At 39.9% G+C, this 288,358-nt stretch overlaps 1 protein-coding gene and 1 pseudogene across 13 annotated transcripts; one reads left to right on the forward strand and one right to left on the reverse strand.

Annotated features, from left to right (window-relative positions):
- Positions 1-3,516: 3,516 nt before the first annotated feature.
- Positions 3,517-161,307, forward strand: AGTPBP1 (ATP/GTP binding carboxypeptidase 1). 13 transcript variants are annotated; one of them, XM_058565512.1, is made up of 27 exons: positions 13,373-13,626; positions 16,081-16,197; positions 18,977-19,041; positions 38,498-38,622; positions 50,288-50,379; positions 54,231-54,294; positions 54,722-54,868; positions 57,443-57,574; positions 59,770-59,863; positions 67,110-67,147; positions 71,070-71,278; positions 72,844-73,021; positions 84,043-84,140; positions 88,303-88,419; positions 92,907-93,622; positions 101,843-101,926; positions 103,789-103,875; positions 103,960-104,108; positions 122,719-122,806; positions 125,822-125,966; positions 128,812-128,965; positions 130,058-130,238; positions 131,588-131,717; positions 132,742-132,873; positions 136,151-136,327; positions 140,209-140,369; positions 160,579-161,307. In XM_058565512.1, exons 3-27 carry the CDS (start codon positions 19,010-19,012, stop codon positions 160,754-160,756), a joined length of 3,708 nt encoding a protein of 1,235 aa, XP_058421495.1. In that variant the 5' UTR covers positions 13,373-13,626; positions 16,081-16,197; positions 18,977-19,009; the 3' UTR covers positions 160,757-161,307. The 13 variants fall into 13 exon arrangements, with proteins under 13 accessions (XP_058421494.1, XP_058421495.1, XP_058421496.1 ...); XM_058565511.1 differs by lacking the exons at positions 13,373-13,626; positions 16,081-16,197 and adding an exon at positions 3,517-3,654; XM_058565513.1 differs by lacking the exon at positions 16,081-16,197.
- A 60,014-nt stretch (positions 161,308-221,321) lies between these two features.
- On the reverse strand, positions 221,322-243,214 carry LOC131419847 (serine/threonine-protein kinase 33-like; annotated as a pseudogene).
- Positions 243,215-288,358: the final 45,144 nt, after the last annotated feature.

Genomic DNA, 288,358 nt, shown 5'->3' on the forward strand with positions numbered 1-288,358 from the left:
TCCATTTATGATAAAAACTCTGAATAAAATGCGTATAGAAGGAAAGTACCTCAACATAATAAAGGCCATATATGACAAACCCACAGCTATTATCATCCTCAATGGTGAAAAACTGAAATCTATCCCTCTAAGAACAGGAACCAGAGAAGGATGCCCACTGTCACCACTCCTATTTAACATAGTACTGGAAGTCCTAGCCAGAGCAATCAGGCAAGAAAAAGAAATAAAATGGATCCAAATTGGAAAGGAGGAAGTGAAACTCTCACTATTTGCAGATGACATGTTTTTATATATAGAAAACCCTAAAGATCATCCAAAAAACTTTTAGAAGTAATAAACGAATATGGTAAAGTTGCAGGATACAAAATCAACATATAAAAATCAGTTGCATTTCTATACACTAACAACGAAGTAGCAGAAAGAGAAATTAAGAATACAACCCCATTTACAATTGCAACAAAAAGAATAAAATACCTAGGAATAAACTTAACCAAAGAGGTGAAAGATCTGTACACCGAAAACTATAAAACATTGCTGAAAGAAATTGAAGAAGACACAAAGAAATGGAAAGATATTCCATGCTCTTGGATTGGAAGAATTAACATAGTTAAGATGTCCATACTTCCTAAAGCAATCTATAGATTCAATGCAATCCCTATCAAAGTTCCAACAACATTTTTCACAGAAATAGAACAAAGAATCCTAAAATTTATATGGAACAACAAAAGACCCCGAATAGCTAAAGGAATCCTGAGAAAAAAGAACAAAGCTGGAGGTATCACACCCCCTGATTTCAAAATATACTACAAAGCTATAGTAACCAAAACAGCATGGTGCTGGCACAAAAACAGATACACAGATCAATGGAATAGAATCAAAAGCCCAGAAATAAACCCACACAGCTATGGACAGCTAATCTTCGACAAAGGAGCCAAGAACATACAATGGAGAAAAGAAAGTCTCTTCAACAAATGGTGTTGGGAAAACTGGATAGCCACATGCAAAAAAAATGAAAGTAGACCCTTTCCTTACACCATACACAAAAATTAACTCAAAATGGGTTAAAGACTTGAATGTAAGACTTGAAACTATGAAACTTCTAGAAGAAAACATAGGCAGTACGCTCTTCGACATCGGTCTTAGCAACATATTTTCAAGCACCATGTCTGACCGGGCAAGAGAAACAACAGAAAAAATAAACAAATGGGACTACATTAAACTAAAAAGCTTCTGCACAGCAAAGGAAAGCATCAACAAGACGAAAATACAACCTAACAGTTGGGAGAAGATATTTGCAAACCATACATCTGATAAGGGGGTTAATCTCCAAAATATATAAAGAACTCATGCATCTCAACAACAAAAAAACTAACAACCCAATTAAAAAATGGGCAAAAGACCTGAACAGACATTTCTCCATAGAAGATATACAGATGGCCAACAGACACATGAAAAGATGTTCAAAATCATGAACTATCAGGGAAATGCAAATCAAAACTAAGATGAGGTATCACCTCACGCCTGTCAGAATGGCTATAATTAACAAGACAGGAAACAACATGTGTTGGAGAGGATGTGGAGAGAAGGGAACTCTCATACACTGCTGGTGGGAGTGCAAACTGGTGCAGCCACTATGGAAAACAGTATGGAGATTCCTCAAAAAATCAAGGATAGAACTACCATATCATCCAGCCATCCCACTGCTGGGTATTTATCCAAAGAACTTGAAAACACCAATTTGTAAAGGTACATGCACCCATGTGTTCATTGCAGCGTTATTCACAATAGCCAAGACTTGGAAGCAACCTAAGTGCCCATCAAGGGACGAATGGATAAAGAAGCTGTGGTATATATACACAATGGAATACTACTCAGCCATAAGAAACGATGAAATCCAGCCATTTGTGACATCATGGATGGACATTGAGGGTATAATGCAAAGTGAAATAAGTCAGAGGGAGAAGGTCAAATACCGCATGATTTCCTTCATTAAGTAGTAGATAATAACAACAATAAACAAACACATAGGGACAGAGATTGCATTGGTGGTTACCAGAGGGGACGTGGGTGGGGCGTGTGGGGGTTGGGGAGGATGGGAGGAGGGTAGGAGGAAGGTGAAAGGATAATTCGGCACATGTGTGTGGTGATGGGTTGTAATTGGTATTTGAGTGGTGAACATGACGTAATCTATGCAGAAATAGAAGTATAATGATGTACACCTGAAATTTATACACTGTTATAAACCAATGTTATTGCAATAAACAAAAATTAACATAAATAAATAAATAAAATAAATAAAATACCATAACCTATCTTTTGAAGCTCACAAAGGGGGAAACTATGGCATTTATAAAATGGCAGTCTCTTTTTCACTCGAGGAAAGACGTCCGCCAAGGGCAAACTGCAAGAAGCACATGTGGTGCACCTTGGATTACTTTTCGAACGTCTTCACATCTGCTTAATTTTGTTTAAACGTGATGGTAGGAAAACAAAACAAAACCTTCAGAGCTCTCAATTTATTTCCCTATCTGGTTGTAATAATATTACATTCTTTAGCAGCCACTATAAACAGCAGCAAACATGATGCATGCTCTTGAAAAAAGGTAATCGTGTTTATTAAAAATATATCCCAGTGCGTTTATGTGCAGTCAAAACAGAAGGGGGTGTATCAGTAATCTCTCTGACCCATTACTTTGGCTCACATAAAACATTCCGTCTTCTCCTTCAGTGGCCAATTTAGCATTACCATTTTCATGACTATATGCAGGCACATTACAAAACGCGAAAAATAAATCAGCATGCTATTTTGTTCGCTGCAGCACTAGACATCTAATTTATTGAGGTTTGGCCACAAGGTGCAATTTCGTTGCGTTCTGGGAGCCCAGCTGGGGTAACTGCCTACGTCTTCCAGCTTCTTATTATGGCCTCTCCTAGGGGTCACGAAAAGGCTAGGCTTGACCGCGGTCCCCAGGGTCTGAATCCACCCCAGAACCACCGGGGGAGGAGAGTTACGAACCGCTCGTCCGGGGCCGCTCAAAGCCTCCTAAGAGAGCGGGTGACTGATAACAGCGGGGGTGGGGGCCGGCTCAGTTCCGGCGAAAGGCGGGGGCACTAATTGGGAGCGTAGACGAAGGTGATTTGAGGAACCTGCGGAGCCGCCCGCGGACCGGTTCGGTTCCGTTCGGTTGGGCGGCTGCTGCAGAGAACGAGGACCGGCGGCGCGCGCAACGCCCGCCCCCCACTCCTGGCCCCGCGGCCCGCCCCCGCCCCTCCCCTCCCCTCTCCTCCCCCTCCCGCCTGCGCGCGTTCCCGCCGAGCCCGCGCGCGCTCCGTAGCCCTCCCACCTGCGCTCCTGCCCGCGCGCGCCCACCCCGCACGCGCGCCCGCTCCCGCCAGGCGCGCGCGAGCCGGCTGGCCGCGGCGCGCGGTGGGCGGGGCGCCGCGCTGACGTTGCCCGGGATGCGAGCAGGTTCCGCCGCCGCCGCCCCTGCTGCCGCCGCCGCCTCCTCGCCTGCCACCGGGGTTTGTATGAAAACAGCCGGCGCCGGGCGGCGAGGGGTTCGCCGCGTGCCCAGGGAGCAGCCGCGGGCGCTGCCGGCGCCGAGCCGGGTGCTGCGGCTCTGCCCAGTCCGTGCCAGCGCCCGTCCTGAGCCGGTGAGCGCCCCGCCGCCGTCCGCGCGTCACGGCCGGCCGCCCCTCGGCCGTGGCTGGCCCGCCCGCCGCCCCTCCGTTCTCCGGCGCCGCGGCGTCCTGAGGCGGGGAGAGTGGGGAGGAGCGACCCCGGGCTCGAGGCCGTCTGCGCCCTGGAGTCCTCCGCCCCTCACCTGACAGGTCGGGGAACGCGTGTCTTTCGGGGGGTGGGCCGGATCTTGAGGGAAACGCCAGATGGGTTGGGGCTTGGCCAGTTTCTGGAAAACGCCCCACCCCGCCCCCACGCACGGACACTCGGTCGCCCCCACCTCAGTCCCCGCGGAGGGTCTCCGAGCAGAGGCGGCCCCCGTGCCCTGCGCTTCCCTTTGGGCCCGAGCGCCCGTCGCCACGATGCCGCGGGCGGGGGGGCGAGCGCGCCCCACCTCCCCACCCGCCCGGCACCCACCCCTAGCTGCGCCGTGCTCGAGGTGGGCTGGTGGGTGTGACAGCGGCCAGGCTGGGTTTGCTTCCTCTCAGTGGGTGGTTTGGCCCGAAGTGTGTTCTGTGTTTACATCTTGTCGCCTTGGGGGTTTGGTTTGAGCCTGAGTCAGGTCGCCCTGAATGACAGTGCAGTGTCCCTACAGCCTTCCTGCCTGAGTTGTGGGTTCTTAATTGCAAATGTTCAAGGACTCCTGCAACCCCGACGCGAGGCTCGCTGGGCGCTACGGCTGTTCCCCCTGGTGCGGTTTAAGCCCGTGAGTACCTGTGCGGTTCTGTCGGCTGGTTTCCTTGCCGGGGCATTTACCCATTACAGAATGGAGTTTTTATACATCTTAGTGTAATCGATGGGCCTGTTGCTAACTAAAGCCCATTTCTCGTTTTGATATAGCTTGCTGAAGGTCTAGCACTAGCTGATGACCTAATACGTTGTGACACTTAGCGGAAATTTTCATTGGCGATATTAATTGTGTGGGTGTTTTTTTTCCTTCAGGTGTTCAGAATTGTGGCAGTGTTTAATTATAAGGCCTGACAATTTGTAGTTAGAAAGGAGTTGAAGTCTTCTTGATCACTCATTTTCACTTACCTTTTATGGCCGTGTTGTAACCTTTATGTAGAGTTATCACTTTCTTTGTTAACCTCTGAATTCTTCTTATAAATTGTCTTCTTTCCTGAGAAAACCACAAAGTTATTTTTGTCATTGTATTGTGGAATGTTTTCGGTTCAGAAGGCCAAAAAAGTAGTTGTTTATTTAAGGCACTTTAAATGCTACATATTTTAAAACATGTGCCAAATGTTATCAAAAACAAACAAACAAAAAAACCCTGGAAGATCTATAAGCATTTCCTATGTAATTCTGTGAGATAGTTGGTGGTTCATTACCCACTCTTTATTTCTCGTCCTTAAGCAGAATTGTAATGGGACTTGTTCAGTGTCCCATTCCACTTTTCTTGGGTTAAGCTCTACAGGGAAATTATAGGTTAATGACCTCAAAATTCTGCCTTGAGTTGCTTCACACAGATGTAGAACTGCAGTCTCACTCTGAACTCTGAAATGAAGGGGGTAGACTTATAGTTACCCTTGTAATTAGCCAACACTGCAAAACATTTAAATGTATTAATGTAACTTAAGCTTTTGTAGAAGCAATTTTTCTAAAGCTTTTCCGGTTGACTTGAATTGAGGCGTTATTCTCTTTAGAACAGTCTAGCTAGACTCCTATATAATAACGGTTTTATCTCTAATAGCAGAGGGAAAAGAGGTCCAAGACTTGTGAAATTCCCTAATTTGTATTATTTTCTACATTTTGGAGTTTTAAAAAAAAATCACCTTCCAAAATCTACTCTTCTTGCTTGAAGTCCCTTAGTACCTGGAAGTTGAACAGTGCATCAGTAGTAATGGATGAACCTGTCAGAGGGCTCGCTGCAAGTTGGGAGCTTCTCTTAGGCAACAGGTCTTCATGTAAACACCAGAAATTGTTTAGAGTGGACACTGAATTTTAAACTTGATATATTATTGTTGGTTACTGTGCCTGTGTACTGTAGTGTAGTGGCTAAGGGTTGGGCCTCAGAGTCAGACTGGCTGGGTTTGAATCCTGGCTTTGCTTTAGGCAAGTTACTTATCCTCTTTGTACTTCAATTTTCTCTGCTTCAAAAATGGGGATAATAAGAGTTATACTCTTAAGATGATCTTCAATATTAAATCAGTTAATATACATGAAGTGCTTAGCCTGCAGTGCCCGGTGCATAGTAAGTGCTCAGTAAATATTATTACTGCTGCTGCTTTTCCTCAGACTTCTTCTATGCGGTCCAGTAAGCCAAAGGACTTTGGGCTGATGGAGCGTTGTTAGTACAGAATTATTCCTCTATGACCCATTCTCTCCTTTGGGACTAAATGAGAGCTTTGTTTCACTGTCCTGCCTTGGAAGCATGTAATTTAGTTTAAAATAGAATGGCTAGACCCTGAGTGGGTGCCCTGAGATGCTGCTGGAGAGCTGCTGAAGTACCCTATTTGTCCCTTCTGACAGAACCTTGGATTGTCTCCCTCATGACGGTGGTGGCTACTATTTTAGTCACCTGTTTTTGAGTTTGTTGTTGCGTGTCTCTTTGTCACGTGGTGCTATCAAAAATGTCTGTCAGGGGCCGGCCCGATGGCACAAGCGCTTAAGTGCGCGCGTTCTGCTGCTGCAGCCCAGGGTTCGCCGGTTCGGATCCCGGGCGAGCACCGATGCACAGCTTGGCAAGCCATGCTGTGGCGGTGTCCCATATAAAGTGGAGGAAGATGAGGCACGGATGTTAGCCCAGGGCCGGTCTTCCTCAGCACAAAAAGAGGAGGATTGGCAGATGTTAGCTCAGGGCTGATCTTTCTCTCTCACACACAAAAATTATCTATTGGGGCCAGGCGTGTGGCTTAGCGGTTAAGCACGTGGGCTCTGCTGCTGGCGGCCTGGGTTCGGATCCTGGGCGCGCACCGACGCACCGCTTCTCCTGCCATGCTGAGGCCGCATCCCACATACAACAACTAGAAGGATGTGCAGCTGTGACATACAACTATCTACTGGGGCTTTGGGGGAAAAAATAAAATTAAAAAAAAAATACCACAAAAAATTATCTATCAAACTATTAATGGGTATATATGTTTTTTATCTGTTCAAGACATTGCATGATGTTTCCAGGATATACAAAATCACTTTGATGTAAGCTTTCCTTTTTTGTTTTGTTTTCTTCTTTATTGATGTTACATAGAGTGAGGTTAGTTTTGATTTTACATTGTGTTCCTTTTCAGCTTTCATGTAATTTTCCTAGGAAAGTTTGTTTTTAAATTAATGATTTTATGTACTTGTCGTTCCCTGGTTTGCAGGGATCTGATATTAATACTCTGTTCTTTAAATCAGATGTTTTCAAACGTTTAGTCTAAGGACTCCTTTACACTCTTAAAAAATTATTGAGCACCTCAAAGAGCTTTTGTGGATTATATCTATCTATCCTTATTATATTATAAATTAAAACAAATATAAAATTTTTTATTAATTCAGTTAAAAATAACCATGTTTTTTATGAAAAATGACTTTTTCAAAACAAGGTAGTGATGGGAGTGACATTGTTTTATATTTTTGTAAATCTCTAATATCTGATTTAATAGAAACAGCTGGATTCTCATATCTGCTTCTGCAGTCAGTCTATTGCAATATGTTGTTTGGGTTGAAGTATATAGAGGAGAAAATCAGCCTTACACAGTTAATGGCTGGAAAAAGGAGAAGTATTTTAATAGCCTGTTCAGATAATTGTGGATGTTCTTGTTTGGTACTACATCAAGACTCAACATGTGGTAGTTTTTTAGTTATTTGCAGCATAGAATCTGAAATCACATTAATGGAATTTTTCATAATGTTATATTAAAATCCATTGGTCTGAACTTTGAATGGATCTGACATAACCATGCCTGAATTTATAACATCAAGCCTTGGTCGTTTGTAAATATTGGTTCAGTCAGATATGCAGGTCTTCCAAATGTTGACACATTTCATTATATAATATCAAAAAACCGCATTTGTTAATATCACCACCCATTCCATCAGGAAGAAATTATTAGGAAGCTGTTCAGGTCATGACATGATAGTATATACGAGTTCTCCAAAAATCTGGTTTTTGTTTGAAAGCTCAAATTTTCTCATTGGCAACAAATATGACTTCCAGTTGTTTCCTAGAAATGACAGGCAGACTTCATTCATCTCTGAGAGAACCTCTGCCAAAATACCTTAACTCTGAATAGCCATAGTGGTTCTTTCAAGTAAAGATGGTGTTTCATGATACAAGAGGCTAGTTCAAGCCCTCAATCCAGTTACACAAGCATTTTCCCTTGAGACAGTCATCAGCCATTGTGATTCAGTATGTTGCCAACCCTGGTTGTCTCGTGGTTAACATTTGGGGGCTCGCACCACTGTGGTCCCAGTTCGTTTCCTGGTCAGGGAACCATACCACCATCTCTCAGTTGTAATATTGTGACAGCTACATGTTGCTGTGATGCTGAAAGCTATGCCACTGGTATTTCAAATACCAGCAGGGTCACCCATGGCGGGCAGGTTTCAGTGGAGCCTCCAGACCAGACAGACTAGGAAGAAGGACCTGGCCACCCACTTCCCAAAATGGCTGTGAAAACCCTATGAATAGCTGCGGAGCATTGTCTCCTATATCGCTGGAAGGGGAGAGGATGGTGCAGAAAGTCCAGGCAGGTTCCGTTCTGCTGTACACGGGCTCGCTAGGAGTTGGAACGGACTCCACAGCCCTAACAACAAATGTAGCCGGAAAGGCTTCATGCGTACTTACCATTTTGTCACATAGAATATTAAAAGGATGTATATCCAAGGGCCGAGATTTAATAAAATCAATAATTTTTACTATTTTAAGGACATTCTTAAGTGAAAAAGGCTCTTTCTTATATAACTACTCTTGATGGTGAAGAATACAATAACTAATAGTACAGTTTGCTAACACTACCATAATTTCTTCCAAGATGCCAGAAATTTTACACACCATTGCTTTTGCACCATTAGTGTAAATGTTAATAAAGTTAAGAAGGCTAATAATATTTTAGTAGTAGTATGAAAATAGTTTTGACCTTGTGGACTCCCTAAAAAGATGTCTGGACCCCAGGGGTCCATGGACCATACTTTAAGGACTTCTGGTATAAATCATAGAGGATTCCTACCGAACTTTGATTAGGAAGGGAAATGGTAGTGACAATCTCTAGTCTGTTTTTGCTGTAGACTTTTGGGGTCTAGTAAAGGCCTTAAAAAAAATTTAAGCACAGTAAAGGTTATTTACAGAAAATTGAGAGGTTTCTTAAGGGTTTTAGTCAGGCGCTGATACAAGGGATACGAGTATAGATTATTATACTATTAGTAATCTGAAATTACGATATCTAAAAACAGGAAGATCTGGTGGTGCAGTTCCACGTAAATATTCAAATCTGATATTTTTGTATTTTACGTATTAGACAAATAGAGTGAAGGCACAGTGTGAAAAGCTCAACTGATATCCAGATCATAAGCTAAAAAAAAAAAAAGAAAAGCCCAAACAAACTACTTAGCTTCCCTTCTTAATCTCTGTTCATTTCTCACTTAATTCATGCTGAGGATGAACCCTCCTAAGGAGAGGTACCGAGCACTTGCTGTCTTTGCCTCACATCTTTCCTTGTGTGGAAAATGATTTAAGATTATGAAGATCATAAGGGTATAGGTTACATTGAGAATAAAAATAATTATAAGATCATTGAAGGATTTATGATAGAATAATGGTAATAAAAATGTGAACACTGCCTACATATAATAAAGTTTAATGAATTAAAAAGAATACTACTTTTGACAAGAACTCTCCAGATTTATCAATTCATTGTAGGCACAGTTTCTAGTTGCATGTAGGTAGAACTGATGATGGGTAGTGCAAGACAGCTAACCTCCCTGATGAGCTTCTCTTCTAATGGCAAAGTGAGAGAATTTGACCACCAGTTGATCTGTAGCTCCTACAACTATAGGGTTCTGGAATTTTTTCCTTTGGCTGTTGAAAACATCTCTTTCATCTGTTAATTTCATTTCATCAATTTTAATTTGTGTTTACATTTGAAACTTATTTTTTCCAATTTTTAACGTTGATTCATATTTATATTTTCAGTTTACATTTTGATTTTTTAAAGATGTATTTTTTAGAATTATGGTAAAATATATTTATGATGAAATTGACTATTTTAACCATTTTTAAATGTACAGTTCAGTGGCATTAAGTACATTCACGTTGTGTGCAATCATCGCCACTATCCATCTCCAGACCTCTTTTCGTCCTGGACAACTGAAACGATACCCATTAAACAATAATTCCCCATTCTCTGCTTCCTCTAGCCCCTGAAACTGTACCCATTAAACAATAATTCCCCATTCCCTGCTTCCTCTAGCCCCTGAAACTGTACCCATTAAACAGTAATTCCCCATTCCCTCCTTCCTCTAGCCCCTGGCGACCACCATTCTACTTTCTCTCTCTATGAATTTGACTAAGTACTACATTATATGTGTGGAATCATACAGTATTTGCCCTTTTGTGACTGGCTTATTTCATTTAGCATTATGTCTTCAAGGTCTATTCATGTTATAGCATATATCAGAATTTCCTTCCTTTTTAAAGCTGAGTAATATTTCATTATATGTATATATCATGTTTTATTTATCTATTCATCCTTTAGTGGACCCTTGGGTTGTTTCTACCTTTTGGCTATTGTGAATAATGCTGCTATCTACATGGGTATGCAAATATTCCCTTTAGACTCTGCTTTCAGTTCTTTTGGGTACATACTCAGAAGTGGAATTGTTGGATCATATGGTAATTCTATTTTAAATTTTTTAAGGAACTGCCATACTGTTTTTATAGTAAGATGCACCATTTTTCATTCATACCGGCAGTGTACAAGGGTTCCAATTTTTCCATATCCTTGCCAACTCTTGTTATTTTATTTTATCTTTTTGGGTAGTAGCCATCCTAATTGGTGTGAGGTGATATCTTGTGGTTTTGATTTGCATTTATGCTGCTGAATTTGGTATTTTGTTGAGGATGTTTGCATCAGTGTTCATAGCGGGTATTGGTCTGCAGTTTTTTTGTAATGTCTTTGTCTGGCTTTGGTATCAGGGCAATGCTGGCCTCATAGAATGAGTTAGAAAGTGTTTCCTCTTCTTCAATTTTTTGGAAGAATTTGAGAAGGATTGATGTTAGTTCTTTAAATGTTTGGTACAATTCACCAGTGAAGCCATCAAGTCGGGGGGGGGGTTTCCTTGGGAGGGGTTTTGATTACTAATTGTCTCCTTAATAATTATGGGTCTCTTCAGATTTTCTGTTTTTTTGTGATTTAGTCTTGGTAGGTTTTGTGTTTCTAGAAAATTGTCAGTTTCATCTAGATTATTCAGTTTGTTGGTACACAGTTGTTCATAGTGCTCCCTTAAAATCCTTTTTGTTTCTTGAGAATCAGTAGTAAGGTGTCCACTTTCCTTTCTGATTTTAGTACTTCGTCATCTCTTTTTTTTCTTAGTCAATCTTGCTAAAGGTTTGTCAGTTTTATTAATCTTTTCAAAGAACCAACTTTTAATTTTGTTGATTTTCTCTATTATTTTTTTATGCCCTACTTCATTTATCTCTGCTCTAGAATCTTTATTATTTTCTTCCTTCTGCTAGCTTTGGGTTTAGTTCTCCCTTTTCCGGTTCCTTAAGTTGTAAAGTTAGGTTGTTGATTTCAGATCTTTTTTCTTTTTTAAAATGTGTTTATAGCTGTAGATTTCCCCCTTAGCACTGCTTTCGCTGTGTGCCATGTATTTTGGTATGCTGTGTTTTTGTTTTCTTTTGTCTCTAAGTATTTTCTGATTTCCCCTTTAACTCATTTATTGTTTAAGAGTGTGTTGTTTAATTTGCACAAATTTGTGTATTTTCCAGTTTTCCTTTTCTTATTGATTTTGAACTTCAACCCCTTGGGGTTGGAGAAAATACTTTGTATGATATCTATCTTTTAAAATCTATTGAGACTATTTGTGGCCTAACGTATGGTCTGTCCTAGAGAATCTCCCTGTGCACTAGAGAAGACTGTGTATTCTTTTGTTAGGTAGAGTGTTCTGTATATATCTGTTTTCTCTAGTTGGTTTATTGTGTTGTTCAAGTCCTCTTATTTCCTTACCTTCTGTTTGGTCATTCTGTCGATTATTGAGAGTTGGGTATTGAAGTCTCCAACTGCTATTGTAGAACTGTCTGTTTCTCCATTCAATTCTGTCAATTTTTGCTTCATATATTTTGATGGTCTGTTAGTAGGTGCGTGAATGTTTACAATTCTTAGAACTTGTTGCTCTCTTGAACCTTTTATTGATGTATAATGTGCTTCTTTGTCTCATGTAATCTTTTTTGATTTAAAGTGCATTTTGTCTGTCACCCCTCCTCTCTGTTGGTTATTATTTGCATGGAATGTCTTTTTCCATCTTTTCACTTTCGACTTATTTGTGCTTTTGGATCTAAAGTGAGTCTCTTGTAGACAGCACATAGTTGGATCGTGTTTTTTTAATCCATTTTGCCAATCTCTGCCTTTTGATTGGAGAATTTAACCCACTTACATTTAAAGTAATTACTAATGAGGAACTTCTGTCACTTTGCTATTTGCTTTTTATATGCCTTATAGCTTTTTTTGTCCCTCAATTCCTATGTATTTTGAATTTTATTGGGATATTAGTGGGAGCTAACTTTGGGCTGTGTCACTTTTCTTAAAAACAAACAAGACAAACCATGTTAATGAGTCAGAGTCATAGATTTGAGGCAAGGAAAATGTGTTACAAGGTAAGAATTCTAACATCATCCATCACCTATATAGACTTAGAAATTCTGGCATCTGTTTAAGTCTAAAAATAGTAGGAATCTGAGGTGGGGGAAGAGTTATTTTAAAATAAATTATTTAATTAAATTGAAGTGTAATGGGGTTCTGCTCCCCAAACAATAAACCCTATTATTTGTAGTATAATTAAAATGTCACATAGAAAAACAAATCAGACCTTTTTTAAGTGCCTGAACATCTTTTGTGGAGTGGTATGTGAACCATCCAAACTTGTGTTTTTAATGAAGATGCATGATAAGGAAAGGTAAAAGGTATGAACTGTTTATAGATTTCCCATATTTTTTGATAAAATTAGTGACAACAATGTAAGTGAAATAAATCTGCCTGTCTGCAGATTGGGCCAAAACATTCATAAAATAATCATTGAATATCATATGAGTAAGGTGACTAGATGAAAATGTATACCTTAATATAGTAATTTAGATTAGGTTAATATACATGGACTATCTCCAATGTATAATATAGTAATTTAGATTAGGTTAATATGCACGGACTATCTCTTAATTTAAGTGCTAGGCTGAGGTAATAATCACTACCTGCCTATTATTGCTTGGAATGTTACTCTTCTTTCTTTTAGACAACAGGTGTTATTTACCACCTTCCCTCAAAGTTTCTCACTTTTTCCTTTAATGATGTTGCCAGGAGTTTGGGCATATTCTTTGGGATGTTTCTTACTAAATAGTCAGGATTTGAAATTTTCCATCACATTGACATTACTGATGTGGGGGAATAGTAGCTCCCTTATGGTCTCGAAAAGCAATTTCTTCTTTTTAGATCTTGAAACAATTAGAGAAACCTGATAAAAGATGATGCCTTTTCAGTGTACTTGTTCCCCACCCCCCATGGTAGAATTACCTACCTAGATCTTTCTGAACTATAGTCTTCCCCTAGTTGCCCACATCCACTCCAACAAGAACAATAACTAGTATTTAACAGCAGGGGTTATCGTTGTTGATTATAGCAATGTTTCTCAAATGTTTTTAAATAGTGGAAGCTTTTTGTCATCTTGTAGGGAGACCCATTTGTGAACAGATGAGAATAAAATATTGAAGTTATTCTGGTTGAATGGGAATAGGTCCAAGTTGTTCAAGCAAGGTAAGTGAATAGGGAATCATATTTCCTCAGATTGTATTTAGAAGATTTATACTGGACTTTGGAGTGTGAAAGTGTATGTTTCTTTGCATTTTTTCTTTTTTTAGCCGTTTGACTTGAAATAAATTTAAAACCAGGTGTATTTGAAGTATTTATATATTTAGAATATACAGCTTTAACTTTGGGGTGTGTGTGTCAGAATTTCTTTTATGACTTGTTTGTGGAATGAAAATTAGGATGATGACATGCCGATGCCTTGTGTGTGTAACACACCTTTGTTAACTTGGCTGATGACTTTGATTTCAGGCTTAAGCCAGTGAGAACTGAGGGTTTCAGTTTTTAGATTCCCTAGGCTCTGGAACTGGCTCTTCTTGAGAGCAAAAGATCAGGAAAATCTAAAAAATTCAGAAGATGCAAAATTTTGCACTTTTCTTGAGCTCGTGTATAAAAACTTGCTTACTTTTCCTTATGTATAGGGTACTTTGAGCAGCTTGATACTGCTTGTATGATTTTTCTGCCGATAAGGTCAAATTCCCACATTTAATTCTAGTATAAAGCCACCTTTAAATATATAAAAGTCAACTCATACAGATCCCTCCCCCCATTTGGGAAATATATACCGTGAATTTTTATGGAATAGCGTAGATTTTTAGTTCAGCTTTTTTCCCTTTTTTAAACCTCTGCTGGATAAACACCTCAGAGTACACCTTCCAAAGACCCAAGGAGTTCAGTAGTTTTGATTTTTTGTCAAAGGACGTTGTATTCTAGCATAGGAAGCAGGCGCTGAGGTACAGAGGGCGTGAGTCCCTAACTCTAATTTAGGAATGGTTGAATTATCAAAGTTCCTGCAGAGACTGGAAGTTTTTTTTTTTTAGACAGCTTTATGGAGATATAACTCACATACTATACAATTTTCCCATATGTAGTATGCAATTCTGTGGCTTTTAGTATAGTCACAGCATTGAGCAACCATCACCATGATCAATTTTAGAACATTTTCATTACCACTGAAAGAAGCCCACACTCAGCCTCCCCCTCGACCCTTCTCCCCTAGTCCTAGGTAGCCACTAATGTACTTTCTGTCTGTATAGATTTACCTGTTTTGGATATTTCATGTAAATGGAATCATAATGATGTAGCTGGTAGTGACTGGCTTCTTCCGCTTAGCATGATATTTTCAAGGTTCATTTGGTAGCACATATCAGTACTTTGTTTCTTTATATCACCAAATAATATTCCATTGTATGGATATACCACATTTTATTTATCTTTTCATTGGTTGATGTACATTTGGATTGTTTCCACTTTTTCATTATTAGGAAAAATAATGCTATGAACATTTGTGTACAAGTTTTTGTGTGGATATAATGTGTTATTTCTTTGGGTATATTCCTAGCAATGGAATGGCTGAGTCATATGGTCACTTTATATTGAGCCTTTTGAGGAACTGCTAGACTGTTTCCAAAGCAGCTGTACCCTTTTACATTCCTATCAGCAATGTATCCACATCCTTGCTAACACTTATTATCTGCATTTTTTACTATAGCCATTCTAGTGGGTGTGAAGTGGTCACTCATTGTAGACTAAGTTTTTAAATAGTAGTTAGGGATAACAGGAATGATAGCACTCTTAGATGGAGTTAATATTACAATTGAGTATTTAATAGGCTGACCTAGGAATATAATCATCAGTAGCTGTTATTAACCCTGGCTATGCATAATTAGTATCATTTCCTAATTTAAAAAATGATGTCACGGATTTATCTCATCTGTGAGGATATTATATAATTCACTCCCCACCCCTCGAAATCTTTTATTGAAAAGGAAAACAGTGAAGATTCAGTTGTAGAGAACAGAATCCACTCTAGATACCTTAAGCAGAGAGAGTTTATTATAGGGTGTTAAGTAGCTTAAAGAATTGTTGGGATGTATCAGTCTGGGTCCAATCAGGAGATAGATATATATACAGAAGTATAAAGAGCAGTCACTACCCCCAGGACTAAGATAGAGTGGGCCCCCTCTCCCGCTGAGGTCTAGACCTTATTGGAAAGGGCAAGGTCAAGGCAAGTAGCTATGCTGTGGCACTAGTGGAATTTGCTGCATATCTGCCTTCTAGGGTGCCAGGGAAAGCTGTTCCTGGGTAAATGTCTCACTAGAGGCACTCTGCTACAAAGCTGCCTAGCCTTCTGTTGGAGAAGCTGCATGTGCTGCGGGAGCCGGGTGCTAGGGAAGCCATCCTTGTTGTAGGAGTGGGTCTCGGAGAAGCCATGCTTGCTGCAGAACAGGTGAGATGAAGGCTGAGAATTGATAATTGGGTTTAGTAACACAGAGGTCGTTGGTGGCTGATAGGAGCAGTGTTGATGGAGTGGTGTGGGGAAAACCTGACTGGAGTGTGTTTAAGTGAGAATGGGAAGAAAGGACTTGTTGACTCTGTGTATAAACAACTCTTTGCTTTCAGGAGGGGAGAAATGGGACAGTGGCTGGATTGGGGAAGTGGGAGCAAGAAGATTTTTTTCCCCCTAAGACACAGAAGTAAAATGATTTTATGGTGGTGAAAATGACCCAATAAAGAGGAGTGAGTAGATTGTACCTAAATTCCATCATCAGTTATTATAGTCACTCCCTTGATACAACTCTCAACTTCTTTGCCTCTTTCTTGCTTTGTCACACTTGGTTGGCAAAGCCACAAACTTGGTAAAATGCGATACTTCTGCTTCTAGGTGACTGCTCTTTCTATTATACCATACTGTAAAGAACCCAAACTTTCAGAGCAAAAAGAAGGGTTTTTGTTCACTCTGAGGCGCTCTGGCTTCAAGCTTCAGCAATAAAAAGTGACTGTAAGGGACACTGGCTTAGCCCTAGGGTGATGCAGTTGAGAGCTGCCCTTTTTTCCTGGGGGCCTCAAAATCCCAGAAAGCAGAGTTCTTTGAGGTTGTCGTTTTCTTTAGTGAAGATTATTTGCCATTTCTGTGACTGGCTGTTGAACATTTCCCACAATGGTGAGGCATGGGGGTGTTGGGGGTAAGAAGGTATTTGCAGTTGTAAAGTTTTAGTTAGCTGTTTCAGGGTCTCCTTCTGTTGTCCTTGGTGTTTCCAAGTCCCTGAGTTCCGAGTTTTCTGAGTTCTTCTGGACGGAGTACCCCCTGCCTCCTTAGTTTTCGTTTTTGTCATTGTGGGCTTAAACATAACTTTATTTCTTCACTGTCTACTTTAATCTGTCCCAGGAGGGAGAGGAGAGAAATGTGTGTGGTATAAACTATTATTTTATTTGGAACTGGAAGTTTGAATCATTTCTTAACTGTTGAAATAGAATTGGCTATGATATAAATGCCCAACATTAACCTTTTCTTTTCTTTTTTTTTTTTTTTTTGTGAGGAAGATCAGCCCTGAGCTAACATCCATGCTAATCCCCCTCTTTTTGCTGAGGAAGACCGACTCTGAGCTAACATCCATTGCCTAATCCTCCTCCTTTTTTTCCCCCAAAGCCCCCCAGTAGATAGTTGTGCGTCATAGTTGCACATCCTTCTAGTTGCTGTGTGTGGTACAGGGCCTCAGCATGGCCGAAGAAGCCGTGCGTTGGTGCGCGCCTAGGATCCGAACCCAGGCCACCAGTAGTGGAGCGCGCGCACTTAACCGCCAAGCCACCGGGCCGGCCCTAACCTTTTCAACTCAAAATTCAGTGAACTTTTCGTGAGATGTGCTGTTAATGTAGTTTTAGAGAAAGTCATATCACTCGACAAATAGAAGTAACTTCATGAACTTCTGTTTATGGCAGCAACAGCACTTTTGAAAACATGTAGGATTTTTTTTCCCCTTTGGATGTATAGTGATTCTAATTAATTTGGAAATTGGAAAAAGTTACTTTGACTTTATAGTCATTTAAAACAGTTGAAAGAAAGAATAGTTAGCAATTTCTAAATTTCTTATTAACTTTAAAAACAGTCCATGTATTTTTTGTATATAATCCTAAATACATTTCCTCTTTTATAATTGAATTAATAAGAAAAATGAAAAAAAATCATGTGTATTTTGTTGAAGTAAAAGTTCTTTGTTATTGAAGAAAAACATGCAGAATACCTGTATTTTCTAAATCTATTACATTAAACAACTCGAAATCTGTTCTTTTGCCTGTTTATTTTCCTTTAAATATAGCATTACCAATATTGCAAAAGTATGCGATTAACTTGTTGGATTGGCAGTAATTATTTTACTTTTTAACAATGACACAAAATTCTGCTTCACTAAGCATTGATATAGAAAAGTAAAAGATAGCTACAATTTTTTTTGGAGTGCATAGTTGCGAAATAAATCTGAAAACCTATAAAAATTGTGTGAATCAAGATTTAAGGTTTTAAAATGTATAATACATACTTTCTTAAGATGAAGCCTGTTCTCATTGAAGGAAAATATGCGTTAAGTACATTAAATGAGATGATGTCATAGAAAGGTTTTACTCTGTCGAGACAATTTGTTATTAATTAAAAAGTGTTCTCATGTAGAAATAATCATACATATTTAGCAGTACAGTCATGTGCTGCATAATGACGTTTCGGTTAATGATGGACCACGTATATGATGGTGGTCCTATAAGATTAGTACCATATAGTTAGCCTAGGTGTGTAGTAGGCTATACCATCTAGGTTTGCAGTTTGAACATTTTTTCCTATACTCTTTTTCAACAATTTTTTCCTATGTTTTTTCAACAAATTGAGCACTGTCTTTTAATATTAATTTAAATATTTATACAGTCATGCACTGCGTAACAACATTTCGGGCAATGACGGACTGCATTATACAACGGTGGTCCCATAAGATTAGTACCATATAGCCTAGAGGTGTAGTAGGCTATACCATCTAGGTTTATGTAAGTACACTCTATGCTGTTCACACAATGACAAAATTGCCTAATGACACACTTCTCGGACCGTATCCCTGTCATTAAGCAACACATGACTATATTTGACTGTATGAACGGTAGACAATAAGTACACTAATCACAGGATGCTGTGGTTGGTTTGAGTATTTTTAAGGAGGAGTATTAGAACACGAGGATAATTGGAGCTGTTGCAAAAGAAATCTTGACACTAGATTGTAAACTGTGTTATGTTAGGGTTTTGCATTTTTGTAGCGCCAGGGTTATAGGATAACATTTTACTGGCTGATTTTAAGTAATTGAATAGTCACACATTGCACATTGAAGTGACCTGCCAGAAGCACATAAAACTCAAACTTTCTCCTTTGGTTTCTGGTGTTATCTTGTGCTACCTGTAATAAAAACTTTCAGTTGTATGGTTTTGATGACATCTAATATGTAGAAAACAGAATTGTGTTTAATATCAACATTTGTCTTTTAGATTATCTGCGATGGTAAAATGAAGTAACTCAAGATGAGCAAGTTAAAAGTGATATCAGAGAAAAGGTACTGTAATTCTAAATACCAATATGTATAAATTACAGAAATAATACATAAAGCGATTGTTTGAAACTCATTACTTTAAAAAATATTATTTGTTTTTAAATAATAGTATATAACATATATTTGTATTATTTTATTAATATTTATTAATGTTTAACTTTTCAGTTAAAGCAGGAGTTGGCAAACTATGACCTGCAATTCAAATCTGGCTCAACTCTTGTTTTGTATGGCCTGTGAGCCCAGAATGGTTTTTACATTTCTAAATGGTTGGGAGAAAAAATTAACAAAAAAGAATAATATTTTATGGCACATAAAGATTATATAAGATTCAAATTTCAGTGTAAATAAAGAAAGTTTTATTGGAACATAGTTGTGCTCTTTTATTTATGTATTGTTTGGCCACTTTTGTTCTACAGTGGCAAAGTTGAGCAGTTGTGACAGACCGTATGGCCCACAGTGCTTAGTATATATACTATCTGGCCCTTGACAGAAAAAATTTAACTGACCCCTGAGTTAAAGCATCCTCTCTATTAAAACTTTTATGTACCAAGAATTGTCTTTCCATTGATTTTTCTCTGATTGATTAAAGACAAATCTGATTGATTCTATTTTGGAATTTTCTTAGCTAGATTGCTTAACACTGTTGAACTTCAGTTTTCTCATCTATACAATGGGTTTAATAATAATGCTGTTATTATAAAATTGTGAAGATTAAATAATACCTGGCCAGCTCAGTAAATGACAGCTTATTAATAGTGATAATAATAGAAATTTCTGCTTTGTAACAGTGTTGTTTTTTATGTTTACATGTTTACAACTTTGCTTTTATAGGTATGCTTTGAATATGTTTTATAATGAGAAATAAACACACAGTTTATTTAGATAAGATTTATTCCTTAATAAGTTTTCCAGTTATTAACTATGTAATACTTTATAGCAAATCTCATTGTTCAAGTGTTTGTGTAATTTCTATAGGAAAGGAATTAGGCACTGTTTGTGTTTTAAAAAGGAGCACTAGCCTTACTTTTTAGATTAGGTCAAATAAGTAATGCTGTTTCTACTATTTAGGTAAACTATCTAAAATTATTAGATTTTCATAAGATACGAAGTTACAGTTTGAAAACCTCTGCCTTTTAAGGTCAATTTTTATTTTTTCCTCCTTAGATAGATTTTACTGCATATTTGTTATTATTTCTGTTGTTGTTTTAGGCCAACTAAATTGGTATCACTGCAAATGATCTTCATCTCAAGGAAATTATAATTTCTAGTAATACTTTTCATATTGCTCTGTGAAGAAAGCTGAATGCGGTAAGGTGAATTGTGATAGAAAAGGGTCAGAATCTTTCTTCTCCCTTCCTGTCGTATGGCATGTTGACACTGATTGTGTCTGAGAACTCAGAAAAAATGTCTTCCAAGGATCTAAGAAGTGGGGGGAAGTAATACTTCCAGGTATTATCCTGACCTTTTTTCTTACATGAGACTTGATCAAAGCACACCAACTTCCACAGAAAATTTATCTATGTACTTTCTGTATCTCCAGAGGCTTCTATAGATGCTCTCTTTGGTTTATTTATTTCTTCTTCCCCTTTTAGATTTATTTCTCAACCATCAGGTTATCTATTAAATACTTTCATGTACCTAGCTTGGCACTAAATCTGTGAGAATAGAAAAGAAACATAAATATAACACTTAATACAGTGCTTTGCAGAAAATGGGCATTGAGTGTGTTCTAAAAAAATGAACCCTATTCTCTTTTTATATGAGCTTGTAATCTGATTGAGAATGCCAGAACAAATGCACTATGGTGATTTAAGCAGTATATAGTGAAGTGTTAAATTGTGAGGTCCATGGAGTTAGAAAATAAAATCCTCATAAATAGGTGCTTTTTGTGTGATATAGACTTGAAGAGGCAAGTCTGGCTTGAGACTTTCTTACTTTATGTCAAATCTGGAGGAGTGGATGGGATATTGATACTTGCTGAGTTTAGACAAGGATGGTAATTGGGTGGATTAGATTGGCAGATTTAAAGACCATGTGAGTAGGTGGTGATTTAAATCAAATAAGCAAGTTTTGTAAGATACAAGGAGCAGAATTTTTCTCTTCTCCTCACTCTCCATCATCATGGTCATGCCCTAAATGTTATCACTAGCCAGACTCTCATTTCGAAGTACTAGTTCAGGCTTTTCATTCTGCAGTAGTAGTCTTTTATCTTTCTAGTCCTCTTGCTCAAATGTCTGTACTGCAAGAGTTCTGCTTTACCCAGAGCTCTAATCTATTGACTTTTGTTTTCTCTCATTCATCTCCTCCTTTCTTACCCAGTGTAGAATCCATTGTCTGTCATTACACTCTTGCAAATACTGGAAATGTCTTTACCACACTTTGTGTTTTTTCATCACACCCGCCCAGCAAAGTCCTTTCCCTGGGTAAACCTTTGTTGAGCAGCTGAATGATGTTGGAGGAAGAAGAAATTTGGCAGATATCACTCAAAATTATTGATCATCAATCTGAACTGAGAATAAAAAAAAAATCTGAACTGAGCCCAGCAATCTTACTACTGTGGTTCTTTGGAAAGTTCATTTTCCCAATTTTTATGATGACTATTTTATACTTTTTTAATACTCTTCAAACTTTTCAAATCCTGAGATGTACCATATACGTATCCTCAGCAAATGACCTTCTCTCATGATAGCATAGAGATAATATAGTCTATTATCCTCATATTTCTTATACCAAATTTATATAACGTTCCTTTATTTGATGCAATCCTCTGCTTACCCTCCTGTTATTTACTACAGCAGAAGATGTGTCTCTTTTCTTGTCAAAGACTAATACTGTCACCTGTGTTCTAGATTTCACCTCCTTCCTTCCTTCTCTTCCTTAATCGTTATTCTTCTATCTTGAATCTTGAACTCTTCCATTCCTTACCATTTATACATGATTTGGACTTTCCAATATTTAGAGTCCACTCTTCTGTTACTACTCACTTTATCTGATCTCCTTAAAAGCCAAAAAATTTGAAATAATCTATAAATGCAATCTACATCTCATTTCACACTCTCCAAACACTTCTGTTTAGTTTCTGCCTTATCCACTACACCAACAGTTCTTATTAAGGCCACCTATAAATTTTTAAACAGCTTTATTGAGATGTAATCATCATACAACAAACTGTAGAGAGTACAGTTTGCTAAGTTTGGCCTGTGTATACCTGTGAAATCATCCTCTCAATCGAAATAAGGAACGTACTCATCATGCCCAGATGCTTCCTGGTGCCCTTTTGTAATTTTTTCCTCCCGCCCCTTCTGTCAGTCACTCTGGGCAACCACTGATGTGCTTTCTGTCACTACGGATTTGCTTGCTTTTCTATGACTTTATATAAATGGAACCATACAGTATGTCTTTTTTGGGGGGTGGAAGGTAGGGATGTGGCTCTGCCTTCTTTTACTCAACACAGTTATTTTGAGAATCATCTCTTGAAATCATACTTTATTTTTGATTACTGAGTAGTGTTCCATTGTATAGATATACCACAATTTGTTTATCCATTCAACTTTTGGATATTTGGGTTGTTTCCACTTTTTGGCTATTATAAATAAAGCTGTTATGAGCTTTTGTGTACTAGTATTTGTGTGGACTTAGGCTTTCTTTTCTCTTGGCTAAATACCTAGGAATGGAATGGCTAAATCGTATGGTAGGTCTGTGTGTCTTTTTAGGAAACTGCCAACAACCTATTTTATGAAGACATTATACCATCTTATACTCCCTCCAGCAGTATGTGAGAGTTCTAGTTCTTCTATGTTCTCACCAATACTTGTGTGCTCGTTCTTTTTAAGTTCTTAAATTTTTATGGTTATTCTTATAAAATTTTAGCCATTCTAATAGGGGTATACTGGTATCTCATGATTTTAATTTGCACTTCCCTAATGACTAATGATGTTGTGAGAGTCTTTTCATGCACTTATTTGCCTTCAGCATATCTTATTTGGTGAAGTATATTTCCAAATCTTCCCTCCATTTTTAGTTTGGATTATTTTTTTTTTATTATTGAGTTTTAGACGTTCTTTATACATTATGGATACAAGTCCTTTATCAGATATTTGATTTGCAAACGTTTTCTCCCAGTCTTGTCTTTTCATATTTTAAACAATATCTTTTAAAGATCAGAAGTTTTTATTTTAGATGATGTCCATTTTGTTTATTTGTTCTTTTATGGATTATGCTTTTAGAGTTGTATCATTTTTGTAAGCCGTGTTTACCAATGTTTTTACTTATGTTTTCTTCTAGAAGTTTTTATAGTTTTAGACTTTATGTTTAGGTCTATGCTCTAGTCTGAGTTAATATTTATATATGGTTTGAGGTATGGATAGAAGTTCTTTTTCTTTGCATATGGATATCCAGTTGTTCCAGCACCATTTTTGGAAAGACTGTCCTTATTCCACTGAATTGCCTTTGTACTTTGTCAACAATCAGTTGTCCATGTGTGTGTGGGTCTATTTTTGTACTCTTTTTGTTGCATTGATCTAGATGTCTGTCTAAGTGTGGAAACTTCACTGCTTTGATAGCTGTAGCTTTATAATGATTCTTGACATTAGATAGTGTTGGTTCCTCAACTTTGTTCTTTTTTTCAGAGTTTGGCCTATTTTAGGTTCTTTACATTTCCATATGAATTTAATATCAGTTTGACAATTTCTACACAATAACCTGCTGGGATCTTGATTGGGATTGCCTTGCTTCTGTAGCCCAGTTTGGGGAGCATTAACATCTTAACAATATTGAGTTTTTTTACCCTTGAACATGGTATATCTCATTTTTATTTATGATCATTAGTTTCTCTCAGCAGTATTTTGTAGTTTTCATTGTACTGGTCTTTCAGGTTGTTTGTCAGATTTATTCCTATTTCCTATATATAATAACAGCTCTTTGGGGGTCACCAATAGTTTTTTACTTTTTTTTTTTCTTTTTTGCTGAGGAAGATTTGCCCTGAGCTAACAGCTGTTGCCAAGCTTCCTCTTTTTTGTACATGAGCTGCGTTGATCATATTTTCAATTCCATGATTTTCTCACGATAAAATAATTAACATTAACAATTATAAATGGAACCTCTGAAGGTTGGTCTTAGGCTCATTTTGATTCATCTAAAAATAGAGTAAGGCAGGGAGGATACACCCTTTTCTGAGTTGCTTTGCTTAAAATTTTTCTGCTTTGCAGTGTAGCTCAAATTGTTCGTTAAATATAGATGTGCAGTTTCTTTTTTTTTTTTTTTTTTTGCCTTCACCCTCAGATTTTGCAAAGTCTGAAAATCATTCAGAAGGTAGAGCTGCCCTCTGGTGTTCACCCTGTGATTCTCTAAACGTTAGTGTCAACACCCTTAAATTTTTAGAGTTGAGTTGGGAGTGGCTTAGAATATTTTGTTCAGTTTTCCTTCTGTTGATGAGAAAAGTAAAAATAGGGAAACTGACTTGCCTGCATCCTCAATTTCCATTTGTTTGCCTTCCTTTAAAAAATTCATCCATTTATGGTTTGTAAGAGCATGATTCTAAGAAAAGAATCATGTAGTTGCAAGTTGTTTTTTTTTTGCTGGTGGTGTAATTAAATTTTAAGAGTTACTGACAGAATAACGTTTTAATTTGGAATAGAATAGGAAGTACGTTATACTCAGTGTGTTTTGTATGTTTGTGAATTTTTGAATAGTAGTGTTTTATTAGAAAAATACTAACATGACGTTTAAGAGAAAAATAATTGGAGAAAATAGAAAAACAAAATACTCAATTATTAAATTTTAGAATTTTTGTTTCCATAATGCAAATTTCTCTTATATCTGGGTTACAGAATTGTTTTTAAAGACATGTTTGCTCCCTGGTTTGCACTGTGGTGTCTTAATACCATTTCTCATCCGAAAGAGAACCATGGCTTTTTGGAGAAAGGGTCAATTCCAGATCAGGAGCACAGAATGTGCAAGATAAGCCTAGAACAGCGGTTCTCAAACTTTTTGGCTAAGAACCTCTTTGTGGTTTTTTTTTTTATTTTGTGAGGAAGACCGGCCCTGGGCTAACATCCATGCCCATCTTCCTCCACTTTATATGGGACGCTGCCACAGCATGGCTTAACAAGCAGTGCGTCGGTATGCGCCTGGGATCCGAACCGGCAAATCCCGGGCCGCCACAGTGGAGTGCGCGCACTTAACTGCTTGCGCCACCGGGCTGGCCCCCCTTTTTGTGTTTTTTTTTTTTTTTTAAATTTTTGTTTATTGCAGTAACATTGGTTTATAACATTGTATAAATTTCAGGTGTACATCATTATACTTCTATTTCTGCATAGATTACATCATGTTCACCACCCATACTAATTACAACCCATCACGACACACATGTGCCGAATTATCCCTTTTGCCCTCCACCCTCCCCCCTTCCCCTCTGGTAATCACCAATCCAATCTCTGTCACTGTGTGTTTGTTTGTTGTTGTTATTATCTACTACTTAATGAAGGAAATCATAGGGTATTTGACCTTCTCCCTGTGACTTATTTCACTTAGCATAATACCCTCAATGTCCATCCATGTTGTCACAAATGGCTGGATTTCATTGTTTCTTATGGCTGAGTAGTATTCCATTTGTCAATATATACCACAGCTTCTTTATCCATTTGTCCCTTGATGGGCATTTAGGTTGCTTCCAAGTCTTGGCTATCGTGAATAATGCTGCAATGAACACAGGGGTGCATGTATCTTTACGCACTGGTGTTTTCAAGTTCTTTGGATAAATACCCAGCAGTGGGATAGCTGGATCATATGGTAGTTCTATTCTTGATTTTTTTGAGGAATCGCCATACTGTTTTCCATAGTGGCTGCACCAGTTTGCACTTCCACCAGCAGTGTATGAGAGTTCCCGTCTCTCCACATCCTCTCCAACATATGTTGTTTCCTGTCTTGTTAATTATAGCCATTTTGACGGGCTTGAGGTGATATCTCCTTGTAGTTTTGATTTGCATTTCCCTGATAGTTAATGATTTTGAACATCTTTTCATGTGTCTTTTAGCCATCCGTATATCTTCTTTGGAGAAATGTCTGTTCAGGTCTTTTGCCCATTTTTTAATTGGGTTGTTAGTTTTTTTGTTGTTGAGATGCATGAGTTCGTTATATATTTTGGAGATTAAGCCCTTATCAGATGTATGGTTTGCAAATATTTTCTCCCAATTGTTAGGTTGTCTTTTCGTTTTGTTGATGGTTTCCTTTGCTGTGCAGAAGCTTTTTAGTTTGATGTAGTCCCATTTGTTTATTTTTTCTGTTGTTTCTCTTGCCCGGTCAGACATGGTGCTTAAATATATGTTGCTAAGACCAATGTTGAAGAGCGTACTGCCTATGTTTTCTTCTAGAAGTTTCATAGTTTCAGGTCTTATGTTCAAGTCTTTAATCCATTTGGAGTTAATTTTTGTGTATGGTGTAAGGTAAGGGTCTACTTTCATTTTTTTGCATGTGGCTATCCAGTTTTCCCAACACCATTTGTTGAAGAGACTTTCTTTTCTCCATTGTATAGTCTTGGCTCCTTTGTCAAAGATTAGCTGTCCATAGATGTGTGGGATTATTTCTGGGCTTTTGATTCTATTCCATTGATCTGTGTGTCTGTTTTTGTGCCAGTACCATGCTGTTTTGGTTACTATAGCTTTGTAGTGTATTTTGAAATCAGGGAGTGTGATACCTCCAGCTTTATTCTTTTTTCTCAGGATTCCTTTAGCTATTCGGGGTCTTTTGTTGTTCCATATAAATTTTAGGATTCTTTGTTCTATTTCTGTGAAAAATGTTGTTGGAACTTTGATAGGGATTGTATTGAATCTATAGATTGCTTTAGGAAGTATGGACATCTCAACTATGTTAATTCTTCCAATCCAAGAGCACGGAATATCTTTCCATTTCTTTGTGTCTTCTTCAATTTCCTTCAGCAGTGTTTTATAGTTTTTGGTGTACAGATCTTTAACCTCTTTGGTTAAGTTTATTCCTAGGTATTTTATTCTTTTTGTTGCAGTTGTAAATGGGATGGTATTCTTAATTTCTCTTTCTGCTACTTCATTGTTAGTGTATAGAAATGCAACTGATTTTTTATGTTAATTTTGTATCCTGCAACTTTACCATATTCATTTATTACTTCTAAAAGTTTTCTGGTGGATTCTGGATTCTTCAGGGTTTTCTGTATATAAAATCATGTCATCTGCAAATAGTGACAGTTTCACTTCTTCCTTTCGAATTTGGATCCCTTTTATTTCTCTTGCCTGATTGCTCTGGCTAGGACTTCCAGTATTATGTTAAATAGGAGTGGTGACAGTGGGCATCCTTGTCTGGTTCCTGTTCTTAGAGGGATAGCTTTCAGTTTTTCACCATTGATGATGATATTAGCTGTGGGTTTGTCATATATGGCCTTTATTATGCTGAGGTACTTTCCTTCTATACCCATTTTATTCAGAGTTTTTATCATAAATGGATGCTGTATCTTGTCAAATGCTTTCTCTGCATCTATTGAGATGATCATGTGATTTTTATTCTTCATTTTATTAATGTGGTATATTATGTTGATTGATTTGCGAATGTTGAACCATCCCTGCATACCTGGAATAAATCCCACTTGATCATGGTGTATAATCTTTTTAACGTATTGTTGTATGCGATTTGCTAGTATTTTGTTGAGGAATTTTGCATTGATGTTCATCAGTGATATTGGCCTGTAATTTTCTTTTTGTGTTGTCCTTGTCTGGTTTTGGTATCAGGGTAATGTTGGCTTCGTAAAATGAGTTAGGGAGCTTCCCCCCCTCCTCAATTTTTTGGAAGAGTTTTAGAAGCATAGGTATTAAGTCTCCTTTGAATGTTTGGTAGAATTCAGCAGGGAAGCCCTCTGGTCCTGGACTTTTATTTTGGGGGAGGTTTTTGATTACTGTTTCGATCTCCTTACTGGTGATTGGTCTATTCAAATTCTCTATTTCTTCTTGATCCTGTTTTGGAAGGTTGTATGATTCTAAGAATTTATCCATTTCTTCCAGATTGTCGAATTGGTTGGCATATAGCTTTTCATAGTATTCTCCTATAATCTTTTGTATTTCTGAAGTGTCTGTTGTAACTTCTCCTCTTTCATTTCTGATTTTACTTACTTGTGCTTTCTATCTTTTTTTCTTGGTGAGTCTAGCTAAAGGTTTATCAATTTTGTTGATCTTTTCAAAGAACCAGCTCTTGGTTTTATTAATTTTTTCTATTGTTTTTTTGGTCTCTATTTCATTTATTTCTGCTCTGATTTTTATTATTTCCCTTCTTCTACTGATTTTGGGCTTTGTTTGTCCTTCTTTTTCCAGTTCCTGTAGGTGCATTGTTAGAGTGCTTATTTGAGATTTTTCTTGTTTGTTGAGATAGGCCTGTATTGCTTTAAACTTCCCTCTCAGAACCGCTTTTGCTGTATCCCATAAATTCTGGCATGTCATATTTTCATTTTCATTTGTCTCCAGGTATTTTTTGATTTCTTCTTTGATTTCTTCGTTGACCCAGTCATCGTTCAGTAGCATTTTGTTTAATCTCCAACAATCTTAACAATCTCCAACAATCTTAACAATCTCCAACAATCTTAAACAATCTCCTATTGTTTAATCTTGTGGCTTTTCTGATTTTCTCCCTATAGTTGATTTCTAGTTTCATACTGTTGTGGTCAGAAAAGATGCTTGGTATTATTTCAGTCTTCTTAAATTTATGGAGACTTGTTTTGCGGCCTAATATGTGATCAATCTTGGAGAATGTTCTATGTGCATTTGAAAAGAACCTGTATTCTTCGATTTTTGGATGGAATGCTCTGTATATATCTACTAGGTCCATCTGTTCTAGTGTGTCATTTAAGGCCAATGTTTCCTTATTGATCTTCTGTTTGGATGATCTATCCGTTGGTGTAAGTGGAGTGTTCAAGTCTCCTACTATTATTGTGTTACTGTCTATTTCTCTTTTTATGTCTGTTAATAATTGCTTTATATATTTAGGTGCACCTACATTGGGTGTGTAGATATTTACAAGTGTTATATCCACTTGTTGGATTGTTCCGTTGATCATTATGTAATGCCGTTCTGCGCCTCTTTTTACAGTTTTTGTTTGAAAGTCTATTTTGTCTGATATGAGTACTGCTACCCCAGCTTTCTTTTCATTGCCATTTGCGTGGAGTATCTTATTCCATCCCTTCACTTTCAGTTTGTGAGTGTCTTTAGGTCTGAAGTGTGTCTCTTGTATCCAGCTTATATATGGGTCTTGTTTTTTTTCCAATCAGCCACCCTGTGCCTTTTAATTGGAGCATTTAGTCCATTGATGTTTAAAGTAGCTATTGATAAGTATGTACTTACTGCCATTTTTTAACTTTTTTTTTTCTCAGTGTTTTAGTAGACCCTCTCTGTTTCTTTCTTCTTCTATACAGAATTGATGGTCTCTTTAGTTTGACTTCTGTCTGAAAGCTCTACTCTTTAACTCCCCTCGCCCCTCATTTTATGTTTTGGATATCATATCTAACCTCTTTTTTGTGCATTTGTATCCATTACCCTCTTATCATGGAAGTAGATAATTTTTCCTATTTGTGGTCTTCTCTTTCCCCTTAAATCAGTCCCTTTAACATTTCTTGTAGCACTGGTTTCTTGGTGACAAACTCCTTTAATTTTTGCTTGTCTGGGAAATTTTTGATCTCTCCTTCCATTTTGAATGATAACCTTGCTGGGTAGAGTATTCTTGGCTGTAAGCTTTTTCCTTTTAGCACTTTAAATATATTGTGCCACTCTCTTCTAGCCTGTAAGCTTTCTGCTGAGAAGTCAGCTGATAGCCTTATGGGGCTTCCTTTGTATGTAACTTGACTTTCTCTTGCAGCTTTTAAGATTGTCTTTTTATCTTTAATTCTGGACATTTTGATTATGATGTGTCTTGGTGTGGGCCTTTTTGGGTTTATCTTGTTTGGGGCTCTCTGTGCCTCCTGTACCTGGATGTCTGTTTCCTTCCTTAGGTTAGGGAAGTTTTCATGTTATATCTTGAAATAGATTCTCTGCCCCTTTGTCTCGCTCTTCTCCTTCTAGGACACCTATAACACAGATGTTAGTGCGCTTGATGTTGTCCCAGTGGTCCCTTAGACTGTCCTCACTCTTTTTAATTCTTTTCTCTTTTACCTGTTCAGCTTGGGAAATTTCTTCTAGTCTTTCTTCCAGTTCGCAGATCTGTTCTTCTGTATCCCCTACTCTGCTTTTGAGTCCCTCTAGTGAATTTTTCATTTCCAGTATTGTATTCTTCATTTCTGATTGGTTCTTTTTTATATCTTCCATTTCTTTGTTGACATTCTCACTGAGTTCATCTATTCTTCTCCCCAGATCAGTGAGCATCCTTAACACTCTTAGTTTGAACTCTCTGTCGGGTAGGTTGCTCATTTCTGTTTCACTTAGTTCCTTTTCTGGAGTTTTCTCCTGTTCCCTTACTTGGAATGGATTCCTTTGCCTCCTTATTTTGCCTCTTTCTCTGTGCTTGTGTCTACGTATTAGGTAGGTCACCTACGTCTCCTGCTCTTGGATAGGTGACCTTATGTAAGTGATGCCTTTGGAGGCCTGCAGTGTGCTGTCCTCAGTTCTCAATGTTCCAGGGGTGTCCTCTACGTGGGCTACGTGTGTCCTTCTGTTGTGGCCTGTTTGTTCTCCCTGTATGCGCCCAGGTAGGCCGAGTTATGCTCCTGGCCAGCTGTTGTAATGCTCAGCTGCTTGTAGTTGTTGTGGGCCCTTCAGGCTCTTTATCATGTGTGGGGACCCCCAGCACAGTTGGCTGCAAGTTCTAATACCACATTTGTGTTGCAGTATTTCTTTTAAGTGAATAGGCCGCCATCGTGGCATGTTGTTAGGCTCAGGGGCTTACAATTGCTATAAGCCTCTAGCCTTTAGGTCTCTTATCAGCTCTCTGAGGATTGCAGCTGTGTGGGGCTGGCCTCAGGCATAGGAGCACCCACTTGGTTCAGACTTTGGAAGGTGGGGCAAAACCCCCTATGTGGGTCTTTGAGAAGCACAAGTCTTCTGCAACTGACAAGCCCTGCTGTCCACAGACCCACACACACAGTCAACACAGTCCTGCCCCGTGTGCGCACCCCGACCTCCCGAAGCAGACCCAGACTCTCCACGGCGGGGGCCCCACACACTCCACCACCACCCTGCACTATCTACCCAGTCATTGTGCACGCCCTGCCCCACTGAAGTCGGCTCAGTTGCCAGGCTGCAGGGAATCCAGTCACCAATCTATGCAGGCCCACACGTTGCCTGAGGGCTTGTTGTTGGGTGGGGCCAGTCTCTAGGGTGGGCTGCCTGCTCTAGCTGAGCTGGATTAAATTGGTGCTCTAGCGGGTGGGGCAGACCCTGGGCTAGCAGGCCTCAGGGAGAACTCCAATGGTGTCTGTGTCAGTACGCCCTTACCAGGCCACAACAATGGCCGCCGCCAATGTCCCAGTACCTGGAGAGGTCTCACCTCTCACCGAGATGCACTCAGGACCTATCAGGTGAGTCTCTTTTCACCAAAGCACTGTGCACCTTTCTTTCTGGTGATTTTACGTTGCTTTCTGAAACGGGTGAGTTTGTGTGTGGGCCCTTTAAGAACCAGTTTTAATCTCTTTGTGAACCAGCTTTTTCTGGGGGTACTCCCTATGTTTTAGTAGCAGGCAAAGTCAGATATTATGCCACTTGTCTCGATTGTGCTGGGTTCACAAAATGCCCACAGCGGGGGCGCTCCCCGGCTCAGGTCCCCACTCCTCCAGGGAGGGCTGCGTACCTGTGGGCTGCTCTCTGGCGGCCGTGAAGCTGGCAGCTTGTGAAGGTGGCCTTTTTCCTCTCCAGAAGGGAGTTTCTGCCTCTTCTACCTCAATTAGGATTGTGCTTTGTTGCAGGAGTTCCTCTTATCCAGTTTTCAATTCTGTCTCAGGGATAATTTTTCCACGAGTAGTTGTAAATTGGCTGTGTCCGCGGGAGGACGTGAGTTCAGAGTCTGCCTACGCCGCCATCTTGACTTCATCCTCCTTTGTGTTTTTAAATTAATGAAAACTCCAAAAAGCTTTTGTTGATGTAGGTTATTTTATCTATTGATATTTATCATGTTGTAAATTAACACTGAGAAATTAATTGGTTTAAAAATATTTAGTCATTTAAAAATAACAAACCCATTGCATAATGACGTAATGAAATTTTGTATTAAAATAACTATATTCTGAAAAAAATTTAGTTAGAATTTGGCATTGTTTTATTACATTTTTGCCAATCTCTTTGATGTCTGACTTAGTGGAAGATAGCTGGATTCTCTTATCTGCTTCTGAGTTCAATCCGTTATGATATATCAATATATATATTATATATAATATATGTACACATATGTGTATTACACATACACATATATATGTTTTGTTTGTGTGTGTTATTGTTGTCGAAGGGTATGAAGACAATCCAGGCTCACATAGATATGCTATTGCAAAGGGAGGGAGTACTTGAATAAAAGGTCTTTTCAGATAATTATAGATAATTGTCCTTTGGTTTATGATGTAGGAAAATAAAGTTGTGTGTTCAGTATTTGGAGAGAAACAGTAAAAATGTGATTATAGCAAGGGTAATAGTTGTAAATGAGGAATAAACATTTCTGAATGATAATAATGAACTTTGGAAATAAAGCCATATTGTTTGAAATTCAAATTAAAATGCATTCTTTGATATTACACTAAAACTTGATAAGTAGTAGTTTCTTAAAGGTTAGTTGCAATGTAGAATCTGAAACCATATTAGTGAACTTTTTATTCTCTGCTACGTTAAAATCCATTGGTCTCTCTTGCACATTGAATGGCTTTTACCCATGTCTAAATTTGTAACATCATATGTTGGTCATTTGGAAAATATTGATTCAGTGAGTTATGCAGATCTTCTAAATATTGACACACTTTATTACACAGTTTAAAAAAATTACATTTATTAATAGCACCATTGATTTCATCAGAAAATTCTTTAAGTAGGAGGAAGCTGTTAAGGTCATGATGGTAGATCTATGTTTTCCAGAATTCTAATTTTTGCTTGAAAGCTTAAATTGTATCATTGGCATCAAATCCGACTATCAGTTGTTTCCTTGAAATGATAGACTCACTTTGTTTCCAAGAAAATGTATGCCAAAATACCCTAGTCTGAATAATCATTGTTTGTCAGTTGTTTTTTAAAGTAAACATGATCTTCTCTGGAAAACATGGCTAGTTCAGCTTGTAGTTTAAACAATTTCACAAGTGTTTTCCCTCAAGGTAACCATCATTTTTCAGTGTGAAGCTGAAATATTTTATGTGAACACAGACTATTAAAAAGATGTATACTTATAGGTGAAACTGACCATTTTGTTTTTAACTGCGATTGCATGTTAGTGAAGTGACTACTAGTGACTACACAGTGACTACAGTTTGGTGTCACTGCCTTGATTGTGCCGTAGTGCCAGCACTTTACCCACCATTGCCTTCAGACCATCAGTGCAAATGTCAACACAGTGTCAGGGGTAAATAGTGTCTCACTATTTTTATGAAAATAGCTTTTGACCTTGCAGATTTTCCGAAAGGGTCTCAGATATTCTCCGAGTTTTGTAGAGCACGTTAAGAAATACTGGCCAAAAGTCTTGTCGGACCAGAAAGCCAGGAAGCTATCAAAGACTAGGATCATATCAAAAGGACTTGGCAGCCCACCTGAAGAGGCTCGCATTGATCAAATGTGAGGCAATTAATAACTGCAGTGGATAAAATGTATCAAATGTGTTTAAATCTGTGAGTTCATATTGATACGTGAAACCAGAATACTTCAAAAATCCTGAGGAGGATTTTTGAAAATGAACTCATTCTTCTCAAAACTGGTAAATATAGATAAAAGTAAAACAAATGCTGAATTTTTAATTTATTTGATGAACTGTACCTCTGGATAATCAAATAAAGGATTTTTCTCTTATGGAGTTGTCCTAGTTAAATGAAGAAGGAATAGAATGATAGAGTATCACTATTTTTCACCCCTTAATGAAGTAATGGATCTAGGCAATGGTGACTAGTGACTGCTTATATTACAAAAACTAAGATAGCCAGACACTATCTGCCTCCCTGTGGAAGGTTACAGTACCACCTACAAAGAATTCATGGCACCACATCAAGCCTTAATCAGATTAGGCCTTTGAATTCGACTACCAGTTTACACAGAATATAAAGGATAGACAAACATATTAATGATACCATGGACATGTAATTGGCAAAATCCAGAATGCAGGAAACAAACCAAGCTTCTTCAGCAAATAAATTGTGAGGGTAAATAAGAGAAAGAGATGGATTGGAAACCTGTAGGTTAGAAGACAAATGTAATACATAGACCTCAGTTGGTTTCTGTTTATTACCAACTGTTAAAGAAAATAGAGAATGAATGAATGAATGGATTTGGGAAATTTGAATTCAGACTAGATTTTGATATTAAAGGATTATTTTACTGTTTTTGGTATAGTAGTGATATTGTAGTTATATATGTTTTAAAGAGTTCTTATATTTTAGAAAATAGGTAATACCATAGTATTTACAGAGGAAATGGTCTCTCTAAAAGTGGCTTCAAAATTTGCCACTGGGATGTGTGTGCCTGTAGGTAGGTATGTGTGAAATAAGATTGTCCATGAATTGATAATTGTTGAAGCCGGGTGATGGGGACATGACGGTTCATTACACTATTTTTTCTTCTTTTGTTCGTGTTTGGAATTTTCTAAAATGGTAATGTTTTTTCTCATTCAAATTTACGATAAAAATTTTAAGGAATCGTTTTTTCCTCCTGCAACATTGGAAGAAAAAGAAAATGTGTAAAAACTTAAACATGTAACTTATTTTCGCCTGTATAGGATTTTTTTATTAAAAAAAATTATGAAATACTTCTGAAAACCAAAAAGGATAGAGAATAGTATAATGAACATCTGTGTACTGATCACCCACCAAATAAGAATATTATAAATACAATGTGTACTGTTGCCTAATAACATTTTTCTCCCTTATCCCCAGAGGTAATTACTGTTTTGAATTTGATATTCATCATTTCCATGCATGTCTTTATATATATAATACATTTTCTTATGTATTATATATATACACAATAAAGCATATATTGTATTGTTTGTGTATTTTAAAATTTTGTATTAATAATATCATGCTGTACATATTCTTAAGTTTTTTTGGGTGGTTTTTCCTTTTGGAGATTTATACATATTGATACATAGTTTCAGTTCTATACTATGCTAGCTATCTGAAAAGTTGGGAAATATTACATTATTTTATTTTGAATGGTATATTACATTTTCAGATAGTATGCTCAATATGTTGTTTTCAGTTTTCAGATATCTTTTCAGATGAAGTACCTCCAAATTTAAAGCATTGGGTCCATTTGTTAATCTGAAAAAAGTAAAATAAATATACTGTTTTTGAAATGTTTCCACATTTTTTTGTTCATTCTAAAATATAGCTATATTGCCTATTTTATGCTAGCCACTGTTTGAAATACTGGGTGTATAAAATAAGACATGCAAGGTCTCTGCCTTCATGGAGCTAACATCCTTTCAAGTAGTGATAAATTCTATAGGTATATTTTAATATTGGAAGTGGAGGGGCTGGTGGAGAAGTGGGCACATCTGTAGGTTGTAACCTGAAATGAGAAGGAGCCAGCCGTGTGAAGAACTGGAAGAAACTGTCCTCCAGGTTGAGAGGATAGCAAATATAAAGACCTTGAGGTTGGGGAAAAACTTGCTGTATTCAAGGAACTGATGGAAGGCCAGTGCGACTGGATCCCAGTGTGTGAGGGTAACGTTGTGAGACATAAAGTCTGAGAGGTGGATGGAGGCCAGAGACATAGGGCCTGTTAGGCCGTGATGAGGAAGTAAGATTTTACTTCAAGTCTGATGGGAAGCCTTTGAAGGGTTTTTAGCTGGATAGCAACTTGATTAGATTTGTAATTACACAAATCTACGCATGTGATAAATGGCATGGGACTATATACCTGCCAATGTCAGTTTCTTGGTTTTGCTATTCTCCTGTAGTTATGTAAAATGTAACCACTGGGGTAACTAGGTGAAAGGTACAAGGGACCACTGTACTGTTTTTGCGACTTCCTTTATACACTCCTTTACGTGAGGCTTTATAATTCAAAATAGAAAGTTAAAAAAAAAATCACTGAGAAAGTGGGTTATTGGGCAGTGAGAATGACAGCAGACTAGTCAGCAGGCTATAATTGCCAAGTGAGAGATGATGATTGCCTTGACGTGGGTAGTAATAGTAGATATGGAGAAAAGTGGATGGATCTGAGATGTTTGAGAGATGGGGTGGATATTGGGTTGGGGTGTGGAAAAGGGAGTCTCGATTTTTGTCTTGAGCAACTGAGTTCGGGAAAGTTAAGATTGGAAGAGGAATAGGTGGAGAAGAGGAAGCAGAAGTTGTTTTATATTGGGCTTGTTAGGTTGGATAAGCTATCAGAGGCCGTGGTTGGAGTTGAATGTAGGAGCCAGGCAGCATATAGATTATAATTACAGCTGTGGGATTAGATGAGATCGTTCAGGGCAGAAGAGTGGAGAGAGTGAAGAGAAGAGGGCTGGGGATAGAGCAGTAGGGGGACACTTCAGCCTCTAGAGGTGTGTCAGAAGAGGAGCCAATAGAGGAGATCTAAAAGAAGTGGTGATAGGAAGAAAATTAGGAGAGTATGTGGGTCACAGAAAACCAAAAAGAAAGTGTTTGAAGAAAGAGAGAGCTATCTGATTTGGCTAGTGCTGGGATATTGAGTATGACAAGGAAAGAAGTGACCACAGGAGGTTTTTGGGAGATCTCAGAGTACAGAAGATAAACTAGTAGTTTGAAAAGTGAACAATATGTGAGGAAATGGAGAGAGCAAGTACAGATATCCCATTCAAGGAGTAGCAGAGAAATGGGGTGGTAGCTAGTGGGAACTCCTAGATCATAATTGTGTGCTGATGGGTATGATCCAGTTGAAAGGGAGAGAGAGAAGATGGAGCAGAGAAAGGATAATTGAAGGAGCAAATACTTTGAAAATGCAAGAAGGGCTGGCGTCAAGTATGCAAGTGGAGGGATTGTTCTTTGAGTCTCACCAGACCAGCCAGAGATACCCTTTTAAAAGCAAGTCAGAGCACATCACTCTTCTCTCAGAAACTTCCCATCCCACTCACTGTAAAAGCTAAAGCTTTTATAAGGGCCTGCAAGGCGCTAAATGATGGTGCTCACTCCCATCCACCCCAGCCCCGACTCTGACCTCATCTGTTCTTCTCCTTTATAAAAGTCTGCTCCAGCCACACTGGCCACCTCACTTTTTTTTTTTTTTTTTTATTATGAGGAGATCAGCCCTGTGCTAACATCCGCCAATCCTCCTCTTTTTTTTGCTGAGGAAGACGGCCCTGGGCTAACATCTGTGCCCATCTTCCTCCACTTTATATGGGACGCCGCCACAGCATGGCTTGCCAAGCAGTGCGTCGGTGCGCGCCCGGGATCCGAACCAGCGAACCCCGGGCCGCCGTAGCGGAGCGCGCGCACTTAACCGCTTGCGCCACCGGGCCGGCCCCCACCTCACTTTTAATTGAATACAGCAGGCCTGCTCCTGCCCTGGGGTCCTGGTGGTTGTGACTCTCTCTCCCTGGGCAGCTCTTTCCGCAGGTATCTGCATGGCTCACTCTCTTACTTCTTTCGGGCCTTTCTCTAAATGGTACCTTCTCAATGAGGTTTTCCCTGGCCACTCTGTCTAAAATTGCACCCCCCTCCCGCACTTTTTGTTTCCCTTAACCTGCTTTTCTCCATATCACTTCCCACCACCTTAATACCATATAATTATTTATGTATTTAACTTGTCACCATTAGAATGTTCACTCTCTGAGGGGCAGGAATTTTTGTTTGTTTTGTTTACTGTTGGCAACACCAGATGGGCAAATGTATAATGAATGGGAAAGAGGAAGAAAGGGTGTGGGTAGAGAATCGGATAGTTTAAGGATCTGGTGATGGGAAGACGAGTGTATTCTTGTTTGATTTTGTAACAGTTGTGAAGCAGGGCCCTAACTGAGAATGGAGTGGAGTGGAAGGGGTGGTTAGGGTTTTGAGGAGAGCGTAGAACGTGTAAAAAGTCTTCTTGGAGCATGGAAAGGTGAATGTGGAGGGTGTGATTCAGGTGAGAATGTTCAGGTAAGATTGATGGTCAGGGTTGAATGCACATTTGTGATTTGTGGTTTTCTGAAGTAAAATGTGTTTCTCATTTAAATCAATAGAATTTTTGCAATATTAAGCTATAAAACAGTAAAGAAATGTGACATGTATAAATGCTTAATGTTTTTAGAAGGGTAGAGTTTTATTTTTTTTTGGCAGTGATCTTTATAGTATTGAATTTACAATTGATGTAGAATGTGCCAAAATGTAAAATACCATTCTTTTTAGCCTTACCAATAATTCTCGGATTGTGGGACTCCTGGCTCAGCTGGAGAAGATCAATACTGAATCTGCAGAATCAGACACTGCCAGATATGTTACATCAAAAATTCTTCATCTGGCTCAAAGTCAAGGTAAGCTTTAATCTCTTATTTTTGGAGAGCTTTTTCAATTCTTCAAAAGTAGATGCTGAGAATGTTCAAACTTTTGGTAAGTAGATGATTTTTCTATAAAAATTGAACTTTCTCTAATAGACTCAAGAAGTATAAAACTGAATAACTATGGAAGAAATTGATCTTAAAAGGATAGTTTATAAAAATGATTATGGTTTTACTCATGTATGATTGCTCCCTCCATTTTCATACAACACCTAATTCAAATGCTACATTTTCTAGAATGTTGACAAAAAGATGTGAAGTAGCATAGAACATTGGTGATTAGTGTGGTCCTCACTTTGAAATGCCAGCTCTGTCATTTAATGGCTGGGTGACCTTAGGGAAGTTTTGAATCTCTAGGACTTAGCTGCACCGTCTCTGAAATAGAAATAAGAAATATCATGAGATTGTCATGAGATTTACATGAGAAGCATGTAAAAAGAATGTTAAAAATGTTCAATAAATGATATCTGTAATTAGACATTGTTTCTCGATTTTATGAAGCTAGTACTACTGAATTAATATCAAAACCTTGGCAGGGTACAGGAGAAGAAAAGTATCGACTTTGCACTTAGGAATATAAATGTGAAAAATCCCAAATAAAACATTAGTGAATTAAGTCTCATTATACATTAAAAGATGAATATCATTGCTAAAGAGCATGTATTTCAGGAATATAAAATGGTTTAATATCAGAAAATATATCAGTATAACATTATTTGAACAGGTTGAATAAAATCTATGTGATTATCTCAATAGATATGCTATTGAGATGCTAAAAATGCTAAAAAAGGAATTTAAGATTCTAAAACCTGTGCTTGATTAAAAAAAAAAAAAAACCTGATTTTTCTGTTTTTAAATAAGGGTAAACCAGCAGCAACCTTAATATTTAACAGTGACATATTGAAGGCATTCTGTTAAAATTAAGGTCAGACAATTCGCAATTAATATTTTACAGTCATGCATTGCTTAACGATGGAAATACGTTCTTAGAAATGTGTTGTTAGGCAATTTTGTTGTTGTGGGACTGTCATAGAGTGTGCTTACCCAAACCTAGATGGTATAGCCTACCACACACCTAGGCTATATAGTACTAATCTTATGGGACCACCCTCATATATGCGGTCCGTCATTGACTGAAAGGTTGTTATATGGCGCATGGCTGTACTTTATTTAATTTTTTATTATTTCATTATTCTGGAGGTTCAGGTCATTGAAGTAAGATATTTAGCAGGCATTTACTCTGTTCAGGAGCTCAATATCTATTAACCCTTCTTTGTGGTCTTAGACCCTTAATTTATTTTGATAACTTCCTTCTATGCAGCCCATGTGTTTAGAGGGTAGTTGACAGCACCCCAAAACCTGGGAGAGGTCCCTAATAGGTTGCATTTGTTTCTAGCAAAATCTAAAATACCCCTCTTTTTAATTCAGAAAGTTACTAAACTGGATTCTAGCCTTTGAAAATATTGTGCTTATCAACTAAGGTTGATGTACAAGGATGTTCGTTGTATTAGTACAGAGTTAGATGTACCAAGTATATTCATTGTATTGTCACATGAAATACCTCCTCAAAACAAAACAAAAAAAACAAAGCAACAAAAACAAAAGAAAACAAATTCCCCAGACCTATAAATAACACTTGTGTACACTGCTGCCATCACTATAGACTCTTCCCATCATAGCTTGGAAGCCCCTACTCCAACATCACCACTGAAAATGCCCCCAGCCACATCACAACCAGAGATTGCCCCTCTCCCCATACTGCCACCTGCCACTGGGGGACCAATCCCTGAATACTGCCCCCTGGGGTTGTATAATACCGTGACTCTGTTTATAGTACCTTGAATCAGCCAGTCAACACAGTATACGTTAGTACTGAAAGATTGTCCCATCATCATTTATAGGATAATACAATTGGCTATCCATTTGGGATAGAGAGATTAGCAATTTATAGTTAAGGAAGAAGAAATGCAAATAACCAGTAAACATATGGAAAGGTTCTTTACCTCCTTAAAAGTCAGGAATTGCTAATGAAAACAACAAAGATATTTGTTACTAGTTAGATTGGCAGAAATTAGAGAATGACAATATCCAGTACTGTTTTTTTTTTTTTTTGAGGAAGATCAGCCCTGAGCTAACATACATGCCAATACTCCTCTTTTTGCTGAGGAAGACTGGCTCTGAGCTAACATCCATTGCCAATCCTCCTCCTTTTTTTTTTTTTTCCCTTTTTCTCCCCAAAGCCCCAGTAGATAGTTGTATGTCATAGTTGCACATCCTTCTAGTTGCTGTATGTGGGACGCAGCCTCAGCATGGCCAGAGAAGCGGTGCGTCGGTGCACGGCTGGGATCCGAACCTGGGCCGCCAGTAGCGGAACACACGTACTCAACTGCCAAGCCACGGGGCCGGCCCCCCAGTACTGTTGAAGGCATGGAAAATAGGGTATTCTCATACACTGTTGGTGTTGCAGTAATTATTACAAACTTTGGAGAAAGGAATCTGGCAATGTTTATTAAAATTTAAAGTGCACGTGCTATTTGACTTAGCATTTCCACTCTCAGAAATGTATTTGCCTGAAATAAAAATGCTAGTGTATAAAAGAATACTTGGGCATGTTTATTGCAGCATTGTTTGTAATATCAGAGATCAAGAAACAACCTCAATATCCATCAGTGAGAGAATGGTTGAATTAATTTTGATATAGCCAAATGGTGGAACTTTATAACTATATTATGCCACTATTATCAATAATAAATTACTTATGATATATGGAACATGTAGTTCATATGTGGAACTATCTGAGTTGTCCTGGAGTCCTAAATTTAATATATTAAGTAAGAAAGCAAGTTTCTTTGGTTAATATATGTATAGTCTCACTTTTGTACAAAAAAACCCATTAGATATGTATATGTTTTTATGAGCAAGGCAACAAAAAAGGAAGGATACATACCAAATTGTTAGCAGTAGTTATATCAATGGGATAGAAATGGAGGGGAATGAGGTAAGTTCCTAATTTTACTTTAGGTGCTTTTGTACTGTTATAATTGTTGCAACAGACATATACTATTTGTGCATTTAAATGATTAAAAAAAAAAACCCTACACCACGCCTTATTCACATAGTTGAAACATAAATTTCTACAATTTGCCCCTAGTTTTCCTTGGATGCATTACATTTTCTGTCTTTAATAATGTACTACTTATTTGCAGTGGGCATGGTACTTTTTGTAATTTACCCTTATTTTTTTTCCTAGAAACATTTATATTAATTATCCATTTTATGTAAATAGTCTAGTTTATTGGCATCCAGCTGTAGATAATATTTCCTCATAATCCTTTTAGTTTCTGTAGGGTAGGAAGTGATGTTCCTTGTGTCCTTGATTTTTGTCATTTGTGTCCTCTCTTATTTCTTAGTCTGTCTAGCTCAGTGAATCTCAACTGGGGGTGATATTTTCCCCCACTCTCACCAGGGACATGGACAACATTTAGAGACGTTTTTGGTTGTAAAATTTGAGGAGGGGGATTGTTACTGGCATCTAGTGGATAGAGGGCAAGGATGCTGCTAAACAGTCTGTTAACACAGGGCAGCTTTCTACAAGAAAGAAGTATCTGGCCCCAGATGTCAGCAGTGCTGAGATTGAGAGACCCTGGTCTAGCTAAACGTCTGTCAATTCTGTTGATCTTTTGAAACAACCAATTTCTGATCTAATTGATTTCCTCTGTTTCTGTATTTCATTGATCTCTAATCTTTATTGCTTTCTTCCTTCTGCTTGCTTTGGGTTTCATTTGTGCTTCCTTTCCCATTTTCTTAAAGTGGAGCTTAGATTATTGATTTTGAGACCTTGCTTTTCTAATGTAGGGATTTAAAGCTATAAATTTCCCTGTAAACACTGCTTTAACTGCATTCTACAAATTTTGATGTGTTGTATTTTTATTTTCATTCAGTTTACATATGTTATAATTTCTTTTGTGATTTCTTCTTCAACCTATGGATTATTTAGAAGTATGTTGTTGAATTTCCCGTTATTTCAGGATTTCCCAGTTTCTTTCTGTTGTTGATTTCTAATTTAATTCCGTGGTTGGAGAATATTCTTTGTATGATTCTAATCCTTTTGAATTTATTGAGACTTGTTTTATGACTTAGTTTATGGCCTTTCCTGGAGAATATTCTGTGTGCACTTGAATGTTCCTTTTACTGTTGTTGGGTGAAGTGTTCTCTTAATGTTGATTAGGTCAAGTTGGTTGATAGTGTTTTTTAAGTCTTCTATACCCTGTTGATTTTCTAGCCAGGTGCTCTATCAATTATTGAGTTGGGTATTGAAATCTCCACCTCTAAATAAGAGGTGTGGTTGTCTTTTCAATTTTGGCGTTTTTTGGTTTATATATTTTGAGGCTCTGTTAGCTGTGTACACATTTAGAGTTGTTAAATCTTCCTATGGTTTGACTCTTTCATCATCATGAAATGTCTCCAGTAGTATTTCTAGATTTAAAATCTGTTTCGTCTGGTAATAATACAACCCCTCCAGCTCTCTTTGGTTATTCTTTGCATATTATACCCTTTTCCACTACTTTCTGTTTCAACATGTTTCTGTTTTTTATTCTAGAGTGTGTTTTTTTTTTTTTTTTAAGATTTTATTTATTTATTTATTTTCTCCCCAAAGCCCCAGTAGATAGTTGTATGTCATAGCTGCACATCCTTCTAGTTCCTGTATGCGGGACACGGCCTCAGCATGGCTGGAGAAGCGGTGCGTCGGTGCATGCCCGGGATCTGAACCCCGGGCCGCCAGCAGCAGAGCGCGCGCACTTAACCGCTAAGCCACCGGGCCGGCTCTAGAGTGTGTTTCTTGAAGATAGCATATGGTTGGATCTTGCTTTTTTATCTAATCTGAGTGTTTATTGCTTCCAACTTAACATACATATTCATAGGATTGGATTTACATCTGCCATTTTGCTGTTTCTTTTCTATATGTTTCATGTCTTTCACATTCCTCTTCTCATCTTTTACTGCCTTCTTTTGTGTTATCTGTTTATTTTATTATTTTTTATTTTTTTAATTTTTTTTTTGTTTTGAGGAAGATCTGCCCTGAGCTAACATCCATGCTAATCCTCCTGTTTTTTTTTTGCTGAGGAAGACCGGCTCTGAGCTAACATCTATTGCCAATCCTCCTCCTTTTTTTTTTCCCCCCCCAAAGCCTCAGTAGATAGTTGTATGTCATAGTTGCACATCCTTCTAGTTGCTGTATGTGGGACGCAGCCTCAACATGGCCTCAGAAGCGGTGCGTCGGTGCACACCTGGGATCTGAACCCGGGCCGCCAGTAGCGGAGCGTGCGCACTTAACAGCTAAGCCATGGGGCTGGCCCTGATTTTTTAACTTTTTAAGATTTTAGTTATTTTCTTAGTGGTTCCTGTAGGGATTACAATATACATCTTATTACAGTGAGCTTTAGATTAATACTGGGCTGGCCCCGTGGCTTAGCGGTTAGGTGCACGTGCTCCGCTGCTGGCAGCCCGGGTTTGGATCCTGGGCGCGCACCGCTTCTCCGGCCATGCTGGGGCCACGTCCCACATACAGCAACTGGAAGGATGTGCAGCTATGACATACAACTATCTACTGGGGCTTTGGGGGGTAAAAATAAATAAGTAAAATCTTTAAAAAAAAAAAAAGATTAATACTAACTTAATTCTGGTAAAACATTGAAATTTTCTTCCAATGTAACTCTGTTTCTTTCTCACTCTTTTTTTTTTTTTTGTGAGGAAGACCGGCCCTGAGCTAACATCCATGCCAGTCTTCCTCTACTTTATGTGGGACACCGCCACAGCATGGCCTGACAAGCGATGCGACGGTGTGCACCTGGGATCTGAACCTGGGCCGCCAGCAGCAGAGCGCGTGCACTTTTGCACGTGCACTTAACTGCTACGCCATGGGGTTGGCCCCTCTTTCTCACTCTTTTGTGCTGTTATTTTCATATATAATGTATTTATACATGTTAGAAACCCAACAATACAATGTTATAATTATTGCTAACAGTTTTGTGCCTTGTAAATAAGTTAGGAGAAGAAGTGAAAAATTCAGTACAGAGTTTTGAATGAAGAGCAGGATTAAAAGGCAAAAGCTTGGTAGTTAAAGTAATGGAAGTGGAGTGGAATTTTCTTGGGAGGAGGTGTAGAGGAAGAAAATAGATTTGTGTCCTGGGACCTACCTACATTTTATATATGGCTATGATAAAATGCATTCGTATTTATGGCTTTTATGTCCTCCTGGTGAATTTACCCTGTTATCATCGTAGAATGCCCCTCTCTATTTCTGGAATTTTCTTTACTTTGATGTTTATTTTGTCTGCTATTAGTATAGCCTCTCCAGCTTTCTTATGGTTGTTGTTTACATGATATAGCTTTTTCCATTCTTTTCCTTTCAACCTGTTTGTATCTTTGAATCTAAAATGTGTCTTCTGTAGAAGCGGTTTGGCATTCTCTTTTTTTTTTTTTTTTTGTGAGGGAGGTTAGCCCTGAGGTAACATCTATTGCCAATCCTCCCTTTTTTGCTGAGGAAGATTGGCCCTGAGCTAACATCTGTGCCCATCTTCCTCTATTTTATATGTGGGACACCTGCCACAGCATGGCTTGATAAGCGGTACATAGGTCCGCACCCAGGATGTGAACCTCTGAACCCTGGGCCACCGAAGTGGAGCGTGCAAACTTGACCAATGTGCTACGGGGCTCGTCCCATCTGTCTTTTAATTTGAGCATTTTTTCTGTTAACGTTTAATCTACTGTTGATTGGACTTAGATCTACAATTGTATTATTTGTTTTCTGTTTGTTCTTTCTAATTTTATTCCTTGTTTATTCCTGTCCTGCCCTCTTTTGGATTATTTGAACATTTTTCAGAATTCCACTTTAATTTACACATTGGCTTTTTAGTTATACCTCTTCGCATTTTTAAAAAGTCATTCCTCTGGAGATTGCAGTAAACATCCTTAACTTTTCCCACTTTGCTTATAATTAATATTATAACCTCATGTAAAATTTAGAAGCCTTGGAACCTTACAGATGCATTTCTATTTACCACTCTTTAGCTATAGTTGTCAAATGTATCACATCTACATCCATTATAAACGCTACAAGACACAAGTTTTGCTTGAGATGGTCATGTGTATTTTGAAGACATTAAGAAGAAAAATTAGGTTTTGTGTTTACTCAGATATTTACCATTTCTGAAGCTCTTTATTCTTTCCTAAAGATGTGAGTTTGATCTGGTATCATTTCCCTTTAGCCTACATAATTTCCTTTGTCATTTCTAGTAGTGCAAGTCTGCTGTGGAAGATTTTTTTTTGTTTTTCTTTTATCTGACGATGGATTTATTTCATCTAATTCTTGAAGGATATTTTTATGGATATAGAATTCTAAAGTTGACAAAAATTGATAGTTTTTGTTTTTTAGTGCTACTAAGTACACTTAAAATAGTGCTTCCACTATTTTATGGCCTCCATAATTGCAGATGCTGCCGTTTTTGGATCTTTGTTTTCTTGAAAGTTATGTGTCATTTTTCTCTGGTTGATTTCAGGATTTTCCTTTAGTTTTTTGTTTTCAGAAATTTGACTGGGTGTAGTTTTCTTAGTATTTATCCTGCTTAGACCTTGCTGAGCTTCTTGAATCTGTAAATTACGTCTTTCAGCAAATTTGGGAAATTTTTGTGTGTTCAAGTTTTTTTTCTCCCCCATTCTTTCTTCTTCTGGGACTATAAGTCTACATATATTAGACTTTTGGAGATTGTTTCAGAGATCCTTCAGGCTCATATTTTTGAATCTTAATTCTCTCTTATTCAGATTGGATAATTTCTGTTTTTCTGTCTTCAAGTTCACTGCCTCTTTTGTCTACATTATGCCATTATGTCTATCTGATAATTGTTTCAGATATTATATTTTTCTCTTCTAAAATGTGCATTTGATTCTTTTTTTATATTTCTGTTTTTCTGCTGTGGTTTCCTATCTTATCCTTCATTGTGAACTTATTTTCTTTAATGTCATTGATGATAATTATAATAGCTGCTTTAAAATTCTTGTCTGTTAAGTATAACATTTGGATTATTGAGGGTGTTGCAGAATGCATGTTGTGGTGTAAGAATTGGGAAGGCCTATGTTAAAAAAAGCCAAGAGAAGAATCAGTAGTCAGCACTGTTAAGTAACATAGAGAGGTTAGTTAAAAGTAAAGGTCTTTATGGGGGCCGGCCCAGTGGCCTAGTGGTTGGGTTCCCACACTCTGTTTCAGTGGCCCAGGGTTCGTGGGTTTGGATCCCAGGTGCAGACCAACATACTGCGCCTCGAGCCATGCTGTGGTGGTGTCCCACATGCAAAGTAGAGGATTGGCACAGATGTTGGCTCACCAACAATCTTCCTCAGGCAAAAAGAGGAAGGTTGGCAGCAGCTGTTAGCTCAGGGCCAATCTTTCTCACTAAAAAAAAAAAGTCTTTTTCATTTGATAATTAACAAATTATTGACTACAATAAGAGCACTTTCAAGTGGTGGGATTAGAGGGAAGATTGCTGTATGTTGTCATGTGAGTGGCAAATGAAATAATGACTGGGAGTATAGACTATTTGTTTAGGGAGCTTCGCTGAGAAAGAAAAAAAAGAGAGGAAAATAGAGGGACAGGCAAGATAAAATAAGGTTTGTTAAGTATGTGGAAAAATAAAAAATAGTATGTTGGTAAAGGTTGAAGCTATAGGTTCATGAGTAGATAGAAAGGATGAGATTCAGAACATAGTAGAAAGGACACTTTCTCCCCCTCTCCCCCAAACTGGAGAAAGGAATGCAAGATTGTCAAGGATTTGATACATAAGCATGTGGAGTTTGGTCATTATTTGTAGGATTTCATTTGTGGTAACTGATCACTTTGCCTCAATTCATTGAGGCAAAATATGGGTGCTGAGAGTTGGGAATAGAGGCCCAGAGATTGAGAGGAACGATTGAGGAATAGTACAAATGTGGACTAGCTATGGGCTATGGCAGGGCGGATAGTGATGTGTGTTAAGTGAAAAGAGGAGTTTTGTGTTCCCAAATGAGGTTGGAAATGGTGAATTTTTTGGTACTAACAGCCTTAAACTAACAACCTTAAAGAAGAAATTCTTGTGGCGTTGTTTTTACCGTAATGTAGGAGTAGAGACTGCATATTCTAGCATTCACTTCTGTATAAGGATTTATGGTGGGAAGGCTAAGGGGCGGGGCTTGGAATCCAACGTAGGTATGGAGGGGACTAATTTTATGGGCAGAGAGCACTTCATCAATGAAAATGACAGTGAGATTTACATAATCTGTAGAAGGGAAAGAGGAATAGGAATGTTAGGAGGCTATGGTCTGAAAGTGGGAGATTGGAGGTTAAAATGTAAGAGGTAGGTAGAGCAGTTTGAGGTCTGAGAATTGAGAAGTGGATAAACGGGAGCACAGAAGAAGGATTTTGTTGTTACCAGGTCAAGAAACGATGGAACTAGGTCTTTGAATGAATGATCCACATTGACATTGAAGTCTCTCAAGATCATGGCAGAATCGGGAGTCGAGTAGAAAACTGTGTAGCACCTAGTTTTCGTTTGGTGTGAGGAGTAAGCTAGATGATGGTGGATGTTATGACAAGGGGGGTTAGATGCTGCATTGTACTATCTTTAAAAGAGTAGAGTTTTTTTTGGTTCTATGAAGATGAAAATGTAATGGTTTGTTAGTAGTGGGAATCTCAATCTTCTGAATATTTGAAGTGATGTTAATATTGAAAAATGATTTGGCTTTAGTATTAAATCAATAGTCTTATTTAAAAAAGTAAATCAAGGATGCATTGTGGATACTTAAGCAATATTTTATTTATTTTACAACTTATACTTTTTGTTCGAGGCAGCTGGGCTGGGGAAACAATGAAAATATGGGGCGGCAGAGGAATTATATACTTTTTAAAAATGAGAAATTTGGTTTTACAAACATTAATGAGTTTTTCCTTGTTTTTAATAGGTAAAGAAATTTATCATTCTTTTAAGCATTAGTCATATGGCAACAGGGAGCAGAGATGAACAGTGTCTTAGGTCTTCATATCACATGCAGGTTTTTACTTTAAAAGATTATAAGGCTTCTGTAAGTTTTACCAAGTTCATTATCTGGACCTGAGATGATGTTTTAAAGGAAAATATGATTATCTAATCTCCAGTATATTTATTTCATAGGTAGTTATTGACAGTTGTAAATAATATTATACTATAATCTCTCTGTAGTACATTTGTCTTTCTCTTTAATAACTCCTAATTTAGAATAACTTAATTTTCAGATGGATATCAGACTAATGATTTTTTAAACTTTCAACCAATTCTGAGATTTTGTGACTTGTATTGTACATCTCATACTTCATATTCTTGTGAAATTGTACATGTATGATTTGTATGTGTCAAAACTATACCACATGTAACTTCTTGTTCGTTCACAGTGGAGGTTGAGCAGCGTTTGTTCTGGGCAGAAATGTGATGTTCTGAAGGCCTAGCCTGACTTTTTTCCCTCCTCTTTTCATTGCCTCAGTGCTCATTATTCTGTTCTTAACCTCTCTTGACTATCTCCATATGGAACAAATTCGTACTACCAGTCTCTTGAATTTTATTGTGTAATATGTGCTGTATTGAGGATGGGTTGTTTGTGTTCTGTTTTTAAAATCTCAAAGTGTGAAATGAATGCCATTGTCATCTTGTATTAGAAGAATTTCTGGCACTAATATTCATGTGTGAAAAAGCTGGAGACTTGTGCAACAGTCCTGCTAAAAGAATGATTCCTGTGACTCTTGTAGAAGTGCATTAAATTGGTGAAGGACTGTAAGCTTGGGGTTCAGAGATACCTGGATCACCTGGCCTCTTTCACTTACTTGCTTGATGACTATGTATAGGTTTCTTCTCCTTTCTGAACTTTACTTGGTCTGTGAAGAGTAATTTTTTCCCCAGAGGGTTAAAGTGAGTCATAAATGAGGTAATGTAGGTCAAGTACATGGAATAGTAACTATTAGTTCCTTTTGTGAATGTTGGCCTATAATCTACCTTTCCTCTCTTGTTGATCAAGGGAGAATAATTGTGGAGAAGCTCTAGAAACCTTTAAATAGCAGAAATAATTTATACTGCTTTTTTTCCATTTCAGTGAGATGAAAAGGATCGTTTGGGTGATCTGGTCTCCAAACTCTTGCAGAAGTAGCTCTTCCTTAGTTTTGTTTATTTTTGTGTGATTCAGAATTTTAAAATAGTATTAATTCAGTCAAAACATTTGAAAATGGTGGTACTGTGTTTCTGTTTTCACCAATTTTGATTAAACATTTTCTAGTTCTAGTCATAAAGATAATAAAGAGTTCTGCCATTACCACTCTTGCCTCACCTCCTGTACCTGTGGTACCTGTACTCTGTTACTGATTTTAAGATTTTAGATGGACTGACAGGGATTCACCTAGTCCATGATAGGAACTGTGATGAAATGCAAGGAACATCTTGTAAACTGAAATCTGGAAGTCCCTACAGAGTAGAATTGGCAACATCAGAGGGAGGAACATCTAAGAACTAATTCAGAGTATTTACTGGACCAATGGAGATTTGTTGATTCTATATAATAAAACTATATGTAATTTTTTTCTTTCATGTTTTAGAAGAAAGTTTTTTCTACTTTTCAGAAAAAACAAGGAGAGAAATGACAGCCAAAGGTTCTACAGGAATGGAAGTTCTCCTGTCAACATTAGAGGTAAATCACTGACAAGCTTTAATAATGTAACTATTAATACCAGCTAGTACAAAAGAAAAAAAATATATGTGAAGCATAAAATTTTTATCCTAGAGGTAAAGCCAATGAATGGAAGTTTGTTTTATGTTTTAAATTATCATTTGGAACGGTGGTATAAACATATATATTATGTAAACCTCTGTTTCCCTATGATTATAGTGATAGCCTTATTTTAAATCATAACATGCCATTCTAATTGGTTATAGAAAATAAAGCATTAGCTGGAAATAAAGTTTTAGCTTAAAATAAATGATTGATATTGGAAATTCTCATTTATTGTATTGTGTTAGCTGATATATGTTTGTGATTTAGTTTACTACATATATTGGTTGAGTAACTATATTATATTGATAATAATTAAATTTCTTTGCCAGTATAAAAGTTTTTGGCTTAAATCACAAAATGCCAGTTATTGACCAGTTCTAAAATGCTAGCCATGCTCTTTAGCACTGTATTTACCCCACGGGGAAGCACAACCGCTCCCCAGCTATGGTGTCCAAATTAGACTTTAAGGTTAAGTGAACAGAACAAAATCAACTATTAGACCTGGCCAGCCTCGGGGCTGGCCCCGTGGCTTAGCGGTTAAGTGTGTGCGCTCGGCTGCTGGCAGCCCGGGTTCGGATCCCGGGCGTGCACCGACGCACTGCTTCTCCGGCCATGCTGAGGCCATGTCCCACATACAGCAACTAGAAGGATGTGCAACTATGACATACAACTATCTACTGGGGCTTTGGGGGAAATAAGTAAATAAATTATAAAAAAAAAAAAAAAAAGTTTTCGGGTGGATCAGCAGGATGTCTTCAGAATCAGGGTTTTATGTTTTATTTAATGCAATTTTAAGAACAGAGAGTGAGTGCAGTACATTGTACACCTTGAACTTATACAATGTTATATGTCAAATTATATCTCAGAGAGCTGGAAAAAGAAAAAGAACAGAGAATGATTTCATGTTTTTGGATAGGAATTACTTTTTATTACAATGACATAAAGATGTCATTTTTCCCTAAATTGATCTATCAATTTAAAGAAATCTCAATAAAAATACCAGCAGTTTTGTTTCTGAAGTCCAGTGGGAAAATAGTAAGCAGTAATAAAAAGGACATTTCTGAAAAAGAAAGAACTAGCCCCACCAAATAGCGAAGAACATTATAAAACTTCAGGAATTCCAATAGTTGAGAAATTGTGCATGAGTAGTAGATAGACATCAGTGTAATAGAATAGAAAGCCCAAAATTAAATTAAAATGCTTATGGGAATTTAGTATTACCTATAAAGGTACCTGTTCAGATCACTGCGGGATGGAAGGATTGCTAAATAAGTGGGGCTGGGACACACTGGTGGCTCTCCAGAAAAGTACAATGTTGGAGCCTTACTTCCTGCACCAGAATAAATCCCATATCAAGCAAAGTTCTAAGCGTGGAAAATAAAATTATAACACTAGAAGAAGTAATGGGAGAAATTTTTAAATAATCTTACAACAGAGAAGGCTTTTCTAAGTATGAAAAAAAAACAGGAGCTGTAACAGAAAAGATTGATACATTCAGCTATATTAACAAAAGTGCTTTGAAGACAACACCATAGACACTTAGCAAAATGTGGGAAAAATATTTAGCTTATATAATTTCTTTAACATATAAAGAACTTCTACAAATTAGAAGAAAAAATCAGTAACCCAGTAGAAAAACGTGTAAAGGTCATGAGTAGACAGTTCCCAGAAAAGGAAACACAAATGGCACTTGATGTTGAGCATCGTTGTTTTTTTTTCTGTTTGCTGATGTCACAATTCATTGAGGTCAGCAGAGGTGGGAGGTGGCGAAATACAAATGGGAGACTTATCTGGGTAAGGCCTAGAGATAACAATGCGACTTCCATTCAGGTTGGCCTGAGCTCGGTCATATGGCCCAAACCTAAATACAAAAGAGCTGGTCATACGGCCCAAACCTAAATACAAAAGAGCTGGAAAACGTGGTGTGGCTGTGTACCAGGAAGAAGGTGAAATCAGTTTGCTGAACACATAGCAATATTGCTGCAACAAGCCATTCTTCTCTTTAACAAATGTCTGTCCCTCTCATTCTTCCAAATTCCTCCCCAGTGATCAGTGGTCCAGTTAATACCTCCAACGCTAAGACAAGGGTCTCTGGTTAATGCCTAGTCCTCTCTCTGGTCTGGATGTGCCTTTTTGGTTCCATCAGTCTGTGAGCTAAAATGGTGAAGCAGAGACAACACTCATTCCCTTTTGTGAAGGGAAAGAATAAGAGTCCCATGCCAGTCACTCATACACAGCAGTTCTGAAATTCCTCTGTATAAACATTGTAAAGGGTCTGGCCTGGTGGCGCAAGCGGTTAAGTGCGTGTGCTCCGCTGCGGCGGCCCGGGGTTCGCTGGCTCGGACCCCGGGCATGCACCCACTCACCGCTTAGCAAGCCATGCTGTGGCGGTGTCCCATATAAAGTGGAGGAAGATGGGCACGGATGTTAGCCCAGGGCCAATCTTCCTCAGCAAAAAAAAAAAAAGAGGATTGGCAGATGTTAGCACAGGGCTGATCTTCCTCACACACAAAAAAAAACATTGTAAAAATCCTTCTACTCTGAGTGAGGATGAGGCAGTTCCTTGAATAGGCCGTGATTATGCTTTCTGTGTGATTTTCTTCATCCAAGCATTGCTTTTAATAAGAGAAATGTAACCAAAGTACTATGTTTAAACATTTTCTCTTATTAGATTGGTCGTCCAGACTTTGGGAAATAGTTACTCTTCTGCATTGCTGGTGGGAGTATAAATTGCTCCATGAAGAGCAATTTAGTAATATTCATCAAAATAAATGCCCATATTCTTTGACCCAGAAATTCCAGGGATTTATCCCACATGCAGATATATTTGATCCCATGTAAATGGGATATGTACTTAGTTTCTTGTTGCAATTTTTTTTTTTTTTGAGGAGATCAGCCCTGTGCTAACATCCGCCAGTCCTCCTCTTTTTTTTTTTTTTTGCTGAGGAAGACTGGCCCTGGACTAACATCCATGCCCATCTTCCTCCACTTTATATGGGACACCACCACAGCATGGCTTGCCAAGCAGTGCATCGGTGCACGCCCGGGATCCAAACCGGCGAACCCTGGGGCCGCTTCAACGGAGCTCATGCACTTAACTGCTTGCGCCACTGGGCTGGCCCCTGTTGCAGTTTTTTAATAGCAAAAGACTAAAAAAAACTTATCTCATTGGTAGTTGACTGGTTACATAAACACTGGCATAACCATATAATGGAATACATGCTGTAGCCCTTAAAAAGAAGGAAGAAACTATTTATTTATATGTAAAAATATCAGTGTACGAAATAGTATTACAGGACAGTACATTTGGAGAAATCTGTATATACATGTTTATTTACATGCATTTCTTTGTGTACATTATCTTTGGCTGGTTACATAAGAAACTGATAATACAGTTGCCTTCTGAGAGGGGAGCTAGGTGACTGGGTAGTCACTGGTAGTCATACATTGTGGTGCCTTTTACATTTTGATTCATTTATTTGTATTATCTATTTGATAGAAGATGATGAATTCAAATGACAAACTAATTCCTCTTGTAATAATGTTGATACTAAGAAAATAATAGCTCAGATGATTTGCACAAATTCTTAAGGGCAAGAAGAGGAGACTGAAGTGATAAGTGAGAATAGTGGAAGCCTGAATACGTTTGTTCTTAGAGAAATTGGAAAGGTCATCTGTAAAATATAGGTAGTTCCCAACAGATAGAAAAAGTTTGGGAATCACAGATTTACGGTGGTTTAATAAAGCAAATAAACTATTTATTTCAGAACACGAAAGATCTTCAAACTACCCTTAATATCTTAAGCATTCTTGTTGAGCTGGTGTCAGCTGGTAAGTTTTTGTTTCTTTTGGTCTAATTTCTGTTTGTAAACAGTGATCAACAATGTATCGTGTGTACTTTATTTGGAATTTTCTGATAACTCATAGAGAGCCTATTCTGAGTATTGGAATTTGGAAACTGAAATGTCATACTCTTTTGTTGTTGCTTTGTTTTTGGTATCTTCCAGTATCCCTCAAACTACATATAAAGCCCATGTGTTTCAGAGCCTTGAATGTAGAATTTTAGCATCAATTGTATTTCCTCTCTGTGCTATTTCCTAACTAAAATAAATGAAATAAAACAAAATTTTATTTGGATAGTGTTTGTTTGATTTCAGAAGTCATTCTTTAAATATTTCTTGATCGCTAACACGTTGTGATGTCTAATATGTTATGGGAGGATTTGCTGTTTAAACATATTTTTTAAAAAAATTTTTAGGTGGAGGTCGAAGAGCGAGTTTCTTAGTCACCAAAGGTGGTTCACAAATATTGTTACAGTTACTTATGAATGCCAGCAAAGAGTCTCCCCCAAATGAGGAGTTAATGGTGCAGATTCATTCTATTCTCGCAAAGATTGGGCCAAAAGGTGAGGGTTTCACTTGTATGATTATCAATTCTGGAACTGTCTTTGTGACATTAATTCTGTATGCCTTGAAACTGGTAAATTTTTTAAATCTAAAATGCTACTGCTTTTTTTTTGGTCTTAGTCATGGAAGGCTTTTTACAGTCAACAAGTGAACTGCAAGAATTGAGGATCCTAAATTCACGAAGAATTCCATTGCATATGGTGGAAAAAGGAATAAAAATATGTCAAAATCACAAATGTTTCTTGGTGTGTGTGTGCTTGTGTGTATACATGTGTAAAGGATACACATAACGTGGATATTGTTGAGGCTGGAAGGAGGGAGTATGGATGGAAATGCTCTGAGGGGCATGGAGGTAAAATGTGTTTGCTTTTCAATTAATAGTCTTATTTGTACTGCACAGTCTCAGTGCCCAAAAGATTTACAATCCAGTTAAAAAGACCAGAAGAGAGAGAAAAAATTCTAAGACTGATTATTACGACAGTAAGACATGCAAAATATTAAAAAATACAAATTGAGAAAACACGGGATATGAAGCAAAGGAGGAAGCTGATTTAGGTCAACAGAGAAAGGCATCCTTTGACTAGAACCTAAGTTCAGTTTATAGTGGGCTGTCTGCACAAAGATTAAAATTATTCCCTCAACTCTTAAAATAGTGATTTTTAAGAGTTCTGCCATAGCATTGTGGCATGCATGTGGGTTTTAAACTTTGAAGTATTTGGTTAAATGCTTATTCTAAAGAATGTGTGTTGGGGGCCGGCCCTGTGGCTTAGCGGTTAAGCGCGCGCTCTCCGCTATTGGCAGCCCCGGTTCAGATCCCGGGCGTGCACCAATGCACCGCTTGTCCGGCCGTGCTGAGGCGGTGTCCCACGTACAGCAGCTAGAGGGATGTGCACCTATGACATACAACTGTCTATTGGGGCTTTGGGGATAAAAAGGGAAAAAAGGGAGGAGGATTGGCAATAGATGTTAGCTCAGGGCCGATCTTCCTCAGCAAAAAGAGGAGGATTGGCATGGATGTTAGCTCAGGGCTGATCTTCCTCACAAAAAAAAAAAAAAAGAATGTGTGTATGTGTATATATTTATGTATTTGTATGTATTTCCCGCATATCTTTATGTATTGTATACATATTTAAAGAATACTTTTAACAAGTTTTGTCTTAAAGAAAGCATCCCTGAGAGGACTTTAATTTTCTGGGTAGTTTAGGGGCTTTAAGACTTAAACATATGTTCTGTTAATATAAGAAATATGTTAGCTCTCTCTTATTTTTCTTTAATGCTTGTACTTGAGATTTAAGGGCTCCCTTCTGAGATTTTTGGTGAAAATGAAAAATAAAATGAGAAAACCTTATTTATTGATGAATATTATCTTATGCTTTCTCTGCTATTTAGAACCAGATTATCTTTCTTCTGCTTTTCATGAAATGAAATTAAGACACTGATGTATTTAATTTCTATTTTTATTTCTTGAATGTCCCTTTTAAGTTGTAGCTCACTTATTTTCTTCTATACTTTGAAGTTTGTGTTATTTCCTTTATTATTTGTCCTAGTTTTCCATTTTTATGTCATTCAAGGACATTACGCAGTAATTTCTTGGGTGATTTTTCTATCTTTTTTTCCTCTTGCGAGATGAGAGTAATTTTCCTTCAGGAATATTTAGTTCTTTTTGACTAAAAATTACTGTTATTGATGAAATAACTCTGCTTGCTCGTCCCGCTTACTTTCTTTGCTTAAAATCTTAACATTCTTAAATTCTTGTTATCCAGATTGTTTTTTACTGTTTTAATCTCTTTGTGAGAATAAAAATCAAGAATTTCTTTTCTTCTCTATGTTAAGAATTAGATCCCTTTAGAAATTTATTTGATAATATTTGCTAGATTACTTTCTACATAAGCTGTTCATTTTTTCATTAATTTATATTCTTTTATAAGTCTGAAAAGAATACATTAATATTAAGTGAATAATTTTGGTAATGGACATTTAGATTCTTTTCATTTCTCCTTAGCCACGTGATGGTAATCCTTTGAATACATTGAACTGAACAGACTTACACGTGTAGTGGATTAATTAAGTTATTTCTTTCATAACAATCCTTGTCGGGCTACTGCAACCTCTGTCTCCCTGCCTTATCCTCCTACCTGCCCTTAGTACTTTCTTTCAAGCCATGTTGCATAAATATAAGGAGTATTTTTGAAATCATACAAGAAAATGATTACAATTTTAATTATTTCTGGTCAACTTTATATTTGATAATATGAATTCATAATATAAGTTTTTAGGGCCGGCCCAGTGACATAGCAGTTAAGTTCGTATGCTCTACTTCAGTGGCCCAGGGTTCACTGGTTCGGATCCTGGGTGTGGACCTATGTGCTGCTCATCAAGCCATGCTGAGGCGGCATCCCACGTAGAAGAGCTAGAAAGATCTACAACTAGGTTACACAACTATGCACTGGAGCTTTGGGGGGAAAAAAATTAAAAAAAAATAAGTTTTTAAAATTCCGTTACTTTATGACATCTTCATTTCATTCAAAAGTTATATACGAATAATTTGTGTTTGTTTATTCTTTTTTCAACAGACAAAAAATTTGGAGTGAAAGCTAGAATTAATGGAGCTCTGAATATAACCCTGAATTTGGTCAAACAGAATTTGCAGAATCATCGCTTGGTTTTGCCTTGTCTTCAGCTTTTGCGAGTATATTCTGCCAACTGTGAGTATTTCAGAGCAGCTTTTAGTTAACTCAGTGTTGTAAAGTTATGCAAAATAGAAGTTTAAAAGTACCTCTAACTCCATGAATCTTTAAAATTTGTGGATGAGAAAAAATATTTAATATGGCTTGTAGCTTCTAACCTCATCACACACGAGTGATGTGGGGTAAGAAGGTAAGTGGACAAAATCTTGAGATTTCTCATTAATTCCCCCATACTGTAAAGGCCTGTATTGAGGGGGAGGAGTAGGCAGCCTGTGGAAAAGACGTGGAAGAATATGAGGGTATTGGCAGCTGGAAAAACTACGGTGCCCGTTTGGATTTTCACAGATGAGAGCAAAGCTCAGGAGGGGGCATGCGTAGTCACCTGGAGCTGATTATCTTCCGCGGTCAATAGGGAGGCAGCAGAACAGAGAATAAATAGCACAGGAGCCTCTGAGGAAGCTGGACAAAAGAGGGATCACAGAGAGATGGCCTCAGATGAAGTGTCTCCCCGCCCCCCACAACACACACGCTCTCTCACTAATATTATGTCCCAGACCCATGAGGGATGGATTTTTTGTCTATTCTCTGACTATGAATTGGAGAGGTTAACAAAATACCTGAAATTGAAGTTGTAGAGTACATGTTATTGCAGAATATCATTGCAAAATAATGATAATCAAAGTGGTAGATATGTTTGTGCATATATATGTGTGTGTGTATATATAAATTTGTGTGTATGTGTTTATCTATTTATCTATATCTGTACTTTAACAGTATGGCTAAAGATGTGCTCAGAGGAAAATAGCTTTGAACACTTAAATAATTAACACATAATTGAAAAGAACATAAGGAAATGAATTGGATATCTAACCAAAGAAATTAGGAACAGAGCGATAAACACAAGGAAAGCAGAGGAATGAAATAGTAAAGAAAAAAAATACATTAGAAAATAAAAAAATAGTTGATTTAAAAAATAGAACAGTGGGATTAAAAACAAAGCAAATAAACCACTGAATACCCCAATTAAGGAAGAAGGAAGACAGCACAGATGTAAAATTAGAAAGGATAATAATAATAAACAGATACAGAGGAAATTAAAATTATCATACAAAACTTCGGGAGCTACATTTTGATGACATTTTATTGCATTAACCACTAGAAGGCTAGTAAATGGTTTATCTATAATTTTTTAAATAATATTTGTTTAGAGTTGAAAATGTTAGGCACAGTTTTCTGTTTAGGTACTTGTTTGCATATTTTTTGTGAAACTCTCAAGTTGGTGCCTCTTTTTCCTTCTGCAGTTGCTTTAATTAAGGTCCTCATTACCTCTCACCTGGGCCACAGCCTCCTAATGTGTCTCTCAAGTCCATCTTCCCCAGAGTGCTGTGAGGTCTGACCTGTATTTAAAATGCAGATCTGATTTTTTGTTCCTTTTGGTCAATTCCCTGTAGATGAAAGTGTTAATGACTTCTAGGCCCCTTCATAATCTGTTTACCTTCTTTGCCCACCTCATCCTCCTGTTGGTATGCATTTGTCTGATGCTGTATGTTGTAACAACATGTAACTGCTCACACGCGTGGTGTGCACTGACTCTGTTCTGTGATCTGCGTTGCTCCTGTCTCCAGAGATATTCCAGAGCCACATCCACCCCTGCTGCAACTCCTGTCCTAGCTCACTCCTCCTCATTTGTAAGGACTGAGCCCAGGGGTCAGTTCTCCAGAAATGCCTTCTGTTTCACCAGAGTTTAGGGACTCCTGGCTGGTGTAACCTAAACAGCCACCAACTCTAGTCTATTTAGAAAGTAATTTAGTAATTATTTGTTTATTGTTTCAATCATTCTCCCGTACACTGTGTTCTCTGATGAAGGCAGATGCTGTTTCTGTCTCTGATCCCCCATGACCTGGTGTTTGTTAGAGTTCACTAAATTTATTGAAGAAACAAATGTAGCAACTTAAAAGCATGTTTTTGTAGTAACATTTTGTTGTTTCATATAACTTCTTTCAGAATTTCCCTGCAACTTTCCGTAAAAAATAAAGCAAAGAAAAAAAAATCTTTCTTTCAAGTGATTGGCTAAGGTGGACTTTATGAGGGGCTTGAGTTTACATTTACTGAATACTTTGCGTATGTTTTTGGCTATGTATCACCAAGTATACACATTTCTACTTATTGAAGTTTTTAAATCATTTTACATCCTCTTTTTCTCCCCCTCCCAGCTGTGAATTCAGTATCCTTAGGGAAAAATGGAGTTGTGGAACTGATGTTTAAAATCATTGGACCATTTAGTAAGAAGAATTCAGGTCTTATGAAGTGAGTAAATGTTTTGAATGTAAATAGAGGTATATCCTTTGTTACTCTGGGCTTCATCATCTTGATCTGGACAATGAGCAGGTTGAGTTAAATTGTATGTAGGAGCCTTTCTTAGTTCTTAAGTAGTGATTTTATTATAATAAAGATTTTCTTTAGTATAAAGTTTAATCTTCAAAAGTACAACAAAATTAAAAAACTTTAAATTCACTGAATATAGTGTTACGGAAATTAGATAATTTTTTTTTTGAATATTCCTAGACACTATAAGAGGAAAAACGATCATTTATAGAGTATCATTCATTCAGAAACATTTACTGAGTGCCTACTATATTCCCTACCCAATTTTGCAATCTTTTAATGACTGCTCCTTCATTCTTACAATTATCTGAACGTATATTAAATTTATACATTTCTTTTTGTGTGAAAATAATGTCATTTTTTATTTTTTTGTTGCAGTAACATTGGTTTATAACGGTGTATAAATTTCAGGTGTACATCATTATACTTCTATTTCTGCATAGATTACATCATGTTCACCACCCCAATGCTGATTACAATCCATCACCAGACACATGTGCCTAATCATCGTTTTTGCTCCCCTCCCTCCCCCCTTTCCCTCTGGTAACCACCAATCCAATCTCTATCTCTCTGTGTTTGTTTGTTGTTGTTTTTATCTGCTACTTATGAATGAGATCATACGGTATTTGACCTTCTCCCTCTGACTTATTTCACTTAGCATAATACCCTCAATGTCTATCCATGTTGTCACAAATGGCTGGATTTCATCGTTTCTTATGGCTGAGTATTCCATTGTTGTATATATACCACATCTTCTTCATCCATTCGTCCCTTGGTGGGCACTTAGGTTGCTTCCAAGTCTTGGCTATTGTGAATAATGCTGCAGTGAACACAGGGGTGCATGTATCATTACGCATTGGTGTTTTCACGTTCTTTGGATAAATACCCAGCAGTGGAATAGCTGGATTATATGGTAGTTTTATCCTTAATTTTTTGAGGAATCTCCATACTGTTTTCCATAGTGGCTGTGCCAGTTTGCACTCCCACCAGCAGTGTATGAGAGTTCCCTTCTTTCCACATCCTCTTCAACACTTGTTGTTTCCTGTCTTATTAATGATAGCCATTCTGATGGCTGTGAGGTGATAGCGCATTGTAGTTTTGATTTGCATTTCCCTGACGGTAAATGATGTTGAACATCTTTTCATGTGCCTGTTGGCCATCTGTATATCTTCTTTGGAGAGATGTCTGTTCAGGTCTTTTGCCCATTTGTTAATTGGGTTCTTAGTTTTTTTGTTGTTGATCTGTATGAGTTCTTTATATATTTTGGAGATTAACCCCTTGTCAGATATATGGTTTGCAAATATCTTCTCCCAATTGTTAAGATTGTCTCTTCGTTTTGTTGATGGTTTCCTTTGCTGTGCAGAAGCTTTTTAGTTTGATGTAGTCCCATTTTCTTTTTTCTTATTTTGAGATATGTGTATCTCAAGGTATATGTCATATATGTATGTGCATTTGTGAGTGTGTATATGTATATATATACACACATAAATGTTTCGTGTGGCTGTGTTTGTGTGTGTGTGTGTGTGTATATATATATATATATATATATATATACACACACAAAATTTGTATATTCATTTGTGGGTCCTTCAACCTTCACCTCAGAAAATAAAAGCAGTTTCCAGTTATTTGGTTATGTTTAGTATTTTCTTAAGCCATATTAGAGGTCATTCTTTAAAAAAATTTTATTATGGATTTTTTCAAATATATATAAGGTAGAGTTTATATTATATTTAATTATCTTGAATTAGTTATATTAATTACTTATTATATTCAGCAGTTATCAACATTCTGCCATTTTTGTTTCATTTGTTCCCCCTCCACACTTTTATTTTTACTGGTGTATTTTTAAGCAAATCCCAGATGTCATTCATATATATATGAATTCCTGTGAACAAATCCAAGATATTTTCTCCTTTTTCTCCTAAATACTTCGGTGTATAACTCTACTAAATAGGAACTTAAAAAATAAGCACAATACTATAATCATACTCAACAAATTATTAATTCCTTAACACAATCTAAAATCCAGTCTGTGTTCAGTTTTCTCCAGTTGTCTCAAAATGCCCTTTTATAATGGATGTGTTTGAATCAGAATCCAAAGAAGGTCTACACATTATTCCTCACTGTATTTGGAAATTTCCAAACCTACATAAAAATAGAGAATAGAATAATGAACCCTGATGTACCCATCACTTGATTTCAACACTAATCAACAGTATGCTTTTTTTTTTTTAGAAAAATGTTCATTTATTTATTTTTTGGTGAGGAAGATTCACCTTGAGCTAACATCTGTGCCAGTCTTCCTCTATTTTATATGTGGGTTGCCTTCTTAGCATGGCTGATGGGTGGAGCAGGTCTGCACCGGGGATCTGAACCTGTGAACCCAGGCCTCCAAGCGGAGCATGAGAAACTTTAACCACTCAGGCATGGGGCTGGCCCTAACATTTTGCCATTTTTATTTCATCTTTTGATTCTCTGTCCCTTTTTTTTTTTTCCCCTGGAGTATTTTATTTTATTTTTATTATTTTTTTTGTGAGGAAGATTAGCCCTGAGCTAATATCCGATGCCAATCCTCCTCTTTTTGCTGAGGAAGACTGGCCCTGGGCTAACATCCGTGCCCATCTTCCTCTACTTTATATGGGACACTGCCACAGCATGGCTTGACAAGCGGTGCATTGGTGCATGCCTGGGATCCAAACCCGTGAACCCCGGGCTGCTGAAGTGGAGCGTGTGCACTTAACCACTATGCCACTATGCCACTAGGCCACTATGCCACTGGGCCGGCCCCTCTTGGAGTATTTTAAAGCAAATATCAGCCATTACATTTGTTCTGTAAATTCTTTAAAATGATCACTATCAGACACAGAGCTTTTTTCTTTTAGTGTTACCACAGTATTAGTTATCTATGGCGATGGCCTGTCCTGGGGACAGGCCTTTTATCTTAAATTCTTTGAGGCAGTTAGGGGGAAGGCCAAAGTTTCTTCCAGAGTCTTTTGTTCTTAAGAATAATCAAGCCAAGGCAAGGAAACACATTTTGGGGTGGCCAGTTCTGATCCCTCACAGTTAGATTTGGGTTCTTTACTTTTTCTGGTCAAAAATACCTCCTAGATGGTGCTGGGTACTCTGTTTTGCACCACTTAAGATCATTGAGTTGAGATGATCCATCCACTTTTCACCTAATAATTTAGCAATGTTTCATGACATTGGTTAGATCCATTATTTCTTTAGGGGTTGCAAAATAGTGACTTGCCTAATTTTCTCATTCTTTTTATTTTTATTAGCTGTAATTCTTTTATAAGGAAGAACTTGTCCACTCAGCTATTAGGTTAAACATTACAAACAAATAAAGTTCAGAACATTTCCAGTCTTCTCACCCTTTCTTTCTTTTTTTTATTTGGTGAGGAAGATTTTGAATACGTCCAAAACCATGTAGAAATCAATGGGTCTAAACTTCTGAGAAAGGAGTATAGTTATTTAAATTATCCTTTCATTCTTTTCTCAATTTATATTTTAAAAACATAATTTTTTTTTACTTTAAAAAGAATAAGCTATTCATTGAACAAATATTTTATATCTTGATCTCTTTATCATTTTTAATAATCTTAGGGTCTCCTCCTCAATTAAAAAATCTTGACGTCTAGAGCATTTGTATGGCAGTTCTTCCTCTCCTTAGACAATGCCCTGCGTTTAGTGGGGGAAGATTGAGAGATATTATTTATGTCTGAAGGGTGATGCTTCCCTTTAGGATTTCATCTCCTTTCCAGTTCTAAGTTTTGGATTTAAACTCTTGTTAATCTGGAAGGAAGCAACTCAGGAAGTTATTGTAACTCTGTCTTCTTGAGTTTCCGCACAGGTTTGGAGGTTATTGCAAGGAATGTCCTGCAATTTAAAGTAACTTCATGAGTGCCTGGGGCTTAAGCTTTTCCTCCTTTACTGCTCCTAAATCAGTAAGCCACAGGCTGCCTTTTTTCTGCTGTTGTTGTGAGGAAGATTAGCCCTGAGCCAACATCCGTTGCCAATCCTCCTCTTTTTGCCAGGGAAGATTGGCCCTGGGCTAACATCCATGCCCGTCTTCCTCTGCTTCGTATAGGACACCGCCACAGCATGGCTTGACAAGCGGTGTGTCGGTTGGCTCCCGGCCTGCTGAAGTGGAGTGCAAGAACTTAACCGCTACACCACCAGGCTAGCTCCTACAGGCTATTTTTTAAGCCATTGTTGGTTGTTGTATTCTTTGTGGGACATATGAAGATTGGGAAAATATATGAGGGAGTATAAAATATTGACACTGAGAAATTCCAATCAATTAACATAATACAAACTATGCATTTCAATAAATATATTATTCTAAATTTTTTTCATAACTTTTATATTATAAATTCCTACTGGCTTATAAGTGTCATAGAATTTCAGAAATTCCTTTGTATTGAAGTTTTTTTAGATACCTTTTGAATAACATTTTGGTAGAAATATCAATACGACTTTGTACCAAACTTGCTAATTTCCTTTAATCTAGTAGAGCTGTGCAACAAGCATGATGGGCAGAAAGAACTAGGTTCATATCCCAGTTTTGCCAGTGTTGAAGAATAAACATCAACAAAAAAAACATGTAGTTTAATGATTAGAAACTGTCAGAAGCACTTTTATTGGGTTCAAATGTGTTCTAAACATCTGCTAGCAGGGAGAAAGACTGTTTCTGGAAAGTACTCTTCGATTTTTATGCTACTGAATAAAGACTTAGCTGTGGATGGGAAAATCCTATGAATTCATTGCAAGTGATTTCATCTAAGTTGATTGTATTAGTTTCCTAGGGCTGTTGTAACAAAGTACCTAATACAAGTTGGGTGGCTTAAAATAACAGAAATTTATTGTCTCACCGTTCTGGAGGCTAGCAGTCCAAAATCAGCTTGTTGGCAGGGCCAGTGCTCCCTCTGAACCTGTGTGGGAGAATCCTTCCTTGCTTCTTCCTCGCTTTTGGTGGTTTGCTCTAAATCTTGGGTGTTCTTTGGCTTATAGCTGCAACATTTCAGTCTCTGCCTCCATCATCACATGGTGTTCTTTCCTGGGGTGTTTGTCTTCAAATAGTCTTCTCTCTTTTTATAAGGGCACCAGTCATGAAGGATTAAGCCCTACCTACCCGAGTATGACCTCATCTTAAATAATTACATCTGCAACGACCCTGTTCCCAATGAGGTCACATTCTGAGGTACTGGGAGTTAGGACTTCAATATATCTTTTTGGAAGAGACTGGCATTTCTGATTTTATAATTTTCCTTCTCAACAAGAGGCTTATATTATTTCTTTCCCATATCACTTAGTTTTTATGGGACCCAAGGCACATTATATTCTGAAATCTTTAGTTTCCTTATCCATTAATTGCCAGTTCTATGGACCAGGATTGTTTTAAGAATTAACCTAGAAAACATATACAAGGCACCTATAGCAGTTTCTGGCATTTATCAAATCTTGCTGAACAATAGTCTTCTTTTCCGTTTTATTCATAAATTGCCATTTCACTTGGAAGACCCATTTAGTTGTGTGTTAATTTCGACTAATTTAAAAGCCATCGTTATTCTCATAGTTTTATAATCTTATGTATATTTTATTGCATAATTATAAGATTATGGAAAGTTTCTTACTGATGATTCAATGCCATGAAAATTCAATATATAATTTTATAATTTCATTTACTTTTAACTCACCATTACCAAAACTTCACAGTGTTTTGAGAAAGTTATAGATATGAATTTATAATATTTTTTAAAGCCTATACTTTTGTTTTCATTTTATAAGTGTTATCATAAATAAAGGTTTATATGGTTGCTTTATATATGTCAATAAACCAAAGTGTAACTGCTAACAACTTGCTCTAGACGGTAGCAGTAATGAGCATTTTTTATAAATGAGCAGTTATTCTGTGCCTTGTCCTGAATTACTGTTTCAGGTTTTACTATGAACCAATATCCATCTTAAACCAATATCCATCTTAAATCTTCTAATCGATTATGCTCTTTACCTTTACCCACATCTGGTCATGCTCTGTCTCCTTTATCACTAATGTATACAGCTTTTAACTTTCATTGCCTTGTTTTTGGTTTTATTTTCTTGAGCAGTTTTTTCACAGATATGTACATTTTATAACATTATCTAAATTCTAGTAAAATTATCTGTGGAAGAGCTAAATTTGTTTTCTAATGTTATACCCATGGAAGAACCTGCTACTGTGGATATCTAGTAGGCATTCAACAAATGCTTAATGATGAGTGAAATGCTTAAGTTTGACAATGTACATATTTTTATGCAAGTTAATTATAGTTCTTGAAATCTGACTAAGAGGTAGTATGTAGCTTATATTTTTAAAGTTACAGAAATTAAGTGCCATTTCTTCAGTAACTCATTTTTTAAAAAGCTGTTTAAATTACTAGTTTTCCGCAGTGATATGTATATTTAAAGCTGATTAACGGCAGTTGATTTCACTATGCATAACTGAATATTTATGTTCAAAGAAAATATGTCACCTTCAATTTTGGGGGCTATTCCTTTGTCCTCCAATGGGGCAGTAAGGGTTGTTGAGGTATTACTTAGGTTCATTATTCTGTTTGGTGCCCCTTACGGCTGAAAAATGTTGAGGGCTCATGCTTCCTCTCCAAACCTCCTACTTGAAAAATATTTTACATTTGTTATCACTTTAGGATTAGGATTATTGCTTGATAGAATTAAAATACTTTAAAGTCAGATAGCTACAGATACCTGTATAATTTTGTGGCTATGAACTTTGTGTTAAAACTTATTTTTGTTTTAATTTCTTTGTGACTCAAGAGCTTTTGATTCTTAGTAGTGTTCCTTTGTGAATTCTGTTAGATACAGGTACAATAATTGATTCCATTCATCTGACCTCTGCTATATATAAAGACTTAGACATTGTTAATTTTCTTTTTCTTCCTTAAAGTTTTTTTGGGTGCTCTTCTGTTGATATTTCAATCTTCCTCATATCTGTTTTTAACCTGAGGAGATAGATGCGTACAGAGAAACACCATATGTAATTGACGATAACAAGAATGACTTTTGGAATAGATAATAATGATTTATCTGAAAAGATTGTATGAATTTACTATTGTAGATTGATTTTACTAGTTTTATTGTTGTTTGTGTTTTCTCATGTTGGCAGGGTTGCTTTAGACACTCTTGCTGCATTGCTAAAATCAAGTAAGTTTTCAAATACTAGAAATACTAGTTACTATATTTCTGAGCATTGTATCTACTATGTTAAAGAAACTGGAAATGTAGATTTAGTCTACAGTTATAAAGCTGGTTTGTAATAATTTAATGTCAAAGTTGATTTTATCTTTTAGTACAGTTGATTGGTATACATCATAACTAATGTCATCTATGTTATTGAGATATAATTTATTCAATACATTTATATAATTTATTCAAGTACATTGACGTCCTTTTTCTAAGTTATTTATGTAAACATAAAGCCCTGTTAGTAGAGGAAAGTAATATGTAAATATTATATAAATATCTTTTTTTAAAAGTGAAACCAACATGGTATTGAGAATGTTTACTGTGAAGAATATCTGAAACATCTTAAACTACTATCTCTGTATGTAATACGTATGATTTTCATTTAGAACCTTCTTATTAGAAATTTTATTTCTACCATGAGTTCAAATTTATAATGTTAAAAATGACTATTAATGTAAATTTACAGTTTACTAAATTCGTTTACAAACTAAAGCACTACTTTTTTTCTCTTCAAAATTGAAGCATTGAAGTAAATGTGTCTTGTCATGATAGGATGCCTTTGGGGAGTAATCATCTACATTGTATGTTTTTTCTCTCTGAAATACTCAGTGTCTCTATTTTAAAATATTAGTTTTTGTTAGCATTCCCACTCCTGTTGGTTGATTAACATCTTATTTAACCACGATAACATTTAGTCCTAAAGAGCTGTGTTGATGGCTTTCAATGTTATTTTCCCCTAAAACTGTGTCACCAACTTGCCCTTAAATTTGAATGACCAGAATTGTTTATTTGAATAGTAGCAAATGATTAATTGATTGAAAATCTGATATTTGGTAAGATAATGATTTATTAAATTTAAAAAATCACCTTAGGTATTAGTATTATATGTCAGAATATATAAAATTCAACTAACAGTTTTATCTTTCAAATGAACTGTGGTACTCAGCTAGATTAGCCATGTAGCTTTATTTCCATATATGATGTGATAAACTTTAGACCAGCATCAGGATACTAGGATTAACTTTAATAGATATTTGTCGCCTTGCTTTATGTGCCCTGACTTTGTGGTTCAAATTGTTTAAAGATTAATTTTTAAATTAATATAGGCATATATTTTTGATTTAGAGTAGATTAAAATAGCTATTAAAACTAAACTTTTATTAAAGCTTACTGATTTCCACAATCACTAATGACAAAGTTACTAATTCTAAGTCAGTAAAAACTAAAACTCTCATAAGTTTCAAGTATTTTACAGAAATCAACCTAAGATGACTGAAATCTGATATCTTCAGTTTTAAATAGTAATCTTGCTTTTACTATCTCCCTTCTTCTCCTTCAAAAGAGGATGGTGGGCAGACCTATCTGTTTACTACATCAGGTGAAAAAGTAACTGACAAGTAGAATGACTCTAGTTTATATTTAGTATGTTTTCATATGGCACATGGCACTAAATGGGATAAAAATTTAATAGTGCCAAATAATATTTAGTAGTACACTGCATATTTTTAAATGCAATATGGAATTTTGGAATATTCTCATTCATTGATTTTTTAAAAAATTGCTTTTTGGTGGGAAGATAGTAATTTACTTTAAAAGGGTAAATTAGACTACTATAGTAAATCGGAGAGAGTATAAAGCAAAGAATGTGTATACAGTCATGCGCTGCATAATGACGATTCGGTTAACGACAGACTGCGTATCTGGTGGTGGTCCCATAAGATTAGTACCATATAGCCCAGGTGTGTAGTAACCTATACCATCTAGGTTTGTGTAAGTACACTCCGTGACGTTCCCACAACGACGAAATCACCTAATGGCACGTTTCTTAGAATGTATCCCTGTCATTAAGCGACGCATCACTGTACACACAGTGCAGAAAGACAGGCAGCTTAGTTGTCATTGCTGAAGTATAGATTAGACACTGTTGTCTAAAGGGAAACCTAAGTTGTCTTTTAACTAGAGAGGGAAGAAGAGACATAGGTTGACTGTGAGTTAGGTGTCCTGAACGCATGAATAAAAACCCCTTTACTGAAGTGTTTTAGTTGTGCTCAGTTGCAGATTGCAGATATAGCTCTGTTCACTTCTCTTGAGGGTCACTCAGCACCTGTGTTTGAGTTGTGGGCAACTTTCTTCTTTAATCCTTAATAAAGAATTTAAGTATTCCTCATAAATACCATTTAGACTATCCGGAATTCTAGTGGAAATACAGTTTGTAATAGGAGTTACAGTGATCATGTCTTTTAAGAAAATCATATTCACAGCTAGTAAGCTAAAGGCTTATATATTCCAATTGGTGTAAACAGAGTATATTCATTTAAAACATGAAACTATTGTTAATCAAAACTATTAAACTGATTTTGTAAATAGCCACAGCCTTAGCAAACTAGCTCTTCTAGATGCAACAGAGATTTTAGAGCTTTTACATAAGAACTCCCTGCCCCCATGAGTTTCTGAATTTCTTCCTGCTTTCTAATGTCAGAACACAATTTCTGAGAGAATGTTAAGTTTATTGATCTCAGTGTCTTTACTTTATATTTTAGGTATGTGTTAGCACATTTGGAAACTGTAGTAATTCTTTCAGGCCACTAAAAGCAGCAGAGCCTTACTGTTGCATTATCTTAGTGTCCATGCCCTGAGCCAGGGGGTTATTTTATAGGTAAACTTAGATGAGGAAGAGATTGGTGTTTCTGTGTAGCTAAACAACCTCACATGGGTTCGTATTCCACATTACCTTGTGCTCTGATCATTGGCCCACCCATGTGGTGCTGGGTGGCGCGGGATGTTGCTGTGATAGGATTCCCTTGCTGCCATCTTAGTGATGTGCACCCTTTTGGTTAATAATCTTAAATATTAACACTTTAAAAATAATAAAATAGATGAAATTTGTGGATTTATTTCTGTTAATTCTACCCTAATAAAATTGGATATTTACAAAACTTTTTTTTGTGTGTGTGTGAGGAAGATTAGCCCTGAGCTAACATCTGTTACCAATCCTCCTGTTTTTGCTGAGGAAGATTAGCCCTGGGCTAACATCTGTGCCCATCTTCTTCTGCTTTATATGGGATGCTGCCACAGCATGGCTTGACAAGTGGTGCGTCGGTCCATGCCCGGGATCGGAACCCGAGAACCCCAGGCTGCTGAAGCGGAGCACACAAACTTAACTGCTACGGCACTGGGCCAGCCCCTCAAAAATTTTTAATGTAGTTTTCGTTACGTTAAAAAATTAATGACCAGAAAGCACCATTGTTTAATCATATAATGCTCCTTACATTTCATTTACTAAAAAGTTGTATAAGTATTTTTAACTTACCATTGTTATGGCGTGTATATTTATATAATTAGGGGGATAATTAGAGCAGTTAATTTCAGTGGAAACATATAAAGTTTGTAATAGGAGCTACAATCCAATGGAGTTAATTTTAGTGAAAACACACAAAGTTTGTACTAGAAGTTACAATAATGATAATGGCTTTTAACAAAATCATATTCACAGCTAGTAAGTTAAAGGCTTATATATTCTATTTGATGTAATCAAAATCAGTATATTCATAAGTTTTAAAATACATGAAACTTTTGTTACTATTAACATTTAAAAAGATGTAGTCCTAATTGTATTAAAGATATTTTGATATTCATTAACCACAAAATAATGTATGGGCAGGTTTCTGGAAAATATTGTAATTTGCCATCTGGAACTTGTCATATTTGTTTTGTTAGATTAAAAGATATTTAATTATGTGGCTGCCATATGGTTTTTTTCCTGAAAAAAAGAATTATAAGAATTCATTACAATGTTGTGGTTATAGTTTTAATTTGATTTATTCTGCTACTTTCTCTTGTCATTTAAAAATTATTCTTTCTCAATTTTCTTTTGTTAAAGAAACAAATGCCAGGAGAGCTGTAGACAGAGGATATGTCCAAGTCCTTTTAACAATTTATGTAGATTGGCACCGCCATGATAATCGGCATAGAAACATGCTCATTCGGAAAGGAATTTTACAGAGTTTAAAAAGTGTTACAAACATCAAGTTGGGAAGAAAAGCATTTATTGATGCCAATGGGATGAAAATTCTCTATAACACTTCACAAGTGAGTTTTTTGTCTGCTTCCTCTTTATTGTGATTATGTATTAATGATATTACTTAGTTCTTAAGAAAACTTAGTATTTCTTAAAATATTCAGAAAAATATGATAAATATATTAAAAAAAAATCTGAAAACCAGAAGATTATTTCTCACATGTGACCTCAGACTGAGTTGTAGAAAGTGCTCTGTGCATATCTCTGCGATGTGAGATTGTTTCCCATAGGTAAAAAAGAAGATGTAAAAATCCATCTGCTGGGCAGGAAGGGATTCCATGTAGCCATGTTTTCTAAGTTGTACCATTGGCTGTACTCAGTTTTGTGTGTTCCGTTCATAAGGTATTTATGGATCCTTTACAGCTGGTAAGGCCGCTCTGTTGTCTGTGAGTGTTCTCTATGTCTTCCTTCTGGATAGAACATTTTTAAATAGAGAAGGCACAAAAGTGAAACCTGGAGTTGGGGATCTGCCAGCCTTCTTAAGCATAAACCTTCTTGACGGTATCTTTAGCAAGATTCTTTATAGCGTCTGGAGAAGACTTTCAGCTATGGGGAAGGAGGATGTTGCAATGCAACTTTTGTTTTTAGAAGGCTGTAATTATTAGAAAGCTATCTCTTGGAAATTCCAGCCGGTTATCTTGTTGTGCACTCTTGGTCTTACACACAACAGACAGTCTTTTTCTACATGACAGTAGTTAAGGTATCTGAACACACATTTTATGTTTACTTTTAGCTTTTTCTTTTCTAGATCAATCATATGCACTTGTTTTTACTATTCCTAATATAGACAGTGATGGATATTTGATATATAAGAAAGAGTTGAGTGACTTTGTTTATGCCACTTATCATTTCTGAGCCTTAATTTCTCATCTGTTTTGATAGGTCACATGTGAAGATGTATATTGAAAATTTTACAGGATATTAAAGTGTCATCTAAATGTCAGTTGTCAATAATAATAGTGTTATATGATACAGTTTCAAATTCCCTATCCATTAGCCCTTCTCAAGATTCGATACCAGGACAGCAAATTAAACTCTTAAATCATACAATCGTGATATTCAAGCTGTCCTTTTCTAAGTTGAACAGCAAATTATTAGAGGTGCTATTGCATGATAATTGATGTATTTCTGAGAAAGGCTCAGCCAAATGCACATTCCTTTTTATTTCTTATACCTTTCTTAATTTCTTACTGTCTGTCTTTCTTAATGCTTTTTTTTCTTTTTCCCTTAAGTTTTCTTTTTTGTTTTATGCCTTAGGCTTCCTAAATGCCCCCTAAGTCACTCATAGATATTACTTAATGCTTCGGTGACTTTTGGTACCAAAGATGGTACTGATTTCTACTTAGTTAAAATATTTAAGGAAAAGTACTACTAAATTTGCCACATGAAGTTCTTTTTTACAAAGAGATATTTCTGAAGAGTCAAAGCTATTTTATAATTATATTATGTTAAAATAATGGTTTTTGTGAAAATTATCACAGAAAATTATCAATGTATTACTTTCTGAAATAATGTAAAATTGGTTCAGTTATTCACCAAAGGCAAATTATCTTTTTTTTCTTTTCTTAAAAACCAGGAATGTTTGGCAGTCAGGACCCTTGATCCTCTTGTTAACACCTCCAGTCTGATAATGAGGAAGTGTTTCCCTAAAAATCGCCTGCCACTCCCAACGATTAAAAGTTCTTTCCATTTCCAGTTGCCAGTTATTCCTGTGACTGGACCTGTGGCCCAGCTCTACAGTTTACCCCCTGAAGGTAGGACCACGTGCTGACGGCTGGCTCTCAGTGGTTCTTGGGATTGTATGACTCTGTTGACTTTTTTTTTTTACTTGTGTCCAATGCCCCAGCAGTAGAAGGCCTTAATGGACACAATAAGCTGTCACATTATATTTTATTTAATAAATACTTTTTTAAATATAAGCAATTGAGGTCTAGTAATTAAGGGAAGTAGTGTGGGATGTGTTACATATATGTAGATGTGAATGGTGGAAAAATTGAAGCATCACATAGGAACATTATTTGACAGTTTTATATAAATTTTCAAAATATAAGAATGTGAACATTAAATGTTTAGGTAATTATATTTGGGCTTACATTTGTAGCTTTTTAATGAACTTAATTTTTTTTAAGTTAAAAATATCTAATAACCAAAATGTTATGGTTTATGCTTAATAAAACTTGCACATGACTTATCCAAATGAAAATATGAAATTATCAGAAGTAGGCTGTTTGCTATTTTCTGTACAATACTGTAGGTACATAGTAAAGGAAGTAAAAACTTAATGTGGGGGAAAAGTAGAATTTTTTGATAAGAGCTAGCGAAATGGAAAAGAGAAAGTAGTCTAGGCTATTAATAGAATTTCTAAAGTAATTGCTTGTCATTTGATCACTTTGAAAAAAAAATTGAAGGTTCTTATTTAAAAGCAATTATTTGAAATAAAGTGATCTAAAAGAATTTTCAAGTAATTATAATTAGTTTTATTATCTTTGATATAGATTTATAATGGTACATATCATAAAGTACAAGAAGATTTCATTTTTAAAATATTTAATTGTTAAATTGCAAGTTTAGTCTACACAAAATATCAAAATGGATTATTTAGAAACTTTCTTTAAAAGGTTTAAAAGTCTTAAGACTAAGTCTGGGACTTAAATAAGATAGCTAAGTGAAAACAATAATCTAATTCCTTCTTCCAATTCCATTTAAAATTACCAACAGACTTTAAAAAATAGGGGAAAAATCTGCTGAATCTGAAGATTAGGTAAAAGGAGCATTCTTACTGAACAAATATAGAACATGCAACAAACATGGTAGAGATATGAATAGATTAAAGAAGAGTGTCAGCTCTCTACTCACTCTTCTATGAGATGCAGTATCTCTGGCTTCAAGTTGAGGTTCCACTAGCATCTAATTTGGAGGGACAGTCAAGGGGCAGTTGAAATCTTTTCTTTCCTGTATCTCCGCGTAGGATTATGGGGGTTTAAATGGTGGTTCTAATTGGTAGAAAGCTGGTGAAACTTCTCTATGATACGGCAGATAGTAACCCTGGGAAGGAGATAGGATATACCCTGTTGTGTTCTTTGTTCAGTGTCCCGAATGATCACATGGATGGAGAAAGCTGGCTTCTAGGGTAGTGAATTCACCAAACATGGGGAAAAAATGACAGAGATGATATTTTTCTGAGGATTCCTTTTCTGCCTCACCTCAGACTGATGGATCACTGAACTAGAAATGGAGATTTACATTGACTAATAGGCCTCCATGATTAAGATGTCAGAAAATACCCTCTTTTTCCATTTTCTCACATATCAGGCTTCATTACATTTATCACAGTTTTCATTATTTTTTCCTTTCTCAGCTAGAATATAAGTTCCATGGGGATAGGACTGTTGTTTTTTCCTTCATTTTGTCCTCAGCATTCATTAGATTGCAATGAGACATAATAAGTGTGCATTTAACATGTGTTGATGAATGAATTGAGCTGGCCTCAAAACTTACTCTCTTGAACGTTAAATGCCAAAAGGTAGTGAAACAGCATCCACAGAGATTTGAAGGAAAAGAGTCCTGACTTGAGATTTATGAATGCTTATTAGTTGCCATCCATATGTGAAGGTGACATATTCTTAGGCGTGTAAGAGTATAGAAGTATATTACCTGGGTACCCTTCCTAAAGTAATTGCATGAACTATTACTCCAACCAGGCCAATGATGAATTACGATGTCAAGAATACAGAAGACATGGTAGCAGAGTAATTGTATTAACCATTACAAACTGTTCTCTCTGCTATTACTTTGAAATATACTAACTAATTCTTGGTGAAAGATACATAATATACAGTAAGAACAGACTGGGTCTTTTACATAAATGAACTAAAATTTGTGTTGATAGTTTCCTAATATTACACTATTCTTGCATTTCTAAAATTATAATTGTAGAAATAGTGGTCCAAATATGTGTTTTAAAATGTAAAAGTAACATCCACAACAGAGATCCTTAGATCCATTGAACCACAGGAATCCATGGATGGACTTCAGAGACTATGAACACTTTGAATTCTATATAAAATTTTGTATGTTTTTTTCTTTGGAAAAAATTCTTGAAAGGGTCCATCATCACTGCCATAGAAAAGCAAGGAAATTTCAAAGATGCACAAAATCCTGAGAGCGTTAATACCAAGCAAGAAAAAGCAACTCAGTTTCAGTAATAAGATATCTAAATGGATAAAATACTCCTGTTAAAAGAAAGAGACTCTCAGATTGGGTTAAAAAAACAAAATCTAAGTAGCTGATATATGCTGGAGACTCTTAAAACAGCAAGACAGAAAGCTTTGAAGTAAACAGGTCGGCAAGTGTGTATCTGTTATTCCCACCTCAAAAGAGCTGAAGACGACAGTATTACTACCATACAAAATATGAACACAGAACAAAATATTTGAAACAAGACAGCAAAGATTATTTTATACAAGCTACATCATAATAAATGTGCCAAATTCTAGAACAAAGATAGATAAAGCTATAATCATTTGAATAATAAGGAGAAATAGGTACAAACGTAGTAGTGGGTGATTTTAATATATCTGTAAGTTTTTGGCCAATTAAATAGAGGTTAAACCAATCTAAATGATGCTAAAGATGACTCCTATTAATACATTTGGAAATATGATTGAAATGGACAACAGGAAAATATGAATAACTAAAATTGACTTTAGAGAACCTACAACTGAAAATGCAGTCAGGTTGCCATCAGTGAAGACACCAAATGCTGATGACTTTATAGATTAGTTCTCTCAACTTTCAAGAAATTTTCCTATGTTTTATTTTCTAGAGCATAGGAAAAAAAAGGAAAGTTTAGAAGCTAGCATGATGCTGAAATAAAAACCTGGTAAGAGTAACCTGAAACAACCTACAGATCATTGTTACTCATGAAAATAAATATAAAAATCCTAAAATATTAGCAAATTGAATTGACCAGTATTTTTCATGTATAGGACACCTTGACAAAGTAAGGATTATTTTTAAGAAAGTAAGTTCATTGTAGTGTTAAGATTTTTTTTTTTTTTTGGTGAGGAAGATTAGCCCTGAGCTACCATCTGCTGGCAATCCTCGTCTTTTTGCTGAGAAAGATTGGCCTTGAGCTAACATCTCTGCCCATCTTCCTCTACTTTGTGTGGGATGCCTGCCACAGCATGGCTTGATAAGCGGTGTGTAGGTCCGCTCCTGGGATCCGAACCTGTCAGCCCCAGGCTGCCGTAGTGGAGCCTGCAAATTCAAGCACTGCGCCACTGGGCTAGCCCCGTGTTAAGATTTTAATTAATAAAATTTATCATCAGTAGGTCAAAGGACGAAAACCAATGATTATCTCAGTGAATGCCATGAAGAGATTCAATAAAAAATGGTTAGTTCCAGATAAAATTTCTTAAGGAATCCAGGAATATTTTCCAAACAAGAGTATTATCTAACTCAAACCAATAGCCAACATCACAAATAGTAATGAAATGTTACAGAATGCCTCTCTCAACCATTATTATTAACTTTGTTTTGAAAGCCCTAGCCAAATGAGTAAGACAGGGAAAGCAAAGGTCTTAATCATTAAAAGAGTGAGATCAAGTTGTCAGTATCTGTGGATGATATTACTGTCTATGTAGAAAATACAAGCAAATCAATTATAAAACGTGTCGCAGGCAAAATAAAATTTAAATTATTGTGTACAAGATAAATTAATAAAATTCAATAGGTTTCCTGTGTGCCTGTGTATGTATATGTGTCACTATATATATGTATAAAAATAATATGTATATTATTATGTATATATGTATATTAAAATATACACATATGTACATGTGTATATAGAGAGAGAAGGAGAGAGAGAGGTACAGAGATAGATGTGTTCTATGTATATATATCAACAAAAATCAGTTAGAAAATGCGAAGGGAAAGTAGGTCACGTTTGCAGGAGCAATAGCAACAGCAGAATAAACCCCTTTGAATATACTTTCCAAAACCTTACAGAAGGTGCTGGCTCATTCCTTTTAATTGTTATATCATACAGATATATGGTATAATTTATCTGACTAGTTTCCTATTGATAGGCATTTAAAGTTTTTTCCTATATTTTTATTTTTACTATAAATGAGCCAGGGACATTTTGAAAACTAATGACAAGGGTTGATTTATATTCCCTGATTTTAATTGTATGATTAAGCTATAATAATTGATATTATTTATTGGCAATGGCACAAGAGTAGATCAGTGGGATAGAAAAGAAGGTCTCAGACACCCTAAGCTATATGGCATTTCACATCTGGAGTATAAAACCAAAGGAAAATACCATGTAAAGGAAAATATTTGAAAGGTTTGATTAAAAATTAAAAACATATTTTCTTTCTGATGCTGAACTGCATTTTCTCTTCTCCCTATCCAAGCAGTCATCTTTCTTGTTTGCAATAGGTCTTTCTGAATTCAGTTTCTTTCTTTTTTCCTAACAGTTCCTTCTCCAAATGTCAGTTCTTCCCTTGTTTGTCCATGACTAACTGCTGTTAGTACATTGGCATAAATAGACCCAGGGTACCATATGCAATATGAACACTTATTTTTTGCTATTTCCAAAAGAATTTAAAAAGCAATTTGTTAACTGTGTTAGGATAGACTGAGCTGCTATTTCAGAGTGACCTGGTACAGTACCCCAGTCACTCAAGCAACAGTTGTAATAACAGACATTTTTGTAGTACATTCTCTTTGCCCTGTTACTAAAAAGAAGGAGAGGAGAACAGGGGGGCGGGGAGGAGTTTATAATCTTCGCTATAATAAGTCATATTGGAAATGGAAGTCAAAAAGAGTCTAAAGAAGGTGATATCAGCAAGACAGAGGGTCCCAATGCTCATCTCCCCCACAAATTCAGCAAAAACAATAAGCAACCAACTAAAAACTGTTGAAAATATCTCAGGGCTAGATCTGGACTACAATGAAGAAGCATCAAAAACCTTGCAGAGCTCAGAAACTGAGGGTGGCCACATAAAAAGTACGAGAAGCATTTTATCTACGTCACCTTGTCCTCTAGTCCAGAGCAGCTCGGCACCAAGAGGGTTCCCCTCAGAGGAATTTCACCTGACAGGGAAAAGGAAAGCAGAAGAATCCCAGCAAGCCTCACTGCTGTGGATGTTTGTAGCCTTTGCTAGTGAAGTCTCCTACGTCTTCGTCAACGCTGATCCCAGCTGATGGAGCTGCCTGTAGTTCCCACCCATTGTATCTACTTCCTGGGGATGGGGATGGGGCTGTCGCTGTGGGCCCGTGCTGCTGCTGCATCTCTCCCCAGCTAGAGTCACCCTTTTTCCATGAGAAATCTGCATGCTCTTGCCCCTTAGACACCAGTGCCACTGCTGCACCAAGTGCACCTGTGCCCCGGGACCCAGGCACTGTGTTGGTTCTGCATGTGCCTAATCCCAGGACTCCAGTTCTGCTACTGTTCTGAGTGCCAGCATACCAGACCAGGTGCCAAGAGGGATCTCCTTGGCTAGAACTTCCTCCCATGGGCAAAAAAGGGAGGACACGGGGAGACCACAGCAGCCTTTGCCTCTGAGGCAATAGCCCTAGGGCCAGTAGCCCTAGCCACCACTGCCACCTGCAGGACCTCCGGAGTAGGTTATCCAGGAAGCAAAGGTGCTATATCCTATGCAGCTGGTGCCTTCAGGGGAAGGTCTTTCCCCACCTAAGCCGGTCCGAAAAGGCTGGAAGAGGTGACTGTGCTTTCAAATGTGCAGATATCAACAAAAAGCTATCTGAAACATAAAAAAGCAAGGAAACATGACACTACCAAACGAGCACAATAATTTTCCAGTAACTAACCCCAAAGAAATGGAGATCTGCAAGTTATCTTTAAAAAAGAATTCAAAATAATTATTTTAAGGGAACTCAGATAATTCAAGAGAAGACAGACAACTCAATGAATTTAGGAAAACAATACATGAACTAAATCGAGAAGTTCAACAAAGAGAAAGAAATAGTAAAAAGAACTAAACAGAAATTTTGGACCTGAAGAATACAGTGGACGTAACAGACACATACAGAAAATTCCATCCAATAGCAGCAGAGTACACATTCTTCTCCAGCGCATGGAACGTTCTCCAGCATATGTCATATGTTAGGTCACAAAACAAGTCTTAATGAATTTAAGAAGATTGAAATCACATCAAGTATCTTTTCTGACCACAATGGTTTCAAACTAGAAATCAGTAATAGGAGTAAAACTGCAGTGTTTAGCGATATGTGGAAATTAAACAGCATACTTCTGAGCAACCAATGGGTCAAAGAAGAAATAAATATCTTGATATAAACAAAAATGGAAACACAGCATGTCAAAACTTATGGGATGCAGCAAAAGTAGTTCTGAGAGGGAAGTTTAAACAGCTACATTAAAAAAAAAGGAAAGATCCAAATAAACCTTACACTTCAAGGAACCAGAAAAGGAAGAACAAACTAAGTCCAAAGTTAGTAAAAGGAAGGAAATAATGAAGAGCAGAAATAAATAAATAGAGACTAGAAAGATAATAAAAAAGATTAACAAAACTAATAGTTGATTTTTTGAAAAGATAAACAAAATTGCCAAACCTTTAGCTAGAGTAGGAAAAAAAGAGACATGACTCAATAAAATAGAAATGAAAGAGGAGACATTACAATTGATACCATAGAAATGCAAAGGATCATAAGAGACTACTATGAATGATTATACTCCAACAGATTGGACATTTTAGAAGAAATGGATAAATTCCTAGAAACACAAAAGCCACCAAGACTGAATCATGAAGAAATAGAAAATCTGAGCAGACCAATTACTAGTAAGGACATTGAATTGCTAATAAAAAAATCTCCCAACAAAAGCCCAGGACCAGATGGCTTCACAAGTGAATTCTACCAAACATTTAAAGAGAATCCTTCTTAAACTCTTCAAAAAAATTGAAGAGGAAGGAACACTTCCAAACTCATTTTATGGAACCAGCATCACCCTGATACCAAAGGCAGGCAAGGATACTACAAGAAAAGAAAGTTACAGGCCAATATCCCTGATGAACATAGATGCAAAAATCCTCAACAAAATACGAGCAAACTGAATTCAACAACAGATTAAAAGGATCATACACCGTGATCAAGTGGGATTCATCTGTGGGATGCAAGGATGTTTCAGTATCCACAAATCAAGATGTGACACACCACATTAACAGAATGAAGGCTAAAAATCATATGATCATCTCAATAGATGCAGAAAAAGCATTTGAAGAAATTCAGAATCCTTTCATGATAAAAACTCTCAACAAATTAGGTATAGAAGGAATGTTCCTCATCATAATAAAGGCCATATATGACAAGTCATAGCTAACATAATACTCAATGGTGAAAAGTTAAAAAGCCTTTCCTCTAAGATCGGGAACAAGATAAGGATGTCCACTCTTGCCATTTCTATTCAACACAGTACTAAATATCTTAACTGTAACAGTTAGGCTAGAAAAAGAAATAAAAGGCATCCAAATCAGAATGGAAGAAGTAAAATTATCTTTGCAGATGACATGATCTTATCTATGGAAAAAACTGTTAGAACTAATAAATGAATATAGTAAAGTTGCAGGATACAAAGTCAATATACAAAAATCAGTTGTGTTTTTAAACACTAACAATGAACTATCTGAAAGAAATTAAGAAAACAATCTCATTTACAGTAGCATCAGAAAAAATAAAATACTTAGAAATAAATTTTACCAAGGATTTGAAAGACCTGTACACTGAAAACTATAAGACCTTGATGAAAGAGATGGAAGAATACACAAATAAATGGAAAGATATTCTGTGTTCTTGGATTGGAAGAATTAGTATTGTTAAAATGTCCATACTACCCAAAGTGATCTACAGATTCGATGCAATCCCTATCAAAATTCCAAGGGCATTTTTCACAGAAATGTACAAAACTATCCTAAAATTTGTATGGAACCACAAAAGATCCCAAATAACCAAAACAATCCTGAGAAAGAAGGACAAAGCTGTAGGCATCACAGTTCCTGATTTGAAACTATTACAAAGCTGTACTATTCAAAACAGTATGATACTCAAATAAACCAGGCACATAGACAGGTGGAACAGAATAGAGAGCCCAGACATAAACCCATGCATATACAGTCAGCCAATTTTTGATAAGAGTGCTAAGAGCACATAATGGGGAAAGGACAGTATATTCAGTAAATGCTAATGGGGAAACTAGATATCCACATGCAAAAGAATGAAATCTTACACCACTCACAAAAATTAACTTAAAATGGATCAAAGACTTAAATATAAGACCTAAAACTGTAAAACTAGAAGAAAATTTAGGGAAAAAGATCCTTTCCATTGGTCTTGGCAGTGATTTCTTAGATAAGACACCAAAAGCAATAGCAACAGAAACAAATGAAACTACATCAAACTAAAGACATTCTGCACAGCAAAGAAAACAATAAATTGAAAAGGCAACGTACAGAATGGAAGGAAATATTTCCAAACCACGTATCTGATAAGAGGTTAATATCTAAAGTATATAAAGAACTCATATAGCTGAATAGCACAAAAGCAAATAATCCGAGTAAAAAATGGACAAAGTATAATAACTGAATAAGCTGAATAACCATTTTCCCAAAGGAGGCATACAAACAGCCAATAGGTATATGAAAAGGTGCTCAGCATCACTAATCATCAGGGAAATGCAAATCAAAACTGCAGTGAGATACACCTCACACACATTAGAATGGCTGTTATGAAAAAGATAAGAGATAGCGAATGTTGGCGAGGATGTGGAGAAAACAGAACCCTTAAACATTGTTTGTGGGAAATGTAAGATGGTATAATTATTATGGAAAATAATGAGGTTCCTCAAGAAATTAAAAATAGAAATATAAGCAATTTCACTCCTGGCTGTTTATCTGAAGGAATTGAAATCATTATCTTGAGAGATCTGCACACTCATGTTCATTTCAGCTTTATTCACAATAGCCAAGATTTGGAAACCCCTAAATGTCCTTCGATGGATGAGTGGATAAAGGAAATATAGAAATATTATTCAGCCAACAAAAAAGAAGGAAATCCCACCATTTGCAACAACATGGGTGAATGTGGAGAACATTATGCTAAGTGAACTATGCCAGACAAAAATATGTGGTATCACTTATATGTGGAATATGTAAAAAAAAAAGCGATTTCATAGAAACAGAGAATAGAATGATGGATGCAGGGGCTGGGAAGTGATAAATGGGGTGATGAGGTCAAAGGGTACAAATTTTCAGTTATAAAAATATTAAGTTCTAGGGATCTAATGTACAGCATGGTGACTATAGTTAATAATATCCTATTGCATACTTGAAAGTTCCTGAGAGTAGATCTTAAGCATTCTCACCACACACACACGCACACACACAAATTGTTTAACACTGTTAGCAATGTGAGGTGATGCACGTGTTAAGTATCTGCATCTTGGTAATCATTTTACAATGCATATATATATCAAATCGTCACCTTGTACACTTTAAATATATACAATTATATTTGTCAATTATTCCTGAGTTAAAAAAATAAAGTTTAGAAAAATGTCCCTTAAAAATACTCTCTACTTTGTTTTACAGCCCTCAGTTACTTGCCTGAGTACTCTCAAAGTACTCTTCCACTCTTCTTTCCCTGTCTCGTCCGCTTCCATGGTCCTCGTGTCCTTTTACATTCTGTCCCCTGAGTTTTTCTCTAGTGCATATTCGTTCTTCATCCCTATTATTGCTGTAGTGGTCCAGGCAGTTAGTGTCTTTTCCTCTACTGATTGGTGTTCCTCCACATATATGCTCCCTCTCTCACAAGTGCCTTCTTTTGAAAAACGGGTAAGTTGAATTAAACCATTCTCCTCTTGAAAATCCTCAGTGCTTGTCTTCCATAGGTTAAAAATCTAAACTACTTAGCCTGCTATACACTTCATTTTCCTGTTCTTATTTGCCTCTCTTAGTACTTTCCCAAGCATACAAGTTAAGTCATGGTTAACTTATTATTTTCTAAAGATATTATCTGAATTCTTTATTTAGCATTATTATTTCCTCCTCTTAAAAGCCACACTCACCCACCCTTATGTTCACCTAGAAAGCTGCTATATTTTCCTGTTACTGCTTACCTACCTATTTTGTGAAGTGATCACTGATAACCCCTTGGCCCTGAGCAGTTTGCAGTTAGTTATTCCATCTCTTATTTTCCCATAGCATTTTTAAGTATATGCCTTCATTAACGTGTATCTTTTGTATTTTAATGACTTGTGTACTCTTTCCTGCTCTTTAACCTCTTGAGCTCCCTGAGGGCAGGGACTGTATTTACACATCTTTTTAAAAAATTCCCAGCACACGACACAGTACGTGGCTCAAGGTGGTTATTGAACCACATAAATGGGAAGTGAATTGTAAAGGGATGAAATGTTATTGAAATTTATCATAAATAAGAAACAAGATGTTTCATTCAGGTTGTTGCAACATAAGACATTATTAATTTTTTAAAACTGAGAATGACAGTAAAAAACCTATACATTTTTACGATGTTTCTCCAAATTTTAAAGCACTTTTACTTTATCTCAGACATTTTTCAACACTTGGGACAGCCTTAGAGATATTTTTAATAAGAAATTTCATTTACTTTTCCTTTGGTGATTGAAATACTTTATATATATCCTTCTACCTTTGAATGTGCATGCTTTAGAATGCTTACCTCTGACCTACTTATAGCACATTTTGTATCACAGTGGATGACGTAGTAGATGAGAGTGATGACAATGATGATATTGATTTAGAAGCCGAAAATGAAACGGAAAATGAAGATGACCTAGATCAAAATTTTAAGGTTAGTATAAATTTCTGTCATTAGTCAACTTTATAAATTGCATACACAGTTGTGAAATTGGGTAAATAGATATGGCTAATGGTAGATTAATCTGTCCACATCTTTTTATCATGAGTGATGATGGATACTAAGCTATTGAAAGGGAAAATAATGTTGCTTTGAAGGCATTGGTCTGAAAAGGGCCTTAAAATAATTTATTTCCACTCTTCTCTGACCAGGAAGATTTTATCTAACCTTTCTGACTTAGATTTTAAAGTCTAAGGAAATCTAAGTTTGAAGGAAACTGGTTTAAGACTCTAAATGGCAACCTACTCCTCTTTCACCAATCTTTTGGGGATACAAAAATAGTAGGAAAATAATTGATAACTGATGGCTTTTTGGTAAGAATTAGTGTTTACATGATTCTTAGGTTTCAGTTAATTGGAGAGGGAAATGGACATAAGTGTTTATTGAGAATTGAGAAAAGAAAAAATTATTGTCATGTTATATGAGATGTTAAGTAAAGAGGCAGGTGAGTTTTGAAAATTTTATGGTGCCTCTAACTTTGCTTTATTTGGTGGTAGAGGGGGCCATTTTAATGTCTGTAGAAAAATATTTGCTTAACTCCTTCGTTTTTCAACTATTTAGCTTACTGCTTTTTTGGGGGTGGATTCATTTGACTTTTGTCTGCTTGGGCCTTGTCTTGAAATGCTACATCAAAATTGGAGTACACTGAGTATTTGACTCTGGAGTTAGAATCTAAGATACTGGAAGGGGAAATAGCAGATATAGAAGCAGTTTCATTGTCACCAAAGATTGTCACCAAGGCAAGCTTTGGCAAAATTGTCAAGTTAGCCAATCTGGGTGACATGATGATCTGCATCCTGGCCTCAAGAAGCTACAAGGAAGAAAAACAGTGCAGGCTCTGACAGTCAAGGCAAAACATCTGGGGTAACTGTGTGTTTGTAGTTCTGGACTTGATGTAAGTGAAAGAACTGGTAGGATCCAAGTTAGGAGAATTTAAATTCTGTATGTAAAGTGTTTCTTAGATAACAGGAGCAATATTCAAATCAGCTGTTTAGATTCTTTGAGAAGTGAGTGTTTAGGGGTAGTAGAATTTCACAGATTAATACTGAGTTTATAATTTAAAGTATTGTATTTTGATAGAAATCTTTCTTTTATGTGCTATGTGTTTCTATGTCTATTAAAAACAAAGTATGTTGAGTATAATTTGTTTGATTCTCAGCGTCCTCATTAAAAATATCTGTTGTGATCATTACACGTGTAAAGACAGAGAGATTGGTGGGGAAATAGAACTCAGTAGGAATTATACCAATGAGTCTGATTTTGCTGCTTGGAAATTGTCAGTGTGTGTGCATGAATACATACTTAAAAATTTTTTTTAATCATTAGAGGGTAAGTTACATATATTATGTATCATGGTCCTTTACTCCTAAGTGCATCAGTATATATATCCTAAGAATAGTGATACTCTCTTACATAACCCCGGTAGAGTTAGCAACTTCATAAAGTTAAAGTGATATAATATTTTTACCTAATCTACCATCTGTATTCCATTTTGTCAATTTGATATAATAATGTCCTTTATAAGATTTTTTTTCCCCTTTCTAGTATAGGATCTAGCATCAGGTATTGCATTTAATTATTTTGTTTCTTAAGTCTCCTTTTATTTAGGACATTTAATTTAGAAGATTTCTTTGTCTTGTATTCAATTCATATCTTTGAAAAATACAGTTGTTGGCTGCATTATTCACTGGAGTATCCATGATTGCTCACATTTTCCCCACTTTACCTTAATACAACAGTTATAGTAAGAAGAAAAAATAATAGATTGAATCTACTGAACACTCAATCCTATGCTAGTCCATACTCTTTACATATAGTAACCATTAAATCCTTATAGCAATCCTATAAGGCATGTAGTATTATTACTCCTGCTGTACAGGGCTAATAATTAGAAGATGGAGGCACAGAAAGGTTATCGGTGTGGCTTATAAGAGGTGGGGCTAGAATTCAGAATAAAGCGGTCTGTTGTGAATGTCTGCTCTCTTTACCACTATGCTATACTAAAATGTGATTTTTCTTCAAGGGCTATAGAATTGTTGGCTCTTTGAGACTGCTAAACTGTATTACCTTACTTTTCTTCTTCCCACTGTCTTCCTCTTACTCTCCTTGGCTGTTACATTTGGACTTTCCTTAATTTTTCCTTTTTCTCTAAATCTCATCACTTCTTTCATGCTTCAATTGAACTTGTTAACATAGTAGTGGGGATACATTTGGTTGTGTTCTATTGTGGTTGTAGTCTTAGAGACTGTTTTTTCCTCACCACAGTGATTCCATTCTCTTGCCCCAGATTTTTCAGAGTTTGGAGTGTTTATAGAAACCTGGAGGTTCTAGAAGACTCATCTCCAGATAGTCAGGTCTTGTCAGTAAGCTTCAGTGCATTCTTTTTTCTCTCTTGAACTTTAGAACTTGAAGGAGTGGTAGAAGGTTGTTTTATTTCTTTCTTCTGTCAGTAGCTCTTTATCTTTGTTTTTCCCCAAACCAAAACACAAAATTTCCTGCTATTGACCTCTCAAAGTATAGTTTTCTTTCCTCACTATGCCCTTTTTACAGGTAAATTCTTTTTTTTTTTAAGTAGAGAGACACTATGTAAGGCTATATTTTCACGAAATAATATTGAGTATTGAACTAGTATGTTTAGAGAAAAGAATACCTTTGTAAATTTTTCTGTTATTTCGAAAGCATTGTCTGCTTTATTAGATGCTAATCAAGAAAATTATATGTTTTTGGTTTATCAGTGCATAATTTAAAGATATGTGAAATTACATATGTATTCATGTAATAATAATTACATAGTAATGATACAATAATTATCGTGATACTCTTTAAATAAAACCAGTCTTTATTATTGATGGCAATGGGGAAAATCTTTTTATTGGTTATACAAATAATAGCTAAATTCCTGAAAATGAAATATGAGAAATACATAGTATGTTTTTCCTTTTAAATTACTTATTAATATGAAAATGTGTAAGTATAGTTAGATATATGTATATAAAGCATTTTAAGGATTGAAATAAATTTAAAGGATGAAAAATAAGTAGTTTACTCTGGTAGTAAGATAAATGCAAAAATAAAAATGAATACCAATTGAAAATTAGTGAGTGGTCCTATTATCACTCTAGCCATCAGTGAAGGTAATGTGAGGCCAGAGTTGCTGAGGGTCCTAGGAGATAGCTTGGACAGTAGGTAAACTGACACGTGTTCTTCCCATCCCGGTGTAACATCAGCTCTTCCAACAGATACAGACCACATTGATCCTGGATGCATATCCTGTTTCTCTGAGGTCATACTTCTTTACATTTACCCTCTTCTTTCCCAAGGGGCATGGAAATCCTTTCTGCCTGTTGTTCTACTCCTTTACTTGTTTTTTCCCCTGAAGAACAGAGTGCATGGTGACACCGAGCTTTTCTAATGTAAGAGTGTGTAGTAGTTGTTCGTCTCTAGTGGGCAGCGCGTTAACATTGCCCGACAGTGTCTGCTCTGGGATCACTCACTGCTGGTACATCCTGCTCCTCTCTTTGCAAGCTGTGTGATTTTGAGCAAGCCACTTAACCTCTCTGTACCTCAGTTTCCTCTTCAAGTTAAATGGAGGTAATGATACTATCTGCTTCATAGTGTTCTTATGCAGATTAAATTAGTTAATATAAGTAAAATCCTTATCATAGTGCTTCACGTATTTTCAGTGCTCAATAAAAGTTATTTTGATTATAACCACCACCATCGTATACTTAAGTTTTCCTATTTAGTTTTCTTAAATTTTACTGCCCTTTAATATGAGCAAAATGATGATAATTAGGGAGATTGGGGGAAACATACTTTAGTCTTGATCTTGACACTAGTTTTTCTATCTTGAGGAGCTCAAATACCATGTTATATTAGAATAACTTTGACAAAAATGAAACATAACAACAGAACCAAAACAACGATAACACAACAACCCAAAAATACAAGCAAATTTTAATTTATGGTAAAATACAACCTTTATTCAGTGATCCTCTAATTACATGTAATTAATAATTTGTGAAACTTTAAGGCTAAAATGTATTCTAATTTTACCTTTCTCTTAACTGGTAACATGCCATTTTTATTATTTCAGAATGATGATATTGAAACGGATATTAACAAACTAAAACCCCAGGAAGAACCAGGACGAACGATAGAAGAACTTAAAATGTATGAACACCTTTTCCCTGAGCTTGTTGATGATTTTCAGGTATAAATACAGAAAATTTAGCATTTTAACTGATTTTAAGGAAAAATTTTTTTTTTCTGCCTTAGGGCTATAATCACTGTTTTCATTTATAAAAAAAGGAAATAGTATTGCTTTTCTGAGTGACATTGGACAATTACTTCAACATTCTGAGCTGCAAATTGCTTATCTGTAAAACGAGAAGACTAACTCATTTAATTTTTGGACTGGCTTTTTAATTTTTTCATTACTTTGGTTTGTCACTTTAATTGACATAGTTTTTTTACTCTTTTTAAAAAATCTTTAAAATGGCATTTTAAAATCTTATGTTAAAGTCTTCTTTGTATCAGTTGAATTCAACTAAGGGGAGATGAGAGCTAAGAAAGTACTAAATTAAAAATACAGTCTATGCATATTGAATTTTTTCCCTGATGTTCACTGTATAATTGTGGAATGTAGAATCGCTTCAAGAGGAGGACAGCTTGAAGTCTTTAAGTTGGTTCGTAGAGAGAGTGACTTATTGTTAACATTTCTTACCCTCGTTTACTTACTGGAATATAATTATTTGGCTAGGATTACACAGCAAGTAAAGCTGATTGAATTGATGGCGACTGGTGGATCTAGTTTTTTATTCTCACTCTGCTGCTCACTTGCGGTGGGTCCTTGAATAAGTCCCTGCAACTTGCCCAGGATCTTACTGTAAAATAAAGAGTTTGAACCAGATAATCTCAGATTTATTTAGCTCTTGCTGCAAACCCCATGCCCCCCAAATTCCATACACTTAATTCCTAGTTGCTTAAAGAAAAAGACTTTAATGTGAAGTTATATGTGAGAAGTAAAAAAAAGAGAAATACTTGCCAGCTAATGTTTACATTTCACAGTTCTAATTATTGAGGTTTACCTCTGGGAACTTAGGAGCTTTGGATGCAATAGAAGAAGCAGCAAGTTGCATCCCACCCCCCTTCCCAGTGTCTTGGTACTCCCCATAGATTTGGGGTATGTTGGAAGGTACTTTGAAATCGGGAGTATTAGAAAGAGGGCAGGAATGAAGGAGAGGGTATTTATCAAAAAGATAAAAATAGAAGGCAGGAAGAGACATTTGGGAAAGCATGGAGGTTGATTTTCTTTCATTCAACTTACAGCAAGTATCTGCTGCTCTTTTAACACCTTTGTGCCCAGCTAAGAACTGTTTAAAAGGAAAACCCCAGAGATAACAAACACTGCTAACCCAAGGCAGAAAAATATCGTGGAAGGAATTTGGGGAAGGAATTGATTATTGTGTGAAGAAATCACCTATTTTCTTTCTTATTTATGTGCATATGAGAACTATATAATGTGATGAAAAATTATAGGAGTTTTGGGGCCGGCCTCGTGGTGTAGTGGTTAAGTTCACGCACTCTGCTTCAATGGCCTGAGGTTCACAGGTTCAGATCCCGAGCGTGGACCTACGCACTGCTTATCAAGCCGTGCTGTGGCAGGCGTCCCACATATAAGTAGAGGAAGAGGGGCACGGATGTTAGCCCACGGCCAATCTTCCTCAGCAAAAAGAGGAGGATTGGTAACAGATGTTAGCAAACAAAGGAGAGGAATGTTATTTTATAGGGAAAAAGGAGAAAGGAGCAAAATTTTGGAAATAGCTTAAATATACACCTTATTTATTTGTTTGTTTAAATCCTTCCCTGTTCTATAAAGGATTTAATGCCTAACAGTAGATTAAGGATTAAATCAATTGTGGTATATTTCCTTGATAAAGTCTTATATAGACAAAAAAATATTTCTAAAAGTATGGAAAGAGAAAAAGGCTACTTGACCTGTCAGAAGCATCCTTTTTTTCACTTGGCTTCCAGGACACTTTTTTTTTCGGATTTTCAACTTTCCAGACTGGCTTTTCCTTCTCCATCTCCTTTTCCGTTTCATCTTCATCTCTTCAACCTCTTTAAGATTGTAGTACCCCAAGGTTCAGTCTTTTGTCCTCTTCTATTCTCTATCTATTTCTTTCCATTGATGATTGAGTCTCATGGTTTGGAATAATATCAGTATGCTAATGACTCTCAAATTTATATCTTCTGCATAGGCTTTTCCTGATTTCTAGACTCATATATCCAGCTGCCTACTTTACATCTGTTGACCTAAACAAATAAAACAGTTATTTTACCAGCAAAATAAGTTTATTAGGGAATAGCAGAGAAATTGCAATTTGGCACAAATAAGCTGTATCACAATCCGTAGGCAAGTCCAGCAGACAAAGGAGAGGAATGTTATTTTATAGAGGAGAGAGAAGTTGGGAGGGGTTTATCATTGCGTGTGGTAGTAGTCTGAGCGCGCCCCCTTGTGGCCTCCCGACCTCATTTTAAATGAGGTTTCCTTTATTCTCTTTCACACGTTCCTGTCTATGTGAATATGTGAACAGCTCACACTTAACATTCTAGAGCTCAACTTCTGATGTTTTCAGTTCTTCAAGTAAACACTGGCACCATCTGTGACCTCTCTCTGTACCTTTTACCCTAATCTGGTCTATCAGGATAGCATGTTGATTCTGCCTCACAGTACATTTAGAGTCCAACCGCTTCTTACCAACTTCCCTCGATTACTACAGATGACTCTTAATTGATTGCCCTGCTTCTGCTGTCCCCTCCTCAGTCTATTCTCAGAAGACTACTAAAGCAGTGGTTCTCAGCTGGGACTCTTTTGTCTCTAGGGGACATTTGACAAGTGTCAGGAGACATTTTTGGTTAACACAAGTGAGGGGGTGCCCTGCTACCTAGTGTGAGAGAGGCCAGGGGTGCTGCTCAGCATCCTGCAGTGCACAAGACAGTGCTGCCCTCTTGGGATCCCCCCGCCACTGGAAATATAGAACCAAAACCAAACAAAAGAGAATTATCTAAAGTGTCTACTGTGGTGGTGAAGAAACCCTGCTCTACAGATTTTTGGTTTTCTTTATTCCTAAGTCATGTCATGGTACTCCTCTTCTCAAAATCCTCCATTGACTCCCAGTCTCATTCAGTGAAAACCAGAATTCTTACAATAGCCTGCAAGGCCGCACAGTATCTGGCCCTCTTTTACCTCTTGAAATTCATCTTGCTCATTCTGTTCCAGCCATCCTAACCTCCTTGCTGTCCTCTGAACACACCAGGCGTTCTCCCGCCCTGGGGCCTGTGCACTGGCAGTCTTCTCTGTCTTTGCTCATATCTCGTCTTCTCAGTGAGGTTTCCCTAATCAATGACGTTTAAAATTGCAACCCGCCTTTTCCTCCCCCTGGCGCTCTCAATCCACGTTACCCCTTCCCCCCTTTTTTACTGTAACGCTTTACCTTTCTAATGTTCCATAAAATATATTTATAGCATGTTTATTACTTGTTGTATTGACAGTCCTCTCTCTTCCTGTAGAAAAATGTAAGCCGCAAAAAGGAAACAGCTGTTTTTTTTAAATTATTTTATTGAGGTCATAATCGTTTATAACATTGTGAAATTTCAGGTGTACATTATTATTTATCAGCTTCTGTATAGACTGCATCGTGCTCACCCCAATAGCCTAGTGTTTATCTGTCACCATACATTTGTGCCCCTTTACCTCTTTCGCCCACCCCTCAACCCCCTTCCCCTCTGGTAACCACTAATCTGTTCTCTTTATCCATGTGTTTATCTTCCACATATGAGTGAAATCATGCCGTGTTTGTCTTTCTCTGTCTGGATTATTTCACTTAACACAATACCCTCAAGCTCCATCCATGTTGTTGCAAATGGGACGATTTTGTCTTTTTTTATGGCTGTGTAGTATTCCATTGTGGATATATGCCACATCTTCTTTATCCATTCATCAGTTGATGGGCACTTGGGTTACTTCCACATTGTTTTGTTTTTTTTAACTGATGATCTTAAGTGACTAAAACAATGCTTGGCACAAAACAGACACTGGTAAATATTTGTTGAATGAGTGAATAACAATTTAGTTGTGTTTCCTTTAATAGGATTTTGGATGATTTTAATGTCTGTTTTTCTAAAATTATTCATATTTCTGTTATATATCGGCATTATTTTTATAACAGAAGTAGTAAAATAAGAGTAATGAATTTTGTTGTGGTTAAGTATTTTATCTTTGGGGGCTAGCCCAGTGGCGCAGTGGTTAAGTGCTTGTGCTCCGCTTCAGTGGCCCGGGGTTGGCAGGTTTGGATCCCGGGCATGCACTGACGCACTGCTTGTCAAGCCATGCTATGGCCGAGTCTCATATAAAGTAGAGGAAGATGGGCATGGATGTTAGCCCAGGGCCATTCTTCCTCAGCAAAAATGAGGAGGATTGGCATCACATGTTAGCTCAGGGCTGATCTTCCTCATACACACACACAAAATTTTATCTTTTATCAGAAAAATTAAAACATACCCTGTTTTATTCATCTTAAAAATTTTCAAATCTTAGGTTTCTGAAGCAGCATATAAAATGAATATGATTTTAGTTTTGTTAATACATTTTAATGTTTACCAATAAAAGATTAAACATATTTTTTATTTTCAAAGGACTGTGATTTAATCTCCAAAGAACCAAAGCCTTTTGCATTTGAGAGAAAAGTACGTGGTCCTATTGTTGTTCCTACGGCAGGAGAGGAAGCATCTGGGAATTCAGGCAATATAAGGAAAGGAGTTGTAATGAAGGCGAATGTGTCTCCTAAAGGAGATGAAGGTGATAAGAAACCTACCTTTATGGATCTGGCAAAAGAAGATGGTAAAGATAATGATAGAACATTACAGCAGCAGCTAGGTGTTGAAAATAGAACTGTTTCATCAGTCCATGGCTTAAACAATGACATTGTGAAGGCCTTGGACCGAATTACATTGCAGAATATTCCTTCTCAAACAGCCCCAGGTTTTACGGCAGGAATGAAGAAGGACTACAGTCTCCCTCTTACCGTCCTTACGTGCACTAAAGCCTGTCCACACATGGCCTCTTGTGGGAATGTTCTCTTTGAGGGAAGAACAGTTCAGCTAGGGAAGCTTTGCTGTACTGGAGTCGAAACTGAGGATGATGAAGATACTGAGTCTACTTCATCAGTGGAACAAGCATTGGTTGAAATCTCTGATGGACCAACACTCCACGACTCAGATCTCTATATTGAGATTGTGAAAAATACAAAGTCTGTCCCAGAATATTCAGAAGTGGCTTATCCTGATTATTTTGGTCACATTCCGCCTCCATTCAAAGAGCCTATTTTAGAAAGGCCTTATGGTGTACAAAGGTGAGTTGCAGATTTCTTCTTCCTTCTAAACAAGACCATTGTTAAAATATGAAGCGTACTTAAAAAAACTACTTGGAGTATTTAGGAAGAAAATTACTCTGAATTAAAGTTATTGTAATTTTTTATCCTACTTTGGAAATTTTGCAATTGTCCTTATGGGTGTACTTTGTTTATTTTCTAAGCTCATTGCCTATTCAAATAAAGCCAGGGTAATAAACCTGACCATTGGACAATTTAGAAATTTTTTATTTAGATCAAATCTGAAAATATAAAAATAGATTATTTTGTAATCTGTGAATAAATATTACATTAGTAATATATATTAATTTAGTAATTTGATTATCATTTGAACTTGATTTAGGTACATGATTTTAAAATAGCAATATGGACAGTATTTTTTTTTTTTTTTTGCTGAGAACGATTAGCCCTGAGTTAACATCTGTTGCCAATCTTCCTCTTTTTTTGGCTTGAGGAAGATTAGTCCTGAGCTAACATCTGTGTTAGTCTTCCTCCACTTTATATGTGGGTTGCTGCCACAGGGTGGCTGACAAGTGGTGTAGGTCTGTACTTGGGATCCAAACCCACAAACCCAGGCTGCCGAAGCGCAGTGTGCCTAACTTAACCACTATGCCACAGGGCCAGCCCCTGGACAGTATTATTTTGTTATAAAATTTGAAATTGCAGGTAAGGAGGGACTACTGTATTGGGCCCCCTGTAGGACTTTTTCCTGAAGTAGTTGACTTTTTTATTGCCTCTCTACACAGTGTAATGTACCACTGAGTTTGTCTATTCTTCAAACCAAAGCTTTAAGGTGTATTTTTGATACTAACCAGCATGATGAAAGGTGGAAAGGAGAATAAGAGTTGGTAGATGTGGTAAAGGTAGGTGTGTTGGTATGCAAGTTAAAGTGCAAAGAAGACGGAGCTCAAGGAGACGAAAGCACAGAAACTCAGTGATTTACAGCTGGTTTCCTGTGTTTGTTCCTGGAATATTTGCAGTGAGAAGAATAGGGCTGGGCTCTAAAATGCTTGGAAGGTTGAGTGATCCATGTCTCCCTGGAAGTTGCAAAGATTTCTTTCCCCACTGATTTTCAGGACCTTGATAAAAACGTTCTTTTGCCCTCTGATTTGTTGCAGCAGACGTAAGTTATAAATTATGAAGTAATCTAAAACCTTTGTTTGCTAGTCTGTGTTCCTGCATTATTTTATATTTTGTGTGATGGTGACTGTCGCAAAGAACACCTTTTATCATATTTGTCATAATTTCCATTTTCATAAAATATTTGTCAAAATTTCCATGGATATCAGATACTTGATATGAGGCAGGAATATAACCATATTTCAGCGAAACAGTGTGATTCTGTTTACATTATTTGGCTGTATAGGACTTTCCCCAATAATGTTAATTGCTTTAGATATAACTACTGAAAAAAATATATACTTAAAATGTTTACAAATTGTATATGAGACGACAGTACTTTGCTGTTTGAATGTTGTTACTCTTTTCCTCCTTATTTTATGTACAGTCATGCGCCCTGTAACAACGTTTCAGTCAACGATGGACCGCATATACAATGGCAGTCCCATAAGATTAGTGCCACATAGCCTAGGTGTGTAGTAGGCTTTACCATTTAGGTTTGCGTAAGTACACTCTATGATGTTTGCTCAAGGACAAAATTGTGTAACGACACATTTCTCAGAATGTATCCCCATCGTTAAGCGACACATGACTGTACTCTGTCTGCAAATATTTGTCAGGTATTTATGTGGAAGTTGTGGTGAGCAGGGTAGTCCCAATGTGCAAAGGTGCATACTTGAGAGCTCCCTTTCTCCCTTTTCTTTTTATAATTACTTTTTTTTTTATTGCGGTAACATTGGTTTATAACATCGTATAAATTTCAGGTGTACATCATTTTCCTTCTGTTTCTGCATAGACTACATCATGTTCACCACCCGAATACTAATTACAGTCCATCACCACACACATGTGCCTAATCATCCCTTTTGCTTCCCTCCCTCCCCCCTTCCCCTCTGGTAACCACCAATCCAATCTCTGTCTCTATGTGTTTGTTACTTAATGAGTGAGATCACATGGTATTTGACCGTCTCCCTCTGACTCATTTCACTTAGCATAATACCCTCCCTTTCTCCCTTTTTACCTACCGTTTTTGAATAATGGGTAGAAAACTCTTCACAATTATTTATTCCTTCAAGTGACATTAATTTGAGCCTGGAAAACAAGCAGTAGTGCTTGGACAGCTGGATCTGACATAATGAGAGTGATGAGGCATCTTGGCAGGACAGGACACTCTGAAAAGCAAGTCAAATGCTTGGGTTCTAGACTTGGCTCTCCCACTGACTCTGTGTGTGTGTGTATGAGCAAATAACTTTATTTCTCTAGATACTAATTTTCTCAACTAAAAGCAAATCACTGTCTTTCAAACTGTGGGTTGATGCCCATTAGTAACCAGTATTAAAAGAGAAAATAGCAGTGTGTCATATGTAGTACAGCAAAATATTGTTTTATAAACCTTTGTTTCAGGTGTGTGTGTGTGTGTGTGTGTGCATGTAGGGCTGTGATTTTTAAAATGTATTTCTTGTAAGTCATGATCAAAACAGTTTGTTAGTTGTTCACCTAGATGAGAGTTAGCAAACTATGGCCTGCATGTCAACTCCAGCTCACTGCCTGCTTATGTTCAGCCAACAAGCTAAGAGTGGTTTTTACATGTTTAAATGGTTCAAAAAAATCCAAAGAAAAATAATATTTTGTGACACATGAAAATTATATGAAATTCATATTTGTGTCCATAAATAAAGTTTTATTGGAACATAGCCATGCCTATTTGTTGTATTATCTATGGCTGTTTTTGTGCCACAAAATGAATGGTTGTGACAGAGACCATGAGGCCTGCAAAGCCTAAAATATTTACTGTGTGGCCCTTTATAAGGAAAAGTTTGCTGACCCCTATAGCTAGGTAGTCTGAAGGCTTTATGTTTCTGTACTTGTGATAAAATATCAAATATGGGCCAGGTAATAGGTATTTCTAAAGTACTCAAAAATGCTTCTTTCTTTTAAATACATTGAGATTATTGATTCTAGTTTGCTTATTTGCCTAGTCTTCTGCAACTTATTTCTTGAGCAAACGATAAACATTTTGTAAATTATTTGTCAACTTTTAGCCCAGTTGCTATCTGAATGCAGTAACATTATAAATGAATGATGTCAGAATTAATGAGCATTTACTCTTCTATCATTTTCAGAAAAAGGAAGCATTAGACTCCTTAATATTATTCAGTGAAAATATCTTTTTATTTTAAATTTCTACTTTATGATTATCTTTCATATATGTAATCACTGATCTTTTTTAAAGAAAGTGCAGTAAGTAAATAAAACTTCATTAAAAATCTCTCCACCTCAGTTGGAAGGGGAAAAGTCCTTATAAGATGCATATCTCAATGTACATAGTGCACTAATATTTAAAAAAAATTTATTGTAAACACATACTGATCATTACTTGAATCCATATTTTTGGTTTAAGTTGGATTAAAAATTAAAGCAAAACTCATCTCTTAGTTTAAAGTATGCTTAGCATTTTTGGTGCATTTTTCCTGTTTTCATATTCCATAAAATTAGAACATGAGAAAAAAGTAGAAAGAAGAGAGGTCACTCTTTGCCTCATTCCCCAGAGATGACAACTATTAGCATTTTGATTTTTATTTCCATTATTTTTCTGTATGTTTTACAAAAACTGTCTATCTAGCTGTATTTTATAATACGTATTTTATTATAGACTATATATTGCCTTGTTTTAAAAAATATTTAAGGTATTTTACAGAAATACTTTCATCAAAATAAAGTAGAAAATACAGCAAAGAAATTCAGTGACTCTTAACCACATAAACATGTTCAACTTCACTCAAAATAATAGAAATGCAAATTAAAGTGTACTGAGATATCATTTCCCAAATATTAAATTGGCTAAAATCTAGAAGTTTGACAGCACATTCTGTTGATGAGGCTATGGAGAAACAGTCTCTCTCATGCATTGATGGCGGGATTGTCAATTGATGGTACCTCTGGTGGAGGGCAATCTGATAAGGTGTATCAAAATTAACAGTGCATGTTTCATTTGACACATTAATCCCACATCTGGGAATTTATGAGATGTATATATGGTATATATACACACACACACGTAATTTGCACATCTTTGAAATGATATTCAAAATTTTCATTGCAGCATTGTTTTGAGATCGATGGTCATTTGAGTTGCTTCCAATCAGAGACTAGTTAAATAAATTGTGGTCTATCTATTCTATGAATACTATATGATGATTAAAAAACAAAAAGATCTCGGGGCTAGCCCGGTGGTGCAAGCAGTTGGCTGCGCATGCTCTGCTGCGGCGGCCCAGGGTTCAACGGTTTGGATCCCAGGCGCACACCGATGCACCGCTTGTTAAGCCATGCTGTAGCGGCGTCCCATGTAAGGTGGAAGAAGATGAGCATGGATGTTAGCCCAGGGCCAGTCTTCCTCAGCAAAAAAGAGGATGGTTGGCGTTGGATGTTAGCTCAGGGCTGGTCCTCCTCACAAAAAAAAAAAAAAAAAAAAAGACCTCTATGCACTGATGGAAAGAGCTAGATGTATTATTAATAAAATAATCAAGGTGTTTGTGGAGGGAAAGTAAAAGTAGTTAGCTGGAGGAATGGAGGATATGGATTGTGTTGAAAGTAGGATTCTTCATTTTATACTTTTATGTAGTATTTGATTTTTGTATTATGTCAGTATATCACCTATTCAGAAATTTAAAATTAAAAAGTAGGTGAAGGAATTGTGGCAAAAGCGAAATGAGGAAAGTGAAACCCTGGACTTCTTTATATTCAGTTTAGAATGGCTCATGGGAAAGGTAAGTACTTCTGGAATGGAGACAGTAGAAGTATTAGGAGGAGCAACAGCAGCAGGTAACTTTTCTTGAGTGTTTTTATGGGCCAGACAGAACTAAGTAATAAGCACTTTATATGCAGTGTATATATGCATGTAAAATATGTCATTAATGGTATAACAGCTCTATGAGGAAGTTGCTGTTATTTCTCTTATTTTACAGAAGAGTATGCTGAAGTTTAGGATTCTTGAGTAACTTATCCAAGGCTCCTGCTAGTAAATGGCAGAGCCGAGAGGCAAACCCTGGTCTAGGTCATGAGCCTGTCCTGTTAATCATTGGTCTGTAGTGGTCACATGTATGTGGTTATACCAAACTCTCTATAAGAAGAGTGTCTTCTACAGATCCTCAGAGAATACTTGTGTAATGAATATGTCCCATAATATCCTGATAGTAAGTATCACAGTGAGGTGTACTAAATTGTTTCTTATGTTGCTCTGTATTGATTGAAACCTAATGAAGGACAGTTTTGCTGGTGGCCAGATATCTTGTGAACTTGTGAGGATTTACTGGGCTGAATGGGCTGTGCGTTTTTCAGACTGCCCAGCACAAATTATTTTCTTCTGAGCCAAGCCTTTGATAAATATTGAATGTCAGTAAGTTTGAGGTTGTAGTCCGTGAGGGTAGCTGGAAAATATGTATTGTTTTGTTTTGACTGGAGAGCTATGTATTTTAATGGGCAGCTGAGGTAAAGGAAGGAAGGATTGACATCCTTTTATGAAAATTGTGCTGTTTAACACAAATACATGTCTGAATAAAAGGCTGTTTTTCTTCTTTGTTACTGAGGGCTGAGAGCAGGGCAAATGTTTTCCTCAGGTATTAATTTTAGATCTAGTCTATTAAAAATGGGCTGGGCCGGCCCCGTGGCTTGGCGGTTGGGTATGCGCCCTTCGCTGTTGGTGGCCCAGGTTTGGATCCTGGGCGCGTAGCACGGCACCGCTTCTCCGGCCATGCTGAGGCCGAGTCCCACATACGGCAACTGGAGGGATGTGCAGCTATGACATACAGCTATCTACTGGGGCTTTGGGGGGAAAAAAATAAATAAATAAAATCTTTAAAAAAAAAAAAAGGGCAATTGTGTCCCCTAAAATACAGTGTCAGAGGTTGAAAACCAGTGGCCTCTAGGCCATATTCAGCTTGCATGTGATTTTGGCCTCACTTGCCGAATGGTTTTTCTGTTTGTTTGTTTAACTGTTTTTTTATTGTGGTAACATTGGTTTATAACAGTGTATAAATTTCAGGTGTACATCATTTCACTTCTATTTCTGCATAGATTACATCATGTTCGCCACCCAAAGGCTAATTACCATCCATCACCACACACATGTGCCTAATCATCCCTTTTGCCAACATTTAAAATTTGGGAGGTTCCACATAGAAATCCAATTTGCTGCTGTTTCTTGAAAAATTGGTATAACAGCCTTAACCTCTGTTTCCTGCTTGACACAATCAGTTTGTTTTTAGACAGAGCCTGTGTTCTCCCGTTTCCCACGGGGTCACCTGGCCAGCCTCACTCAGCCGCATCGCCACCCACCCTGTCGGTGTCTGTGCTTTTACATTACGGAGTGCTGCTGAAGACCTGAGCTGTTATAGGAGCCTTTCAATACCATTTTTCTTTAAAAAAAAAAAAACCCAAACTTCTAATTTTTGCACATTTGTGCTATATTATCAACCTTATTTAAAAAATTATTCTGACAGATGGATGTATGTAGTCATTCGCCCATACTTGGACACTTAACTTGTTTTGTGTGTGTGGTATATCTGAGTATAAGTGCCAGCTCTTTCACTGTGGAAGGTCTGGGAGAAACAAATCTGGGATTTGTTTATTATTATAATTAATAGCTCTTTAAAAGCTTTTTCTTTAGGAAGAATTTGGCATTTGAAAGGTCTGACATTGAACCTAAATCAAGGATTTATATCATAATCCTTTTTTACTAGGTTTTTTCTTTGTCGGTGATGAGTTATTTCTTGTAGAATAGAAATTAAAAATAAATTATGCTTGACTGTATAACTACTAGATTAAGAATTTGAGTTGCACTTTGTTAATTTTTTAGTATCTTTTTTTCATGTGTTTAACTACCATGTCTTCTAATATTTTACTGATAATTTTTAATTATTCATTAGAATAGGTTCTTGGCTTATTTTGAATTGAGGTTATACTGTGATATTGTTAGATATATTTCTGAACTCTATGAGAGTTAAGACTCTGTAGTCACAGAGGACTGTCTTTGTGCAGGAAACTGGTTTCACATCTTCCTGAAGTTAAGGAGACTTTCAGTATTTAGTGTGTTCTTGAAATTTTATTATAACCATGTTGGCAAACTTTCTCACTCTGTTCTCTCAATAAATCAGTAAATCACAGTTCTAATCTGCATTACCAATCTTTAGCTGAAACAAACTTGAAATTTAAATCAGTTCCTGTAACTGGCTTCCTCCTTAAGAATAAATGATACCATGAGAGGTAGCTATGTATTAGCACCAGCAGGCACCTTCCCACCATGGCCTTTGTGGACAGTCTACCTAGGGTTCTGGGCTCCTGGCTTTATGGTCCAAATTTATTGTGTTTTGGCCAAAGTTTGGTGCCACTTTTAGTCTTCATTGTTTTCCTTGGCTTAAATACTGACAGGGAAGATTGTGGTGTCTGTGTGTGGCTCAGTCTTCTAGGATAATGGCAGGGATTTTAGGAATTTTCCAGGTAGTTGGTGTCCATTTTGTTGGACTGATTCAGGGGGAACTCAGGCCTAGAGAATCCTGGAGATGCAGGGCCCACTCTCTGCTCCCTGACACACATTTCCCTCTCCTCCACGTGTCCTCTCCACTCACAGAAGAGAGAGTGGATTCTGCAGAATATGCAAGCTGGTTGCCGATTGCATTTTAGCTAAATTCCAGCGAGGATGGGCTTTAAAAATCTTCTTATATAATCTCTGGTTTTTCAGATCTTTATTGCTTCTAATAATGCTGCTATTATGTATACAAAATTATTTGCCCAAGGGCTAGAGAGTGGATCCATACCATTTCTAAGTAGAAAGGCATGATAGACGTTCAAGATTTTTTTTAAACTATTGGACTTGTAGCTGTGTTCTCTATGGTTATTTTCTAGAACTCAGACTTTAAAAATACTGATTTTTGTCTTGTTATGTATTGATAATTTTTTTTGTACACAAAATAAACAATGATCATTTTTATTATTTTACATTTTTTTCATCCAAAACTTATTTTGGAGAAAGTTGTGCCTTGGCATATAATAATGAATTTTGGTCAAACTTCTCTTTTATGATTTCAGGACAAAAATTGCCCAAGATATTGAGAGGCTGATACATCAGAGTGATATCATAGATCGAGTGGTGTATGACTTAGATAACCCAAGGTAAGTCTGATTTATTTTTCTTTTTACCTTTATTAGTTTTATTTTTACTGTAAAATTTCAGTGTTATTTTTAAAAGATTAAAAAACATGGTTAACTTTTACTTAGTTTAGCCTCACACTATGTTTTTCGTCTTTTAGCCGGGCATGTAGTGGTAATGTGATAGTAAATTATGTTTATTTAGTTAAATTGAATATCACAAGCTTTTGTTTGTTCTTAGGTGGACTTTTAATGGGTTTAATAAGGTAAAGGTCACAAACTGATGCTGTGTTTTCAAAACACTGAAATTACCTCTCCTTACTGGAGTGTGGGTTTCACATGAAATGCTGCAGTGTGTCCTGTCATACTGAGCTTCATTTCTTTAGGACAACACATTACCATCCCCTTGAGGAGGAGCGTGTGCTGGCTGAGTCTCCACAGTCCCCAGTGCTCTCTCTCGTCTCTTGCTGCTTGCAGTCTGCTTTGGTCCTTTAAGTCACTTGCCTGACCTTTGAAGCCATTTGTTTGTGATCCTTGATGTGTTAATTTAAGATTATCACTGATATAATCACATTTTAGGGTTTAAATATAAGTAAATAAATGAAAATTACAAATGATGAATGTGACTATTATTTAGTCATTAGCTTCTTCAAATGAGAAATTTAATCAGCCCTCAGTGGGTTTCCCGCTTCCCTCAACATTCTTATATTTTGGGGAAATTTCACATTTTGCTGGTCTTATTTGGAGGAAATAAAACACTTTTTAAAGATTTTTGTTAGAGAGATGAGGGTAAAAGCTATGTTAAAGCTAGTGACTGCATTTAAATTGTAGTATTAAAAATGAAAAACAAATCTACCTTATTCATAATCTCCTAGTTATTTCAACATTTATAGTTCTTTGTCAGACAGACCAGGCAGATGCAGTAAAAACAGAATCTTGAACCCTGAGCGAGGTGCAGCAGTGCTGCGTCTAGCTGAAATGACTGTGGACAGAATGGCTGAGCTTCCTGGAGTCTCAGTCGTCCCCTGCTAGAATGTGAGCTCCAGAAGAGCAGGACTTGGTGCTCCATCAGGCCCCAACAGCACGTGACTCATAGGAGCTGGCACCCAGGAGGCGCTCATGAATGTTACTAAAGTAACGAGCGTGTGAGATGAGGACAGTACCTTCACTGTTTTAGTGCTAATTAAATAAGATAAGAGATAATGTAGCTCTCTAAATTTAAAATAATATTTTCACCTGAGAACTGCATAGGTTATTAGAATTATAGCTACTCAATACAGGTCATATGCATTTTTAAAAATAAGTCTGGTCTTTTCTATATGATTATTCGTATTTAGAAATGGTGTTTATTCAGTAAGGCAAAAATTTTTATGTGTAATTAACATTCACTATAAATGTAGGAACAAATCTCTACTTGTAATTATAATTTTTTTAAAAATATTGGCCAAAGTTTGTATTTTCCTTGTGTTGGTTATGTTCTTTGCTTTAAAAACAATGAGGAGGGGCCGGCCCCGTGGCATAGCGGTTGAGTGCGTGTGCTCCGCTACTGGCGGCCCGGGCTCGGATCTCGTGCGCGCACCGACGCACCACTTGTCCGCTGCCTTTTGGGGGAGAAAAAGAGGAAAAAAAAAGGAGGAGGATTGGCAATAGATGTTAGCTCAGGGCCGGTCTTCCTCAGCAAAAAAAAGAGGAGGATTGGCATGGATGTTAGCTCAGGGCTGATCTTCCTCACAAAAAAAAAAACCAAAAACCAAAAAAAAACAGTGAGGAAGATGAGGTGGTAATAGTGGTATATATTTAATTTGTAGTGTAGTTTTATTTGTTTATTTTCTGCTCACCTGTTTAAATCCAATGTATTTTATTATATTTACTTTAAAATTTTTTAGTTATGCTATTCCAGAAGAAGGAGATATTTTGAAGTTTAACTCCAAATTTGAATCTGGGAATCTGCGGAAAGTAATTCAAATTAGAAAGTAAGTCATTTAAAATTGTCTCATTTTGTATGTGCACAGATATTTTCCTAATTTTCATCATATTTCTTTATTTTCTATTTTCAGAAATGAATATGATCTTATTCTGAATTCAGATATAAATAGCAATCATTATCATCAGTGGTTTTACTTTGAAGTCAGTGGAATGCGACCAGGGGTTGCTTATAGATTTAACATCATTAACTGTGAAAAGTCCAACAGTCAGTTTAATTATGGTAAGACAATTTTCTTTCCCAATTTAGAGGGCATGCAGGCATCGTAATTGTAGGACAGAAGTTTTATTTTATAAAAAATTACTAACTTTTTTTTAAAGTTTCAGTATTCTTTAGTTCTCAAAATTCAGATATTTAGTGTGCAAAATTTGAAATAAACTAAGCTTTGCTTTGTTGGTAAAAAGAGTTACCTTTGTATAGGCAAGATCTTTAAAATGTAATAAATATGGTTGATTTCATCCAAATTAAATACAATTAAAGATTTATTATATGTGCTGCTTAAAATCAAGTTTTTAATATCAGTTCATCTGGAAGAGAATTACATAAAACAGTCTTTTTTAATTTTTACTTTTGAGTAGATTCATAGAAAGCTAAAATATTCTAGAAGTTGCAGAAAGGTCCCATGTTCTCTTCACCAAGTTTCCTCCGGTAATTACATCTTACATTGACTGTAGTACGTTACCAAAGCCAGGATTTGACATTGGTACAATGTGGGTGCATAGTTCTCTGCCATTTTGTTTCATTTGTAGATTCTTGTGACAGTTACCACAGACGAGATATAGGATACTTACATCACCACAAAGCCTTGTGCTACTCCTTTGTAGCCGACCAGTCAGTATGATGTTAGCTGTAGTTTTCTGTACATTTTTTAATCTAGTTAAAGAAGTTTCCTTCTATTACTAGTTTGCTGAGAATTTTTGTCATGAATGGGTGTTCAATTGTGTCATATGCTTTTTCTGCATCAGTCGATCCAATCATGTAATTTTTCTTCTTTAGCCTGTTAATGGTGTATTATGTTGATTGACTTTTGAGTATTGAACCAGCCTTTTTTATTCATAGAATAAACCTCACTTGATCATTGTGTATAATTGCTAATATTTTGTTAGGAATTTTTGTGTTTATATTCAGGAGGGATATTGAGCTATAGTGTTCTTTTTTTTTTGTACTTTGTCTGATTGTGGTATCATGGGAATACTGACCTCATAAAATGAGTTGGGAAATGCTCCCTCTTCTTATTTTCTGGAAGAGCTAGTGTAGATTTGGTGTTAATTCTTAAATGTTTGGTGGAATTTTCCAATGAAACCATGTGGGCCTGGAGATTTTCTTTTTTGGTAGTCTTTTAAATTAGAATTCAATTTCCTTAATAGTTTTAGGGCTATTCAAATTGTCTGTTTCATCTTGAGTGAGTTGTGGTAGTTTGTTTCTTAGGAATTGATCCGTTTCTTGTAAGTTGTTGAATGTGTGTGTAGAGTTGTTCATGGTGTTCCCTCACTATCGTTTTGATGTTTGCAGTCTGTAGTGATAGCCCCTGTTTCATTCTTAATAGTAGTAATTTGTGTCTTCTCTTTTTTTTTTCTTTTATCAGACCCACTAGAGGTTTGTCAATTTTATTGACCCTTTCAAAGAACCAACTTTTTGTTTCATTGGTTTTTCTCTACTGTTTTTCTCACGAGACAATTTTTTAAAACTCTGGTTTTAAAAACTCTTAAATTTATAGCCTCATTTAAGGCTTTGTATTTAGTACTTTAATAAATATAAAACTAAGGGTTATTTGTCATGCATCAGGTATTTATAGTCAAATATTATATCAGTGGAAGATAATATAATTGTATAAACTTAGTATCAGTAATTTAAAATTGAAACGTCAATTTCAAGTATTTAAGCTGATAATAGGAATTTTTGTGTAAAAGAAGAATTTTTTTCTGGTATACAAAAAACCCACTTACATTGGGAGTTGAGGAGAAACAGATATATTGTGTATGTCAAGTGACAGAATCTCAGAGGTCTTGATCATTTGTTGTAAAGATTGAAAAGCTTTTAACATGAGGCATGAGCTGTCATATAATCTGTTTCAAATAAATGTTCTAAGTTGTTAAAAGCATGAATATGATTTTGCTCTTTAAGGGGGGGATTTCTGAAAATTGAAGCTTTCAGGAGTTGAAGAGGTTGTTCCCAATTGTCATTATTTATATGAAAAATAGGAAATTGTATACAGTACTCTAGATATTACTTCACATGTACAGGGTAAAAGTTTTAATCAGATTAACTAATTTAATATAATAGTTATAGGAAGATTAGGTAACATAATATCTGGTTTAGTTATAAACATTTTTTAGTTTTTAAAATGTTTTAGTAATCTAATTTTAAACGATCTATTCTTTTAAATAGGTATGTTTTGACTAAGGACTCAGTGGTTAGTTATATTGATTTGCATGAATAGTGATACGAATATTCTTGACAATCTATTTCATATTCTTTATTTTTGTGATTTTTGGGTATAACTGCTAATCATTGAATGTCATTTCTTGAAACATTTGTTTGTTGACCTTAAACCTTCATATAACTTTAAAAATTACCTTAATGGAAACTCATTCAAAATGATACCAGAACAAGTAAAGAATCTCGTGTTTTCCCGATTTAACTTGTAAGTATAATGCTAACATATTTTAGAGGGGAAAAAGACAAGTAGTTACATGTAATTGTAGTTGTATTTTGGGTCCTCCTTAAGAGTAAAATATAAAGACATATTTATTCCTGAAATGACAGTCAATATAATTTTCAAATTGTAGTGCTACAGGTAGATGACATTTTTGCTGACTATATTTATTTACTCACTTTTATAAAATAGTACTTCTGCTACTTTAAACTTCATTAAATACTTTAATTTTTAAATTAAAAGTATACATTGGAGCAATGCTTCTCTGTTTTTAAAAAACCTATATCTCCATGTGATAAATAAAATAATCTCTTCCTTTAGTCTCACTTTAAATTTAAAATGAATAAAATTCTGTAACTAAAACTAAATCAAAGCAATGAGACAGATGGCTGATTTATTTTTAAATTTCCCCTCCTCCTTACCCCTTGCTCTTTGGGTATTCTTGTACGTATATCACACTTGCCAAACTCACTTTGTAGAGAATTTGGAAAACAGAATGGTGTTAAGAAGAAAATTAAAATCATCAACAATGCATTATCCAGAGATAACCCATGCATTTCATAGTCTGTATTTTAACCAAAAACTGTATCCTCAACATTTTTTCTGGTCACTAAATATCCATCTGAAATAGAGTTTAATAGGCATCCTACAGAGGTACTGTAACTTATTGATCCAAACCTTTCTTTGTTGGATGTTTAAGTTGTTTCTAATTATTTTCTATTTTAAATAATGCTGAGTTAAGCATTACTGTACTAAATATTTGTGTGTATAATTATTTAGTTACAGATTCACAGAAGTGGAATTTCTTTGTCTGTGAGCTGTAAGTGTGTTTTTTTTCTGATTATGAAAGATTGGATCTTTAATATGGGAAATTTGGTAAATTAAAAACAGTTTAGAGGAGAATTTCTAGGAAAGAAAGAGAAAAGACAATCCACTGTTTAGCATTTTGTGATCTATTTTTAAACTTACATTCACATAATTTTAAAATTAAATCTTACCCTTTTATAGATTTGGGATTACAGTATGAAAACTCCTTTGTAAAGTATATTTTTTTACTATACAATATGTTGTAAAATATTTTCCTGTGCCCTTAAATATTTTCAGCAACATATTTACTGATGTCGGGATAATATTCTATTGAGTATATACAACAATTATTTAAACGATAATTTAAATGATGGGAATTTAAGTCTTTTTCACCATTTCACAATTATATACTGTACTGCAGTAGATATCGTTAATTATTTGTTTTTGTTTGTGTTTCTGATTATTGCTTTGCCATAAATTCCTCCAAGTAGAATTTCTCAAAGAAAATGAACATATGGTGCTGAAGACTAGGGAATATGGGTACTTACAGTGCTGGTGGGAGTGTTAAATTCATTCAGCCTTGCAGAAGTGCATTTGATAGTGTGCTTTCAGGGTTTATTTTTAACTTCATCCATCCAGGATTTATTCTGGTGTATTCTGTGAACTGGGATCTAACTTAATCCTATTAGTAGTAGTGGGTGGGAAACGTAGCTCAGAAGACACTGTACATCGTTGCTTTGGTATAGCTGTTGTAGAAAATGGTCAGGTTAGTAAATACAGACAAGAAACTGGTTGGTAATGTATCCCTATCACTTGCTCATAGTTCCTGACTTTTTGAGTTTGGGTTGAATTATTCTGACCTCTTAATCATATTTTATGTTCCCTTTGGTTTAAAATACCACTATTCTCAGAAGCCATGGTCCTAACTATACACTAGCTGTTGTTTTCGGGCTGTTTGTTGTTCTAGTACCACTTGATTTTAATTATTCTGACCTTTAATTAGTCTGGTGTAACATCCTTGTTGCTCTAGTACCACTTGGGTTTTTAATTATTTTGACTTTATAATGTGGTTTAACACCCTGTTGTCTTTTTCATAAACAATTGAAAAATTTTTTCTACCTATTTTTCCTGAATAGTTTATTCTAAATATTATTCAGAATAATTTTATTAAGTGCCAAAAAATTCTAATTGCATTATACTTGTAAAATAATTTGGGATAAATTGAATTTTTTATATTAAGTCTTGCTGCTTAGGTGTATAGTTTTATTTATTCAGGTTTTTTATGCCCTCACCTAAGTCTTTTTAATAAATCCTATACATTCTATTTGCCTTCGTTCTTAAGTATTTTATGTATTTTTTGTTTTTTTGTTGTGAAAGAGTACTCCTCCCTATTTTCAATCTTATTTATATTTAAGAAAGCTATTGATTTTTATATCTTTAGTTGAGAATCAACTTCCTCAACTGAACTTTCTTATTAGTTATCATAGTTTCTCAGTTGATACTTGGGCATTTCTTGGTAGGTCGCTGGAATCTCTCCTTATCCATAGTTGTATTGTGTATCTTTCATTGCTTTTGAATAGAACTTTGAGAATGTTTAAAATAAAAAGGAGACATTGGGCATCCATGTTTTAGTTTGACGTTGATGTGAATGCTACTAGTATTTACATCAAGTATGTTAGCTCTTGGTTTGAGATACATATTCTTTCTCATAGCAAAGAATTTCTATTTTTCGTAAGTTTTAAAAATCAGAATTATTTTGTTTTTTGCATTTATCAATGTAATGTGACCATCTAATGCTATGACCTGTTAATGTGCTGTGTTATGTTAATAATGTTCTTAATATTAAACCATCCTTGGGTTTCAGATGTAAGTCCACTTTGCCACGTGAGTTAATCTTTCAGTATATAACTATTTTGATTTGTTAGTATTTTGTGTAAAGGTTTTACATCATTGGTCGTAAGTTAGACAAGTCCATTTCCTTTTTGGAGGGCTGTCTTTGTCCAGCTTGGGAGCAGCTGATGCTAACTTTGAACACTTAAATGAAAAGGCTTTCGTTTCCCCACCCTGTGTTCTGGAGCAGTTTAAATAGCATTTATATGTTTTCATGAAATTTGGAAAGAATGTAGCTCTAAAACTGTCTGATTCTGTGCTCTATTTTGGGTGGGAGAGGGAACGTCTGGATAACTTTTTTAGTTTTCTGTGCCTCAGTATAGTCTAGTTTTCTGTTTCTTACTGTGGTAATTTATCTTTTCTTATATAAGTGACATTTATTTATTTAAAATTTTCATTTATTTATTTTTTTTCCCCAAAGCCCCAGTAGATAGTTGTATGTCATAGTTGCACAGCCTCCTAGTTGCTGTTTGTGGGACGCGGCCTCAGCATGGCCGGAGAAGCGGCGCGTTGGTGTGCGCCCGGGATCCGAACCCCGGCCACCAGCAGCGGAGCTCACGCACTTAACCGCTAAGCCACGGGGCCGGCCCATAAGTGACATTTAGATTTTCAGAATTCACTAGCAGAGATTTCTATATGATATCTGCAATATGTGTACCTACTTGTTCTCTTGCTTATTTTCCTTTTTTTGTGTGTGCTTAAAACATGATTTGTTTTATTTTAATAGCCTGGCTCTTGGTTTTATCATTTCCTTTAAAAAAAATTTTTTTTTTAATTAATTTCTCCTTTTTTCTCCCTGCAGCTTGATTTTTTTTTCCTCTTTCTAAGTTCTAGTTTATTTACTTAAATTTATTTTTGTTTGATGATCAAACATTTAGGTTTTGAATTTGCTCTTGATTACAACTTAATTCTGTATCCCCTCCTCTCCTGATTTTAATATTAAGGCCTCCTGTTATTTTCTAGATTGCCTCTTAATTGTATGTAGTTTTGGTATCCTTTTTGACCCAATAGTTATTTAGGAAAGGATTTATTATATTTTTAGTTGCTTAAATCATTTTGGTTAAAGTTTTTCTCATTACTTTCAAATTTTAATCAGTTTTGTTCACAGATGTGAAATTTATGATTTGGAATAATTTTTTATGGCTTAATATCTGGTCAGTTTTTGTTTTCATGGGCACTTGGAAAATAATGTGTATTCTCTGTTGGCAACATAATTTAATATATATTGTTAGTTTAGTGTTATAAATCCATTCAGTTTTCCATATCCTTGTTTATTTTTTACCTTCTCTATCTGCCTAAAACTTAAAAAATATTAACAGTCTTTCAGTTCTATTGTGTTTCTGTCGTGCCCTTATTAAAAAATATATATATTTTTTTCTATTTTAATGCAGTGTTATTTGGCATATAGTTTATAACTTTTCGATATTTCTTTTGTGTATATCCTTTAACAGTATAAAATAGTCATATTTATCTCATTCAGTATCTTTTGCCCTGAATTCTGTTTTTATATCATTTTGGTTTGAATTTGCTTCATATATTGTTTCTTATAAATAGAAGTTCACTTAGAAGAACTTTTGAAGAAGAATAGCATTTTGTTGTTCGACCCTTGTCTTTTAATATGTGATTTTAACCTATTTAAAGTTCTTTTTGTAATTGATGTGTTTGGTTTTTTTATGCTTTCTGTTTTTGTGCTTCTTTATGGTTTTCTTTATCTGTTATTCTTTAAGGGACTTCAGGGTGTAGTGCAACACTTCTTTTAGCTGTGGGAATCCAAAATATATATATTAAAAAATAGATCATGAGGTATATTCTGCATTGGATTTTTTTTCAGTCCTTCTCCATCTGCTTTAAGTTTAGCAGAGATTCCTCCCAGATTCTGACAAGTTGTCTGTTGTGACTTTTCTTTTTATTTTCATATATTTCTAAGTATTTAACTAGGAAGTTGGTAGAAGCTGTGGAAGGAGCTGTTAGGTAGATGTAATTTTTTAATGAAATCCTGTCATTAGATTTGTTAATACAACATAAAGCAAATCTTGGTTTGTTTTAACATCGATAGAGTTAGAAGAAGGAAGGGACCGATATTTTAGTAAACTAGAATTCAACATTTTAAGAAATTGTAACCAGCTATGTAGTTAATGTTATTGTCATCAGATTCATTTTGAATTCACTTCATGGATGGTCCTGATGACTAAAGAAAATATTTGCAGTGGAAACTTCTTCAGCTGGAAGGATTTATTTATTGCCATACATGACTGAAATCAGGAAATAATATTAATTTGGAAAGTACCTTATTGTCTATAATTTTTTTTTGGTTGGGACATGCTGGTTAGGGGAGCATTTATGTGTTGGGCTCTAGCAAATGTGCCCAGTAGAGGTCTTGTTCTTTGGCAATACTCCCCAAAAGGGGCAGAATTACTGTTGCTTTTGTTTCTCAAATTGCCCTTTTCTTAGGGAATTTTTAGGTGATTTCTTTAAATATTTAGTTTTCTCACAAATGTGTCATCTTATTTGTGAATTTACATTTGAGGCTTTATGTCACTATATAATAGTGATGTATCTGTGTAACCCGTCACTCTGTCTCACCCGCACCTCACTAGCTGAAAGGGGTTTGCTTAAATTACCACTAGATGGCAGTGTTGCATTTTAGCAACTTGGAGCTTTAGTCCAAGCTCAGAAACTCTGGAGGATGTGCTCCCTCTCCCCCTCCCCCTGCCCCTCTCCCTATATATGTCTTGCAGATATATGAGGATTTTTTAACCACCTTCTTACATAAATTGAACATGTGTGGAACCAGGCAACAAAATAGAATTTTGGAGACTAGTCTGTAGCATTCCCACATTGACCATGTTACTTAATTCCACTCCGAAGTTGAGCTGAGCTCTCTCTTGACTAAGGAAGTCTTTCCTGACTCCCCAGACTGGAGCTGTCCCCTTGATAAATGTTCCTTGTCATGTTTTCCTTTTAGGTGCTCTTGACAGTTTTATGTAGTTTATGTGTCCCCCGACCACCACTTGTTTGTAAATTCCAGGAGTTCAGGGGCAGTGTCTCTGTTGCTGACCACTGTATTTATAGCATGGCATTTACTAGATGTTCAGTAGATATTTGTTAAGTGAATGAGGCGACGAGTGGATGAACTATGAAGAAGATCCCATTAAAAACATAAAATGAACATGCACAAAATATAGTCCACCCTTATCCACGGGGTATACGTTCCAAGACACCCAGTGGATGCCTGAAACCACGGATAGTACTGAACCCTCTCTATATATTATGCTTTTTTCTATACATACATACCTATGATAAAATTTAATTTATAAATTAGGCACAGTAAGAGATTAACAACAAGAACTAATAATAAAATAGAACAATTATGACAATATACTGTAAGAAAAGGTATGTGAATATGGTCTCCCTCTCTCTCAAAATATCTTATTGTGCTATACTCACCCTTCTTGTGATGATGTGAGATGGTAACATGCCTCTGTGATGAGATGGAGTGAGGTGAATGACGTAGGCAGTATGACGTAGCATTAGGCTACTGTTGACCTTCTGACGATACATTAGAAGGAGGATCATCTGCTTCCAGACTGCAGTTGACCACAGGTAACTGAAACTTCGAAAGAGAAACCGTGGATAAGGGGTGACTACTGCATATATTAAGAAGACTCTAGTTCAATTTATCATCATCAACTTTAACTAAATATTTTGAAATAATTTCAAACTCACAGAAAAGTTGTACCCTTTATCCAGATGTTGAGCATCTGCAGTGATGCCCCATCACCATAGAATACTTTTAGTATATTTTCTACAAACAGTGGCTTTTTTCTATATAACTACGGTACAAACTATCAACATCAGGAAATTATTATTGATACGTGAATTCCATCTAACCCTTATACCTCCATTTAAGTTTCACTTGTTTTCCCAATAATGTCCTTAATAGCGAAAGGATTCAGGTCAAACCACATGTTGTATTTAGTTGTCAACTCTCTTTAGACTATCTTAGTCAGGAACAGTTTTGCAGACTTGAACGTTAATGACCTTGACACTTTTTGAAAATTATAGGACTCTTATTTGTAGGATGGTTGTCAGTTTGGAGTTGTCTCATTCCTCATGATTTGATTTAGGTAAGGCATCTTTGGCAGGAATGCCAGAGAAGTGGTGTTGTGTTCTGGTAACACAGGATTTTGTTTGTCCCATTACTGATAATAATGATTTTATCACTTGATTAAAATGATGTCTGTCAGGCTTTTCCATTTTAAAGTTACCCTTTTTCTCTTTGTAATTAATATTTTATGTGGAGGCGTTTGAAACTATGTAAATATCTTATTCCTCATCAAGCTTTCAATATGTTAATATCAGTATAGAATTGGTTTCCTGTTTTACTCAGTGGGTTGTAATTTGTTGCTATTGTTATTTATTTTGACACTCAAATTGCACAAGATTTGGCCAGTGGGATCCCTTTGGTGCTGGTTTGTGTGTCCTTTTAACATGTCCCCATCATTCTTTATGGGTATCTTGCTTTTTGGCACAGCTAGATGCTCAAGGCTCAGCTTGCCTTTCGCTGTCCCAGCCTGGAATTGATCATTTCTTGAAAGAGCACTGTGTTTGTTTTAGTGGAGAATGGTATTTAAAAACCAAGACCTGTGAGCATGGTGGTGCACATTGTCATTGGACCTCCCAGTGGAGAAAATTAGGGACTATATGGTTGGATATACAGGTATTGATGCAGAAATTTTCATTTGTAGTAGTTTCTGTATATATGTATGTGTTTGTGTGTGTGTGTATATATAACACATACATACACACACATACACACATATACACGCACAGTATCTCCATGAGGTCACACTGATACCTTCAATTCCACAGGCTTTTTTCTAGTTTTCTTTCCATGTTATAACTTCCTTTTCCAACATGGAGAATTTGGGCTTCCGTTATCCTTAGTATATTTACTTATTTGATCAATTCTAGCGTATGTACCAATCACTCTGCCAGTCTTTCGGGCACATGCCCTCCTCACTCCGTTCAGGGTCTGACACTCAAATCAGCCTGTCTTTCCCACCCCCAGCATGGATGTCCTCCTCCCTTTTTGTTTTTTCATTTTGTTTTTAATTTCTAGTTTTATTACATGGTGATCAGAGAGTTTTGTTTGTAATATTTCTCTTTTATGGAGCTTACTGATGTTTCCTTTTGATTTAATATATAATCAATTTTTGTGACTATTCCACATGCTCTTAGAATAAGGTTCATTCTCTGTTACCAGGATATAGTGCTCAAAATATATATATAGATTTGCCTTACTGATTATGTTATTTAGATCTTCTATATACATATTCTTAATTTTTGTTTAATTTGGCTGTCTTGTACAGAGAATGGTGTGTTCAAGTCTGTTATCAGTAGTATGTCTTATCTTTCTTCTCCTGTTATCTCCTGTATTTTCTGCTTTATATAAGAGGTTGTCCTATCTGGTGAATATGTATTGGGTATTGTTATATTTTCACTGTGAGTTGTGACTTTATAAAGTTCCTTCTTTGCCTCATTTAATATTTTTTGGCCTGAAATCTACTTTGATCTCAGGATTTCAACCTCTGTTTTATTGTTTCCATTTGCCTAGTATATCTTTGCCCATTTTTCCACTTACAGGTAATTTAATGTTTGTTATATTCTGTCCTTTAGCAATGTTGAAGGCCTGGGGCTTGTGTGGTTTTATTTGTGCTACTTGTCGAATTTATTTATTTTTTGTTGGTGAGGATGTGTGGAGAGATTTGGATTCAAGTGGCTACCATTATCCTCCAGACCAAGAATCTGATCTTCCTGCTTTTAGTATAAATCTCTGCTGTGATACTAGCCATATGAGAAGCATGCATTTTTTCTCTGTAGAGTCACTGAGTCCAGATAGCATATGCAGCTTGTGATAGGTGCCTCCTTCAGGTTATTTGAGCTCCATTTTAAACCTTTCTTCTCCTCCTCATCTGTTAAATGAGGGTGTTGGCTTCAACTTGAAAATGTTATGAATCTGTGATTCATAGTACATTTGCTGATTAGGCCTACAATACTTTGCCTCTCTTTGTATCTGCACATGTAATTGAGCATATTCTCAGTACAACTTTGGCCTTTACTTGGATGTTATTAGAGGTCAATGCCATTGGATGTTGGTGTCACTGTGGCAATTTAATAATGTGTCTATATTCAAGTGACAAGATTGACAGTTCTTAGCATATTTGTTTTATGCACATAAAGGTTTATTCTTTGGCTGATGATTAAATTGATTACTCAAATATAGCCCTTCTGTATCAGGTAGAGTAGATTGTGGTCTGTTCAGTCTGAGTTATTATTTGATAGATTTTTACTGGGGCAACCTGTTTTGTTCAAATGGTTTTTATTATAGTTAGAATTTTCAAATATACCTCCCTTCACTGTGACCAGAATTAACTAGCATTTTAAAAGTAATATAAGAATATATTGTCGTTTTTTTTCCCCTGAGGAAGATTCATCCTGAGCTAACATCTGTTGCCAATCTTTCTCTTTTTTTGCTTGAGGAATATTAGCCCTGAGCTAACATTTGTGCCAGTCTTCCTCTATTTTGTTTGTAGGTACCGCCACAGCGTGGCTGACGAGTGGTATAGGTGTACGCCCGGGATCTGAACCTGCAAACCCGGGCTGCCGAAGCAGAGCGTGCCGAATTAACCGCTACACCACGGGGCTGGCCCGAGAATATATTCTCTTATATAAAATTGGAACACTTCAGATAAATCTAATGTGCCCTTTGACCTCAGCCTCAACCTTGTTCCACCTTATTATAGTTAACCATTATTATGAGTTTTGTGTCTGGAGGAGTTTGAAGTTTCAGATTGAAATGGCTCACTGAATCTAGGAAGAAATAAGGAAGACAGGAATCTTTTACATGTACCAGTGAAAAACTTGGGTTTCAAGTATAAAGAGATAATTTTTTTTTTTTTGGTGAGGAAGTTCAGCCCTGAGATAGCATCGCATGCCAATCCTGCTCTTTTTTGCTGAGGAAGACCGGCCCTGGGCTAACATCCATGCCCATTTTCCTGTACTTCATACGGGATGCCACCACAGCATGGCTTGACAAGCAGTGGGTCGGGGCGCGCCTGGTATCCGAACCTGCGAACCCGGCCCACCAAAGTACAGCGTGCGCACTTAACCACTATGCCACCAGGCCGGCCCCTAAAGAGATAATCTTAACATACTTCCGCTTTAAAAGAACTGGTTACTTAAATAATGATAATAACAGCAGCTAACATTTATTGAATGTTTACTGTATGGCAGGCCTTCTGTAAGTGCTAACACAGGTGATACTCTTAATCCACACAACAAACAACCCAGTGAGGTTGTTACCCCCATTTTACAGAAGAGAAAAAGGGGGCATAATGAGTGGTTGTAGTCTGCCCAGGGTCATGCATCTGGTGTGTGCTGAAGGGAGAATTCAGACCCAGGCTGGAGTCTGGTTGCAGATCACACGCTGTTCATCACGACCTTGTTCTGTGTGTGAAAAAATTGTTAGTATTGGACTTCTCATTTGTGGCACTGGAAGCAAGAGGACAACAAATGTGTTTTGCAAAATCTGTCATTTGTCACTGCCAACAAACCACATCTTTGTGTATGTAGAATTCAGAAAATATGCTACCCCTGAACCCTGTCTAAGGAAAATAAGTGAGGAAAAAGATCTCAAGATAGAAGACTTGGAATTTATGAAGTGCTTTAAGTAAAAATGTTCTAAAGGGGGTGATCTGGGAGAAGTGAAGATAATTCGTCTTGGTGAGATTGCTTAGTTATTTGATTTGATGTAGTATCAGAGAAATAGAAGTTAATCATGACTATTAGGATGGGAAGTAGAATTGAAAAGCACAATAGAAAGCTTCCAAATGACAGAAGGAGAAAAGGAAGTGTGGGGAAATGCAACCAAGGCAGTAAAATAAGAAGACAAGAAGGAGAAAAAACATTTAATAGTCGAAAGAAAATAAGATAGAAGGAATAAAATGAAATGTATATCTGTCATCACTGACTATGCATGAGCTGAAATGTCCTCAAAAATCAGATTTTGAAAGTCATGCAATTTAGAGGAGAGAATTAATTAAATAAATGACAAGGAAAAGTTGATAATGAATAATAGAGCAGAGAGAAATTAGGCAAATGCAAATAAAAGCAAAAGTCATAATATTGATGTTGAAGAAAAATTCAAGGTCAAAATCACCGAATAGATGTTATATATTTATAAGTGGCAATCCTTGAAGATGCTATAATAATCAAAAACCTTTTTTTATTGAGATATAATTGACATATAACATATTAGTTTCAGGTGTATAACATAATGATTCAATATTTGTATATATTATGAAATAATCACCACAGTAAGTCTAGTTAACATCTGTCACTGCATATAGTTACAAATTTTTTTTCTTGTGATGAGAACTTTTAAGTTCTACTCTCTTAGCAACTTTCAAATATACAATATGGTATTATTAACTATAGTCACCATGCTATACATTACATTGCCATGACTTATTTATTTTATAATTAGAAGTTTGTACCTTTTGACCACTTTCACCCATTTTGCCCACTCCCTACCCCCCGCCCCGCACCCCCCCCCAGCCTCTGGCAACCACTGATCTGTTCTCTGTATCTAAGAGTTTAGTTTTATTTGTTTTTTTTTTTAGATTTCACATAGAAGTCAGATCATACGGTACAGTTGTGTGTTGCTTAATGACGGGTACATCCTGAGAAATGCATCATCAGGCAATTTCGTCATTGTGTGAACATCACAGAGTGTCCTTACACAGACCTAGATGGTATTAGCCTGCTACACACCAAGGCTGTGTGGTACTAACCTTAGGGGACCACCGTCATATGTGCAGTTCATCACTGACTGAAACGTCATTATGCAGCGCATGACTGTATTTGTCTTTCTCTGTCTGACTTACTTCACTTAGCATAATGCCCTCAAGGTCCCTCCACATTGTCACAGATGGCAAGATTTCATTCTTTTTTATGGCTGAAGAATATTCCATTGTATAGATATACACCACATCTTCTTTATCCGTTCATCCATTGATGGACACTTAAGTTGCTCCCATGTCTTGGCTATTGTAAATAATGCTGCAGTGAACATGGGGGTGCTTATATCTTTTCAAGTTAGCGTTTTTATTTCCTTCAGATAAATATGCAGAAGTGGAACTGCTGGATCATACGATAGTTTCATTTTTGAATTTTGAGGAACCTCCATACTGTTTTCCAAAGTGGCTGCACCAATTCACATTCTCACCAACAGTGCACAATTGTTCCCTTTTCTCAACATTGTCACCAACACTTATTATTTCTTGTCTTTTTGATAATAGCCATTCTAGCACATGTAATAACTTATTGTGGTTTTGATTTGCATTTCCCTGATGATTAGTGAGGTTGAGCACCGTTTCATGTAGCTGTTGGCCATCTGTATATCTCTTTTGGAAAAATGCCTGTTCAGATACTCTGCTCATGTTTTAATCAGATTGTCTTTTTGCTATCAAATTATATGAGTTCTTTATGTATTTTGGATATTAACCCCTTATCAGATATTTGATTTACAAATATTTTCTCCCATTTGGTAGGTTGCCTTTTCGTTTTGTTGGTTTCCTTTGTTGTGCAGAACACAAACCTTTATACAACACAACAACAACCATAACCCCATGGCACCCACATAGGTAGAGCAAAAGCTCCAAGAAATACAACTTGATTAGAAGACAGTTATTGTAAGAATTTAAAATACCCCTTTCAGACTTGGACGTATCAAGAAGACAAAACATCAGTAACAATACGGAGAATTTGAATAATGTAGTCAACAAGCTTGATTTTTGGGTTCCTTAGGATCCCATTTTGAGAACATATTTGAAAATATGTTTCAGTCAGCTGAGAGTAAAATTTAAGAAATTTAAGATGTGAGATAGAAGATACGGTGAAACTGATCTGGGATTCCAGTGAGAAGAAATAACAGAGTGAAAGCTGAGGAGCATTCCTCAAATTAGAGTTGGAAGTTAGTAGGATCCTGTAATTATGCCTTAAAAAAAATGAAATGGGGCCGGCCCAGTGGCACAGTGGTTAAGTGCACGTGCTCTGCTTCGGCGGCCTGGGGTTTGCAGATTCAGATCCTGGGCATGCCCTGGTGCACCGCTTGTCAAGCCATGCTGTGGCGGCGTCCCATATAAAGTAGAGGAAGATGGGTGTGGATGTTAGCCCAGGGCCAGTCTTCCTCTGCCAGGATTGGCATCAGATGTTAGCTCAGGGCTGATCTTCCTCACAAAAAAAAAAAAAAAATGAAATGGATTTTAGGAAATGATGTGAGATGATACAATTGAGAAACTGAGAAATATTAGGGACCTGGGGGAAGGAGGCCCATGTGTCTTCTCTCATAGAAGGATAAAACAACAGGAAAACCATGCAAAATCATGCTGCAAATATGAAACAAATTAAATGTCACATGAGTTAGAGTATTCGATGATGTGTGTGAAACACTCTGTTTGAACTAGACCCTGGAAATACTTTATTTTGGGAGCATGCACCCTGGTTTTGCAGTGAACTATATTTATGGAATCCTAATGTAAGTACTGTTGTTTTTCGCCTTTTTCAGTCTGTTTTACAGAAGAAGCACATGAAGGTATCTTTGTTGTGTTCAGGAAACATTTAAAACTTTTTGTATATTTTGTTACAGAGAAGACTTATTGGTTATTTTAAAAATCTCTTACAGAGATTTTATAGATTTCGTTGTGATCCACAATGTTAGTATGAATGAACAAGAAGTCAACAGAAAACTGATACTTGGAAATATGTATTATTATTCCTTAAAAAAAAGACTGAGGATAAAATTTAAAACTGATGTAACAAATTATCTAGAACTGTGCTGTCCAATATGGTAGTGACTAGCCATGTGTGGCTATTTAAATTTAAATTAATTAAAAATTTAAAATTTACTTCTTTAGTGGCACTAGGCTTGTTTCCTGTGCTTAATAGCCATGTGTGGCTAGTGGCTGCCACATTGCACAGTGCAGATGTAGAACATTTCCATTCTGGCAGGAAGTTTAGTTGGACAGCTCTGATCTAGAAAGTACTGCGAAGGAGAACTCTTTGTAGGCTCATGGGACATAGCTACACTGGTATTTGGAAGGAAATTGAAAGCCTTTAATAACTTGCATTATTTAAAATAAAAAAGACTGAAAATAAGTTAACTAAGTACTCAACTTAAGAAGTTAGAAAAACGCAAATAAACCAAAAGGAAGTAGGAGAAGAGAATTAATTTTTAAAAATGCTGAAAACAATGAGATAGAAATAAAGTAAAACATAGAAATGCCAAAATTGATTAATAAAAAGGAGAGGTTTGGGGGCCGGCCCCATGGCATGGCTGTTAAGTGCGTGTGCTCTGCTGCTGGTGGCCCAGGTTCGGATCCCGGGCATGCACCGATGCACCGCTTCTCAGGCCATGCTGTGGCGGCGTCCCACATAAAGTGGAGGAAGATTGGCGCGGATGTTAGCTCAGGGCCAGTCTTCCTCAGCAAAAAGAGGAGGATTGGCATGGATGTTAGCTCAGGGCTGATCTTCCTCACACACACAAAAAAAAAGAGGTTCTGAACAGACTACAACTGTTGAAAAGGAAATTCAAAATAGAGAAATTTATTAGTCACCATATCGAGATGGTATTCTAGCTGAATTATATTTACCATTTAAAAAATAGATCGTACTTTATTCCAATAAATGATTCAGCTTTTTTTTTTTTTTGGTGAAGAAGATCAGCCCTGAGCTAACATCTGATGCCAATCTTCCTCTTTTTTTTTTTTTTCGCTGAGGAAGATTGGCCCTGGGCTAACATCCGTGCCCATCTTCCTCTACTTTATATAGGATGCCCCCACAGCATGGCTTGACAAGCGGTGCGTTGGTGCGCGCCCAGGATCCGAACCTGTGAACCCCAGGCTGCTGAAGCAGAGCACGCACACTTAACTGCTGCGCCACCAGGCACACCCCCGATTCAGCTTTTTAATATATTTTTCTAAAGCTAGTGTAATCTTGTACTGATACTTGGTAAAGGTAATATTTTTAAAAAAGACCAAGTTTTAGATGTAAAAATTCTAAATGAGATTTTAGCTGATTTAATCATACACTATTAAAAGAACAGCATTTTCTTGGAATGCAGAGATAGTTCACAATAGGAAACCTGTCAACATAATTTATTGCATCAATAGATTAAAGAAGAAAAGTCATATGATTCTATCAGTGGATGCTGAAAAAGCATTTGATAAAATAGTTAAAACACTCAGGTGTAGTAAGAATAATGGAAGAAACCGCCCCTCTTATGGGATAATCATAGCACCTACCACAGAGGGTTGTTGGGACGGTTTAATGACTTAACATGTAAAAATACTTAGAGCAGTGTCTGGCACATAGAAATTATTTAATATTCTTTTTATTACTTAAGCATGATAAAGTTGATTTGCAAAAAAGTTGGCAGATATTGCCTCGAATGGCAAAACATTTTTGATTGAAATCATGAACAAGACGGAGTTGTTTGTTCTTACCACCGTATTCAAAATTGTTTTTGAAGTTGTTTCATTTCTCTAAATACAATAAAAGTAGAAAATGAAGTAACTGATATAAATACTAAAAGAGGAGATAAAATATTTTAAATTATAAATGATATTTACATACCTAGAAAACAAAAGAGACTACTAAAGACTAATAAAAAGACTCAGAGATAAGTTTAACAAAACGGTTCTGTAGCAAGAAAATATCTTTAAGTTAGAATTTAAGGAAAGTCGAACCAGATCTCAGTAAAAATTATCAACCTTTCTAAAAGTAGCATATGAATTCCATTAATTCCAGTTAGAAGCCTAGTGCATTATTTTATGAAATTGGATAAGATGATTTTAAAGTTCATGTGGGAAGTGTATTTCTAAAACTACCCAAGAAAATATACTATATATTTAATTCTATTTTTGTTAACAGTCTCTCCTCCTCCCCGCTATAAACATGTATTTGTATGGAGAAGGTTGAAGAAGAAAACAATTGTGCCATTTTGGTGTCATTTTTCTCTTGACCTCAGTGTAGATGGGACTCCATGGGGCATTAGAGTAGTGATCATACACTATTTCTTTATGTATTTTTTGACTCTCACTTGTTACAAGGACTATATATTCCTTGTTATTTTAATTGATTAATATAGGAAAGGTAATAGAAAAAAGTTTAGTGACTTTTCATTTGTTAAAGTTGTAATCCCATTTTAGTTAAACCAGAAATAAAAGCGTATCATTGATTGACTTAGGAAACTTGAAAGAAATTTCTCAGGTTGTTTTTTTAAACATAATCAAAAAATTAAATGTATTTTCTTTTAGCTTTCCTGAATGTTTGGTGTTTTCTAAGATGGCAAGGTTAATTTTTAGCTCAAAAATTCTGAAAAGGATTTTCTCTTTTTTTTTATTCTTTCTGTCAAAGGTATGCAACCACTCATGTACTCTGTTCAGGAAGCATTAAATGCCAGACCCTGGTGGATGCGTGTGGGGACTGACATTTGTTACTATAAGTAAGTATTCTAAGAAGAATAGGACATCAGCTTACAGAAGTGGATATTCGTTTTATTTCAGTTTACAGATAAAAAGTAGAGTTATTATTGCATTCTTTCAGTTGTGGTGATATGCATTAGTATTACTTCTAGCAGAGAGTCCTTTAAAATTTGAGATCCATTTAGGGGGTATATTTAATGGAAATAAAATGTGTTGTGTAGACAGACTTAGGCCCAAATCTTGTCTCCATCACCTAGACAGCTATGTGTCCTCAACTGTTTTAGCTTTAAAATTCTGGAAACTTTATTGAATATAGCTGAAATTAGAAATTCTAGGAATAATTTGGAGTGGGTTTTGTTGTTCTGATAATATTAAGTGTAATTCTTTTCTGCACACAAATGTTTACCTCATTTTAATTTCCAAAATATTTTACCTGGTGATGTATTCCACAGATACATCATATCAGTTTATACAGTTCAACTTTGACTTCAAATAGGTGATAGACTTATCGAGTTAGAAATAAGTGCTAGAAATATTTATTGCTTCAGTGGAATAATTGGATTATTCTTCAGCTTCATGTTGAAGCAATCTAGGACTATCATATACCTTGCTTCCCATTTTTACTCTGTTTCTGCATGTAATATGTTTCCAGATAACTTCTGCTATTGAATGCACTTGACCTCCCTGTTTCTTCTCTGCTATTTATCTTAATCCTGACATTTTTGTTTAGTGGATTTTGACTTTTTATATTTTGCTTAACTAACCCTAATGTTTCTTCTTTTTTGGTTTTATCATTTAGAAAAAGACTTCTAAGTTTAAACTATTTTTAATGGTTTATGACAGGGCTTTGGAAAACTTAGGTCTTAAGTGCTATTACTTTCTGGGAAAGAAAATGTCCAATGGAATTTATCTTAGTAGGACTTTTTCCCCTACTTTTTTTTTTAGCAAAATAAATAGTGAATAAATGAGGAACAGAAATATAAGGTTGTATGTAGTTACACCTGAATAAATTTCGTATTTCTTTTAGTGGTAGGCTAACGTAAAAATACTCTGTTATCATTTATATCCTTCTCATAAAGTTGGAAAGAAGCAGTGATGATCTGGGCAGTGCTTGGTTAGATTTTGGCAGAATGATTTAGACTGTTAAAGAGTGAAACTTTTTCAAAAGGTATTATGTCTTTCATGCTTCTCTCCTCTTGCACAGTGGAAATCATCAGTGAATACGTTTCTTTTTCCCATTGTGAAGTGAATGGTCATAGCATGACAGGTGGTGGCTCTAGTCTACGTGAGGGGTGATGGCAAGGATTTTCAGTGTTTAGTTTAGTTTTTGTTTTTTTTCTTTTGGTTGCTTCCAGATCTGGAACTGGAATTCAGGTCAATTCAACAGACATTTATTAACTACTTTCTATATAACAAGCATTGTTCTAGTTGCTTTTCTGAAGCCTGAAATCCAGATAGAATTAAAATCTACTATTTTTGCAATGTCTTAACTCTTCATGTCACCCAAGTTCTCTGATGCTTGTTTGTCTCATCTGTAAAATGAGATTAAGACTGCCTTCCACCAGTATATGAAAGAATATTTATAAACTGCCATATAGCTATAATGTGGTGGTATAAATACCTTTCCAATTAGATGTTAAACTTTTGGGTGAAAAGAGTTGGCAGGGACTAGTTCTGGAACTTATTTTGCATTTTCCACAACCATTAAGTGCTTTGTCATTGAGTGTCTATTCAAGATATAGTGGCTAAGTTAATGAAGACTATATCAATTTGAAAATACCTTGAATGTTTATGTGCATGAATAAATAATCTAAAGGTCATGGCTTTTCTTTAGTTCATGGCTTAAATAATACAAGGTGATTTGAAATTTTAGAAATTAAGTTGATAAACAAAGCATTTTTAGGTCGTCCTATGTCAGTGATTTTTAAAGTCTGGCAAGTAACGTGTAGTTTTAAAAATTTTTTATTATGGAAATCTTCAAACGTTTACGAAAGCAGATAATAGGATAATGAGGCCCCATGGATTCATTACCTGGTTTCAACAATTATCAGCACATAGTTAGTTTTGTTTTCACTATACTTTCAACCCCACCTCCATACTGAGTTTTTAAAAGCATTTCAGTTATCATATTTATCCGTAAATACTTCAAAGGTTTTTGTCTTTTAGAGATACATTTAAGACTGTCTAACCACAATACCATTTTCACGCCTAAGAAAATTCCTTAATATAATAAAATATCCAGTCAGTGTTCAGACTTCTCCAATTGTCTCATAAATCTTGTTTTATAGCTGGTTTGTTTCAATCAGACCACCCAACGATCACACATTGCATTTGATTTTTTTTGATAAGTCCCTTAAGACTCTTTTAATTCGTAGGTTTCCTTTTTTTTCTTTTTATTATTTCTCATTTATTTGTTGAAGAAACTGGATCATTTGTCATGCGAGATTTTCCACATTTTGGATTTTGCTGGTTGCATCCCTGGGGTTGTAACAAATTTTTCTTTCTCACCAATTTCCTATAAATGAGTAGTTAGATCCAGAAGCTTGATCAGCTTTGATTTTTAGCAAGAATACTTCATAGATGGTGCAGAGAATTCCTGTGGCATCACATCAGGAAACACACCACATCTGGTTATTTCTTTTTTTGTAATCTGAAGATTGATAGTGAGTTCAGGTTTTGTCTCTAGAATCATCCACTATAAAGGTGTCCATCAGCCTTTCATCTAATGGTTGTAGCAGCCGTTCACGATAATTGCCTAGATCCAGTAATGTGTATGGCTAATGAAGAATGAAGTTCTAAACTTTTTATTGATCTGTAGAGTATTAGCTTTATTTAATTAGTAAATTTAGAAGTGAAAAATAATGATTTTGGCTGATAGCAATTAACTGCTTCATTAGTACCAAGTCTATTTTTTACAGAGTACTTAAGTTGAAATTTTTGCAAACCATGGTTTTTCTCTTTTTAATAAAAGTAGCAAGAAAAATTAGAATTTTTGTGTAGATAAAATAAACATGTTTTGTGCTTTTCTATTGCAGAAATCACTTCTCAAGAAGTTCAGTTGCTGCAGGTGGGCAAAAGGGAAAATCCTACTATACAATTACATTCACTGTCAGTTTTCCACATAAAGATGATGTTTGCTACTTTGCTTATCACTACCCATATACATATTCAACTTTACAGGTGAGAACTCATTAAGTTGTATTATGACCATTATTGTGTTATATGCATATGTATCCAATAATTGAAGAAAAGTTGCTTTAATTAAATATATTAATAAAATAAGAAAATGATCCAGTGCTGAAGATTTTAGAAAATAATACAATATTTGTTGAAAACATTAAAGGAAGTAAAATGGGAATGTAGTCTTTATTTTTATTTAGTAGAAAGAAATACTGAGGAAATGTGATATGATTTTACTCCCATCTTTGTGTAGAAATCTACAATTCTCTAAGATTCCATGATTTACAAATTTTAACTAGCTGAAATTTCCACTTGGTCAACGAGAAGCATTGACTCTCATAGAAAATGTAACAGTAGAAAAATGTAGATGCAATTTAAATTTTCCTGTAGGGAATTCATTTTTTTTTTTAGTGATTTTATATGGAGTTCTAGATCCAGATTTGGAGTGTAAAAGTTGTTTTGTGGGTTCTTTTGAGATTTTTGAATATTTGCATTGTAAAACAAGCCTAAACGAATTAATTCATTACCATGGTAGACTTAGTCTCAGAACAGAATGTCTGCCCTAATGATCAAGGGTCAATTTACCCAGAAAGAAATTGGAGCACTATCATTAGAAACTAACTTCCATGCTATTAGAAAGGGGAAAATGAGAGAAAAACATAGTCCGTAGAGCAGAAGAGATATCAGGGCTGAGAACTCTAGATGAGGTTCACTTTATTTTAACAAAGGTTACAACCTACAAGAAAGGTATAATCAGATATCTTTCTGTGCTGAGTAACATAGCATCAGAATATACAGTGTTGTTATTTACAGGGTTTTATGTTATTGTTCTTCGCTGGTGTCATCTTTTTAATGTATTTTGAATTTCCCTGCTTTCTTCCAGTCCCACTACCACAGCCGTTTCCAGGCATCACCATTGTTTCTCACATGGACTTCTGCCAACCTGTTTCTAACTGGTGTTCTAGAATTCACTTTTACCCCTTTCCTCTTCGTCAGTATTTTTTCTACACTACAAAAAGCAGGAGGGCTTTTTGATGGCAAATCTGATCGTATAAATCCCCTGCTTAAAGCTCCTTAGTGATTTCTCCTGCCATTTGTATGAAGTCTGAAATTCTTACCGTGGTTCATTCAGTCATTTCTTTACCATTTTACATAATTTTTGTCATATCCACATACTATTTGAACTATTATTTACTTAATATTTATCTTTAAATTTAGATTTTAAAATAATTCACTCTTTAAACTTTATCCTCATCCTAAGTTGATACCCATGGAATTAATTTACAATAAAATACATAGCTGTTAAATTTTTGTGTGTGTGTGAGGAAGACTAGCCCTGAGTTAACATCCGTTGCCAATCCTCCTCTTTTTGCAGAGGAAGATTGGCCCTGGGCTAACATCCGTGCACATCTTCCTCTACTTCTTATGTGGGACACCTGCCACAGCATGGCTGGACAAGTGGTGTGTTGGTCTGCGCCTGGGGTCCAAACCTATGAACCTTGGGCCGCCAAAGCAGAACGCTCACACTTAACTGCTAAGCCACCAGGCCAGCCCCTAAATTTCTTTTTAAGATTGTCCACCTATCACTTAGTTATCTCAACTGCCAGTAGTACATATACTATACTTTGGGAAAGGCAGGTCTACCAGGCCCTTCTTTCTGGGTTAAATTCTCTTTTTCTCACCCTTTCTGGTCTAGCTATAATGAATCTTTTTCAGTTCTTTAAAATGCCCATCTTCTTTCTTATTTTTTGGTCCTCCTGTATGCCTTTCCTTCTGCCTGCAGCACTCTTCTCTGTCCTCTTCACTCATCCTTTGGATCTCAATCTAAATGTATTTTTTTCTGGAAGACCTTTCCTTACTGCCCAGACACAGCCTGGCTCCCCTGCCCTTATTACAAGCTCTCACAGCACTTTAGGTTTCCCTAGGGTGGGCCCGTGATTCCTTGTTATATCTCCAATGCCTGGCACAGAAATAGTGACCACACAGTGAATAGTGATGATGTGAATGAACATAGGCAAAAGTTGGGAAACCAACTAAGTAGATTAAATTAAGGGATTGAACAATTTAGTTTTGGTATAACTAAATACTAACACCGTTAAAACTTGTGTTTTCAGAAGACACATATTTAACATTTTAATGATATGGTATAGTATTCATAATTATAAATATATGTGTGTGTATGACTTATTAGGTGATAAAGGCAGGTTATAAAAAGTCATGTAATTACAGTTTTGTTTATATACATTGGCATTTGTTAGTAGTAACCTAAGTGATGCAATTATGGGTATTTTAAATTTTTTCTTTGTACTTTTTGTGTCTTCCAGACATTTTACAGTGAACCTGTATTAATCTTGAAATCAGAATAAGTTGTTAAAAAGTTTGTGCTACATAATTCTCATTCTGCATATTTTAGATTGCTGTTGCAGGTCTACAGTCACTTACAATTTCAGAATTCAGAAGGCTTTGAAAACCGAAAGCTTTTTCATAACCCATTTGGCAGCAAAGCCTGGCCTGAATTGATGTGAGCTTATTTAGAATATTGATTCCACTTAGAGTGACTCTTCCTATGTTTTGCTGCAGAAATAATAATGTGCTTGTTACAGGCTGCTGCCACTCACCCCGCTAGTGGTGTTGCACAGTTAATGGTATACGCACTGTGTCTATCCTCTTTCTCAAGTTCCCCAAATACTGACATTTGAACTACATTTGGCCCCCTGAAGGTTTCAGAGAAGGGATTAGAAATCTGATTCTCTTTTAGTTATGTGGAGATCCAGATGCATTTTTTTCTGTTTATCATAGGGAGTTTATAAATGATTGTATACTTTGCTTTTAAATTTTTATCAAGATGCATCTTCAAAAGTTGGAATCAGCACACAATCCTCAGCAAATCTATTTTCGAAAAGATGTGTTATGTGAAACCCTGTCTGGAAACAGCTGTCCCTTGGTGACTATAACAGCAATGCCAGAGTCTAATTATTATGAACATATCTGTCAATTCAGTAAGTCTGTCTTCCTCACTCAAAATGCCAGTCATTCTTACTTGCTTTTCTTTGCTTCATATATACTTTGTAAGGGCAGTACTGCTAGGAATGGCATCAGAAGTCTTGGGTTCTAGTCTTGGTCCTGTCACTGCCTGGCCCTGGGTCTACTTCTGGGCCAGTTTCCTCATCTTGAAGGAGGCGGCTGCATGAGATGATCTCTGAGCTCTTTTGATACTAATATTTTGTAGTTTTTATCCTTAGAAGTCATACCCAAAGTATAATATAACAAATTATTTTAAGAGTTCATGTGATAATACAGTCAATTTAAAAATTTACAACTAATTTTATTTATAAATAAAGCTTTCAGAAACCTATCAAGTGTTTTCCATGCTAGTACTGAATAGCTTCTTCTTTTTCCGTACCATTTATATTTTAAAAGTTGCCTCAAATATACAGCTGTGGTAGAAAAAATAAGAAAACTGTTCTAATTTTTATAAGAAGGTAAAGTATTTTCAGGAAAGTGAAAGAGCTTGCTATACGTGACAACAGTATGGGCAGGTGAGCTGAGTGCTTATTTTAAAGACTTTTAAATCTAAATGTCTAGTGAAAAATATTTTTCTTTGTAGATCTCTGAGCAGATAGACCTTTTTTTTTTTTTACTGTGCTTATCATAGTGACTGTAAAACAGGGCTAAGATTATCTTTTCCTTCTTTTTCCTATGACTTTAGGAAAAATAAATTTATATTTAAAACTTCCCCAACTACTTGTTCTTTATAAAACCAAGATTATATTAAAGAACTAATTTTATATGTTAATTAATTATTGAGAAATAAATAAGTGACTCACATACTAATTACTGTGTTATGTTCACCTTGTGGACTCCTTCAGGACATGGCCTTTATGGGTTTTCTATCTGTTTCCCCTGTAAGGGCCCAGTGCAGTGCTTGTACATAGTAGGTGCACAGTGAGGTCTACTGTGAATTTATATGAGAATTCACAATTCTAATTGTAATAGAACTGAGTAGAAATATTTCTGAAGCCCCAAAGTCAAACATCATACCAACTTTTAGTAGCTGTTCATTTTAATTTGAGATTTTATGTGTACTTTAGGAAATCGCCCTTACGTTTTCTTATCTGCTCGGGTACATCCTGGAGAAACTAATGCAAGTTGGGTAATGAAAGGAACATTGGAGTATCTCATGAGTAATAACCCTACTGCTCAGAGCTTGCGAGAATCCTATATTTTTAAAATTGTCCCTATGCTAAATCCAGATGGTGTCATCAATGGAAAGTAAGTTAAGCAATAGTTATAGAAATATTACAGATAATTGTGGCTGTCCTGTATAAACTTGTTGAAATAGCATCTAGGTTAATTTGGAAAACAAATCCAGTCATTTTTCTAGAACAAAGAAATTTTTGGTGGCGAGTTCATCTAAGATAAAGTTTTAAATGAAAATATATTTTGTATATTAGTAGTATGATATTTTGAGAAATTCTCTATTCATGAGAATATGATTTCATAAAAAGCATGTCTTGCTTGAATTGTTTTAGAAAAATCACAGTGTCAGGATATGATAAAGATTTTTAACATGTCCTATTATGTTCTGTTCTTTTTTTTGTTTGTCAGTGGCATGATCTTAGGTTGTTCTAAGGTTTAAAATCTTCTGGGATCTCTTTCCACTGAGATGGAATATTGGCTCCATCTGCTAACCTCTTCCTGATATGAGGAGTGTAGTTTCTGACAGAGAGAATTCTTTAGACTGGAAATACTGGATGATAAATACTTAAGTGGAGGCAGCTTATAGTTAATATAGTTCATTTATTGTGGCGATTAGACAAGGTCTCTGTAGTGTTCCTGGAAGATAGGGTTTAGTTTAGCTGTCATGAGCATCTCCAAAGTTGAGAATACCATATTATATTTATTCAGTCAAGGTAGCATGAATATTTCTTATATTTTAGGAAATTTTCAAATTAAAAAATGGAATAATTTTTTTTTAGGTAGTATGTTATGGTTATGGAACTAAAATGAGATTTTATGGCTACTTTTAATTCAGAAACATATTGACCAGTTAGAATTCTGTTTCTATTTCTGTTATCACCTTCTGATTGTTTGCTTAAATTTTTGCTCAGTGGTTTTAATTCTTAATACCTACAATTAAATGAAAATGTATTTGAATTTTTATAGGAATGTATACTTTTCATATACTTACCTTTCTTAGAAGGAGGTCCCAGATAGCTCTTTTACATAATAACTAATACAATCAAAATACAGAATGTCAATATAACAAATGATTATTATGTAGTTAGAATGGAAAATATGACTATTGATAAATTTTATAGAGTATGGAACAAAACCTCAGAATTGAGAATTAATTTTTTCTATAGCTTGAAAATTTTGACCTCTAAATCTGAAAGCTTAGCACAGTTAAATGCATGTAACACAAGATCTTGCACACAGCAAATGTTTAATAAATGTTTAAAGACTATAATATGCATTCTGTTGAGCCCACCATCTGTACTATTTGAAATATTTAGTGAAATAGAATCATAAAATTAAATCAAATATATATATATATATGTATATATATATAAGAGTTTATTGGCGCCAGTGTTTGTCTGTCATTGTTTCCATATGTGCAGTCACCGCTGTTCATTAAGTGGAGAAGATTTAAATAGACAGTGGCAAAGTCCAAATCCAGATTTACATCCTACAATTTACCACGCTAAGGGGCTACTACAGTACCTGGCTGCAGTGAAGCGTTTACCACTGGTAAGAGGCAATGTTTGTACTTGGTACAGTCAATGAAATGGTTTTGTTGATAAATGACTTAGTATTTTGTACATTATTTTCTAGTTACAATAGCTAAATGTTAATTTCAAAAGCAATTTCTTTAAAATATCTTTTTCTGTTATCAATCACTTGTGTATTAATTATGGTGTCAAAGTAATACAATGTAGCCGTATTATTTCATCAGGTTTAATTTTTATAATTCTCATGAGTGCTTTCTTTTTCTTTTTTGTTTATGAATATTGGTTACTCCTGGTTGTTTTAGGTATTTAACTTCACTGGTTGAATAACACTAAGGTAACAGTAGATATCTTCCAAATTCTCAAACTGGTAGAAGCTTATTTCTGAGCTCTTCAGTCAGTTCTGAAGCAGACGCTTCTTGAGTGCGCACGTGGGAAAGGTAGAACAGGCGTAGAGGGAGGTGCTCCTGAGCTGTATATGCATGCCTCTTCTGTTTTCAGCAGCTTTTGTTTAGAAGGTGCCCATTGGTGTTTAAAGGAGTTAATCTTCCTTTGAGAAAGATAGGAAAACTTTGCAGAGGGGCAAAATTGACGTGTGAATCTGTCCTTCATTTTTCATTTTTAAAACGATACTCTTAAAAATTAAATTGAAACCATACTGTTTTTCATGAGAGCATTTTCATGTTCTTTTAAATTAGGTAAATGTTTTAACAGCCCTTGGGGCAGTGATGACTGCAGCTGTAGATTTGACCTATGATTGAATTTATTATTTTTTAAATGATGAGTAGTAGATACAAAAGAAAGAGTGGAACTCATTGCTTGATGCAGGATCTGCAAAGGATTTAGCCATTCTAGAATTAATCATAGTTCCTTTCCAAAACTAGATATTATTGCTTTCATGGGTTCTGCTTGTTAATTGGTGGCTCAGTTAAGAATAAAATGACCAGGGAACCCAGACCTGTTCATTAGCTTGATATTAACTGGCTTTACTTGGCAATATATGAATTTGAAGGTTTTTAATTTTTAAAATATATTATCTTTTCAAGGTTTATTGTGATTATCATGGCCACTCCCGAAAGAAGAATGTATTTATGTACGGCTGCAGCATCAAAGAGACAGTGTGGCATACCACTGATAACGCAGCTTCATGTGATGTTGTAGAAGATGTGGGATACAGGGTAATTATTACAGACAAGTTGGGCATTTTCGAATTTCAAACGTGCGTAAAACTAGAGAATAATTTAACATATATGAACTACTCAGATTAGGTAAATGTTGCCATTTTGCCGTTTTCGTTTCAGATTTTTAAATGTTTCTTCTAAAACTTTTTGCTTTTCAATTTAGATTTTTAATCTATGTGGAATTTATTTTTATATGAGATATGGGGATCTAATTTTAGTTTCCCCATGTCTCGGCACCATTTATTAAATAGTACATCCTTCCTCTGCCGATTTTATTAAGCCATCTGTTACATTCCATGTTTCCACTTGTATGAGTGTGTTTTGAGGTACGCCCAGGACTGAAATGAGATCTTAGTGCTTCAAGTCCTGTGTGCTTACCGTTCTGTCACACTGTCTCTCCTATTATATTCATGCCTGGACAAGCACCCCAGGTTATTTTCCACAATAAGTGTCAGTAACATACCTCTGCCCTTAGCAGAACTTCAAAGCACGTTTTCTTTTTGGTGTCCTCTCTCTTCTTCCCTTTTCCCAAATAAATAAAATGATTAGAGCTATATAAAAAAGTGGAAACACTCTAGAAATATAAAGTAGTAAGTGAAAGTGATCTTTTCTCAATCAGTAGTCAGTTTTACCATGTGTGTTGTGAGACTTGCCACTAAGCACGTTCATTTATGAGTGTATATACATATAATATATGAAGTTTTGTTTGTTTTTATTTTTTTAATGCTCCACAGCAACTTGTTTTTTCACATAAGGTTTGTTGGTCGTCTTTCCGGGTCCTCATATCTAGATCTGTCAGTTTTTTAACAATTACACAAGATTTCCATTGTGCATTTTTATTGATTATTGTATGGCAGTACCAAAATTTATTTATTCAGTAGCCCCTGGTTAGTGGTCATTTGATTAATATTGGCAAATTGTCCTTCACAAAGATTGTACAAATTGATATTCCCCAGTACAATGAACGTGCAGTTTCTCCACACCCCTACTGCATCATACTATCATCTTTGCCAGGTGAAAAAAATATCTGATGGTTTTAATTTGCATATCTGTAGTTATAAATGAGGTTGAGTCTCTTTTCATATGTTTGGCCAGTTATGCTCTCTCTCTTTTTTTTTTTTTTTGTGAGCGAGATTAGCCCTGTGCTAACATCTGCCAATCCTCCTCTTTTTTTTTGCTGAGGAAGACTGGCCCTGGGCTAACATCCGTGACCATCCTCCTGCACTTTATATGGGATGCCGCCACAGCATGGCTGCCAAGTGGGGTGTGAGTACGCACCCGGGATCCAAACCGGCAAACCCCGAGCTGCCACAGCGGAGCACGCGCACTTAACCGCTTGTGCCACCAGGCCAGCCCCCTCTCTCTCTTTTTTAAAATAGGCTTTTCTCATATTCTCTGCTTACTTTTGTACTGGTCATCTAATTATTATTGTTTTTAAGATAACTCTTTATGTGTATGCAGATATATTTAAAAATTTTTTGTTTATGATGTGTAGTAATTTAAACCTTTTATCATATTTGTTGATTTTTTAAAAAATGGCTTCTAGGTTTTGAGGCTTAGAAAGACTTCTCATTCCGAGATTTTTTTTTTTTGCGGAAGGAAGATCAGCCCTGAGCTAACATCTGATGCCAATCCTCTTCTTTTTTTTTTTTGCTGAGGAAGATTGGCACTGGGCTAACATCTGTGCCCATCTTCCTCTACTTTATATGGGACACCGCTGCAGCACAGCTTGACAAGTGGTGCGTCGGTGCACACCTGGGGTCCGAACCTGCGAACCCTGGGCCGCCGAAGCAGAGCACGTGCACTTAACTGCTGCACCACCGGGCCAGCCCCCTCATTCCAAGATTTTAAAAGTATAATTCCATGTTTACTTTAATATTTTTCATTTCATTTAAAAATTTTACTTATTAATTTTCAGTTTAAATTGTCAGTCTAGTTAGAATTTAATTTAATGAAGAGTGATTTTAGCTTTTTTCCCTCAATGGCTATCCATTTGTGCCAGCATTTAGTGAATGATCAATCTTTTCTCCTCTAATAATAGTACTAACTTGAACAAATCCTTTTAGTTCCAATTCTGAGTTTTCTTTCTGGGGATGTCTCTATTCTACACCAGTATTGCAATTTAGATATTAAATATCTAAGGTAAATAACCTTAGATATCTAAGGTTAATATCTGATGGACTGTTTCTCCAGTCATAGCCTTTTCTTTCAGAATTCCGCAGGGTGTACTCCCATATTTATACTTTCAGGTGAACTTGAGAATAATTTTAAGTTGCAAAAAATGTTGTGAGCATTTTGATTGTCATCGTCTTAGCTTTATTGATTAATTTAGTAGTGATTGACATTTGCAGTGTTAAATCTTTTAGTGAGTCAGGCCATCTTTCATGACTAAAATTTCTTCACTTTTTAAACATGGTTCTTTTCTTTCTTTTTTTTTTTTTTTTGAGGAAGATCAGCCCTGAGCTAACATCTGATGCCAATTTTCCTCTTTTTGCTGAGGAAGATTGTCCCTGGGCTAACATCTGTGCCCATCTTCCTCTACTTTTTATATAGGACGCTGCCACAGTATGGCTTGACAAGTTGTGCTTTGGTGTGTGCCCAGGATCTGAATCCAGGATCCCCGGGCTGCTGAAGCAGTATGCGTGCACTTAACGACTCTGCCACGGGGCCAGCTCCGTTCTTGTTTTTTTTTTTTTTTTTTTTTGTGAGGAAGATCAGCCCTGAGCTAACTTCCATGCTAATCCTCCTCTTTTCGCTGAGGAAGACCAGCTCTGAGCTAACATCTATTGCCGATCCTCCTCCATTTTTCCCCCAAAGCCCCAGTAGATAGTTGTATGTTGTAGTTGCACATCCTTCTAGTTGCTGTATGTGGGACGCGGCCTCAGCATGGCCAGAGAAGCAGTGCGTCGGTATGTGCCCGGGATCCGAACCCGGGCCGCCAGCAGTGGAGCGCGCGCACTTAACCACTAAGCCACGGGGATGGCCCCCTGTTCATGTTTTAAACATGGTTTTCTTACATAATTTTATTCCACTTATTGGTTGCTACTATGAATGTGATCCTTTCTTTCATTCTGTTTTCTAACTGATTACTATTTGTGTAAGAAGCAGAAAATTCTAAATTAGTAAAAGAATTATTTTGATATTTTAAATAGCAGGGGATATAGCAAGAAGATCCACATGACCCTGCTCTAATCATTGTGCTTTCATGAAAATTTTTAAAAATATAAAAATTTAAAAAAACCCTCTTGAAATATTTTGTCATTCTTCTTTGCAGACTTTGCCCAAGATACTGAGTCATATTGCCCCAGCGTTTTGCATGAGCAGCTGTAGCTTCGTAGTGGAAAAATCTAAAGAATCCACAGCACGTGTTGTAGTTTGGAGGGAGATAGGAGTACAAAGAAGCTATACCATGGAGAGTACTTTGTGTGGCTGTGATCAGGGAAAATATAAGGTAAAACATCTCAGGACTTCTAGCCATAAGAAATACTTGAAGACTTTCATACATACTCCAGTGGTTTTCAAGTATATATTCAATGATATGTTTGTTACACTGAGTTGCATGTAATTTGCAGTAATGGAATTGAATCGTATGAGTCTTAAAAACAGTTTTTTTTTTTTTTCTCCTCTGCACTAAATAGCTGTTTTGGGTCCTTACAAAATCTTGGTTGATTCTATTTACATTCATAATTTTTTTTTTTTTAAAGATTTTTATTTATTTATTTATTTTCCCCCCAAAGCCCCAGTAGATAGTTGTATGTCATAGCTGCACATCCTTCTAGTTGCTGTATGTGGGACGCGGCCTCAGCATGGCCGGAGAAGCAGTGCGTCGCTGTGCACCCGGGATCCGAACCCGGGCTGCCAGCAGCAGAGCGCGCACACTTAACTGCTAAGCCACGGGGCCGGCCCTACATTCATAATTTTTAAGATAGCACATTGTGGTACACATTTAAATACTGATTAGTAATTTATAATGAGCTATGCAAGTAGTACATTATTAATAAACATTTCTATCATTTTAATTTATTGAATGTAAGTATATTTTTATGCATTTAGAAATAACCACATTACACTTATCTATAAAGTTTTTTACGGTTAGATTTTTGTGTATGTATGTGACTTTTAAATGCGTATCCCTTCAGTAAATTTTTTTCTTTACTAAAACTGCTGTTTGGTGTCATAGGCTTTTATTGGAAACAACTAGAGTTTAAACTTGACTTTTGAAATTAAAGCCTAATAAAATGTTAGATGACTTTGAGTTTTTTAATTTTAAAGATGGAGAACTTAATGGGCAATGAATTGGACCTCAGATAAGCAACAGCAAACCTGAGTATGTATTTTTCTTGCCTTTCCACAGAAAGATTTTCAAGAGTCATGCTAATTATTCCACCCATTTTTGGTTTTTTTGTTTTTGTTTTTTATTTTGGCATGGAGCAAGAAGAAACTGAATCTAATAGTGATTTTCGTATACTCACATAAAGATGGTGATAACTTTATGTTTGGAAAGAGTTAAGAATCTTCCAGCTGGTTAGTATTAAAAATGTAAACATGAGGCCGGCCTCGTGGTGTAGTGGTTAAGTTTGCACGCTCCTCTTTGGCGGCCTGGGATTCTCGGGTTCAGATCCCGGGCGTGGACCTACACACCGCTCATCAGCCATGCTGTGGTGGTGTTGCACATAGAAAAAATAGAGGAAGATTGGCACAGATGTTAGCTCAGCGACAATCTTCCTCACCAAAAAAAAAAAAGTAAACATATTATAGTTGATGTCAAAATTGTTAAGTGGAGAGCCTAAATAATGACTTTTTTCAGTCTGTAACAAACTGGAAGAAAATTGTATAGATTTTGCAACTGACATTCAAACTTTTGGTGCCTAGTAGATTAGAACTTAATGAAATTCCAGTAGTTTCTGTTGAGTGACTTCCCTAAATTTCAGGTTGACCACAGTATACTATTCTTCTAAAATGTACTATCTTTTGAATTCTCTCCAGATATTGTAAAACACTGACTTCTAGTCTACCAAGAACATGATGGTGGTGAGAGATAAAATGTAGCATGAGCACCACTCCAGCCCCCAAACCTTGTCTCCTAATTGTTGCTTTAGTGGAAAACTTTGCCAATAGTCTCATATTCTGTAAGTGTGTGGGAAGGGAAAAAAGTTTGAGAATCACTTTTGTTTAAGACCATAGGTGACTCCCAGGAAAAAACCCTTGGGCTATGTGATTTATGGTAACAGACTGTAAATTACTTCTTAAAAAAATGCCTCTGCAGTCAGGGTGGAGAAGGCAACTTAAAGCATCAATGTCTGTGAAACTAGCCTATGGCAGTAGGGAGAGAAGTAGTTAGGGAAGCTGAGACTTGCATGCCCCTTGAAATCATCCACTGCATATAAGAGTAGTGCTTTCTTACTGTATTTAGATTCCACTATTAGACTTTCATTGGAATTTTTTAAATGTTCTGTTTGTGTTTTGGTAAATTTGTTTGGTCACTGAAAAAAACCACATTTTAAAAAATAGCTAGAATATATTTTGAAACATAAAGTGTTAGACTAGTTTTCTAAAAGGTTATTTTTTTAATCTATAAACTTTTAAAAATAAAATGAATACTTGATAAATACTCATTTCCCTTTTATATGATTTAGTTGATAGAATTACACTGATTTAAAACTCTATGGAGAGAAGTGTGTCTTACTAAGCCACGGTTTTTTTTATGTCTAAAATTCAGCACTTTGATTGTAACATATACTTTTCTTTTAATCAATAAAATTCTGTTTTTTAGAGCAGTTTTAGATTCACAGCAAAATTGAGTGCAAAGTGCAGAATTCCCATATACCCCCATCCTTACACAAGCATCTTACGTACACGTGTCAAACTCGTTAATGTTAGCTAATAAGTTGTGTGAGTCTAATAATAATTTAAGATACAGATTTCTTCACTCTCAAAAATGTTCTTACTGAATTTTAGGCTGTAAATGTTCTTTATTTTTATTTTCTATGAACTAATTCAGAAACAAGCATAGGCTTTCTAAAGCTTTTAAATTAAGAAGGCAAATGTTCTAATAAAGTCAGGTCACATTTCCTAGAATATTTGGAGATGACCAAACTATTTAAATAATCAGTCAATGAATCATTATTATAAAGGCATTATACTACATGTAGGTAAGTAACAGTTTTTACAATTTATTTTCTTCAGTTACCATGTGTTTTGAGTCTGGTCATTGAAAAGCTGTTTTACAGTACGTTCTCTCTAAATGATGTCGGCTCTCATCTATACCTGCAACTTTTGTTGGTGTAAGGATTTCACTTATTTTAGAGATTCATTTTTATCTGAAAATAAAATGATAAGCAATATGTTGATTTACAGTCCATTTTTATTCTTTTATGTGGTAACATTTAACTTTTGGTAAACCTTATATTGTTTTTTGGGAAACTGTTGGTTAAAAAGGGTGTGGGGTTGTGGTCAAATTTTCTTTGCTTTAGTGGACAGAATCTGAAATGAGCATTCTTAATTGACATGAAACAAGAGCTTATCTTACTACTACTTCCTTGCTTAGCTTTGTTTGATTCTTTTTTTGACATAATTACCTTTCTTTTCTTTTTTTTTTTCACTTACCAATTTCTTTTATCATACAAAAGAATCTATAAGATAATGTTCAAGTATACAAATTGGAACCTTGATTTTAACACTTTAATATCTCAACATTGGCATCCAAAGTAGTAGATTACAAGAAATACTAGTAAGATCTTGTAAAAATATAATTTCACACTTGAACTCCAAGCATAACATAACCACAAAATGTTTATCTATTTTTTTTCTCCCCAGTGTGTTGGTGAAAATAGTTTGCTTTATAGTGAACGAGAATAGACATTTTAGAAATGGTTTTTTAAGACAGTTTCCTTTGTGACCTAGAACAATCTTACATTGTTATGACATTGTGCTTGTTGAGTCCTAGGCCCATACAAAGTACTAACCTTTTAATTTTATTAATATAGTTATAAATTCCTTCTATGTAATTTTTTGTGTGTGTGTGAGGAAGATTAGCCCTGAGCTAACACCTGTTGCCAATCTTCCTCTTTTTGCTGAGGAAGAGTGGCCCTGAGCTAACATCTGTGCCCATCTCCCTCTATTTTGTATGTAGGACGCCACCACAGCATGGCTTGATGAGTGGTGCGTAGGTCCGCACCCAGGATGGAACCGGGAACCCCAGGCCTCTGAAGCGGAGCGCGTGAAGTCAACCACTGTGCCACTGGGCTGGCCCCCCCTTTATGTAATTTTAATCAGATGCAGCCAAGGGTAGCAAATCTCCTAGTTACGTGTATCATATTGTTTTATTTCTAGGGTTTACAGATTGGCACTCGAGAATTGGAAGAGATGGGAGCAAAATTTTGTGTTGGTCTATTGCGTTTGAAAAGACTGACATCCCCATTGGAATATAATCTGCCTTCCAGCTTGCTTGACTTTGAAAATGACTTGATTGAATCGAGCTGCAAAGTAACTAGGTAAAGCACTTGTTTTATTCTGTTATTATGTTGCAGTGAACTGTTAGAATTCATTAAATTAGCTAAGTGGAGGAAAGGCACAGAGATTTTGACAGCCAAGAGCATTTTTAGAATTAATATAATTAAGTTTACACATCTATTATTTGTTTCAAATTGTGATAATATTCTTGATTCTTTTAACATTGATATTTGGATGAAATTTTAATGATATATCCTTATATTTTGAATGCTGTTTTTAATGATCTTAAAGGTTTACTTTTAACCCAAAAATAAGCAATATGAAAAACAGTACTTAGATAATGTCTAAATTAAGGCGGCTTGGAGTCAGGATTCATACTTCAAAAGAAATTTTATTTTCTTACTATCTACACACATCAGATGTCTTTTCACTAAGCTTATGGTTACATATACTAGAAACAGCTAATTTAATATCCCTTTGAAAATTAACTACATCTGCCAAATACTCTTCTACATAGGTGAACTTTTGCTCCTAAAATTCAATATACATAAAATTTGATCAGTTATAGGCTCAGTGATAATTCAGTATCATAATTCTTAATCATAATACCAGAGCTTTGCATTTTACAGCTTGATGTATATGGGTAAGAATACTCCCGTTTTATAGAACCTCCATGGTTTTTGTTGTTAGATATTGACTTGTCATCAGATTTATTAATTTACTGCCATGCTCTGTTATATATATCAATTTAGCAGTTTTAAGTGTAGTAAAACATTGATTAGAACTCTATTCTTTATAATGTGATAATTGAGACATTGATCACTTGAATTCTCTACCCTTCAAAGTGCTTGCTAAACAATAATGGAAATAAATACAAAGATTGTCAGTTGTTCTCACTGATGTTTAAAAGCCTCATTTTAAATTATTTCATGTATTCTTCTTGTCCCCCCAGCTTTATTGAGGTATAATTCACAAATAAAAGTGTATGATATTTACAGTGTACAATGTGACGATTTGATATATGTATACATTTTGAAAGGATTTCCTCTATTGAGTTATTAACATATCCATCCATCTACCTCACATGTTTACCTTTTTTTTGTGTGAGAGAGAGAACATTTAAGTTCTACTCTCCTGGAAAATTTTAGTTATACAATCCAGTGTTATCAAGTATAGTTACCATGTTATACATTACTTCCTCAGAAACTGAAAGTTTGTACCCTTTTACCAATCTCTCCCTATGTCCCCACCACCTATCCCCGGCAACTGTTTTCCTACTCTGGGTTTCCAGGTGTAATTGACACCATGCAGTATTTGTCTTAGTCTGGTTTATTTCACTTAGCATCATGCCATCCAGGTTCATCCCTGTTGTAGCAAATGAAAGGATTTCCGTCTTTTTTTTTTTTTTTTTTGCTGAGGAAGACTGGCCCTGGGCTAACATCTGTTCCTGTCTTCCTCCACTTTATATGGGACGCCACCACAGCATGGCTTGACAAGCGGTGCCAAAGTGTGCGCCCGGGTCCGAACCCGGGCCACCAGCAGTGAAGCGCACGCAATTAACTGCTGTGCCACAGGGCCAGCCCCAGGATTTCCTTCTTTTTTAAGGCTGAATAATATTCCATTGTGTATCTATATATCACATTTTCTTTATCCATTCATCCATTGACAGACCCTTAAATTGTTTCCATACCTTGGCTACTGTGAATAATGCTGCAATGAATATGAGAGTACAGATAATCTCTTCAAGATAATGATTTCGTTCCCTTTGGATATATACCCAGAAGTGGGATTGCTGGATCATATGGTAGTTCTATTTTTAATTTCTTGAGGAACCTCCATACTGTTTTCCGTAGTGGCTGTATCAGTTTACATTCCCACCAGCAGTGCGCAGGGGTTCTCTGTTTTCCACATCCTCACTATCATTTGTTACCTCTTGTCTTTTGGATAATAGCCATTCTAACACATGTGAGGTAATATCTCATTGTCATTTTGCTTTGCATTTCTCTATGATTAGTGATGTTGAGCATTTTTTCATGTACCTGTTGGCCATTTGTATGTCCTCTTTGGAAAAATGTCTATTTAGGTTTTTTTCCCATTTTTAATTGGATTATTTGGGTTTTTTGCTTTTCAGTTGTGTGAGTTCCTTGTATATTTTATTTTATTCATTTATTTTTTTTGTGAGGAAGACCAGCCCTGAGCTAACATCTATTGCCAATCCTCCTCCTTTTTTTCCCCCCTTTTCTCCACAAAGCTCCAGTAGATAGTTGTATGCCGTAGTTGCACATCCTTCTAGTTGCTGTATGTGGGACGCTGCCTCAGCATGGCCAGACAAGCGGGCATTGGTGTGCGCCCGGGATCCGAACCCGGGCCGCCAGTAGTGGAGCGTGCGCACTTAACTGCTAAGCCACGGGGCCGGCCCCCTCCTTGTATATTTTAGTTATTCATCCCTTATTAGATACGTGATTTGCAAATATTTTCTCCCATTCCATAGGTTGCATTTTCATTTTGTTGTTGGTTTCTTTTGCCGAGCAGAAGCTTTTTAGTTTGATGTTGTCCCATTAGTCTATTTTTGCTGCTGTTGCATTTGCTTTTGGTGTCAAATCCAAATAAATCGTCGCTAAGACCAATGTCAAAGAACTTACCCCCTGTGTTTTCTTTTAGGAGTTTTATGGTTTCAGGTCTTACATTCTAGTCTTTAATCTATTTTGAGTTGATATTTGCGTATGGTGTTAAGATAGGGGTCTAGTTTCATTCTTCTGTGTGTGGCTATCTGGTTTTCCCAACACCATTTATTGAAGAGATTATCCTTTCCCAGTGTATATTCTTGGCTCCTTTGTTGAAAATTAGTTGACCATGTATGTGTGGGTTTATTTCTGGTCTCTCTCTTCTGTCCATTGATCTATGTGTCTGTTTTTATGCCAATATCATATTGTTTTGAATACTATAGCTTTGTAACATAGTTTGAAATCAGGAAGTGTGATGCCTCCAATTTGGTTCTTCTTTCTCAAGATTGCTTTGGCTATTCAGGGTCTTGTGAGTCCATACAAATTTTAGGATTGCTTTTTCTATTTCTATGAAAAATGCTATTGGAATGTTGATAGGGATTGCATTGAATCTGTAGATTGCTTTGGGTCATATGGACATTATAACAATTCTTCCAATCCATGAGCCTGGAATATCTTTCCATTTATTTGTGTCATCTTCAGTTTCCTTCGTCAGTGTTTTACAGTTTTCAGTGTACAGATATTCTACCTTCTTGGTTAATTTATTCCTAACTTTTTAATTCTTTTTGATGCTATAGTAAGTGAGATTGTTTTCTTAATTTCTCTTTCTGATAGTTCATTGTTGGCATATAGAAATGCAGCTGTTTTTTGTATATTGATTTTGTATCCTGAAGCTTTACTGAAATTGTTTATTATTTCTAACATTTTTTGGTGGAGTTTTTAGGGTCTTCTATATATAATATCATGTCATCGGCAAACAGAAAGTTTTACTTCTTCCTTTCTGATTTGGATGCCTTTTATTTCTTTTTCTTGCCTAATTACTCTGGGTAGGGGTACCAGTACTATTTGAATAAAAGTAGTGAGAGTGGGCATGCTTGTCTTGTTCATGATCTTAGAGGAAAAGCTTTCAGCATTTCGTTGTTGAGTATGATATTAGCTGTGGGCTTGTAATATACTACCTTTATTATGTGGAGGTGTATTCCCTCTTTACTCAGTTTGTTGAGAGGTTTATCATGAATGGATGTTGAATTTTGTCAAATGCTTTTTCTGCATCTATTGAGATGATCATATGATTATCTTTCATTTTGTTAATGCGATGTATCACATTGATTTGCATATGTTGAACCATCCTTGCATCCCAGGAACGAATCCTGCTTGATCATGGTATATGTATGATCCTTTTATATTGTTGAATTGGGTTCCCTATACTTTATTGTGGATTTTTGTGTCTAAGTTCCTCAGAGATATTGGCCTGTAATTTTCTTTTTTTGAGTTTCCTTGTCTGGCCTTGTAAAATGAGTTTGGAAGTATTCATTCGTCTTCTATTTTGGGACAAGTTTGAAAAGGATTGATATTAGTTCTTCTTTAAATGTTTGGTAGAAATTTTCAGTGAAGCTATCTGATCCTGGACTTTTCTTTCTTGGAAGGTTTTTGATTACTTATTCAAGCTCCTTACTAGTCATCAGTCTGTTAAGATTTTCTATTTATCTCTTCGTGATTCAGTCTTGGTAGTCTTGTATGTTTCTAGGAATTTATCCATTTCTTCTAGGTTGTCCAATTTGTTGGTATGTAATTGTTCGTAGTAGTCTCTTATGATCCTTTGTATTTTTGTGGTATCAGTTATAATATCTCCTCTTTCATTTATAATTTTATTTACTTGAGTCATGATTTTTTCTAGGAAAGTCTAGCTAACAGTTTATTTTATCTTTTCAAAAAATTAACTCTTAGTTTCATTGATCTTTTCTGTTTTCTTTTTAGTCTCTATTTCATTTATGTCTACTCTGATCTTTGTTATTTCCTACTTTCTGCTAACTCTGGGCTTAGTTTCTTCTTCTTTTTTTTAGTTTGTGAGGTTTAAAGTTAGCTTGTTTATTTGAGATCTTTCTTTTTTCTTAATGTAGGCATTTATTGCTATAAACTTCCCTCTTAGAACTGCTTTTGCTTTTGCATCCCATAAGTTTTTGTATGTCGTGTTTTCATTTTCACTTCTCTCAAGATTTGTTTTTATTTCTCTGACTCATTGGTTATTCTGGAGCATGCTTTTTGATCTCCACATATTTGTGAATTTTTCCATTTTCTTCTTGTAATTGATTTCTAGTTTTATACCATTGTGATTGGAAAAGATGCTTGATGTGATTTCAGTCTTATTAAATTTATTAAGACTTGTTTGTGGCCTAACATACGATTTACTTTAGATAATATGTCATGTGTGCTTGAGAAGAATATGTAATCCGCTGCTGTTGGCTGGAATGTTCTGTTTATGTCTGTTAGGTCCATCTGGTCTAAAGTGTAGTTTAATTCCAGTGTTTCCTTACTGATTTTCTGTCTGGATGATCTATCCATTTTTGAAAGTGGGTGTTAGAAGGCCCCTGCTATTATTGTATTGCTTTCTGTTTCCTCCTTCAGATATGTTAATATTTGCTTTATATATTTAGGTACTCCTATGTTGGGTGCATAAATATTTACAATTGTTATATCCTCTTGATGAATTGACCCTTTTATCATTATATAATGACCTTCATTTTCTTTTGTTATAGTCTTTGGCTTAACTGGCTTAAAGTCTGTTTTTTTCTGATACAAGTACCCTGGCTTTCTTTTGGTTTCCATTGACATCAAATATCTTTTTGCATCACTTCACTTTCAGTCTATATGTGTCCCTAAAACTGAGGTGAGTCTCTTGTAGGCAACATATAATTGGGTTGTTTTTTTAATCAACTCAGCCGCTCTATGTTTTTTGATTGGAAAATTTAGTCCATTTACATTTTAAAGTAATTATTGCTAGGTATGGGCCTACTATTGCCATTTTGTTAATTGTTTTCTGGTTGTTTTGGAATTCCTGTGTTCCTTCCTCTCTTGCTCTCTTCTTTTGTGATTTGATGATTTTCTGTATGGTCTGCTTTGATTTCTTATCTTTTGTGTATCTGCTATAGATTTTTACATTGTGATTACCATGAGGCTTACATTGTTTTAAAGATAAAATGTTTTATGTATTTTATTATTTATTTGTTTATTTTTTTAATTTTTATTTATTTATTTTTTTCCCCCAAAGCCCCAGTAGATAGTTGTATGTCATAGTTGCACAGCCTTCTAGTTGCTGTATGTGGGATGCGGCCCAGCATGGCCGGAGAAGCGATGCGTCGGTGCGCGCCCGGGATCCGAACCCAGGCCGCCAGCAGCAGAGTGCGCGCACTTAACCGCTAAGCCATGGGGCCGGTCCCTGTTTTATGTATTTTAAACTGATAATTATTTAACTTCAAATGCATACCAAAGCTTCCCCCTCCCACATTTTGTTTTTGATGTCACAATTTGCATCTTTTTACGTTGTATATCCATTAACAAATGATTGTAGTTATAGTTATTTTTAATACTTTTGTATTATAGCCTTTCTACTAGATTTATAAGTAATTTACTCACCACCTTTGCAACATTAGAGTATTCTGAATTTAACTATGTATTTACTTTTACCTTTGATTTTTATACTTTCATATGTTTTCCTGTTACTAATTAGCATCCTTTTGTTTCAGCTTGAAGATCTCTAACATTTCTCTTAAGGCTGGTCTAGTGGTGATGAACTCCTTCATTGTTTGTTTATATAGAAAACTCTTTATCTGTCCTTCAATTCTGAAGGACAGCTTTGCTGGGTAGAGTATTCTTGGTTGGCAGTTTTTTTCTTTCGGCACTTTGAATATATGTTCTCACTCCCTTCTGGCCTGGTGAAAAATCTGCTGAGAGTCTTATGTAGGTTCCTGTGTACATAACAAGTTGCTTTTCTCTTGCTAATTTAAAGATTCACCTTATCTTTAACTTTTGACAATTTAATTATAATGTGTCTTGGTAGGTCTTTTTGGATTTATCTTTTTTGGTATTCCCTGGGCTTCCTAGATCTGGATGTCTGGTGTTTGTTTCTTTCCCCAGGTTAAGGAAGTATTCAGCCATTATTTCTTTGAATAAGCTTTCTGCCCCTTTCTTTCTCTTTTTTTCTTGTGGGACTCTATAGTGCATATGTTGTTCCATTCATTGGTGTCCTATAAGTTCCTTAAGCTATTTTCACTCTTTTTTATTTTTACTCCTTTGGATGAATTCCAGTATCCTTTTTGAGTTTGCTGATCCTTTCTTCCACTTGATCTAGTCTGCTGTTGTACCCCTCTATTGAATTTTTTAGTTCAGTTATTGAACTAAATAGGTAATGTGGTGCATTGAGGGGAATGGTGACTGCCGAGCTTTCTGGAGTCACTCTTTGAGGTTGATACTCCCAGTGTACACTCCTGGAGTTTAGTTATTTAGAGTGCTGCTGCTTGAATGTAGATTTGTGTTATTGTTGTTTTGATTTAATTGGTTTCTATATAATATAGGTGGAGTGAATGAGGACCATGAGAGAGTTTCTGATTGTGGGCTGAATGTGAAACTAACCAGCTCCAAAGTTTCAAATGGAATTATTGTTGTATACTTATTGCTTATAAGTCTGCTTTTTCCCCTCCAAATTGACAAAGGTCTTTTCCCCATAGTGACTGTCATTTATGATTTTAATATCTTCTTTAATAATGATTGTAAATACCAGTATAAGGATGTTAGACTTTATCGTTTATACACTTGGGAGTCTTGAAGCCACTGGGCAAAGTATGCTAAGTGGTGGTTTTTATCTGAAAATAGTGTATACATTTGATTGAAGCTGGGAAGGTAGAGGCAAGAAAACACTTGAGGAAACTGTTTGGAATCCTTCATGTTTGAGAGGAAGATGAGAGCTGCAATAAGAAGGTAGTGGGGCAGTGATTATTTGAGGAGGTAGTGCTGGTGGCAGTGGAGAGGTCTTGATGATTGACTATGGAATCAGAAGCAGATGAAGCCACATTTCTATGTTTGAGTGAAAGGACAAATGATAGTGTTAGTGATGGAACTAGGAAACCACTTGCTTTTGCTAAGATTACCTCCTTGTCTTTTTTTCTTTATTGTCTGTGAACTTCTAGATCCCTTTGTGCTTGATAATTTTCTGTTTCCTCGTCCTAATGTGAAACTGAGGTATCAATTTAATGAATATAAGTTCTCCCTTTTTTATTTTTAAGTGAGTCGATCCTTTAAAAATCTTTCAAACTCATCTTCCTCTGCCAAATTTTGTGCTTTTTTTCTCCTGTGTTCAGTGTGGATGGTTTTATTGCACACACTAGCCCGCAATTAAATTTTATCCTCCTCAGTTTTAATTATTTCCCAAGATAAAGTATCTGTTTGCTGTGAACTAATTTATTTTCATTTATAGACAATTTATATCAAGTAAGCTTGCAGCAACAAGAATAATAGATATTAAATGCCTTTGTCAAGGTAATCAGTAATTCATTTATAGATGTCAAATAATTAGTCTTTGCAAAGTGTAAAACAGCAGGAATTTGGCACATAACATTTGGGTTTGTTTAAATAAACTAAGAAGAAGGTAAGAGACTTATTCAAAGTGAATCTATGATAATTATGAAAAATAAGTTACCAGTCATTCCATTTAGTATATATACCGTTGCTTTATTCAGTAAAAGGTAAGGTTAGTTTTATAAATAACATTGAAAATCTAAAAATCAATTATAAGTTGAACAAAGCTTAAAAGCTACTGATCTGTAAAGTTATTTTACTTGGAAAGCTTGAAACTTCCAAATGTAAGACTTTATACTAAAAAGCTGACAGATTCTTTAACCATATTGGTATTACTATGTGTATAAGCTATAACTAACTAACCTTCTTTTTATTTAGTGTTTTTTAACCTTTCTGTCTCTTTATATTTAAATATGCCTTGTAAGCAGAATATAGTTTTTATAAAAATTAGTCTGTTGCCTTTAATTGGAACATTTAGTTCATTTACATTTATTGTAACTATTGGCATATTTAGATTTAAGTCTGTCAGCTTATTATTTGCTTTCTATGTGTGCCACTTGCCCGTGGGTGTTTTTTTTGTTTTTTGTTTTTTTTTTTGCCTTCTTTTAGATTGATGTTAGATTTATATTGATTTTATCCTCTTAATTTCTTTCAATGGACACTTGGCATTACTTCATGCATTATGAATTTTTCAAACTCAATGTAAGTTTGTACTTTTATCTCTTTGGACCGTATAGGATCCTTAGAACATCTTAATTCCATTTAACCTCTTGTCAATATATGTGCTGCTGTTAGATATTTTATGAGTCTACTTATGAGTTTTTTAAACTTTACACACTTTGTTACTGTTTTATGCAGTCGTTGGATCTCACCACACATTCACTGCCTTCCTTCCCTGCCCTGTTTTCCTCTTCATTCCTTCTGACATTTCAGTTTTTATCTGAAGTCATTTTTCTTCTGCTCAAAGAATGATGTTAAGTCTTCCTTCATTTTTGAGGAATATTTTTTTTTTTTTTTAAAGATTTTATTTATTTATTTTTCCCCCAAAGCCCCAGTACATAGTTGTCTGTCTTAGCTGCACATCCCTCTAGTTGCTGTATGTGGGACGCGGCCTCAGCATGGCTGGAGGAGTGGTCGGTGCGCACCCGGGATCCGAACCCGGGCCGCTGGCAGCGGAGCGCACGCACTTAACCGCTAAGCTACGGGGCCGGCCCTTGAGGAATATTTTTGCTGGATAGAGAATCTAGGTGACTCTTACTCTCTTGAAGCATGTTGAAGAGGCCGTGCTGTTATCTTCGGTCTTCCACTGTTGAGTTGTCAAGCAGCCATCGTTCTGGTTGTTGCCCTTTGAAGGTGACCTGTCTTTTAAGGCTAAGGTGCTTTTATGAATTTCTCTTAGTCTTTGGTATTTAGGGGTTTTACTTAGATGTGATTTTATTTATTTTACTTAGGGTTCACAAGGTTTTTTAAATTTATGGCTTGATGTCTTCTACAATTTGAGGAAATTCTTAGCCGTTTTCTCTTCAAATATTGATTCTGCCCCATTATCTCCCTCTTTCTGGGACTCTATTTACATCTGTTTGACCTTTTCACTCTATCTTCTGTGTCTTTTACTCTCATGAGTAAATCTCTATTCTTTTGTCTCTCTGAACTTTCTTCTGGATGTTTTTTCTAACCAGCCTTTAATTCACCCATGTTCTCTTTCGTTGGGTCTAATATGATGTGAAATTTATCTTTTTCATTCTTAATTGTAGTTAATTAAGAGGGAAGAGTTAGGGAAAAAAAACTCCTTGTGTATGGAGTGGAGGGTGGGTGGGGGGGTTGATTTTTTAAAAAAAAATTGAGAAATACTCCCCAGGGGCATAAGTTCAGTAGCTAGCATTCTGGGAGCCCAGTAGGCCTTACTTTTGAGCGGACTTTCACTTACTCTCCGCACCTCCACCCACATTTCTGCCTTTTGGCCCTAAGAGAATAGCCTCTCTGATAAAAGTCTTTAGAAAGTCAACTTCCCATTTCTCTGGACTAGGGGATGGCCTGAGGAAGAGGATCTGAAGGTCTAACTGCTCTGTATAAAACCGTTTAACCAGTTCTTCTATTTTTATTTCCACCATGATAACCAGTATCTCCAATTCTTGAACTTTTCTAGGGTTTTGTAATGCAAATCATCATTTTTTCCCCTTGGCTTTCCCTACTATAGGTACTTAGCAAAATGACGGAGGTTGGAACTCAAGCCCATTAATTTAATCCATCTGCCTCCATCTTCTGACATATTGTTGATATCTCTTCTTTGCTATTATCTTCTCTCCAGTTTTCCTTTTCCTATGGATTTACCCTAAAAAAAAAAAAAAAAGTTATTCTTTTGCTGTCATCTTAGTGGCTTTTGAGATATACTGTGTTTACCAGAAGTTATAGAACTTCCTTTTCAGTGAAGCCTGTGGTTGAAAATTAATTTTGTTTTATATTCCCAGGGCATTCATTGGAAATTACCACACACAAATCATTTTAATTTTAGCCAGTTGTGTTTGTTGTATAATAAAAATTCTATCTGATACAACACTAAGTCTGCATTATGTCTTTCCTAGGGGGTGTGTTTATTTTAGGTCAAAGCTGGGAATATTGGTAGAACTCATTTAAAAGCTTACAGCTATATTTTTGTATGTAGCAAAACTTTTTATTTTACCTGGCACCCGAATATTAAACAGTCTTCTCAGTGACCCTCATTTAAAGGATTTGAGAACTGATAAAACATTCAACAATACTTCTCATTAGGATATTGCGGTGGTGACTGAATTTCAGGGTATTTGGCATATGGAAGAAGTATTTGAAATTTGAGTATGTTTAAAACATTATAGGAAAGTGAAGTTGAAAAATACCAAACTCTATACAATGTTTTATCATAATAAAAAATATGCCTATGTTTAAATGAAACCTTACTGTCTTATAATCAAACAGTATTTGGAGCTGATTTTTTTTTAGTTGAGGTGAAAGTCACGCAGCATAAGATTAACCATTTTAAAGTGAACAGTTTAGTGGCATTTAGTACATTCACAATATTGTGCAGCAATCAATCACCTGTAACTAGTTCTAGAACTTCTTTTATTGTCCCTGGAGGAGACTCGCATGCCCATCAAGCAGTCATTTCCAGCCCCAGCAACCACTCATCTGCTTTCTGCCTCAGTGGATTTACCTATTCTGGATATTTCAAATAAATGGAATTATACAATGTGTGATTTTTTTGTGTCTGGCTTCTTTCACTTAGCTTGTTTTTGAGGTTCATCCATGTTGTGGAAGTATCCATACTTAATTCCTTTTTGTGCATACAGCATGGACATTAGAAAATTTGATGAGAAATCATTCATAATGCAACTAATAAAATAAATAGGACTTAAGCTGGAGAAAGCTTTTAACTTTTTTTTTGTGTGTGTGAGGAAGATCAGCCCTGAGCTAACATCCATGCCAGTCCTCCTCTTTTTGCTGGGGAAGACTGGGCCTGGGCTAACATCTGTGCCTGTCTTCCTCCACTTTATATGGGATGCCGCCACAGCATGGCCTGACAAGCGGTGCATCGGTGCGCACCTGGGACCCGAACCCAGGCCGCCAGCAGCACAGCACGCGCACTTAACCGCTACGCCACGGGGCCGGCCCCTGGAGAAAGCTTTTAAAATATGCTTAGCATTAGTCCTATTTTGTGTTAATACTTTTTTAAAAATATAATTTGATGTGTTTTGATAAAGGTAGAGTACATTTCCAATAAGGTACAGGGAATGAGTACAGGTCTATGGACCAGTTAACATCGTAATGTTCCTTGGTTAAAGCTCTGCCCCTGTCCCTAGTGCCATACGAGTGACTGGCGGGAAGTTACTGGTAAAGTAGTACAAAGATATTGATTGCTACAGACTGTTAACACTAGAATGAAATAGTAACCTCTGTATTATTTGTACTTTCTTTATGTGAAGCTAGTGTTTATTTATAAATATGTAGGAACTTTTTCTTCTGTGAAAATTAAATTAATATTGTTAAAGAAAAATTATTCGTGGCACTTGTTAAAGAACGGGAAGGCAGACTTTATTCAGGAGAACTGCTGCAGTGGGGTTTGGCAGTAGAGGAGAGGTTGGGCTCAACTCTGAGCACAGTAAGGAAAAGTGGGGATTCATAGCCAAGGAGTGGAGTAGGGGATTGGTGGATGGAAAATGACTAAGAGGCGACATCAGGGGTGAGGAAGAGCCTGGCTAAACTGACTGGACAGAATTTTTGCTGAAAAGCAGGCCGGGGTGATGAGATATCGAGAGTGGGGGATTTTCAGTAAACTCACTCAGGAGGATTCTTGCTAAAACTGGACTAAGCAGGCAGAGCCCCTGGACTAAAGACAGAGCCCAAGGTCGGGGCCTACAAAGAAAAAGGACTCAGAGAAGCCTGTCTCGAGTTTGGTCGCGGGGAGAGTCTCTTGTCAGTATAGGTCATTTGTGGCCAAATGTTAACGGCATATCTAATACTTAGCTATGTAGTAAAGCTTCCTGGTGTTAACATGCTTCATTTTCAGTGTACAGTCTACTGTTTAATCAAGCTCATCTTAAAAAAAGGATCTTCCTTTTTAGTGGTTGTGATGCACATACTTGAGTCTGGTGTGCATTTCTGAGAGTCATTTGTTGCTGCTACCACGTAGAAAATTCTTACGGCTATAATTGCTATTGGAATGTTTTCTGGCAGATAAATCATGCCATGTAATTGAAGATCATATCACAACTTCTCGTCCACTGAAAGCGTAGTTGCTTATAACTAAAAGTGAACCAATGGTGTTTTTGTGCTAAGTCAATGAAATGCTGTTGTACCCACAAATGTAGAGGAGATTGAAATCATCAAGTTTGGGACTTATGTGAGCACTGTAGGACCCCAGGCCAGACTTGACTATAATGAAAACTTGGAGGATTATCATAAGAGAAGGAAATGATCCTTATTATTGAGATCCAGATAGGTATCAAGTTAGTGATTCTTAGTGTCTAAGTAGCTGTACAAGGAATTTGGTGACCATATGTGTTTCTAGATACTTATGTGTTGTGTTCTTGGTAGACTCTTGGAAGAATGAAGTTACTCCTCTCACGTAAGTGTCTATTTGAGACTTCAAAATAAGAATATAATATATCAGAATAAGAAAGAAACATATTCCTTCAAAGAGGATTCATTCTATCTCCTGGCAGGCTGTAGAGTAGCGCAGATTGCCCTGATTCAGTGAGGGACCCAGCTGACTTGAGGTGGATTTGCAAAACTTGTGATACTTGTTTAATCTGTGACTCACCAGCCACCCCTCTTCTAAGTGGTAGTCTTCCAGAGGTCATAGTCGAAGGCCTAAGGCCTCTCCTTTCCTCAGCACCACAAGACTGCCAAAAATTCTGTTATTTTCTGTTTTGTTTTGCTACTTTCTGTTTTGTTTTTTAACCTCTTGCACTGTGTTTCTTTCTTTTTTTTTTTTGGTGAGGAAGATCGGCCCAGAGCTAACTTCTGTTGCCAGTCTTCCTCTGTTTTGCGTGTGGGATGCCACCACAGCATGGCTTAATGAGCAGTGTGTAGGTCTGTGCCTGGGATCCGAACCGGCGAACCCCGGGCCACCGAAGCAGAGCACGCAAACTTAACTACTACGTTACTGGGCTGGCGCCCTTGCACTGTGTATTTTTAAGAATTTGTCAGCTCCCTCTAGTGGAAAGCTGTTGGGGTCACATCTTTGCAACTCTTCTTTCAGGAAACTTGGCAGCTCTGAACTCCAATTTTTGCCTCCAATCCTTTGAAATTGCTGAAAACTCTGATGACTTCTCTGCCTCTTAGCAGCTGCCCTTGCCTGGCCTTGGTTTCCTCTGGACTTTGCCCCATGCACTTTTTCTCTTGGTTGATTTTGCTTTGTATCCTTTCACTGTAATAAGTCATAGCTGTGAATGCAACTGTGTGCTGAATCCTGTTAAGTCTTTTAGCAAATCACTAAACCTGGGGTGGTCTTGGGACCCCCCGTAGACATGCATGCCCATTCTGAATTTTTGTGAGGTGTGATTATTATCTCAGAGATTCGAATGTTCTCCTGAGAATGATCAGATACAGGTGGTATTGTAACCCCTTTACACATGGGCATAAACCGAGGCTCAGAGAGGAGTCTACCCAAGGTCCCAACAGAACCAGCAGTTGAGTCTGGGTCTAACTCCAGAATTCCCCTGTACTTTCATTTATCTTCCAAGTGACTAAGTAAAATTACTAAAAAGGAATGGTTTTAGTTTTTGAAGCTCTTCTGCATTATTTGGGAATTTAACCTTCTCATTATGTATAAGGCATGTTTTTAGATCAATAGCAAAGTAAATTGGAGTTTCATAACTTAGTTCATTACTGTTTCCCAAAGGCTGCTTAGTTATACTTCTTTTTCCAACGAAGTATCAGTAAATTAGCAGCTTTCTTTCCTTTTTTCCAAATAGATATTCTCTTGTTAGATATTCTGTGCGTGTGCGTGTGCACATGTACAAGTATTTGTGTGTATGCTGAGGTCACTTAAGACTGACAAACATTGTCACTTGTATTTTGTATGAATGATTTTGTTTACTTTGTGATATTTAGTAGGTGCTATATCTCTTATGGGAATCAAATTATATAAATAAAATATTCTCTAATATTTATGTAGTTAGGGATTTTTTTTCACCTTAGACCTGACTTTTCACCACAAGAAAGACACAATCAGCAAGTCACACACTGCTGATAATTTGAGCAATGGAGTATTTTTTTGTTTGTGCATCAGTTTCAGAAATTCTCCCCCAGAATATCTTTATTGTGCTGTCTTAAAACAGGTAGGTTAGTCTCAGCATTGTAGGAGAGTTCAAGGTTGAGGGAGCATTCTGAGTCACAAGGGTCAGGCAGTGTTTTGGTCCTGTTGGCCCATTGCCTGGGCTCTTTGCAAATTGAGAAAGACTGATTTACTTTTTTCTTTAACAAGGTAGATTTTATTAATGTTATAGTAGCATTTTATATTTGTACAGCTTAGGAGTTTACAAATGTGTTCACATTTACTACCTGATTTGAGCCAGACAGCTTTGGGAGGTCATGCGGCTGATATTGTTGTCCCTGCTTCACACGTGGGAAAACCTGGGGCCTGGAGAGAGTGAGGGACTTGCTCAAGGTCATGCAGCTGGTTAGTAGACGAGTAGAGGCACAAGCCCAGAATTTCTGACTCCGTACGGTATTTTGTTTCTTGTGTGCTTGTGTGGGTAACAGAGCTGATGATCTACGTTCTGGCATCTTGGATGTCAAATCAGCTCTCATGGAGGTGGATGGGTGCACCTTTGAGGGAGACGGGGAATTTTTAGGTTTAGTTTTGTGTAGTGCTTAATAGTGTAACATAAGGGTAGCCAGAAAACTTTCTGGAACTGAATGAAGCAGAATTTTTTGTTTTCTTTAGAAATCAGTTGGAATTATAAACCTGTTCTGCATTGTAATGACACCATACAGCAGAGAATTTCAATGCATTTATCCTGTGAGAAGGCCCTTTGGGTGAAGGTTTTGATATTTTTCTTGAAGCAGCATAAAGAGCATTTTGCGGGGGGGAGGGTGGAGACTCAAATGCTGTTCTCTTTTAGAGTGAAATATTTCTTACTGAATTGTTTTGGCTTAGTCATCTTTATCTGTGAAGTTAAAATCCAGGATAGAAGGGTGTTAAAACAAGTGTATATAGGACAGCTGCTCGACAATGAAGGAAAAACGGCAGGAATGAACTTGATGAAGAAAACCATGGGATGAGGGAGCATTGGTGGGAAAGTAAAGTAAGAGCAATGGGAAAGCGTTAAATGCTGGTTAGACTTTCTTTTTTTATGGTTGAAATAATGCAGAGGGAATGCTGATGCAGAGGGATTAATTTTTTTTTTTTTGTGAGGAAGATCGGCCCTGAGCTAACATCTGCCAATTCTCCTCTTTTTTTTTTTGCTGAGGAAGACTGGCCCTGGGCTAACATCCATGCCCATCTTCCTCTACTTTTTATGGGACACCGCCCCAAAACGGCTTGACAAGCGGTGCGTTGATGTGCGCCTGGGATCCGAACCAGCGAACCCCGGGCCGCCACAGCGGAGTGCGCGCACTTAACAGTTTGCGCCACCAGGCTGGCCCAGCAGAGGGATTAATTTTTTTTATAACCCTGTGGCAAATTACCTGAAAGTCTTAGGTGAAGGTTATTGTGGGATAATGTGTATGAAGATGCTTCCTAAGTTGTAAAGGGCTCAAACATATGTTGGAATTATTAATAAAAGTAAAGCTGAATTGTTATGATTCGTCTCGTGTCTTAAGTTTTTTTTACTGAAGTAAAACTCAGTGGAAAGGGGTAATATAAACATTGATGATCTCGTTGACCTCGTGGCTTCTCATAAAGAGTTCAGCAAACATTTGTTTAGGGCCTGCGGTGTGTCCAGCACGTCTGGGAGCTGACAGGACGCACTAAGATGGGTAAGTTCCCGACCTTATGGCCTTACAATTTACACTGAGAAGACAGGCCCATAAATAGATGGTTTCAGCTGCATACGAGAAGTGATCAGAATGAATGTTTGTGCAGAGTTCGAAGGGAATATAGAGAAAGGGCGCTTGTCCCAAGATGGGCTTTTATAAAAGAAGAATATCTAAAGATGAGCCTGAGTTGCAGTTTGAAAGAAATACGAGTAGTTAGGAGAAGAAAGGTGGGAAGCAGAGAAATGTCCTAAGTAGAGAAACAATGTCCGTGAAGGCTTGTAATGTGAAGTGTGAGGCAAGGAGTGGTCTGGAGATTGACTGGCAGAACTCACTTGCTGAGAATTTTGATTTTATGACTCACTGAGTGAATATGATATTGAGAATGCTACAAGAGGAGCAGGCTCGGTGGGGGAAATGTGAGCTTAGTTGTGAATATGCTGCACTTGAGGTGTGTGTGAGAAAGGTGTGTGAATATATCAGCAAGTCCACGCATGTACAGGAGAAGTTCAAGGGAGAACTCGGGCTGGAAATTTGCATTTGGAAATGATCAGAATACAAATTAAACTAGATGAGCTCACTCAAAGAGAGCATGCATGTAGGAAGAACAGTTGGCCAAGAGAGCATTTTTATAAGCACCTATTTTTGAGGCATACACAGAGGATGAGGAGCACTTGATCAACATTGAGAAGAGACAGAGGGGAATGAAGCAAACCAGAAGAGAGGAGTATCGGAATTTCCACCACAGTCAAATGCAGCAGAGAAACCATTTAGAAAAAATGGACTGGAAAGTGGCAACTGGAATAGCAGTAAGAAGACTGCTCTCAGTGGAGCGAGGCAGATTGTAATCTTCCTCCTTCCCTTTCCTCTATCTCAGCATTCCCCTGGCTCCTTACACCCACATCCGCTGATCTCTCCTGTCCTCTGTCCCCCTCCACCTCCAATACCTAAGTTAGCACTGATGGCCCCTTCACCATTGCCGGATGTACTCTTACCTTAAGGAAGGAACAGGAGGCTAGGAACATGATTTTGTTTGGATCTGCAGAAACAGGAGTCAACCATCAGGGCCAGTGTGGGGTACAGGAGTGGGATAAGAGCATGAAACTGGTCCGCTCCTGGGTATCAGGATGGGTGATGCCAGAACATGAATGGAGTTCAGGTCACAGCGTATGAATGAGCCAAGATCAGGAACTGACAGGCTCAGATTATTTTCTGGATCCAGAGCCCTGCACTTTCCTTATTATGGGATTTCTTTTAAATTTCCAGGAGCTTGCCTTCCAGGTTGTGCTTCTCTGTCTTAAAACTGCTTGTCAGCATCTGACAGCAGCATTGCTCCAAGTCTCTCTGCTGTCTAGGAGGTTTTTTTGGCTTGATCCTGGGCATGTTTGTTGCTCCTAAGTCAGACTTCTCTCCTGTTTCCTCATTGTCTTACAGCTTTAAGACTAGCCTTTTTCTTTAAACTCTTGCCCTTAGTTCAAATGGATTGATTTTCTAGTATTCAGCTTCCATGTAGAACTAGGTCCTTGCTCTGACCCCAGTGTAGTGGCTGGGCTTCCTGCAACCGGTTTCATTTATGCCAGTCTATTTTCCGTGGTGGTGGTGGTGATGGTAGTGGGGTTGGAATTCTGCTGTCCGTAGATTTCCTGAACAATGCTTGCCTGCCCACCCGCCCACCCACCGCCTGGATTTTGTGTTCTTCCTGCCTGTTGGGAGGCCCCGTGATGTTGCCAGGTATCTGCAGTACACTGGCCACTGTGCCCATCACTGTGGGGTCAGCCTCTGCGGTCCTGGGTGGTTTCCTCAGCCCTGTACTGGTGTAGCGCATGGCTTTTGAGCAAATCTGTTTCCTTCCTTGCATTTCCATGATCATTTCTTGTTATACCAGTCTCCAGGAAGAAAATAAGCAAGTATGTAGCAGGAGATTTGTCTTTTCTTGCTGTCTCTCCCCACTTCTCTCTCCCTCCTTTGCTTCAGCTAGTCTTCCATCTATTCTAGGAATCACCTGGGACACCCTGAGAATTTGAAACACCATGGTCAAAAAAGAGGAATGAATTATTGTTTTTCAAAAGAATAATTGTCATTTAAAAGGCAAATAATGTTTCTTTTAATCTTTTTTTTCTAGAGACCTAACACATTTATGATAAATATTTTGCTTGCGTAATTGAAAGCTGAGAAGTTGTTTTTGTGAGTGTTAGGTGTGTTGTAAGCCTTACACAGTCCTCCAGGCCACTCAGCTTGGTTTATCAGGGCGACTTGATCATAGTGTGAGCTCTGAACTTTTAAGAGGAAGTTTGCTATATAAGGTCAAGGTGGTTTTGCAATATATTTTTCTCTTTTCTTTAATGAGCAAAAATAAAACAATTCTAGGAAAAAAGGTAGTCTCACCAGATGAGTTTTGCTTTCTCTTCTCAGAAAATTAGAACCATATAATCTGTTAACTTGTCTTTCCCACTTAAACTTCCAGATATCCGAGCTGAATTTAGTATTCAGTTGCAGGAATTCTTTCATTTTTTTTTTTTTTTTTTTTTTAAAGATTTTATTTATTTATTTTTCCCCCCAAAGCCCCAGTAGACAGTTGCGTGTCACAGCTGCACATCCTTCCAGTTGCTGCATGTGGGACGCGGCCTCAGCATGGCCAGAGAAGCAGCGCGTCGGTGCGAGCCCGGGATCCGAACCCGGGTCGCCAGCAGCGGAGCGTGCTCACTCAACCACCAAGCCATGGGGCCGGCCCAGGAATTCTTTCATTTTAAGTGTGTAGTGACACCTGCTTCTCTGCTCATTTTAACAGATTATTGCTCCCTTTTTATTGTCTGATTTTATAGCTTTTAATTGCTTCAGTGATGGGAAATCCTTTTTGGAAGCAGGTGGGATATAAACAAACATACATTTATATGGAATTAAGATAGTTTTGGTCACAAAATGGGAGCATTGAAATGTTTCAGTAATGTTCCTTTGATATGGGGAGTGTGTGTGTGTGTGTGTGTGTGTGTGTGTGTGTGTGTGTGTGTAAAATCTCCCAAATGGGGCGAAATCAGAATGCTGTGATTTTTTGAAGAGGAAAGAATATGTTCCCCTAGTGGAAAGATTGACTTAATCCCACACAACGTACCTAATGAAATATTTAGAAGCACTTAGTGCTTTTAAGAAAATACCTTCTTCTGTGTCCCAAGGGAAAGTAATTAATCTGGGTGTGGAGTGTTCACTTGTTTTTCTTTTTTATTCTGGACCAATGGAAACTGTGAGGATGGGTATATGGGCTGTTTTTATGGCAAGTAATCACTTTATAGACTTAGAATAAGTGGTTTCAGTGCGTTACTGGAAGAACCAATTAAATACCCACAGTTTCTTATAAAGCCTGTTGAAATTATCTGTTGCTTGATTTACAGTGACTAAAATAGAACTTTTAAGACTGCAAATTGATGAAATCCTTCAAAGAAGTAACCTAATGAGAGTCCCTTGTTTTTGTAGCTATCTAATTGTAGGATGTATATTGACGCTTTTGTAATATTATAAAATCAGCATTTCACCCTTTATTGTCAATGCAAGGAGGTTTCAACTATTATAAATCTCTTAACTTGTTCATTTGGATAACATTTTTAAAGTTAACTCAAACTACTTATATTATATTGAAATCAAAGTTAATCTATTATGGTCAAATAATCTTATATTGGAACCTTAAAACCTAAAGAAGTCTTGTGTGTTCTCTGTACTTTGGCTCTAGCCCTACCACTTATGTGTTGGATGAAGACGAACCTCGATTCCTTGAAGAAGTGGATTACAGTGCAGAGAGCAATGATGAGTTAGATATTGAATTGGCTGAAAATGCAGGAGACTATGAACCCTCTGCTCAAGAAGAAGTACTTTCTGACTCTGAATTATCAAGAACATTTCTGCCTTGAGCCCTCTGCCGTCTCTTGTTAACTGCAAAGAAGAAATGAAATATCTTGGTTTTTATTATATAGGAAGTTTGAGAGAAATGAGCTGACTCAGACAAAAAGTAACTTGGGCCTGTTTGGTTTCAAGACAATAAATATGTTATTAATTCATGATAAAATTGGCACTTGTTTTATTTTAGATATTCAATGCACCTTATATAGCATTGAATTATCAAATATTGGGTTTACTTTTTTTTAAAAAACCTGAGTATCATTGCATGAATTTTTATCTCCTTATGGTTATATCCTGCATCAAATGGATAATGTTGAAGTGTGTGAGAATATAAAATCTAAATTCTAGAATTGTTGAAAATCCTGAGTTGTTGAAAACTAATATATATGTACATGGATTTGTATAGGTGTGTCTGTGTAGGTGTGGGTAGATATTGAAGATAAGACTGTTCTTCAGAATCATGTTAACTGTTGAGTTGTGACTGAAATAATCCAGAGTTTGCCTTGAAACCATTACATTCTACCTTTACCAAATTAAGCAAATAAAAACTATATTAAATGTTGCATTCATTTCGTCTTCCTTTTTAACCAGCTCAGATTATTCGGTTTATAGAATCTTTGTGAGAATATTATAAAAATTCAACATCTGAACACATTGATAAAAATTTGTTAATAAAATGCTTAATTTACTAGTGTTAAGTTTTTTATGGTCTAGGTATACATCTACCTATCATAAAAGATATATTTGAACAGCTCTTTTCTCTAAAATTGTGTCTCATGGGTGCACCTGAAGTTTATCACTGTAGTCAGTTCATTAATAAGCTTTAAAAATGCAGTGAGGATACAGTCCAGTGTTACATGTGTCTTTGTGTATTGAGCTTGTTGAGCATTCCTAACTGTGCTGTGTTGTTAGACTGACTGAAGTGAGTTCATTTAGGGCATGCTGACACTGGTATCTGAGTCCTGGATGATTGCAGTGCATTGAAGCCATTTCTCGTAGTGACTTCCTGAGTTTAAGCTGTCCTGCTGCAGGAATGACTTTGTCTTCAAATAAAACAAATCCTGTGAATTTGGATAAGTGCTTTAAGAACTAAGTTTCTTTTGTAACAAAACAAATCCAAAAAGATACCTTATTAACAGATTCTTGCCGGGACTCAGGTGCTCAGGGTTTGGCACATTATTTTTGATTATTCCTGATAAGACTTTGTTTTAATCTTTTCTTTTAAACCTGTAATAATGGAAAACAAATGAGAAAAGTGTATTTCAGATTTTTGCATTTCCAAATAATGATTTTCATTGTGTTATTTGAGTCATTTCATGCACAGTGTAGCTCCTTTTTGGTGTCATGGGAACCATGTTTAAAAACATAGTATGGGATAATTGATAAAGAGGTCTTTTTCTCTAAATAACCTAATTCTTGTTAATCTCAGAAAATAAAGAGTAAATAGATTGTGAAGTTGAACCAATCCTCTTAGTGTGTGGTGACCTAATTTAGGAAAGACCAGGATACTCTAGCAAGGTAAAGTATTATTTATTTAGTAATTTAATAATTCATAATTATAAAATTGTTTATTTTATTATATATTTTATATGTAAAATAATTACATATTTAATTATAATTTTTTCCACAGAGTGGATTATGGAGCCACTATGTCTATATATGAATTTTTCTTGGTTCTTAGAAAACTAGAAATTAAAAACCAAAGTAGTCGTGTGGAAGCAGCTCCAGTTACTATAATGTGCAGAATAATTCAAAACTTCAACTTATTAAGTTAGCAGTGTAAAAACCTCTTACCATGTACTGTTATAATATTTTATATTGAGGAAGTACATCTTTTAGCATATGTTACACACCTGAATATGCCTTTTATTAATTATTCACAAGATTGAAGAGAAAGTCTTTATAGTTAGGAAATGATTCTTTTTCTTAGACAATAAATAGCTTTGGAAAAATAAGAAATCATTTAAAATCCTAACTTTCCTAATTAGGGGTAAAACTAAGTTTCATTGTCTAGTAGTAGCTAAAATTGCCCTAAATTTTACCTCTGTGGCTGTCGTCTTTAGGATTTTCAAAGAATGATGGAGATGCCTTCAGTGCCATAATCCTGAAAATTAATGTGTAGCTGATAAACTGAGTCCAGTGATGGAGTTTAGATTTACTTAATTTACTTTCCATTTGGAACTGTGAATTTCTTTAGTTTTGGTCTAATCCAGTGGTTCTCAAACTGCATAGTGTGCTTCAGAATCACCTGGAGAACTTGCTTCTCAAAACACAGATTACTGATCCTGTAGATCTGGGATGGGGCTCCAGATTTGCAGTTTTAAAAGATTCTCAGATGGTGATGCTGCAGGAACCACACTGTGAGGACCACTGGTATGATCTGATGTGCTCTTTCAGCATTACCGTGTCCTAAGAATAGCAGGACCTGTGGATCGGAAATTAGCACCAAGAATGATTTAGGTCAAACTAATTTGTAGAATCAAGAAAATGGACACACACAGATGAAGGGAGTTCACGGGGTTAGTCAGGGGCAGAGCCAGAGCTGTAGCCCAGCTCTCCTGACAACCAGCCTCATGTTCTTACCAGGAAGGGAGATGCTGTCCTTTGCCTTTCCCCAAAGAGTGAAGGATGTTAAAAGTTTGAGGGTCTCTCTTGAGTTTGTGAAGTTTGTTCAGGCAAGGCAGAATGCAGAAACCTGTGGTTCACATTGGCTTTCCCTGTATTGCAGTCATGGTGTTTGAGTACTACAGGAATTTGTCCTCCACTGAGTGTCTTAATCACTTTCTCCACTTTTGCCAGTTTTTGTGTGGTATTTAGAAACATGGACATTTGTCTGAATCCTAATTACAAATAAGTAACCTGGAGTTCCACTTCAGATAGCTTGCTAACAGCAATGAATATGATACTTCGAAATTTCAAATATCCAGATGAAGATGACCATATTATAAGCACTGAAATGGATAAAACAATAAATGTACCAATGGAATTGTTTTTGTGCATGATCCAGAAATAAATGACAATAATGAAACTATAAATGTATCTTTATAAATCCTCTTGTTTTCCTATATGTACTTTAATCATTATGAAATGTTAATTGAAAATCAGTGAATTTTTCTCTTATTTTGGTGCGAGTTTAGTAGCCATGTGTAGACCCTAGTTCTCTGCATTGGGAAAAACCTTGAAGCAGTATTTTAATTGAAAGGCTATTCTGCTTTACACAATGGAATGTTATTATTAATATTAAGGAAATATTTCTCTAAATATCCTATTTAGAGCATATTTAAATCCTGCACAGAAAAAAAGGAAACTCAGAAGAGAGTCTTATTTTCTTTATGAGAATTAGCGTTTTGAAGGTTTAGCACTTGAAATGTCACATTTCAATTGTTTTTCACAGTTGATATTTACAAGGCACTTTTACTTACCTGTACCGGAATGACACTGGCCAGAGGGAAGTGCAACTGTGGTGCCCTCCTCTTTCTAGACCCTGAGCAGTAACTTAGGTCTGTTGCCACTCATTTTACCACTCCACTCCATTAGCCCTCTTCATACCTCAGGCTCTTTGACCTCCGGCATCCTCTGTCAAATTTTACTGTGTCTTCAGAGCTTGGCTGGTTGTTGGAGGCGTTGATCCATTAAACTTTATTTTCAATTTGAGGTTGCTAAATATGCAGTGCCTAGATCCAAATGAATGGCCCTTTTATGGTGGCATCAGAGGCATCGTGCAGGCCAGTGAGAGTGATATTTTGGAGTCTGGGAGGTGGTTGACACTGTCAAGTACTGAAGTGATCTCCAGGTATGTGCATTTGCACACAACACACAAACCCCTGTGAAGTGGCGATGGGTTTGTGGTACCCTTCTATTTTGTAAACCCAGATGACTTTAAAGGGCTGCGGAGATAGCTCCAAATATTTAGAAAGGTTAACTTTTATAATACAAAATGTGGGACTATCCACCTCAAAGGCCTCACTGATAGAGTGCCAAGTGAATATGAGGTGAGCAACAGCAGAAACCTGGTCAGAGGAATTATAATGCTGATCTTCCAGACGTTTCTAATGTACTTTTAAACCACATAAAGATCTGTGTTAAATGGCAAATGTGAAGAAATTATAAAAGGCAAAGATGCTCATTATTGAAAATTAAAATAGAAAAGGCTAGAGTTTAATAAATAAAAGTAAAGTCTGCACCTTTGAAAATGAATTGGCTTCTCTGTAAGCTTTTTCTCTGGCTGAAGTTGTAATTAAGTAGGGAATTTTAAGACTGAAAGTTTATTTTCCTGTTCAGTGGTAAATATTTATGAAAGTCAAGTTACATTCTCTATTTATAGAATCATGACTTTTTTATTATTCTTTCCCATTCCTCATTTCATCTATATGATTGTTTTTTCTTCTGTTTTCGTCATGTTAATTCTTAGAAATGTTTGACATTTCATCTGTTTTCTTTTTCTTTCAGAATATGGGCACTAGCAATAAAAGAGGGAATGAATTGGATAATTTCATATAAAACAATAAATTTCAAAATCTAAAAATATCCAAAAGGGATATTTTGTATAAATCCAAGAGGATTTGTAATTTGTATTTAATGTAGGGAGAGGAGTATCCAGTGCATAACTATGTTTACCAACCTTTATTCCCCCCTCCTGAAGAGCTACACAAGATGAAAAAATATCAAAAACTAAATCACTGTTATCACATAAGCTAAAATCCAGATTAGGATGGAGTGGACACGTGTGGTTGCCTTTCAAATATCCATTCTCCCCTTTGCCCTAACCAGTGTTCGAGATCTATGTGTTCTGAGGTCACCAGCTTCAAGAGTGGAGCCCATGACCTGAGCTGAGCTAGTCAGCTCGTTCTGTCTGCTGACCACAAGGATTGTTCTGGGGCTGGCACGTGATCCAACCAAGAGAATGAATGTCAGGATTTAGGATGGTGATGCCGGGACCAAGGCCCTTGGTAAGGAAGGATACAGCCGCTGGAGGCCACCATGCAACCCTGAGAGGAGAGCACTGCTGAGAGGAGCAGTGTTGAAGGAGTAGAGCCAAGGCAGTGAGAGAAGTGGGGTCCTTGTATCATTTGTGCCGTTTCAATTTGTCCGTGAAACCTTGAATTGTGTCAGTTATAGGGACCTATAAATCACCTTCATTGTTTAAGCTTTTTAAATTGAATTTTCTGTTACTGGAAAAGGTATGTATGTCTGAAAACCAGCAACCTTTAGTGTCCATTCCTGAAGGGGTGGCCCTACCCAAAGCACATGTCCTAAGAGAAGTTAAAAGGAAGAGAGGTGCTCTTTTACCCAAAAGGACACTCTGGGAAGGCAAAAACAGCAGATATCCACTCAAACATGTCAGACAAATTAATTTTTATTTTGTGTCTACCAGAAAAGTTTACTGGGCCAGAAATGAGCCATATTTTTGTCATTGCCTGCTCGAAACTCAGGGACTACTTCCTCCAGTGATGAGGCTTGTTATTGGTTTGTTCAGAGATAATATTATCCCAAGTACTGACTTTTCAGCATCTTGAAAGTTCTATCTAGTAGTAATGGAGGACACATGTTGTGAAATATCAATATTGAAAGTGAGTACCTCTTTAATGGTGCATCATAATAAGATGGACCCAGGGCGCACGCTGAGAGGGATCAGAGATCCCTTTGCTGAGTTACATCAGTTAGACCAATGAGCAAAGTTAATGGGATGAAGTTTTAGTATTATTCAGTTACCAATTTCAAAGCTATTTCCATCCACCCCACTGATTGGAACTGCAGATCCCGGCCTTTTATCCACACAAGATCCATAGATAAAGAGCATTTAAACAGCTCTTCAAAGTTTCAGAAATGCTTTCCTAAAAGTGATCTCATTTGAGCATCATGACAACACTATTAATAAACAGATATCATTAGCATTTCCATTTAATATGTGAGGAATGTGGTGCTTAGAGAGGCCATGTGATTTCTCTCTTAGTATGTAGCAGAGCTGGGACTTGGACCTGAGACTTGGGCCTCGCTGATGACCCTGGGCTTCCTCAGGTGCAGCCAACCAGTAGCGTATGCCATCCCTGTGAGTGAGCAGGCCCAGTCAGCCTGTATAAATAGTCGGATGATACTGTTTCATCCCTACAAGCCGCAGGGCCCTTGAGGAGGGTGGGGAGCCAGACCTGACAGCAGCTAGTGTGTGAGGCACTCTCTGGGTGCCTTCTGAAGACATTCTCAATGAAACATTCTCTCTTTTGGCACATGGGATGATTCTTCATATTCTCCAAATCAGTATTTTTATGAGTGGTTGGAGGAAGGCGGTACCTCCAGTTTTTGTTCTTAACTATTTTATATTTTTTTTTAAAAAGGAAAGAGACCCTTGAGTCTTTTCTATTTTATGTTTAACAAAATAATAGTGGTTTAGTACAAGCCTTTCTCTGTCTTTTCTGGTTTCCCTCAAGGCTTGGAAAGGCTGCTTTTCCATCTGTGATGGTGAGGCAAAAGAATTTTGTCTAAGATACTTTCCTGAAGTACATTTTGTCTCACAGACTTAACCTAAATTTTTGCTTCATTTTCTTTAAAGAATTTATGTTTTTGCTGGGAAGACAGATTATTCTGTAGCTTCATTATCAGTTTAGCCAGCAGGGCCAAGAAATAAGTTTTAGAACTAAACTCACAATTACCTGTTTTTCTAGATTCAGTTTTAGTTAGAGGAATATAACTTTTTTAAAATACAAAACAAGAAGACGATGATCTAAACACTTCAACTTTGTATTAGTTTATGATTGAGTTGCTGGCAAAATTTTTTATAGAGACTTTCTTATTCATTGGTTGATGAAGCATAGCTTGTGTCATCTGCAGAGGTGTGTAATTGTAAAGGTGTGAGCGCAGTGGCTGTGAACGGGAAAGCTGGGTAACTGCCCCTGTAACTGTTTGGACAACGTGCACTCTTGCCTGCCTTGTAGAAGACATCCATTATGGATAAATCTTAGGGTTTGTATACCAAACTCAAAAGCATAAGCATCCTAAATAAGCAAGAGAGCTCAAGGACCCTACGTGGCTTTACTTCTAGTTAATGTGATATGGGAAGTTTCATCCTATCTTTACAGGTAAGCTCATCAAACTTACAAAACCTTTTAGTCAGACCACTCCAAAGCACGCCAATCGAATGCTTAGAGTGAACGGACTTTTTACTTTGATGATAAAGCTAGCATTTACAGAGTGCTTGCTATACCACCAGAACTGATCTGTGTGCTTTATGTATATGCCTATTTAATCCTCAGTACAACACTATGATAGATGTTATTTCCCTCATTTTTTAGATGCGGAAACTAACTTGATAAAGGTCACACAGCTAATAAATGTTGGAAAATCAGTTGGTTCTTACTCAAGTCAAGCAGGAAAGTGGCTATTGAGAACTACCATTAGGGGTTTTACAAAGTCGTCATCCCAGATTCCACAATATCTCACCAGGGAGCAAATTTCATAGCCAATGTGGTTCAAGAATGGCTTACAGACATGGGCCTGCCATTTTGCTTATTATCCTCAGGAACAGGTACAGTGGAACACTTAAGTCCAAGCTCAGGAGCCTCACTAACTCAGAAACTGTAGCAGGATGGCCTTTTGTTCCATCACATTTGACTCTCAGGAGTAGCTCTGTTTATGGTGCTGTCCCCATCACGTGCCTCCTTGTGGGTAAGAAAAATGGAATTCAGATAGCAGTTCAGCCTTGCCATGGTCCAGTCCCCCAGTTATGCACGTCATAAACTTTTTGTTGTTGTTATTAAAACAAAAGGAGAGAAAACAGAAGCAGAACTGTCCTGTTGTCTTGATTGGAATAAAGAGAAAATGGTTAATTGAGAAAAGGTTCATGGACTGAGAAAAAAATAACAAATATACGAAAATAAATATCTCCTATGCTACTTGTTTATAAATCTAGAGGATCAATATGATGAGAAACCCTTGATTGATACAGCTCGATTGTGAGTGTTCCCTCTTGAGGACAGTGCCACACTTTACGGCATGTCCTGTTACCCCTTAGGCCTGGACTTGTGCCTGGAGTGCACTGAGCAGGTAGTGCAGGAGTTGAGGAGCGTATTGGAGACCACCCAGGGACTGTAATGAGTAATCACGCCTAATCACCCCACAGATGCCATCTGTGAGTGGAACCTGGGGTGTAGGGAATGTTGAAATAAATTTCTAGGCCCAAGATGGAGCCACATCAGCAAACTGAGACTTAGATAACTTTCATGTCCCTGTAATGCTCCACTTGGCCAGAACACAGTATATCCAGTCAGCCAGGCCCCAGACGCCAAGCCAACCCCGGGCTCTATACTTATTTCCTTGTTCCTTCTCATCCCAAACAAGGTTGAGTATGTGGCCAAAACCAACCAGATATTTTCTATTTGTCTCTTCCTCATACTTTTTTCTTATCCTATAAAAGCTTCCTGCCTTCTGCCCCATTTTGCAGTTCTCCCAATGGAGACTGTCCCCTTCATGCAGTAGTCAATAAAGTTTGTTTGTATCACCTAAACTATCTTTAATCACTTCTTAACAGGAGCCTCACGTGTAGGGAGGGCTTGAAGGGCTGGGAGGAGAGGATCAGTGGGTTGAAACAAATGCTGACCCAGCAGCAGTGACAGGGCTGAGGCTCGGAGCAGGAGCCAGCCCCAGGCCCAGAGAACTGAGGATTTGCATCAGACGCAAATGGCCGCTTGTACAGGAACAATGAATCTTATTTCTACAGGCTTAGAGAAGTGGAAAGTTGTTTCAAAAACTGTCATTTTACAGGTCCACACGGGAAGACAAACAGGTAGAAGTTAGACATAGCTATGTTAATATTTAAATAGCCCCCATCCCGTGTCAAAGCTCCCTGCCTAGGAGTCGACAAGGGCAGAGTTAACACCCAGAGGTGAAGTTCATCACAGGTCTTTGGATGACCATTTTAATCTTGAACCTCCTGCTTATCAGCACCACTGTATGTTCTCCAGGGGTCCACGGTAGGTTTGTCCCAGCTTGAGAGCCCTGGAATCTTATTGTGTGGATTCTTTCAAATTATCTGACTTTGTTCAAAGGGACAGAGGATGTCCTTTCATAAATCTATTTTTCTAATTTGGAATTAGTTTGCAATGGGTGGAGGATTTAATGTCCATTTAATTAATTCACCAAATATTCTTGTCACAACTTGTGAGGTTATAGAGACCCAAATTTATAGCGTGTCAGGTACAAAGCCCAGCACGAAATAACAGCTCAATAAAGAGCGTAACCCTGTGGGTGGTGCGGGGCTCATTTGACTCCATTTCATTTATTCTACTTAGTATTTCAGAACTTTTCTGTCCTTCCATAGAATCTTTAGTGCTGAAAAGGCCCTCAGAGGTCACCAAGTCTCATTCTTTCTAGATGAAGAAATTCAGTCCAAGAGAGGTTAAGTGACTTGCTGAAGCCACCCAGCTTCCTGACTCTGCTCCTTGAACCCCCCTCATTAGATCCTTTCTACTGGCACATCCTTTTCGGCTGAGCAGAATTGACTCTAATTTCAGACTCGTTTTATATTCTGTTGACGATTACATCGCTCATCTAGCCATTTATAGCTTTGACTTTATAGCTTTGGGAAGCACTTCAAAATATAATTGCAAATGCTTTACCCATCTAAATGTGCACTCCTCATGCCTGATAAGGAGGCTGTTAAGTGGTGCAGCAAGATGACCGCTCATGTGAAGCAAGAGATCTGGGCAAATGGGATTTGATACTGGATTTTTCAGTGACACTAGTTGTCTAATCATTGGTCTGTGGTTATGTTGGTACATTTTTTTTTTTCTTGTGAGAAAGATCAGCCCTGTGCTAACATCTGCCAATCCTCCTTTTTTTTTTGCTGAGGAAGACTGGCCCTTGGCTAACATCCGTGCCCATGTTCCTCCACTTTAGATGGGACGCCGCCACAGCATGGCTTTTCAAGTGGTGCATGGGTGCGCGCCCGGGATCCGAACTGGTGAACCCCGGGCCGCTGCAGCGGAGTGTGCGCACCTAACCGCTTGCGCCACCAGGCCGGCCCCAATACATTTTGTATTTTGAAAGGCACAAAATGTCAGGCCACTGCCCAAATACTGGTTAAGATCTTGGTTATTTTGCAGAATTGTAGCAAAAAACCTCAGGACTGAATTTTTTTCTTTTTCAAAGCTTTGTGTGTGATGTTCCTGTCCTTTGTTTAGAAGTGGTACTTTCTATTTGTAGATCTCTCAAAAAAAGTGTTTCTTTCCTCTTGCCTCAGTGATTTAATTGTTCTATTCTTGGAGTAGAAATTCCGTCTGTCCTTGGATTTGAGACACATAGAAGATCTGTCTGTGAGCTTGGCAGCTCTTGATTGACAGCCTTCATTCACTCGTTCATTTGTAAACTTTTATTAAGCGCTGATGTGCACGGCATCAGAGTAGGAGAAAGGATGCAAACACGAGTAAGACATGGTCCTCATCCTCAAGGGGCTCTCCCATGGAGAAGACAGGCACGGTTTCAATCAACAGCAATGATGCAAGATAGACCATGAGCTGGGAGAAGGGGCAAGATGCCGAGGGGACACAAGGGAAGGGCTACTCCCAAAATAGGCCTCTGGAAGGGTACGATGATGGGAGACCGAGCTGAATCTTAAAGAATGCTGGGGATTATGAGAAATGGAGAAGGGACTTGGCAGCAGGGGAGTGCAGGCAGAGAGAGAGGCTGAGGAGGGTAGGTATTCCAGGCAGAGGGAACAAGATCGGCAGAGGGTGGAGGTTGGTGAGTGCAGAGAGGTAAGCTGGGGTCTGGTCATACAGGGACTTGGGAGCTACGCTATGGAGTTTGTTTCCATAGGTCAGTGGGGAGCTACAGATGGATCTTAAACTAGTAAGTAATGGGATTGGCTTTATGTGTTAGAAAAATAAAGAAGGATTGGAGGGCTAGAAACCCCTGATTCACTTTTGGATCCAACAACCAATTGGCTTTCTTAGGTTTGCCTCTCAGCTCCCTTCTTTGGGGATGAGTTTGTATCTGACCCTCAACTCCTTCTGGCCGCTAGCTGCCCCTGGGTAACAAGTCCCCTAGGAGCCCTCAGAAATGGGACGCACCCTCCCTCTGAGCCAGGGCCTGCTGCAGCCTGCTCCAGGAGCCCAGAAGGGAAAATGGACAACCATAAACACACCAAAGTCACTCCTGCTTCTGCCTTGACTTTAACAAGTGCATGCAAACTGTGGATCTGGAAGTTTCAACTAAGGATTCTCAGCTAGATCAATATTGTCACAGAATAAAAGTCCCTAAAGCTCCAGGTCTCATCGAAAGTGACAATTTTCCTTCTCACCAGAACTGCAAACAAATTCCTGATGATGAATATGCTGAGTTACTGCCTGGGGAAGTGGAGAGAACTGACGGGGCCAGCTTGTCCACTCAATGCAGGCTGGTCAACCCTCGGGCAAACAGTGCATTTCCTGGCAATTCAGCGTCTCAGTCAATAAATCAAAAGTTTTGAACAGGAAGATCCTAAGGTCCCTCTGCCCTGTGATTCAATGATTTGGCCCAACTTTCTCTGTTTAAACATGTATTAGACGGTGTCTGTGGTTTTTGTTACATGTGTAAACGGAAGGTATTTGAGGCAATCACATTAACGCAGGTAAATGTGACCTAACACAGACAACTTGGGCAAGTTCATGGTCCATACAGACACTGCCCCCTGGTAGTTCTGACAGAGAGGGGGTGACTGCCCCTCACCCTCTGGAACATTTGGGATCATTGTTCTCAAACATTCACATCCCTCTACTCTGGCTGTGGGCGAGTCTACTTCGACCCCTCACTGCAGTCAGCGTGTTCCGTGGGATTCGCTTTGGACTCTGGCGTGTGATTAGAGGGGCAGAGAAGGACTAAACTGTGCTTGTGCAGTGAGGCTTGTCTTTTACCCTTTGGTGATCCCGCAGAGGAAGAGAGTGCCCTGGGCAACTGCTGTCCCTGCAGCCTCGGCCCAAACAGACACACATGCACGTGGAGCCCAGCCCAGCTCATGGGCAGCCTGAAGCGAGACCCACAGCTGAGCCCAGGCCACATCAGTGGGCCAGAGTCTGCCTGCAGACCCCTGAACGCCAGAATAAGGGCTTGTTGTTGAAGGCCACTGCATTCTGGTCTGGTTTGTTATGCAGCATTGCTAGGGGAACAGCGGGCTAATACCCACCCTGGCAGAGGATTGGCGTGCTGCAGACTAATTGAAGAAATGTATGTCAAGTGTTCCAAGCAGTACTTTGGCTTGTTTTATTACTATTATTGTTACTATTAATCTCACGTTGAACATGGCTCACTATCTCTCAGAACCAAAACTCTAAAAGCCCTCTTAGTGGGACTGGGAAAGGAGATGTTGCGTTACCATCTGTGGATTGATTAAGTAGGACTGATGAGGCCTCACCACCGTTTTTTTTTTTTTTTTTTTTTTGCGAGGAGATCAGCCCTGTGCTAACATCTGCCTATGTGCCTCTTTTTTTTTTTTTTTTTGCTGAGGAAGACTGGCCCTGGGCTAACATCTGTGCCCATCTTCCTCCACTTTATATGGGACGCCACCACAGCATGGCTGGACAAGCGGTGCGTCGGTGTGCACCCGGGATCCAAACCTGTGAACCCCAGGCCGCCGCAGCGGAGCACGCCCACTTAACTGCTTGTGCCACCGGGCCGCCCCGAGGCCTCGCCGTTTTTGATGAGCGAAAGAAAGAAAAGGGAGGTGGTGGGGGAAGGGAAGGGAGAGGGAGAGGGAAAGGAATGAAGTCAGGTTTTGGGGGCTCCCGTTGTCCATGTCTTACCACCGGCCTTTTGTTCCAGGCCAGAGTCCATGTCCTGCTCACCTTTGGGATATCTACGAGGCAGACCACCTCCTTTCTGGCCCACCAGGAGGACAGTTGGGGGATTGACCCCTGTCCCCTCCAGTTGGGTCGGCACGTGCTGTGCCCACTCCTGGCTCATCGAGTCCCAGTGAGAGCACATCGTGGATTTGGCTGAGGCTTTACTGCTTCTTTACTGAGATGTTCAGAAAAGTGCATCAATGCCCTTCAGACTCAGATCAGAAGGAAGGTGAGAAAAGCAGGAGTTGAACCCTTGGTTTATCTCACCCACTTTCTGGGGCTGCACAAGGGCCCCGGCTTTCCTGTGTGGGCCTTCCAAGGGCACCCGACAGTATGGGATGCTACCACACCTGTGTGTCTGTCCTGTACTCCTCCTCTAGTCATTCTTTATCTGTCCAGTGCCCCCTCTCCTGTCCCGGAGCTATGCCATCCCTCGCCCAGAGTGTGGAGACTCCAGCCCCCCCCCGCTCCTCTGTACCTTCAGAATTTTTCACTTCATTCGTGGATACTTGCTGAAGCCGGAGTGGTGTAGGAGAAAGTTCTGGTTCTGTGACTAAGGAGTCGGCTGGGGAGAAGGTAGGGACTTCAGCTCTCGCTGGGGCTGTCTACACCACTGGGTCTAAAAGACCTCAAGACAAACACACTGGCCACCACCAGGAGCAGCTTCTCACTGGAGACCACGCCGTCGGGTCTCCGTGAGGCGTGCGTATTCCTCCTGTCAGAGTGACTTTGGTCATATTCCCTGAGGAAAAAATGCCTGTCTTTAGAAATAATTTCCTCATTAACCAAGTTATGTGAAGAAATAGTACCATTTTTATGTATATTTTTTCCTGATCTGAAAGTTTCTAGCTTATCCCCTGTTAAGAGGTGTGTGTGAGGGATGTGGAGTGTGTGTGTATGTGCATGTAGTGTGTGTGGTGTGGTGTGTGTATGTGGTGTGTGTGTGGAGTACATTGTGTGTATGTGGTGTGTGTGGTTGTGTGTCTGTGTGTGCCCGTGCTGACGCGGAATGATGAGAGAGAGGCTGAGCAGGTGGGGATCCACAGCACTCACCCCTCCCTCTGGCCGAGGCAGAGAAGCTTGACTTCTGTGTGTGTTGTGTGTCGAGGATCCTTTGTAAGATTTTGCTTGTTTTCTCTGAAACGAGTCTGCATTTCACTGATTATTGTGAGACAGCAGCTGTGTGTGCACAGCACTTAGCTGATGGGGCAGCAGCGTTCTCTCACTCTGCCTCCGTGAGAGGATCCCGATTTTATTCAGGATGGCAATATGCCCATCCCAGGAGCTCTGCCTTGAGGAGTTGGAGAAGACTTCACAAAAGAGATGATGCTTGAACTGAAGGAGATTTTGTGTGTATGTCTGTGCATGCACACGTGCAAAGCAGTTTCGAGTTACAAAGTATTTTCAAATACATTACGTCACTAGTGTTATAACAGCTCTGTAAGTGGTATATCACCATTCCCGTTTCACAACCGAGGGGTCTGAGCCTCCGGCAGCTCAAGGCGGTGTGTGCAGTTTCTCCCGTTGTGCACACCCGGCCGAAGCTCAAGCCCACGCGTCTGGTTTCCAGTCCCGTGTTTTTCCTGCCATGGCAAGGATGCTACACTCAAATACCCCTCAAATCAGAGGAGTAGACGGGAAGTGAAATTTGCATTGAAATTGCTGGGATTTCTGTCTATGCAAAGAAGAAAATTAAACTAAAAAACAAGTTAGTAAATGGGAGGTGAAGGAGAGTGTGGTAGGCAAAATTCTAGATGTGTCCCCCCAAGATTCCATTCCCTGGTTATTCAGTCAAACCCTAATCTAGCTACTGCTGTGAAGGGACTTTGCAGATGGAACCAAAGTTACAACCCACTGACCTTACAATAGGGACAGTGTCCTGGCTTATCCAGGTGGGCCCAATGTAATCACAGGAACTCTTCAAAGCAGAACAGGAAGGCAGATGTCTCTTTAGTGAAATGAGCCGGAAAGAGAGGTCAGAGAGACCGGAAGTGCTCTTGCTGGCTTTGCAGATGGAGGTGGGTCCATGAGCCCCAGGATGCAGCCGCTAGAGAAGCTGGGGATGACCCTGGCCCAAAGCAAGGAAGCGGGACTTGAGTCCCACCTGGAAGGGAATTCTGCCAACAGCACGAATGAACTGGGAAGCGAGTTAACCCCCAGAGCCCCACAGCCCTGCAGACACCTGGACTGCAGCCTCATGTGATAACACCTTGTGTTGTTTTAATCTGCTAAATTTGTAGCAATAGAAAACTAATCCAGAGGAGGGAAATGGCGAAAAAGAAGAGGAGGGAAAACAAAAAAACCCCAGCCGCCAGCTCCCGCATGAGGAGTCCTGCGTGCTTCTACTGTAGCTGTAACACGGCTCCAGCCATCAACAGCACTCACCTCCTCTCCTGTCGCGGGAGCTAAACATTTACGGGTTTGGCTTCGGCTTCAAGGTGATGCTTTTTAATTGTTGCGAGTGTACTGAAAGTTTATTTTCATCTCGTTTTGAGTTATGAGAGTATGAGAATGGGAAAAAGACACTTCCCTCATTTAAAGAAGTCAAACTCTACAGAATGGGTTGGATTTTAAGGCTTTCTGTGTGATTAATACTCCATGTGGAATACCAGTTTGGTTTAAGTTTTAGAGGAAAAGAGCTATAAACATCCTAACGAGATCATGAAGCAGCCCAGCACTGTCCTTCATGGCGGCTGGGAGGTCTGAAAGTGCCTGACCCAGCTGGGCCCAAACAGCTCAGCCAATTCTGGTGTCCATATTTGCGTGGAGCTATTACAGTACGTAGACGTCCTTTGGAGAAAATTGCACAACTCCATAGCTCTCTCAGTCACATATTCTTATTTTCCTTGATTTTTGAATCTACTACAATGTTCCATTTTGTTGGAGTGATCTTGGCCATTTTAACTTTTTAATAACAGAAAGGTGGAATCTTCTGGCTGTTTTTACCAAGTGTAGTCATACCTGTGTCTTCAGTGTGTGTGGGATTACCAATGAACACAATTCCCTGAGCCAATGGAAAGGTGAGACGATGCACGAGGGTCGCTGGGCCCAGGGAGGGGGAGCTGGGGAAGCAGCTGGGCTTGAGATGGCTCTCCAGTGTCCCACTGGAGGGCACTGCCCAGTGGACGGCCCACCCTACCCCAGGGCCGTGGGATGTATACTGGTGGCATGAGCTGAGGGCACCAGAGAGGCTGCAGGGGACTGTGCCATGAGGAGGACCCCACAGGGCCCTCTGAAGGGCCTCCTGAAACACCTACCCCCAGAGGGCACCAACAGCCCCTCGGTGTGAGCCAGAAAAGCTGCACAACCAACAAGGAGGTTTACAGAGGGACCAAATTTTGTCCCTGACTCTTAGCTTGAGAAGCAGAGGCAGCCGACAGCTGAGACCTAATGAATTACAGAAATGCTCGCTCATTTCCCTCTCCCTGCTCCTTACGCAACACACTGGGGCACTGCTGGCTGCAGACCTGGAGGTGACTCAGCTCGACCAGGAGCTCAAACCCCTCCCTGCACGCATTCAGGGTCTTCCTCAAGCCAGCACCTGAGGAGGAGAGAAGATGAGGCTTAAATCGAATTTGAGGTTAAATCCATGGTCTGAACTCAAAATGCCATCAAGGGAAGGAAATGGGAGATTTGACTCAGTATGATTGAAAATAATCACTGGAGAAAAATAAAACTGTTTCATGTTTATGCCTCCATAGAGTTGAGAACTGCTCAATAGATTGGTGCAGGTGTCATGGAGCAGGAGGATTACACTAGCTCCAGACGGCCCTGTGGGTTCTGGGTGAAGGTGTGGGCACCGATGGATTTGGACTCACTGTAAGAAAATGAGTGGAGATAGAATACGCTGACCAAGAAGAGTGAGCCCCTCATCTCTGCAGGGATGCAGGCAGAGGTGGGACATGGGAGCAGATAGATGCTCCTTAAAGTTGCTTAAACCTTGGCTTCTCTTCCTCTCCTGGGCCCCTTGGGACAGGTGGGCAGGTGGGGGTGGCTCAGGAGGAGAGAGCAGGCTGGCGGTGGTCTGCAGCTGTGAACGGCCCTGGGGCCAGCATGCGCCTGGAGGTAGGTGTCAATGTGGGGCTGGACTCCCAGGCTGGGGTCTCCAGTTGCCTTTGCACAGACTCAGGCAGGCTCTCCTGTGGTCACTACTTCCTGCTGGTGGTGGGCACGATGATGCTCAAAAACAGTTGGACCAGCAGGTGCACTGGGTCTGGCCATGGGCTCCAAGAGGCGGTGCTGCAGTGACAGCTACCCACAGGGTGCGGGCCTGGAACTGTTAGAGACCTTCAGGTCCCTCACTCTGCTTCTGCTCTGATGGGAGGGCCAGCCACTCCACCCATGTGGTCATCTCTGCTGTGAATGTGGGGTGGACATGGACGTTTGCAAGTGGGAAGGGCCTGGGTGTGGAGCCCTTGCAGGGCAGCCAGCAGGTGACTGTAGAGCCTAGTCATGGGACTTCGTGTCCTGGTTACTGTTGATTTAAGTTTTGGGAGAAAAGAGATAAAAAGCCTAACAGGTGAGATCATTAAGTAGCCCCAGGGCTTAGCAGGGCACAAAGAGTGGTAGGAGTTCAAGTCCACAGCTTTGTGGGCCTCCTTGGTCTTCAAACTTATTTCCCTAAGGCATCAATTCTTTTATATCCTCCTCTCCTCTTGACGAAATAAAATCATTCCCATTCCCTACCCTCATCCTTGCTTGGCCCAGCCACTTCCTCCAATTCATGGGAAGGAGGAAGAGGGCTCTGTTACTCTATGAGAAGAAGACAGCTACAAGAGGCCCACAGCAGATTTCGCAATGAGGCTAGGGTTCCAGATTTAGCAAACAAAAGATAGGACGCCCAGCTCAACTTGAATTTCAGATAAACAACAGTGTGATATTTGGAACATACTTGCACTAAGAATGTATTCGTTATTAATCTGAAATTCAAATGTAACTGGACATCCTGTATTTGATCTGGCAGCCCTCAATGGGCTCATTTCCGCAGTTCATGTCCCTTTCCCCAGAAGCTGTCAGAGCACCCTGTCTCTGGAGGGGGAATAAATGCAGGCACAGGGACACCCCGGCCTTTCCTTCTCTACATGGGCATGGGTGTGAGGCCGGGGCGGAGCCTGAATGACCTGCCTTACCAGCGGGGCGCAGACCAGACACGCTCCCGTCTTCCCTTAGCACTCACAGTGAGCTGCGGCCACCCGCTTGCCCACCTGCACGCTTCTCCACAGTGTGCAGAACCTTTCTCAGAGCATCCTTGCCACCTGGCCTTTGTTTAGCTTGAAAGGACTGATGTTTGGAAACATCAGTCCTCCTGATACTAAATCTCTTAATCTCAAGTTCGTGTGACTGATGCCCAGCAAGCCAAACACGGAGACATCAGTGCTTGGAGATGAGAAAGGTTTATTCGAATTGGCCAAAACAAGTAGGTGGGATCCTGGGTTTGCTCAAATCCACCGCCTCTAGAACAGAAAGCAGGGGGGTTTTAAAGAGCTAAGGGACTTGGCAGGAGGGGCTTCAGGGAAACAAAGGGGTCTCTCCGGGAAAGCCTCTGGGCACTCTGACTTCTGCGCTTCAACAGTGCTGAGGGTTGGCCAACCAGTGATGGGCCATCCGGTGATTGCAACCTCCCCGAAGTCATTCTCTTTCTCCTGCAAAACAAGCTCACACATCCTTGAGACCCCTGAGTCACCCCTCAAGTTAAACAGGAAAAACAGCAAATTGGTTTAATATCTACAGTACCCCTCAGATAACCAGCTTCGCTTCCTTCCCTGCCCCATTGAAGAAAGAGAACTGGGGTATGTAGTTCTTTCGCCTGTTATGGCACTGCATCGTCTGGCTGTAAAAAACTGTCCCTCAGGGTTTGATGTCCCTTTGCCCAGTGCTGTGACGAACCTTTTGCTCAGGTCCCTGGCAGGCCTCCGAAGTTCTCTGAGGGAAGCCACTTACACATTTGGTAGAAGGTTCCGCTGGCTTTGTGTGGGGGCACCCGGTTGAGGAGGGCCACCCAGCCAGCTGGTTCTGGTGCTGACCGGGGCTTGCTGGTCAAATGCCTGTTTTCCTCTGGGGCTCTTACTCCTGTCCTGCCAGCTGACCGTAGCCAGAATGTTCCAGTCCCACCGAGAGGCTCTAATATCGTGAACCTCAGACTCAGGTCAGTTCTCCACCCCTGTGCTCCCAGGAGGTGTTCTGGCTCTACAGCAAATGTTCTCACATCCTCCCAGCAGCCTTGTCTGCCTAGGAAGTGGTTCTAGAAGGGGAGCTGCTTGTTGAGGCCCGGGGCAGAGGAGGCCTTCTTCCTCACCTTAGCAGAGCCAGAAAGGTCACCTAAGCGACTCTTTCTTGAACAGAATGTGCTGGGTCCTTCTAGATAGAAAAGCATTTAGAAATTTTAAGGTGACAGCTTCTAATCAGGCGTCTGCCTGATCTACTTGAATGGGAGAGAGAAAATGGGTCTTGGCTGAGTTTTGGTCAATTCCATCACCTCACAGGTTGTTCAAAAGAGTGTTCGCAGTTGGTTTTGAATAATTGTTCCACGTAAGAGCAGCCTGTGTGCATGTGTGTGTGTGAGTGTGTCTGTTTAGTGTAAGTTAGACTAGTCTGTAGGTCCCCCTTAGCATCCGTCAGGCCACTGGAACAGCCTGTCAACATGCCTTGTGTCACAGAGTGTTTCTTCAAAGTCGTAAACACACATACGATCCATATTGTGTTTCAAGGAGACAATGGTTCAAAGGGTTTGCCAGGCTATTTTTAACGTTGAAGTCTGGAAGGAAACTGATGTCACATGTTGGGAAAAGTGTCCAGATACTTCAACAGACCACAGCCAGAGAATTCTGGGTTTTATTTGTTTCTCTCAGAGTTGAATCATTCAAAAAAGGTGAGTTTTAAACTCCTCATTCCAAAAAGCTTTGTAGCTCGAACTTGCCTGGAGTGAGTTTCTCTCCTGTGGTTTGTCAAACAGACATGAACATTCCTGCAAGCCAGGAGCCTGGATGGGAGTGCGTGAGCTGGTGGCAGGGGAGGTGGGGTCTTCTGACAGTGGATGGACTGCATCCCGGGGGAGCAGAAGGCCAGGTGTTAAAATGAAGAGAAAACAAAAGAAAAAAAGATGATCATATTAGGATTTCCTGCCTCTGCTGTGTGATTGGGACAAATTACTGAACCTCTCTGATTTTCAATCATCTCATTGGTAACATAGGGTAATATGCACCTCAGAAGATGGTTGTGGGTACTGATAAGACAATGAATGGAAACAGCTCTTACAGTGCATGGCACATAGGAGGTTAAACAAGTATCAGTTCTCGTTTTTCCTTTCCTTTGACTTTGTTTTTTCCATCTCCATGTTTGATTTTCCCCTGCTGTTTACTAGGGAACACATGTTACAAAGGTCTCCCCCCAGCTACTCCAGCCCACTGCGTTTTAGTGAAGAAGAGCACACAGAAGAAATAAGGTCATTGGGAGGTGTGGAGAAAAGGGAGGAGGAACAGAACTGTGACTTGTTCTGCTCCTTTGGGAGCGGGGGCCCCTCTCCTCAGGGGACGGTGGTTTCCTTTGCAGATGAGTGAGATCCGGACATAGTCCATGCGGTGGACGGGGACTCGGGGATTGAGCGTTTTATTTGGGGTTGTCGATTGTCTACAGAGGCAGGTCCACCCCGCTTGGCCAGGACGCTCAGCACAGCCAGGCCTGCTCAGTGTTGAGGAGCAGACGGCGGCCTTCTGGGGGCTCCGGCAGTGCCCGGGCCTTGGTGAGAATTATGTTCTTTCACATCTTAATCCACTTGTGCTTCGTCGCCTGGGTTTCTTCCTTGTTTGTTGACAACAGGGAAACTGGAGACAGTTGATTGTCACTTCAGGGGACACACAACGTTTTCCTAGGAAACCCCCAGGCAGAAGGGAGGCTAGCAGGCGCTGGGTAGGAGCGGCAGGGCCCTGCTCTCAGAGCGCAGGAAGTCCGGCCTGCCCTCTCCTCTCGGAGGGGGAATAGTGGGCCAGCTTTGGGTGGCGGCAGGTGGTAATTTCTCTACTATCATGCAAAATCTGGAAGTGGACCCAGCCTCCTCCCCTCTTCTGCTCACTGCTCATTTAGCAACTACAGCCCAATGACTTCTTTTTACAAAAGAAAGTCTCAAAAACAGCCCATCTGGGGATCATGGCGCTGGGGACAGTTTGGTGGAGTTATCCTTACGAGAAGGGTGCCCTCTTCTTACAGCATGAGGTTCCTGCCCACTGCTGGTGTTTGCTGAACCTGCTTGCTTCATCTGCTGGTCAAGTTTAATCTTGGGTCACTGGTCCAGGGGACGTGGGGACGAGCGCCAATGAAGCAAGCAGGCTGGAGTGGACCCTGGGAGACCCGAGCAAAGGGCGCTCAGAAGTGGGCATCTCACCTGAACTTGTGTGGTTAGGCCAGTCTTTCTGGAGGAAGTTCTGTCTAAGCGGGGACCTACGGGATGAACTTCAGACTCTGAAGCCAGAGGAGAGAATTCTGAGCAGCAGAAACAGAATATGCAAAAGGCTGGAGGAAGACAGGCACAGGGAACTGGAGAAGCTGCGAGTGCTCGTTATGGTCAGTGCAGAACGTGGAAAGAGTGAGCGAGAAAGCTGGAGAGGTCAGTGGGTGCCGGGCCCCGCGGGGCCCTCTCTCAGACGTGGCTGTGCTTGCTGGGTTGAAGATGCTGCATTTATCTACTACAAGTGGATGTTCTTCCTTAACGGACAACCACATCTTTCTATCATATTCGAAATAGGCAAGGATCTTGTGAAGATGTCTACATTCAAAGAATATTCCCTAGAACAAAGGCTAGAATTTCTGTCTAAAGGAGGTTTTTTTCTCTAATTAGGATAATGTCTATGTTTCTCAGCAATGTGTCCCCTTTATCAGAAATGGTGGAGACGGCTGGGGCGGGGGTGGGTGGGGATTAGGTGTCAGTTCAGAGTCTGCCATTAACAACGTGAGGGGCTGCAGATAACACCTCCCTGGGCCTCAGGTTCCTTACTGATAAAACAAAGCATGGTAGTTTAAAGATGACCACAAAGTCTTTGCTGCTCTTCCCATGGGGAGGTGGCATCTAATTCCATTCCTCTGAATCTGGGTTGGCCTTAGAAACTTGCTTGACCACTGCAATGTGGCTGGGACTTCTGAGAGGGTCCTAAAGAGCCTTAGAGCTTCTGTGTGGGCCTCTTGGAATGCCTGCCCTTGGGACATTCTCCCTGGTAACCCAGCTGCCATGCCACACAGAGAAGCCAAGTGTGGATGCTCCAGTCTCCAGCCCCAGTCGAGCTTTCAGCTGACGGCCAGCACCACGCACCTGCCCTCGGAGGGAGCCATCTTGCCTGTCAAGGTTAGTTGAGCCTTCAGATGATGCAGCCCCAGCCGACATCTGACTGCAACTGTGTGAGAGGCTCTGTGTGCTAGAACCTCTAGCTGAGCCCAGTAAACCCACTGGACTATGGGGGATAAGAAGCTACTGTTCTACACCAAGTTCTGGGTGGCTTGCTATGCAGCAGTGGTTGACTGGAACACAAGGATCTGTACTGGTGTTCTTTATGGGGCTTTCAAGCTTTAATAAGCACTGGTTCTCTGTAAGTGCAGTGACGAGCTGTCTCATAAATGCAGGTTAAGAGCTGGGTAGACAGAAGACCAGCCACAGCCAGATTAGAGAGGGTGAGGTGAGGTGTCATATGGTCACCCTCTCGGCACAGAGAGAGAATGATGGAGACCTGGGTATTTCCCAAATACAGAAAGTGCTCTTGTGAGGAAACGGGCGATAGTCTACAGGTAGGGGCATCTTTCTAACATCAGTAGTGAGCTGCCGAGGAAGGGAGATTATCCAGAGACGTGTGAAAAGAAAGTATGGAGAGGGGGCTACCTTCTCTTGCTCTTACACCCACTGTGATCAGGGCCAATTGGATTTAACCTGCAGAAAAGCCGACAACTCCTGAACCCCCCAGTCTGCCACTGTGCAGAAGGTGGATGATCCTCCTCAGTCCTTTGGCTATAAAGGATTGAGAGAGGAAGGATGAGGAAGAGGCACAAAATCACTGCAGCAGACACTCCCATTCCGCCGCTCAGCAGGCTTCTTTTGCACCAACAGAACCCTGGTTTACTGGGGGTGTGTGTGTGTGTCCTCACTAAATGGCCCTAATGAAAATGCTACATTTCCCAGTCTTCCTTGCAGTGAGTAGTGTCCATATGACACAGTTCTGGCCAAAGAGAAGTAAGCAGAACTCATTGGGTGAATCTTCTGGAAAGTTCGTAAGTGGGTGCAGGCTGCTTTGGCCTGTGGCGCTCTTTGCCCTCTGCCCATCCCCCTCCTTAGGTCAGGTCGGGGCGGGACCTATGCACCTGCATTTCCCATGAGCTCCCGGATGCAGATGCTGCCAGTCCAGGACTGCACTTTGAGCACCACTGCTCAGTCGTCCTAGGGGAGGGGAGGGATGTCACGTGTGAGTCCTTTCAGTCCCCAGAGCTGCTGGAGGATGTCCAGGGGAAGGGTGACTCTCAATGATTGGAGGCATGACTGGAAGTGTAAAGGGAATTGGATGCCACTATCACCATTGGAATAAACAACATGTGCCTTTTGTTCTTCAGGAACAGTGGGGACGTGACTAGATAAGGGTGTCCTCCCCGATGGCACGTCCCCACACAGCCCCCGCCCGTCTCTTGCCCGGTGGCCTGTTCCCCATCCCTGTCCAGCTGGTGCTCACGTGCCTGGAGCCTGCGGCCGGGGCTGCGCAATGGTTCTGGATCGCAGGCATGTTTTATCCATCACGACTTGTTGTTACCATACACAGTGTTTATTTTTCTTCATAAAAAGATGCAAGCTGTGTGCCTCCAAATGCTGGAAGCTCAGAATATTCCATTTGTTTGTGGAGAGACAGACTGGATGGCACAATTTCAATCAAACTATGAAATGCAGCCTGGCCTGCCTGCAGAGACGGGGAAATAATAGCCCCGGTGGTGCTCCTCTTTCTGAGAAGCCCGAAACCCTGCACACATCATTAACTCCTTAGTCCCTGGAAGGTGTCCTGGGGGACGGATTCCCCAGTGGTCAGGAATCCATCCTCGCGCTGGGCCAGGCGGGCCCACGTGGCACAGGCTGTGCCCTGTTGATTTACTCTGGGTGACAAGGCATGGGTCCTTTTGGTTCCTAAATGGAAATGGTCCTTTATTCTAATTATTTCAAAAGTAATAAATGATTATTAAAATTTTAAAAAATTTTCAGGAAAACAGAGACGAAAGACCAAAAAAAACCCTAAAATTTCTCCCTGTCTGTATTTATCTGCCTGTCTATATCTAACCTGCCTTTTTCACCTGTGGACATCTCCCTGGTTAACATTTATAGATCTGAATCCTAAACCGTGATGGCAGAACCAGGCGGTTCTGTCAGCCCGAGTGAGGTACGCTGCCTTCAGCTGTTTTTCTTTCACGCGCTGTGTGCATGGACCATCCTGAAACACACGGCTGAGCTGCTCTTGGGGTCTCAGTCGCTGAGGGTGAACTCTTAGCAGTGGAATTGCTGGCGAAATGCTTTTGACGAACACTCCCAAACTGTATTCCCCGAAGTCTGTGCAAATGACACCAACCCCACAGAGCGGGAGCCTCATAGCCCACCGTCACTCCAGAGCACATTTTGTCACTTTCTGGGGTCGTCTTCCCTTAGAGTTCTGAATGATTAGTGTATCTTGAGATTTTTCTTATTATTTTTTTTCTTATTTCTTATTTTACTCCTATTTCTTATATTTATTAATTTTTCTTTTTATTATAAATTGTAGTTATAATGAATATTTTATTATTATAATAATACCATGTATTTGGCTGTTTCCTTATTTCAGCTTTTTGTTATGAAAATGTTCAAACTTTGAAAAAGTTGAAATAATAGTACAATGAATACCCACATACCCTCCATCTAGATTCAATTATTTACATTTTGCTATGTATGATTTATCTATCTCTAAGAATGGGTGTTTAAATTTTCCTAACAACCACAGTACTATTATCACACCTAAGAAAATTAACAATGTCATATCATCTAATGTCTAGTGCATAGTCAAACTAACCCAGAATATGCCAAGTATTATTTCAATATAGCAACTGCTATATGATAGGTAGAGATAATATCCCGCCTTCTGCATCACAATCAGCTGGGACTATGTTTGAACAGGTGCTGGGGCTTGAATTCAAAATTCTTCAAGGAAATCAAGAAAGAAAAAGTTCTGGGAGGTCATAGGTCCCAGGCTTTATTGGAGGTGGCGGTGGGGCTGGGGGTGGGGGTGGCGGTGGGGGTGGGGGAGGTGAAGGAGGACGGGGAGCAGTTCATGGCAGAATTGGGCCAAAACAGTGGCCACTTTGCCTCAGCGACCGGCCCTGCAGGGAAGGCGAGATGAGGAGGGAGAGACTCTCATCACCAGACCCGGGGAGTCATGCATCCCAGAAGCACACGGAGAGCGAGGACTCCGGCCGGCCCTGCTCCGCCCTGTTTCCCAGGCCCAGAGGGGGTGCCACCCCGTCTGCTCTGCTGGCTGTGGGGTGGGGGTGGGGGTCATCCTTGCTGAGCCAAATCGGCGTCATCTCTTGAAGGATTTCAAAGGAAGCCTTTGTTTTTCCATGCAGCATCCTAGGGAAAGCAGAGGGGTGGGGGCGGGGGGTAGGATTTTTTTAATAAATTGGAAGTTTTCCTGCAAGTTAGCAAATTCATCCGCTGCTGAGACACCGAGGGGCGGGGGCGCGGGGCAGTGGCGGGGCAAAAAGAGCAGCAGGGCCACCCACGCAGGGGCGGCAGCTTCAGAGCCAGCACGGCGTGGCCGCCACAGCTGGCCCAGCACAAGGTAAACGAGCCGGGACCTCGCGAAGTGGCGGAGGATGCGGTTTTGGTGTCAGGGCTGGAGACAGTGGCGGTGGGGGCAGCACAAGTCGTCTCGGGCCCTGACGACGGCTGGCCGTTTGTGCAGGGATGCGCGTGTCCCGGGATGAGGGGCTGGGCGCGCTGACTGCCCCGTATCTGCGCCCCGTGCTCTGTCGCCCCGTGTCTGCTATCTGTAGGGGAAGACGAACGGAGGTTTGGTCTGAAGTTACGGAGGCTCTCGTGGTCAGGACAGGACACTCCATTTAGACCTTGGAACCGCCGCGGTTTTCAACAGCGACGCTTCGTGAACTGGGGCCTGAGAAATGGGCAATAAGCATTCCAGCCTGCTGAACAGAATATCGTCTCTCCTGTACTGACTGCAATCACCTGTTTTATTTTCCCGCTTGTTACTAGTTCCTAGCCCAAGGCCACACTACATGAACCCCTGTGGCTTTCTCTTTGAGAGCAGTGGAAATCTCAGCTTCACATTTGCCATCTGAGCATCTCAAATGCCCTCTGATGCTTTTCTGCTGGCAGACCAAAACCATTGAAAATGAGATTTCAGTAATGGCAATGGTTTGCTGTCTTCCCTCTTATAAATGCAATCTTTTTTCTTTTTGTATTTATTTGGATTTTTATTAACTTGGATTATGTAAGCTGGCAGGGTGTTTTTAATGAGACTGGTGATGCCAGTCTAAAACAGCTAAAGTCTCCTTATACTCACAGAAAACAGATGAAAGTGGGGGATGCACAACAGAGATATTTCTGGAATGCGTCTGAGAGTTGGATTTCTGCTCTGTTTCCAGAGTGTGTCTTCCTTTTGAAACATCTTTGCATTAGGTTTGAAATCATTAGTAATTTGGTAATTGGTGGCAAAAATTTGGTATTTGCAACTGAAGAGAGAGAGAGAGAGAGATGGTTAGGCATCAGGCATCGGGATCTGGGGGGTCAGTCTCAGTTCAGCTGTTTCTGAAGCCACTGAACCACTCTGAGGCTCAGTTTCCTCAAATCTTCTATATCTCTGACCTTAAACCTCCCACTCCAGGTCTGAGAACTCAGCACCAATGAGCTCTTCAAAACTGGAATATTGCCGTTTTTATTTCATTTACTGGGATGGCGAACATGGGTTCCATGCTCCCCTCCCTCTTAGCTCTATGAGTTTTATATTTAACCATAATTAGAAGGAAGAAATTGTGAATAAATGATGTCCGTAAAATGTATGTACCATAGCCAGGCTACAAAATAAAACAGTTATTTCTGAAATTTTTCTGAGAATTGTTTTATGAACAAATTCTAATTTCTCCTATGTTTGAAATATGCAGAAAACTAAAAGATGGAAAATTGACATGCTTCGAGGATCTCTCTAGACTACCTGACACTATGAGCATGTGAGCCTTCCACCCACCCATCCACCCACACACTCATCCATTCACCTGCCCAACCATCCATCCATCTATCCATTTGGTCATTCTTTCTACTTTTTTTAAGCACCTACGCTATTAAACATGTTGCTAGCTTCTGTGAACTTCATGCTTTTACATCTGCCCCGTGTGTATATGTTGGACATACCTTGTTCTGGACAACCTGATAATAGGCCTGAGTCACTTTGCCCTGGCCTCCTGGCTCCCTTGTTGCCTTCCACTCAGGAGTCCTCCTCCTGCAGGTGCACTTTTCAAATACAAACCAACTAATCCCAAGTCTACACCCCCAACTACCTTCCTTATGGGATTCTCCCACTTGGGGCCAGTACTCACTTGCCCTATCACCCCAGGGCTGGGTGCTGGATAACTAGGAACAGTTCGTGTACCCCAGAGCCCTCTGAAGTTATTCAAATGAACCAGCCCTAAACCTGCTTACTCTGCCCGTCCATTCCTTTCCATGGAAACTATAGTAAAGGCTCTTGTCCCCAGTTTCCCCTCACTCCCTCTGGCTCCTGACTGACTGGTAGTTCTCCATGTGGTCCCCATGACGTGGTGTGCCCTCTTCTCTTGGGAACAGTGAGTAGCAAACTATCTTTTCAATGTCAATCATCTTCTGATCCATTGGCTTTACTATACTTGAATAACATTAAAACCTATTAAAATGCCTACTATGTGCCAGGCACTGTGCTAGGCACTACAATGTGAAGATGAGCAAAACAGAGTCCTGCTTACAGTTTGAATGGAGACCCAGACGAGCAAACACAGACTGACAACACAGGCAGCGGGGGAAGTGCTAGATTCGCGATTGTGTTGTGAGCACAAAGGGAAGGGAGTTGGCGAGGATGGTTTTGGGCTGAATCTTGAAAGATGAGAAGGGGAAAAAGCACGTGCAGAGGCACAGAGCTGGAGCGGGCACGGTGGAGGCAAGAAGGGGCAAATAGTTTGGTGTGGCTGGAATGCAGGGTAGGGGATGGCGGGAAGGCTCAGGGTGGTGGCTTTCGAAGGTCTTGAATGCCATGCCAAGGATTTTGGACACTAGTCTCTGAGTGATGAGGAGCCAGAGAAGGCTTGTAAGCAGATGACATGATCAAATGTCACCTGAAGGCGAGACTGGAGTCAGTGAGATTAGAATTGGGCTAATACTGCACATTAGGGACTTGAAGAGTGAATAGTAGCGGCTGTGGGGAAGGATGCAAGAATAATTTGGAGACTTGGAAACCAAGCCTTGGTGACCCACTGAGTATGGGGACTCCTGAGCATCTGTGTGGGGGCTGCAGGGAGATGACGTGATGCTGTTAAGTGAGATGTGCGTAGAGGGGCTAGATCCAGCGGAGAGGGCCAGGGGAGGGAAGGGTAAGTTCTTACAGGCCTGTAGGACCTTCAGGGGAAGACAGAGATAGGGGTGGCCTGTGGGGGTAGTGTAGGTCCTAACTGCACCTCAGAGGAGAAATGAGACTGTCTGGAGAGAAAGCCGAGCATAGAGACTCGAGGAAGCCAATATGTAATGGTGTTCATGACAGTGCCCCCTCCTGGGTCATCCCCAACCTCTTTGATTTCCTCTTCTTAGCCTCCCTCCCTGGCTCATTTCCCCTCTTACTGAGCATTGCATGCCGCCTGTGCATGAGTGTGCAATAGTGTGTACGTGTGAGACAGAGATTGAGAGTGGAGTAGACTGGAGTTTGCTGGGAGGCTGAGGTAAGAAGCAAAGGAGGGAGAGATTGAAGCCTCAGGAGAGACATCAAATATTTGATGAAATAAGGAAATGGAAAAGGGTGGAAAAGATGTCTTAGCTTTGAAGAGGAGGGCAGGTGTCTCCTTTTCTAGACAGGAAGGGAGCAGGTGAGAACTGGCATTGGATGAACAGTTTAGAGGTGGAGGGAACATTAGGTCCTAATGTTTCTTTGTGACTCTAGAGGCGAGGAGAGGCTGGAAGTGTAAGGCAGTGTGGGTGTGTTGATGGCCCTTTGAGGAGTGGAAGAGATACAGTAGAGTCAGTGGTGTGTGTCCGAATGAGCCTTACTGTGCACACACTGGGCACGGGGACACCGTGGGCGGTGCAGGCCTCGGATGTGACACAGGCTTTCCCTCATGGAGGGTATGGTGCGGTGGTGGAGTTGGCAGCCTCGCCCCTGGCTACAGAACAAAGCAGAAGGAAGTATTCCAACAGCTGAGAGCCTGAGGCCCCAGGGACCAGGACCAGCTTCCCAGAGGTTGTGGCATTTAAAGTTGTCTTAAAGGATGTCTAAGAAGCCAACAGACTGAGAAAGAAGGGGACCCATCCTTTGGTTGCAAATATGGCAAGCAGAAACATCAAACCCCTCAGCAGAAAAATAAAAGCAAACTCAAGGGGTGGGGTGGGGTGGGGAGTGAGGGTGGTTTGAAAAGTGAGACTTTTTCTCCATCTTGGAGAGTGGAGATCCACAGCAGCGACTGAACAGCGATGAGCATGTTTCTAATTATCACATCGCGTCTTTGATCTGTTTTAATTATTTGTGTCCCCCTGCAAACACAAATTTGATTCACTGGTGCTGTGTTTCGCCAGCTGCTCTGCTTGGAGGCGCTCGGGCAGTGGGCCATGAATGTTGAAATACAAGCGCCCTGCCTTTCTACTCAGCTTCACAAATATGGAGCTCCTACTATGTGCTAGGTGACGGGGAGTGCAGGAATGAACAGGACCCTATCTAAGGTTGCCTCAAATGCTTCTGTTTGTCTGTCTCTCTTTCCCAGGGAGGAGATTCTGGAGGAAGAGAGAAGAAAATACGATAAAAATCCTCATCAATTAGAACCCAATATACAGAAATATGAACACCCTGCAGGTGAGTCAAAGCTGAAGACTTGTTAATAAAAGCAGCCTTCTGGGTAAGTCTTCTGGGATTCCGGGTGTCAGCTTCAGATTTGAAGCTTCTGCATCTTTAGCGTAAAACTTTCGGCAATACTAAGATGAAAATGCAGTATGGTTCACCCCACCGACATCCCAAGTCTGGGAGTCAGAGTCATGCAAAAAACGATTTTAAAATACAGGCTTGTGAATTTTGGTATTAAAAAATACTTTATTGAGGCATGTTTTACATATCATATAATTCATCCATTTCAAATGTACAATTCAATGATTTTTTTTTTAATAAATTTACCAAGTTGTACAACCATCACAGATGTACAACATCATAAATCACTTTTATAACATTTCCATCACCCTAATAAGATCTCTCATGCATATTTATTGTTAATCCCCATTCCTCTCTCCCTGTACCCCAGGCAACCATTAATCTACTTCATAGGTTTGCCTTTTCTGGACATTTCATATAAATGGAATCATACAATATGCAGTCTCTTGTGTCTGGCTTCTTTCACTTAGCAAAATGTTTTTGAGGTTCATCCATGTCTCATCATGTATTGGTAGTCTGTTTCCTTTTATTGCTGAATAATATTCCATTGTATGGATATACTATATTTTTTTACCCACTCACCTGTTGTTGCACATTTGAATTGTTTCCAATTTTGGTCTATTATGAAAAATGCTGCTATGACCATCCCTGTACAAGTCTTTGTATGAGAGAAAGACTTAAAATTTGGAATAAAAAGTTCTTCCCCAATTCTCAGTTATCCAGAATGCTACATCAGCTCAAGAAAAAGGTTTTGTATGCAGGTCAGGGTTTTATGGTTACATTAGGTGAATACAAAAGAAAGAAGACTGGGCCTTTGTCTGTAGAGAAATTCAGCTGGGTCCTGGAGGCAGAGTATAGCTGTTAAGATGAGGTTGAGTTGACAGGCACTTCTGAATGTTAGGAACTTGATTCATGCGTATCTGAATCAACCACTGAAAAAAGTAAAAAAAAAAAAAAGAAATACAACTGGTGTGCTAAGAAAGGAGAGAAAATGGAATCATATAAAAGGCTCAATTAAAGCCACAAAAGGCAGGAAACAAGTGGAAAATAACAATAGGAACAAAGAACAAGGGCAACAAATAGAAAACAGTAACAAATATGGTAGATATTAATCCAGCTATATCAATAATCATTTTGAATGTCAATGGTGTAAATGCATCAATTAAAGGATAGAAGTTGTCAAAGTGGATCAAAAAACAAGACTCAACTGTATGTTGTCTATAAGAAGCTCACTTTAGATATAAAGACACGTGTAGATTAGAAATACAGGGATGGAGAAAGATATATCACGCTAACACCAATCAAAAGAGAGCAGAAGTACTAATATTAAGTTCAGACAGAGTAGACTTCAGAACAAGGAAAGCTATCAGGGATATAGAGAGATATTTCATAATGATAAAAGACTCAATTCTCCAAGAAGACATAAGAATCCTTAATGTGTATGTGTCTAACAAGAGAGTGTCAAAACATGTGAGGTGAAAACTGATAATAAATGCAAGGAGAAATAGATGAACTCGCTATTATAGTTGGAGACTTCAACACCCCTCTCAGCAATGGACAGATCCAGCAGGCAGAAAATCAGAAAAGGACATAGTTGAACTCCACAACACCATCAATCAACCAGATGTAATTGACATCTGTAGACTACTTCATCTAACAACAGCAGAATACACGTTCTTCTCAAGCTCTCATGGAACATTTGCCAAGACAGACCACTGGGCCATAAAATATACTTTAACAAATTTAAAAGAATAGAAATCATACGATATCTGCTCTGAGACCAAAGCGAATTAAATTAGAAATCAATGGAGGAGTCAAGATGGCGGCGTATGCAGACTCGGAACTCACCTCTTCCCGTGGACACAGCCAATTTACAACTACTCGTGGAAAAATTACCCCTGAGACAGAACTGAAAACTGGATGAGAGGAACTCCTGCAACAACGGACAATCCTAACTGAGGTGGAAGAGGCAGAGACTCCCTTCTGGAGAGAAAAGCGCCGCCTTCACAAGCCGCCAGCGTCACGGCCGCCGGGAGCAGCTCACAGGTGCGCAGCCTCCCTGGAGGCGCGGGGCCCTGAGCCGGGGAGCGCCCCCGCCGTGGGCATTTTGTGGACCCAGCACAATCGAGATGAGTGGCATAATATCTGACTGTGCCTGCTACTAAAACACTGGGGAGCACCCCCAGAAAACCCGGTTCACAAAGAAACTAAAACTGGCTCTTAAAGGGCCCGCGCGCAAACTCACCCGTTTCAGGAAGCATCCTAAAATCACCAGAAAGAAAGGTGCACAGTGCTTTGGTGACAAGAAACTCACCTAATAGGCCCTGAGTGCATCTCGGTGAGGGGTGAGACCTCTCCAGGGACTGGGACATTGGCGGCGGCCATTGTTGTGGCCTGGTGTGGGCGTGCTGACACGGACGCCATTGGAGTTGTCCCTGAGGCCTGCTAGCCCAGGGTCTGCCCCACCCGCTAGAGCACCCATTTAATCCAGCTCAGCCAGGGCAGGCAGCCCACCCTAGAGACTGGCCCCACCCAACAACAAGCCCTCAGGCAACTTGTGGGCCTGCATAGATTGGTGACTGGATTCTCTGCAGCCTGGCAACTGAGCCTACTTGAGCAGGGCAGGGTGTGCACAAGGAGCGGGTGGAGAGTGTGGGGCAGTGGCAGAGTGTGTGGGGCTCCCGCCGTGGAGAGACTGGGTCCCCTTGGGGAGGTCGGGGCGCTTACACGGGGCAAGACTGTGTTGACTGTGTGTGTGGACCTGTGGGCAGCGGGGCTTCTCAGCCGCAGAAGACTTGTGCTTCTCAAAGACCCACATAGGAGGTTTGCTCCACCTTCCAAAGCCTGAAACAATTGGGTGCTCCTGTGCCTGAGGCCAGCCCCACCCAGCTGCAATCCTCAGAGAGCTGACAAGAGACCTAATAGGCTAGAGGCTTACAGCAATTGTAAGGCCCTGAGCCTAACAACCTGCCACGGTGGGGGCCTACTCACTTAAAAGAAATACTGCAACACAAACGTGGTATTAGAACTTGCAGCCAGCTGTGCTGGGGATCCCCACACCTGATGAAGAGACTGAAGGGCCCACAACAACTACAAGCAGCTGAGCATTACAACAGCTGGCCAGGAGCATAACTCAGCCTCCCTGGGCGCCTACAGGGAGAGCAAACAGGCCACAGCAGAAGGATACACGTAGCCCACATAGGGGTCACCCCTGGAACATTGAGAACTGAGGGAAGCACACTGGAAGCCTCCTAAGCCATCACTTACATAAGGTCACCTATCCAAGAGCAGGAGACGTAGCTGACCTACCTAATACGTAGACACAAGCACAGGGAAAGAGGCAAAATGAGGAGGCAAAAGAATACATTCCAAGTAAGGGAACAGGACAAAACCCCAGAAAAGGAACTAAGTGAAACCGAAATGAGCAACCTACCTGACAGAGAGTTCAAACTAAGAGTGTTAAGGATGCTCACTGATCTGGGGAGAAGAATAGATGAACTCAGTGAGAATGTCAACAAAGAAATGGAAGATATAAAAAAGAACCAATCAGAAATGAAGAATACAATCCTGGAAATGAAAAATTCACTAGAGGGACTCAAAAGCAGAGTAGAGGATGCAGAAGAACGGATCTGTGAGCTGGACGAAAGACTAGAAGAAATTACCCGAGGTGAACAGGTAAAAGAGAAAAGAATTAAAAAGAGTGAGGACAGTCTAAGGGACCTCTGGGACAACATCAAGCGCAGTAACATCCGTGTTATAGGTGTCCCGGAAGGAGAAGAGCGAGACAAGGGGTCAGAGAATCTATTTCAAGAAATAATAGATGGAAACTTCCCTAACCTAAGGAAGGAAACAGACATCCAGGTACAGGAGGCACAGAGAGCCCCAAACAAGATAAACCCAAAGAGGCCCACACCAAGACACATCATAATCAAAATGTCCAGAATTAAAGATAAAGAGAGAATCCTAAAAGCTGCAAGAGAATGTCAAGTTACATACAAAGGAAACCCCATAAGGCTATCAGCTGACTTCTCTGCAGAAACCTTACAGGCTAGAAGAGAATGGCACGATATATTTAAAGTGCTAAAAGGAAAGAACTTACAGCCAAGAATACTCTACCCAGCAAGGTTATCATTCAAAATGGAAGGAGAGATCAAAATTTTCCCAGATGAGCAAAAATTAAAGGAGTTTGTCACCAAGAAACCAGTGCTACAAGAAATGTTAAAGGGACTGATTTAAGGGGAAAAGAAAAGACCACAAATAGGAAAAATTATCTATTTCCATGATTAGAATGTAATGGATACAAATGCACAACAAAGAGGTTAGATATGATATCAAAAACATGAGGGAGGAGGGGAGTTAAAGAGTACAGCTTTCAGACAGAGGTCAAACTAAAGTGACCATCAATTCTGTATAGAAGAAGAAAGGAACAGAGAAGGTCTACTAAAACACTGAGAAAAAAAAAAAAGTTAAAAAATGGCAGTGAGTACATACTTATCAATAGCTACTTTAAACGTCAATGGACTAAATGCTCCAATTAAAAGGCATAGGGTGGCTGACTGGATAAAACAACAAGACCCATATATATGCTGCATACAAGAGACACACTTCAGACCTAAAGACACTCACAAACTGAAAGTGAAGGGATGGAAAAAGATACTCCACGCAAATGGCAATGAAAAGAAAGGTGGGGTAGCAGTACTCATATCAGACAAAATAAACTTTAAAACAAAAACTGTAAAAAGAGACAAAGAAGGGCATTACATAATGATCAAGGGAACAATCCAACAAGTGGATATAACACTTGTAAATATCTACGCACCCAATGTAGGTGCACCTAAATATATAAAGCAATTATTAACAGACATAAAAACAGAAATAGACAGTAACACAATAATAGTAGGGGACTTTAACACTCCACTTACACCAACAGATAGATCATCCAAACAGAAGATCAATAAGGAAACATTGGCCTTAAACGACACACTACAACAGATGGACCTACTAGATATATACAGAGCATTCCATCCAAAAACCGAAGAATAAACGTTCTTTTCAAAGGCACATGGAACATTCTCCAGGATTGATCACATATTAGGCCACAAAACAAGTCTCCATAAATTTAAGAAGATTGAAATAATACCGAGCATCTTTTCTGACCACAACGGTATGAAACTAGAAATCAACTATAGGAAGAAAATCAGAAAAGCCACAAATACGTGGAGATTAAACAAAATGCTACTGAACAACGACTGGGTCAACAAAGAAATCAAAGAAGAAATCAAAAAATACCTGGAGACAAATTAAAATGAAAATACGACATGCCAGAATTTATGGGATACAGCAAAAGCAGTTCTAAGAGGGAAGTTTATAGCGATACAGGCCTATCTCAACAAACAAGAAAAATCTCAAATAAACAATCTAACAATGCACCTGAAGGAACTGGAAAAAGAAGAACAAACAAAGCCCAAAATCAGTAGAAGAAGGGAAATAATAAAAATCAGAGCAGAAATAAATGAAATAGAGACCAAAAAAACAATAGAAAAAATTAATAAAACCAAGAGCTGGTTCTTTGAAAAGATCAACAAAATTGACAAACCTTTAGCTAGACTCACCAAGAAAAAAAGAGAGAAGGCACAAATAAGTAAAATCAGAAATGAAAGAGGAGAGGTTACAACAGACACCTCAGAAATACAAAAGATTATAGGAGAATACTATGAAAAGCTATATGCCAACCAATTCGACAATCTGGAAGAAATGGATAAATTCTTAGAATCATACAACCTTCCAAAACTGGATCAAGAAAAAGTAGAGAATTTGAATAGACCAATCAGCAGTAAGGAGATCGAAACAGTAATCACAAACCTCCCCAAAAATAAAAGTCCAGGACCAGACGGCTTCCCTGGCGAATTCTACCAAACATTCAAAGAAGACTTAATACCTATCCTTCTCAAACTCTTCCAAAAAATTGAGGAGGGCGGGAAGCTCCCTAACTCATTCTACGAAGCTGACATTACCCTGATACCAAAACCAGACAAGGACAACACACCAAAAAAAAGAAAATTACAGGCCAATATCACTGATGAACATCGATGTAAAAATCCTCAATAAAATACTAGCAAATCGCATACAACAATACGTTAAAAAGATTATACACCATGATCAAGTGGGATTTATTCCAGGGATGCAGGGATGGTTTAACATTCGCAAATCAATCAACATAATACACCACATTAATAAAATGAAGAATAAAAATCACATGATCATCTCAATAGATGCAGAGAAAGCATTTGACAAGATACAGCATCCATTTATGATAAAAACTCTGAATAAAATGGGGATAGAAGGAAAGTACCTCAACATAATAAAGACCATATATGACAAACCCACAGCTAATATCATCCTCAATGGTGAAAAACTGAAAGCCATCCCTCTAAGAACAGGAACCAGACAAGGATGCCCACTGTCACCACTCCTATTTAACATAGTACTGGAAGTCCTAGCCAGAGCAATCAGGCAAGAGAAAGAAATAAAAGGGATCCAAATTGGAAAGGAAGAAGTGAAACTGTCACTATTTGCAGATGACATGATTTTATATATAGAAAACCGCAAAGAATCCACCAGAAAACTTTTAGAAGTAATAAACGAATATGGTAAAGTTGCAGGATACAAAATCAACATACAAAAATCAGTTGCATTTCTGTACACTAACAACGAAGTAGCAGAAAGAGAAATTAAGAATACCATCCCATTTACAATTGCAACAAAAAGAATAAAATACCTAGGAATAAACTTAACCAAAGAGGTGAAATATCTGTACACCGAAAACTATAAAACATTTCTGAAAGAAATTGAAGAAGACACAAAGAAATGGAAAGATATTCCATGTTCTTGGATTGGAAGAATTAACATAGTTAAGATGTCCATACTTCCTAAAGCCATCTATAGATTCAATGCAATCCCTATCAAAGTTCCAACAACATTTTTCACAGAAATAGAACAAAGAATCCTAAAATTTATATGGAACAACAAAAGACCCCGAATAGCTAAAGGAATCCTGAGAAAAAAGAACAAAGCTGGAGGTATCACACTCCCTGATTTCAAAATATACTACAAAGCTGTAGTAACCAAAACAGCATGGTACTGGCACAAAAACAGACACACATATCAATGGACTAGAATCGAAAGCCCAGAAATAAACCCACACATCTATGGACAGCTAATCTTTGACAAAGGAGCCAAGAACATACAATGGGGAAAAGAAAGTCTCTTCAACAAATGGTGTTTGGAAAACTGGATAGCCATATGCAAAAAAATGAAAGTAGACCCTTACCTTACACCCTACACAAAAATTAACTCCAAATGGATTAAAGACTTGAATGTAAGACCTGAAACTGTGAAACTTCTAGAAGAAAACATAGGCAGTACGCTCTTCGACATCAGTCTTAGCAACATCTTCTCAAACACCACGTCTGAACGGGCAAGAGAAACAATAGAAAAAATAAACAAATGGGACTACATCAAACTAAAAAGCTTCTGCACAGCAAAGGAAACCATCAACAAAACAAAAAGACAACCTAAAAATTGGGAGAAGATATTTGCAAATCATACTTCTGATAAGGGCTTAATCTCCAAAATATATAAAGAACTCATGCATCTTACCAACAAAAAAACTACCAACCCAATTAAAAAATGGGCAAAGGACCTGAACAGACATTTCTCCAAAGAAGATATACAGATGGCCAACAGACACATGAAAAGATGCTCAAAATCATTAACTATCAGGGAAATGCAAATCAAAACTGCAATGAGATATCACCTGACGCCCGTCAGAATGGCTATAATTAACAAGACAGGAAACAACATGTGTTGGAGAGGATGTGGAGAGAAGGGAACTCTCATACACTGCTAGTGGGAGTGCAAACTGGTGCAGCCACTATGGAAAACAGTATGGAGATTCCCCAAAAAATCAAGGAGAGAACTACCATATGATCCAGCCATCCCACTGCTGGGTATTTATCCAAAGAACTTGAAAACACCAATTTGTAAAGGTACATGCACCCATGTGTTCATTGCAGCGTTATTCACAATAGCCAAGACTTGGAAGCAACCTAAGTGCCCATCAAGGGACGAATGGATAAAGAAGCTGTGGTATATATACACAATGGAATACTACTCAGCCATAAGAAACGATGAAATCCAGCCATTTGTGACATCATGGATGGACATTGAGGGTATAATGCAAAATGAAATAAGTCAGAGGGAGAAGGTCAAATACCGCATGATTTCCTTCATTAAGTAGTAGATAATAACAACAATAAACAAACACATAGGGACAGAGATTGGATTGGTGGTTACCAGAGGGGAAGGGGGGAGGGAGGAGGGTGAAGGGGATAATTTGGTACATGTGTGTGGTGATGGGTTGTAATTAGTATTTTGGTGGTGAACATGATGTAATCTATGCAGAAATAGAAGTACAATGATGTACACCTGAAATTTTTACAATGTTATAAACCAATGTTACTGCAATAAACAAAAAATTAAAAAAAAAAAAAAAGAAATCAATAACAGGAAGATAGACAGAAAATCCCCAAAATACTTGGAGATTAAACAACACACTTCTAAATAACACATGAGACAAAGAAGAAATCCCAAGAGAAATTTTGAAATACTTTAAACTAAATGAAAATGAAAACATAACTTATCAATATTTGTGAGATACAGTAAAAGCAGTGCATAGATGGAAATTTATAGCATCAAATGCATATATTAGAAAGGAAGAAAGATAAAAAAATCAATAATCTAAGTTTTTACCTTAAGAAACTAGAAAAAGAAGAGCAAATTAAATCCAAAGTAAGCAGAAGAAAAGAAATAGTGAAAATTAGAGCAGTAATCAATGAAATTGAAAACAGGAAATCAATAGAGAAAATCAATGAAACCCAAAGCTGGTTCTTTAAAAAGCTCAATATAGTCAATAAGCTTCTAGCTAGGCTAAGTAAGAAAAAAGAGAGAGAAAACAAATTACTAATATCAGAAATGAAAGAGAGGACATCACTATAGATCCCATGGACATTAAAATGATAATAAAAGAATATTATGAACAACTTTATGCCCACAAATTTGATAACTAGATGAAATGGACCAATTCCTTGAAAGACATGATCTGCCAAAATTCACACAAGAAGAACTAGACAATATGAATAGGCCTAAGTGTATTAAAGAAACGGAATCAATAATTAATAGCCTTACAAAACAGAAAGCACCAGGCCCAGATGAGTTTACTGTGAATTCTACCTGATATATAAAGAAGAAATTAAACCAATTCTCTACAATTGCTTTCAAAATATAGAATTAGAGGGGATACTTCCTAACTCATTCTATGAGGCTAGTATTACTCTAATACTAAACCCAGGCAAAGACATTATAAGAAAAGAAAACTACGGACCAATATTTCTTATGAACACAGATGCAAAAATCCTCAACAAAATATTAGCAAATGGAATTTAATAATATATGAAAACAATTATACACCATGACCAAGTGGGATTTATCCTAGTTATGCAAGGCTGGTTCAACATTTGAAAATCAATTAATCCATCAGAACAACAGGCTAAAGAGGAAAAATCACATGATCATATCAATAGATGTATAAGAGCATTTGACAAAATTTAACACTTATTCGTGATAAAAATTCTCAGTAAACTAGGAATGGAGAGGAACTTCTTCAACTTGATAAAGAATATCTACAAAAACCCCACAGCTAAAATCATACTTAATGGTGAGAAACTTGAAGATTTCTCACTAAGCTTAGGCAATGATGTCCCCTCTCACCACTGCTTTTCAACATCATTCTGGAAGTCCTAGCTAATAAGACAAGAAAAGGAAATAAATAGTATACAAATTGGAAAGGAAGAAATAAAACTTTGTTTGCAGATAACATGATCATCTATATAGAAAATCTGAAAGAATCACCAAAAAAAAAATCCTGGAACTAAGTGATTATAGCAAGGTTGCAGGATACAAGGTTAATATACAAAAGTCAATCGATTTCCTATATACCAGCAAGGAACAAGTGGAATTGGAAATTAAAAGACAATACCATTTATATTAGCATTCAGAAAAATGAAATACTTAGATATTAACCTAACAAATATGTATATGTATGTGAGGAAGACTACAAAACTCTGATGAGAGAAATCAACTAAATAAATGGAGAGATATTTCATGTTAATGGATAGGAGGACTCAATATTGGTGAGATGTCAGTTCTCCCCAACTTGACCTATAGATTCAGTGCAATCCCTATCAAAATCCCAGCAAATTCTTTTGTGGATATCAGCAAACTGATTCTAAAGTTTATATGGAGAAGCAAAACACCTAGATTAGCCAACAGAACATTGAAGGAGAAGAACAAAATTGTCAGATTGATACTACCCAACTTCAAGACTTACTATAAAGCTATAGTAATTAAGACAGTGTGGTATTGGCAAAAGACTAGACAAAGAGATCAATGGAACAGAATACAGAGCTCATAAATAGACCTACATAGATATAGTTGAAGGAGCAAAATGTATTGACAAAGGAGTAAAGGCAATACAATGGAGAAAAGATAGTCTTTTCAACAAATGGTGCTGGGCAAGTGGACATCCACACACAAAAAGAAACGAATCTAGACGCAGACCTTACAACCTTCACAAAATTAACTCAAAATGGATCACAGACCTAAAGGTAAAAACGTAAGACTATATGGCTCTTAGAAGATAACATAGGTGGAAAACTGGATGACTTTGGGTTTGGCAATGGCTGGCTTTTTAAATACAACATCAAAAGCACAATCCATGAAAGAAAGAATTGATAAGCTAGACTTCATTAAAATGAAAACTCTGCTCTGTATAGCATGCTGTCAAGAGACTAAAAGGAGAAGCCTTAGACTGGGAGAAAATATTTGCAAAAGACTATTATCCAAAGTATAGAAAGAAGTCTTAAAACCCAACAATAAGAAAACAAACAACCCAATTACAAAATGGGCCAAGGATCTTAAAAGACACCTCACCAAAGAAGATACAGAGATGGCAAAGAAGCACATGAAAGGATGTTCAACATTATAGCCATTCAGGGAAATGCAAATGAAAACAATAGTGAGATACCACTACACACCTATTAGAATGACCAAAAGCCAGAACACTGACAACGCCAAATGCTGGCGAGGATGTGGAGCAACAGGAACTCTCGTTCATTGTTGGTGGGCATGCAAAATGGTACCCCACTCTGGAAGGCAGTTTCTTACAAAACTAAGCGTACTCTTACTGTAAGATCCAGCAATCACACTTGGTATGTACTCAAAGAAGTTGAAAACTTATGTCCGCACAAAACCCTGCACACAGATATTTATAGCAGCTTTATTCATAATTGCCAAAAATTGGAAGCAACCGGGATGTCCTTTAGAGGGGAATGCAATAATAAACTGTGGTATATCCAGATAATGGAATATTATTCAACACTAAAAATAAATGAGCTATCAAGCCATGAAAAGCCATGGAAGAACCTTAAATGCATATTAATAAGTGAAAGAAGCCAGTCTGAAATTCTGGAAAAGGCAAAATATGGAGACAGTAAAAAATCAGTGGTTGCTGGGGGTTGGAGGGAGGGAGGGATGAATAGGCAGAACATAGGGCAATGAAATTACTCTGTATGGTACTATAATGGTAGATACATATCATCATACGTTTGTCCAAATCCATAGAATGTACAACACCAAGAGTGAACCGTAATGTGAACTATGGACTGTGGGTGGTAATGATGTGTCAGTGTGCCACTCTGGTGGAGGATGTTGATAATGGGGGAGGCTGTGTGTGCCCAGGAGCAGGGGTCTATGGGAAATCTCTGTGCCTTCCTCTCAATTTTGCTGTGAAACGAAGCCTGTTCTAAAAAGTAAAATCTATAAAATAGAGAGAGAACACAAGGTAAAAAAAAAAAATCCCATTGGAGGAATTTGTCTAATAAGTATGTTCTGGACGGCTGACAATGACTTCTGAGGTCAGAAGAAAGAAGAAACAATCCAGTGGATGTATTTGTAGGTCTGGGCTGTGTGGTCCACGCAGGCTGGGAATATATCCGCTCCTGAAGTGTATGGAGGGATCCTTGGCTCCTCTGCATGCCACACGGGTGAGAGCAAATCAGGAGAAGCTGCTCATTAACACAGATGTGCAAAGTAAGGCCATGGAGAGTCTTGAACATGTCAATAGGGATAGATCTACCTCAGACAGGGCAGATGTCCTGGTGGGTGTTAATAAAAGAAGAGCAGGATGAGTGAAGTCAGCAGTGGTGATAATACTTGAACAAGTGTCTGTGCTTCGGATCGCAATCTGAGGTAAGGGCCCAGCAAAAATGGGAGAGCTGTTATGCTCCAGACTCAGCCCTTATCCTTCAGGAGCTTTCTGTCTGGATGGAAGAAGATACAGAAATAGATAATTTACAGCCTCGCAAGACAAGCATATCATAGAGGAGATGGGACAAGAAGAGGGTTGCCTGACGATGTCCCAAAATCCAGAGTCACAGAACACTGTCGTGCAAACACATGGAGGGTTTATTCAGCAAATGGTGACTCTGCAGTGTGTGTGTGTGTAGGAGTGTGTGTTTGTGAATTTGTGTGTATGTTGTGTGTGTGTGTGGTGGAGAAGCTTGGCATGGAAATGATTCTGGGAAGGGCAGGCAGAGTCTTTGAATGTCATAGTGCCATAGAGTGAATGTCAAGCTACCAGCAAGTATTTTTAAACAGAGTGACCAGATCATTTATGAAATGCAGAGAGCACTGATGAGCAGTGTGGAAGGCAGATCAGAGGGGGAGCAGGGCTCCAGAGAGGCCTGAGGGGAGGGGCTTGCTGCAGGTTAGTCTTGCCCTCCCTGGCTGGGAGACAGCTTCAAAGTCAGGGACAGTAACTAGAGGGCTGGGCGCTTTGGGTCCTGGGTCTGGTCTTCAGATTCCCCCTGGGCTGTTGCTCACGGCTGGAGGGGTGAGGCCCTGCGGTGGGAGAAGTGGGAGAAGCCCCGGCACAGCTCCTGAGGCTGCTCCCCACCACGTAGACCTGCCCCCGAGAGACAATGCTGCTCCGAAGAGGGACCAGTGCTCTTGGACCCCCAGACCAAGGACTCGAGGCTGGGGCCTGGGGATGAACTGCACCAAGTTCAGTGGTTTCTGGAAGTTGCTATCGATGACTTTTACAATGCTGTTAGAATAATTCCTTTTTATTTTGCTACTTCCTTATGCAGACCAAGGGCACATACCTATGTTTATCAGACGTATATAAATCTGGCTCCATGGCAGACAGTTGATCACCTCTGAGAGTCCCAATCCTTGGCGTGTGTTCTGAAGATACCCGATACCCACAGAATGAAGAGTTCAGATCGTCAGGGATTTCTCAACTTTTTGAAAACTTTCTTGTCTTTGGAAGGATGACTGAGGGTGACTTTGCAGGGGAGCTTACATGATGAGGGGAGAGAGCAGCAACGAGGAGGACTGACATAAGAAGAAAGCAAATTGAAATGTGGTTTCTAATTTCCAGGAGCCTGCCAGCTCTGACTCCCCAGTGGCTAACCGGCTCCGTGTCAGGACACCCTTTAGTCCTAATCCTTTTCTCAAATTGTAAATCCCATAATATAGCCAGACAGAATAGAATCTAGTCCAAATCCCTTATGCTGCAGATCCCTTGTGCTCAGGAAACTAAGGCCCATAGAGGTAAAGTGACTACGAAGTGTTTGTGGCAAAGCAGAGACTTGAACCCTGGTCTTGTGCACTCAGTCCCAGTATTTTACAAATTTTATTTAGTTACTTCCTTATGCAAACCAGGTGCACATACGTATGATTATTGGGCATAACTAAATCTAGCTCCATATATGGGAGCTAATTTTGGTCTGAGGTTAGAAAGAAAGGCAGCAGGAATGCGGATTGTCCTGCCAAATTTCACATTTCACTATAATATAATTAACTAAACATAAACTTAATTTACAAGTATATCTCTTATTCTTTATTGCCTTGAGAATGGAATAAAATGGGAAAGAAATTTATATGGGGATAAATAAGGGCAAATTGGGTGAAACTGAATAAAAGGGAGAAAACAGGCCAATTCCCAAGGGGTTCACTGAGAGAATGAAGCTTCCTGGCCACATAAGTGTCATTGTCCCCATTGGTTCAAAGCCCTGGTTCATCCTCTGTGCCAGCCACTCTAGTGAGGGCCTTGTATATATCATAACCTATGAGTTGGTATTATTATCCCATTTCCAGAAAAGAGAAACAAGGCTCAGAAGATTTAAGTAATTTGCTTGAGGTTACAAAGCTGGCAAGTGACAGAGTCATTCTTGGAACTCATTATTTTGAAAGCCTTATGGGCTGGAATTCTGCAAGCTTCCTTCCTAAAGGAAAAGGCTCCAAGCTGGTCACCTGGAAGGACAGCAGCTGTGCGTTCTCTGTGCTCACGGTAGTGCCTTCATCTCTCTCCTGCAGACGGGCGAGAACAGAGGGGTACCTTTGTAAAGAGTCATGGTGGGGGGTTCACCGTGGTGAACAAGCATGATTCCCTCCTACTGGTCCCACCCAAGGGGCCCTGGGACAACAGTGCCAGCTGTGATGTGAGATGAGAAAGGAACCCAGGTTATCAGGACCTTGTATGGTGGACGTGAATCTTGTGCCAGGGACCCAGCTTTCACGGCCAGTCAACCTCTGCACCTCACCCGGCTGAGGGAGGTTGTGGGCTCAGAGTCTGGGGGCAGTTCCCGTTTTGTTGTTTCGCTGGGTTTCCCTTTAATGCAATTCCGATCCCAGCTCTTCGCTGAAGCGGGAGAGAGGAACTTGCCCGTCTCTGTGGTGGAAGACAGGGGAGGTAGAGGTGGGGGTGGCCTCTTTGTTGGGATGCCTTCACTCTGTTGTGTGGTACTCTCTCCTGTGGACTTTCTGGAGCCTTTGCCTCCCTCGCTTGAGCTCCTGGGGTGTGTCTTACATCTAATGGAGTGGGAGGTGGGACATGCCAACTGGGCCTTTTTCTCCCTGCTGCCCATCTCTAGACTGGGGGACATGAGGTCATCTATAAGTGTCTAGAGCAGGGGTTGGCAAACTCTCTGTAAATGACCAGACAGTGAAAAATTTAGGCTTTGTGGGCCATGCATATGACCTCTGTCACAATCCACAATTCTGCCATTGGAGCATGAAAGCAGCCATAGGAAAATGCAACGAACGGGCGCGCCCGTGTTCCAATAACGCTTGACTCACCCAAACAGGCGCTGGGCCGGATCTGGCTCCTGGGTGTAGTTTGCTGACCTCGGTCAAGAAGGTGGAGCAAATTAACCAGACGGGAGGAATTCTTCCACAATGTATACGTATATCAAATCATTGGGATGTACACTTTAAATATCTTACAATTTTATTTGTCAATTATTCCTCAATGAAGCTGGAAAAAAGAAGATGGAGCAGCCACCACTGGGCACATGAGCGCCATTGCCCGGATGGAGAAGACGTCTCAGATTGATCTGAGACTCAGCAGGACCCCAGAATTTGTACAGCCAAGAGCTCTGTGTGCCAGCCTGCCCTGTGCAGCCCCGGAGGCGATGTCTGTCTGACCTAGAATGTTGGGGAGGCCTGTTCCGGAGCATCGTATTTCAGGAGCCGTGGGCGGGAGTGTGGGCCTGGATAGCGTAAGTGGCAGGGTCCAGCTTGTCCCGTTTGTTCTCCAGAGCTTGCTGGCTGGGACTGGGCCAGGGCTGGGGCTGCGTTCAGAGGCTGATAAACTTTCCAGAGATGCATTTTGCCAACAGACACATCCTCAGAACACGTTGTTCCCATTACACTGGCCTTTCATGGTGTGCTCTTGGAAAACTTATGCGGTTTGAATCTACTGTGGGCCAGGCCAATTCCCAGACACAGGGCTACAGGGAGGTGTGGGGCATTGGCGCCAATGACCAGGATGAGCTAGGCGGGCCCGGATACCTAAGACACAAGATAGAAGAGGGTAGGCACCCAAGAAGAACAGCTACAGTGTAGGGAGTGGCCAAGGAGGAAGAGCTTACTTTTGGCTGGGGCGCTGGCTTCATGGAGGAGGCAGCATCTGTGGTGGGCCTTGAATGACGGGCCAGATTTAGACAAGCGGAGATAGCAGACAAGGGGTAGGAGAGTGTGAGCATGGTTGGTTAACAGCCAGTGGTTTCATTTGGCTTTGAGGTATCGGGGCAGATCGTATTCTCCAAAGATGATCCTGACAATATCTCTGTGCCCCGACTCTTCTCCTCTCCCTTTGAATCTTGTGGCTAGCACCCTGTAGGTAGCCACTAGAATGCCATGTGAGTGACAATGCCAGACTTCGAGGCTAGGCCATAGAAGGAGTTGCAGTTCCCGGCCTGTGAGTGGGAACACATGCATAGAGCCTTGTGTACCCCCCCCCCATAAGGAGTCCAAACCCCTCTGTTCCTGCCATGGCCTGAGGAAGCCGCCCCATATGGAGCAGTCACACGTGGTCGCTCTGGTGGGCTGTCCTGTCCTCCTCCGAGCCCAGGCCTGGACACTCAGATGACTCCAGCCTCCTGATACTGGGTCACCCCAGTCTCTGAGTCTTCCCAGGTGAGGCCCCAGACATGGTGGAGCAGAGGTAAGCTGTCCCTGTGTACTCTTTCTGGTGCCTGACCCACGGAATCCATGGGCATGGTAAAGGATTGTTTCACCCACTGAGGTTAGGGTGGTTTGTTCCATGGACTCTGGGAAACTAGGAGAAGAATGTAGGAGAGCTGCTTGGTGCAAATCCTCAGTGACCTTGAGGCCAGGATCAATCACCCGGAGTTTATGAAAGACACCAGGAACCCACTGGAGGGTCTGCCAGAAAGAACGGCTTACTTCAGCCACACTTTCAGAAGAAAAATCTGCAGCAAAATCCAGGACGGTGTGATAGATGGTGGCTGGAAAGTTGGGTGGAGAAACTTGCCGAGGGGTTTTTGGGACTGATTTAGACGAGAAGCAATCTCAAGTGTGCTGTGGCTGTGGGCACTGAAAGGAGGGGTCAGTGCAAGAGACGCCGCTGTGGGAGACTAGACAGGAGTTCGTCCTCACCCTCCGGGCTCCCAGCCCTAGTCCTAGATAATGGAGAGCACGTGCACGGTGTTTTTGGAACCTGGCTGGCACAGTTTTGTACAAAGCAGGACTTTCTGCTTAGAATAGGCCTGAGGCTCCTCACCGATCAGCGGGGTGATGAAACACAGAGCTGGTTTCTGGTGAGACTGTGTTGTGTGTGTGTGGGTGAGTGGGGCATCAAGGAAGAGCTGAGTCAGTAACCAAGTTGGTCATCAGACTTGGACAGGCGAGGGACACAAGGACCAACAGCTGTGACAGATCTGGGATGATAGACAAGCAGCAATCTCCCGAAAAACGCTCAAGTAAGATTGGCCTGCTTCACAGCCTGCCCTTGTGGGCTGCCACTATGGAGTTATCTCAGGGCGAAGTCCTGTTGTGGATGTGTCTTGCATGGATTCTGTCTTCTCTTCCACAGTCAAGATGAAGTTCACTCTTCAGATGCTTTAGTGTCTTAAATTCGCACTATGGTGCAAATGACTGACAGATGGGTCTTTCCTGAGTGAGAATTCTGAAGCAAAGAGCACTAGGCTACGTGAAGGTATTGGGTCACTGAAAGAGCTAGGTTGGGAAGGAAAGAAAAGGACACAGAAAGTGGAGGCTGGGAGCCGGCAGTCAGCTCACTCACCTCAAGGCTGTGTTTAGATCTGGGTTTGCCCACAGCTCGAGCTATATCTAACAATGGGACAACCTGCTGTTAATGGCCATTACCTGGTTGAGTGTCAGTTCTAACTTGTCAGGCGTCTACTCTGATTGGTTGAATGTCTGTTATGATTGGTTGGGCATCTGTTCTGATTGGCAGTTGTGAAGTGCCCCTAAGGAGGCTAGACCCCAGCACCAGGAATGATTCCTGGGCCCCAAGTGTGGAAGAAAAACACAGGATGACCAGTTCCGTCCTGTCACCTCCCTGGGGCCATACATAGCCTCGGGTCCCGACCAGCCCACATGTGAAACCTGCTAGCTCTCCACGACCCTTTCCTTCCTAGGAACTCTCTTCTTCTCTCTTGTGGTCCTCAGAGGTACTCACCTCTCTCTTCCCTTAGCATAGCCCCTGTGGCAGAGACTGGGGTGTCCCACCCAAGTCCCCCCAGCCCTCATCACTCCCAAGCCCACTGGAAGCCCACTTCTGACTGCAAGCGCACGTGGACTCTGCCTTCCTTTGGCCACCACAGCCCCTTGGCCTGCTCACAGGGCAGGCTGAGGTACTGGGCTGTTCACGTTCCTCTAGGAGCAGCCCTCAACCAGTGATGGATGCGATTTGGTGGAAGAATGCCCCAGACTCTGCCTCTCAATCGGGGTATCTCAAAGGCATCATTTACACTATCTCCCGGAGTTTCCCGGCAGGCGTGAGCCCTGTTTGCCCAATTAATAACCCGCCAATTTCCGCCCCTCCTTCACATCCCCACACTCCTACAGTGCCTCCTGATATCGCCTCCCGAATAACTGTGTGCACTGACGTCCTTGTCTCGGGGTTTGTTTTGGAGGCTCCCATTCAGACACCCGCTCAAGGGCACCATGTTTCAGGGAAACGAGGTGAACGGTGTTCAGGCAGCTCCTGCTCTTTTCCCTGTAACGTGACCCTTCTCTGAAGCCAGGGGGCGAAAGAGCTGCGGCTACCTGCTTGGTTCTCAGAGGGGAACAACACAGTGAAAGCCAGACACAAACTAATAACGCAATAAATGACCCTGTCCCAAGTTCAGGCGTGCCTGAAGCCAGCCGCTCCTGGCCTTTCTCCTCAGCCAAGCCAAAGACAAGCCAAAGACGAGGCTTTTTTGGTACGTGTGTGTGCTTGTTACTCTGAGTTGAGTTTCTAAGACCTGCAACCACAAAAGTCCTGCTTCACCGAAGATCTCAGCTTAGACATCTCAGAGGAGCCTGCTGTGGCCACCTTATGCTGTGGTCTAAAGGTTTGTGCCCCCCCCCCAAATTCATATGTCGCATTCCTAACCTCCCAATGTGATGCTTTGAGGAGGTGGCACCTTAGGGAGGTGACAAAGTCACCAGGGTGGAGCCCTCACGATCGGGATTAGTGCCATTGTAAAAGAGATAAAAGATAAAAGGTAAAAGATAAAAAAGATAAAAGAGACCCCAGAGAACTCCCTCACCCCTTCCAGCATGTGAGGACACAGTGAGAAGTTGGCCATCTACAATCTGGAAGAGGGCCCTCACCAGAACCTGACCATACTGGCACCCTGATCTTGGGCTTCCAGCCTTAGAACTGTGAGAAATAAATTTCTGTTTATAAGTCAAAAAATAAAATAAAATCTGTCCCATCTATTATGTCAGAATCTCTAATGCAAAGTAAAAAAAAAAAAAAGTCCTTGCTTCCCCAGCACTGACAACACTTCTCTGTGGTCGTGGATTTGTCCCGTCTTTGAAGACGTTGCTATCCCAGCTGCTCGTGTGAGGTGCTCAGCCCTTTGCATCCTTGGACAGAATCTCTTTGAAGCTCTGCTCCCTCTAATGATTAGATGACATTAAAGCAAGATCTAAGCACCTGCTGTGAACATAGCTCGGCAGGTGACGGGGCCCCCAGCGCAGACCCCGCCCCGGCTGACATGCAGTCAGCCACGAACACCGAGCCATCAACACGCTCTGTGGGGAGGGCCGCTGCTGCTTTGTGGAATCCGCTTTTGATGGAGACAAGGGAGCTTGTCTTCACTTCGATTCTTTAAACCTCCCTGGGGCTTTGCAGTCAGAACTATAAGCAATGAGGGCAGGAAAAAAATAGGACTCCAAGGTTAGGAAAAACACGCAGATTTGAGCCAGTCCTCCATGATGAATTTGGAAACCCACTTGAAAAATGGCATCTGTTTAGTAGGAATTCAGTATAATTTTCTTTTGACGCCTCCCTTTGGGGGCATCGTGTCGTGTCAAGAGTATGGGAGGTGTAAAGCAAAGGCCATCCCTTGTCGGGGTCAGCAGAAGCTCCGGAGGATGAGAATGCATGTAGAGCTTGTGTCTACGCATGGCTCATCCTCGATGCTCCCCCATCAGTGGATAGAAGAGGTTTCCTCCAAGTTCTGTTCACTGCTCTGCTCCTTCCGCTGAGTCATCACATGCAAGCTCCTCCCCCAATCCCAGCCGAAATCAGGAGTGGACGCTTTCTCCTTCCTTGTTCCTCTTCCCTTTCTTTTATCGTCCCTTCCCTTCTCTTCTTCCTCCCTTTCTTTTCCATGTTCCCTCTGTTTTAGTCTGCTTGGGCTGGCATAACAAAATACCACAGACTGGGGGGCTTAAACCACAAAAATTTATTGTCTCCCAGCTCTGGAGGCTGGAAGTCCAAGATCAAAGTGTAGGCAGGTTTGGTTTCTCTGGAGGCCTCTCTCCTTTGGTTGTAGACAGCCATCTTCTCCCTGTGTCCTCACGTGGTCTTTCCTGCCTACCAGTGTATGCCTGGTGTCTCTTCCTCTTCTTGTAAGAACGCCAGTCCTGTTGGATCAGAGCCCACCCTAATGACCTAGCTTTAACTTACTTCTTTAAAGGCCCTATCTCCAAGTGCAGTTACATTCTGAGGAACTGGGGCTAGGGCTTCAATATATGAAATTTGAGGAGACACAATTCAGCCCATAACACCCTCTTCTCCACTTCTGTCTCCAGAAATGGTCTTGCCTTATCAACTTAGATGGGTTCAAACCTTGGTTTTACCATTTATAAGCTAAATGACCTGGATGACTTGCCTGACCTCAGTGAGCTTCTGTGAAATGGGAATACTAACCCTTCCTGGTGGTGGTGTGGGTGTAAAGGGGACAATGTGTGCAGAGAGCCTGGCCCACCACTAGGCGTGGGAGAGGCTCACACTGAATATCAGTTCCCTCCTTTCTCCTCTCTCCTGCTTCCCCTTCCCATGCTTGTGGCTTAGCCAGGATAACTGACCACCTCTAGAGAAGTTGTCCCTAAATGCCCTTCTGAGGCTTTGGGCTCCAGTGGCTCCAGAAGGTTCAGAAACTATGGGGTTCCTGATAAAAATCCTGACTCTGCAGCCACCTCCCCGAGGCCAGAGGTGGGGCTGGGACATCAGGCTCTCAGGTGGTTGGTATGTGTTACCAGGTTTGGGAACTGCTGCCTTGGAGGTTACTGTTCTTTCAGATTTTAGGTTTAATTCACTTTACAGGATAGGACACATTGGTTTGAAAATTATTGTCAACATTAACTCATTTTTTTAACAGATTGTTAGATCAAAGCTGTTTTTTTCTGCTGCACATGCATGTATGTTTTTGCAGAGTCAGCTACCTCAGTTTCTCCACAGAACTGAGAATAGACCAGAGCTAGAGACCCAGACGAATCAAGTTCAGTGTCAACTGCCTCGGAGCTCAGGGCTGCCCTTCCTCAAGAGCAGCGGGGCCCACCCCTGCACGGCTCGCGGGCATGACTTATACCCGTGTCTCTATGCTCTTTGAGCTGCTGGGCAAGCTCTGCCGGTGCCTTAGGACAGTGGTTCTCAGGGGCAGAGTCAACAGATGCACGTTAATGTTTCTGGGTCAGGAAATAGAAGTTTAAGTATATCTCACAGTATAAAGGCAAACCTTGAAGAACTAAGAAGATTATACAACAACAATCAAGAGGCACAGGGAGTGGGGATGCAGCAGGCAATTTAAATGCAGTAATTTCCCATCTTTCATAGTGGGAATGTCAGTAGATATTGTCTAAAGTTGATAAATTAAGAAATGGAGGTACAGTGGTCCCTGTTATCTGAATATTCATTATACCGGTCTCTGCAGTTATGAGGTTGTATTGAGAATCAAAATTTGTCAGCATATGCATGTATTCAAAAATTATATGAATATTGGTAAAATTAATTCCCACTTAGACATCCTCCCTTCTTGACACCTGCAGTTATCTCCACCTATTACGTCAATTCAGTCAATGGCAAATCTTAACTAAGTTGTAGGGGTTTACACAAACTCTAAAGTGATAGAGGACAGCTGCGTGAATCACACTCAAAGCCGAGGACAAACGAGGGCCTGGGGGAGTGAGGCTGGTTAACAACCGAGAAGGGAAAACCTGGCCAGGATGACAACAGGATAGTCATTCAGAGGAAATGGATTTGAACATCACAAAAGACGACGACTTTGGATTTTATGAAGTCTTCAAATGCTCTCTGCAAAAATGACCATTCTATGATTGAACCATGAAAGTGTCATATCCTGCTATTGTACAATTTTGTCTGAAAAATTACTCCCCAAACCCTTTAAATGCTTGATTTATTCTTTACTCTTTCTAAGAATTAGTGCACAGTTGCCATTATGGTATAAGTTTTATTCAATAAAAATACATTTATTTTTATCATTTTAGCTTCAGTTTTCAGGATAATCTCCTAATCACCATTTACTGTGAAATTTTGATCTCTGTTTTAAATGGATTCACTTAAGTGGGTTTTTTTCTGGTGCCCATTGTCCTTGGGTAATGAGGACCTCCTGTCTAAGTGTCTGATTTAGAGGGACGATTATAACCAACCATTTAAAACAGAAACAGCTAAGAGAGTGGACACTTCTCTGGAATGGAGTACAGAGACAGAGATGAGAAAGATTTTTAATTTTGATTGCTTATGTTTCTGTATTGTTTGAACTTAGTTCATTGTATTTTATTTTGCCAAGGACACACAGTGCATTGAAAATTTGATTTTTTTCTTATTTGATAAAAATTCTCAGTGATGTAATTGGTAAAAATGGCCGTGCTGTGAGGTGTATGTGGGTCCCTGGATGTGAGTTTGTGGCAGACACTGTTGGTGCTCCTTACTTATCCTTGACACTTACCACCCCTGTCCTGCGCAAGCCAGCAGCTTCCTGCCCCCGGCACCTGTGGCTCTGCCTGAGGCTGTCTCTGGATCGAGGCCCGTGTGTGGGGCAGGCCCTATGTGCAGAGGCGTTGGTGGCCTGAGAGCAGCCCTCAGCCACGGTGGATGGAGTGGAAGGTAAGTAGCCCGGCTTCCAACAGTGGATGGGCCAACTCTGAGGCACGGTCTACAGCATTCCAGAGGGCCCAGCAAGAGTGAGCGCTGGTTGCCCCAGTGGCCACCTACTCATTGACACACCCCTTCTTGGCCTCCCTCCCTTCCCCACTCCACTCCTGGTGCTTCCTGCGACCACCTCCCAAGTTAACTTCTGCACATGAATCCTTGTCTCAGAGCCTGCTTTGGGGGAACCCAACCCAAGACAAAGTTCCAGTGTGTCTATTGGGGAGATTGACTGCCTTTCTCTTCGGAGCAGGGGAAGTGGGTTGAGGAAGTTCTGAGGAAGTGAACACTTTTGAGAGAGTGGAGAGAGGAAGTCTTCCAGGAACTTGGCCCCACACCCAGGCTCTCGTAGGGCAGAGGGGCTGGCACAGTGCTCTCCTGTGTCCTTCACTCCTTTGTTGGAGGGGCTAGTCGAATGACAACACCAAGAGGAAAGGGCCAGAAGGTCGTCCCCTTTCGTTCTTTCCACCCCTGAGAGTTCCGGAGCCCAGTGCTGCTGGTAGCACCCAAGAACACAGACGCCCATGCTCGGAGGCCCTGGGTCTGGATGCAATGCATGGGCATTTGGTTTAGTCCTCCAGAATGTGACTCTATAGCAGGATGGAGAACAGGCCACAGACCCGCCTTCCAGATCCAGTAGTGTCTACATAGGTTTGAAATGTTGCTCCTGTTCTTGTAAAAGCCCTTCTCAAACATGTGCAAAAAGGACAACATGTAACCCAGTTACTCAGACCCTGTTTTCCTGAGGAAGCAACAGGATTTTAGGAATAAACAGATTGATCTTGTTTGTGACTGCTTTGACTGATAGAGAGCAGTGGAAATAACTCTGTGCCCGTTTCTGGGCCCAGTCCTTAGACTCTGCAACCTTCCACTTTCTCTCTCCTGGAACTCCTCTGGGTGCTCTGAGGGCCCAGCTTAGTTCAGCCGAAGTTCTCCACCCACAAAATTGGCAACTCTAATAATATGGTTGTTTAAACCACTGAGTTCTGGACTACTTTGCAATAACTGAAATCAGTATGTTGGATCAGAGCCATGACATTTAGAATTCCACTCTTATTAATATTCTGTAAATCAATGTTAAGTGTAGTAAGAAATATATTTGGAAGCATAATTTCCTTAAATACTTTTTTTTTATCATTATACTTCCCAGTTAAAAATCTGCAGACTTTCAATCACTTAATCTAAATCAACTTCTCAATTCCTCATGTGGTAGATTGGTTACATTAACGATCCCAAATTTTCATGTACCCAGGGCCCATGTCCTTGGCTACTCCCCTCCCACAATGACTCTGGACCTAGCTATGTGTTATGGGCTGAACTATGACCCCCCAAAATTCATATGTTGAAGTACTAACCCCCAGTACCTCAGAATGTGACTGTATTAGGAGATGGGGCCTTTAAAGATGTGAGTAAATTAAAACGAGGTCGTTAGGGTGGGCTCTAATCCAATATGACTCGTGTCCTTACAAGAAGAGGAAATTAGGACATAGACACACACAGAGGGAAGACCGTGTGAAGACACAGGGAGAAGATGGCCATCTACAAGCCAAGGAGAGGCCTCAGGAGAAACCAACCCTGCCGGCACCTTGATCTTGGACTTCCAGCCTCCAGAATTGTGAGGAAATAAACTTCTGTTGTTTAAGCCACCCGGTCTGTGGTACTTTGTTAAGGCAGCCCTGGCAAACTGGCTTGCAAGTCCACATGACTTGCTTCCACCAATGGCACAGTAACAATCTTTATGCAAGCAGAAGGTTGTAACAGTACTTGTGAATTTCTGCTGCTTCTCTTTTGACCTCTGCTACCACTAAGAGAACCTACTGTGGTAGATCAAAATGTGGCCACCCCAAAATACAGCTCTTTACCTTGATTATTTTCTCTGACAGACGTTTGACCTCCCCCACTAACTGCCTAAAGGAATTTAACTCTGGGTATGGACAGTCTGGCAGGGTCCTCGCTAAGCCCATTCTTGTCAAAAATCTGTTTACCAAATATTTACATTTGTAAAGGTATCTCCCTCTCTGTACTAGGAAGAGGGGGGATGACCTTATCTCTGGAAACTCTTATCAGTATGGAAGGAGAGGCCTTAAATCTACATAGGTTTGATTGCTGTGCTTTCTGGTAATCTCCCATAACTGACCCCCTACCCCCAACATCCTCCTTTGTCTTTAGCTGAAGATAGTATTTAAGAGGAGAATCTCTGCCATTGTGTTGAGAAACTCAGTTTCCCTGGTTTCTCCCATGTACACATGTTATTAAACTTGGGATTAGTTTCTCCTGCTAACCTGTCTTTTAATTATTTGCCCAGCCATAAGAACCTTAAGGAAAAGGGCGGAGGGGGATTCTCCCTCTTCCCCAACAGTACCCAGTGAGCCCCCTAGAAAGATGTGAGACACGTGGAGCAGAGCCAAGACCTCCCATCTGAGGCCAATCTAGACTGACCAGCCCACAGCCGACCTGCCCTCTGACCACAGATGCAGGAGCAAGCCCGGCTAAATCAGCTGAGTCTGCTCAGATCAGCAGAGCCATCCAGCTGACCCAATGGTTTGGAGAAATAATAATAAGTGGGTGTTTGAAGCCAGAGTTTCAGGGTGGTTTGTTGGGCAGCATTATTGTGGACGTGGATAACTTATTCCCTATTCAAGACCTTCCATAGCCTGCTCACTGTCGCCTTCTCCTCCTCTCCACTACCCTCTGCCATCGGAGCGAGGTAAAAAATTAAAGGAAAGCCTCTGTAGTGTGTATGCTTTACACCTTCATCCATTGCAGAGATGGTCCCCTGTCTGGCTGCCTCACCCTGTCACCCCTAGGTTGGCTTCTAGAAACATCTAATTCTCCAGTGTAAATGTGATCCCTTCCAGGAATCCCTCCCTATCCTCCTGCATTGGTTCCGTTCCCTATTGATGCTGTAACCAATTACTGCAAATTTAGTGGCTTAAAACAATACACATTTATTCTCTCTCAGTTCTGGAGGTCAGAAGTCTAAACTCAAGATGTTGACAGGGCTGTGTTCCTTTTGGAGGCTTCAGGGGAGAATCCATTCCTTTCTTTTCCAGCTTCTAGAGGCCACACACATTCCTTGGCTTGTGGCCCCTTCCTCCATCTTCAAAGCACATCACTCTAACTTCTGCTTCTGTCGTCACCTCTCCTTTTACTGGCTCTGACCCTCCTGTCGCCCTCTTATAAGAACCTTTGTGATGACATTAGGCCCATCTGGATAATCCAGGGTAATCTCCTGAAATCAAGGTCCTTAACTTAATCGCATCTGCAAAGTTCCTTTTGTCGTGTTGGATAACATATTCACAGGCTTCGGGGGTTAGGACATGGATATCTTTGGGGGCCATTATTCAGCCTACTTATCTTCTGGCAGATAGTGTTGCTCTGAACTTCCACTGAGAGGTCTGTAAATCTGAAAAAAACCCTAACGTTTACTTGATAAGCAGGCTGTGATTGTTTGGAAGTTTGTATCCACGATTAGACAGTGAACTCCACAAGAAAAGATATTTTGTGAGTTGTTTAGTTTTGAATCCTTGGCACTTAGCATAGACCCTGGCACAGGGTAGGAGTTCAGAAAAGATATCTAGATGTTTAATATACATGTAACCTACAGCCTCCTTGTGTATAATTGGATATAAGAAGTGTGTGCGTGTCTCTATGTAAATAGCTGTGCATAGTCACGCACAATGTATTTGTATATAGAGTTTTTGAGGAAATGAGTAGGAAACACTTGTTATTGAGTGAATAGTATGGATTTATTTAATCAGCAAGTGAGATCAAAGAAGGTTCTTCCCTAAAGCATGAGTTTCACACTTCCATTTCTACAGATTCCGTCTTAGAGTGACTCAGACCACACAACCGCACACAGTGGATTCTCAGGTGCTCTTTCCACAGCATCCCTGGGGAGGAAGGAATGCTTTCATCCTCTTCATTGGAAGGGTGGGAAATGAAGCCCAAGGCAGCTGAAAGGCTGGACACGTTGTGGAGGTGTGAATAAAGTGCAGGTGGCTGGCCTCCCAGGCTGGTGTTTGCCCCGCTGGATGACAATGGTGAGTGCTCAGCACTGCATCCAGGCGTCCACCATTACCACTCCTCCTCATTTGCAACACAGCTTTGGGAGGAATTACTCCTTTGACTGGAAATTTTCCATGCTTTCTCTGCTTTCAGAGAGAGAGAAAAGATGAAAATCAAAGAAAACATGTTCTCTGCTTCGCAGCTAGATGGGAAGATGGTTGTGTGTGTGTGTTTAATATGCAAACAAAGAAAATAAAAAGAATTTTCCTCATAGATAACAGAAGAAAATCTGGCAATTACAAAACGAAATCTTCCATATGTTAAATTCTCCATGAGGAAAAATGTGCCTATAAAGTTTGAGAAAAGGAAGCACTGGCCTTACTCAAACTTCTCAGGCCAACTGCCCAAAGCCTTCATGAGCATCTCAACAACATCACGGGCTCTGTTGTGCTACACATTTCGACACAAGGGACGAGCTTCATTGAAACCAGGGCAGGATGGGGAAGACCGGCTCATTTTGAGTCGTCCCAGGGTTGTTGAAATGAGGCTAAGGCTTGGAGAAACCCGCTGGTCCTGGAGGTGAAGGTTGAGGTCACCCCAGCACCCCTTCCAGTGTCTTCACTGTAAGAAAGCTTTTCTGCGTTGGAGATTCTTCATCAGCCACCTCACCTCTGAGAAGAAGGAACAGATGGGTGGTGTTTGCCACTTAGTGACCATCCCTGACATTGGAGCAGAACTGTGCCCTCACCTCATTTAATCCTAGCGAAGGCCATCTTCCAGGTAGGACAGGCAGGCATCATTGCTCCAACGTTCTAAATGAGGACCCAGACTCTCTCCCTTCTCTATGCTCACTTCCTAGTCGATCCAATCCAACCCTGACCATTCCACGGGGCAAAAGGCCCGTTCACCTGCCCACTTCTCATGTCCATTTGGATAGGTACCAGCACTTCAAAGTACCATGGCCAAAACAGAATTCTGTTTCTCCCCTAGGCCTCCCCACTTCAGTTAATGGCCTTACCACCCACCTTGTTCTAGCTCTTTCTTTCCCCTACCCCTACCCTCACTCCCAATAGTCACAGACTCAATTCATTAGCAAATTGACCAAGCACTACTCAAAAACAGGTGTCAAAATGGTCCACATTCAGGGGCCTGCCCAGTGGCGCAAGCAGTTAAGTGCGTGTGTTCCACTGCAGCGGCCTGGGGTTTGCTGGTTTGGATCCCGGGCACGCACCGACGCACTGCTTGGCAAGCCATGCTGTGGTGGCGTCCCATATAAAGTGGAGGAAGATGGGCATGGATGTTAGCCCAGGGCCAGTCTTCCTCAGCAAAAAAAACAACAACAAAAAAAAGAGGAGGATTGGCAGATGTTAGCACAGGGCTGATCTTCCTCTCTCTCTCTCTCTCACACACACACACACACACACACAAATAGTCCACGTTCCTGCATCTTCCCTGCTTCTGTCTTGACCCGGCTGCTACCAGCTCCCTCTGGAAGTGCTGTAATGTCCTCTAAAGGGTCTTACTGCTCTCTCTCCATTCTCCACACAGAAGCCAGAGTAGTCTTTTAAAATATGAATCAGATGATATCACTTCCCTGCTAAAAGCTCTTTGATTGTTTCCCACCCCCCTCTAGGGTGCAATCCAACCACGGCTGTGAGGCTCGCCCCCTGCCCTCTCTCACGCTCCCGTTCTTCCTCCTGCTCCGGCCGCACTGGCCTTTCTCTCCTTGATGCCCTCCTTACTCCCTCCCCGTCTGTCCCGATGTGTTTGCAACTTCTGCTCTTCTGCTTGGACCTCTCCGCCTTAACATGTTGGCAGGGTCAGCATGTCCAGGTCTCATTTCAAATATGATGCCCTTGGATCTTCGGGCCCCCGACCCCCGGTGCTTCTCTCATCACACCTCCTTGTTCCCCACAAGCCGACTCCCCAGCTGAAACCCAAGTCCATGTGCTGAGTGGCGGCTTTGGCTGGTTGAGCCCTACCTTCCCAGAACCTAGCAAGGTGTTTGCACACAGAAGATGCTCAATTAATATGTGTTGAAAGACAAATGAAAAGAGGCCGCTGCCCTTTCTGTGATGCCACGCCATAGCTTGTATGGTCAGCTGGGTCAGAGGTGGAATCAGGAGTCTCTTGGGGTGGTGTGGTGGAAGAAAGACCCTGGATCTGTCTCAGAGTCAGAAGACCTGGGTTTGAATCCTGGATCTACCTTGGACCGCCATGCGGGAGCCACTTATTTCCTCTGAGCTGCTGTTTTCTCGTCTATACAGTGGACTTAATAATGCTTTCTTTCAGCTGGTTGCTGTGTAGATTAAATAAGGTCCCACATGTGACAGTCCTGGGTGCACAACAAATGTTGAGGGTGCATTTTCTATCTCCTTCTGGGCTTCTCTGGTCAGAACACAAAGCTAACAAGGGGAGGGCATCATGGACTTAATGTCTCATGGGCTGGCTGCAGCTGGCTTCCTGGCCTCAGATTTGCCCTGGTCTTCACCTGTTTAAAAGCCATCTCAAAGTGCACGTCACATGGCACCAGGGCTAAATAAGAACACGAATAATCATGGTAGCCACTGAACATATGTAGGCCCTCAGCAAAGGGACACGGATGGTGGACAAGATGGGGTTTTACCAGAGGAGACAGAGAAATGGAAGTGACATTCATTGAGCGGTTATTCCTTTCAGCTGGTCTACACACAGGATTGCAGCTGTCCCAGCATTCTGAGGAGGGGACGTCACTGTCCTCATCCGACAGATGAGGAAACCGCAGCTAAGGACGGTTGTACAAAGAATAGGCATGTTTTTAAGGCTTTTGCTACATGCCCCATAGCTTTGCAGAAGATGTGTTCTGATTCACATGACCACCAGCGGTGAGTCCCACCACACCCTCGCAGAAGTCATTTTTTGGGGGGTGGTGGTATGGTTAACATCTACTTTTTATTAATTCAATCAATATATGGGGAATTTAACAGCAGGTTAACAGCAAGTAGTTACAAAATCTATTTTTCCAAGTTTAAAATAAGTTGTCTTGAGCAATCTCTAGCAACCTAAAACCATGAGAACATGTATGAATGGCCGAAGCACTTTCCTGTAATGCCTGTGGTAGGATTATTAGCAATTTCCTGACAAAGTCTTCTAGTTCAAGGTGCACCTAATCTGGAAGCTCCATGATCATATTTGGCCTCTCATATTTCTCTATAAATAATTGTGACTAAATATGAAATCAAGTAAATATAAGTAAAACTGAGTAAGAATACCCTGAAGCCTTCCCAATTGGTCTTGCTGCTTTGAGGACTGACAACCGTTGCATCCATCTTAACCGGATTCCAGCTGCAGCTTGCCATCAAGCCTACTGGCGGCTGCCCTTTAGCACCCTATGCAGGTCATGCTGCTTTGGAGACAACTAGCTTCAATTTTAAACTGATGCAAGTTGATGGAGGGCTCAGTGGTGCTAATTGGCTCGGCATTATCCCATTCTTTTCCCTCCCATCCTCTCGTTTTAGCGCTAGGAAGAGCAGCCTATCCTTGTACTGGTCAGCATAGGAGGAAACCATAAGCTTTCTTTTTGGTTCTACAGATTTGTAGTGTCATTGGTTGCTATTCCTTGGGTTGAAGTCACTGGGGATTTCTCTATTTCTTCCCTGAGCCCAACTGGAAAGAGTTTGCTAGATGTGGAGCCTGAAGAGAACATGTGCAAACTGTCCGTTTTTCCCTCTTACTGGTCACAGGAGATATTCTTTCACAAGCAGAGGGCTGGTTTTCCTCCTCTTCAATTGAAGTGTTATGACACCAGGGACACGTCTCCTGGTTGGTAACTTCTCAACTGTCCTCGAATGGAGTGATTGCTCTTTTGAACTGCTATGTTTCCCTCATCAGTCCTTGAGTTGTTTTTCCATTCTTAAATAATTTCTAGCACATTGGTTGATCTTGCCAGAGAAAATGTATTCCCTGCTAACCACTGTTATCTAGCAGTTCCTCAGCTGTGATTCTGGGAGCAAGATCCGCTTTTATAGACTGTTTCAAAATGCTTTTAGCACAATCAGTTATAGAATCCCAAAGTGGATCTTCAAAATGTAGTTCTCTCTTTTTTACTAATTCAAAAATTTCTCTTGTGAGCTTGCTGTAAAGGGTGGTTCTCACATAACAACATGTCCTTATGCATCTATGACCCAACGTCACAGTGCTGTCTATGGCTGTGGGCATTGATGCCTGCAGGGGTCCCACATGTGACGCACAGCATGGCTTCCCCACAGCTAAGCCAAAATGACCTTTATGTTGAAGTTGTTAGCATCAATAAAGCTGCTTTAAACTGGTGTGCTTGCCAGTTGCAGATCTCCATGTACGCTGTTGTGAAGATGTGCTTCAGCTGAGGGGAGTAAGGCTCTGGATGATCGACCTTGACTTGCTCTCGGGATTTCTCTGAGTTCTCCCTCCTCACAAAGCTCCATCACAAGGTACATTCACTTAGGTTCTCAAACACTTGCTCCAGGCATGTGGTGTGTTTGTGATTCATACTCTAATTTTAGGAAGCACGACCCTCGTCCAAGTAACTTTACAGTGGAGCTTCTAACCTATCTTTATTTGCCCACTTTGTTTCTGTTTCCTTGTGTCCAACCTCAGGGACCACTCAAAGTTCCTGTGTCCCGGTGTTCTTCCAAAGGTGCAGATCTCCTGGAGAGTAGCTCCGTCATCCAGCTTTATATAAGCAGCTTTTCCTTCTGCAAAGGACCCCTGAAACCATTGTTGAGATGTTTTTCTCTTTGCATTTGAGGTTCTTGAGGGCTATTCTGTGAGAAAGAAATGTATCTTTGATGGTTGGGAGGGCAGTGAATTAGCTGACAAGGCCACACAGGAATGGGATTAGGGGATGGGCTGTTGACCTTTGCTGAGACTATAGAATCTTCAATATTTACCAAATCTTACCCAGAGGCAATGTCTCTGCTGGTAATTTTTTCTTTTTTTTTCTCTCTGGTTAAACTACAAAATTCTACTTACAAATTCTGAACTACCAATGCTTGATGTATCTCACATTTCCACCATTGAAATGGGAGAAAACTTTGTTTTACAAGAACATACACAAAGCCTGTCTTCTGAGCATTAGCGACACTTGGGGCATTGGTGGATTCTCTAGCCAAGCCACTAGCAGCCATCTGCTTAACTCTGTAACAAAAGCAACTTGAAAAGAAAGGTGTTTCCACTGTTTGAGGCAAAGAACCAAAGCAAAAAAGATACGGTAAGCTGATGGCCGATTGGTGAGGTCCGTAGTTTAATGATGTACCACACTCATCTTCTCACAGGGGGCCTATAACAACTTCACTTTAAACTTTTAAAAATGGTTCATGTCCCAAGACAGAGTGGAGGTGAGAAGGTGCAGATGAATGGGAACTATCAGGGACCAGCCCAAACACTGGACCTGGGGAAAATGGTGTCCAAGTGCTCTGCCCCAGGAGAGACTAGGAGACTAGACTAGACCAGAGACCCTCAGCCTGTTCCCTCTGCAGTGTCATCCTGATCCTGAGGGGCCATGCCCTTGCTCGGTCTACAAAGACCAGGGGGTCAAGGGGCCAAGGGCTCTAAAATTAGGCAGCAGGGGCAGTGGGTAGAGTGATTTTCCTTAGAAGGGGCTCTGGGTGGGCAAATTCCAAATGATATGGCATACTGGGGTTAATCAAGGGCATGGATCCACCAGGAAAGGAAAAAAACTTAGAAAATTATGTACACGTTTATAAAGATAAAAGCTAAATGAAGGTTAAGAAGTCAAGTAAAAACATGAAAATCAGACCTCTCAGTGTTAACTGTAGTCTTCAGGCACACTGTTGGAAGAAAATGCAATTTCTAATCTTAGGTCTGGAGCAAACATTTCAAGAAACAGAACAGTTTTAGCTGACAGAGAGCAGGACTAAGAAAGGGTATGTATTGTAAACAATGCTTTTATTGCTTAACTAAAGACCAGTCCCCTCTTTACCCTTGGAAACAGAGTCCTTAATGCCTTTAAGTCTAATTAGACCAGAGAAACAAAGATCAGGAAACCCAGAACCCTTGATATTGGTTTTGGCAATGATTTTTTTGTATTTAACACCAAAAGCAAAGGCAACAAAAGGAAAAATAAACAAGTGGGACAACATCAAACTAAAAACTTCTACACAGCAAAGGAAACTATCAACAAAATGAAAAGGCAGTCTACAGAATGGGAGAAAATATTTGCAAATAATATCTGCAAGGGTTAACATATGCAAATCATATCTGCAAGAGTTTGCATATGGTTATATCATACCATATCATAAAGGGTTAATATCAAAAATATATAAAGAACTCATATAACTCAATGGCAAAAACAAACAAACAATCTGATTTAAAAAAGAGCAGAGGATCTGAATAGATATTTATCCAAAGAAGACATACAGATGGCCAACAGGTGCATGAAAAGATGTTCAACATCACTAATCATCAGGGAAACGCAAATCAAAACCACAATGAGATATCACCTCACACTTGTTAGAACGGCTATTCTCAAAAAGAAAGAAATAACAAATGTTGGCGAGGATGTGGAGAAAAGGGAACCTTGGCGCACTGTTGGTGGGAATGTAATTTGGTGCAGCCACTATGGAAAACAGTATGGAGGTTCCTCAAAAAATTAAAACTAGAACTACCATATGATCCAGCAATTCCACTTCTGGGTATTTATCTGAGGGAAGCGAAATCACTATCTTGAAAAGATATTTGCATCCTTATGTTCATTGCAGCACTTTTTACAATAGCCAAGACAACCTAAGTATCCATTGATGGTTGAATGAATAAAGAAGTTGTGGTATATAAATACAATGGAATATTATTCAGCCATAAAAAGAAGGAAATTCTACCATTTGCAACAAAATGGATGGACCTTGAGGACATTATGCTAAGTGAAATGTCAGAGAAAGACAAATACTGTATAATATCACTTATATGTAGAATCTGAAAAAAACAAAAGCAACCAAACTCCTAGATACAGAGAATAGACTGGTGATTGCCAGAAGCAGGGGGGTAGGGGGTGGGTGAAATAGGTGAATGTGGTCAAAAGGTACAAACTTCCGGTTATAAGATGAATAAGTCCCGGGGATATAATTTACAGCATGGCGACTACAGTTAACAATACTGTACTGTATATTTAAAAGTTGTTAAGAAAGATGTTAAAAGTTCTCATCGCAAGAAAAAAAAATTGTAACTATGTGGGGTGATGGATGTTAACTAGACTCACTGTGGTGATCATTTTGCAATGTATATATGTATAGCAATGTATATATGTATAGAATCATTATGTTCTACACCTGAAACTAATATAATGTTATATGTCAATTATATCTCACTTAAAAAACACAAAAAATAATAATAAAAAGAGAAAAGGCATAACCAATTCAGGGAACTCATGCGTTCTGTTGCATTTGGAACTGGGCTGGGTACCAAATTCTGTATCAGTCAGGGTTCAATTGGAGCAGCAGGAGCACCTGACTCAGTTGTGGCTGCCCTTGCAGCAGGCTCTGTATGCCTGCCGTCTTTGTGTCTGACGCTGGAGCCAAGTCCCACAGGCGGTTAGGAGGAGAAGACGGTTGTGGAGTAGGCAAGAGCAAGCACAAGCTGGAACCACCTGCAGAAACAGGAGCCCATGAGGACGGCCTGGGACCTGTGTCTGCTCTTGTTACCTTTGATCTTGGTGGCGTGGGTCCTTCACCATGACGCTAAACATGCACACCTGGTCCGGGAGTCAGAGGAGCTGAGCGAGGGTCCAGAGGCAGGAGGAGCAGCTGCAGGCTTGGCTGCAGCCTCACGCCGCTGAGAGGAGCCAGATGGTAAGCGAAGACGCAAGTGAGCCACAGCGTGGCTGCTGTTTCTCTCCCACCCTCCAAATCTCCCACCAGAGTCTCTCGTCACCCACTCTAACCAGAAATCTAGGAGGAAGGGAATTCTGGGACATGCGGCTCACCCTAGCAAGTGGACACACTGCAAAGCCACCACAGCCAGAGTGGATTTCTTTCTCAGATTGTTGTATGAACAGGCCTATGCTTACAGAATCTCAAGGGAGACTTCATGGTTATTAAATTTTCTACTGGAAGCTGCTAGACAGGTAGGTTCCCTGTGGGTTCCCTTTGATTTTGGTCAATTTCCTGCCTGCCCACTCTTCCACTGAGTTTGTAGCCACTTCAGGTGTCCTGGCTTTCGGCAGGGCCTCATTTTTTGTGGATTCAAGGCCTGGTATCTTGTTCCCTTGCTCATGGCTTTGAATCCTGAGGCTCTGGGTCCCTGACATCAGCGTTTGCTCCCACTCCAGGGCAGCCCCATCTCTTGAATTTGCTCTATTTTAAGCTTACAGGTTTGGTTTTTCTTGGGGTGGGGGAGTGGGGTGGAGATGTCCTTTACTTTCTTGTGAGCACAGTGATGCATTTAAAATTATGTTTGACGATGCTGGCCTGGTGGTGCAAGTGGTTAAGTGCGTGCGCTCCGCTTCAGTGGCCCAGGGTTTGCAGGTTCGGATCCCAGGCGCGTACCAATGCACTGCTTGGTAAGCCATGCTGTGGCGGCGTCCCATATAAAGTAGAGGGAGATGGGCATGGATGTTAGGTGAGGGCCACTCTTCCTCAGGAAAAAAGGGTGAGGATTGGCATTGTATGTTAGCTCAGGGCTAGTCCTCCTCACAAAAAAAAAAAAAAAAATTATGTTTGATGAATTCATCCAGAATTTGGGTGTTGTGTGATGGCAGGTATTGCAGAACATCTGGTCCAGCTGCTGGAAGTTTCTAAATTGAGAGGATGTAGATAAAGCACCCAGTGTGGTAAATGCCACATGGTAGAAACCCAAGACATGTACTGATTAATACATAGATACTGGACTGTGCTGGCGGTGGGAATATCAGTTGAACAAAACAGGTACACTGCCTGCCTCCAGGGGATTCTATTTCCGTGTGGGATGGAGGGAGAGGAAAGCAATCGGCAGATAAATGGATTAATAGCTAATCAGATATGTGTCATGAAAGAGTTAAACAAGAGGCTGAGTTAGTAAATCAGAGATACATAAATATATACAGATATATAGCAATACATATAAAAATATAAAAACTACAATCCTTCTTTCCTTTCTTCCTTCTATTGAGGGACGGAGTTGAGAAGCAAAGTAACACGTGAGAGAGAGAGTGGATGAGAACAGGTTGGAAGAATGGACGAGGTCAATCTTGCCTTGACGTTTAGTCACAGAGCCTGAGTCCTCACCCCATTGTTCGGCAGGAAGTTCAGTCTCCCGGGGCCACTTCTCCCCTGATTTTCTTGGAATCCCCCATCATGGCCCCTGGTCTGTCATTTTCTAAGAATCACATTTGGTGGTGGATCAGGCGCCCCGACGCTCCTCCGGAGGTCTGAGGACCCCATGCTTTGTTGGGGGTGTTTGCTGTGGCTGGAGTGACTGAGGATTAGCAGGCCCAGAAGGAGTGGAATTAAGAAGTTGTGGCTGTGCTCCAGTTCTGCTCTGACACAGTAAGGAGAATGTCACCTTCTGTGGTCCGTTCAATCTTTAAAGGTATGTGTGTGTGTGTGTGTGTGCGCGCGTGTGTGCGCGTTTGTACATGTGTGCGTTTGTGGAGGGGTGCTGTAATGTGCTCCAAGGCGAGGTAGCCTTGGACACACAGGGACACGGCTCACACCTTTGCCACCATGACTATGTGCCTGATTGGATGCCTTGCAGGTCGCGGGAGCTGGATGCTCAGACATGCTCAGTCTCGCTGGCGATTTGCTTGTCTCTGTGACTGTGGTATGTAGAGTGACAGGTTGGACTTGTAACTAACCAGTCTCAGTTATTCCTCAGAAAACAGGGAGGACACTTATCTCGGCATTACGTTCAAGGGCAAGTGGTCCAGGTCCCAAAGATTTTAGCTCTTTGATTTAATGACTGTTGTTCTCTACAAATGGTACATGCTATAAACAATGAACATGATTTTTGAGAAATATAAAAAGAAGGCTGCAAACCACGCTAAATCCAATTATCCCCCAAACACCCGAGTTAATATTTTCTGAACATTAAAATAGATACCTGTCCATGGATCTATGTGTGTGTATGTATGCACACACACACATACAGAAATAATTTCTGGAGTGGGATTATACCACACATAGTGTTTTTAAAAACAAAATTATTAAATTTAATATTAATTGAAATCATTAGAAAAGGAAGCTGAAGTGAAACTGAAGGAAATGCTAAATTTCCAGTAAATGTTTTTCTATTACAAGAGATGGTTGCAGTACTTAAAAAATTATTATGAAGCATCTATACAGGCAGGAACTGTAAGTCATATAACAAGTGCTATGTGTCCACCACCACCCACTAGGAAGTGGAAGGCTACAGTTGTTTCAGTTGCCCCACTGCTCCTGCCCCTCGCCCCCCTGGGCTGAGACAAGTGCTGGCATCAGCTGGTTTGGAGCCTGGAGCCCATGCCCCCTCCCAAGTGCCCAGTGCGGGTTCCAGGGCCTTGGCCCTCACCAAGAGCTCTTTCTCTTGGCCAGGTGTGTGGCTGGGCTGGTGTGCTGGCAGCTGGGTTACAAGGGCACCGCCTGTCTCTCATAAAAGTCACCATTAGTGGCCCTCAGCAACCACCCTGGGTCGCTGCCACATCAGAAGTGCAATTTCAGAAAGTGAGAGCAAATGATTAGATTTGAGGACCCTAAAGGCTCCTTCTCCAGCCCCTTGTTGCTGACTTGGGATTACTCAGATGTTCTGATTAGCGAACCTCACGATTTTTGGATGTCTCTCTCTGTTGACTTCGGGATTATGAGCTCCTCAGGTCTGTTAAGTTTGGCATCACTTGTTTCCCCTCTGCTTCATCTGCAGACTTATGACTGTCTGGTCTTCTGCTGGCACTGCTGTGGCTTGCAGGAATTGCCATGGATTTATTTTAATTATTTATATTTTTTTATTATTTCAGTGGGATTTGACAGAGAGAAAAGGTAAATATTTGAATGGCAAGTCTCATTCTATTCTTATAGAATATATCTATATCTATATCTAGATAGAACCATATACAGTATATAAAACAATGAGAAGCAAAGCAGGCATTATGTAAGAAGTAGTGGAACATTTTGAATCTCTCATGGGTTCTCCTCCATTTATTAATCATGCTTCTGACCCTGAATCTTAAATACATTTACTAAATTGTTACTAGTATCTTTATCTTTTCAGGTGACTTATTATTATTTTTCCCTCTTTTAAAAAAATTATTATTTTTCAGCTTTATTGAGGTATAACTGACAAAATTATGAGATACTTAAAGAGTACAACATAATGGTTTGATATATGTATACTTTGTGAAAGGATTCCCCCCATTGAGTTAATTAACACGTTCACGTGACTTACTAAGGCTGTGCACCGGCATTTGATGATACAGGGCTAGCAAAAGTGCACGGCAGGCCCCAGGGTGGGCAGGAGGATGGTGCAATTTGGACAGATGATTTGCTAAGTCTGTTTTCTAATCACCCCGGGTTGACTGAGTTAATTTTAAAGTTGTTTGGGGGACTCTAGGAACCCGATGTCAGCTTTAGAGCTTGGCTTCTGGGCTGGATGTTTTCTTTGCCCTACAGGTCTGCTCTAGCCTGTTCTCCTCATGGTGATGATCCCGACTGAACCAATGGGCTTCCTTGCCCTCCAGCTCTTGCATAGCTTCAGTCAATGGGGAGGGAGGAGAGTGGAGTTGGGGTATTTGTCCTCCTGGACCCCTGTTCCCTGTGGGCTGGCCTTGGAGGGCTGTGTCTTTGACAGAAGATCACAGCTCCTCTCAAGATGGCATACTCTACGAGACTTTCGCCTTCTGGTGGGTAACCACTCCTTCCCCTCCTCCCCTGAGTCCTGAGCGTTTACAGTCTCAGCGACGCTAGTCCGGGGGGACCGCACTGTTCCTTGTGGTTTCCATATACAATTGTAAGTTGTTCTTTTATTTCATATTTCTTGAATTATCCAAATTTGAGCAGGTCATCTCTTTCCTGCTGGAACCCTGACTTACAGGTTCTATGAAAAATTGTCATGAATGAGGCATGCTATTAATGACCTGATTCTAAGAGGACTAAGGATGGCAGATAATATATGACAGGTTTTGACATTTCAGTGTGTGCAGTCTTGGTTTTACACTGCTCTGATTTCTTACAAACTGTGTGATCCTGGACAGGCAAGCCCAGCCCCGACGGCAGCTGCAGGAGAGAGAGATCAGCATTGAATTTTCCACTTTGGGGTTGGAATTCCTTCCCTACTTTATTCCTAAATCATCCCTAGTGTATAATGTAATTAAAAGTACTTCTAGGACACTTAAAAAACCCTCTTTCCTCCCATGCTGCCTGGCTAACAGAGAGCCAAGGGGTCTGCTCAGGGAGGGCACAGATTCCTGGTGTTCAGTGAATTTGGCTAAATGACAGCCACACTTACGTTGGCAGGCGAGTCTGAGAGATGCTCAGATCAGCAGGAATTTAGCTTAAGGGAGCGCCTTCCCCTTACCCATCGGACAAACAGAGCTACTGCAGGATCCCACAAGCTGCATTCCACTGGCAGGTCGCAAGCTCCTTAGGGCAAGGGTCTTGGATGATTCGTCCTGTACGTCTCAACTCACCAGTGTTTGGCAAATAGAGATGCCCAATCAGTGCTTGTTGAACAAGTAGTTAGACTCTTATGACTCCAGGGAGCTCAGAAGGCCATCTCTCAATTCCCCCGACTCCAGGGGGCTTGCAACAAAGCAAAACACTCTCCAGTGTGAGTGAGGAGGGCCTTCCAGAGCTTATTCATCCACACATTTAAAATCATTCTCTAATTGAATGTTATATAATTGCAGGTTAAGCTAATTTAGTTGGATGTAAATAAAAATGAATGGTAAGACCTTTATAATAGTTCTTTTTATATCTGAAGGCATTCATACCTTCCCTGGCTTCTTTCTCTTTCTTTTCTTTCTGGACTAAATTATCCCAATTTTTAAAAATTTTCCCAGGCCTCAAATCCAATAGAGTATGATGAAATTGGCTGAATCCGTTTGAGTTTATACTGTACCTGATGTGGAGACAGCATTGCCTAGAGTTACTGTCTTACAGTTCAGCGCGTTTAAGAATCAGAATGATTCAGTGGCTAGTCACCCGGACTAGGTCGCCTCCTTGAAGCCCCCTCATCCCCTTTAGTAGTGTCAGCGGAGATGGGTGGCAAGGAGGTGGTTCACTGAAGATAGATCTTTTAATCCAACCTGGGATCATGGGTTCTAGGAAGCATGGTGGCATCAAACCTCTACATTCTCTAATCATAGGCCAGTTCACTCACAAGGGAGAGAGAGGAGTTAGCTGGGAAAGAATGAAGTGTGTTTTTTCCTGCAGATTTTTATCAGTCTATCTCTTGAGTAAACTGGAACAGAAAAAACTAGAGGAAAAATAAGTAAGTCTTCCCTTTTAATCAACTGAAGCAGGGGCACTGAACAACCGTCAGCAAAACCAGCCTCGATTTCTAAGAGGAGAAGAGAAGAAAGCACACCCATTGATTTTCCGGTCCCTGGTTGAGTCCAGGGCTTGGAAATGATCTGAGTGGGTGTGGCAAATACTCACTTCCAAGCCAGCAGTGTGCACGGTCCTAGTTGTGGAGCCGGAGCGCCTCAGGACAAGATTCTGTCTTGAGCAGCCCCTGAAAGACCCCATTCACCAGTGCACAGGCCTTATCTTAAAAGACACGCTGAACTGTGGCCTGCATCTATATTGAGGTGGAAAACCGTTTATTTTATTAACAAGAGGCCCTGGATTTACATCTTACTTTTGGATTGAGCTCTGTGCAGCAGAAGGTGAAGCTCTAAGTGTCTGCTGAAACCAAGGCCCTTACTCTGCCAAAGAGGGGGTGATGTTTTGGAGGGGAGAGGTGCTCTCAAACAGGAGGGCCAGAGAGAAAGAAAAGAGAGAAAGGAGAAGGGGAAAGAGAGGAGCTAGCAAGGTGGGATCAATTGAGGGGCCAGGTCTAGGAGGCTGGGGCAGACAACGGATATTTTTGGAATGAAGACGCTCAAAGCATGTGTTGTTCAGGCTGTGCATGGAGTAAATTGCACATCTAAAGAGAGCAATTCACTTTGCAGGTGTGAATATTTGAACTTGAATATTTATTACGATTATCCACCAGATGTCAGTAAAGTGTCTCATTCTAGGCAGAGAAGAATACTAAAGGCAATTTTGCGACAGATGAAAGTATCTCGAGGAAGGGATGCTTTAAAAAAATTCGCACAAAGGAATAGTATATGCTAGCAAATTCCTGATTTTTGGCCTTCTTCCACTTACTATTTAAAACGTCTTCCTCTTACACCACTCCGAAAAAAGAAAAAAAGAAAACACTCCCAAATTTTCTACCCTCTGTGAAGCCATCATGTCCAAAATCTGCAACAAAACAACCAAACCAAATAGAACACAACTTTTACTGTCCCCAAGTGCATGCTCCATTGCAAGTGCCTTTCGTGTGCTTCTCATAACACGCTCCGCTTCTCTTCGGGTATTTACAGTACGTAATCTGTGACTATCTGTGTTCGTCCCTGCTTCTCCTAGAAGCTTGTAAACCTCTTTTAAATCAATAATTTACCTTTTTATTTAAATTATGCATACTTATAGTTAAAAGTTAAGTATTACTATTAGGCTTTAATGAAAACTAGCCATCACCTACCCCACCCTCTGGTCTCCTAGTCCCACTCCTCGGATGTAGCTCTTTCACTTGTTTCTTTTGCTGTATACATTCATACACCTAAATAATTTGCTTCAATGTCTATTTCTTGATTTATCAGATTTTTCAGTGCCTTCCTGTTACAGTGGTTGAGTATATTAGTCAGGCTAAGCACCGCTAGCTGCTATAACACATGAACTCTCCATCATGCTAGCTTAACACAGTAAAGGTTTCTTTCCCAGAGTAGGTCATCAGGGGAGGAGGAGATTGTTCTCCACACAGTCAGAACTCAGGCTCTTTTCATCCTTTGATGCCACCATCTTTGATATGTGGCTTCCAAGTTTCCCCCAGAACAGGAAGCGGGAGCAGAGGATTCAATGTGGGGATGAGGCCAGCGAAGTGCGGAAGGCAGAGAGTTGGTGTTAGAAAAGCAGAGGGGAGGAAGTACATCAGGTCAGAGGGAGTGATAGACTGTGCCTTGCACAGAAAGGAGAGAACGACTGCTGGAGTTAGCAGCACGGATGTCACTGTGACCACGCTAAGATTGTGGGCTGAAAAATGTGATTGGTGTGGGCCTCAGAGGGAGAGAGAGCATCTCAGACAGTTTTGCAGACCCTTTGTATGGAGAAACAGGGAGGATGCTGAAGGAGGAAGGGGGATGCCAGCTGGCTCCTACGCTGGCAGGCTGGCCGTTAGAGACGGGAGAAGGTGGCGTAGGACGCAGGAGGTCCTGGAGCGGCTCCCTGCACTAGGCCTCGGCGCGGCCCGCGCTGCGCTCGCGTCAGGAACAGGCGGGGAGGGCACGCGGGCGCGGAAGCTGCAGCAGGTGGAGGGGCTGCCTGTGGTGAGGACAGTGTGGGGGAGTTTTTTCAAGCGTTAGGTTTTTCAGGGAACGAGAGGTGAGGTTATTAGCTGAGAGTTGAGGACGACGGTAAGCTGAGAGGTGGGTTTAAACTTTATTTCTTCTTTTTGAAACATTCTTTTACAGTCATTTTAGAGAGATTTGGGCAGGGAATACGGGTGTTCCCCCTGCCATGTTTAACAGGGAGTCCAATTCTAAACCGCTGAAAATTCCAGCGCTACTCTCCTTTGCATCTGCCAGGGCCTGAACCGTCAACTCGCAATACATGTTTGCTCAGCTGAGGGGAATTTTCTTCCTGGTTACATTCAGCTTTTCCATTGCTTTTTTGACGTTTTTTCCTTATCACCTTCACAAACTTGAGAAAATTAAAGATTAGCGTGTTAAAGACAGGGTTCTCCATCCTTTCTCGCTAGGGTTTTGTGTTTCCGGATTGGCCCTGTTCTCAGGCATGCGCCCTGAGTCACATCTCCGCGGGACGCGGAGGGATCTGAAGCAGTCGGGGAGCCCGCGGCGTCGGCACCGGCACCCTGTTCTGGGTTGCTGCGGACTGTGTCCGGCCGCCTCCAGCCGGCGTTTCAGAACCGGGCTCCCGACTCCGCGGTTTCCTGCCCTAGTGAAAAGCGCCGCCTTTGCGCAGGGAGCGCCGCGTCCGGGCGCTGGTTGTATCATCTGGATGCAGTGGATTGTCACTCATATTATGGCCTTTGAATTGAGATTTAAAGCACTTACAGGACCAGATTCAGAGGGTGAGGGAGCTGGTTATTGCCGCGAGAGAGAACACACGTCCACGTGGCAAGCGTGTGAAATTAACTTAAAAACAAGAGGAACCTACATTTATTGAGGCTCATTTAATCCTGACAGCTTCTCCTTGAGGATTATTATACCTGTTTTACAGATCAAGACACTGAGGCACACAGAAGCCCAGTGACTTCTGAGGTCAGACACTTGAAAGTGACAGGCAGGCTGTAGACTGAGCCCAGTGGCTCCAGAGCCAAGCTCCCCCAAGTTCTGTGTGGACTCCTGGAGCCCCTACTTTCCTGTCTCTCAAATGGGAGGATGAGCGTGTACCTTGCAGAGTCATGCTGAGAGTTAAGTGAGATAATGCATTTAAAATACTGGCATATCACAGGAACTTACTAAGAGTTTTGTTAGTATTTAAAGTTGTTTTTCTCTTTTTTTTTTTTTTTAACAAGAAATACAAAGTAATATTTGACCCATTTGGTAAGAAATACATGAAAAGCCCACTGATCTGCAAAGTTCTTGTTCTTATAGTTCTTTCCATTGTATTGTTGCAGTAATTGGTTTTGGGAGCATAAAGTATAACTACAATTTATCCTGTACATTTCATTAGTTAAATAAAAGTTCACAATTCAATGTTTTTTTTTTTTTTTTTAGTTGAAGTTAACTTTTTTTTTTTTGCAGGGGAAGATTTGTCCTAAGCTAACATCTGTTGCCAGTCTTCCTCCTTTTTTCTTCCTTTCTCCCCTCCCGGAAGCCCCAGTACTTGTTTGTATATTCTAGTCCTAAGTTCTGGTTCTTTTATGTGAGCTCCTGCTGCAGCATGGCTACTGCTGGAAGAGTGGTGTGGTTCCAGAGCCAGAAGCAAACCTGGCCGCTGAATTGGAGCAGCCGAACTTTAACCGCTAGGCCATCAGGGCTGGCTCCAATTCAATGTTTTTTTAAAGGGAAAGAAAAACTAATAATATTCAGAATAAAACACCACCTCATTTCTTTTTCAGTTTTCATAAGGCATTTATTTTTCTCTACAAGTCCCTCATTTTTTCATTAATAATCCGGAATATTGAGAAGACCAGACCCATTTTCAGCTGAAAAATTACAAAACAAGGAGAACGTATTTTAAATGAGGATTTGTAGGTTTCCTCTCCACCAGGCTATTTCATTATTAGTAGTAAAGTGGGTGAGGGTCAAGTTGTCAGGAAGACCGCGGATGTGGGTCAGAAGACTGGGCACCCGTCCCAGCTCTGCCTCTTACCTGCTGTGAAATCTTGGGTAGGTAGCCAACTTCTCCACAGTCAATTTCCTTGTTTGAAGTTGGAGATAAAGCTTCCCTTAGTCCCAGGAACACTAGTTCCATGAGATACTAGTAGATGGCAAAGAAAAAAGTGTTTCATGGTCAAATACATCTGGGAGATTCTGCATTAGACAAAGTGTCTCTACCAAGGGCCTTCTTGGGGCCTTTGATGTGTTAATGGCACTGTCAATATCTAAGACACCGATGTAGTGTTTCCTGCATTAACTTCCTCGAAGAACTTCTTTGTCAAAGAATCTCTCTCACACTTTTAGAAACACTGGGATAATATACATAAAATGTAAAACTTTTAATAAATATTAGTAAATGATAATCATTAGCTATTTGGCCATTCGTGTAACATTTAAAGAACCACGTAAAATCTCTTAACTAGAAGACTTTCCCCCGTAATTTCTCCATATCTTCTACTGCTGGGAAAAACACTCTTATAGGTTATTGGGGCAATTCTTATTGATACTTCATCTTTGCCCAAAATCACTTCTAAGTTTAAATGTCTTTACTATAGAATATGTGGCTCACATGTTAGCATAACTCACTATATATATATTATTATTATTATTACAAAATTGCTTTCCTTTGTTTCAAATCCTAGATGCTTACATTGAGAAAAATTTTTGGCTCAAGAAGACATGAGCAGACAGAAGCAAAGGCCCCCAGTGTGACGGGGTAGGCATTATGAAGATGACCGATTCTGCTTTTTATTTTTGTAAGAGATAGGGAGTCTGTCAGGGGAAGGAACGCTTATGTGTGTTGTGTTATCAGAATGTTGCCTGATTTCATCATCCACTAATACTAGACTAGGGATAGGGTCTGTCCTCTGCTCTCTTGTAGGACTGCCAGGAGAACTGTAAGGTGACAAATACAGGACCATTTTTCTTACTGCTTTCCCTCACTTTCTTCTTTTTAATAGGGAAGTTCTGACTTAAAATGTGAATAAAAATAAAACCATAGATATTAATTTGCTGAATTCTGAACCAAATCAATGTACAAGATGATCCATTTTGGGGACAAAACAAATATTTCAAACTTTAAAAATTATATTTTTTGTGTGTGTTTCTATATAAATGTGGTAGTATAATATTATAATTATATATTATATAAATATATATAATATGGCATTATGCTAACATGTATGTATAATATTTATAAAGTTTATGCTAAAAATATAAATTTATAAATTTATGAAATTTATACTATAAAATTTATACTAATGTTTATAAAAATAAATGTTGTGCAATCAAAAGAATTAAAAAACTCTTAGTCTGACTTTTGTAACTTTGCTTATTTCTATGGAACTTTGTACCTTAAGGAATTTTAATAGAGGAGTGCTGTCTATGAAACTTTTTCATGACGTGAGTCACATTGAGGGTATGGATGCGGATTGTTTTAACTCCATGTCGCCGTCAGGTCTGTAGGTTCCTATGCCCTGCCACTAACCAACCACAGAGTACGGCAATGCTTGGTATCTTTTTTTCCCCATCTCCTCCCTCACTTTTACATTGATTGTTATATCTCCTGACAACTGCTTCCCTCTGCCCACCTCCATCAGTATTTGTGATTTATTTTGGGAAGGACACTAGAGGAGCAGGTGTAATCGGACTGCACTGAAATGAACTCTTGGCTCTAAGTACCAGGCTGTCCTTCAGTTGCCGCGAGTGCAGGGCCTGAGCCACCATCTGTGCTTCTTTCTAGAATCTGAATGTTGTTTGGCGTGGATGTTTACTCTCTGGACGAGTGTCTGTGACTGCAGTGATTTCAGAAATAACTTTCTAAAAGTTATAGAATATATAATACTCATTTTAGAGAATTTGGAAAAGACAGAAAGGTACAAAAAGGATAATTAAAAAAATTACAATTTCACAGTTGGGAGTAACCACTATAAACATTTGCATGTATTTCTTCCTTTTTTATTTGCATATATATTTCGTGTATTTATTTTATGCATATTTTACAAAATTTGGTTTATACTGCATTTAAGGTTTTATGCTGTACATTTTCATTTGACAGTGTTGATAAGAATCTCCTATGTAATCACACTGTCTTCAAAATCTACACCCATGTTAATGGCCACATTCATCACACGAATATACAACAATTTATCTGACTATCCCCATGTTATTGGAAGTGTTTGATATTTTATAAAGCACTATGATGAAAAACCTCGTAAATAAATATTGGCCCCATCTCTAATCATTTTTTAGGCTAAATTCTCAAAATGAAAATCCTGGGTAGAATATATGAAATGTGATGAGCATTCTTTTTTTTTTTTTATATATATATATTTTTTAATTTAATTTTTTATTTATTGCAGTAACATTGGTTTATAACATTGTATAAATTTCAGGTGTACATCATTATACTTCTATTTCTGCATAGATTGCATCATGTTCACCACCAAAATACTAATTACAACCCATCACCACACACATGTGGCGAGTTATCCTTTTCGCCCTCCTCCCTTCCCCCTTCCCCCTTCCCCTCTGGTAACCACCAATCCAATCTCTGTCTCTATGTGTTTGTTTATTGTTGTTATTATCTACTACTTAATGAAGGAAATCATACGGTATTTGACCTTCTCCCTCTGACTTATTTCGCTTTGTGTAATACCCCAAATGTCCATCCATATTGTCACAAATGGCTGGATTTCATCGTTTCTTATGGCTGAGTAGTATTCCATTGGGTATATATACCACATCTTCTTTATCCATTCGTCCCTTGATGGGCACTTAGGTTGCTTCCAAGTCTTGGCTGTTGTGAATAATGCTGCAATGAACACAGTAGTGCATTGATCTTTACTCATTGGTGTTTTCAAGTTCTTTGGATAAATACCCAGCAGTGGAATAGCTGGATCATATGGTAGTACTATCATTGATTTTTTGAGGAATCTCCATACTGTTTTCCATAGTGGCTGCACCAATTTGCACTCCCACCAGCAGTGTATGAGAGTTCCCTTCTCTCTACATCCTCTCCAACGTATGTTGTTTCCTGTCTTGTTAATTATAGCCATTCTTACGGGCGTGAGGTGATATCTCATTGTAGTTTTGATTTGCATTTCCCTGATAGTTAATGATTTTGAACATCTTTTCATGTGTCTGTTGGCCATCTGTATATCTTCTTTGGAGAAATGTCTGTTCAGGTCTTTTGCCCATTTTTTAATTGGGTTGTTAGTTTTTTTGTTGTTGAGATGCATGAGTTCTTTATATATTTTGGAGATTAAGCCCTTATCAGAAGTATGGTTTGCAAATATCTTCTCCCAATTTTTAGGTTGTCTTTTTGTTTTGTTGATGGTTTCCTTTGCTGTGCAGAAGCTTTTTAGTTTGATGTAGTCCCATTTGTTTATTTTTTCTATTGTTTCTCTTGCCTGGTCAGACATGGTGCTTGAAAATATGTTGCTAAGACCAATGTCGAAGAGTGTACTGCCTATGTTTTCTTCTAGAAGTTTCATAGTTTCAGGTCTTACATTCAACTCTTTAATCCATTTGGAGTCAATTTTTGTGTAGGGTGTAAGGTAGGGATCTACTTTCATTTTTTTGCATGTGGCTATCCAGTTTTCCCAACACCATTTGTTGAAGAGACTTTCTTTTCTCCATTGTATGTTCTTGGCTCCTTTGTCAAAGATTAGCTGTCCATAAATGTGTGGGTTTATTTCTGGGCTTTCGATTCTATTCCATTGATCTGTGTGTCTGTTTTTGTGCCAGTACCGTGCTGTTTTGGTTACTATAGCTTTGTAGTATATTTTGAAATCAGGGAGTGTGATACCTCCAGCTTTGTTCTTTTTTCTCAGGATTCCTTTAGCTATTTGGGGTCTTTTGTTGTTCCATATAAATTTTAGGATTCTTTGTTCTATTTCTGTGAAAAATGTTGTTGGAACTTTGATAGGGATTGCATTGAATCTATAGATGGCTTTAGGAAGTATGGACATCTTAACTATGTTAATTCTTCCAATCCAAGAACATGGAATATCTTTCCATTTCTTTGTGTCTTCTTCAATTTCTTTCAGCAATGTTTTATAGTTTTCGGTGTACAGATCTTTCACCTCTTTGGTTAAGTTTATTCCTAGGTATTTTATTCTTTTTGTTGCAATTGTAAATGGGATGGTATTCTTAATTTCTCTTTCTGCTACTTCGTTGTTAGTGTATAGAAATGCAACTGATTTTTGTATGTTGATTTTGTATCCTGCAACTTTACCATATTCGTTTATTACTTCTAAAAGTTTTCTGGTGGATTCTTTAGGGTTTTCTATATATAAAATCATGTCATCTGTAAATAGTGACAATTTCACTTCTTCCTTTCTAATTTGGATCCCTTTTATTTCTTTCTCTTGTCTGATTGCTCTGGCTAGGACTTCCAGTACTATGTTAAATAGGAGTGGTGACAGTGGGCATCCTTGTTTGGTTCCTGTTCTTAGAGGGATAGCTTTCAGTTTTTCACTATTGAGGATGATATTAGCTGTGGGTTTGTCATATATGGTCTTTATTATGTTGAGGTACTTTCCTTCTATACCCATTTTATTCAGAGTTTTTATCATAAATGGATGCTGTATCTTGTCAAATGCTTTCTCTGCATCCATTAAGATGATCATGTGATTTTTATTCTTCATTTTGTTAATGTTGTGTATCACGTTGATTGACTTGCGAATGTTAAACCATCCCTGCATACCTGGAATAAATCCCACCTGATCATGGTGTATAATCTTTTTGACGTATTGTTGTATGCGATTTGCTAGTATTTTGTTGAGGATTTTTGCATCGATGTTCGTCAGTGATATTGGCCTGTAGTTTTCTTTTTTTTTGTGTGTTGTCCTTGTCTGGTTTTGGTATCAGGGTAATGTTGGCTTCGTAGAATGAGTTAGGGAGCTTCCCGCCCTCCTCAATTTTTTGGAAGAGTTTGAGAAGGATAGGTATTAAGTCTTCTTTGAATGTTTGGTAGAATTCACCAGGGAAGCCGTCTGGGTGATGAGCATTCTTATAGCTAAATTGTTGTGCACATCCTTAATTATTTCTGTTCACCAATTCTATGAAGCAGAATTGCTGTTCAAAGAATATGCACATTTTGTTTTATATACGTGTTTTTAAAATGGGAATAGATCTCTCTGTCTTTTTTCTAGTGATTGTGAAAGAAATAATGTGTTCTCTGTAAAAAATATTCAGACACAGAAAAGCATAAAGAAGAAAGTAAAAGTCATCTGTCTTTCCACCATTCCTGTTCACACTGTGGATTCTGTGCCCACAAACACAAATGTGTGCACAAAAGGGAGAGGGCACACACACCTACACCCAAGTACAAAAGCGGGGTTGCTTCTATACAGACTGTGTTCTATGCTGACATTTTAAGAAAATTTATACTAGAACATGGCATACTGAGAGAAATGTGCACAAACGTAAGTGTACAGCTGGATGAGCGTTCACACATGTACACCCAGATTAGAAATAGAAAAACTGGAATACCACAGAGGTTCCGTGTCATCTTTATCAGGAGCCAGGCTTACTCTGTATCATTCTAATTTTAGTACATGTGCTACTGAAAGGAGCGCTGAACGTGTGTTGGGGTGTCTTTCCAGGTGAACAAGGAAACTGTGTTTCATTGAATATAAGACAGCATTGATTGTTAGTGTCCCATTGTTTTATGTACTGCTGAGAAAGAGAGAGAGAGAGAAAGCAAGCAAGCTGCCAATTAAACTCTAGCACGATGCTTGTAGTCTTGTAATCCTGTGTCATAACCAGCTTCTTTTTTTTAATTGAGGTATAATTGATATATAACATTATATTAGTTTCAAGTTTACATGATTCAGTATTTGTGTATATTAAGAAGTGATCACCACAATAAGTCTAGTTATCATCCATCGCCACACATATTTACAATTTTTTTTCTTGTGATAACTTTTAAGATCTACTCTCCTAGCAACTTTCAAATATGCACTACAGTTTTATTAACTGTAGTCACCATGCTGCACATCACATCCCCGAGACTTATTTATTTTATGGCTGGAACTTTGTATCTTTTGACCTCCTTCACCGCGTCGCTCACCCCGCACCCCCCACCTCTGGGAACTACCTATCTGTTCTCTGTGTCTATGAGATCGGTTTGTTTGTTTAGATTCCACATGTAAGTGAGATTATACAATATTTGTCTTTCTCTGTCTGATATAACCAGCTTCTTGATGCTTTGAAATTTCTTTCCTCTCTTCTGAGGTTACCGGTTTCTCTGTCCTTCAGCTGTACTGCAGGGCGTGTGGAGGCAATCTTTCTGCATTTTCTCATCTTCAGCTGCTTCTGGGTATCTTCTTTTTGGGTCTCATTAAACGCTTGGTTTCTTCCTCTCCAGAAAATATGAAATTGTGGTCATTCTTCCAATGAAGATGATTTGCTTCAGTAATATTAAATTTGGGCCCTGCTTTTCTGTTTCCATACCTTTCTGCATACACTATATGATTTTGTTTCAATGCTGATTATGGTGAAGTCTTTTGAAAGATGTTTTAAATAACAATTAAACTCAACGTGTGTAGTCCCAATAAAGTGCATAACTTGATGTGAAATGACAACTATTAAAAGTTTGCTGGAGTTCGTGCACCCCCAAGCAGACAGGAGAATAGCGGGACCTGTGTGAAAAATGTAGGTCTTAGAGTCAATGAAATACAGTATATATGCACCATCCTTTTTTTATAATTGAGATTCTATTGGTTTCTGTGTGATCTGTTCACAGACAATGTAAACAATCTATACACAATTCCTACACATAAGAATCTGTACACATAAGAATCTATACATAATTCTTATGCAAATACTAACAATCTAAAAAAAATGGTTGCAATCCTTTTTTAAAAAATTTATCCAGTCACTTCAATTAAAATTTGGAGGCCATTGTCCTTAAAAAAGAGGCCATCAGGTACCTATATGATAAAATATTGGTAAGTTGTTAGGTCTGAATTTCCACTACTTCCTGATTTATTATCATACTTACAACATACTAAAAGAAGTTCCATCTTTCACAGTGTATTAGCAAAACTGTAGGATGAACTGGACCACTGCTACCAAAGATGTCACAGATGGCATTCTAGTCTGACTGGGAAAGCCAAGATCAGGGAGCAGTTTCCTTTAGAAAACCGTTCTACTGAAGAACAACATGGACATAGAAGATAAGCAATTTGAAATGTTTGAGATATGCTAAGTGCCTGGTTATGAGTGTGAATTGCATTTAATTGTGCTTCTATCCTAGTCTGTGTTATAGGATATTCCCGTCCCCACCCCCCAGCGGAACGGTAAATTGGTGCACAAGATGTCACAGACTTTCTTAATTCAATATTCCTCTCATTCCTGACTGTGCAGAAAAATAAACAGCACCTGATTTGACCTTTTAAGAAAAGTGTTTACACTTATTTAAATATGTAAAAAAAATTCTTAACAATTATTTCCAGAACTTCTAAAATTCTTGCCTTTACAAGACAGTTGAACAATACAGGGGATATGCTGGCCACAGTGAAGACTTGGGACGTGAGATTCCTCATCAGACTTGGCTGCTTTTGCTCCTGCCCCATCAGAGGCTGGACCCTCCTCTTTGTTCTGTTTTCTGCAGACACGTCTTTCCTTTCCCTGTGACCCGCTCCGGACTCATCCTTTTGCTCCTCTCTCATTTGCTCGCACTCTGAGGATCGTTTCTTCCCTGTGGCTTTTCTGTGGCTTAGTCTCCACGTTGGCAGATGCAGCCTGGTGGGGCATTTCCCTGATCCCTTGGGGTTTCTCTCCTGCCTCTGGGGTGGATCGCCCTGGCTCCCGGGCATCTTGGTGCTTGCGGTGGGGAGGGCGGGTCCCTGGCTGCTGCCGCTCCTGCTGCTACACTGCAGGCTCCTGCATTGTCGTGTTCCTGGCTGCACAGCAGTCCACTGCATGGCCGTGCCTGCTTTATTTTCCAATCCTGTATGGATGATGGACGTGCAAGCCTTTTCTAATGTTTCTCTATTCGTAAAAGTCAAGACAATAATTATTTTGCTCAGATAATTATACTTTTTGTATAACTCTTTCCTTGGAATAAATTCCTGAAAGAAGGACCATTAAGTCCAATGTTATGCACATTTCATGGGTTTTCTGTGTACTGCCAAATCGCTTCTAAAAAGTTACACAGATTGACACCCACTGCTGCTCTATGAGAATGTGTAATTCCTGAATCCTTGGGAATACTTTTCTTTTAAATCTTTGCTTAAAGGAAAATTACCTTATTTTAAGAATGCTTGCATTTTTTGATTACTATTGAAGTTGGATAATACTTCATATTTTTATTGTGGCCATTTGTGACCTGTTTCTGTTCTTTACTCATTTCTTTAGTTTTAGTTACTTATTTTACTGATTAAAAACACCTCTTTCAATATATTGACATTTTCTGTTTTATACGTTGTAAATTTATTTTAGCTTGTCATTTACCTTTTCACTTTCTTACTTTTTCATAGCTTTTTTTTTTTGCCATGCAGAAATTCTAAATTTTTTTTTTTTTTTGGTGAGGAAGATTAGCCCTGAGCTAACATCCAATGCAAATCCTCCTCTTTTTGCTGAGGAAGATTGGCCCTGAGCTAACATCTGATGCCAATCCTCCTCTTTTTGCTGAGGAAGATTGGCCCTGGGCTAACATCCGTGCCCATCTTCCTCTACTTTACATGCGACGCTGCCATAGCATGGCTTGACAAGTGGTGTGTCGGTGCACACCCAGGATCCAAACCTGTGAACCCTGGGCTGCCAAAGTGGAACGTGCGCCCTTAACCACTATGCCACTGGGCCGGCCGCCAGAAATTCTAAATATTTATGAATTCAATCTATTGAGATTCTCCTAGGTGGCTTTTAAATTTTATTTTATGCTTTTGATGCCTTCTTCACTACATGATAATGTAAGTATTTTATTGTCCTATTTGTATTGTTTAAAATAAAGAAAATCCAACTGGAAATTTGATTGGAATTTTATTCTATTAGAAGTTAATTTAGAGATAATTGTCATCTTTACAATATAAAAGCTTCTATTCTGGACTGCAGTATATCTCTTCACTTTGTGTACGTTTCAGGTCCCTCAGTAAAGATTTGTAATTCTTTTCATATAAATCCTGCACATTTTCTATCGATTTTACTTCTAGTTGTTTGGTCTTAATTGCTATGTGAAACGAAAATTTTTCCTTAATATTTTCTAACAAATTAATGCTGATATGTGGAAAAAATTGATGTTTGTATATGTTAACGAGGTGAAGAATATTCTAGCTTCTTGGCAGCTGATATTAACTTTCATTTATATGAAGAGCTTGGTTTTACTGTAAAAAAACTGTAATAAGCCTGAGGGTAGAAGTGATCATGTGGCTGGTTTTTAGTTTTCATGAAAATAAAAAGAAGCTTTTCTGATATTAATAAAAAATAAAATAAGGGAGAGAGAGGAAGGCTGCATGGGCAGAAAAGAAGAGAGAGAGTAGGACGGACAAAGGAGAGTTCTAGGACGTGGGGTCCGGACAACATGGCTCCTTGGCTCCACAGACCCAAATCATGGGCGCAGGTTCAGCTGGAAGAAGCCAGAGCTGGGCCTCTTAATCCTGGAGGCCAGGGCTGGGGTCCTGGCTGCCTACGTCGGTCCTGTTGGCAAGATCTATTTAGAAAGGAATTGCCTGGTGGAAATAACATGTGCTATGTGCTGTCAGCCCCTTAATTTAGCTGCCAAGTTAGCAAATTCTGTTTTTTTTTTTTTTTGGGAGGAAGATCAGCCCTGAGCTAACATCCATGCCAATCCTCCTCTCTTTGCTGAGGAAGACTGGCCCTGGGATAACATCCGTGCCCATCTTTTTCCACTTTATATGGGACGCTGCCACAGCATGGCCTGACAAGCAATGCGTCGGTGCGCGCCCGGGATCCAAACCTAGGCCGCCAGCAGCAGAGCATGTTCACTTAACCACTACGCCACGGGGCTGGCCTGCAAATTCTGTTTTTTTAATTGATAAAATTTATTTTTTAGGACAATTTTAAATTCACAGGAAAAGTGAGTGGAAAGTACAGAGAATTCCCATATACTCCCTGTCTCCTCACGTGTACAACCTCCCCACTATCAACATCCTAGCAAATTCTAATTTTTAAAATAATATCTGATGTGAGAATATTTGTTGGGAGGTGGGATTTGTAGTAGGTCTGAATTTTGCATCAAGCTTGGCATGAAGCAAAAGCAGAGTCTACATATGGGCACAATTGGATATCAAGGTTTTATTTGTAATGATGTTAGATTATATATGCATCTGAAGTACATGAATTCAAATGTCAGGAAAAAAATAGAGGAAGAAAGTGAGAAAAGAAAAGAGATAATGATGCAAACATTAGACAATTCCATCCACTATTCCACCCAATAAAGTTATGTCTGAGAGTGAGCATGAGAAAGGGGAGGTGAACTGGCTGTTTCCTCTAATCATATGACCATTTTTTCATGCTGCCTGTAAGTGTTAAAAGTTAATATTTTTCATATAACATGGATCATTGATGCCAGCCTTCTACTTAATCTGTTGCTCCACTGAAACACACTGTGCCAATATTGTAGGATGAATTATCTGTGCTGGATACACTGGCAAAGTGATACGTATATCTGTCTCCACTGTGGTGAGATTTTTCAATGATAATTTTACAATACTAAATTTTTAGCCTCGTGTTATCTAGCTAAAAAATCATTTGCAAATCATATCATCTCCAAACAGTAAGTTTTCGCCTTTCTAATTTTTATCTCCTTTGTAATATTTAAACCTCACTTTCTTTTTCTCAATATGTAGACTAGAAATTCCAGAACTATTTGAATAATGGATGTGAAAACGAGCATTCTATCCTTGTTTCTAATTTAGTGAATATGGATATTTTTCATCATGTTAAGAATCTGTTTTTCTAGTATTGATTCATAAAGAGGCTTTTTGAAAAAGAGAAATAGATTCTGAATATTATCAAATATCTTTTCAATACTGACTGAGATGATCACATACTTTTATGTTTTGATTCATTTTATAAACTATATGCATTTTTCTTAATATTTAATTATGCTTGCATTCCTGGAGTAAAGTCAGCTCGATAGTGGTATATTATTATGCACTTTAAGATTTGAATTACTTATATTTTATTTATGATTTTCACATCTATATTCATAAGTGAGATTGGTCTGTGTTTTTTTCCTATCCTTGTCAAATATGAATTATTTTTCGGTGAGGAAGAGTACGCCTGAGCTAACAGCTGTTGCCAATCCTCCCCTTTTTGCTGAGGAAGATTGGCCGTGGGCTAACATCTGTGCTCATCTTCCTCTGCTTTATATGTGGGATGCCTGCCACAGCATGGCTTGATAAGTGGTGCATAGGTCTGCGCCCAGGATCTGAACTTGTGAACCCCGGGCCACCGAAGTGGAGCACGCGAATTTAACCACTAAGCCACTGGGCCAGCCCCTAACTGAGTGTCCTTTATCTCATCTTTTCTGTCTTGTTTCATTGAGTCTGTGATTTTGACATCTAAAAAGTGATCATTTTGTAATATATATAAATGTTGAATCACTATGCTGAACACTTGAAACTAATATAATATTGTATGTCAACTATACTTCAATTAAAAAAAATAAATAGTTTGTCTTAATTCTATTATATGTATTTTTAAAGTATACTTTTCATAAGTTGAACATAAACATACCCTATAATTCAGTGATTCTATTATGTAGAAACTCTATTTCAATTCTAAGCCTATTGCAATTCAGGTTGTTATAGTCCCATAATAATGCACATGTGTATTAGGAGAATGTTCATGGTAACTGTTTATAATAACAAAATATTGAAAACCACTTAAGTGTTATCAGTAGCAAAATGAATAAATATATTATATATGCAATATTATACATCATCATGAATTACTCTCAAAAACAAAATACTGTGTAAAAAACACATAAAGAAGAATATATAAAGTATGACAATTATATAAAAGCTCAAAACAGGCAAAACTAAATACCATATTGTTTGAGGATATATTCATTTGTATGTATAAAGAAATTACAAACAAAAGGAAAGGAATGCTTAGGACAAAATTCCAGATACTAGAGACCGGGGTGGGGGCTGTGACTGGGGAGGGGCACTCGGGGCAGCTTCAAAGTTACCAATGACTTTTCTTTCTTACATTAAGTTATGGATAAATGGATGTTTATTTTATTGCTATTGATTTTGAACCATCCCTTTACATTATGTAGTTACCAAACTAATTACCAAATTAATTCTGTGTTCTATTAAATCTTAAGTTTTCTAGGGATTCAATAATGTCATCTATAAGGAAAGGTAGATACTTACCTTCTTTTTCACATTCTGTTTATTTTGCCTTAGTGCTTTAGCTAAAAGTTTCTAAACGTTACTGAAAAGTAGTGGTCGTAGTAGGCATTCTTGCTTGGTCCTCATTTTAATGGAAATGACTTTAGTAATTCACTGTGTAGTACACTATTTGCTGCGGTCTTTTCCATGTTTGGATAATGTCCGTCTGTTTTACATTAAGTGTCGTTATAGCCCCAGAATGATGCAGAAAGTAAAGTGCTAACTGTGATTTGGAGAAGGGTCCAGTATTGAACTAGAGCCGAATACTTGATGCCTCTGATTCCGTGAAAGTCAACTTCCTTTAAGAGCGTGGTTTTCAATTTTTTTAAATTTTGACTTTTATCACATTTTAGTCTTTCTTTTTTTTAAACATATATTTGTGAAATAATATTTATCTTTTTATGTGTGATACATTCTGATGTTTTCTATTTAATTTTTCTTTTAAAATATATTAGTCGAGACCTACTTAACTCATTTTGTGATCCATTAATGATTTGCAATCCATAGTTGGAAACATTCCTTCCTAAGTTGATAGGTATCTCTTTTCTAGCCCTTGGACTGGGACAAGGCTCTGCTAGTAATAATTCATGAGACGTAGGGAATAGTGAAGGGCACATCTGTTAGTACTTCAAAATAGTGCCTTGCTGCACCATTTAAAAATTAGAATAGCTAAGAAGTTTTTGAAAATGAGTACTATGAAATTATTAGGCTTAATCACTCTAGATGGTTCAGTGATGGCTTTCTTAAGAGAGTTGAGACATTTTTGTTGAACTGATGACTATTTACAAATCATGATTTTTCATTAGGCAGTGGGAAAAATATTTTCTGATTAAGTAAGAAAAAATGGTAAATAATAGCTATATTAATCAACTATTGGTGTGATAATACTGCGTAATAAACATACCAGAATCTCGATGGCACACAACAACAAACGTTAATTTCTTGACCCACAAATCTGCAGGGTGGGTGGAACAGTTCTGCCTGTCTCTCTTCAGGCTGAGAGTTGGGTTCAAGACTGTTCTACGTGTTCATCATTACAGACAGCAGCTGCAAACGGCCTGCTCTCCTTGTGGAAGACGGCAGAAGTGCAAGAGGGGAAAGCAAACTCCCGAGAGGTCACTAAGGGCTCTGCTCTGAGCTGCCACGGTGCTACTTCTGTCCACATTGGCCGGAGCACGTCACATGGCTGAGCCCAACATCAATGGGATGGGGAGGTACACCGTGGAGGACAATGGCAAGGATGAGGAAGGAAGAAAGAACTCTGAGCCAATAACACACCCTACTATAGTAGCCAACCGTTCCAGAACCCTGTCTCTATTTTATTCACTTATTTCTGTAGTCATAATATTCACTGCTCAAAAGACAAAATAATTTGGCCGTTTCTTTCATTATGAGAAAATTTAAGTCCTTGATAAAAATAATTGCTTTTTCAGAAAGGGGTTATATTTACATTATACAAGCAATTGTTTTCCAGTATATTTAGTTGAAAATTTTACAAAAATAAGCATTAAATATTTATGCAAGTTACCTAGGGACATGTGTCCTTTGGATAATTTTGCATATTGCATGTCTGTGGTCTCAGTGCATGCTGCATTTCTTGTAGTAAATATTCAACCATGAAGAAATCAGAAAAATTTAATGGCTCTCACTTCAGGAAAAAAGACCTCCTTTCTAAGTTCCTTTATGATGAAGTTCTTACTTTTCACTATACCATTTCTCTCCCTATGGGGCCAGCACACTTATTTAATTAATAGAAGCTCTAAAATTGTTGAAATTAATTCATTCTCAGGATTTGATTCCTGTCCTGAATGCAGTTGTAGAAAGATTTTCGAGTGTAATGAACAATGTGTAAGTCAATAAATGAAGCTGAGTGGTGAGGGAAGTCAGTACAAAATTGATTCTGTTCCCTATTCAATGCTGTCTATCAGGGGTTGGCAGACCACGGCGTGTGGGCCAAGTGTGGCCCACTGTCTATTTTTGTAAATAAAGTTTTATTGAAACACAGCCATGGGCATTTGTTTATGTATCGTCTATGACTGCTTTTGTGCTACAACAACAGAAAGGTTGAGTACTTGTGACAAAGACCATATGGCCCACAAAGGCTAAGATATTAACTATCTGGTCCTTTATAGAAAAATGTGCCAAGCCCTACTCTATATAGTTGTTATAGTTAAAAGAACAGTTTTTTAAAAATGCAAAGATTTTAAAACGTAAATACTTTCGATTTCTTAAAAAATGGAATGCATATTTTTCATGCTTGCATCCACTGGGGATCTGATATTTTGTAAGGAATATCTGGCAACCCTGGTTGAGGATATACGAGTAGAAGTCAGCCATGGCTAGGGCATGCTGCAGTAACAAACAAACCCCACCTCTCAATGCCTGACACATAAGTTGTTTCTCACTCTTGCTGAATGCCTGTCCAGGCTGTTGGAACAGCCACTACCTGGAGAGCTTCCTGTCACGAGAGTAGAGGCAAGAGAAGTGTGGCTAATTATGCCTTGAGTGTTAAGTCTTCCATCCAGAAGTGACACACATTGCTTTTCTTGGGCCAAAGCAAGTCATATGTCTACATCTAATCTCAAGGGATTGGGGAAGTGCAATCCTATCATACCCAGGAGAAGAGAGAGAAATACTTGGTAGTGATAAAGAAATGGCAAGCAATAGATATATTGGAGTATATGAGGAAGCATTTGGGTTAAAACTAATTTGGCCTGACCTTGTTTTTCCAAAAAAGCCTGATATGGCCTGTTGAGCATGCATTGTACATCTGCTTTAAATATTTACTATGTTCCCAAAACAAGAACAATGCCCTTAAAGATAAGGACGTAACTTCCCCCACATCAGCCTTTCTTTAAGGATAAGTGTCTCTCCCTAAACTAAGGACTGATTGCTGACTTGCTGTGCTCACCTTGTGACCACCTGCCTTGTGACCACCGACCCACTGTGTTCACCAAATTGCTGTGCCAGCAAAGCAATCTCATGACCATTATAAAAGAGACATTCCAATCATGTGATGCATGTTCTTTGATGGTATATGACCGCTCTGTACACCCTACTTCTTTGGAGTGCTCCCTTCCTTTGTGAAAGGACTCTCCTGGACTATATGGTCCTCAGGGTTGGCTCATAACAAACTCACCCCAGTTTTGATTTATAGATTGGTTATGGATTATTTGCATCAACAGTAGGCAGCACTAATGACTACTCTGGTATGGAACAAACAACAGTCATTTCAGAAAGTGGTTTCATTACGGTAGGAGAGCGGCTACCAGTGTTACGGGCTGCAAAGGCCTAATTTCTCTGCAGTAGAGGTTTTCAGAGAAATTGTAACTGCTAATCACGCATTGCTGACCATTAACCTATAACGTAACCAGGCTATTGTACAAAGGCCATGGGGACATGTTTTAACATGTTTCAGTAGGTTCTCAAATCTGACATGAAACTTTGCTGGCATTGGAATGAGTTATTTTTCGGGAACCAAAAGGGATGAGGAGGCCACCCAAGACTGAAACCCATTGTTAAGGAAGGAAATAATGTCAGACCCTGTGGGCAGAACAGAAGACAAGAAGCCTGGAGAATGGATGCCAGAAATAGCCTGACCCCCTTCCTACTCTTCCCTCCTCCCCATATAACTGCCTCAAGATTTTGTGCTTGCTTAAGATGGTCTTTGGAACATGAGTCTACCATTTTCTGGTTTTGCTAGCTAATCAGATAAACCCCTTTCTTGACCACCGACTCGTCTTGCAATTGATTGGCATCAGGTTGTGGCGAGTAGAATGAGCTCTCGCTTGGTTACAAGACGAGGGGTCTGTAAATCCCCTTTTACTTCCTTTCTCTGCTCTTCTGTTCCAGGGCTTCATTTCTGCTGTGGTTAGTGTAGATTCAGCCTGGAGAACGTTGGATTACTAATTTCCTTTGTTTCCAGTGTTATTGCATCCTTTTGCTTTTATAAGTGCTGCTTGGGACATTTAGATCCAGAGTTGCTAGCTAGCTTCCAACTTAACTTGAAAGTTCTGCTACTCTTTTTAAACTCTACATTGTGCCAAACTAAAAACATTTTAAAGTATGTGAAAAAGCAAACCAACAAAACCCACCACTTAGTAGCTAATTTTCAAACTGGTACTGGAAATGAAGTTCTTTACTTATTTTTTTAACCCCAAACTATTGTTCAGGGACAGAAATAGAGCATCAAAATTGCTAGAAATTGAACACAAGTCAATTTCGTGTTTCAATTTTTTGAAAGTCCTGTGTTAAGGAAGGTAGTTTGTTTTGTTTCTTTTCCCTAACCTTCCAAATGGTTCCAGAGAGAGAATAGTCCTGTGGGACATAATGGACACATCCAAGATAATTTTAGAGGAAGAGACCAGCCTGGCGTATCAGTCTAGAGGGGAGGATCGAAAGGAGCTGAGGTTACCTTGACCATTTTCTATCAGGAGTCTATGGAAGGAGCCTGTGGGAACTGAAATGCCTACATTTTTTGGATTTGTGCGCCCCATTGTGGTTTATTGGGTTTTATTGAGTCTGGTTTCTAGAAAGTTCCATGTAGCATTTATGTTCAGATTCTCCTTTTCTTGATGACAGAATTGACCTTTGAGGCCCAAGGGGCTGCACCATGCCAGGTCCAGATGAGTTGGAACCCATTGGATTAAACCAAGATTCTAACATGAGGAATCAGGAGTAAACTAGACTGTGAGTTCCAGGGGGCCACGTGCTTTCTACAGTTTCGTTCACTGTGAACAAACAGCTTGGCACATAGTAGGCACTCCATAAATGTTTTCTGAATAAGCAAGTCTCAAAGTCCAGAGGCAAGATTGAAGTTGGAATTGGTGAGCCAGGAGACCACTGACAGGTGGAGATGAGATTTTGAGGAGAAAGTAGGTGAGGGACAAACAGGAAAAGTTCCGAGTCGTTACTGTGGGAGAACAGGGGTGTCTGCGGCTAGCCTGTGTGCTGTGTGTCCTCGGCTCAAAGATGTGTCAGGTTGGCGTCATAGGCTAGAGACAAGGCAGATAAAACAGATTTTTAAAAATTGAAGTGAAATGGATTTTATTTTGAGAATTTATACGTTAGGAGTAGGTAGTACTGATGTAAAGTGAAGAAGGGATTCTTAAAATCATGCTTCATTTTTTTTAAACAAAAAAGTGCACGTATAATTCATAAATGGAGAAGGCCAGGCCCTTGCAGGAGCCAATAAAGCAGCTTCTCCAGGGTGAGAACAAAGAAGATAGAGATGGGGGCTGACCCTGGCCCCGTTTCTGATGGCTGATCTGCAGTTTTTCTCTCGTGAGCAATTGGAAACCCATGTAAGTGTTCTTCTCTTTGCATAGGTCTGCTTGTGTACATTTCTTCACTTCAACAGCTGTGTCTTTAACACCTGTGTTTATGATGCCAGAGAATTCAACACACTTCATTTTATCTGTGGCTAAAACCCTACAGTTTCAAAACACTTTGATATACCAACCTCTAACCCTTGAGGTAGGTATTAATCTATTTTGGCAGTCAGCAGGCATGAGAAAGGTTACATGACTTCAGGTTTCATAGAAAGTAACGGAGCTGTGGCTTGAACCCTGAACTTTTTTCAGTGTTATTTCCACAAGGCTAAGTGCCATGACACTCTGCAGTGAGGGAAGGCCCAAGTGTGGCTCCTGAAGACCGCACAGTGTGGCCCGGGAAGCTGTCCAGGGCAGGGTTCTGAGTTCCTGAGTGCAGAGAGGCCTCACCAGAACCTCTGTTTTTCTCCTGCTGCTCTGTCAGTCCGGGAGGCGGCTGCGAGGAGGGTGCTGTTCTGGACCTGAGGAATGGCAACAAGGTTTTTCTAAAGGGGGCCACTTAACATGAAAGCGGGGTATTCTAGCAATAGCTGTGAAAATGGCTTCATGCTGAATACTTGGTGACTGAATTGGTATGTTTAGTCTTTTTGTTTTTCTTGCTCTTGAGAAGAGCTGAAGAAAAATGATGGGAGATGAGATCCTAAGTGTACAGGAGATGCTGAGAACCGATCTGAAAGTGGTCCTGGTGAGCATGACCTCGGGTGGCCATTTAATGTGGTCTATTTAGACAGTGGCTATGGGGTCAATCTTTCCTGGTAGGGAATACTTTTTTTTTTTTTTTTTTTTTTTTGTGAGGAGGGCTAGCCCTGAGCTGACATCTGATACCAATCCAACCCCTGTTTTCTTGAGGAAGATAGAACCTGAGCTGACATCCGTGGCCATCTTCCTCCACTTTATATGGGACGCTGCCACGGCATGGCTTAACAAGCGGTGCGCGCCGGGGATCCAAACCTGCGAACCCCGGGCTGCCGCAGCAGAGCGCGCGCACTTAACCGCTTGCGCCACCAGGCTGGCCCTGGGAATACATTTTTTTTAAGTTTTCATGAGTGATTAATTTGACCTACTTTCCATGATTCTTAGTTGTTGAAAGGTGTGGAATGCAGAGGATTTCAGAGTACCTTCAGAGGCTTCATCATCCTGAGATGTGTCAGTGCCCAGGGACCACATTCTTCCGAGTAGATGTGACTGTATATGGGGTCACTTTTCAAGAGGCCTCTTTCCTGTGTCTGTTTTAAAATTTACGGTGGGGGACAAAATAATCTAGTCTGATACTTTCTTGGGTATTTGATGTCCTGCTGGTTTGGAAGTGTACTCTTACCCAGGCAAGGCCTGGAAGGGCTCACATGTCTGCCCTTTGGAGCTGTGGGTAGAGAGCATATTTCTTCAGGGGACATGGGCAGGTAAAGAGGTGGCTTGGGGCTCCGGAAGCCAGGTGGACAGAGCTATATGAATGTCCACTCAGTGGCAACTGCTCTGTAGCTGTTTCCCAGAGAATTTTGACCTGTTGCGGATCAATCATTGGAACTTGGAGAATGACTGTTGCCATGGATACCTATTGGTTTAACCTGTCTGACCTGTTCGTAGGAACTGTCCTTCTCCTGCCCCATCCACGTGGTTCAGCTGGCCCTGCCCACCTGGACACACCTGATTATCCTGGGTCAGCACCTGACTAAGCTGGACCAATGAATCTCTTCCTGGGTATTTCCTGACTTTGAGCCAGAGAGAACACCTGGTCACTCTCTCTCTTACGTGGCTGAAGCTGTCGGATGGGAAACTCAGAAGCTGTTGGCAGCTCCATTGTCCCTTCCATGGGAAAAGCAGGCCCTCAGCAAGAAAGACACACACGCAGAGAGAGAAGGAGGGCCTGCACGGCTTTGCAGTGCCTGATTCTAGCCCTACAGAGGCCCAGACACATTCTCCTGTCTTAGACATCTATGAGATAACCCATCATCTTTCTAGTAAGTCCCTGTTTTTGCTTAGACCAGATTGGGTTGAGTTTCCTGCTATTGTCAACCGTGGGCTTTGAGGTTGTGATGTCTTCTTACGAGAAATTAAGAGGAGAACCACAGAAGAAGGTGAGCTTCCAAGGGCAGGTGTGAGATTCCAACTACTCCTTCACTCCTGTAATGCGGCTGCGTCCACGGGTGTGAGATGGTGTTGGTTGGGTAACTAAGTACAAGGGCCTCAGGTTAGCTTAGGATGTACAGAAACTTCCTGGCTCTGTGTAGCTGAATGTTCAATTGAGGATGACCTCAAGTGTGTCACCTAGAAAAAAGTGATGTGGAAGCAGGCAGGTGTAAAAAACATGGGAGGAAACTGCTGGTAGTCTCCCAACGTGCACCACCCTTGCTTCTAGAAGCCCTGACCTTCAGCGGGGAACCTGGTTGCCCAGCATAAAGACTTCATTTTCCACTCTCCCTTGTTGGTCATTGACGAAGTTCTGGCTGATGGGATGTGACCAGAATTGTTGTATGGAAGCTCCTAAGAACCTTCTTTAAAAGGCAGGCAGCTTGCACTCTCTGTCCCCCTGTTCTTTGTCCCTTCTCCATCCAGCTCTCTAGAATGCAGTTGTGAGAGCCAGTGCTCTAGCCACTGTAGGGGAAGAGGGAGAATCCCCCCATGCCCTTTCCCTTAAGGTTCTTATGGCTAGTCAAATAATTAAAAGGCAGGTTAGCAGGAGAAAATCAAATAAGTTTTAATAATATTATGTACAGGGGAGAAACCCAGAAAACTGAGCAACTTGCCACAATGGTCCAAGTTGTCCCCTTAAATATCATCTCAACTAAAGACAAAGGAGGATGTTGAGGGTAGTGGTTTGAGACTTCAAAGGGGAGGAAGGCAATTCACATGGAGAGGGAAAAGCAGGTGTTTGTTAGACAACTGTTTGCTGGGCCACATATAGAAAATGTGGCCTGAGAGACAGAATTTCCAAAAGATGGGCTTGTTGATGCCTTTCTATATCACACATATTTTACATTATACTATAGTTATCTCCTGGTATTAGTTCCTTCCTGGATAAGGCCTTCCATCTTAAATTCTTTTAGGCAGTTTGGGGGAAGGCCAAATGTTCTTCCTGAGTCTTCTGAGCCTTTATTGTCTTCAGCTCGAAATAATCCACCAAAGAGAGTGGTGCATCTTGGGGCGGCCTGCCCTGAACCCCATCACCACTCTGGTGGACCATGAGGGTGAGGCCCGGTCACAGAGATGGCAGAGTGCTGAGCTGGGTCCCTGAGGACTCCATGAGCAGAGCTCCCATATCAGCCCTGAGCTGTCTACCTTGGGAGCTTTACTTGAGAGGTAAATACATGTTTATCTCATTTTAGCTGTTGTTCATCTGGGATTCTATTACTTGGAACCATATGTAATCCTAACTGATGGCAGACACTGCACCCTCTCCTCCTGCTTCTAGAAGTGATGGGCGATCCATGGAAGTTGTACATAGTAGGGAAAGCAATGTAATAGTGATACTTTCCCCCAAATACGTCTCTAGTTTTTAAAGAATATTAATTGGGGACAACAGGTTGGCTATGGTCGTGGATAGAATGGAGCATGCCCTATTCTTCTCTCTCATTTCCTGCTTTTAGAGGGCAATTGGATGTATTCTTTAGAGTCTGAATAGCTTTAGAAAACAGCTCCTGGTGATTTTATTGACTCAGTGCCCATAACGTACAGAGCCATTCTCCGATGCCTCTAGGCTTCAGTTTTTAATGACCATGACCCAATTTAAAAAGGAAAGGCCTTTTAGAAAAGAAGCTTTCCAAACTGCCTGGCTTCCTTCTAAACGAATCAACGCACAGCGCGCTCACTCCATTAGGGCAGCATACAACCATAATAAAATATGGTGAAAACACTTTTAAGCTATAAAATTCTACACGGATGGAAGGTATTTTTATTATTATTATTGTAACACGGCATTCCCATTCTCTCTCATACGGACTGTGGAATTATTGGTAAAAGCATTCAACTGGAAAATAGCGGGTTCGATTTTGAAATGAAGGGTGATTTTCTCCCAAAGCAAGTCTGGCTCAGTTCTTTAGAAAGTCCAGCTGTGTGTGACAAACTTAAAGTTTGCCAAACATGTTCCCTCCACCTTCATTATTTCGTTTAATCTTCATAACAAAAGAAGGGAGCTTCAGAAAGCTTAAGAAATTTGCTCAAGCCCAAGTCCCACAGTTGGGATGGCTGCGATTCCACCTGGATGGAAATCTGGGAATGAGGGTGGGTGGGAGAAGGAAAGGAGGAGACCCTGCAGATTCCCCTGGAGCGGGGGTCCTGAGCAGCCCGCCCCAGAGAGTGGGTAGAGTCCATCTCAACAACCCTGAAAGGGCCATTTCGGCCTGAGGCCAGGCTCGCTCTCGGTTTGCCTAACACGCCCTCCCCCTGCGGCATGTGGAGTCCTGTCGACCCTGGCATTCTGGGCACATCTGCAGAGCTTGCAGGAAGAGCCGCTCCAGGCAGCTGCAGTGCAGCCGCCTCTCAGCAGATGGTGGCTATAACAGGCTTTGTTCTCCAGGTTCTTCTATTTTCAGCCTCCGAATACAATTTATAAAGAAAACACACACACACCCCCCACCATCCCCCCAGCTCTTATCAGATCTCTTATAATTATAGAATAAGGTGCCTGTGAACTCCCAGGGAGCTGGTTTCCATGACAATGACAAGCTATTATATTCTAAAGGCCAAGCTAGAACTCCACCCCCTCGTCCTCACCAGGGCTGTGCATCTTGTTATTGCAGTGTTCCAAAATAAACTTGCTGCCTAATCGTAAATCCCATATAATTAGAGATGAGCTAAGCCTTACCCCGCTACCTTTGTGCAGCCCACTCATCGTGCCAGCAGTTTCTGGAACAGTGACGCTGATGGACTGTTTGATGTCAGAACAGACCCTCCTCCACCAGGAACTGGGTGCAGCATAAATCCATGTATGGCTGGGGACCCTCCAACCGGAAAGGCCCTCTGAGTTCTGTAACCTGCCCAGGCGCTCAGCACACAAGACTGGGCACCCAGATTGGTGGCTCTCACCAGCTCTCCCTCCATTAAGTGCGGGCAGAGAAAGCTCCTTGGAGGTGGCAGAGAGCTCTAAGTCTCATACTTTTGGGCCATCAGCTGTGATCGGGGCAGAATATGTGACAGCAAAGGAGTTTTCTCCTCTCTCCCTCCCACTTCTTGCCCTGTTCCCTGGCTCTTTTGTAGACCGGAGGTTGCTTTTAGCACAACTTGTGTCTTGGACTTATGTGTTTTCTTCTCGTCCATGAGCCATCATTCTCTGGATTTCAGCGGGTGAGGACCCCAGCAGGCATTGTTCTCGGTGCTGGGGGAACAGTGACAGACAAGAGAGGTTGGCAGGAAACTTGCCCTCTCCTGGGGGCCGACGATACTGTATGAGAAAGGGTACAGGATGATTTCAGATGCGTGCTGGGGGGAAACAAAACAGGGTTGACATGTTAGAATGTGTTTGAGGTTTGGGGGCTCATTTAAAATATCTGAGCAGAGACCTGGGAGACAGGAAGACTGATGGCAGCTCACCTGTTCAGGGGCCTCATCTACTACATTTAGCCTAAATGCCCTGCATTCCACCCAGGGTTGCTACAGGCCTTTGTGCCACTGCTTCTGGGGGATGTGTCTGCTGGCTCCCTTCCCTTGTCCCCTCCAGATCGACTCTCTGTCCTTCTCCTTGCAGGTGTATGCTGCTCACCCTTAGAACCATAAGTGGGTTCTCTGATACCTGCTTGGTCTTAGCCAGTTTAAGGCAACAGCACAAGATTGGAGCATGGTGGCGGGTGGCAATTGGCCCTGCTGGGCCCTCCCCTGGCTCCTTCCCTGCGGGCTCTCTATTGGGGGGCAGCTGCCTCCCTCTACAAAGGCCCAGGTGCTGCCAGGGGCCCCCCTCCAGAGAGCTGTCCTCTCTAGGTCCTGGCACTTGCTCTCTCCCTTGTCTCTCTAGGGTCAGCTTGCAACAGCTCCCCATGTTGCTGGCCCCAGGAGACCTGCCCCCGCCCCGGGGCGGGGGGGGGGGGGGGGGGTTCTTACCCCTGCCATCACCTCCGCAGACAGTGGGGTTAGTTTTTCTGCCCTGCTCTCTGCCCCGTTTAGCGAGCTCACTTTTTCCTTCCTGGTCTCTGACTGATTCTGACCCCCCTCCCACTTTTACCAGCTTCCCTCCTACCTTTTCCGTAATTGCTCACCCACTACCTAAAATGCTTTCCTGTTCCCCTCTGCCTCTGTTAATACTGCTCATTCAAGGCTCAGCTCAACTCGCACCTCTTGCAGAAGCCTCCTCCGACTCGCCTTCATTTTTCCACACTCCTGGTTTTCTAAGACTCAGCCCCCGTAGCTTAGCGGCCACTTCCGCTTCCCCCATTGTCTCCTGTCTGTTGGCGTCCCTTCCCCAGCTAGGCTTGCACCGTCTGCAAGCGCGGGCCGGTGTCAGGGTCTTGCGCGCCCCACGCACAGGGTGCTGGGCGCGTGCCCCGCGTTCCCCTGGCGCTGGCGTCTGCCGCCTGGGCCCCGCCTCGGGGTCGCGGCCGTCGGCTTGGAGCGCAGGGTGCTCGGTTGTTTCGTCTGCTGTCCTGATGGTGGGATCTTGGCGAAACGTCTGTAGAGCCGCACGCCCAGCTGGGCTAAGGCGTCGGGGTATCTTGCCGAGAGACCAAAGAAACGACCCGGAGACGGCGGGCAAGACATATGGTTTATTAGGGAGTTACTTACGGGGAAGGTCCAGTGGGGGCCGGCTGGACAGGAGATGTGCACGCGCTGCCGCGCCCTGAGAGAAGCTGCTTAAGTAGACGGAGGAACAAAGGCTACATGCTTGCCAGAGGGGCCATCGCTGTATGACCTGCATTACAAGGACCAGAGCCCCCCCCCCGCCCCCGGGGGGGCCTCTGTGTTGCCTCAGCCTGCGAGGGTCCTTGTGCTCACTATCCCAGGAGAAAGCTGGGTTGGCCAAGCCGAGGCCTGTCATCATCATCGTGAGTGCTGGCCCATAGCCCAGACTGGAGCCTCAAGGACACGTGGTTTTAAAGGTGCCCGCTGCCTAGCGCCCCTACACTGGCACTACATGGGGTCACGCTTTATTTTCATTTCCTGAGACGTGGTAGGTCATTCCAAAGACCTCATCTGGTTTCCTTCCCCAAATAGTAATTGAAACAAAAGCACGAAAGCTGTTTAGGAAAATATGTTGCAAACACTGTTGGCAGAGAAAGGAGCAATTAATAGGGTGAAGAGCAGGGGACTGGAATCCCGAGGTGAAAGTGTGGCTGCGAGCCGGGTGGTGACTGCAGCCAGGGAGTGAAGGTAAGGAGCCGCCTGCAGAGGTCAGGACGCCGTGGCAGCGGGACACAGGCCCGCGGCCCATGCTGTTCGCCGCTGCCGCCGGGAGACAGAAATGAAATCGACAGATTTTGTTGCTTCTTTTGATGGAGAAAAAAAGTGAGGCTGATTTTTTAAGTGTTGCTGGAGAATAATCTACTGAAAAAGCAAGACTCAGAGGGTTGCCCAGGATTAAAATCAGGGGAGAGAAAACAAAAGGCAAAACGCCCAAATCCATCCGGATCAACGAGGAGTGTCGCTTCCCAGCACGCTGATACACTGGATTGTTTTTTTAACTAATTGACACCATTGTCTGTGCTCTTTGGGGAACACCTTTGCAGCTTTATAATCGGCTTTCCTAAACAACACACTGTTAATAAGGAGCTTTGCAGGATTCTCTCCTGTTCTGCTCCCTGCCCTGCGCTCGGTTATCTAAAGCAACGCTGGATTAATTTCTCTGGCCTCTGGCAGCCGGGCGCAATTTGAAGCTTCGCTGGAGGGGGGCAGGTCACTGCAGGTTGAGCTATAAAAGCTGACTCCAGGGTGATCTTGCTCTGGGTAACATACTGCACAGCGCTTGGATCGTTTGTCCCTCAAGATTAAAAATGGCCTTTTGGTGATATTTCCATTTATTAAAGGAAAGCAATGTGTTTGGTGGTCCTTCTGGGTAGAAAATTTTATTCAGATAATATCTCTGGATTTAATTATGGATTGCCTTCCGTGGGTGTAGGGAGGAAGGCAGGGCTGATTTGGGGCCTTCATAACAGTGTAGCATGTGAAAGGGAGGGAGAACTCGCCTACTTCAGCCTAGAGCACCATGCAGCCCCATCCCTCCCATGTGCCCATGGAAGTCCGTAGCAAAATGGTGCTTGTGTCCCAAGGATGAGATCTATCTACTGGAAGGGTTGGAGCAGCAGCAGAAGGTAAAAATGGCAGACCCCATCTGACAGCTTCAAATGATCCCGGAACTGACAGGACATCATTTCTGGGGTTCTCCAGAAGGACTTTGAGTTGGAGGACTTTGTGAGCGGCTGAGACCTATGTTAGCGGATGGAGCAGGAGCCAGAGAAACATAGACGATAGGCAGAGTTAGGGAAGTTAGCATGGGGAGACGACCTGACCAGGGGGCGGTTGGAGATATGAGCATGATGAGTTTAGATTTGGCTTGTTGATTTTGAAGTAACTTGGACATCCAAGTAGAATGTTCTGTTGTGTTCTTCAGCCAAGAGGGGATGATTGAATATTTGGAGTTTTAAAATTACATATTTTCTTCAAAAGGGAGGTCTTTTAAACACAAATCAGTCATTTACACATTAAAATTAACAAAAGGTCAGCAAACAGGTTTTGGTAGGAAGGGAAAAATAAGGAGCCATATATTTCCCATATGGTGGGAAAGTTGTTATCCCTGAGGAGAGAAATTCAGCCACAGAGGGAGACTGACATTGCCAAAGTGTATTTTTTTTTTTTTTTCCTGAGGAAGCTTCACCCTGAGCTAACATCTGTGCCAATCTTCCTCTATTTTGTATGTGGGACGCCACCACAGCATGGCCACTGATGAGTGTTGTAGGTCCACGCCCGGGAACCAAACCTGGGCCACTGAAGCGGAGCACACCGAACTTAACCACTAGGCCACAGGGCCAGCCCCCAATATCTTCTCGATAAAGCCCCAGGCCTGCTCTGCTGTGGCAATTAGCTCTCCACTGAGTCTACCTTTAATTTTATTCCCAAGTTTATGGGGAAACAAATCTATCTCCCTTAGACTCTTTATATCACATTATTGTTATTATACTTTTGGTTTCAATATATTATGCTTTTTTTAAATTGTATTTTTATTTGCTTTATTGAGGTATAATGTACAGATCATAAACTTTGCCCAATTTTTAGTGTACAATTCAATGATTTTTAGTAAGTTTACCGAGTTGTACAACCATCGCCACAACCCAGTTTTAGAACATTTTCATTACCCCAGTGAAATACCTTATGCCCATTTCACATTAATTCCCAGCATTATTTTTACTGTGGAAAAGGGAGGTTCAAGACATCTTCCTTGCAAGTTCTTCAGAGAAATGAGTATTAGAGAAGAGGATCCTTGCGTTCTGGAGTCAGGAGGGCTCGAGTCCCAATCCCAGCTTTCACTTAGTACCAGTGAGCTTACTTCACTCCTCTGAACGTCAGCTGTTCATCCGGCAAGTGTGATTAGTAATCTCTACCTTGCAGGATTGTTTGCATGGTTAGAGAGAATATATGTGAAGGGCCTGACACGTAGGAGATGCTCAGTGAAATTATGGAATTATTTTATCAGAAATACACAGATGCTTGCAAACGATAGGAATTGATTGGGCACAGGGACTGAATTCTGAGCTTCATTATTTTACTATTTTGTAATTTAATCAGTGGGATGGAGTAGGATGGAGAAAAAACAATTTATTTGTAAAGCTATTTACTGCTTTTGAAAATCAAATGCATTTAAAAAATCTGAATTTCTTTTGATTTATGTTGCTCAAATTTTTTCTCTCTTAAAATTACACAAGAGATTTTCTTTTCAAATGGCTTGACTCCCCCCAGCTCAACCCTGTGTTCTATAGCTATGTCTTGCTTTTTTTCTGAGATGGATTTGAAAAAATAGGACCCTGGCTTCAGCTTTTTAGAGCCCTGTAGTGATTTTCTCTTCTGGCATGAAATTTAAGACCCATAAAATGCGGTTGCCATTTCCTGTGGATGTTCCACTCTCATATATATGGCCATATGAGTCAAGATCACAGTGAGCTGCTCCATTGCCCTGTGTGAGTGATGTAGTGCTCTCCATTCATGTGGGGGCCTTTAGCTACTGGCTGGACGCCCGTTGCTAGGTACCTGGAAAACTAAACATGGCCACCAGGGGGCGCCTTTCTCCCAGAGTCTTGCCCAGCGTCCTAATTTGGGAAGAGGGAGAGAGGGGCTGGGGGGAGGCTGCTTCATCCCTGCTAGTCTTCCTCCCTGAGGGCTGCCACAGGTGAGGAGCACCACTGTGCCCCAGCTCTGCCGCTTTAGCCAGTCGCTGCAGTGGGACAGCTTCCTAAGGAGGCAGCGGATGAGTGGGTGCTTCCTGCCAACTCTGAATTTGGGGGTCCCTCCATGGCTGCTTCCCGGGAAGGATTTTCCTGTTTGCTCCCCCAGAATCACTAGAAGGTGCTTGCTGACGATACAGGTTCTTGGATTTCATTCTCTAGACAAGTGAATCAGAATCTCTGAGAATGGGGTTCAGAAGTGTTCGTTCTCTAGATGATTTTAATGCACACCAAAGTTAGGGCCCTGAAAAGGTAAACTCTTCTTGGAAAACTCTCCTTTTTTATCAGCCTTTTCCCCCTAAAACCAAAACAGAAGTCTCCAGAGACCACACCCTGTCCCTAGGTCTTCATTTTCTTCTTAATCCACGCTGGGGGGAGAGTAATACTCCCGTCTCTGCCAGCTTTCCAGGGACCCTCGAGGACTACTTTGAATTTGAAATGGGACTTAAGAAAAACGATGTTGAAATAATTATACTTATATTAATTAGGAGATGTAGCTACTTCCTTTAAAAAGAAATGGACTTTGTATTAGTTTCCTATGGCTGCTGTAACAAAGTACCACAAACTGGGTGGTTTAAAACAAGAGAAGTTTATTCCTTCAGAGTTCTGGAGGCTGGGAGGCTGAAATCAAGGTGTCAGCAGGGTCGAGCTTGGCCCCAGGCCTTCCCCAGCTCTGGGGGATCTGCTCCATGCTTTCTCTTGGCTTCTGGCATTGTCAGCAGTCTTTGGCATTCCCTGGTTTGCAACTGCATAATTTCAACCTCTGCCCTCATCGTCACATGGCTGCCTTCTCCTGTGTGCCTATGTCTTCTCCTCTTCGTATAAGAATCCAGTCATATTGGATTAGGCCCACCCTAATGACCTTATCTTAATTTGATTACATCTGTAAAGACCCTATTTCCAAATAAGGTCACATTCACAGGAACTGGGGGTTAGGATTTCAATATATCTTTTTGCAGACATAATTCAACTCGTAACAAACGTATATTGTTTCCTACAACTTATCTATCTTTCTTTTAAGTTTCCAACCCACTGAGTTGCAAGGAAAAATTAAATTTAGTCCAATCCAGTAAATTCAGTCCAGCCCAGTGATTTAAATGGTCTATTCATTCTCTGTAGGTATGACTCAGATGAATGCTCCGTCTTTCTTGTTTCCTCTTTCTTTTCTTTATATCTCCATAGACTGATATCTAGAGGTTTGGAGGATGAGGTTTACGTGGCTTCATGGTTGTAGAGGAAGGGCAGACTCACTCTGTCCTCGGTTCCTTGCTGGTCTCTCCTGCAGGATGATGGCTCTTTCTGCTTCAGCAATAGTTTCCACGGAGGTAAGACTGTCTTATCTGGTTTTTGGGATTACATGCTGGCACTCTCCTCTGGAATCCCTTAATCTTGGCCATTAATCCCTGAATTTGGAACTCTTTCTCATCGTAAAGACTGGCTTTCAGGCTATTGTTTTATTAAAGGAACTGAGAAAATCAGGTATGAGATTCAGAGTTGATCGATGGCCTTTTTGTTTCCAGTAGCAGCCAACTTCTTCATCCTGGAGACAATGACCACCATGGGTTAGTTTCTCTCTGTAAGGGGACAAGATATAAGAGCAAACAAAAACCATGTGGTGTATTAGTTGGCTATCACTGTGTAACAAACCATCCCAAAGCTTGGTGGTTTAAAATGAGAATTGGCAAACTATGGCCCATGGGCCAAATCCAGTCCACAGGATGATATTTTAGGACTCACAAGCTAAGAATGGTTTCATAGTTTTAAAGTGTTTAAAAAACAAAAAAGAAAATGCAACAGAGACCATGTGGGGCCTGTAAAGCCTAAAATATATACTATCTGGCCCTTTATGGACAAAGTTTGCTGACCTTGACTTAAAACAACAAGCATTTATTATTGTCCAAACATCTACGGGTCCTTCAGCTTGTAGATGGACTCCTTCATGCACATGAGATAAGCTGTGGGTCAGGCAGGCGGCTCTGCTGATCTTGGCTGGTTTTTCTCACATGTTTGGAGGTTGGTTGACTGAAGGTTGATCTAGGATGGCCTTGACTGGGACAAATTGGCCCTTGTCCGTGAGGGGTCTTATGCTCTAGCAGGCTAGCCTGGCTTTGTTTACATGGCAGTGGTAACGTTCTGAAGGAGAGCAGAAATGAGCAAGTTCTCTTGAGGTCTAGACTTGGAATTGATACACCGTCACTTCTGCCACATTCTATTGGCCAAAGGTCCTGGCCCAGATTCCAGGGAGGAGAAATAGACTCCATCTCTTGATAGGAGGAGCTGCAAAGTCACATGATAAAGAGTGTGCATACAGGGAGTGGTGAATAATTGAGGCCATTTTCGTAATCAGTCTACCACATATGGGTTATTATTTTCTAAATATTCTTTCAGTAGCAAAAAATTATATTTATCTATCTTCACCAAATATTCCTTGTGATATTAAGACACACTCATGTAGGAGCAGGTTTGATTTTATTTAGAGCACATTAGGATCTAGATGCACGTGAGGATTGGATTTAGAGCACATTATGAACTTATGTACCTTCCTCATAGAACTGTCAGGTTCTAAAACTCTAGGATTAAGATTTTAGAAATTTCACTCTAGGGCTGTCTTCTTCTGCCTTCAATAATGTTTTCCCTTCCCATTCCCAGATCCCCCCACCTGAAGGAGAGGGGAGGCTAGTTTTATTTTGTTAGTTTTATAATTAACAATAGTCATTGTGTTTTCCTGTTCCTTCAAACCATAACTTCTGAATCTGAGCTGGTTTGGGGAATCCTCGAGAGGCACCACCCAGATCCCTACCTATCACCTTCATGAAATTGCTGAGAGGCACCTCTTCTTAGGAGGTTTTTTAAAAAAACTTCTAAATTGGCGCCCAGGAGAACCATCTAGAATTTCATCCCAGTCAACCAAACTTCCAAACTTCCCTTAACCCAATTTTTCAACTCTGTGACTCATCTTTCCCTTTGTTGGGAGCCCCACAACTTCTGCTTGATGCTGTTTTAAGGGGGAAACTAAAGCAAACCACAAAGATCCAAATCATTGACTTTTGGAGTCAGAAGGAACGTCCAGCCTTTCTCTGATACACGCACACTCTGCCGCCTTTAAGAAGCAGCTGGTCAGCCTCTTGGCTGTCTCCCGTATCAAGGAGCACACTGCCTGCTAGGGCGGCTCTGACAAGACGAGGTTACTGTAGACTCTGCATGAAGCTCCGAGATACGGGAAGCGATATCCAGGTCACGCCAACCTCTTTGTCTTTAAAGCACGACTTAGGGGCCAGCATCTGGCTGGCAAAATGAGAAACCGAGCAAACCCAGGAACCTGCCTGAGGGAATCGCGGCCCCCACTCAGTCAGAAAAATGCTGTGCTCTTGGGCATTCTTTCCAAAGTTGTAAAAATCAAGCCCTTACTGAAGCTCTAAAAATGAGGCTGGGGTATAAATTCCTCGGTGGTTTCCTGAAAAGGCTGACGGCTAGCGGAGGGAATGGGGGGTGTGTGAGGACAGAGACCTGGGTTTGTTTAGCACATTGTTGTGGGGGCAGGAGGACGAGGCTGGGGCCGGACAGAGGGTGCTTTGCTCACTGGGACAAGGCCCATGTGCGTGGAGCAGGCTGCCTAAAATTCTGTGGGGCCTGGTGGGTTTGAAAAATGGTTTTCAAGGTGACGGAAATTGCTGTTATCTACCCAGTTACTATCCAATCTTCCCTTCCTCCTTACAAACAGAATCCCATTTTGTTGGGAGCAGCTCTGTGCCTAGTTATGTCACTCACTTTCCCAGATTCCCTTGCAGCTAATGGTAGCTATGTGACAGAGCTAGGGCCAATGAGGTGTGAGAGGGTGTCTGCTGGGAATTTCCTGTTACAGGTGCTGCCCCTTTTTCCTTCGCACTCCTTCGTTCTGCCTGTCCTGTGGGTGGGAGGCCAGGAGGCGCAGCGTCTCTATGGCAACCACAAGGCACCAAGCATAGATGGAAGCCAGCACCCTCAGGATTCACCCCTGGGCAGCTGCACCAGCTCAAGACTGCATTCCTGGACTTCTGCTGTGTGACAGATAAACCCCTGTGTGTTTAAGCAAACATTAGGTGAGATTTTTTCTGTCCCTCTCAGCCCAGTTCTTACTGACGTAGAACTTACATGGCACCACAGGGCCCCTTGACTGGTTTTCTCTCTTAGCGTGATGCCTGTGTGTCAAGAGTGGACATCAGGCTGGGCACCCTCAGAGACAGTCTTCTCACAGTATTGTTCTCTGGAAACCACAGAGGTAAGATAAGTGACGATTGCGTCTGTGAAAGCCCTGACTGGTCTCGGAGACTTCCCCTGGGCCTGGGGAGCTGTGAGCTGGTGTGCACACCTGGGCCTGCAGGATCGGGGTGGGAAACCAAGGTGCTCTGTGCTGCTCTGTGTCGAGGTGAGCCCCACATACCTTGACTCTCGTGCTTGGCAGCGTGCGTGCCCCACATGGCGAGGGGGTGAAAGTAGCTGTGCCCTTGGGTGGCCGCTGGGCCTCCTGACGGGCTGGAAACGCTCTGCCTGCTGTGGCTCTAGTCCTGTGTCCTTCCACAGAGCAGAGTACACGTGCCAGTCAAGGCCTCTCGGTGTCCTGTGTGTCTGCTTGCCAACTCAGCCCGTAACGACGGCTGTGCCAGACCAAGACTCAAATGATTTTGTTAAGACTAATTAGCAACATCTTGCCCCACTCCATTTACGATAATTATTTTATTAACCTTTTATATGGTCTTTTGTGTTGCCTCAAATATATGTTTTGAATGGGTTGGGGTGTAAACGATTTCAATAACTACAGCTAAACAGCTTTCCTCATCAGCGGCAATCACCTTCTGTTGGAATCGAGAATGTTGGCTCTGAGGGAGAGTGAGGAGCCGTTCCCCCTAGAGTGGGCGGGGAGGTGGCTCTGAGAAATGAAAGGAGCGTGGGTGTGGAAGTCAGGGGCCCTGAGATGAAGTCCAGATGCTGCCGTTACAGCTGTGAGGCCGTGGGGGTTTATTCTGCCTTGCTGGGTCTCAGCGACCTCACCCAGACACTGGGAATAGCTTTCTGCGTAGATGAAAGTAAACAGTACAGACACAATGTCAAGCACAATCCTGATCCAGGCAAGACACAGGCTTCCCACCAGTGTTAGTGCCCCCCCTTTCCGGTCTGGAACAACAGCAATAATGACAACAGTCTTGTCTGTGTCATGCTTGCCCACGTGCAGTGGAGGGGGCGAAGTGCGAGGACTGGGGAGTCAGCCTGCTGGGTGTGACTCCTGGCTCTGCCCCTTGGCAGCTGAGTAACTATGGGCAGATACTTGTTTCTTTGTGGCTCATTTGCTACATTTGTAAAATGGGGATAATAATCGTACCTGCTTCATAGGGTTGTTGTGAAGCTTACAGGAGATGGAAGTGAAGTGTTTGGCACAGTGCTGACACGTTAAGGGCTCAATACATGGTTACAAAAAAGAGAATGTTTGCACGGGCTCAGGCTCCGCCCCTCGGTTCGTACCACCTGCGTGTAGCTGACAGGGCTGGGGTTCAAAGCCGGGCCTCCTCACCTGGAGCGTGTTCTGCGCTTGGCACGGTGCTTGGCACAAGGGATACAAACTGAGAATGAGACACAGCTTCAACTTCTGTTTTCAAGGAGCTCAGAGTCCAGAGACAGTGGGTGTTCAGGAAACAAGAATATTGAGGTTCCTAGTCCTTTAATATCCAAACTGTTTGTATCACTCTCCCTAGGAACAGAGAAGATGCCCTGAATCTGATAGATGGCTGCCTGAAGGAGGCTGTAGTAGGCTAGAAGCAAATCGATGAGAATGAGCCTGTTGTTCTCCCCTCTCTGCTGCATCTGCGTGCTCCCGTGAGGTTCTTTCCCTCACAGGTTTATGTAACTTATCATCACAGTCACGTCTGCGTATTTTGTTGATGCCATTAAAATTCTGTTACTATTTAATACCAAGAACATCTAAAAAGAACATTTTGAGGGACTTGAAAAATCCAATTGGTCTCTTGGTAATTTAATTTGTAGGAAATAGGAGACGATAGTATTCTGAATAGAGTGCTTTTAAGTGAATCATCATTGCTTCTTGTACAGGCAATAGATGGGCTCAGATTGGTTAGCAAAGGCTCAGCTGCATGTGGCAGAAAATCCAAAATAATAAGGGCTTAAACAAGATGGATGCTATTGGTTTCTCATGAAAAAGAAATACGGAGGAGACAGTTCATGGCTGACAGATGGCTTCATGAAATCCCCAGGGAGCCAGGCTCCTTCCATCTCCTATTCCGCTGTGCTTAGGACATGGCTTCCTCCTGATGGACGTGGAAGTCGTCCAGACTCCACCATCCGTGTTCATGCCTGCATTCCGGGCACAGGAGGGAGGCAGGGATGAGACGGGAGTGCATTCATCTTGTACAGCGTCTCCCGGGAGTCCCACGTTACACTTTTGCTCACACGCTGTTAGTTCTTAGTCACCTGGCCACACCTAGCTGCGAGGAGTGCTGGTGTCTTAGTTCAGGCTGCCATGACAAAATGCCATAGCCCGGGGGGCTTACGAACAACAGAATCTATTTCTCACACTTCCAGAGGCTGGAAGTCCGAGACCAGGGCAGCTCGGTCGAGTTCTGGAGAGGACCATCTTCTGGGTTGCTGACTTCTTGTGTCCTCACAAGGAGAAGAGCAGAGAAAGGAGGCAATGTGTTTCATGACTCTTATAAGGTCACTAATCTCACTCACAAGGGCTCCTCCCTCGTCTAACCGTAATTACTTCCCAAAGATTGTACCTCCTAACACCATGGCCTTGAGGGGTAGGGTTTCAACATATGAATTTTGGGAGGACACAAACATTCAGTCCATACCAGCTGGGAAATTTATTCTGTATTCCAGATACCTAGGTACCCAGCTAAAATAGGGCTACCTGACTAGGGAAGGAGGTGAGAATGGGTACTGGGGCTTAGCCAGCAGGCCTTGTGACACACATTTTTGGAGACCAGATGACACCGCTTTCTCTGCCAGCAGAGGTTCATTTGTTTGGGGGTAATAGCAGGGACCAGCAGCAGAGAAATCCCTAGTGCAGATACAAATAGGATGCATGGAACTAGAAAAGAAAAGAGAGAGAATTGTGAAGTACGGTAGAAGAACCCTGGGAAATCACTTACGGCTGGAGGTCAACTCCCTCGTTTAACATATGAAGCTCCTGAGGGCCAGCAGGGTGAGTTGACTCATGTGTCAGGGGTCACTGAGTGCACACTCCGGCCTGATAATTTGCTAGAAGGACTCATAGGACTCAGAAAACTGTTATATTCCAGTCACAGTTTATTACAGTGAAAGGATACAGATTAAAATCAGCAAAAGAAAAAGGCTCATAGGGCACAGTCCAGGAAAAACCAGGTGTGAGCTTTAAGATGTCATGTTCCTGTGTAGTCAACGGACAGGGCTTATTCGCCCAGCTTCAAGGGGTGACAACATACACCAAGTTCTGCTCACCAGGAAGCTCCCTGAGCCTTGGTGTCCAGGGCTTTTACTGGGGAGTCAGTCACCTAGGCACGCAGCCTGCATGACTGACCCTAGTTACTCAGTCTCCAGCCAGCCCCCAGGGGTCAAACTGATAGAACGTGGCCCACCATGAATCACATTGCCGTCCGGTGTGGCCCAAGGTATACAGAGACACTCTTATCAAGCAGGATATTCCAACGGCTCAGAGGTTATCTCCCAGGAGTTGGTCAAGGGCCGTCCTCAAGACATTTAGAAAGTGCAGGGTTTGGGCAGCCCAGGCCTGCTGACTTAACCCCTTACAACACATGTGCCCAAAATCACACGCCTGTGGCAGAGCCGGGCCCAGAATGTTCATCTCCTTGAAGTCATCGGGGATGACTGGAGTGAGTCGACTTGCCCATGGCAGAGGCAGGTCTGGAGTGCTCATCTCTTGACCCCATCCAGGACACCAGCAGGATTAAAGCAGGATCTGGGGCAGACTCCTGCACTCACACTGGCTCTGACACCTTGTGACTGCACAACTTGAGAAGGTTCTATGAGCTCTCAGTGCCTCAGGCTGCTCATCTGTAGAGATGAAGGCAAGAGGACTGTAACCTGCTCAGAGTGTCTGTGAGGGTAAACACGTTAACTAGCACGAGGCTCTTAGAACAGGGCCTGGTATGCGACGCGTGCTCAGTGGGTGAAAGCTAGTGTGCTGTTATCATCCACATCACGTTGCTGTTCCTCGGTCTCTTCTTATGTCTGCAGAAAGCCCCGGAGCTGGCTCAGAACCTGGCTCATGATAAATACATGCCTGGCTGAGGCAGACTCTCCTCCTGGAAGGACAGGCCCCCAGCAGCGAGCTGCCTGGGAAATTCTGGGCCCTCTGCATCCTCGAAGACTGAAGTCTCACCCATACTTGACATCGGCCATGTCGCAAAGAGTCCCTCAACCACTCACTTTCATTCTGTTTTCAGTCAGGTAAACCACCCTGTATAAATTTTTTTAAATCTGTTTTTAAAGTGGGTGCTCTCTGATCTTTTCTCATTTCCAGAATCATCTCAGATAAACCTTTCCTTCTAGGTGATTCTCTTCAGTGTTCTTTGTGTTTCTCTAGAGAAAGGATTTCCAATTAGTTTTTGTCATTTGTTTGGTCAAACTCAGCTCCAAAAGACAGGAACAAAGGATTCTGGGATCCCTTTCCTTATTTGTCATTATCAGGCTGTGCAGTTTTAGAAAAACCACTTAACTTCTCTGGGCTTCAGTTTCCTCATCCCTAAATTGAGGAGAAAGGGAGAGATAGATGTTAAAATACCTTCCACTTCTATGCTCAGATGCTGAATGTGAACGTGCTGCATCTGTGTCTTGGGCCATTTAGTCATCATAAGTACTATACCTAGAAGAGTGTGTGTGTGTGTGTGTGTTCCTGGGCAGGGGCCAGGGTAGCTGGAAGACAGGGAGGCAGCAGGGATTCAGCTAATGTTTTCCCTTCCCGGTTTTCCGTTGCTGAGCAATCCTGAGTCATGGCCTGTCAAAGGGTAGGCTGGCTGTGTTCGGTAAGAAACCCTTGCTCTGCCCCCACTCTGCGCTAGGAAGGGTTGGAGGAGCGATCTCCAGTATTTTGGAAGCTTTGGAGTTGTTTTGGGACAAAGCCCCTCAAGTTGGTGGGCCCCTCAGGTTGGTGAATCCTGAGAATGCCCGACTGAGTTTTAACCCAGGGCCATGCGGCTGGACTTACAAAGCGGCACGTGCTGGGCAATGTTTAAGAAGAGGACCTGGGAAGGAGAAGACGGGGCTCCTGTTGATCTCTTCCCTTTCCTTCCATCTCCGCCCCCCCAAGGCTGTTCCCTCCCCCACTGGCTCCCTAAATTCTAGAGGAAGTGCCACCCCCAGCAGATGCCCTGCCTGCCTGCGCGCCTCGGCTGTCCCCACTGCCCCGCGCAGCAGGCCCCTTGCTCAGGCTTCTTTTTAAAGTAATTTAAAAAAGGAAACAGACGCTCCCCATGAAGCCTGAATAGCAGCCTTTCTATCATCGGTTGTCATGATGCGGGCTGTCACGGGAGCAGCCCCGGTAACGGGGCTGACAGTGTGGTGGGTTTAATTTTGGTGCAGATTTCTGCAAAGAGGCAGTTTCCAGGAATGCGCCGCTGGTGGCTGAGGAGGATGGAGGGAAACGGGCCTGACCGTGCCGCCAGCCCACAGGGAGAGCCGCAGCCCGGCAGGGCGGCCCGCAGTGCTTTGCCGAGCACCCGCGTCGCTGACGGCTGATTTGGGGCTCCCATGGACTTACTCAGCATTCACCCAGCTCACTACCCCATCTGGAGGGGCCCATCTTTGGTCTCTGTCTGAGAAATGGAGGCAGACATTAAGTAAATTGCCCTGACATGAGGAAGTTGGTCGAGGTGGCAGAGGAACCTGCAACCCCTATTTTGGTTCTGTGTGCAAATCGCTCTGAAGCAGAGCGAGATGGCAAAGTAGCATAATTTCCCCCCGGCTCTGAACCCCACTTGGCCTTCTAGCGTGGTCCCAGTGCATGCCACAGAGGATTTAGTGACAAGAAAAACCAAACAAGGCAAGATTCCTTCCTCCCGCTCTGGCTCTGTGCTTCTGTCCTCCTGTATCCTCTCCCTGCCATGGCCTGTGAGATCTAACTTGGCAAGGGATAGGATCGACCAACCTTTGCTGCCCTTCTCTCTTCCACATCTTGGCTTCCTATTTTCTTCCCTTCTGAGCCTTGTGGATTGGGAAGCCCAGGAACTAGCATCGTTTATTCACTCCACCAACACCCTGTGTGCCACAAAGTGCTCTGTGCTGGAGCCAGGAAGCTGAAGTGTGCAAGCTTCCTGCATTTTAGGATCTGAATATTTGGTAGGGAGGACTGACATGCAAAGAAGTTATCTTTGGAAACGCAAATTAAAGACCAGCTGCTAATGCCATTTACGTGCCCCAGTGTAACATTTAGCAAGTCTGAACATATTAAGTGTAGTTGAGGATGTAAAGCAACCAGATCTCTTATCCACTGCTGGTGAGAGGGTAAATTGATACAAGTATACAGGTCATTTCATATTCTTTAATAAAGGGGAAGATGCATATATGCTATGACTGGGAAGTCTATGATTGAGTCTGTACACAGGAGAAATTCTCGTGCATGCACTCGTAGCAGCAATGTTTGCAACAGCGACACACGGGAAACAATACAAATGTCCATTAAGAGTAGAGTGAATAAAAACAGTTTGGGATACTATACAGCAGTGAAAATGAATGTACTACTATTACACACATCCACATGCATGACTATTACTAATGAACTGTAGAACAAGAAAAGGAAGTCACAGAAGCATATGTTGAACATGACTTTGTTTATATAAAGGTCAAAAACTGACAATTAAACTACATATGTAGTAAACATATTTTTAAAAACAGCAGGGGAATGATAGCCACAAATCACAGGATACTGCTTACCTCTGGGGTGTGTGGGTTTGGGAAGGGCACAGTCAAGAATGGTCTCACGGCTGAGACTTTGCACAGGCCCGTGTCTGGAATGTTCATGATATCCAGTGGGTGCTTCCCCTCACTAAAAAAAAAGTTTTAGTGAGATATAATTGAAATAAAATAAGCTACACATATTTAAAAAGTATAGTTTGATAATTTTTGGCATATTTTTCAAACTTTTTTTGGCTATTCTAAGTCCTTTGCATTTCTGTATGAATTTTAGATTTAATTGCTTGAGGGTTGAGCAAATGTCAAAGGTTCTGTTATATTGACCTTCCAATTACACTGATTAGTTAGTTAGTGAGAGAGGAGATGGAGCAAAGGGCAGTGGTGGAAATAGAGGATTTCCCAACAGAAGACCTGTGGCAGCCTGATGCTGTCAAATCAGAGAAGGGCCAAACTCGCTGCGCACGTGGGCCGGCACAGCCGGTGGTGTTCACCCAGCACGATGGGAAGTTCCCCGTGGTCCCCTGCCCTAGGCGCTGATGGGCATCCTTGTCCTGAGTGTTGTCTAAACATGTTTTCTGCTGGCATCTTTGAGAACGTGGTGGTGACAAGATACTGAGAGTAAGACGGAGCTGGAAAAGCGATCCCAATCTATACTCCCAGATCTTGAGTAGCTTCTTCAGGGAAAGATGAAGTGGAAAGCAATCTGTCCGTTAGTGTGAGAGACCTCTTGGATTCCACTTCTGTCTGCCTAAGCCAGAATCCTTAGAGAACTGGATGAAGGTTATGGTTCCTTTCTTCCCCCCAAATACATATACGCACGCCCACATTTGCAGTGTGTGCTGGAGAGCTCAGGGAGGCAGATCTGGAGGACAGGTGTCATCTGGCCTCCAAATCCCCCTCTTCCTTTGAGTGCCCTGACCTCCTGTTGGAGCAATTCACTATCATGTATCATCTTGATGGGTGGGCAATTCCTGGTGACAGCCACCCCTGTTGCCTGCCACCATGAACGTCAACAGAGACTAGGTTCTTTTTTTTTTTTTTTTGTGATCAGCCCTGTGCTAACATCTGCCAATCCTCCTCTTTTTTGCTGAGGAAGACTGGCCGTGGGCTAACATCCGTGCCCATCTTCCTAAACTTTATCCGGGACGCTGCCACAGCATGGCTTGCCAAGCGGTGCGTTGGTGCGCACCCGGGATCCGAACTGGTGAACCCCAGGCCGCCGCAGTGGAGTGCGCGCACTTAACCGCTTGTGCCAGTGGGCCCCCTAGGTTCTTCCTTGATCTATCTTGTTCAAGTGCTTGGGGACAAGCGCATGACCTAAGCTTGACCTGGCGACGTTGAATCTGGAGCAGATGAAGCCACGATGAAGGAAAGTGTAGAGATGAGAATCTGAGCTATGGCAGAGGCTGGGGCAGGCTTATCTGTTCACGCATGGTGACATTTTGGTGTCCCTTACACAGTGCTTGCTACAGAGAGGATGCTCAGTAAATGTTAAATGGATCAGTGCATGGGTAATAACAGTTGGCAGACCCCATGTCTCCTAAACAAAAACACTGTCTAGAATCACAGACTTGTTAAGCTGCAGCTTGGATTTTCTTTCTCATCGAATTCAAACCCATCATTTTGCTAATAAGCAGAGACCCAGGAAGTCCAAGGAATTTGGCCAAAATTGCTCCCCACCCCCCAGGTACAGACAGAGCTGGGTTCTAAATATTCAGAGTCCCAGTCCATTTTTTTTTCAGCTATTCAACCAAGTGTTTAAAAGTGTATTTAGATATTTGCCTACTTAACTGGACATAAACATATTTACAGCAGAACCATTGAAAATGGTGACAGTGGAGGGCAGCCTTGATACGAGTCAAGCTTCAGAGAAGAATGATTCAAGGTATTGATTGATACGACTATGGCTGGTTAATAGTCTAGGTGGGTTATAGTTAGCATGATTGTCAGGATCCCAAAGCTTCCTTTCATTTGCTTTATTTTTCAGACCAGAGTTTGCTATAAGTTGACATTCCTAAGTCCCTTAGGTGGCCTCTTGGAAACTGACCAACACCTCAGCTCTTTTGATGGGACTCCTTGGTTTGTGGGCCCAGCATGGTGTTCTAGAATCTAGAGCACAAGCGTGGCAGTTTTCTAAAAACATGTACACTGAGTGCAGATGTGCTTCAGCGAATGTAGCCTGTATGAAAAAGCTTCGTAGTTAGTTGTTAAACAGCCTAATGGCCAATGTCCCTATTTCTTAGCAGGCAAATAAGAGAGAAGTTTCAGAAATGTCCCAGACTGTATTTACCTGAGGGTGTTGTCATTAGTCTTAAATACAAAAATTGTGTTTTGTTCAATCTTCATGAAGTTTGTAGCAGTTTTTATTTTTATTTTTTTTGAGTGTGGGGTTGATTAGGGAAAGTAAAATCTCAGTTATTAGAGAACAGGCCCTGGAGTCTGCAGCCAGGTATCCTCAGTGTGAGTATCTGAATTTGGGTCCTTCCAAAAGCAGACCCTGAGACAGGGAGTTGGATTCAAGTGGTTTAGTGGAGAGAGGGAGTGAGGGAGGGGGGACAGTGAGACAAACAAGGAGGAAGAGCCAATAAAAGGCGTGGTCATGAGCCGATCACTGCTGTGGGCAGCTGAGTTCCATTCTGCTGGGATCCTTCGAGATACGGGGTAGATCACACCTCAGCTTCGTCCCACCGCAGGGCAGGAAGATCCACCAACTCGTGTCCTTCACTGCTGGAAGCTTGCTCCTGAGGTGTCAACTTCCCGCATTCTGTCTGCGGGTGACTTCTGAGATGGCCAAACCGTGTGGGTGGGGAACCAATGGCACACGCTACACCAAGGAAATACTATTCCAGCTACTTGGAGAAAATAGGATCCTTTTATAGCACTTTACAGTTCTCCCCTTCTTTAAACATCACCATGACAACCATCACAAAATAGAACACCTAAAGTTAGGAATAAGTTAAAATTTCAGGGAATGTGGACTATAGGAGAGATTTGCATTTCCATTTGATAAGAAAGCTTTACAGGAGAAATTCAATACTATAAGTTGATTCTAGCTCTTTATTGTTCATATATGTGCTGTTAGCATTGATCTCTCTCTCTCAACATCTTGCATAATTATAGTACAATATCAAAACCAGGAAATTGGTATTGATGATATTGATACAATCCAATGACCTTATTTGGATTTCATGTTTACATGCACTCATTTGTGTGTGTTTAGTTCACTGTAATTTTATCTCCTGTGTAGCTTTTTGTGACCACCACATTGAAGATACAGGACAGCTCCATTGCCAGGATCCCTCGTGCTGCCCGTTATAGCTACAGCCACCTCCTTCTCCCCCAACCCCATCAACCCTGGCAACCATTAATCTGTTGTCCATCTCTATAATTTTGTCACTTTAAGAATGTTATATAAATAGAATCATACAAGTGTAACCTTTGGAGATTACTATTATTATTATTTTTCACTCAGCATAACTCCCTTGAGATCCACCCAAGTTGTTGAGTGTATCAATAGTTTATTCCTTCTTTTAAATTTATTTACTTATTTTTTTATTTAATTTTTTTGTGAGGAAGATCAGCCCTGAGCCAACATTCATGCCAATCCTCCTCTTTTTTTCTTTTTTGCTGAGGAAGACTGGCCCTGAGCTAACATCTATTGCCAATCCTCCTCCTTTTTTTCCCTTTTTCTCCCCAAAGCCCGAGTAGATAGCTGTATGTCATAGTTGTACATCCTGCTAGTTGCTGTATGTGGGATGCTGCCTCAGCATGGCCGGACAAGTGGTGCGTTGGTGTACACCTGGGATCCGAACCTGGGCTGCCAGTAGCGGAGCGAGCACCAACTGCTAAGCCACGGGGCTGGCCCCTCCTTTTTTTGTTAAATTAAATTCATCAGCCATGAAGGCCTTTTTTTTTTTTTTTTGAGGAAGATTGGCCCTGTGCTAACATGTATTGCCAAGCTTCCTCTTTTTCTTTTTTCTCCCTAAAGCCCCGGTACACAGTTGTATATCCTAGTTGTAGGCCCTTCTAGTTCCTTTATGTGGGATGCTGCCTCAGCATGGCTTGATGAGCGGTGAGTAGGTCCATGCCCGGGATCCAAAGTGGCGAACCCTGGGCTGCTGAAGCAGAATGTGCAAACTTAACCACTATGCCACCGGGCCAGCCCCAGTTCATCCCTTTTTATTGCAAAGTAGTGTTTCATGGTTTGGATGTATCACAATTTCTTTAACCATTCACCCATTGAATGACATTTCAGTTGGTTCCTGTTTTAGGACATTGTGGATAAAGCTGCTATGAACATCTGTGTACAGGTTTTTGTGTGAACATAAGTTTTCATTTCTCTTGCATAAATGCCTGAGTGTAATCGTTAGGCCAGATGGTAAGTGCATGTTCAGTTTTATGAGTAAGTGCCTCACTCTTTTCCGGAGTGGCTGTGCCCTTGTATATTCCCACCAGTAATGGACGAGTGATCCAGTTTCTCTGCACCCTCGTCAGCATTTGGCGTTAGTATTGATCTCTTTTGCCTTGAGTCAGGGGTCAGGGAGATTGTCTTTGCTTTGGTTTGAGAACAGCGTTATGTTTGTGAACTTTTCAGGAAGTCAGTTCCATTCTTGGGCTGCCTAGGTGAGGTCTCTTATAATTCTTGCTCTTCTTTTTTCCGACTGCCTCTCTTTTTACCTTGAAATAACGACATATGTGATAAGTTGTAATAGATCAAAGCATTTCAAATGACTAACTTCCCTCAGGTTAAAAAAACAAAGGGCCAATCTCTGGTCTGCAGAGATAAATAAGTGACTCACATATAGCCTGAATCAAGTTGGGAAGACAGAACAGGGGAGAAAATGAAGGATGGAGAAACCAGAGGAAAATGACCACAAGGATATCTATTATCGTAAGATGTAATGAGTATTGGAACAATTTGTGAGGTTAGGCTAAATACCTTCAGGATACACTGTAAGGAAAAGAAATGTATTTGTAGTGATACTGGGCTGTGAGCATCCTTAAGGGGGACTGAGTGATTATACAGAGGACTTATTAGAGTAACATAATTTGGGATGAAAAGGACATAACCTTCCATCAGTTTAGATGTCATCTTAGAAGTGATACCATAGTTTTAGAAATGATGTAACAGATGCCCAGAGCAATTAAATTGCTTGTCCCAAGTCACACAGGGAGCTGACTTCAGACAGAGGCCAGAGTCCCACACAGCACAGCCTGGGCTGCAATAGTGTTTCCTTCATATCTATGTGGGGTGATGCATTTTTTAAAAGATTTTGGCCTTGACCTGTGTCAGATATTTTTGTGTCATACTAGGCCATGCCCTATAGGTTGGAAGCTTCTAAGTTATTCCATTTTGCTTTACACACCTATTAGACCTTGGTGAATGGACACTGGAGAGTAGATGAAGTATTTCTGTATAGAACGACGGAGTGACTTGTTTACAAACATCCTCTTGTCTTCAGATGTGTTCCAAGGCTGGGAAGTACAAAGAAGAGCTGGCTGTTTGAAAAAATAGATTAGCCAGAATGAGTTTTAAAATAGCAAGAGTTAAAGCAATTCAATGTTAATTGAATATTGAGTAAGGAAGAGGTAGGGAGTTAATTGAATGAGTGAGCTGGGAGTTTCGGATAATTTTTTCATGATGTGGAGGAAATTAGCACAGAGTTGACCGCAGATCAAGGGACAGGTGGGCAGCACAGGCTCTGGAAGCAGTCAGGGAAAGCCATTCAGTTTAGTGGGAGAAACATAAGCCTGTCGGACTGTTGGTTTTTCCTTAAACTTGTAAAATTCTATTTAAAAAAAACCCAATTTTTTGCTATTATAAAAAGTTATATGTTATCTGAAAGAAATTTAGAAACTACGGAAAAACCAAAAGAACAAAATAAATATCATCCATGATCTCATTATAGATACCACTGACATTTTAGCTTATATCCTTTTAGTCTTTTTCTATGAGTATATATAGTTCATATATTTATACATATATATTAAATGTTATAAATATAGGATCATATTGTTTAGTAATCTGCCTTAAAACTTAATAGTCCACGAACACCTTTCCATGTAATTTTAAATCACTGCCTAGTATTTTATTGTATAGATGTTCTTTATCAAATATTATTTCCCCCTTATAAACAACTCTGTGATGGACGTTATAGCTTCATTTTTGTGCTTCCCACAATTATTTCCTTAGGTTAAGTTTGGAATTCCAGTGTCAAATGAAATGTAAATTTTAGGACTTTGGTTTCCTTAGTGCCAAATTATCAACCTGGAAAGAATTGTATTAATTGTCATTCTCCCCCACAGGTTATAGAGTACCCCTCATTCTTTCCAAAATAGTTTCCACTGTTTCTTTTTAAATTGCCAATTTGATAAATGAAAAATTATATATATTTACATTTTTCATTTCTTTGATTACTAAGGACATTGCACTCTGAAAAAACCCCCAAATATTTGGCTTTCCGTGTTTGTAAATTGTCTGATCATTTCGATTATTATTTTTTTGATTATTTTTTGATTATTGCCTTTGATTATTATTTTTTTATGGACTGCTCGTCTTTTTCTCATGGATGTTTTTTGTTTTATTAAAATGCTGAGTTATTTCACATGTATCATTTTGTCTCCCCACCATTTCCATTTGTGCGACCACTGCCGCTGCTATGTCCTGTCATAACGTTCCATACACACTTCAAACCAAACAAAGGGTGGAGTTCCACCTTTAAAAACTAAACAGGCATTTTGCACAACATGTTCTTGGCACCGAACTCTGGACCACGTTTATCAGACTCAGTAGGGGAAGTTTTCACTCTGTATTACAGAAAGGACAGCCAGATATCAACCATTACAGAAATGAAATAAGACGGGAAATTTTAACAAACTGTTTAAGCTATTTTCTTAAAGAGACTTCCACCACTGCCAGAGATGTTGAGGAGCCTCCTGGTCAGTCATCCGGCAGCAATTCTTCCTATAATTGAAGCTGGCCGGCACATTCAGATTTCTTTTTTTCGCTTCTCAAACACTTAAAATTATGGCCATGTTTTGTTTTCTTTGAGGCCTGTGGGAATAGGGTATATGTTTCAGTCCCTGGTCAGAGAGTCCATAGTTTGTGAGAAAAGCTCCCCTGAGGGGGTGCTGAGGAGGCGGGAGCAGCTCGCTCTCCCTCTGGGACTGTGCGGTTCAGCCTCCAACCCAGGGCTCACAGTTGGCTGGATCGCAGAGTCCCATACACCGCGGAGCACAGACAGTGCTCCTTCTGTTTTGCGCAACTCCGAATGCCAGCAGAAAAGATTGTTTCCTACATTAAAATTTGTCTTTCCTTTTTCTTTCCTTTGCAAAGTTTCAAATGTGAGAACACATTCCAGTTGTTGGATCAGAGGCGTCTTCCTATAGCACAAAAATGCACGCAGCTATACCAGATTGGCAAATATACAAAAGAGGGCGCATGTTGTTATTCCTGTTTTTGAGATTCTAAGCTTATGTCTCATAAAATGAGACTGGTTGCCAGTAGATAGGGATGCTGTGCAGGCAGGTGACCCAGGCAAGGGGAAATGGGTGGGCGGAGAGAGGCATGAGGAATTCCACACACTTGGGAAATGCTTCCACTCGTGTTTTGTATTTGTGTTTTAAATTTTCGGAGTGACTCACAGGCACTTAGCAAAGGTAACTGATTAAATTAACCTGGTCACTAATGAGACTGCCTGGCCTCTGTGCTATCAGACACTCCGCTCACTGGCTTGTCAGGATTTAATCGGCGGCCTGGTGGGCAGTGAAAACAATGTGGGTTGAGTCCCACTTTAACAACTTTTATAGAACCCCAATCTTGCTATATTATATCCAGACATTATTAAAATTAAGAAGGGGTGCACTGAATTGTTTGTTTTCCTTATTCACGCAAAACAGATGCTCAAGACTCACTTGACTTAGACAATAAATTAGGGTTGGATGTGTGGAGCAAAGTGAATACTTTGCCTGTTCTAGAAGAGTAAGTGTTGTAGCAGTCATCCTGCTCTGGCTGCATTTAAAAACAATAAACAATACTCTTAATGCAATTTGATGTCCTTCAAATGCCTAGTTGGAGTTCAAGGGTATAAATCCAGATTCTTGAGCGGTGGATGAGAAACCGCTATGGACTGAATTGTCTCCCCCAAATTCATATGTTGAAGTCCTAACCGCTGATGTGATTGTGTTTGGAAATACGGATTTTAGGAGGTAATTAAGGTTAAATGAGGTCTTAAAGTTGGGTCTTAATCCGATAGGATTGGTGGCCTTTTAAGAAGAGGGACGAGAGTTCTCTTGCTCTCTCTGTCTCCCCGTGTGCACACACAGAGGAAAGGCCGTGTGAGAAGGGGGCCATCTGCAGCCCAAGGAGAGAGCTCTCACCAGACACTCGCCCTGCTGGCACCTTGATCTTGGAATTCCAGCTTTCAGAACTGTGAGAAAATAAATTTCTGTTGTTTAAGCCACTCGTCTGTGGTATTTGATTATGGCAGCCCAAACAGACTGAGATAGAAAGAAAGGAGAGGGAGTGTGAGGTGTGGCTCTGAAAGGGACCTGCAGAAGCTGGAGGCTGAAAACAGTAAGCGTTTCTTTGTGAATAACACTTTACAACCACAGCTTGGTGAACCTAGCATGGTCCATGGAGAGAGGACCTGCCTGGAAACATGAGGAAGGGTTCACCTCGCCACATTGCCTCTGGCTTGCTATATGATCTTGCTCTGGGTCTCAGATTCCTCACCTGCAAAAAAGAGATGGGTGAGTTAGCCGTTCTTGAGGTCCATTCTAGCACTTTGAAAAGTCCAAGGGGTGTTATATTTTAATTATTGGAATAATCCAGTGGACCTCAGGCACTTTGGAGTTCTTGCGCGAGTGGATTCTGGGATCCTTTTCTGAGTGAGTGATGCCAGCCAACAGGAAGACGTTTCATCTCTCAATCTTAAACTCAGAGTTAATTTTGGGGAATTAACTTTGGGGATGGGGAAATGGCAAGGTTAGGAAAGATCCTCCCACCTCACGTCTCTGAATTAGGAGTCTTCTAGATCAATACAGATTATCAAATAGTGAGACTTGCAGCAGCTGGGTAATCCAAACACAGCTCTATCTGCGTTTTCACTGTTTCTTTATAATTTATTCAGTGGGGCTCTCCAATAATTAAAACTGTTACTATCCTTTCTCCAAAATGGCAAGTTGAACACTTTGCAAAAGATAGCTAATGTCAATGAAATTTTTTGACAAACTGCAAATATTCTAATGCATCCCACACGCGGGCATGCACGCACTCACTCATCACTGTAGGGTCAGGGCCCCCTAGTTTTTTTTTTATCACCTCATGGGCAAATGTGGGCACTTTCAACACCAGGTTGAGGTACCAGGTTGTTGGTGGAGTGGATTCGGGGCTGGTTCCAGGTGCACTGGGTGCCGTCTTCACATGGGCTGTTGTATTACAGCTGCAGGAACCACAGCCTCTACTGGGACTGGGATCCTTAAACACAGATTTGCACACAAGACGCCCTGACACCCTGCCCAAAGAAGGTAAGTAATATATCTCTCCTAGCCACACTTAGCTTTATGTGAAAGCTCCTGGAGATCATATTATAAGCAGCTAGTGCCTGTGAGTAGAACCCGTAATTTACTTCTGGGGATAGTCTGAGATTTTGTTGTTCCCCAAGACACCGTTGCATGGGGTCAGGGAAAGACAGTTCCACAAGGAGCTTGAGGGAATGTCATATGAAGGAGTAGGGAGCCAACAGAGAGGGTGTGGAGTTTCAGAAAAGCTGGCCAGTGCTGGAGGCATGGCCCTTGGAAGAATTATCTTCCTTATCCGAGTAAATAAACACATACCTCTGTGGTGTCTAAACACAGTAAAGAGGGTCTGGGGAATGAGAAGTTCAATTAAATTAGCTAAGTGGATATGAGCTTTGCAATGCATAAACGACTTACACATACATGATCTCATTGATTCCTAGCACAATTCTGCACTGGCTTCCATCTTTATTTACCAATTGGGTTCCATCTACAGTTTGCCAATGAAAAAAATATGAATCAGAGAGGTTAAATGACCTGTTTGCATCACGATGCTCATATGTGGCGGATTGGAGGCTTGAATCCATGGCTTATGACCCCTAACATTTGCTCTTACAAAGACTAGAATAAAATGCAATTCAGTGAGATTGGGTGGAAGTGAAGGGAAATGTTACATGTTATTCACCCCATTTTTTTCCACTCCATTCTGATCACCCTTATAGGCTCACTAGACAAAGATCTGTGCCCAGATTCTAGGCTGTAAGGTGTCCCCACCTCACAAGCACCTGTTTATTCTCTCACTCCCACAAAACACAGCCTCTCTCCCCACTCCCTTCTTCCTTTGGTAGTATTGCATGATTTGGGTGTGAAGGTGGGAATGGAGAAATCCTGGTGACCCAGTGACTGAGAACCATTGAGAAAGGGAGAGCACCTTCTTCTTGAGGAAAACACTTTATCTTTTAAAAACGGAGACCCTCTAGATCAAGATAGCTTTCCCACAAATTCTTTTCCTTCTTTTCAATTTTCCCATTTACCATTTTTCTAAGTCATCTGGTGAGGGGGGTTTGAACTGTGAGGGCAAGTTCCCACGCAGCCTCTTTGTAAGTTAATGGCCTAATCCAGAGCCCACACCCCATGTTCATGGAGTGCCTCTCTGAACAGGGATATTTCAGATGGAAGGTCATTTGGGATAAAGGAGAAGTTCCTCTCCCACAGCTTCTCTCTCCAATTCAATCATATTCTCAACTCAGGCTGAAAATTTGGACTGAGCCCTACTCAGGGCCTCCATCATCACAGCTTGGCCTCAGCTATCCAGAGCATGTGCCTACTCCCTGCCACTGCCTAACCCAGTCCCTCCATGCTTCAGAGGAGGTGGGGCCTGAAATAGACACCATTAGCAAGATGAAAAAGTTTGGTGATTCATCAGATATTCATGGCCCAGTAAAGCTCAATATCTTTTTGGTATTATTTCAATTGTGCTATTATTTAGTTTTATTTTAAAAAATTATGTAATGTTAATCATCAAATATTTAGGGGCTTGTTGATTGAATGGGCCATTTGCTTTTCTTCCATTCAATCCTTGTTCAACAAATATTTCTTGAGCATCTATGATGAGTCAGGCATCACGTTAGGCATGGAGAATGGTATGCAGAGACAAAATAAAAATTAGACAGAGATCCCACTCTCAAGGATTTACTTTTAAACAAGTAATCCCCTAAAGATGCATAATTATAACCAAAGATTCTGGAAAAGGGAAGGTGGTTCTGTGACAGTGTTAAACAAAGGATCTTGTGCTCCTGAGGAAGAGTTTTCTGAGGTTAGGAAGCCAGAGCTGCGCTCTGAATGAAGAAGAGGAACTTTCCAGGAGCCAACTAGCAAAGAGTAGGGGCAAAAAAGAGGTTTCCAGTCCGATGAAAGAGTTTCTGCAAAGACCTCATGGAGGGAGGGAGTAGGGTTCTTTCTCAGAAATGAAGGTCAGGGCAGCTGAAACTCAGAGGAAGGCTAGCACAAGCTGAGTCTGGAGAGAAGGGCTGGGGATAAACCCCAATGGGCCTTTTAGGCCATGTTAAATATTTAGATCATGATCGCAGGACATATGGAGAACCATTGAAGGCTTTTAAGCAAGTGTGTGTGTGTGTGTGTGTGTGTGTGTGTGTGTGTAAATGACTAGATTTGCATTTTGAAAAGGAAACTGGATGTAGTGAGGACCTCACATGGATAGAGAGACAAGCAAGGAGGCTGCCACAGTCACTCTGATGAGGGACAGTGGTATCTGGAACTAGGAGTTAAGGTGGTGACTAGTGGTTGGACATTTAGGCAGTGATGGATTGGATATGGACATAAAGGAGGGAACAGTGTCAAGGATAACTTCTGGTCTATATGTCAGAAGGATGGAGGTGTCATTTACTGTGATAAAGACAGTGGAAGAGGGGCCAGGTGAGAGGAGTTTCACAAATTCAGTCTCTGTCTTTATATTAGTGATCAGCTGCAACGAATAGAAAGCCCTACTGGTGTGGCTGAAACAGTTAGGGATGTGTGTGAGTCACAAGACAGGAAGTCCAAGGTTATGCAGTCTAGACCTTGTAAGGCAGCTCAATAATACAGGAATGGTACAGGCTCTTTTCACCTTTCTGGTCTACCTACCTTGGCGTGTAGCTCTTCACCCTTTTGCTTAACTCCTTATGGTTCAAGATGGCTGCTGTGACCCTGCCCTTGTACCTGTACTCCAAGTAGAAAATTTGATGAAGAGCCAAGAGGTGAAGGGCTTTATCCTAGCAAAAATTTTCCCTTTTATCTGGGAAGGGTCCTCTCCCCAGGAGCTTTACTTACATCATATTGGCCTGAACTAAGTTTTGTGGTCACCCATAGCCAAATGGACGCTTGGATTCCAGGATTTTAGCTTTCTAGCCTCTACATGTAGAGGAAGGCCAAGGAGAGAGACATGTGACTAGCTTTTAGGACTAGCATATTCTACCACAGTCACGTGGAGTTTGAGGTGCTCTGTGTCATCCAAGTAGAGATTTCAAGTAGAGATTTAGATACATTGGCCCAGAGCTAATCTTCCTCCTCTTCTTCCTCCTAAGGGAAAAGAGGTGATTTGGTGACAATTTTAAAATACAGAAATTAAGGCATATATCCCAAGTGTTCTGCATCTTCTCATAACAAAAGGAAAGCAGAAAAGCTCTGGTCAAGAAATTTGATCAGCCAAAAGGATGATTCCTTACTAGTAGCCACTGGATTACTGGACATAGGTACCTAGGGGGACTTTAAAATAAGGACACAATAACTCTGTGTGGCTCATGCTTAAAAATGCAGGAAATGGGTTTCCTAACCTTCCATCAACCCAGTCAGCCTCCTTGATGGTGCATGAACCTGCAGCGTCAGCTCTTAATAACGTGGCCACTCTGGACCACACCATAAACTTCAATGCACCAGTTATAGTGATGGTAGTAACCTTCTTGCTTTGTGGGCTGAATCACATTCTTCCTTGTCCGTTCTTTCCTTGAGAGGAAATGATGAGAGCAAGGGTAGTCCATTTCATAGGGGATTGTCACTGAGGAGGTGACTGTTGAGCAGAGACCTGAAGGAAGTGAGGGAGGGTGCCATGAGGACCTGTGGGGAGAGCAATTCAGGCAGAGGCGAGAGCAGGCCTAAGGCCCCAAGTTGTGTTAAGCAATTTGACCATTCATAGGGAGAGTTTATAGGGTAGTATCCCAGGAGAGAAATGGAATATTAACATCAGATTCTTTCTTTTTTGGTGAGGAAGATTGCCCCTGAGCTAACATCTGTTGCCAATCTTCCTCTTTTTGCTGAGGAAGATTGTCCCTGAGCTAACATCTTTCCCTCCTCCATTTTGTGTATGGGACACTGCCACAGCATGGCTTGATGAGTGGTGTGTAGATCCACACCCGGCATCTGAACCGGCGAACCCTGGGCTGCTGAAGCAGAGCGTGTGTGAACTTAACTACTATGCCACCTGGCTGGCTCCCAGATATTCATTTTAAAGTTTTAAGTGAACAATGAAAAGATACACAGGAAAAGCATAAAATGGGATGTTCTCTTTCCACTGCCATATTTGAGACCTGTCACCTGCAAACCATCCCTCTTCATTAAGCTGGCTTCTAGAATTGCATCTGTATCCATCAGGAAAAATTGGGTGTAGATAACAAAAATCTTGAATAACATTTCTCTCACATGAAATGAAGTCTGGAGGCAGGAGTTTCAAGGGTTGATTTGGCAACTCAACAACCTTTCTCTCACAAGAGATAAGACGACTGCAGTGATTCCAAGCATTGCCCATTGGCGCCCCAACAGGAAGGAAGGTGAAGGCCAAAAGAGAAACCCTTTACTTTTCCAGCTCTCTCTTTATCCCGGAGAAAAAGAGCTCCTCAGCACAGTTCTGCTCATGTCTCAGGGACAGGTACTCACTCAAGTGCCCTCCCCTGGAGATGATCAGCAGATGAGAATGAGATTGTCACGCTCCACTCGCACTGAGCTTGGCTCCTCCTCAGGGGCTGAAGGAGGGGCTCAGCCACTCTGAGCTTGTTGTGGCCAAACCGAATAGGATTTTACTGACCACGAGGGGAGGAGCTATGGCTGTGGGA

Source organism: Diceros bicornis, chromosome 22 (genome assembly GCF_020826845.1).
Source record: "Diceros bicornis minor isolate mBicDic1 chromosome 22, mDicBic1.mat.cur, whole genome shotgun sequence".
Classification (NCBI taxonomy): Eukaryota; Metazoa; Chordata; class Mammalia; order Perissodactyla; family Rhinocerotidae; genus Diceros; species Diceros bicornis.

Bases quoted from the DNA above. Each gene is read 5' to 3' on its own strand.
- AGTPBP1 (XM_058565509.1), top strand. From the start codon at position 31,446: ATGGTGTCTGTGTCAGTACGCCCTTACCAGGCCACAACAATGGCCGCC. The intron at 31,556-38,497 runs GTGAGTCTCTTT...CATTCTTTTTAG, and splicing joins ATGCACTCAGGACCTATCAG to CCTTACCAATAATTCTCGGA. The intron at 131,718-132,741 runs GTAAGAGGCAAT...TATCTTTTCAAG, and splicing joins CAGTGAAGCGTTTACCACTG to GTTTATTGTGATTATCATGG.